The 240523-nt window shown below is 49.2% G+C and overlaps 9 protein-coding genes across 11 annotated transcripts; 7 read left to right on the top strand and 2 right to left on the bottom strand.

The window, feature by feature from the left end:
- Positions 1 to 21171: 21171 nt before the first annotated feature.
- Atp2a3 (ATPase sarcoplasmic/endoplasmic reticulum Ca2+ transporting 3) lies at positions 21172 to 52757 on the top strand. Its single transcript, XM_041664372.1, has 21 exons — positions 21172 to 21453; positions 29417 to 29434; positions 29690 to 29772; positions 31054 to 31158; positions 31314 to 31452; positions 31731 to 31811; positions 31903 to 31988; positions 34111 to 34575; positions 36076 to 36164; positions 36320 to 36422; positions 37001 to 37132; positions 37502 to 37627; positions 39153 to 39371; positions 39468 to 39803; positions 40853 to 41073; positions 41765 to 41967; positions 42542 to 42627; positions 46776 to 46909; positions 47669 to 47786; positions 48158 to 48275; positions 51396 to 52757. Exons 1-21 carry the CDS (start codon positions 21336 to 21338, stop codon positions 51413 to 51415), a joined length of 3000 nt encoding a protein of 999 aa, XP_041520306.1. The 5' UTR covers positions 21172 to 21335; the 3' UTR covers positions 51416 to 52757.
- A 6482-nt stretch (positions 52758 to 59239) lies between these two features.
- Positions 59240 to 73260, top strand: P2rx1 (purinergic receptor P2X 1). The gene is made up of 12 exons (XM_041665466.1): positions 59240 to 59405; positions 67772 to 67919; positions 68175 to 68246; positions 68643 to 68712; positions 68897 to 68993; positions 69294 to 69374; positions 69611 to 69752; positions 71532 to 71659; positions 71973 to 72063; positions 72427 to 72492; positions 72868 to 72969; positions 73116 to 73260. The coding sequence occupies exons 1-12, from the start codon at positions 59269 to 59271 to the stop codon at positions 73179 to 73181; spliced, it is 1200 nt and encodes a 399-aa protein (XP_041521400.1). The 5' UTR covers positions 59240 to 59268; the 3' UTR covers positions 73182 to 73260.
- Positions 73261 to 78197: 4937 nt separating this feature from the next.
- On the top strand, positions 78198 to 100675 carry Camkk1 (calcium/calmodulin dependent protein kinase kinase 1). Its single transcript, XM_041665472.1, has 16 exons — positions 78198 to 78331; positions 84932 to 85332; positions 85904 to 85951; positions 86525 to 86578; positions 86938 to 86989; positions 87194 to 87327; positions 87751 to 87787; positions 88687 to 88708; positions 90266 to 90354; positions 92794 to 92993; positions 95173 to 95226; positions 95777 to 95850; positions 96122 to 96209; positions 96390 to 96518; positions 97009 to 97112; positions 98796 to 100675. The coding sequence occupies exons 2-16, from the start codon at positions 84973 to 84975 to the stop codon at positions 98866 to 98868; spliced, it is 1518 nt and encodes a 505-aa protein (XP_041521406.1). The 5' UTR covers positions 78198 to 78331; positions 84932 to 84972; the 3' UTR covers positions 98869 to 100675.
- A 4898-nt stretch (positions 100676 to 105573) lies between these two features.
- Ncbp3 (nuclear cap binding subunit 3) lies at positions 105574 to 139910 on the top strand. Its single transcript, XM_041664485.1, has 13 exons — positions 105574 to 105809; positions 107584 to 107649; positions 110933 to 111038; positions 123763 to 123888; positions 124397 to 124525; positions 124724 to 124800; positions 125719 to 125827; positions 128037 to 128136; positions 129130 to 129233; positions 131757 to 132042; positions 134660 to 134817; positions 136804 to 136965; positions 138443 to 139910. The coding sequence occupies exons 1-13, from the start codon at positions 105621 to 105623 to the stop codon at positions 138676 to 138678; spliced, it is 1848 nt and encodes a 615-aa protein (XP_041520419.1). The 5' UTR covers positions 105574 to 105620; the 3' UTR covers positions 138679 to 139910.
- An 8896-nt stretch (positions 139911 to 148806) lies between these two features.
- On the top strand, positions 148807 to 207850 carry Itgae (integrin subunit alpha E). The gene is made up of 31 exons (XM_041665713.1): positions 148807 to 148865; positions 162379 to 162502; positions 170438 to 170535; positions 171238 to 171305; positions 171614 to 171731; positions 171937 to 172080; positions 172750 to 172865; positions 173376 to 173527; positions 174430 to 174583; positions 175068 to 175218; positions 175646 to 175713; positions 176410 to 176545; positions 177223 to 177356; positions 177650 to 177790; positions 178390 to 178608; positions 179500 to 179630; positions 181509 to 181639; positions 182900 to 183063; positions 185120 to 185248; positions 188824 to 188897; positions 192086 to 192218; positions 194359 to 194457; positions 195269 to 195348; positions 196114 to 196188; positions 197284 to 197347; positions 197426 to 197533; positions 201503 to 201559; positions 201822 to 201917; positions 204159 to 204254; positions 206386 to 206496; positions 207432 to 207850. The coding sequence occupies exons 1-31, from the start codon at positions 148829 to 148831 to the stop codon at positions 207522 to 207524; spliced, it is 3501 nt and encodes a 1166-aa protein (XP_041521647.1). The 5' UTR covers positions 148807 to 148828; the 3' UTR covers positions 207525 to 207850.
- Positions 198418 to 201403, bottom strand: Haspin (histone H3 associated protein kinase). Its single transcript, XM_041665712.1, has one exon. The coding sequence runs from the start codon at positions 201313 to 201315 to the stop codon at positions 199063 to 199065; it is 2253 nt and encodes a 750-aa protein (XP_041521646.1). The 5' UTR covers positions 201316 to 201403; the 3' UTR covers positions 198418 to 199062.
- Positions 207851 to 217260: 9410 nt separating the features above from the next.
- Positions 217261 to 229366, top strand: P2rx5 (purinergic receptor P2X 5). Of its 2 annotated transcripts, XM_041665179.1 has the most exons (13): positions 217261 to 217433; positions 220812 to 220962; positions 221468 to 221539; positions 222026 to 222101; positions 222190 to 222286; positions 222445 to 222525; positions 222729 to 222867; positions 223258 to 223391; positions 223651 to 223744; positions 223863 to 223928; positions 226662 to 226744; positions 227421 to 227588; positions 227911 to 229366. In XM_041665179.1, exons 1-13 carry the CDS (start codon positions 217297 to 217299, stop codon positions 227927 to 227929), a joined length of 1317 nt encoding a protein of 438 aa, XP_041521113.1. In that variant the 5' UTR covers positions 217261 to 217296; the 3' UTR covers positions 227930 to 229366. The 2 variants fall into 2 exon arrangements, with proteins under 2 accessions (XP_041521113.1, XP_041521114.1); XM_041665180.1 differs by lacking the exon at positions 222445 to 222525.
- A 2395-nt stretch (positions 229367 to 231761) lies between these two features.
- Positions 231762 to 234182, bottom strand: Emc6 (ER membrane protein complex subunit 6). 2 transcript variants are annotated; one of them, XM_041664706.1, is made up of 2 exons: positions 234054 to 234182; positions 231762 to 233867 (listed from the first exon to the last, which is right to left on the bottom strand). In XM_041664706.1, exon 2 carries the CDS (start codon positions 233816 to 233818, stop codon positions 233486 to 233488), a length of 333 nt encoding a protein of 110 aa, XP_041520640.1. In that variant the 5' UTR covers positions 233819 to 233867; positions 234054 to 234182; the 3' UTR covers positions 231762 to 233485. The 2 variants fall into 2 exon arrangements, with proteins under 2 accessions (XP_041520640.1, XP_041520641.1); XM_041664707.1 differs by having other exon boundaries at positions 233971 to 234157.
- Positions 234183 to 234302: 120 nt separating this feature from the next.
- On the top strand, positions 234303 to 239462 carry Tax1bp3 (Tax1 binding protein 3). Its single transcript, XM_041664705.1, has 4 exons — positions 234303 to 234458; positions 237474 to 237593; positions 237929 to 238006; positions 238470 to 239462. The coding sequence occupies exons 1-4, from the start codon at positions 234420 to 234422 to the stop codon at positions 238605 to 238607; spliced, it is 375 nt and encodes a 124-aa protein (XP_041520639.1). The 5' UTR covers positions 234303 to 234419; the 3' UTR covers positions 238608 to 239462.
- The last annotated feature ends 1061 nt before the right edge of the window (positions 239463 to 240523 follow it).

The following is a 240523-nucleotide window of genomic DNA, read 5'->3' as shown; positions in this document are numbered from 1 at the left end:
CCTGAGAGGGAGTGGATAGAATAGTGGCGAAGAAAGAACAGATAAAGAGGAAAAGGGGAGGGAGGGTTAAGGAAGGAGAAAAAGAAAAAGGAAAGAAGAAAATACGAAGAAACATCAAAGAAACTAAATGTTGGTTCTTTGATTCACTTTTCACTTTGTAACGTGGTCTTGTGTAGCCCAAGATAGCCTCCAACTTACTATGTACCTAGGGATGACCTTGGGCTCCTCGATTCCTGTCTGAATTCTAGGATTACAGATGTGTCACTATACCTGGGGTAGTAACCATCAAACTCATGGCTTCAGAGGGGGCACTTCTCACTTACTCTTCTGAGGCCAATGTTAGATTGACACCAACCAGAAGACCCCAGGGAAAACACTGCAGCCTACACCTCCATGCATGTGGTTACTAAAATCCTAGCAAACCAGGTCTCGATCACTGAACTCTTCTACACTGAGACTAAGGTCTGAAATTTGCTGCAAGAATTCAAGGTAGGTTCAATATCCACATATCAGACGTCACCTCAACCAACCCTGATCTAACATATGCTATCAACATCATAAGAACAAAAACTTCAGCCTTTAGTCCTAGCACTCCGGAGGCAGAGGCAGGCGGATCTCAGTGTGTTTGAGGCTAGCCTGATCTACAGAGCGAGTACCAGGACAGACTCTAAAGCTATACAGAGAAACCCTGTCTCAAAACAAAACAAAAAAACCTTCCTGTTCCCCTCAAAAAAATGCAGACCAAGCTTTTGGTGAGACGCCACACTCGTGCTGAAGACAATGACGAGTACCAGAGGGCAGGTCTCCAACATGATACAGGGATCTAGGAAAACCCACGAACTCCTCGCTTACTGGTAGAAAATGGGTGTTTCCTTCCTAGGTCATCAGCAGCCACAGCAGATCTATACCCTACCCACTTCTACCAGCATTACACAGGAGAATGCAGCCAGGAGAACTGGGCAAACAACGTAGCCTGTGGCTCCCATTTTGGAAAAGAAAGGATCCATTTATAAACCAGGATCTTACATAGGGCAGATGCTAAAGAATCAATAACAACAAAAAACCTAGCAAACCACAAATGAGTTCATCCAAATTGCAGTCTACACGGTTTCTATAAAAATCTCTCAGAAGTAAGTATGTGGCACACCTTCGCTGGGAGGGGCAGCAGCAGGATTGAGAGGCCCACTGGCCTACTTACTGTAACTCCATCTCAAGACAGTAGCAACTCCCCCAAAACACTTAGGAGGAAATTACCAAAAGAAGCGTGTTGTGGAATATTTGTGCAACCAGGCAAAGATGTGTTACATTTGTTGATGCTGCATTTGTTCAGCTATGTAAAGATCTGTTGCATTTGTTTCACCTTGCCTGCCTAGTCTAATAAAAAGCTGAATGGCCAGTAACTAGGCAGTAGAGGGATAGGCAGGGCTGGCGAGCAGAGAGAATAAGGAGGAATTTATGTTCTGGAGAGATTGGGGGTGGGGGTGGAGCGGAGAGAGAAAGAGAGGCAGACACCCACCAGACACAGAGGAAGCAGGGAAATAGGACATACAGAATAAAAAAAAGGTAAAAGGCAAAACGTAGATGAAGAGAAACAGGCCAAATTAAGTTATAAGAGCTAGTGGGACAAGCATGAGATAAGGCCTGATTTCATAGCTAATAAGTCTCCATGTCATTATCTGGGAGCTGGTTGGCAGCCCAGAAAGAAAGCCTGCTACAGACGTGCAAACCTTAGAGTGTGAAAACCAGACAAGACACTCAAAGAGACGGAAGAGGGAGAAGCGGATGGAGGGCGACTGCAATGCCGGGGACTTTGTCAGAATGTTCCGACTGTGCACTCGGATCTACACGGGGGGAAATGTGCTCACCCAAGGGCTTCTTGATCCCCTGAATTCACTGTTTACTATCTCAGTTCCTCCTGTGCAGCAGGAATGCCCACGGCTTAGCTGCTTCCTGCAGCTCAAGGTCTCACATGGGCTACAGGCATCTCCAGATCTGACCAGAGCAAAAGGAGCCACTGGCTGCCATGCAGTCGGCCACAGTTTGTTTCCTCCCTGGCTGCTGAACTGAGGCCCTTAGGTCCTTCCTGTGCCAGCCAGACTTCTCCCCAAATCCGTTCACAGCCCCAGGAGCTTGCCTGGGCCAGTGGGGCCATTCAAGAGAAAGAGTCATGGACTTGGTGGTTGTTTTGTTTTGAGACAGGGTCTCACTCAGTATGCAGGGCCTGGCTGTCCTGGAACTCACTGTGAAGACCAGGCTAGCCTCAAACTCACTCATGCCCTGCCTCTGCCTCCCGAGTGCTGGGACTAAAGGTGCCTGCCAACACCACTCAGGCAAATACAAGCTTTGTTTTGTTTTGTCTTTGCTGCAGTCTCTGTGACCCAGTTTCAGAAGGTCATCTCATCACCTGTGTTTCGTTATTGTCTAAACAAGTCAGGCATCCCTCCCCCATCCCTCCCCCACTCAACGGGGAAGGGATTGCATTCAGCTTGAATTCTGGGAGAGAAGGATCATGGGCCACCCTGGAGGCTGCCCTTGATGACACACCTGCTACTCCCCTCCTCACAGACAGGGTGACAAGATGTACTGATGCGGGCATATGGCTTCATTTGCTCGCTCCACATACACACAGGTAACAGGCCACTCAACCAAATAATAGTTGAATATATAAATATATCTACATTAATGTTGTTATACTTTAATTTTAATCTATTGTTTATTTATTGATCTCCACGTGCCATGGCACACATGGGGAGATCAGAGGACAACTTCTAGGAGCTGGTTCTTTCCTTCCACTTTAGTGTTCTCAGGAATTGAACCTGGGTCACCCAGTCTTGGCAGCAAGCACCTTTACCCACTGACCCATCTCACTCACTGGTCCTGCAATTATTTTTAAAATTAAATTACATATTTTATAGTGACAGGGAGCATACCCAGGGCCTCACACATACTGGGCAGCACTCTCCCACTGAGCTACACCCCATCCCTACAAATGCTGATTTCTGAGCACACAGTGAAAATTCCTGGTAGGTAAGAAAGTGCGGAGCGCTTGTGACATGATGTTTGTTTTGAGATCTAATGTCATGGGAATACGAACCCACTCCCACAGAATCACTGTAATCTTGCCATGAGGACGGATCCCTCACCAGCCTCTGGCACTATGACACTGAGGACCATGAGCAGCTCCTCCTGAGCACCCCGTTCCCGGGAGGGGAGTCACATTCAAACCACACCACGCACGCAGCATCATGTCAGACACTGGCAGAACACGACACAGTTCATGAAGCGTTTAATGTGGCTCTTTTCTGAGTTCTCTGCGTCTCAGCACCATGGACAATTATTCCACGGATAAGTTCACATCAGCGGAAGGGTGGTGAAGGGTTGGCCCTCCCCTTAAGGCTCTGATCACCTGGCTGGTGCTATTCCAAAGAGGGGACAGGACACCCTGGCTCATTCCTGCTGCCCAACTAGTGCCTGGAAAGTCCCATCTACTGTGCTTGACTCTGTCCTGGTTTCCACCCTTGCCAGTTTGGTAGGTGACTTTTTTTTTTTATCTTCTTAGTTTTGTATTGTTTCTCAGCGTGTTTCTTTGATTATTTATGCAAATGAACATTTTTACCTGCTTATGGTTTGGGGTTTTGGCAGGGAGGAGCGTCAGCTTCTGGCTCTCTCCCATTGGCGGGTTGATTTTAATCTTCTTGATCTGTAAGGGCTCCCTACAGACTATGACACTATTGTGTGTGTTACAAATCCTCTTCCACGCTGCCCTCTGTCTTCTATTCATGATTTTTTAAACCATTTGTTTCCATAGGAATTTCAGCATTTGCTTGTGGTGAGGGATTCACAGAGCACAGAGAGATAAGAGAACACAAAGGCCTTTCTTCTTACTGCTTTCATATTCTTTCCTCAAAATAGCCCCTTCAAGCCAGGCAAGATGGTACACACCTAGAATCCTAGACGGAAGCAGGAGGGTGGAGAGCTTGGGACCTGTCTAGGCAAGCCACTGACTTTAGCGAGCACATTAGAAATCACAAGACAAGGAGGCTGTATCAAGCAAGCCTGACTCCCATGCTTCTTTCCTATCTGCCCCTCTGTGCAACCAAGAGTTGAAGCAGCAAGAGCCCTTCACTTACCATCGCAAACTCTGGAACTGTGAGCCAATCTGAACCTCTCTTCTTTATAACTTACCAGCCTTAGGTATTGTATTATAGCAACAGGAAGTGGACTAAGGCAATGTGCACCAAACACTTTGAAGTGAAAATCGATAAATTAATATCCACATTCTGACCTTGTGTAAGAATAAAAACAGACAGGCGAGCAGTGGTGGCGCATGCCTTTAATCCCAGCACCCAGGAGGCAGAGGCAGGTGGATCTCTGTGAGTTCGAGACCAGCCTGGTCTACAGAGTGAGTTCCAAGACAGGCTCCAAAGCCAAAGCTATATAGAGAAACCCTGGCTTGGAAAACAAAAACAAAACAAAACAAGAATAAAATAGACTTGTGAGTATAGAGAAAAATCTGAGGAATCAGGTAGTAAAATTTATCATCGGTTGTTCCTAGAAGTGAGCGAGATTTGAACATTTTACCCTTTTCACTTATCTGTACTTAGAGCTTTTCTACAGTAAATGTGCGGTACTTGTAGCAATAAAAGGGTTTGCTTTTAATGTTCTATTGTGAGAGTTGCCTTTTGCAAGTTTTGTTTTTACATTTATCACAGGGTTTGGCTTGCTGCACGGCAGGCTGGAATCCGTGGCCATTTCCTGCTGGTTGTTTTTTTCCAGGTTGCCTGAGAGGCTGAGGGTTTGGAACAAACAGGAGCTGCCCACTTCTCACAGGGCAGCCCCCTAGGTCTGAGTCACACACAGCCCTGGACTCCCAGCCTCACACGCCAGCCCTGCGCCCATGAACCTTTGGGCCTATGCAGGTGAGAGGGCATTTCTGAGATCCTCAGGCCCGCAAGAGCCGAAGGCCACAGGGTCCCCGCATCTGTCTTCTCAACAGTCAGCCTGTCTGATGTGGCAGGAGTTAAGATGGCCCCGTTTTTGCTCGTCAGGTGTTAGAACATCTCATTGGGTTTCTCTCATTTACCACCAAACAAGACCTAACTGAGAAGTGGAGCCAGGTCCCCTGTGAGGCCCACAGGTCTCCAGTAACCAGTTCTGCTCCAGTAACCGTAGTCTGCTCTTCCTGTGGAAGTCACAGCTCCCAGCTTCCTCCTACTGTAGTCCCTACCCAGGCCACCCAGTAAGCCAGCCCTGCCGATCCTTCCCTCTTCAAAGTCCCCCATGCAAGTCTGTCTCTGAGAAAAGAGCAAGCAGTAGAATTTACGTTTCCTGGAAGGGTTTAGCTTCTGCTTCCAAACAGTGTTTCCCCTTACGGCGTAGGTTGCACGTAACTTCTGCCTTTTGTACCAGTGTGCTTCAATATCTACAGAATGCTTTCTCAAGCCCTGTGTCATGGCGCACACCTGTAATCCTAGCACTAGGGATGCTGAGGAAGGAGGCGCCAAGGTCCAAGGCCAGCCTGGCCTACCTAGCAAGAAATTGGAAATAATAATAATAAGATTTTTTAAAGCCTTTTCAGGGCTGGAGAGATGGCTCAGCGGTTAAGAGCATTGCCTGCTCTTCCAAAGGTCCTGAGTTCAATTCCCAGCAACCACATGGTGGCTCACAACCCTCTATAAAGAGGTCTGGTGCCCTCTTCTGGCCTGCAGGCATATACACAGACAGAATATTGTATACATAATAAGTAAATAAATAAATATTTAAAAAAATTTTTAAAAAAGCCTTTTCAAAGAATTAGAAACCAGACTCCTATCAAATAAATACATTGTAGATATTTTCTCCCATTCTGAGACTGTCCTTTAGTCTCTTGATATTGTCTTCTTTTTTTTTTTAACCAACAATGACTTTGAACTTCAGCTCCTTCTGCCTCTATCTCCCAGAACACTGGGATTAAAAGGCCCATGCCACCACGCTTGGTTTAAGTAGTGCTGGGTATCAAAACCAAGGCTACATGTACTCTGCCAACCGAGCTACATCCCCAACCCTCAACAAGGCCTTTTGAAAGACAGATTTTTTTCTCATCTTTAGAGAAATCCAGTTTATCTAGTCTTTCATTTAAGGCGTGTGACTTCAGTGTCCTAAGAAACTATTGTCAAAGTCAAGGTCATGGAGGTGTACTTCCTTAGCTCTAGGAACGGAGAATATCCTGAGACTGAAGACACCAAAGCCAGAGGGGAAATAACTGTGGAGTGGCCAGGGGACTGAGCAGCAGGGGACCATCGTAGGCAAGCTGCCTTAGAGGTGTGCCCACTACTGTCAGATCCCCCAAGAACCCAGAGCCTGGGGTGAGGTAGAAGACAAGAAGACCCTAGAGCCTAGGACCCCTCACATGCCCCTGAATGCCCCTGAATGACCCCCAGGGTGACAGTGACTGGTTGACTGGTCCCAAATCACCCATCTGCACCTCTGAGCTCCTGACAAATTGTCAGAAGAAAGGAACACCAGGATGCCCGTCGCACAGACTATATGCCGTGTTCTCACTACCATCTAGGCCAGGGGAATCTAGGGGCAGGCTCTGCAATGCTTGACGACTGTATCTGACTGTTCGGACATTGAGATTTCTTACTTCTGAGAATCGTGCATTTGTGAGAAACTGGTGTAGCTCTAGATTCACAGGGTGCTTTAAACCCCGACTTCGTTCCCACTGCAGGAGCGGAACTAAGGGCAAAGGCCACACTATTGCTTTGACCTGCGCATGGCCGTGCTGTGCTTGGCGTACAGCCGGTTGGGGCAGGAAACACTTGTTGCTGGGAGGCCCAGACCCTTTGTGTCTGGGCTGCCAGGGCAAGGGCTTCCAAGGGTACCTCTCTGGAAAGAATCAAGTCCATGAGGAAGATTTTTGGACCAACATATAGGTCTCACTCATTCTACAGCCCCTGGATATCTTAGAAGGAAAGCCCATTTTCATGCATTTCTTTCAACTTGGAACCTCAGCAGCCCTTGCTCTCTGCTTCACCCCTTAGCAGCTCAAGTCCCAGGAGCTGTGAGAGCCCAAAGTGTGTTGCTAGCTTCTGACCCGAGCTAGAGAATCCCATCCACTGGTTGGCTGGGATATGGGCTTTGTACCTCCTTGAGGAAAGCTGGAACTGTGTTCTCAACAGTCACTTGTAGAAAAATCACACACAGAGAGCAAAGTAAACAGGGCCCCGGGGACACGGCTGTCAACAGCAGTAAGGCTGTCGAGGCCAATGTTGGGAAGCCAGTTCTGAGTTCGGTTTAACCTTTGAGAAAGAATCTGCCAACACTGAGCTAGAGGGCTGTGGGATAGCCCAAGGTCAGAAGTCCACCACATTCCCCAAGGTTATCCAGCAAAGTAGAGCCAGAGCCAAGGGCAGCACCCAGGCCTCCCAGCTCTCGGTCCTTTCATGTCTCGGAAGCATTCTTTCTCTAAAAATAATTTATTTTTATTTTATATGTGTATTTTGCCTGTGCATATGTCTGTGCACCACATGCATGCATTGGCCTTTGAAGGCCATAAGATGGTGTTGGATCACCTGGAATTATGTGCTTCTATGTGGGTGCTAGGAATTGAATCTGGGTCCTCTGAAAGAGCAGCCAGTGTTCTACCCACTGAGCCATCTCTCCAGGCCCCCTCCCCAGTATTTCTTTTTGAATTGTCTTTTTGAGGACAGTCATTATCCTTCCTCTTTTAGACTCTGGCCTTGGCTGATGCCCTGAGAAAGAACAAACATCAGTGTCCAGATGAAACTGTGGTCGTTCTAGGAACTGCTTTGTGCTATTGAGTTTAAAGCCCCCAGAGACGCCAGGAAGATGTTTGAACCTAGAGAACACTGGCACATCATGAATGATGTGGGAGGAATGAGAACAAGAGAGGCATGAGCACACGGGAGGATTGAGCACACGGGAGGACTGAGCACACGGGAGGACTGAGCACACGGGAGGACTGAGAACACGGGAGGACTGAGCACACGGGAGGGATGAGCACACGGGAGGACTGAGAACACGGGAGGACTGAGCACACGGGAGGACTGAGAACACGGGAGGGATGAACACACGGGAGGACTGAGCACACGGGAGGGATGAGCACACGGGAGGGATGAGCACACGGGAGGACTGAGCACACGGGAGGGATGAGCACACGGGAGGGATGAGCACACAGGAGGGATGAGCACACGGGAGGACTGAGCACACGGGAGGACTGAGCACACGGGAGGACTGAGAACACGGGAGGGATGAACACACGGGAGGACTGAGCACACGGGAGGGATGAGCACACGGGAGGGATGAGCACACGGGAGGACTGAGCACACGGGAGGGATGAGCACACGGGAGGGATGAGCACACGGGAGGGATGAGCACACGGGAGAACTGAGCACACGGGAGGACTGAGCACATGGGAGAACTGAGCACACGGGAGGACTGAGCACACGGGAGGACTGAGCACACGGGAGGGATGCGCACACGGGAGGGATGCGCACACAGGAAGGATCAGAACCAGGATGATTCAGTGAATGAGGCTTATGACATTACCAGTACAGTAGTCAAGGACAGCCTTGTATGAATGGATGGTGGCTCACATGGAGGATAAAAGTGTAGTGAGAATAGAGAGGGGGACCCCGGAGGCACGCTGCAGACTGATGATGCTTCTTTGCATGAGGTGTTAGCCATACTCCTTTGGAAGTGGCAGGAACCCGAGCCACCCGGGGGCTTGTGGATGACATCGACTGGCTTTCAGGAAGCTCCTGCTTCCTGCTTCTAAGAATAAGGGTAAACAGCGTTGCTTAAAGGATCTGCAGGCTGCCCGGGACATAAGTACTCAGGCCCTGCACAGCCCCGCTGCTGTGACACTAAGTTGGGTCTCCTGGCTGTTAAAGCCACTTGTAGTTGTTGATGCTCCTTGGGGCCTTGGCTGGGCACTCAGGTACCTCCTCACCTCCTCTCTGGGCTGTCACAGCTGCCCAGAAAGAGCTTAACCCTTTTCTTGACCTGACATCCCCAGCCAGCAGTGGCAGCCACTTATGTTCCTGCAGGTCCACTACTCCTTAAACTTTGGCTGTCTATTGGGGCGCCCTGCCCGTGGTTTCAGAGAACAGCGCCCCCCCCCCCCCCCGTCCCAGCTGGAGCAGGAAAGGGCACAGTCCCATACCTGGACCAAATGCAACTTGAGAGAGAGGAGAGGTTTATTTCCCTTACTCTCCCATGTGACAGCTTATCATCAAAGCCAGTGAGGGCAGGAACTCAGGGCAGAAACCTGGAGGCGGGAGCTGAGGCAGAGGCCATGGAGGAGCGCTGCTTACTGGCTCCCTCCATGTTTCTCGCTCAGCCTGCTTTCTTAGAGCACCAAGGACCACCAGTCCAGGAGTGTGCCCACTCATACTAGGCTGGGCTCTTTCCCACCAATCACTAATTAAGAAAATGCCCTACAGGCTTGCCTAAAGCCCCATCTAATGAGGCTCCCTCTTCTCAGATGACTCTAGCTTGTGTCAAGTTGACATAAACCCAGCCTGTATACCCTGCCTCAAACAAAGCAAAATGAAGCAACAACAAAGAATTAACACTCTAGTAAACAGCTCACAGTGCTGTGGCCATGACTGGGCTGTCCAGGAAGGACCCACAGTGTCCACACAGTCTATGGCTAGCATAATACCGTGAATCCCTAGGGCTGATGTTTGAGGCAACATCACATGGATTTCACACACGCACACGCACACACACACACATGCACACGCGCGCACACACACTTTCACACCATCTTGCTTTATCTGGGCTGGGATGTAGTTCAGCAGTAGGATTTCACACACACATACACACACACACACACGCACACATGCACGCACACACACACACCATCTTGCTTCATCTGGGCCGGGATGTGGTTCAGCAGTAGAGTATTTACATAGCGTCTGTGAGGCTCTGGATTAACCCCCAGCACTATAAAAAAAACAAATAAGAGAGAGAGAGAGAAGCGAGGAGGGCAAGCAGGCAAACACAGAATGCAGAACCAACCGAGGGAGATGCACAGACAGGTGTGCGGGGAGGGGCGAGGGTCCCATGGCGACTGCTCATGGGCTTGGTCCCCCAGGCTCAGCTCTAGGCTCTCCTCTCTCCAGTGATGCTCAGTATAAAGCCGGGCAGGCCCTGGCCCCTCAGGCTCTCTGGGCCTGTGAACTGCTATACTTTATCACCGGAAGTCACATGTCTGCTCTCACACAGAGGCCATGTGACGTACCCAGGTTCTAAAATGGCTCCTCCTCGGTCTTCTCCTTGCAGGGCCACCCTCTAGTGAACACATCGGTGGGGCCACTCCTGCCTGTGGCTCCCCTCCAGCTGGGGTTATGTGCCCCTCTAAAATTCCAACTTACACACAAGACCACTGTGCTCCTTCCAGGGCTCCAGAGTTGGGGCATTAGGCAACAATCAGGATGGAAGCCCAGTGTTTGGGGGGCTGGAGCAGGAAGAGTGTGAATCTGAGGGCAGCGGGACTGGATGGTGAAATCTTGTGTTAAGAAACCAAATGAGGGCTGGAGAGATGGCTCAGAGGTTAAGAACATTGGCTGCTCTTCCAGAGGTCCTGAGTTCAATTCTTAACACTCACATATGGCTCACAAGCATCTACAATGAGATCTGGTGCCCTCTTCTGACCTGTAGGCAGACATTTGGGCAGAACATTGTATACATAATAAATAAATAAATCTTAAAAAAAAAAAGGTAGATGAAGAATTTTAAAAAAAGAAACCAAATGAAATGACAATAAAAATCACAGTGGGCAAAATGATCCTTGAGACCATCCGAGAACCGTGGTGATAGGTGCCACCCCTGTCAGCTGGGCCAGCCTCTCACCATTCCTGCCATATCAGGTGTCCAGGTATCCCCAATGGCTCCTGTAGTGATGCCCCAACTCTCTACCCTGAGGTCCTGAGAGACACTTGGTCCACAGCCCTATCACACTCAACGGCAGGGAAACCATGACCTTCACGCTTGTGTGTCCCGTCTGCCTCCTCGTCCTGGAGAGCATACAGCGCCGAGGAATAGACCCTGCGGATCCTGGTGACTCTGAGAACCAGCAGACAGAATAAGAAGCCTGGAGGTCAGCCATTTCAGGAGGTCCCCACCTCGTCGCCTCCTTCCTCAACCAATGTCAGTCTAAGTTTTACAGCCTGACACTGGATGCCTCATGGACACAAAACAGCTGCCACCGCCCGCAAACATCATAGCTTGTCACAGGCAGGAAGCATCAAAATCAAAGTCTCTCATTCTCAGTATTTTATTAAAAAAATACAAAAAGCAACAAAACATCCCAGCAAATTTCCTATTATACTTCACTGGCTAGAGTTTGGTGACATGGTCAACCTGGGCTGCTGGGAACCTGGGAAACCCAGTGTTTGGCACAGAGGAAGGACACTTGGCTCAGACCATTCATGATTCATGCACTCCGCCTGGGTAGTTTTGCTACTGTTAGCAAAAGGTGTGCTTGTTATCAGCAGTGGGGAGATCCCTGCTGGGTGGCCAGCTAGTAATGCCCCTCGCTTCCTCAATTAAACACTCCACTGAGGTGGTGCCTGTTAATACCCCCATTTTACAGATGATAAAACTGAGACTCTGAGATGTCTAGGACCTTTCCTGAGGTAACACAGGCACATGGGTTCACCCCAGGTCTGTCTCCTATCAAGCATGTTCCTAACCTCATTGGGGGGCATGCTGTCCAGGGATCCCCTCATGACTGTGGCCCTTGTTTTCGTATTTGTATGTTGCCAGTGTCTTGCAATTGATAGAGATCTACCGAGCTGATTGAAGCAACCATTCGGTTTTGATACTTGCTGCCTTGCAATGTATTTTAGAGCGCGCAAACCTGCCGCCACCTTCAGTAACCCACCCGCCGGCTCCGTATTGTTTTCCCGCTGGTTCCTGCAGGTTCCTGAAGTCCTGGGCATGATTCCAACATAAATATCAGCAATGATGGAAATGTGGGGGAAGGAGAGGAGGGTGAACGGCCAGTCGAGGCCCAAGAGTGTCAGTTCCTCATTAGCTCTGGAGCCATGGAAAGTTCTTTGTTCCTGCTTGCTGGCTCCTTGCCTCCAGGATCTGGGTGGGTATTACCCTGCGCCAGCTTCCTGCTCAGATCACAGACAGTCTGGCGAACAGAGGCCAGAGCCAAGCTGGGTGCTTGAGAATAGACTTGGGGCCAGGGGGGTTCACAGCTCAGGAGCAACAGCCTGGTCCCCTCTGTGGGCATCCCCTCGGTCGGGGTGACAATGACAAGGAATTTCTGCCCTTCTCACTTCACATGGAGAAAACTGGGGTTGGGGGATACAAAGTGTCTGTTCAAGGCCACACTGTAGAGCTTCTGCGGTGGCCTTTGCAGGTGGAGCACCTCCCTCTAGTCAAGGGTGACTGGTAGGATTCATGGCGACCTCAGAGAGAGTGCCAAGGACATTGCTGGGAGCCCAGTCTCAGTACTGTCCCAGGCTGTAACTCAGGGCTTTAGAGAAGGGTGTTTGGGGAAGATTGGGTTTACAGCCCAGCGCCACAGGGGCCAAGGCTCCATCCACAGCACTGCAGCCATGGGAGGCTTGTGAGCTCCCTGCTCTACTGTTCAGCAGGGTGTGGCCTTGCCTCCTCTGGCATAGGGAAGTTGTCCTTTGAAGGATGCAGTGAAGCACTTTGAATGATGGCACAGGCATGTGATCGCAGCTCTTCTGGGGCAGGAGAATGGCAGGTTTCAGGCCAGCCTGGCTAAGGAGATCACACCTCACAATAAGGAGTCGTTCTTTCCCATCGAGAGCCCTCTTAGAGGCATCCCCACCCCACCTCCTGCAGCCACGATTGTGAATGATCAACCAGGAGAGCCTGTGCGGATTTGAATATGCAAATGAGGGATGTGGCTTCAGGAAATGTGAAGCAAATAGAACTCAACTTGCAAATTCTAGTATTTTCATGGAGTGCATTGTTAGAAGCCAGGGAACACAGCCCCACAGAAATTCCCTTCCACCCCAGGGTCCAAGTGACACCCACGGTGGCTAACCACTCTGGGAGTCGCCTCTCAGTGATAACAGATTCCCCTAGTCTCCAGAGCTAGGGCTAGGTTAGCCGTAAGTTACAAGTTGTGGCATCAGGGAAAGTCCCCCAGAGAGGTAAAGGACATTCTGAGGTCACTCACTGAGCCATCTCTGGGTCAGGTCAGAGAGTCCTCCATGTACCTACTCTGAGGTGGCCAGAACCCAGGCATCAAGTGTCTTAGACACAGAGCTTGGCCCTGCCACCCTGAGGACCTGGCTGCCTTTGTCAACTTTGCCCACATCTCTGAGCTCCCAGGCTCTACCTGGGGACCTGGAAAGGACCCAGGGTACTGGGGGTAACCTGGCAGAAACAGAGCCTAGGCACTGGGCCACAATGACAGGATATCCCCAGGGAGCTGGGCTGGCTGCCCACACAGGGAACGCAGGGGTGGAGACCTGGCATAGCTGGACTAGAAGGCCCCAAAGGGCACAGGGGGGAAAGTCAGGACAGCTGGTCCCTCCAGGCAGTGAATGGCCCAGCATTGTCATGGAAAGTGTGACCACAAGCAAGAGTGAGGCAGAGGAAGTTGGGTGCCCACAAACAGAGATGTGAGTTTTTTCCACTGCTCCATTCTGAAAGCCAAAGGCGCCACTTTTTCCTGGGGGGCCACATGACTACAGTCCACTAGCGATCTTAGAATTAGACATGGGTCTATCCCACCTACCATCTGGCTATAGGTCTAGAGTGGAGGGGGCTTCCCCAGACTCTATAGCCAGGGCAATCCACACTGGCCTGGGGACTTGACCACCTGAACTCAGTTCTAGCCTGGAAGAACCCAGAGTAAGGACCACCCTAAGCCCCGACCCAGCCATGCATATAGGACCTGGCTTTTAAACTCCCCACAGTGGCCTCTTCTCTGTTCCGTGGGGATAAATCCCACTTTTAAAGCCATGGCTCAAGGGCCACAAGCTTGGCTGGTCAACAATTTCCAAGGCAAATCAGTGTTCTTTGTTGACTCGGCCTCCTGCCTAGGCTGTGCAGGAGGCTGGCCCAATGTGCCCCCTTCCTCCCAGTCAGCCCACTCCTCTCATTGCCAGGGTGCTGGTAGTTGAAGCACACAACTGGCCAAGGGACTGACTTTGTGACAGACACTGTGGTAGGTAAAAGAGGGAAGCCCGAGAGCTGTGTGGACCTGGACCAATTCCAGCTCCGCTCCGGGCCTTAAACCCCTGACTACGTGGTATGGTTGTGACATAAGCTATATCCCCACAATAGGAACAGTGACAGACACGACACTCATTCATTCTTTCTCCCGTATTGATAGCTCATCTGCTTTTTCCGCCCCAAGAACTGGATTTAGCCAATATCACTGAGAGTCTAACAGAAGGTGGTTCGGAGCTGAGTAATGAGATGCCCTCTTTGCCCTTCAAATTTCTAACAGCATCATCGCCACCCCCTGGGTTCCATTTTTAACCAGTGCCCAGTGCTTCTGTGTTTGCTGTGTTCCCACTGGCAGCCTCCAGTTGGTGTGTCCCTCCATGATGAGTCTGAACCATCTGAGGCGGTGGAAGTGCAGGGACACAATATCTTCAACAGGGGGTTGATCTTACTGGAGAAGACCACAGGGGGTCATGGAAGGCTCTAGGCAAAGGAGAGGCTGCACAGCTGCTTTGGAAGAGGACTCTAGGCCAGCAGCAGACACAGGAAGAGGCGGGCCTTAGAAGTAGGCCCTCCCTCTCATGACGTGCTACTCTTCCTGAGGTCCAGGGGTGCCTCTGGAGGGAGAGGACGACTTCCTGTCCTTGGTCTGGCTGGGGAGATAAGGGGGTGAGGACAGGAAGTTGTCTTAAGGAGTTAGCGCGGCCTGATGTCCCACTGTAGGGCCGGCCTAGATGCGAGGGGAAGAGGCACAAAATGCCAACAAGTCCATTTGGCACAAAATGCACAAGTGCCCTGGGCTGGCCTGGGGACCCTGAGTGCTTCTCTCTGTTCCCTGATGACAAGCCCCATTTCTGTGGCCCAGTAGGTGACATGTGCTCCTTCTAGAACAGGCATCATGAATGTCCACAGTGGACAGCCATTCTGTGCTTGCCTTCTGGAGACCTCCTGGCACCCTCTACAGGACAGCTCAGGTGGCCACTCTCAAGAGTGGCCACAGGTAGAGGATCTGGGGACAAACAACAGTCAGGGTGCTGGCAGGGGTCATGTGGGGCTGTGGGGGCCCCAGTGGCCCCAGGAACTCCCAGAAATGAGGCAGCTGGAAGGGGAGCAGTGTATCTAGCAGAGGGACAGAATGAGCAAGAATCCAGAGGCCAGCCTCCTCCTGGGAGGAGAGAACCAGGCATGAATTCAGGGGCTCCCCCATGGAGGCAGGCAGTGGGCAGCTAGAAGAGGGGATAAGTGATGTGGGAGACTCCTTGGAAATCCATGTCAGAGACAGAAAAAGAAGGTATGAAGGTGGCTCCAGACCAAGGGGCCCATCCCAGGAGGACTGATGGGACATGCCAGGGGCTGGTACAGGGTCCCTAAGCCTGAACATTCAAACAATACACCCAGGATAGGGTAGAGTACCAGATGACTTAGGGATCTCCCACTCTGAAAGGCTGGAAGCAAAGGGCTTCCCACTTGTCCCCCAAAGGTGGCGATCCAAGCAGAGGACTGGGAGCCCAAGACAATAGACTCAGCTGGATGGTGGTGGCACACACCTTTAATCCCAGCACTAGAGAAACAGAGGCAAGTGGATCTGTGAGTTTGAGGCTAGCCTGGTCTACAGAGAGAGTTCCAGGATAGCCAGGGTGGTACAGAAAAAGTCTGTCTCAAAAAAAAAAAAAAGGCAATAGACTCAGAGACTCAGAACAGCACTTAGTAGGGGACTGAGGATCCCTGAGGTGTCTGCAGTCAGATATTTCTGAGCCCCCAAAAGAAGGTAAGGTTCTGAAGCCTACAAATCTGAGGGTATTTTGGTTTGGCTTGGTTTTATAAGACATAGCAGGAGGCTGGTCTTGAACCTAAGAACCTCCTGCCCCAGCTTCCTGAGTGAAGGGGTTGAAGGAGTGTGTTACCCCACTTGGGTGGGAGGGGGCAGATCTAAGATCCTGGCTCATGGTACGCGTCCTCCTCAGTTGTTCTGATAACAGACATAGCCCTGTCTGCTATGGAAGCTCCTCCCATCCCGGGCCATGGATTTGGGGCTGTGGGGGGAAAGCAAGGCTAATGAATTCCTCTAAGGGAAATCTAGGGGGTTGGAGTGTGGTTCTAGTACCAGCCATAGGGCTTGTGTGGAAGCCCTTCCTTTCTCTCTGGGAAGCAGGGTTTCCATCTCTCTCCATGGGAGCTGTGCGCTAATGGCCACCACAGGTCCCTCTGCAATTCCCATCATAATTTGGGTTAATGAACCACAGTAGGTCTCTACTAAACACCCCCAGGTTCCCAATTCAACAGTTAGCCCTAATGCTACCTAAGGCCCAGCTTTCTATTTCCAAATAACAGAAACCCTGAGAGACCTGCCCCCCAGCTGGGATTTTATTGATTCCTTATCTCTGGCAGATGAAGGTGCTCTTAGAGCTCCATCGGAGACCCACCTCTTAGTAAATCAACTCTCTGCAGCACTGGGGATCAAAGCCAGGCCTGACATCTGCCGGACAAGTGCTCTACTGCTGAAGTACAGCTCAGCCTAGAAATATGCCATCTCCTCGCTGCCCTGGCCCCTCTTCCGCCTCCTCTTCTCCTGCCTTCCCTTCACCCTACTTTGCACGACTTAGCTGATCTCAAACTCGCAACCCTCTTGCCTCAGGTGTCCGGAGTGCTGGGTTTATGAGTCTGTCTGCACTGCCATCCCCCACTGATGGTGACAAGATGGCTGCCGGCCATCAATAGTCTCTGTAGTAAAAATATTTTCCCCAGTATTTTTTTTAAAGATTTATTTATTATGTATACAATGTTCTACCTTCCTGTGTCCCTGCAGGCCAGAAGTTGGCACCAGATTTTAATACAGGTGGTTTTGAGCCACCATGTGGTTGCTGGGAATCGAACTCAGGACCTCTGGAAGAACAATCAGTGCTCTTAACCACTGAGCCATCTCTCCAGCCCCTCCCCAGTATTTTAACAAAAAATCCAAGTCAATATATTTGGTTGGCTGGGTTCTAATCGGTGCTACTTCTGAGTCAATCCTGTGGCCAGGGAACTACAGGCTGTCTTATTTTCTAGGACATTCATACACTAGCCTCTGGATCTCAGAAACGGGATCATTTCTGGGGCAGAGAGTAGAACAGGAAAGGGAAGAATCCTAGAATGAAAACTGAGGAAGACAGAACGCTTATTATGGTCCATTTCCTGGACCGTGGGAGTGGGTGATTACGTCCATGCTTGGGTAAGAACACTGTCTCTTTTCCTCCTCCCTCCTCCTTCTTTCTAAGCATGGACTACATTTCCCAGCTCCCCTTGCAGACAGGTGTCAAGGGCTATGTGACAAACTGCAGCCTACAGACTATGAGAGGAAATGACATTGGCACCAGGATTGGCTCATGAAAGCCTCCCATGACTGGAGCCATGTTCTTCCTCCCTCCCTGGCTCCTAGAAGCTAGTGTGCTGACCTTGCACCACAGTGAAAAAAGCAGAACCACAAACAGGAAAGAGTTTGGGTCTTGGTGTCACCGCCCGGCCACGTGTTCAATAGGCCGCACAATCTACACAGTTAGAAGTAAACTTTTGTAGACAGCTGTAGCACGATTAATAAAAACTCAGAGACAGATATTGGGGTTCAACCTGAAGGTCAGAAAAGCAAAACAGCCAGCCACTGGCTCTTACCTCTACCTCAGTCTGAAATGGCGATCCTGCCTCCGGGAGTCTCAGAATGAGACTGAGAGCTGTCTCCTCCCGTCTTAAAGGCGTGCCACCACAACCACCTGGTTTCTATGGCAAACTAGTGTGGCTACTGGGATTAAAGGTGTGTGTTATCATAACCTGGTCTGTAAGGCTGACCAGTGGGGCTGTTTTACTCTCTGACCTTCATGCAAGCTTTATTTATTAAAATACAAATGAAACACCACTACACACTAGCCTCGATGTAGTTACTTTGGGATGACTTTTGTGGCAGTTGGTTTACCCATGAGCAAAGAGAGGCTCAGAAGTGTGAAGCACCTTGCCTAAGGCCACACAGCCTAGAAAAGGCAGAGCTCAGAATTGAAGTTGAACTTATATCTAGTCACAAATAGCTCCTTGACTCAAAAAGCAAACCAGGGGCTGGAGAGATGGCTCAGAGGTTAAGAGCACTGCCTGCTCCTCCAGAGGTTCTGAGTTCAATTCCTAGCAACCACATGGTGGCTCACAACCATCTACAATGAGATCTGGTGCCCTCTTCTGGCCTGCAGGCATACATGCAAGCAGAACACTATATACATAATACATAAATAAATCTTTAAAACAAACAAACAAACAAAAACAAACTAGAAAAGGACTATAAATCTCCAGAAATTTGTTCAAAAATAGGCATGTCTGGTCTGAACACTGGTCCCCTTCTGGTCTGGTCCCCTCCCAGTAGGACCTCTGGCCTGTTCACCCTGTTTGTACTGTTGGGCCTGGGCTTCTCTTCTTCTTGGTGTGTGTGTCTGTCTGTGTGTGTGTGTATGTGCATATGGTAGGGCATACAGGTGGCTTGAGTGTGTGTGGAGTATAAGGGTGGCTTGGGGGTATACAGGTGGCTTGTGTGTGTGGACGGGGTGGTATACAGGTGGCTGAAGATGCTTCCCAGGATCTCTCTTCAGTCCCGAATAGAGACGTGTTCTTCGACACCTCCCCTGGTCTCCTCAGCCCTCTAACATCTACTTCAGTGACTCCTCTCTGTACCTCCTAGGCCTGACCTGACCCCTACCCAGCAAGCTGAAGCAGAAACTTGGGCTCAGGTGACTCCACTTTCCCTTGCTCCATCCGTCAGTTCCCCACATTAACTCCATGGAAGACTTTTCTAGAAGGCAAATCTGATCCTATCTCTCATTGCTTAAAGCCTTCAGGATCTGCTCCCATGATGCAGCTGTGCTGGAACTGGATCTCTACCCGCGACACACGGCTGATGTTTCTCACGTTTAATTCCAACAGCTTGTGACTGCTTGCAACACCCTCTTCATTTGTCCAAACCCTCCCCGGGAACACCTGCCTCCGCCTGACTGTCCTGGCCTCTCACGTGAGGCAGCCAGCCTGCTGGCAAATTGCCACTAGCTGCCCTGTGGGAGAGTTAGAAAACTCTGGGGCTAGCTAGGCCTGGAGCTGTGAGGCCATGACAGCTGCCCGGAAGTGGGGAGAACAGGACTGCCCTTTGGACAGCCTGCTAGTGACCATGTATGTCACTCTAGATTGGAAACACAGAAGCAGCAGACAGAGAGCTGGACTATGTAATGGCTCGGTGGGACTTAAGGGAACTTTGAAGACGTGCTCAGAAGTCCTGATGAGGACAGCTGAGCAGGTGGAGCACCCTGACAGGTGTATTCACCTGGGAGGTAGGAACCACAGTTTTGCTCAGCCCATGTGGTTTGAAGACAGGGTGGAGTGGCCTGGAGCAAGGGGTAGGGCTGCCAGAGCAAACAACCAGGCCTCCAGGCCCTGCCTTCTAGCAAACATCAACTCACAGCTGTGGATGGGGGCAGTGGGAGGGACTTGGGGTTAATGTCCGTGAGGCTGGCAGAGGAGGTGTGTGCTTGGGAGGAATTAGGGACGTCTGCTGCTTGAACGCCTACAGCTCCGTGTCTCAGGGGCAAGGTTTCTAGTGGGGAACTATCCCTGGCTGGCTCTGTCTGCAGCAAAGTCCAAACAAGTTTCCTAGCAACTTACAAATGGAGAGACTGTCTGTGTACTGTTCTGGTCAGAGGAGAAGTGATAGAGGAAGATACCTAGGGATGCTGGAGCTGAAACATAAAATGTCAGAATAGTAGCTCAGGCTCCTATTACAAGTAGCACATACTTGTAATCCTAGCATTCTGGAAGCTGAGGCAGGAGGATTGCCAAGAATTTGAAGACAGCCTGTACTACATCGCAGACCCTGTCTCAAAAAAATCCAAAGTAAACAAATAAAATGTCAGTTGGAAGGAGATACAGCCATAAAAACAGCATTCCTTCATCTCTATGCCAGCTGAGACCCAGCTGATGTCACAAGGTCTGGACAACCCTTCAAAAGCCACTAAAAGGCTCAACCTGTCCCTGTCCTCACCATTCAATATCCTGAAGGCATAGAGGGTTAGAAGTAGAAGATGAGAAATCTTGGCTCTGGGTGCCCAGTTCAGGCAGGTCAGAGGCTTCAGGCTGCATGGGTGCCTTAGGGCTTAGGTGCCAAGTAGCACCATCCTGGCAGCCTTGGTGATCCAGAGACAGCACTGAGTGCAAGAGCAGAAGGGCAGTGATGAGGTCACCCTGTTCTCTTGGCTCCCTGTCTTGGAAGGTGAGTGGTCTCTGCCTTCCCCAACCTCCCTGGGCCTGCACCCGGTTGGCACTCCCTGGCAGTGCTGACAGGGAGATTTCCTCTGTCTCTGTCCCTCCCTCAGCCAAGGTCACTCCTGCTGGGCATCCTAAGCAGGGAACCCCTCTGCCTCGCTCCTGATCCGGGGAGAATCTCTCTGGATCCCCCATTTACCGGCGGCGAGGGAATGCTTGAGTGGCAGGTAACATCCTGGTGCTCTTTACCTTTCTTCTCCACTGGACCACTCTTAGGGTCTTAGAGATGCGGGTGCATGAGCAATGAGCGCTCATCGCAGGACCTTTGGGAAAGAATAAAGCGCACACATTCAGCACCCGAGGAAAGCATCTGGTGGCTTCCTCTGCAGGAGACCCAGGAGTGCACAGCGTCTGCTTCCCGCCAGACCCAGGGTCGCTGCGCTGAGGTGGAGCTGGGAAGGGAGGCCACCCTGCAGACAGCTGCAGTTTGCACAGCCCCGCTCCGCCCCTAGGGCATAGAGAGGCGGCGACGTGGCAGCTGCACGCACCCCAACTCTGCAGACCGGGTTCGAGGCTCCCGCAGTCTCAGTGCCGGGTTCGGTAGGACTGGCGGGGATTCCGTCCCCGCAGCCCGGAGGGGTGGGGCGGGGCGGCGGCGGCGGGGGACAGCCGGAAGGGGTGTGGGTGCGGGGGCGGGTCCCGCGCCGCCCCGCCCAGGGGACGGAGCCTGGGGCGCAGCATCCTGGCGCGGGCCGGGCCGCCTCAGTCACTGCCGTCGGGGAAGGTCCCAGCGCGGTTATGGCCTCGCGAGGTGTCCGCCCCGGCTCAAGCCCTCAGCACCCCGCTCAGTAGCCCCGAGGAAAGGTGGCCTGGACGTCGCGGACGGCTGGGCGGGCAGCATGGAGGAGGCGCACCTGCTCCCGGCTGCCGACGTGCTGCGCCGCTTCTCGGTGTCAGCCGAGGGTGGCTTGAGCCCGGAGCAGGTGACCGACGCGCGGGAGCGCTACGGCCCCAACGGTGAGCGCGAGTCTCTACCCCCCGCGGTGGGGAGCGATTGCCCCCCCCCATCCTTGCTCTCGGCAGGAAGCTGGGGCTCCGTAAACCTCCGCAGATGCTAGTGGGGCACCTGGCGGGGCCTCACGGCCTCCTTCGTGGGGAGCAGAGGATCCGGCCCCCCACTCCCCGTCATTATGCACCCCTGCAAGCCTTAGCCTATCCTATCTGAAGGCCTCGTTGAAAGCCCGCGCCCGCGCTGCTGTGCGATCCTTTGGCACTCTGCAGGTGCAGACTCTTAAGACACCCTAGCCTGGGTCTCCAAGGCCCAGCCTTTCAGCTGGCTCCCATGTCTCCCCGGAAGGTTTAGTAAAACGCCCGAGAAGGTGCATCTTGTCAGCTGTCAGCTCTGGTGCTCTTACTCCCAGCCCCAGGTCTTCCTCTTTCTGCAACCCCAAGCGGATGTGACTGGCGGGGGTTGATGTGGGTTTGAACTGCTGGGGCAAAGACCTGCCTTCCTGGAGGGACAAGTGGAGGTCTGGAGGAGCTCCCAGAGGAGTCTTTTCCCCAGCTGGTGGTCTGGAGTGGTACCTGCCCATCTCTGGGCATGGAGGGAGCCCATGCACCCTTGCAGTTTACTGTGAGAGGTATGGCTTCCTCACCTCTCTCAAGGGAGCATGAGGTTCTCCTTCCTGCCAAAAGTCTTGCCAGTGCCAGTAGACTGCATCCAGATGTTGCCTACACATTGCTAGGAGCCTCTGGGGGTCGACATATAGTGGTTCCCTGCAGGACCTGTTACTCCTGGTTAGATACACACCACCTATGAGAGGAGAGAGAGGAGAGAGAGAGAGAGAGAGAGAGAGAGAGAGAGAGAGAGAGAGAGAGAAACACTTGAGGGAACCATGGCCTGGCCTGGGTGTCCCTCTGCTCAGGGAAGGCTGGGAAATTAGGAAGAGCTGTCAGAAAGGGTGCTTTGGGGTTTGTATTGGTTTATGAAAACCACCTCTTATGTAAATATTATCTTTCTGGAGCAGAAATTCTTTTTCAAAAAAATTAGTTGCTATATTTAGTTGAGCTGTGGGAGGAACTAGGAGATAAATATTATTTAATATCCCCCATTAATGACTTGGCATTGAGGGTGTCCTTTGCTGAAGGAAGGCAGGGAAGCAGGGTCTTCCCCTGACGTGGAGGAGTGGAAGGAATCTCTGGGGTCTACAGTCTGTTTGATGCGACTGTGGTCCCCAGCTTAGGAATTTTGGTCTCATATGAAGTTGGAGACTCAGCCTTTAGTTCTGTCCCAGGTCACACAGACTTTGTCCCTTGAGGGCTCTGGCCTAGTTCGCTGTCTTTTCTGGCTCACGCCTTCGTCGGTCCAGCAGAGGAGATAGCTGGAAGTGAGGACGCCCCAGCCCCCTTCCACCAGGCAGTTTTGTCCTGCGATGGAGTCTCAGGGTGTCTGAGTCTGATGGTGGGAAAGGATGTTGGCTTGACATGGTACATAGGGCATGGTAGAAAAGTTGGCGGGGGTGTTTCAGATGTCTGTTTTGATGGTGTTAATAAAAGCTCTATTTCATTGAGCAACTGCTTCATGCCAGGCCCCGTGCTCAGCTCTTTTCCTCAATTAACTCATTTCTACTCCTAAACGATGCTGAACTAAGAACCTGGTCGCCCCGTTTCACTGAGGAGGTGAATGAGACCCTAGAAGCTCAAGTGACTCGCCAAGGTCACAGTCAGTGGTGGAGTTGGTCGTGGGGCCTCTCCAGGCCTCAGCTTTTCCTGACTCTATCAGACAGACCCACGTTCTGTCGCCTGGTGCTGGTGCCTCTGCTAGGTGTTGGGGTTGTCTGGGTAGCAGCCATTCCTGCTTCATTCCTCGGTCCTCCGGGTTCCTCCCATCACTGGTTTGCTCCTCAGGAAGCTGTCCAGGGCTCTGGAAGTTGTCAGGTGAGCAGAGGGGAACCAGCTGTCTCTCCCTGCCTCCTGCTCTCTGCCTGCGGGGGGGAGCTTGGGTGTTATCCAGTCTCTGCTTGGCCTGTGGAGCAGAGCAGATAGGGCTGAGCACCCGAGCTCTGTTCTGTCCTAAGCAGGCCACTTGGGTACTCTGCCTCGGCTTCTGCATTATGAGGGCACAGTAGGACCCAGGTCAGGGTTGCTTGTGCATGCTCAGTGAGGTCACTTACATAGAGTCATCCTGCCCTGTAACCAGGAGGTGGGGCTGTTTGATAGGACGGGCAGGGTTTTCAGGCAAAGGGGACACCCCAGGGACTAGTGTTCCCCTTACCCTAGTCAGCTATGCACCTGCAAAGTCGTTAGCTAGCGCTGGAAACCACAAGGAAGTCATTTGCTTAACTCCTCAAAGTTTGCAAATTCTGCCTGGGGTGGAGACATGGTGGGCGCTGGAGAATCTCACCCTCCCTACTCCCCCCTCCCTTCCCTGATAGAAAACCTCAGGTCTGGGTAGAAACCTCACACAGCTACTGAACAGATCAGCCAGGAGGTCCAACAGACATGAAAACACCACCAGCCCCGGTAGCCCTGGAACTTGTGGTCTTTCTGCTGCAGCCTCCTGCGGGCTGGGATTATAGGCCTGTGCCGCCATGTTGAACTTGAGCGATGCTTTGTTTTTGTTTTAATTGTGCTGGGGATTGACCCAGGGCCTTCCACAGGCCAAGCTAGCTTTCTAACCACTGAACTCCACCCCTAATTCTAAATCTATTTTTTAAATAAAAAGTTATACAATGTATCTTCAAAGAGTACAAAAAGTATACAGTAAAGTCTCCCCACTCCATTCCCAGTCTCCTTCCTGGATACACACCGGGTGTGTGTGGAGGCCTAGGGCCCAGGGCTGTCTTTACAGGAGAAATAGCCTGAATGTGGCGGTCCTCTTGGCTAGAGCTCTTGGATACATCTCCTGAGCAGCCTCCTGGCCTCACAGGGTTTCATCATGACAGGCTGCAGTTTCCTCACCCCACTTCCCGTGGCTGCGTGGTTCGTGGCCCTCAGCATCCCACACAGCCTTACTAGGAGCCCCCCATCCCCACATTACGTCACCACTGTGAGTGGCGTTTCAGAAGAAGCTCCTAGTAGAACTGGTGAGCAAAACAGGAGTGTTTGCATGTGTAGGGGCTATGCTTGAGCCCTTTTCCGTGGGGCTGAAGCAGCCAACCTGCCCACTTCCACTGCCGAGGCAGTGGTCTCAAAGCCCACATCTGACCAGGGCTCGTCTGATGGGAAGGTTCCTCTTATAGCTTTCCTTGCATTTTTTTCTGTTTTCAAGTTAGGTTCGGCGCCTTTGGTTACTCAGAAGCCGTCTGATATCTGTAGATCCCTAAACAGCATAGACCAAGCCCAGAGGCTAGACTGTGTTAGGCTCATCTGGACACAAACATCCATCCTGGAGAACCGTGGAAAGCCAAGGATGCTGGGTCAGGCAAAATCCCAGGAGGACTCAACAGTGCCTGGGCTTGCACCTTGTTTCCTGCCTTCAGCCCAGGCCCCAGTTGGCACTAAACAGGGAAACCCCATATGCATGAGCCCCAGAAACCATGAGGACAGGGCAGGTATGGCCTCTGGCACACTTGCCCCTTTTGGCTTGCCGTGTCTTCAGCATGGTAGGAACAGGACCCCCACCCCATTTCCTAATTGCCCCTCGGGATCTGAAACTGCCTCAGCTGGGTGCTGGGTTACCTGTTGCCATTCGGGGCTTTGCCTCGGTTGTCACATTTCCTGGTCCTTACTGAGGTCTGCCCAGCAACAGTGTCAGTCCTGCCCCAACTGGATCTCAGTGTACCCTGTGGCAAGACACACAGGTGTTGACAAGCCTTTCCCCATCCTGGGTAGGCTGGTGCGTCCCTCTGCAGCATGGAAGCCACTTCTCCCTGGTCCCCTGAGTGGTCCCCTTCGGAGCCCGGCCAGGCTAGCCACTCTAGGTGGACCCTGGAGACAGGGCAGAGCCAGGTGGGCTGGGCGGGCCCTGCCTAGCCAGAGCCTCTCCCTGACTCTCCAAGTGACAATTTAATTGCTCTGTAAATTTGCCTTAGAGGAAGACCTTGGTGAGTGCCCGCCTCTCCCAGCTGGAGCTGACATTTAGAAGCCGAAATTCCAGTTTTCAATGTTGAGAGAAGGAAGGAGTTGGAGGGGGAAATTAGAGGAGCAGGTGGTGCATGGAGCCCAAGGTGGGGGTGGGGCAGCCCAGCGGTGTGCTTGGCTCTGTACCCTCCACTCCGTAGCTTCAGGGTATGGGCAACTGCATAAACAGTGACCCTAGGGGTGGGGGGCTTATGCACAGTGTGATTCCAGGGATGGCTGCCCTCCTTTGATGCTCCCGTCTGGTGGGGTGAGGCCCGGGACTAATTCCTGGTCAAAGCGTGGTGAAGTGACAAGATTGGGATGAGAGGCCCCCCTGGCTTCTTGGAGTCTTGATGAGGTGATGAGGAGGGTATATGGGGGAACATAGAAGGTGGTGGCCTTCATGCTTGACTGTAGAGATTCCTGCACATAAGATAGGGGGTAACTCTGGAAGGGCAAGCTGGGAAGATCAGGGAAAACCTCAGAGGCTGACTTTTTCTGGGCTTTGCCGCTCTTGGGCAGAGGTAGGGCTCCACGCCCTGGGCCAGGCGCTGTTCCGGGTGCTGGAGATGCTGCATTGACCAAGTCCTGTTGTGGAGCTAATGGTCCATCTCTGTCGTGGTGCTGATGCCTGGAGACTGTGCTGTCCCTCTCAGAAGCTTTCTGCCAATCACTAGGCCTTCAGTCAGCACCAAGGGGCATCCCTATCACCACAGCAGATGGGGAAAACAGACATGGCCCCTGGGCCCCCCAGTGGCCCTGGCATAGCAAGAATTAGAGCAGGATGTAAACTCAGACCCTCAGGACCAGATTTATGTTCTGAGTCTCTGAGACTCAGGGGGTGCCATGCCTGGGCCAGGCCAATGGGGATAGGATCCTACCAGGTTGCTGCCTTTGCCCTGTGTAGCTGTCAACACTGTAGTGGACAGGAGGCAGGCACTTAGCAAATGGGATGTCTGTATCAAGATAGGCCTGGCACCAACCCAGTCCTTAGAATCATCTGGGGACAGGTAGGACAGTCTGCGTCTTATCTTTCCCCTCACTAGGGGCTCTTCCAGACCTGGCCTTCCTCTGTGGCCCTGTGAGTTGCTCAGGTGAAAGAGAGAATCAGGTCCTTTAGGATTTTAGTAGAATCAGCATTTGAAGCATACCAGACTTGAATGGGCAGGATGTAGTGGTCCCCAAAGCCCCACCTGTGAGCACAGCAGATCCTCTGGGACTGGTAATCTGGGCAGGTGGATCTGGGCTCACTACAAAGGAATGGGCATACAGGTGAATGTGCAGGACCCCAAGATCTTTCAGGTGGCCTTGACTGGGAAGTTAAGGGGCCAGGGGAAGGAAGGCAGAGCTATCTAGGGATTAGCACAGGAGGCCCAGAGCAGAGGTCGAGGATCAGAGGGTCTGGGTGCAGACCCTGGTTCTTCCCTGTTGTGTGGTCATGATGTTGTAACTCAGCGTATCTGGCTCAGGTGCTGTGAAATGGGAATACTGATTGTGTCTCCTCAAGCAGAGCGAGAATCCCGGAGAACAGCATGCACACACAGGGCAGCAGAGCAGCTCCTGTCCGCACGGGTTAGCAGCGCTATAGTGGAGGGTCTCTATCCCTGCCCTTGCCGTCCGTGGTGGCAAACAGCTAGATGCCGCATGTGGCTGCTTATGCTTAAGTGAACGAGGTCAATAGAATTACAAATGTCATCCTCAGGTACACGAACCACTTTCCCAGGGCTCAGTGTCCACATCTCGCTAGTGACTGCTATACCAGATGGGACCGGAACTCCGTCCGTTGTCACAGAGCAGTCTGTGGGACAGTGACCTTCCAGGGAGCCTTGCACCAAAAACCTAGCCTGCCAACTGGGAGCTAACACACATCCTTTATTTGGAAACTCTCATGGGCTGAGAAACGCACCATTACAGTGTGGCCTCAAGCTGGGAGAAGCAGCAGTATCTGGGGAAATGTGGTGGCGTTTAAGGAGTGGGTTACTGTGGGTCAGGGAGCCAGAGGGGGAGATCCAGATAGATGAGTAGAAAAGGGGAACTAGAAAGACACCCTAGGGCAGGCAAGGCTGCAGCCTGAAGGCTAGAACTGGTATGTGTGCCTGTGACGTGTATGCTAGCCCAGGCCTAATCCTGTATCACCAGGGGCCATGGAGCCTGGGTGCGGGTGGGGACGCTTGCCTCAGAGCCAAGAGCAGAGAAACAGCATGAGGGAGTCAGGTGAGGCTGACAGCCCTTCTCTTGGCCATGAGCAAGGTGAGAGACTCCTGGGTAGAGCACTTATATGGGCTGTGGGCTGGGCACCGCTTTGTTTGAGGCAGGGGCATAGCTAATATGACCTCTAAGGGACTCTGCTCCATTGGAGAACTGGCCCAGAAACGGGGCCCGGACCTCCCCCCACCTTTCCTGTTCGCTTCAGTTAAATAGATCAGAAGGGAAAGTCTGTTTGATTTTAATCTCAATGCAGGACACTGGAGATTACATTTTCCGTGGAAAATGTCAGCCATTGCCTAAAATAGGACTTTAGAGAAAATGCTAGAAATGTATTTTTAGGTTTATGTTTCCCTCTTGGAGCCCTGAGGGCCAGCGACTGCTTACTGCTGTCCGTGGTGCAGCTGACAGGTGCAGACCCTAAACCTTCCCAGCACACGGTCTGGGGAAAGAGTTCCCACAGGAAAAAAATAGCTGTGGACTAAGAACAGGTGGACAGATGTGAGGAACTGGGCCATGGTCAGGGATGGAAGCGGAGGGGGAGAGGTTCCGAATCTGTACTGTGAATGGGTTCTGGGTGCGAGGCTGCTGGCTTTCCAGCTACCTTTGAGGACAGAAGGAGGCGGAGTTCAGAAAGACCGGCCATGTGGGGCCTTCATTCATCTTCTGCAGGGGAAGGGCTGTGCCAAAGAGGGGAGCCTACCAGAGCCCCAGCTCTGGGGTTTAGCTTCTCACAGACACTGATCAGTTGTGGAACTTTGTGGCAGCTGCTTCTTCACCAATCCACAGTCCTTACGGATGCGGAACTGGCCGGGCATGCCACATGCTTCTCTCAGAGGTTGCTGGGAAACTTAAAGATCCTGGCTACCCAGGGCAGCCAGCCAGTAATTTTACAGCTGGTGTGAAATTAATTCAAGAATTGAAGGTGGTAAAGAAGTTTGGCAGGAGGGCTGGAAAGATGGTTCGGCAGGTAAAAGCACTGTCTGCTCTTGCAGAGGAGCCGGGTTCAGTTCCCAGCACACAACTGTCTGTAACTATAGTTCCAAGGGATCTGATGCCCTCTTCTGGCCTCCCTGGGCACCAGGTATGGATATGGTACACATACATAAGTGTAGGCAAAACATTCTTACACATAAAAAAAGGAAAATAAAATAAAAATGAACTTTTTAAAGAAGTTTGGCAGGTAAACTGAGGCAGGTGCTACTGGTGGATAGAGAAAGTGTTCTTCACAGTGTTGTATGGGACTGGACACATGAGGGCCATCTTCCTTGTATGTGTCTGGAGTGAGGTTCCAAGAGGGACCCCAAGAAGAACCTGAACATATGCTTAATGTCTAGAAATGCTTGGGGTATCCAAGGAGGCTGGTGGGGTGGGACTCCCAGCTGGCCTTTTCCTGGGGAGGCTCTGGCCAGGGCTGGCAGCGGCCTCAATTTCACTTCTGTGAAAAAGGAGGCAGGTATGGAAGCTCCCCTTCCCCTCCGGTCTCATTAAGGTGAACCAGGTCACACTAGATTCCTTAACAGCGTGGGGTGGGGTAAAGAGTAGCTGTTGAGCTTGAAGATTGAGTCTGTGACCTCAGCGCTGGGAGGTCACCTGGGACACCACGGTGGACCCAGTGCACACTACAGGGGGGGCTTCCAGACTCCAGAAGGACCTACTAGTAACCAGTTTTCTCCTGTCTCTTCCTGTTCCCATGGCTGCCTACATCCCGCAGAGCTCCCTACTGAGGAAGGTAAGCCATCCTGGGTTGGGGGAGGCTGCAGGCTGTAATATCCCCTGTGCCAGACACCTTCAGGCTGCAATACCCCATCCCAGACAGATACCTGGTTGAATGCTCAGATGAACCCTTTGGGACTTTGGACTTTCCCTCTGATCAATAGGGAGAGGGTTCCTAAAAGTCCCGAGTTCTGAGTGGAGGGGGTAACGGTGGTGGGGTAGAGGAGGGGGGTGACCAGGGACCTGGGCCTCACACACTCTCCTGTTCCAGGAAAGTCCCTGTGGGAACTGGTGCTGGAGCAGTTTGAGGACCTCTTGGTGCGCATCCTGCTGCTGGCAGCCTTGGTCTCCTTTGTAAGTAAGCCCTCCCCGCCACCCTGTGAGCCAGGTCTTGCCCGTGCTCAGAGTCCTTGGCTGATGCCTCCCAGTCAGGGACATTCCTCAGTCTTCAGCTGTCGCACACGGAACCACCTGAATTCCTCTAACCCATTTATGCCCTGGTTCAGGGGGCTTTCCAAACCCCTAACCTGCCTGGCCTCTCCCTGCCCTAGCCGGGATCAGCACTCTTGACATGTGAACCAGATGGTTCTGGATGGGGCGGGATCTGATGTGTTGAACATCCTTCGCTTCCCTGTCAGGTGCCAGCAGCATCTCCCAGTAACAATCGAATATGTCTTCAGACATTGCTAGGTGTCTGTTTAGGGGCCAAATTCCCTTCAGTTGAAGCCATTGATCCCTCCTTTGGGGCCTCAAACAGACTAGCTTCTGTCTTGCCTTCGCTTTCTTTGTACCTTCCTCCTTCTTGTTGTCTGGACCCCTTCTGGACCACAGGTCCTGGGCTCAGGGCGGAAAGTGGGAGGGAGGCAATGACTGTCTTCCATGTCTGAGGAGCAGACACAAAGCAGACGCAAGGCAGGCAGGTATGGTTTCTGTTCCTGGGGAGGAGACTTATCTTGGTGACTCAGCGTGTAGAAAACCCCATGGTACTGGCTGGGACTGGCTTTTCCTGTCCAGTGGTGGTTGGCTCTCCTGGTCACTGTCCTTGTAAAAACTTGAAGTCTTACAAAAGAAAAGAAAACAAACAAACGAAAAGACCCATCCGTGCAGATGTCTAAAATGGCAAAGCCGAAGGGATACCTTGACCCTTCAAATAATGGATGGGAGCACTAAGGATTTAGGAGGGAGCTGGTGAGTCCCCAGTTGGGACAAGAGGTAGACAAAGGACTTGACCTGAGTCCCATTAGACTCAGGCTTGGTTAGACTCTGCAGTGGGAATGTGTCCCCTGACTGGCGGACCCTCAACATGGGAACTCACCATAACAAGGAAGGCTTGTTAGCTGTTTCTGCTCGGAATGTCTGGGCTGGCCGGAGAACTTCTGTTCCTCCTGGAGGACCACAGTGCAAAGCAGGGAAGGCAGAGAGAGGTCTCCAGCTGCCTTTGTCTCCTTGGAGGCTGGTTTAGGTGCGATGAGAGCTATGACCACACATCTGTAAGGTGGGCATCCTTCCTCCACCAAGGCCCTCTCTGTAAGCCCAGGATTCCCCAGGGGAGCAGACAGTATTCAGGGTATAAAAGGCAAGGAGCTCATCTTGGGGGTCCCAGCACAGCCAGGCTGATCAGTTCTGTCCCTGCAGGTCCTGGCTTGGTTCGAGGAGGGTGAAGAGACCACAACGGCCTTTGTGGAACCCCTAGTCATCATGCTGATCCTCGTGGCCAATGCGATTGTGGGCGTGTGGCAGGTGGGAGGTGTTGGAAGTGGGCTGGTCCCCGGAGTCTCCCGCCCGCTAGGTGTGCTTTCTGCTTTCAGGTCCCTCCTAGGCCCAAAGGTTTTACTCTCAAGGGGAGGCCTCCTGGGGCAGCAGAGGGAGACTCCCTGCCCACTTATGTTCTGCAGGAACGCAATGCAGAGAGTGCCATTGAGGCCTTGAAGGAGTATGAGCCTGAGATGGGGAAGGTGATCCGCTCTGACCGCAAGGGTGTGCAGAGGATCCGAGCCCGGGACATCGTCCCTGGGGACATCGTGGAAGTGGCAGGTGGGTATGTCCAGGTCCTTCTCCTGTCACTATGTGACAGCAGGGAGCCTTGTTTCTTTCTTTGCTTCTGTCTTGCACTATGGAGGAGTGACTGTTAGAACCTCCCCAAACCCTGTTGGACATATTGAGAGATGGTGGCCAGAGTGGCTGGGATCTGCCTGAAGGATAATGGCTCGGGACCCTGCCTCTGGTCTTAGCTGTGCCTCTGGGAGTCTTTCTGGCTTTGCTGGGGTGAGGACCCCAGACCCACTCTCACCCAGGCCAATCTCCCTGTGTAGTGGGAGACAAGGTACCTGCTGACCTCCGCCTCATTGAGATCAAGTCCACCACACTTCGCGTGGACCAGTCCATCCTGACAGGTGAGGCCCAAGGGCTTAGAGAGAGTGGGGGTGGGTCTAGGTGATGGGCGTGTCTCCAGGTGTGGCTTCTCATGTCTCATCCCATAACCAGGGGAATCCGTGTCTGTGACCAAGCACACAGATGTCATCCCAGACCCCAGAGCCGTGAACCAGGACAAGAAGAACATGCTGTTTTCTGTAAGTTCTTGGGATACTCGGGGCTCAGCATGGATAGGAATACTAGTCCCATAGGAGCATAGGTGGGATGGTTCTGCTGATAAAGGTACTTCCCACCAAGTCTGAAGACCTGAGTTTGATCCCTAGTGCTCGCAGGCTGATAGGATAGAACTAATTCCCATAGGCCATCCTCCAACCTCTGCATTCACATGGTGGCACACGCATGCTCACCACCACCACCACCATCACCACCTCCACCACCACAAAAATGTAATAAAAATTTTTTTTGTCTGTCTTTTTGTTTTGTTTTGTTGAGACAGGATTTCTCTTTGTAACAGTTCTGGCTGTCCTGAAACTCTCTCTGTAGACTGGGTTGGCCTCAAACTTATGAGATCCATCTGCCTCTGCCTCCCAAGTGCTGGGATTAAAGGTGTGAGCCACCACTGCCTGACTGTCTGCCATTTTTAAAAAAAATATTTATTATGTATACAATATTCTGTTTGCATGTATGTCTGCAGGCCAGAAGAGGGCACCAGGCCTCATTACAGATGGTGTGAGCCACCATGTGGTTGCTGGGAATTGAACTCAGGACCTTTGGAAGAGCAGGCACACCACTGAGCCATCTCTCCAGCCCCTGTTTGCCATTTTTTTTTTGGTTTTTTCGAGACAGGGTTTCTCTGTGGTTTTTGGAGCCTATCCTGGAACTAGCTCTTGTAGACCAGGCTGGTCTCGAACTCACAGAGATCCGCCTGCCTCTGCCTCCCGAGTGCTGGGATTAAAGGCGTGCGCCACCACCGCCCGGATGCCATTTTTTAAAATTTTATTTTTATTTAGTTACTTGAGACAGGATCTTGCTATGTAGCTCTGGTTCACCTGGAATTTCCTGTGTAGACTAACTCCAGAGAGTCACCTGCCTCTGCCTCCTGAGTGCTGGGATTAAAGGCATGGGCTACAACTCCTGGAACTTTTTTTTTCTTTTTCAAAGTCTTTTAGGGTGGATCTCTTGGTTACCAATAATACATGCAAATTTTTAGTAATCATAATAGTTTGTGTTTACTGAGGCCTGCTTGCTTAGCCTTGGCCTAAGCCCTTTAAAAATTTTTTAGCCCACACAAAAAGCCATTGAAGTAAGGCTGTGTATGTCTTACTATCCATGTTAGGAAACAGGCTAGGAAACAGTGAAGGAGCGGCAGAGTTGAGGTGTGAGTTCTGACGGCTGAGGATTTCTCTTTCCTGCTAGGATGCTGTGCTTCCAGCTAGAGACAGGGCTTGCCTTAAGTCACTCAATGGAAGGAAAGGGTGACAAGTGCTGAGGTGAGCAGCAACTGAGCTAGACCGTGCCCCAGCAACCCAGTCAGAGTGGCTGAAGAGCTTCCCTGGAAATGCACAGGAGTGGAGAAGACCGTGGGTCTCGGAGCTCCTGCAGAGAGCCCTGCCTGAGTGCATGGGCAGATAAACTGTTTTGGATGAGGAGGGAGACATGGGGGGGAGGATGGCTTGCTGTGGTCTCTGCCTTAGTTTACGTAGGGGTGCAGCTAGTGGGGCAAAGACACATTGCTCTGGGTGAAGGAGAGGCGGAGTTGCCACCAGCTCCTGTGTTCTTGCCATCTCCCCTCTACATCCATCTGAAGGGGCACCAGGCAGTCAGCCTCTAAAGTGACTGCATCTTGGGCCTCTGTGGGGGCATGTTGCAGAACAGGACACTGGGGTACCAGGCCACCTGTCCTCTACATTGGAGTTGGGTCTTTTGCCCAGGGCCTTGGGAATGGGAGTGTCAAGTCTAAGGTTTGTGGATTCTTCGGTAAATATTTACAAACTACTTGAGTGGGGTCATTGTCAGCCACGCTCCTTCCTGTGTGGCCACAGTGTTTATGAGTCCTGTTTTGATGGGGTTTATGAGTTGGCCTTGAAACATGCAGCTGACATCAGTCCTGAAGCCTCTTCTGTGCCAGACACTACAATAGGCACAGGACATGTAGCCACCCTCCAAATCCGTGCCTTCATAGAACAACAATACAATAAATACCAAACTATGTAAGTCTGGAAACACTGGCCACACAGAAGAGCCTATTCTGGCTTGGACTCAGGGATTCCCGCCGCTGGCCGGAGGCTGAGCAGCACTTCCTTGTCCTTCTCTGACCAGGGCACCAATATTGCATCAGGCAAAGCCCTGGGTGTGGCTGTGGCCACAGGCCTGAACACAGAGCTGGGCAAGATTCGGAGCCAGATGGCAGCTGTGGAGCCTGAGAGGACACCGCTGCAGCGTAAGCTGGACGAATTTGGGAGGCAGCTGTCGCATGCCATCTCTGTGATCTGCGTGGCTGTGTGGGTCATCAACATCGGCCACTTTGCTGACCCAGCCCATGGTGGATCCTGGCTCCGTGGCGCAGTCTACTACTTCAAGATTGCCGTGGCCCTGGCTGTGGCCGCTATCCCCGAGGGCCTCCCAGCAGTCATCACTACATGCCTGGCACTGGGCACAAGACGTATGGCACGTAAGAATGCCATCGTGCGCAGTCTGCCCTCTGTGGAGACCCTGGGCTGCACCTCAGTCATCTGCTCTGACAAGACAGGGACACTCACCACTAATCAGATGTCTGTCTGCAGGGTGAGTGGTAGCTGGGTTGGGCCCCACTGGTGTCAGGTGGCTGGGCAGCGGGGTTGGCTCCCTGACCTCCTTTTTGGTAAGGGATGGAGAGCCTGCATGCTGTCTCCCAGTGTGCGGTGGGGAGCAGCAGACTGAGGGCTGCATCAGTGCTTGTCGAGACACATCCCTGGGGCCCAGTGTCACTGCAGTGCCCTGGGCAGGTCATTGCCAGTCTGTGGACCTTAGTCTGAAATCTAGGCATGAGCCCTGCCAGGTAACTGCCTTGAGGGATCCAAGAGAGGGTCAAGTGCAGGCGCCATGTCATTGGACCCAGTTCTGTCCTGCTCTTTCTTGGCTGTTCACCTGACGCCTGTCACCAGATATGCTGGCTCCAGTGACCTGGGAAGGACTAGGGCAGCAATTATTCATCCCGGGGCACCTGATCCCACATCCTGGGTCCACTGTCCACATGTTCCAGGGATTCTGGCTGGGATTCCAAGGGACAGAGACCCCTTCTGGCTCAGCAGAGAAGTCGCTGGGAAAATGGCAACAGCTGTGGGTTTCACACCTTCTCAGGCACCTGTCGTGCCCCTTCTGCCTCTGCTCCCACAGTGGTCTGCCTCGTAGGCCCTAGGAGCTGGCTTAGGACTCGCGAGACCCTTACAGCCCCATGGAAGCACACTGAAGCCTGGTGCAGGCAACAGGCCTGGGCAAGCTCTGCATCCTGCATCTTCTGACTTGGTGGAATCCCTAGCGGGATTTTATCTGTCCAGTGTTCCTTGACTAAACTAAGAATTCGAGAAGCATGATGTGGGGAAGTGGCAGTAGCTGAGCATGCTGGGTAATGGACTATGCTTGTGGGAAGCCCCAGAGCAGAGAGGACAAGAAGAAAGGGGTATTCGGAGTACCATTGGGATGCTAGGCTGACCCCTGGCTTGAGAATGGGCTGTAAGAAGTCTCTCTCAGCTGGCTGATGGGCTAGGAAATGGGCTGCCCTGGAGGAGGAGAGTTCAGGTAAGGCCTGGATGACCCAGCAGGCCCCGAGAGGCTCATTCTCTAGGGTCACCTGTGGGTTGGAGGAAACTGCCTCAGAGCAAGGTATGGGTTTCTTCCTTGAAGTTAGAGAATTTGTCCCTTGCAGTTGGACCTTGGACCCACTTTCTCCCAAAGTTGCCATAAGAAACTGAGGTTTAGATGCTTGAAAGAAGTCAAAGGCCCAGATGTCCTGCCCTGTCATGTTCACAGTCATCTCAGGCACTGAAAAGTTGGCCACAAAACCCTCAGGCATCCCGAGCAATGGCCAGTGAGAGCCAGATGCCACCGGGCAGAGCAGAGTCTTAGGGAGCCTAGCCTGGGCCTAGCCTGGGCTCACATCTTTGCTCTGGTGGGGAAGGAAGGCCCTTCAATGACTCTTGTGGAGGGTGTCTCAAACATCCTTCTGCGGCTGATGTTTTTAAGCTGATGGCGGAGAGAAAAGAAGCCCTCCAAGTGTCCTGAGCCCACCCACCCTTGTGCCTACAGATGTTCGTGGTAGCTGAAGCAGAGGCAGGCTCCTGTCGTTTGCATGAATTCACCATCTCGGGTACCACGTATACCCCAGAGGGCGAAGTGTGAGTGTGCGAGCGAGGGTGTGGTGGGGTCAAGTGGGTGGAGCTCCGTGGGACCCCAGAGGGGTCCATGGGATTGGTTTCCTCGGGAAGGGGTCAATGTGAGACACCTCTCAGGGGCGCAGCCAGGCCCTGTGCTGACCCCTTTCTCTCTGCAGGCGACAAGGGGATCAGCCTGTGCGCTGTGGGCAGTTTGATGGACTTGTGGAGCTAGCGACCATCTGTGCCCTTTGCAATGATTCAGCACTGGACTACAATGAGGTGGGACCCCACTCCTGTCCATGACCCCACTAGGTTCTGTTTCTCGGGACAGACCCTTTTCCTTTGCCCAGAGTCTCACTGTTTGGGGTTGGTGTTCCTCAGTGCTTCTGAGGGTCACACTCCACGAGCATGGTCACATGAATGCCATTTGTGTGGCTGCAGCAGAGGAACTGAACATACAGAAGGATACTCCAGCCTTCCAGGATTCCTTAGCCAGGCCAAGTCAGCTCTCATGCCAAGCCAAGGGCAATCAAGGAGCCACTGAAGGGTTCTGAGCAGGGAATTAGGGTGTGGCCACATTGCTTCTCCAAAAGATGCTGTCTGTACACACCAGCACAGACAGATAATAACACAGGAGCCAGGGAGCCCTGCGTGGTGAAGAAGCAGGCTTGAGGCTCAGCAAGAAGAGCCTGGAAGCCCTGTGTGCTGAAGTACTCCATAAAATTCCAGCACTTAGGAGGCTGAGGCAGGAGGGTCAGTTGTGAATTGAGGCCCTCCTGAGCTCAGGGCAAGACCCTATCTCAAAATGAATAAAGACAGCAGAAGACCTTCACTCCCTGTGTGCTCTGACCCTCCAGGCCAAAGGCGTGTACGAGAAGGTAGGGGAGGCCACAGAGACAGCCCTGACTTGCCTCGTAGAGAAGATGAATGTGTTTGACACAGACCTGACAGCACTGTCTCGGGTGGAGCGTGCTGGAGCCTGCAACTCGGTGAGTAGAACGGGGCTTGGCCTTGGCCGCAGAGCCAGGAGTCCTAGAGTATCTGTGGATGTGACAATGTGACAGACAAAAGCATAGGCACGGGGTGGGGGCGGGGCTTTGAGGAATAATGGAGGACCTCAAAAACCTTCCAAAACAAGTCTGTGGAGCAGAGAAGGGGAAAGGCTAAATGTAGGTCCAGGCTTCCAGTTGGGAAATGAGCACATTTTGGGAGAAGAAGGTGGGAACCTTGAATGCCGGAGTCAGAGGAGTATAGATAGTAGGCCACAGGAACAAGAATCTTCTCCTGAGTGGCTAGTGAGAAGCAGGCAAGAGTTGCCAACTCTATCCTTCATGCCCTGACCTGCCTGGACCCTGCAGGTCATCAAGCAACTCATGCGGAAGGAGTTCACCCTCGAGTTCTCCCGGGACCGGAAGTCCATGTCTGTGTACTGCACACCTACCCATCCTGACTCCAAGGCCCAGGGCAGCAAAATGTTTGTGAAGGTGGGGCCCTGCCTGTGTGGCCTGGGGTTACTTCTGGGATCTGGGGAAGGGAGAGCAAGGGGTAGGGGGCAGAGAATCTGGTCTCCAGTCTCTAAAACACCAGAGGGAGTATAGCTCAGGTGGTAGAGTGTTTGCCTAGCATGCAAGAGGCAGTAAGTTTGTTCTCTAGAATGACATAAACCAGGTATGGTTGCATATGCGTATAATCTCAGCACTTGAGAAGTAGAGATAGGAGGGTCTGCTGCATAAGTTTGAGTTTATGAGTCTGGACTATGTGAGACCCTATCTAAAAACAGAAAGAAAAACAAGGAAAGGAGGGGGGAGGAAGATAGGGAGGGAGGGAGGAACGGAGGGAGAGAGAGAAAGAGAAAGAGAGAGAGAGAGAGAGAGAGAGAGAAAGAAAGAAGAAAGAAAGAAAGAAAGAAAGAAAGAGAAGAGAAAAAAACAGATGAACAAAACCACAAATAAAAGCCCCACAGACTGCAGCTGTGGGGGGGCCCAAGGAACTGTGAGACCCATAGTCAAAGTGATGGTTCTGAGGTGGGGTTGGTCAACATGCAATAGGGAACTGAGAGCAGCATCCAGTGACTAAGGGACCAGGGCCCCTAGTTCTGGCCTGAAGGTTACTGTCTTGCCTCAGGACTCCGGGGTCATTAGTGTTCCTCCATGGTCTCAGGACTCCAGGGTCATCAGTGCTCCTCCATGGTCTCAGGCATCCATAGGAATGACAGAGTTGGGCTAGAAGCTCTCAGAAGCTCTTTTGCCTCTGATCACTGGGATGATTTGGTGGATGCTCCTATTTTTTTGGAAGCTGACACCCGGGAAGGGAAAGGAGCAGCTCCCATCTCAGTTCTACAGGTTGCTTTCAAACCAACAGAAGGATCCCATTCCTGGCTTCATCCTACAGTGCAGGTCCTAGTGCCTGTGAAATGACAGGGCTTCCATCCTGGGAACCCTGGCCACTTAGAGAAGGTAGCCCCTGGGTTCTAGGCTAAGGGAGAGGAAGATGCCAGTCCTAGGCCCAGGGGAGACCCTGATGAATCTGAGGAGTCAGTTACCCTTCGCCCTGGACCAAAGCTACACTGCCAGGGTACCACTTGCCATACTCCATGCCTGTCTTTCTAAGCCCTGGTGGGACTCGGCATGCCTATTTGCTGCTATGGAGCCCTCGTAAAATGGGAATTCCAGTGATACCTGGCAGACAGTTAGGGGCACAGGTTCTCACGGGAGATGCAGACCCTAACCAGACCTTCAAATGTTGCAGCAAGCCTTCTCAGTTGTCGCCTGGTAGAGGCAGAGGCAGAGGCCACTCAGTGGGTGGCTGTGATCTCACCCTCCCATCCCTTTAAGTTTTCTCATAGTGAGGCCCAACAGGTTCCCCCTCTTACAGAGAATGGTTCTCCCCCCTCTGTATGAGCCCTTGGTTGGCCTTTCTCCATAGTGGCTTGCCGTTTTCTCTGCTGAGCAGCAAGGAGGGCCAGGGTCCTGGCTGATAGAGTTGACTCTTCTCCCCTTCCCTCTGCAGGGAGCTCCTGAGAGTGTAATTGAGCGCTGTACCTCAGTCCGAGTGGGGAGCCGAACAGCACCCCTGAACGCCACCTCCAGAGAGCATATTCTGGCCAAGATCCGGGATTGGGGCTCAGGCTCTGACACATTGCGCTGCTTAGCCTTGGCTACCAGGGACACGCCCCCGAGGAAGGAGGCCATGCAGTTGGGTGACTGCAGCCAGTTTGTACAGTACGAGGTGGGTGCTGAGAGCCAGGTTCTTCCTGTGCTGGCTGGGCACCAACCAGGTCACGGATAGACTCAGGCTGTGCTTGCCTCTGCCCCCTCCCCACAGACAGACCTGACCTTCGTCGGCTGCGTGGGTATGTTAGACCCACCGAGACCAGAGGTGGCTGCCTGTATCACACGCTGCTCCCGGGCAGGCATTCGAGTCGTCATGATCACAGGAGACAACAAGGGCACGGCTGTGGCCATCTGCCGCCAACTTGGCATCTTTGAGGACACAGAGGATGTGTTGGGCAAGGCCTACACGGGTCGCGAATTTGATGACCTCAGCCCAGAAGAGCAGCGCCACGCTTGCCGCACCGCCCGCTGCTTTGCCCGGGTGGAGCCCGCACATAAGTCCCGCATCGTGGAGAACCTGCAGTCCTTTAATGAGATCACTGCCATGGTGAGGCTATGGGGTTAGGGGGCAGGGGGTCGGGCCTGGGAGCTTCTCAGATTGGTTACAGCTGTCCCCTAGCTCTTACCCTCACCTTTGGCTTTTCCGCTGACCTTGATCTCCAGCTTGTTTGGTTAATCACGTGCTTTACCATCGAGGTTTACCCTAGCCCCTTGTTTACATTAAGCTTAATCCTGACTCGGATTTAAGACTTGACCTGGTTGGTACACAACTGATCAAAGACATTGATTCCTTGACACTGTTCAATGTTCAGCTTTTTGCTGATTTCAATTTTAACCTGGTCTCTCATTCTGACCTTGCAACTCTAAACTTGACTATGATGTCACTGATCATGAGAACAAATAACCTTGACTCTGACCTCTAGACAGCCTGAGTCCTGTCTAGATTCTGTTCTTCACCTTGACTCTAGTATGTATATGACCCTTGACCTGGTCCACAACCATGACTTCATCTCTGAATTGATTTCAGCTCCTTCCCCCTAATCTCAGTTTGATGGTCTACTCTGTATCCAACTTGAATTTCATGCCTATCTTCTGTGTTGGTCCACCTCATCCCTATCCCTGCCTCCTCCTCTTCTCTGGACTTAGGCTTGGTCTCGTCCAATTTCACCCTCGCCCGCATCCCATGTCTTCTCTAACCTCATCTTCTAACTAATTAGTAAGGTCATGCTTGGTTTCCCCTTCCTTCCTTGCTTTCTTACACACACATGCTCATACACACACACATGCTCATACACACACACATGTGCGCTCACACACATGCATGCAAGTGCACACGCTCAAGTGAAGATGGGGGGGGGCTGCTACAGGGGATAGAAACCAGAGCCCTCACTTTCTCTCTGAGTCACATCCCCTTCCCCTTGTGATCTCCCTACTTCTGTCTTATGAGTGACTCGGACTACAGGCTGGTTCTTGACTCCACCATTTCTTCTGTCCATCTGTCTGAGTCCGTGGGGACATCCCCTAACAGTAGAATTGGTTGGCATAAGAGGAAATAGATAAGTTTATCATGTGTGTCCTACCCGGCCTGGCCCACAGACTGGCGACGGGGTAAATGACGCACCAGCCCTGAAGAAGGCAGAGATTGGCATCGCCATGGGCTCAGGCACTGCTGTGGCCAAGTCAGCAGCAGAGATGGTACTATCCGATGACAACTTTGCCTCCATTGTGGCCGCAGTGGAGGAGGGCCGCGCCATCTACAACAACATGAAGCAGTTCATCCGCTATCTCATCTCCTCTAATGTTGGCGAGGTGGTCTGGTGAGGCTCCATGCTCCCTCCTCCCAAACCCCTGTACCAAACAGCTCCATGTCCCCGAGAAGGCTACCCCCCAACTGTGGTACACTCCAACATCCTCTACCATCCCTCCAGCCATGCGCTTCCTTCATCACTTCTCAACCTTGAGACCCATAAGAATGGAGAAGCAGCTTCGCCACAGGGCAACAGGGTGTCCACACGTATGCATGCCTTGATCTGTTTGTGTATGTATAGTGTGTTCAGGTGAGAGGTCTGTGCTTAGGAATGCACTGTGTTCTTAAGCGTCATTGGGTATAAACACAAACAGAATGTATACCAGAGTGTGCTCATGTTCACATTTCTGTTTGCATGGGAGAGAAGCCTGTTGGATTCTAGGAGCTTGTGTGTACTCAATGCATGTGGATTCCGCACCTTTGTACTTTGGGGCTAGCACATGGGTGATTGCTTGTGTTTCCTTGTTTATGTGATTGTGTGGCAGGTGTTTATGCATGTCTGATGCTTGGCACGTGGTATGTGTGCACACACCAAATGTCCTTTATTAGACACAGAGGGCAAATGTACCCAGTATGCTCTCGCCCTTGTACTGCACAGGAAGATGTGAAGGGCCCCTCCTTCAGCTTGGGGTGAGAGGTAGAGCCAGCCCCTCTGATGGTAGCTGGTCTGCTCGGGCTAGAGCCTGTGACTCTGGTTTTAGCATCTTTCTCACAGCAATTCTGGGCCTGCCTGAAGCCCTGATCCCTGTGCAACTGCTCTGGGTGAACCTGGTGACAGATGGCCTCCCAGCCACAGCACTTGGCTTCAACCCACCAGATCTGGACATCATGGAGAAGCTGCCTCGAAACCCCCATGAGGCTCTCATCAGTGGCTGGCTTTTTTTCCGGTATTTGGCTATTGGAGGTGAGCTGGGTCCCAGACCGCAGGAGCGTCCTAGGTTTGCAGACTGCAAATAGTGCAACTCAACCAGCTTCTGCTAACAGATTCTGTGGGCTCGTGTGACTGAGAAGACTAGGCACAGGGCATGGCTACTCTGTCACTCTGCCTGATTCAGATAGTACCTCTGACTAACCTGGAGCTTGCTTTTGGTGGGACGTGGGCTGGGTAGACTGACTGGCCAGCAAGCTCCAGTGATCCTCCCATCTGTATCTTACAAACCCAATGTGCTGGGATTACAGGCATGCACGGCCACATCCAGCCTTTACATGGGAGATAGGCATCCAAATTCAGATCTTCATGATTCTGTCCACTGAGTCATCTCCCCAGCCGAGGGAGATTTGGGGTTTATTTTTTATAAAAGTCCCAGAACTGTTTATTAGTGCAAATTAGATCAGTGTGGCAGATGAGAGTGTTACTCAGGGCCACCGTTGGCACAGGGCAGATGGCTTATGGAGGAAGAGGAAAATTCAAGGAGTGGTTGGGAAGCCGGCATAGACGCAAAGAATGTCACTTGCTGATTGCAATGTCTCCTCCACAGTGTATGTAGGCCTGGCTACGGTGGCTGCCGCCACCTGGTGGTTCCTGTACGATGCTGAGGGACCGCAAGTCACCTTCTATCAGCTGGTGAGCCAGTAGAGGCTAGGCGGGTGGGCTTATAGATTACCTGGTTGAGGGAGTTCTGGAGAGAGACTCAGCCTCCATGACCAGCCTGCAGCCGTCCTTTCCCATCCTTGGGTGTGGAAATACTATTCTTCAGGGAAGTAGCTTGGTTGGACCTGGAAGCCCACAGGGTCAATACAGCCCCCAGCTTAAGGAAACCCCACACAGCACAGTGTGGAACAGCCTTAGCGTAGTTCAACTCTAGAAACAAGCCAGACACCCTCTCAGCTGCTGTCTGACCTTCTGGTCCTTTGCTTGAAGCAGACATCACAGAACAGTGGACAAGGGTAGCTGAAGAAGGTGGGGCCCTTCCTTGATGGATGCCACCTGCATTATTGCAGAGGAGGTAGCCCTAGGACCATGTTCTGGTACCCAGCAGCCCTCAAACTCAGAGACCATCTCTTCCCCTTCTCCACAATACAGAGCATAACCCATCCTCCTTCAAAGGCTAATATCTGTCCCCTCCTATCCTCAGCCAGGGATCAGCTCCTGGCTGATCACCACAGCACCTCTGGCTACCATGGTAGCTGTGGACTAGAGCGTGGAACTGTGCCTCCACCCAATCACTGTCTGCTTGCACCCTTTAGACCAGTGGTTCTCAACCTTCTTAATGCTGCAGCCCATTAATACTGTTCCTCAAGTTATGGTGACCCCTCCAGGCATAAAGTTATTTTCGTTGCTATTTCATAACTAATTTTGCTACTGTTATGAGTCGTAATGTAAATCTCTGATACGTAGAAACTTTGAAAGAGTTGTTTGACCCAGGGATCGCAACCCACAGGTTGAGAACCAACTGCTTTGAACCAAGGATTCCCAGATCTCCAGGGATTTCTTTCCTCTCTTCTGAGATCCCACCCCATGCATGCTGTTTACCTCTGCAGTTTTCATAGGCCCCGTGCAAGCCGTAAGGCCCACACCAAGGCTGTCTCCTTCCACACTGGCCTCATCTCAGATACAGCGCCTGCCTGGTCACTCAAGCTGACACCTAGGAGTCACATTAGACATCTTAAGCCTAGCACCCATCAGTCCCCAGTCAGCCTGATGTGATGTGTTCTTCTCAACTGTCCTTAGGTCATTCCTTTTCTCACTCAGCCACTTGGTCAGAAAATACCCACAAACATTCACTGTGGCCTGGGCACAAATTACTGAGGCTATAGGAATGCTGGTCAGGGGGTCTCTACAAAGAGCTGGCAGTCTGGGGGAGGGGCCATGGGAATGGGGGATCCTATTCAGGGTGGGAAGTGCTTCCATGGGAGGTTTAGGCGGGACTTTAAGCTAGAGTCGCTGATGTCTCTCTCCCTCTCTGGGTCTCTGTCTGGTATTTCTGTGTTTGTGTGGGCACGCTGCACATCTGTGCAGAGGCCACGCTGGCGTCTCTCTCCCTCTCTGGGTCTCTGTCTGGTATTTCTGTGTTTGTGTGGGCACGCTGCACATGTGTGCAGAGGCCACGCTGGCGTCTCTCTCCCTCTCTGGGTCTCTGTCTGGTATTTCTGTGTTTGTGTGGGCACGCTGCACATGTGTGCAGAGGCCATGCTGGCGTCTCTCTCCCTCTCTGGGTCTTTGTCTGGTATATATGTGTTTGTGTGGGTACACTGCACATGTGTGCAGAGGCCAGAAGTTGACATTGGGTGTCTTCCTTGATTATTCTCAACCTCATTTTTTTGAGACAAGATCTCTCACTGAACCTGAAGCTCATAGGTCCATAGATTCTACTAAGCTAGCTGGCCCCTGAACTCCAGGGGTCTGCCTACCTCTGTTATCTTTCCAGCCTCAAGTTGTTAGATTTTAGGGGAGGGATCCTTGAGGAAGCTTCCAAAAGAGAACACTCTGATTCAAGACTTTTTAAAAAGTTTTTGTTGGTTTTTAATTTTTTGGGGGGTGGGAAAGGCTTGGTTTGTCAAGACAGGGTTTCTCTATGTAGCCCTGGCTGTCCTAAAACTTGCTCTAGGTCAGCCTCAAACTCCCAGAGATCAGCCTGCCTCTGCCTCCCAAATGCTGGGATTAAAGAAAAGTGCCACTATCGCCCTGCACTGGCTGTTTCTTGTTTTATATCTAGGTGTGTTTTGCTTGCTTGTATGTCTGTATGCCACATGTGTCCCTGGTGCCTGCGAAGGCCGGAAGAGGGAGTCAGATTCCTGGAATTGTAGTTACAGTTGTAACCTATCATGTGGATGCTCAGAGTTGAACCTGGGGTCTCTGAAGAGCAAGTGCTCTTAGCCACCAAGATAGCTCCAGCCTCCAATTTCATGACTTCTCAAACTTTTTCTATTTGTAACTCCCTCTCGTGCAAGAAATTTTTATGACCCCAAGTATATAGATATTAAAATACATGCACAAGTCAATTATTTATTAATAGTAAATCATGAGGAAATACATCTTAAAGTAATTCTGCTAGCTGGGACCTTAATCCCAGCACCCAGGAGGCAGAGGCAGGTGGATTCCTGGGAGTTCAGGATGAGTCCGGTCTACAAAACAAGCTGCAGGCCAGCCAGAGATACATAGTGAGACCCTGTCTCAAACAGCAACAGAAACAGACTGGAGAGATGGCAAAGACATTAAAAACGCTGACTGCTCTCGTAGACGCCTGAGTCAGAGTCTCAGCAAACGTGTGACAGCTAACAACTATCTGTAACTCCAGTTCCAGGGGATCTGATGGCCTCTGAAGGATCAAGCACACATGGTACACAGACATGCACGCAGGCAAAACACCCGAACACATAAAATTATACACACATATTATATATTTAAAGATCAGAACCAACAACACCTGTTTCTTTGGTATACATATCATTTCGCCATTAAAAAGGACCGTGAAGTGATGAGCTAATGAGCTGGACCCACTCACTCTCTCTGCTTTTGTATGGTCTAGGACCCAGATCCAGGGAATACTGTTGCCTGGTTTCAGGCTGGGGCTCCCACATTGATTAACATAATCGAGACAGTACCCCACAGACATCCACAGGTCAACCCAGTCTACAAGCTCCCTCCAGGCGATTCTAAGTTTCATCAAATTGGTAGTAAAAATTACCCACCACACCCATACTCAGTCATGTGACCCCATAAAGGGTCTGACTCAGTTTCTGAAGCTGGGATTGGCCTGAGGACGTAGCTCAATTGGTAGAGTGTGGCATAGCATGTGTGATACTCTGGATTTGGTTCTCAGAGCTCTGTAAACTGGGTGTGTGGGCGGGGCACATGCCTGTAATCTCAGCTCTTAGGAGAGATCTAGCCAAACCACAGTTGTCAATAGTTTTTCTCCTGTGTGACAGCGGAAGCTCATGCACAGAGCCAACAATGCTGTGTTTGCTGCTAGGTCAGAACATCTGTCCCTGGACAGACCTCTCTTGTGTAGAGACAGCACAATGCCCAGTACTAAGCCCTGGCCTTAAAGATCTTCGGGCTCAGAGGAGACTTATAAGAATGGAATTATGTGTGGGAGACCCAGGCAGACTAACGGTTATGAATTGTTGGTTGCTGTCATTCCAATGGTGTGGGAAAGACCAAGTCGGTTCTCCCAGACATCCTCAGTTTGGCATCTTCCTGCAGGAGACACTGAGCAAGGCCAGTGAACAGAAAGAAAGCTCCCTTGGAGGGAGTGGAGCGGGGAGGCTTCCTTATGACACTAACAGCTCACTAATCACAGAGGAAGTGTGTGTTAAGGCTGAGCCCTGATAGAAAGCAGGGAGCAGGAAGTGAGGTAGGAATGGAACCTTGCATGATGACATTGAAGAGGGCACATGTGGGTTTTGTCTTCTTCTGAGGTCAGTTCTATTTAAGCAGAATTGTGTTGATCAATCTTGATGAGCTTTTGTATATTTATGGGGTCTCTTTGGATTCCCCCATTCAAATTCTTGCACTTCAGAGACCCAGGAATCCCAGCCTGAACCCTCCCCTAACCCCATGGGCTCCCAGTGTCTCCCCCAGCCTAATGTCAGCTACACCCATGACCCACAAACAACCACCACAGGACAGTCCCTCTCTGACCCATCCCTTGCAGAGCTGTACTCACTGGTCATCCTCAGGTGTGTTCAAAGTTAGGGCAAGGATCCCCTCTCCTCCATCCAGCACCTCAGTAACAGTCATTCTCCTGGGCCCTCTCACCTTGTCCTCAGAGGAACTTCCTGAAGTGCTCTGAAGACAACCCACTCTTTGCTGGCATTGACTGTGAGGTCTTTGAGTCCCGCTTCCCCACAACCATGGCCTTATCTGTGCTTGTGACCATTGAAATGTGCAATGCCCTCAACAGGTGAGCTGGGCAGAGGGATCCTGGGATGGGATTAAGGGTCAGAGGAATCCAAGACAGACTGGGGTCTATGATCACAGGTACTGGGATTGGGGTTCAAGGAAATTAAAGACTGAGGTCTGCTGAGCTCGCGGGAGCTCATGGCCACTGGGCCAACAGTTAGAGAGTCTGCATGGGACCGACCTAGGCCCTCTGCATGTGTGTGACAGTTGTGTAGCTTAATCTCTTAGTGAGGCTTCTCACAGTGGGAGCAGGACCTCTCCCTGGCGCTAAGCAGGCTTTTGGTAGCCTGTTCCCCATGCTGGGTTAGGGGAGGAGCTCAGTCCTGCTGTATGGAGATGGAGGAGAAGATGGGGAAGGGGTAAAAATGGGAAAGGGAATGAGATGGGAGGAGAGGAAGGATGGGAAACTGGTTGGTATATAAAATAAATTTTAAAAAGTTATTTAAATAAAAAATTTAAAAAGGAAAAGATTGCTGTCTATGGATCATAGAGGCCCATGATGGGTTCTGAGAGTCAGTAGGACCAGAATTGGGATTCAGGAGAGAAAGTTCTGGATTACGATGAAATGGAGGTCTAGGATTGAACTTGAGGGACAGAGAAAGTGGGCCCAAGCCCTGAGAGGGGCCTCTAGGGTGAATGGGGTGTGCAGAGAATACCCATCCTGGCTCTACAACCTAGGTAGTGAGGTGGTTGCTGAAGTGGGCGGGCCCACCGTGGCCTGATATCCTGTCCTGAGTGAGTCCCTGTGTGCCTTTGACAGCGTCTCCGAGAACCAGTCACTGCTGCGTATGCCGCCCTGGCTGAACCCTTGGCTGCTGGGGGCTGTGGTCATGTCCATGGCCCTGCACTTCCTCATCCTTCTGGTGCCTCCTCTGCCTGTGAGTTGCCCCCACGCCTCCTCCTTCCTTGGACACTAGGGGTCTCCTCCTTCCTAGGCCTGTCTATAATGGAAGACCCCTGAAGGACAGGAGAGACAGCAGGGGGAAATGTGGCAAGCCATCACCCCCCAGATAGGTCTTCACCTTCAGGAGACTGAAAAGGTGGAGCCCTCTCACTGAGGGAACTGCCTGGCCTGAGTAGAAGGCAGGGCCAGGGAAGGACTGGGCGAGCAAGGGATAGCACATCCTTGGAGAAACCTCGTAGGTGAAGATGTGATGGAAGGACATGCCCACAGAGCCCACTGAAGTCTGGGTGGGTGACACAGATTCACAACTGGCAGCCTGTAACCGGGTCTCCCTGCCCCCACCAGCTCATTTTCCAGGTGACCCCACTGAGTGGTCGGCAGTGGGGGGTGGTGCTCCAGATGTCTCTGCCCGTCATCCTGCTCGATGAGGCCCTCAAATATCTGTCCAGGAATCACATGGATGGTAAGTGGGAGGCATGGCCCCTTCCATCTCCTCACCAGCTTCCTCCAACCTGCCTCCCCCCACCATGCTGCAGTGGATGCAAGGTACATGGTAGGAGAGCTGTTTTTGGATTGTGACATGAAGAACATAGAGGATCCTGGTGGCTGTGACCCAAGATGTTGCTGAGAGGTGTCTTGCACTGTAGGAACCTTGACTGGGCCTATTGGGAACACTGCTCAGGGCCACACCACTGCTGCCTCACTTGCCAGAAACCCCCCCCCCCCATACACACACACACTTCACCTCCACCCCTGCCACCTTACACACACAGAGGTGGATAAGACGCAGTGGTAGTCCTGGCCTTGGCCTCTGACCTCCCTGTACTGGCCTGTCTTTATCCGGGTATTCTGACAATTGTGCGGGTCTGGAGTAGGCAACCACTGACCACTTCCAGGAGCCCATGCCATACTGGGTTGGCTTCTTGGTGTCACCTTATGGGTGGGAACAAGGGAGGGTCTGTCGTCATCCAGGAGCGATGGACAGTAGCAGGGCTGGGTGCGGAGAGGAATCTACACTGCTGTGGAGAGGTTGGGCCCAGCAACCAGCTAAGACTTTCTTTGGGCAACGGGGACTTTGGGGGCCACTTCTTGCTGGAATGTGACCCCTGATCCAGGAAATAGTGGAGGCTATAAATAAATTCCATGCCTGACATTCCATAAAGGCCCCCACACCCCCATGCTAACCAAATCTACTGGGTACTGAAAACAATTGTCTTTTTAAAAGGACCTCGATGAGCCTTTCCTTCTCTGGAGATGCTGGCCTCCCAGGTCTGTACAAGGAATGGCTAGACTCAAAGAGCCCATGAGTGGAGCCGAGGGCAGCCGGAGCAGGCCTTTCTGCCCCTCCATATATGGTTCATTTGGGCTCGTCCTGGGTGGACCTGGGAAAGGCCTTGAAGAAATGGGTATGAATGGTGGCACACGCCTTTAATCCCAGCACTTGGGAGGCAGAGAGGCAGGCGGATCTCTGTGAGTTCGAGGCCAGCCTGGTCTACAGGAGCTAGAAAATAAATGGATACAATGGGTATGACACTAGAATGTCATAACCAGCTCTCGCTGGGCAGTGGTGGCACACTCCTTCAATCCCAGAACTCCCCAAACCATATGTGCCAGCTAGAACACATCAGCTAGACGTGGCACTAGCTGTACTCAGGTGTACCCAGACTGAACCGGAGCATCACTTGAACAGGAGTTCAAGACCCACTTGGGCAGTGTAATGAAAGCTTGTCTCTGTCCTACAATATTTACATAATGTTTTATCTTGGTTTTCTCTGAAAGATTCTAAAGGGAGACAGAGCTGTGGGTTCGAGACCAACCTTGTCTGCAGAGGGAGTTCTAGGACAGCCAGGACTACACAGAGAAACCTGTCTCGAGAAGCCAAAAATAAAGTGGGGGATGGGAGGGAGAGAAAGAATTCCAGCTCTGGCAGACAGCACAGGAGGGTCCCCCAGGGAACCCCTCCCTCCATACTCAGCTCAACCTCCCCACCTCACTGTGAAGCCTGCCCCCTAGAAACACGAGCATCTGGAGGATGTTTTGTCTTCTTTGGGAGACATCGTTCATCCCTGGTGACCACAGCAGCCAAGGAGTTCAGCATGTTTTCTTGTGGAAATTTAAAAATGAAAAATGTCTCCCTATGGCTAAAATTTCTCATTCCCTTGGGGGAACCCTGTGTCTGGGATACAATTCCACACTGGATTCCTGGGCCCGATGGGAGGGCGGAGGCTAGATGGGGAGATTAGAGTGCCGCCCAGTTGGAGCTAAGGGTAATTGCTGGAAGATTCTAGATTAGAGTAGATTAGATAGACAAAGTAGAATCTGGCAGGGTAGGGACTGAGGTGTCTATACGGGAGCTGGTACCTGAAGTATAAAGGGGAAGCCCAGAGAACACGGAAAAGCCGGCATGCCAAGATAAGGCCTTGGTTATTCTCAAGAAGTGGGGACCATAAAAGGTGTGTGGGCATGGGGCAGGGGGGCTATAACAACTAGCAATATTCTGAGGCGACACTAGAATAGAATATCAGCAAAAGAGATGCGAAGCCGGCCTGAGGAAGAAATCTTGGCCCAGGACGAACTGACCCAAGCCACACCTTTACTGACCTTTTTGACCTGAAATGGTGACCACCATGGTCTCGAGGAAGTTTTATTTGAGTGACCACGAGTCTTCAGGAGGGACCTGGGCTGGGCACCTGTGGCTGCCCCTGGGGAGTGATGTGATTGCTGAAGTCCAGCCGGCTCTGCCTTGAGCCGGCAGGCGGCCACAATCCCTTGGGCCTCCTAACGCTGGGCAGGGCGGGAGTGAGAGAGGGGACCCTTTACGTTCCCAAGCCAGCTGAGTGGCCTTTTAGGGAAGTTTTACTGAGGCCTGATGCTTGTGGTTTCTCTGTGATTTACGAGGATGTGTCCTGAGGAGAATTGTGGATCTAGGGTCAGCCTTGGGACTGGGGGGGGGGGGGGTCCTCTCTCTCCACCCTTGGCGCTACTCAGGTGTGACTGAGTGACTGTCAGGAAGCTGCAGGCTGGGATGGAGAAGCTGAGAGGGGATGGGTCTGGGAGAGTCCAAGGTACAAGGTGGACCCAGAATTCATCTAAGGACAGTGGAGCTACACGAAGGATGACGCGAAGGTTGATGGGGCCAGATTGGGGGTTTTGTGTGATGCCAGCAGTAGATGGGAGGTATTCAGGCAAGGCGAACTGGAGTTGGCCCCTTAGTCCTTGTATGGGCTGCAAAGGTAAAAGGCAGCTTGAGCGTGTTCAGTTGAAATCAGACCGTGTGGGATGGGGAGGAGGCAAGGAAGATCCCCTGCTTATGGACGGAACAGTGATGGGAACATTTTCCAAACAAAGAAATATGAGTGTTTTCTCTGAGAGTATTGTGGGACACACAGAGAGCACCTGGATTCCTGGGGTTGGGGCTCAGTGAGGCTGGGGATAGACCAGGTATGGAAGGTTCCAGGCCATGGCAAGTGGGGGCTGGCCCTGGAGAAATGGAGGGCGAGAGGCTGAAGGGGGGGCTGAAAGGGCACCCTACATTTCTCACTCCTCATCTTAATATGATTTCTCCTATTATTTTTTCCTCCAGAAAAAAAGGACCCGAAGTAAGTCCTGGGATCAGAGAGGAGTCTTCAGTATGACCATCGGACTGATAGCGTCCAAGTGTTCATCCCAGTTCCCACCCCTGCCACCACACTCAGCCACCTGTCTACTGGACCCTGCTGGACATGACAGGCCTGAAAGAATGACCACCTCAAGGCCCAATCCCAGGTTCCTGCCTCCATTTCCATCCCTCCCTCCAGCTCTGGCCCAGAAATTGAGCCCAGGAGGGGCGGCTAAGAAGCCAGAGCTGGCTGCAGGGCCACCACACACTCCCCCACAGCTCTGCAACCTTTCCCCTGCTTGGAGGCTGGGCCTTTGCTCACTTAGTTCGCTTGGTCACTAGTGCCTCTGCCCTGATGGAGGGCTCATGGGGGCCTTCTTACAGACTCTGACCCCTTGCTTAGTTTGGGTCTGGAGCCTGATCATCTGTGGGAAAAAGAAGTCAGAGGGGACCATCTGGGCCCAGCTGTGCTCAGAAGGGGCAGCCCCTTCCACTTGGCTCTGCCTCCACCAAGTCCACTCCTGAGAGCGTGAGCCTGTGTCTGTTTATATATGTGCCGGCTCCAGGGAGTTGAAGCATCACAGACAGATAGGAACACAAGAAGCAGGAGGAGGGACTGGTCCAGCCTGGGCTGACTGACTGGGCTCAACCCTATTCCCACCTCTCACTGTCCATGTCCCTGGTGCCTGAGACTCCAGACATCCCTGGGTCTATGTCAGCTTGTCCTGCCACACAGCCTGGTGTGAGGCCATGCCGCTCGCTGCAGGGCTGGGTGATTCTGAGTCTTCTGGACCCCTGGCATTACTCTTTGTCCCTCTCTTCCCACTGTACATATTTGAGTCAAAGTGTCGTCACTAGGATGGATGCTCCAAGAGGGACTGCCTAGCCCTACCTCCCCACCGAAAGAAAGCATCTCACGGGGATCTATCAGATGAACTGATTTTGGTGTTACTCGGTTTTTGTTGTTGCTGTCGTTGTTGTTCCTCTCAACTCTGCTGTTGCTCCTTTGACAAAAACTAGCTAGGTGTCACAGAAAACAGAGTAAGTGCCTGTCTGCGTGAGTTAGCTCTTCCCTGAGTGTGAACAATGTGATTATTTTATATGTCAATCAAGATTCACATCACTGTCCTGACTTCCAGTACCAAAAGCCCCCTCAGCCTGCCTTGCCGACAGATGAACTCCGTGTTTGGTAGCCTACTCTCTTGCACGTCCTCCCTCCCCTCTGGCAGGTTTCTGGAGGGGCCTTAGAGAGAAACAGAGTTGGAGGGATGGCTTGACCTGAACGGAGCCCTGTGCCCACCTGCTGACATGCTTCCTGGTAGAGAAATAAAACGTGTGTCTGGGGGATTGGAGCTGTCAGCATCTTGTCTGAACGGTGGGCTCCTATCTCTGTGGCAACCAGGGACCCATCCACCCAGAACCCAGCAAAGTCCATGTCTGGGATCCCCACATTGCCAGGGTTCATCTCTTACTCGAAGATGGGGCTTTGAGAAACACTAAGTTAGAATCACAATGGCAGAAATGGAGTGAGCCTGAGCCTGCTTCTTGCTCTGCTGGTTGGCAGTGCTCAACAGTTTAATCATGTATTTTATGATTAATATGTCACCTCCAGGGAAGAGGATCTGGGGTAGGATGAGACAGAGCTGGGCCTGGAGCCTGCATTTCAGGAGCCCATGCACCTCAGAATCCCTGGCAAATGCCTGCCCTGTTACTTTCCCTGGGCTTTCTTGCCTGCTATGTTTTTATCCCCTCAGGCCTCCAGCAATCTATCTCATCTCAACGGTTTCTACCACTTTCCTCAGCTCCCACCACCCCGGGGTGTCTCTGTAATGATGCCTAATATGAACCAGCTTCTGCAGGTGATCCTGGGAGGCAGCTGTAGGAAGGAACTAGCCATGTCTCTAAAGAGAGGCTCACCATGAAGGATTAGCATTTATCCTCTATCTGGCTGTCCTGGGATGGAGACCCAGATACCTGGGCCCTGTTGTAAGGGAATGACTGTTATAGGCAGGACTGACTGCATCATTTACAGAACCCATTGCAAAGTGAAAACCTGGGACCCCCAAATTACTCACTGAACTGGGCTGGGCTCCAGCCAGCAAGAATAAAACAAAATTTTAAAAGCCCAAGGTACACCAAAAAACAAAAAAAAAAAAAGAAAGAAAAAGAAAGAAAGAAAGAAAGAAAGAAAAGAAAAGAAAAGGACTTAAGGCTGGGAAGTGGTGGTACACACCTTTAATCCCAGCACTCGGGAGGCAGAGGCAGGCAGATCTCTGTCAGTTTGAGGCCAGCCTGGTCTACAAGAGCTAGTTCCAGGACAGGCTCCAAAACTACAGAGAAACCCTGTCTCAAAAAACAAAAACCAAGCAAAAACAAACAAACTAAAGCCCAAGGAACTACTGGGATGGGAATAGAAACCAGAGGTAGAGGAGTCTAAGACCCTAGTGTTGGGGAAGGAAGAAACCCGGAATTTCAGTGCCTAGTTCAGGGATTCTCTACATGTGGGCCCAGTGCTGATCCAAGTCACATCCGTGAAGCTAGTGTGACAGAGGAGACAGCTCACAGCTCACACCCTGAGGAACTCACAAGGGTTTAACTTTCCAGCAGAATAGTTAGAAGTATTCTTGACCACACAGACATCTGTAAGGCCTCTCAAATATAAAACCCAGCGCTCCTCTCCTAGGGTCTTAAACAAGCCCCATGCCATGGAGAGGCTGAGGGCAGAGGCTCCAGCTATCAGATGAGGAACCCGTTGGAGGCGCTGTCTTTCTGGGTGTGGGAATGAGATAGCCTAAACCCCAAGGGAACTCACAGAGGAGGTGTGTGACTCCAGCGTCTCCCACAATCCCTAGGGCATGGTGGCCTCTACCCCCACCAGGGCTTACCCAAATCCATCTCTGTCCAGCACACAGCATGGAGTCTACAACCCAAGGCTGGGCAGCCAAGCTAAACAGAAAGGTTTCTTCACCTCACCCAGGAGGGAATTCCCAGGCAATCCCAGCATACTCCTCTCTGGCTCCAAGGTGGCAGCTGCCAAGATGCCCCTGGGTCCCCTTGCTTCTCTGAGAACCAGGACTTTGTGCTCTCCAGGCCCCCTCTACAAGGGGGAGGGAGCAGGATGGAGCTATGTTATGTGACGTGGAAGAGGAAAATGAAAGACAGTAGGGAAGGGAATGTGGACATCAGAGACTTGAGCCCAAAAGGCTGCGTGCTGCAGACTACGGAGTCCTTCTATAGATGGACGGACCATCCGTGATATGTCTGCACAACAGGACATCTTCAGCAGCAAAGGCATACATGACCACACACATATAGAACCACATAGGTAGCTTAAAGCCATTGTGATAAGTCAGCCATGGTGGTGCCCTTCTAAAAATCTCAGCACTAGAGAGTCTGGGGCAGGAGCATCGCAGCAAGGTCTGGGCCAGCCTGGACTACAAAGTGAAATCCTGTCTCAAAGAAATTATCTTTGTGTTGAATGAAAGAGACAAGACACTAAAAGCTCAGCCTATGTGCTTGCATCTCCATGGACTTCCACAGAAGGCAGGACAAATCTAAACGACCGCAGATCAGTGATTGCTGGATATAGGTGCTGGGGAAAGAGGCTGCAAAGGACAAGGAGGAGCCCGTGGTGCACACTGTTAGTCCCAGCACTGAGGAGGCAGAAGCAGGAAGATCTCTGAGTTTGAGGCCAGCCTGGTCTGCAGGGCAACTTCCAGGACAGTCAGGACAACACAGAGAAATCCTGTCTCAAAAAACCTAAGTGGGAGGAATCAGGAGGCACCCTTCTAGAAAGATGGGTCAGAAAGTAACTACATGTATTTGTCAGAACTCATCAAACTGTCAAAAGTGGAAACAAAAAAAAGTGAATTTCACCTCAACTTGGTTTTATTTAAAAAGGAAGGAAGGAAGGAAGGAAGGAAGAAAGAAAGAAAGAAAAGAAGTCAGAGGTGTAGCGTGGCTGGTAGAATGCTTGCCTGGCATGCACAACACCCTGGGTTTGTGATCTCCATCTCCACATAAACTGGCCTTGGTGGTATTTGTCCAGAATCCCAGCACTTCAGAAGTGGAGGCAGGAGGATCCAAAGTTCAAAGTCATTCCCATTGCATGGCAAATTCGAGGTCAGTCTGAGATGTATAAAAACTATATCTTAAATAAATAAGAATAAGAAGATATAATAAATGTTTATTTATATCTTAGAATAATAGGTAATAAGAAGAGGTAAGTGGACCTGTGCTACCTATGGCTGCCTCTGTCACAGCCTTGAGAAGTGTCAAAAAAAAAAAAACAAGCCTCTTGAATGAATGCTTAGTGTTGAAGAGACAGACCTACATCAGCCAGAAGCCCCTTACCACCAGACAGAAGAGGTCTGAGGGGAAAGACCCAAAAAGAATGGCAGTGGACTAGCAGACCGTGATGCCTTGGACACTGAAGGACAGAAGTCAGCCTGGTCATGGCCCACAGTGGGAGGGAAGAGATCTGGAAAATTTAGACAGTGAGGAAAAGCCAGCCCTTGGGGCCATGGCTGATACCCAACCTTCGCCATAGACCTCCCCTTGACTGCTAGGTCAAGAGCTCTGTTCCAATAGCATTGGAGGGGCTGTTGGATGTTGGGGTGACTCTCTGAGGATACCAGGGCAGACCCATACAGTGTGAGAGTCAGATTGCCAGGAATAAGACTTTGGTACCCTGAGTGTGTAAAGATACAAGTTGGAATCGATGCCACCCACCCTGTTGAGGACTCAGGCTGCCCTCCGGGCTTGAGCAGTGACTCCAGGATAGGCACTGGCCCCCTCCATACCCACAGAGCGCTAAATTTAGCCAAGCAGGGGAGGTTGTCCTGGGGCCGAGTCCTTGGCAGCAGGGCCATGTCTCCCTAGAAGGCCCGGCCCAGAACCAGAGCTGGCCACACATCCTTTTGGCTTATAAGGCAGGACTGGCAGATCTTAAGTGCTGGAGTCTTTGGGTGGGACCTGGGCCAAGGCTTTAGACTTTGGGGAGCCTCTCTTCCAGCCACAAGCAAACTCAAGAACTACTTGTTCCATGACCTTTGACCAGGTGTTCAACTTCCAGAACCGTGGATTCTGCATCTGTATAATGGGCCTTCTACTATCTGCTTTACAGGGCCATGGTGAAGGAAAGGCTGGTAAACTCCATTAGGTGGCATTCTGACATCTGTTCTACCTACCTGTGCCTACAAAGGCTAGGACCACAGGTGTCTATTCCCTAAGAGTGAGCCAGTGCAAGAGACATTTGCCGTGTGTGCATGTGCGTGTGTGCAGATGTGTGTGTGTGCACGTGGAGGCCGCAGGTCAACGTCAAACGTCTTCCTCGGTGGCTCGCCATCTTATTTTTTGAAACAAGTTTTTTTCATTGAACCTAGAGTGCACGGATTGAGCTTTGATGGCTGGCCAATGAGCTCTAGGGCTAGGGGTCTGCCTATCTCCACCTGCCCAGCCCTGGGATTACAGATGCAGCTGCTGAGCCCCCACAAGTGGTGGGATTCGAACTCACGTCTTCATGCATGCACTCCTGAGCCCACCCTATAGTCTCATGTGGTTAGTTCACTTTTGCAGGGTTATTATCAAGAAAAGAAGGTTATGCTGGGCCGTGGTGGCTTACAACTTTAATCCCAGCACCCAGGAGGCAGAGGCAGGCAGTTGTTTGTGAGTTTGAGGCCAGCCTGGTCTACAATGCAAGTTCCAGGACAGCCAAAGCCATCGCATAGAGAAACTCTATCCAAAAACATTTTTTAAAAAGAAAAGTAAAGAAGGAAAAATTAAGTTGTGTCATTGACCCCATCTTGGGTCTTCTAGTACCTTCAAATGGTCCTCTCTGTCATATTTCCAGAGAGCCAGGGCTCATTCCCAGGCTGTAGCAGATGCAGCCCCAACAGTCTGTCCAGCAAGCTATAATGAGCATGGGGTGAGAAGGGAGAGGAAGAAAAGGAAGTGGAAGAAGAAGAGGAAGAGAAAGGAGAATGGGGAGAAAGAGGAGAAGGAGAGAGAGAAGGGAGGAAGAAGTGAGGTGAGGAAGATGAGGAGGGAGAAGGAGGCGGTGGCGTGAAGCAGCCAATGACTGCAGGACAATGACTTCCTTCCTCTTCCTGTCTTCTGTCCATCCTTTCTCCCTCATTTGGTGTGAGTGCCACGGAGGAGGGTACAGGTATGGCTCAGTGTCAGCCCCCACCCACTTCTATCACAGTGGTCCCTCTCCTAGGGCTCTTCTTCCAACAGCTGGACGGGAAGTCAGAAAATCAGCTGGGAGAGGGGCAGGCCCTTTTGTTTGGGGTCAAGACAAGGTCAAGGAGCCTGCTGCCGCTCTGGCTCCTTAGGAAAAAAAACCAAAACAAAACAAAAAAAAAACGGAGGATGTGGTCCTCACCACCCTGACAGTGGCGTCAGACAGTTGTAAGAGTTCCTACTGGAATGTCAATGGGGTGTGTGTGTGTGTGTGTGTGTGTGTGTGTGTATGTGTGTGTGTATGTGCGTGTGTGTGTATGTGCGTGTGTGTATGTGCGTGTGTGTGTGTGTGTATGTGCGTGTGTGTGTGTGTGTGTGTGTGTGTGTTCTATTCAAGAGTGAGGGATTGGTCCTGGGTGCTGGGACAGGGCACCCAGAAAGCAGCCCTGCTTGCACAGGGGCTTGGAGCCCTGCTCAGGGCTGTTTGCTTCCTGCAAGTAGCTTATGAGGAAGAAGATTGTTAATCAGTACTTAGGGTGGGTCAGCTTGGCCTGGGGTGTAGGCCAGTGAAGGGTACCAAGGAGGTCTGTGTTTCAAGAGGTTCTTTTGTAGGCCCAGAGTGAGATGAGCTAGCCTCAGGTCTGGGTCTTGGGACCCCTATGCTCAGGGTCTGGGTTACTATTGAGTAAGGCGAGGGTTGCACTGGATGGACCTGCACCCCGAACTCAACAGTGGTTTCAAATTCTGTCTCTGGGATTGCTGGGACCCATCCCCTAAGGACTTCACTCTGTAAGGAAAGACTTACATTGTCCCCAAGCTCTCAACAAGTAGCAAAGCTTCAAATATTAGGCTTTCCCAGCTGCCTTAATACTCCGTAGAGATGTGTGACCCTAGTCTTATCTAGATATCAACCTCCATGCCCTTTCTGGTGGCAGGGACGGGGTGGGAGTGGTATCAGGAGGTACAGTCAAGCAGGCTGGATAGAGGGAGAGAAAGGCTGAAGATGGAGAAGCCAGCCTGATGCTGAAGTTAATGGATGTAAACCAGGCTTGGATTTGAAGGGACTGGTGGACACGGGCGTCCAAGGGCGGTTCTAGACTACAGAACCTGATATCGACTTCTGCCCATCTCTACAGGTCCCGAGGACTGAGCTGCCTACTCTGACTATGGCTGTGAGCATGGAGGTGGGGCTCTGAGGAATTTCACCCCAGGTCCTGGCCAGACCCCCCAGTTCTGTCCTGTCAAGTTCTCAAAGTGGGGGTAGCCTGTGGCTTTATCTCTCCCCTGTGACTGGTAGCCATGGTGGTTTCCGGCCAGTAGCTCCTGTTTCCGGAGGCTCAGAGGGGGCCCAGGCGGAGCCTAGAGGGGCAGTGGGGCTGGGCCTGGGTGGCCCCACTGGCTCCGCCTCTGTCTATCTTTGGGAATTTATTTCACGGGCACCACTGGCCAGTACTCCACTGCCTGCCAGCAACCAAAAGCTGTTCTGATCACCCAGGGTTTTCCCTCCCAACCCAGACCCACCAATTAACCCCTGCCTCCTGGCCTCGGGCCCCACCTGCCCTGCTCTGTTCTTAAGGGACTGAGAAGTCTCCAGTCACTCCACTGCTATAGCTGTGGAGACAAATGCTGGCCTGCCGTTGACCACAGAGGCCGTGTGGGCCCCTCCTGGCCCACCATGGCACGGCGGCTGCAGGACGAGCTGTCAGCCTTCTTCTTTGAGTATGACACTCCCCGGATGGTGCTGGTGCGAAACAAGAAGGTGGGGGTCATTTTCCGTCTGATCCAGTTGGTGGTTCTGGTCTACGTCATTGGGTGAGTCTAAGTGTCCTCCTCACCCCCTTTGGGCACCAGTCCGCTACATGTGCCAATCCTCTGAGCTCTGGGGTACTGACTAGTCCCTTGTCTCTCCTGGAAAGCCCTCCTGATGAGCCTCCATGCTATCAGGAAAGAATAGGCCCTTTAACCTACTGTTAAGACGGAGACACTGAGGCGGGTGGGACACACTGCTCTGAGTGCATGGTGAACAAGAGGCAATGCCGTCGTGGGTCCTGAGGAAGAGACATTGGGAAGGGTCCTTTCCAGTCAGTGAGCGAGTGGTGCGTACTGCAAGAGCCCCTTTCACCTCCAGTTTCCCACAGGCAGCCAGTGAGACAAGGCAACACCCATTTTACTAGCCAGAAGATAGACTCTGCTCCCGTCTCTGCTCCCGTCTCTGCTCCCGTCTCTGCTCCCGTCTCTGCTCCCGTCTCTCCAGTCTGAATGAGGGACAAGCTGGGATATCCAGGAATCTGGGACCTGAAAGACCCGTGGATTCTGAACACTCAGCAACTAGATGGATGCTTGAAGCAGGAGGTAGCCTCCGTTCTCAAGTGTGGCATCTCCTTCCAGGGCACAGGATCAGCCAACTGGTTAGCCTGGGAACCATGCAAAGGCCACATTTTAAAATTCAGTCTGGTTGTCTTGGAAGCTAACAGACCTGGCAGATCTTGCCTGTACATGTGTGTTGTGTGGGCTAATGTCACGGATGCACCTGTATCCAACCCATGTCCTATATGTCTAGGCATGTACCAATGACTTTTTGCACCTGTTGCTGGATGTGCATGCATATGGCTGTGTCCCTGTCTGCCCTGGGTGTGAGGGAGCTAGGTGCCTGAAGCGTCACATGTATAGGGCATCGTGTTTACTCACAGTCATGCTAAAAAGAGCCCCTAGAGGCCCTGGGGTCACTAAAAGGGTTGGACTCTGATGAGAGCCTGCCAACACCCAGCACCCCGCCCTGGCTATGCTGTGTGGTCTCTGGACATTCCCGTTTGGGAGACTGAGACTAAGGGCCCGAAGAGTTACCCATGTAATGTTGGCCCCTTGGGGGTGTCTAGCACCCAGAACAGCTTTTATTCTGCCTATTGGTCCCCTAAGATTCAGAGCAGGCCAGATGTAGCCAAGGCCAGGACCCTTCTGTTGCTTTTCGGGCTCTGTTCCCTTCTTGCTCACAAATCAATTTGGTCAAGCTTGAGAGGAAAACTAAGGCCCGGAGAGGAGTCCTGGAGTTTCCAGGTCACAGGGCAAATCAGCCTTAGCCCTGGGGCTTTGCTCTGCTCTCTCCCTTCCCACCCCAACAAAGTTTCAAAGGCGCTTCCTAATGGGCACCACTGGCCCCGTGTTGAGCACAAAAGGAGCCTCAAAGTCCACCGTTAACTTATTTCTACTTCCTCCAGGAAAGAGAAGTCGCTACTCAGCCTCAGCCTCACCTAGGGAGACCAAAAAGGTTTATCCCTTCTCAGGGCCCAAGGATTCTCTATTGTGTTTTCAGAGCCATAGCTGTGAACAGTTCCTAGCTGTCAGAATAGAAGGGGCAGTCAACCTACCCCAGCCCTGCTGTAAGATGAGTCCCAACTGCCCCCCAGCTGTGATAAGTACCTCCAGTGACAGGAACCTCACCCCTCCTTCTTTCCTTTCTTCTGGCCCAAGATGATCCATCATTTTCAAGTGGATGTATCCCTTGTTGGTGTGAGGGGTGAAGGTAACAGAGATGACGGTTGTAACTAGTCTCACTAAAATGCCTGAATCATACAGCAGAGCCCAAGGCAAGGTCTCCAGGTCCCCAAACCCAGGCTTCCCTGCCCACTGGAGCTCTTACTAGCTCTGGCTGTGGCTCGTCTGTCTCTGTCGCCCTCATCTGGCTCCTGCCTGATGCTACACTGACCCCCAACAGATAAGACTCCCAGTTTCCCAATTGTTAACATAGGACAGCAGTTGGAGAGGACCAGGCTCTTCTTTGTGGAGGGAAGGGTTTTGCTCTAAGGATCCTCCTCTTTCCTAGATGTTTGTCTGATTGTCTGGTCTGGTGGGTGCGGCAGGGAAGATGGGAGGCTGGGGGTGGGCGGGGAGAGGCGATCAAGAGATTCAGTCTCTGGGCACCAGACAGTGAAGCCCACGTTGGAAATGGGCAGCATGGAGGTGGAGAGGGACAGGTGATGAAAGCACAGACAGACAGACGGACAGGCTGAGATGCCAAGATCTGGAATGGGCTTAGAGAAGGGAAGCTTGGGCTGTGGTCTCTATTGGTTATGTTCTTCCTATAAATCTGAGGCAAGGGGGAAGTAAGAAATTTCAGAAGGCAGAGCCTCTGATGACCCAACTGAGGTGAAGTCACAGATGAAATGCTCCAATTGGAGGGTCGATCTCTGAGACAGACTAGTCTAAACCTCTTACTGGAAAGCCGAGGGGACACAGGAAACGAACTCTGTTGTGTGATTTCGAGTGGGCCAGAGAGAGACAGGAGACCTAGTTGAAAAAAAAAAAAAGAATTGGTCAAGTTGAATTTTTTATTTGCTTGTTTTCTGAGACAAGGTCTCTCTACATATCCCTGGCTCTTCTGGAACTCATTATGTAGACCAAGCTGGCCTCAAACTCACAGACATCCACCTGCATCTGCCTCCTAAGTGCTTGGATTAAAAGTGTATACTACCATGCCTGGCTTCGGTTTAATTTTTTCACTGGTGACTGGAACCTACACGAGGCTGACTTCAAATACCTTAATATCTACTCTTTTCATTAACTTGTCTTTTATTTATTTGATGCTAGAGATTAGACCCAAGGCCTTGAGCATGCTAAGAACACTCTCTACCATTGAGCTACACACACACACACACACACACACACACACACACAATTCTGACTGGATCAGGCATGCTAGGTGGATTATATATCTATAATCCCAGAACTCAGTAGTCTGGGGCAATCATCTCATGAATTCCAGGTTAACTTGGGCAACATGGTGAGTTCCAAGCCAGTCTGGAGTACAAGATGATACTGTCTCAAAACAAACAAAACCTCACAAGTTTGTGGTCATTATTATTCACAAGGTTGCATAATTATTATCACTTCTGATTACATTTCCATCACTCTAAAAAGAAACATTTTATCCCTTAGCAATCAGCCCCCTTTCTCCTCCTTACAACTTGTCTTGCCTGTTCTGAGTATTTCCTATAAATAGAACCATACACCATGAGCCTTTTTTGTATCTGGCTTTTTTTTTTTCCTTTTTATGGTTTCTCAGGACAAGGTTTCTCTGTGTAACAGTCCTCGCTGTCCTGGAACTAGCTCTCATAGACCAGGCTGGTCTTGAACTCACAGAGATCCACCTGCCTCTGCCTCCTAAGTGCTGCGATTAAAGGCGAGCACCATCACCTTCCAGCACACATCTGGCTTCTTTTACTTGCCATGTTTGTTGTAATGTGTAATCCAATGCTTTTATGACTAAATAATAATCCATGTGTTGATTCATCACGTTTTATTAGAGTATCTGTGGTTGGACATTTTAGGCTGTTTCTACTTTTTGGCTCCTAGAAGCATTGCTTCCCTGAGTGTTTGTGTACCAGTACTTTGGTGGACACATTTTTTTTTTCTCCAAGGCTTATATCTAGTAGTGGGATCAGGTCAAGGGAAATCCCATGTTCAAAGTTTTGCGGAACTACAGTTTTATAGAATCGGAGATACCTTCAAGATGTCTGGTGTGGAAGGCAGATGTGGGTCCCCAAATATATTGGTCACCTCTCTTGTAGCTGTGACAAAGCAGATAAATGTAGAAGAGATTATTTTGGCTCGTGGTTTGAAGACACATCTGTCATGATGGTGATGGCCTGGTGGTGGGAGCAGCTCTGGTGGTGGCAACAAGAGCGTGGGGTAGCCGGTCTCCCTGGCTCCACGGTCAGAAAGCAGAGAATACGAGATTCCACTTGCTTTCTCCTTGGTATTCAGTTTGCGGCCTGGTGCTGCCCACATTCAGGGCAGATGTCCCCTGCTGGGTAAAACCTCCCTTGAACTGTCCACTGCCAGGGCTGGGGATGTGGTTCATTTGCATGCACAATGCCCTGCCTTGGGTCCCCAGACACAGACACAAGGAGGTATGTCCTAGAACTCAGCAGGTGGAGGCAGAAGCTCAAGGTTGTCCTCGACAACACAGTGAGTTTGAGGCCAAGCTGGGTTGTACAAAAGCTTGTCTTAAACCGCCCAAACAACAAACTCAACTTCCTCTCCAAACAATTCGCTTTATTACTTTTGAATTCCGCCTCATTCAAGTTCTCAGGACAGAGGCAGAATGAGGCCAGATTCTTTGCCAGTATATAACGTGAATGACTCGGATGGCCCAGTTCCTGAAAGAGCTTTTGTTCCAGTGAGACCTCCTGATCTGAGCCCCCCCACCGTCTGCATTTTTCTTAGCTTTCTTGTCTCCTAAATTCCCATCAGAATGGCCTATTAAGCTCTGGTTACAGCATTCAAGGGCTTCTCTAGCCCACAGCTCTAAACTTTCCACAAAGACCCAAGGTTTACATGATCGGGCTTATCAAAGCAATGGCCCCATTCCTCAGTACCCAGATTTGTACTAGGAAGGGTCCTCTACAGGAACAGCACTGACAGAATGTATGTGTAGCATAGAAGGAGAGTCCCTAAGCAGGTCAGTGGTGGTGCAAGTCTTTAATCCTAGGACTCGGGAGGCAGAAGCAGGTGAATCTCTGAGTTTGAGGCCAGCCCGGTCTACAGAGTGAGTTCCAGGACATCCGGGACCATTACATAGAGAAACCCTGTCTCAAAAAACAACAAAAAAAGGGGGGGGGGGGGGAGTCACTACACACTAGATACAGGTCAGGTAGTGTAACCATGGCCATCTACATGCTGAAGAGAATGTGAATCGGATAGCTGACCAGTCCATGAAACTAAATACCTCAAGGGTTCCAATGTGGTACTGGGGTACTGGAAGATTCCTGGAGGATCACTAGTCCTTGGCTCACATTAGAAAACCAAAGAAGCTGGGGTCTGATAAAGGCTTCATCAGGGTGGCAGCAGCTGCGGAAGTAGACACAGACTCCAGGAGGAAGTGAAGGCAGGCAGACCACACTGCTTTTCCTCTGACCTCTTTATCTCTGGCCTGTTGAAAGGCACTTCTCATTCTGAGTTAACTTCCCCTCTTGGTTAACTCTCTGTGGGCACGTCCTGAGGTGAGTCTCCCAGGTGACTCCAGATGCAAACAAGGTGACCGTATCAACCAGCACACCAAGCAACCAGAGATGCCAACAGTCTGTTCAGACTTCTTGAGGACAGGCTCCTAGGGTTTGCTCACTTCTGTCGTTTTAGTGTTGAGAACAATGACCGACTTCAAAGATGGGCTTGATGCACACGCGTTGATTGAGTGGCTAACTGAATGTATAGGGCTGGGTTGTAGAGGCAGACCACTGATGTGGAGGGGGATCTTGACACAAGTGTACCTGTGACAGCTCACCCAGAGCTCTGCCCTCCCAGGGGAACAGGGAGGATTTGATGAGAGAGTTTCATTTTTATGTGTCTTGAGTACACAACCTTGTTAAGGATTTGTTGAGTGGGGAATCCTCTGTTTAACCGAGAAAATTGGGGCTCAGAGTTCAGTCTCTAGTCTGAAGTCATACATGTGGCGAAAGGCAAGTCTAGTACTTAAACATGGCCACTTCACTGTGTGTCCCTTTCCCAGGGACCACTGGAGAGGGAGTCCCAGGGGAGGTGAAGAGACTAGTAAGGGTCATCCCTAGAAGAGGAGGGAACTCAGAAGATGCTGGTGTCTTTGACCTCAGATCTCTTTGATGGCCTTCCCAGAGTAGGGACCATAAGACCAGGTTAAGACATGGCTTTGGGGAAGATGCTCAGTAGTTAAGAGTGTGTACTAAGTTCAGTTCCCAGCAGCTAAGTCAGGCAGGCAGCTCATACTCGCCTATAATTCTGACTCCGCTAGACTCAATGTCTTCTCTTGGTCTTCATGGCTATCTATAGTCAAGTGTTCAACTCCACCACCCCACAACACATACATATACAGTTAAAAATAAAATCTTTTTTAAAAAAAGACATGGCTTTGGAATGACAGGCCTGCTGCTGGCATGCCAAAGCTATTATTACCAGGGCAGAGGTCAGAAATACCAGATTTGACATTTCCTTTTGACCTGCCAAGACCAGAAGCCCCAAGGGCAGACACAGCCCAGAAATTGTATTGATCCCAACCCACAGCTGAGGCAGGAGAGGAACAGACACACCCAGCACTGTCCAACCCTGGGTCTGCAGGGAGGCCTCCAGCCCTGGATCGCCCCTGTTTGACTTCTGACCTTTGGGAGGGGAGTGTGCACGAACTTCAGTTTCTCTACCTATTGTGTGACCTGTTGCTATTGGGCAAAGAGAAATTGAGGTTCTGAGGATGGAGGTGTGAAGAGGAAACCCGTGGCTTGTCAGGGGGAGGGCTCAGAGTGTGCAACAAGCCCCTCCTCCATAGTAACAAATCCCTCCTCCATAGCAACAAGTCCCTCTTCCATAGTAGCCCCTTTAAGCTGGGGTACAAGACAGAGGCGTGACTGCAGAAAAGGACCGTGGGGATGGAGACCCCCTCTCCCTGAGGGGTTCCTAGCGGGCAGCGTCAGAACTTAGACCTTTGTTGTGCGTCGCCTGTTGCTGTTTGTGGGCTGCAGGGGGCAGCAGTGACCACACTTTGGCTTGGAAGAGGGACAGGTTCCAAAGCAGGCTTTCAGTGGGGAGAGGCTTAAAGTTGCAACAGGGCTCCTTCCCTGTGACCCAGGACAGGGGAGTGACAGTGACTCTGGGACTAAGGCTTGGAGAACCTTGTCCCCAGAGGAGATAGCTTGGTGATCGTTGTCTAGGTAAGGCAGAGGACGGAGGGAGCAGAGCATATTCACCTACGGTCTTCTCCCTGGGGAGGGCTGCGGTTCACGTGCCAGTGGGCAACACACCTTGAATCTACTCCAACAGTTTCTTCTAAAGGAAGAGGCTACCGCTGGAGAGACGTGAGACACAAAACTCCCAGTGTAAGCAACAGACATGAAACCTAAGCTCGTTCTCACAATGGAAGGGACTTCATTGGCTCATGTTCTAGTAAAGCCCAGAATTTTGTTTTTCCTGCCCCAAAGGGCTGCAGCAACATGGTTAGGAATCTAGTCCTCTCCGTCTCCTGGCTCCATCCTCAGGCTGGTCCTTAGAGATGGCAAAAATGGCTCACAGCAGTGTTGACCTCACAGCCTCCTTGCTTAGCCATCCAGCACAGTGGAAGTTTCTTTCTTTTTTTTTTTTTGTTTAAAATATTTATTTATTTATTATGTATACAATATTCTGTCTGTGTGTATGCTGCAGGCCAGAAAAGGGCACCAGATCCCATTACAGATGGTTGTGAGCCACCATGTGGTTGCTGGGAATTGAACTCAGGACCTTTGGAAGAGGAGGCAATCCTCTTAATCTCTGAGCCATCTCTCCAGCCCCCGGAAGTTTCTTTCCTAGTAAATCCCAGGAATAAAAGAATCTGGCTTTGCTATCGACACTCTTCTACTGGCAATTAGACTCGTTACTTCTGCTAGAAAGGCAGGACATTGATTAACATGCCTTGGCCATATGCCCATCCCTGGGAATGAGGTCAGTCCCTTTGAACTTCCTGGATTAAACCTGAGCCACGAACACAGCAGCCTGAGGGAGGGGGCTGGAGGCTGCAGGAGGGAAGGTTATGACCTTTAGCCCCAAATCCTGGCTTCTCTCTCATCCCCACTGTTCTCCTTCCCGCTTTCTACCCAGTAATGACAGACAAATTCTACGCAGCTTTTGCTAGGTGCCAGCCCACTGCCTAAGCAACTTCTCTGCACGAACTCGCTTGACATAAACAAGTGCTAATGTTGTTCCCGTTTTATAGATAAGGAAGAGGAAGGACCCACTCCAAACCTCAGCACTGAGGAGCAGGGCTTGCTGGGAGACAAAGCCAGACTCCCGGGCAGTCTTCACACTTTGCTGGAAGTTGTGTGGGAAGAAATGGGGTGTTGGGAAGGAGCACTGGGGTCAAGAACTGGCCCGTTGGCCCTGACATACAGCTCTGGGGGGCGGGAGGATTAGGAGGGACAGTCAGTCAGTAGCTGCATGGACTGGCCTCCATGGCGGAGTTGTAGTGGTGGTAATTTAGACACAGGCCAGCAGGGGGCGACAGGCAATGCTGTCCCACCTCCCGGAAACTACTTGGGAACCAAAGCTCGGAAACATATCTGAGAGAACAAGAGGTGGTCCAGAGGATGCCAGAAAGGACAGAAACTCTCACAACCACTTGTATCCTTGGATGCCCTGCCCAACACTGTACAGAATCCTAACTCCCCTGTCTTCCCTGGACCCGACAGGTGGGTGTTCGTCTATGAAAAGGGATACCAGACTTCAGGCGGCCTCATCAGCAGTGTGTCTGTAAAGCTCAAGGGCCTGGCTGTGACCCAGCTCCAGGGCCTGGGACCCCAGGTCTGGGACGTGGCTGACTATGTCTTCCCAGCCCAGGTGAGTGGCTCAGGCCTGCACCATCCTCCCTCCTATAAGCCCTGGCTCAAGGCTCCCTGAAGGGCCAGGCCAGCTTCTTCTTCTCTGGGCCTCAGTCTCCCTTACTGAGACTAGTTCTTTCCCTTCACAGTGATGCCATGGGATATGGTGTCTGCTGGGCGTCAGGTGGGCTCCAGAGCCCCGTTGGGGCAGTGTTTAGGTGCTTGGGACTGTTCTACCAACTCTGCCTGTCATCTCCCTGCCCTTCACTTCCAGGGTGACAGCTCCTTTGTAGTTATGACCAACTTCATCATGACCCCTCAGCAGGCTCAAGGCTATTGTGCAGAGGTGAGGACTCCGCCCCTCTCCTGGACCCACAGGGGAGATAATGTGATGGAATCCCTTGGGCCTTGGTGATGACGTGGCACAGGCTTTCTGAAGAGTTTATGATGCAATGTTAGACAGAGAGTCACACAAAATAACCGTCAGCCACTGTTAGTGCCATTGCTGGGCATTGTGCCTCTCTGTCCCAACCTCCAGTCCCCTGCCAGCAGACACCAGCACTCCGCAACTGGACAGAAACCTATGATAAGTGTGGGAGAAGGAGGCTGGGAGCAGGGGTCTGTCACAGAATCTGAGATTTTGCTCCATGTCTACACTGTGGCCCTGGGGGTGGGGGCAGGGGAGGGTCCTCCCTAGGACCACATCACAGGGCCTGGGGCCAGCACTTCTCTCATCCCCCAGAACCCAGAAGGTGGCATATGCCGGGAGGACAATGGGTGTACTCCGGGAAAAGCAGAAAGGAAGGCCCAAGGTAAGACCAGCCCCTTCCTGTCACCTCCACAACCACATTGCCTGTGTCTGCCTCTCTGTGCTCCACATCTCTCCAAACTGTTCCCCACGGAGAGCGTCTATCCTGCTCTCATCCTGGCTCTCGGCTCCCATGCTGCAGAAGTACGCCATGCGGTGGGACCCCAGAGGCTGCTCTCTTGCTACAGGCATTCGCACAGGCAAATGTGTGCCCTTCAATAGCACGGTGAAGACCTGTGAGATCTTTGGCTGGTGTCCTGTGGAGGTGGATGACAAGATCCCAAGGTAACTGATGTTCTGTCCTTTCAGGGAGCTAGAGATAGGGTCCTGACCCATAGACATCTGTATCTGGCAAGAATGGGTTCTTTATATTTCTGATCCCATCCCTCACCCTATCCATGTGGCCCAGGCCAAAGAGTCTCCCTGTAAGATGCAGCCTGTAAGCCCATGCCCCATCTGGAGTGTGGCCACCCCACATCAATGCATGCTACAGGGGAGCCCCTGTGTTCCCTGCAATATGCCAAGCCCTTTCAGCCATGCAAACACTCTTGGGGAGGGGCACTGAGTGAGTGCTGTTTCCCCCAGACCTGCTCTTCTCCGTGAGGCTGAGAACTTCACCCTCTTCATCAAGAACAGCATCAGCTTTCCACGCTTCAAGGTCAACAGGTTCGTGGGAAAGGAAGGCAGAGGTGCAGGTGGCTTGAAGCAGCTGCAGCCGCTCTCAGTACAGTCTCCCTCCATCCCAGCTGCTTGCACTCTGGAGGCAGCAGCCTTGGCAGACCTCCTGGAGGCTGACGGTTTGGGAGGGGGGGGTATTCTAGAATTCTTGAGGGTCCCTGGAGCTGAGTGGAGTGAGCACCCTCCCAGCTGACACAAGGCTTCTACCCATGCCTTCCACACAGGCGCAACCTGGTGGAGGAGGTGAATAACACCTACATGAAGAAATGCCTCTACCACAAGACCCTGCATCCACTGTGCCCAGTCTTCAGCCTTGGATATGTGGTGCAAGAGTCAGGCCAGGACTTCCACAGCCTGGCTTTGAATGTAAGGACGGGATGGGGTTGTGCCAGCAAGGAGAGTACAGCTCAGGGTCATAATACATGCCTGCCAGCCCCATCCTGCCTCCCAAACCTCCCTGGCACAGGCCGTGTGTGTACCAGAGCCCTGGGGGTCCTCTGCAGGGCCTGGTCTGATCCCGCCATGGAAAAGGTGTTAAAAATAAAGAGATGTGGGCAGACAGCATTATCTGGATGAGTCCTTCCCTCCCTCCTTCCTTCCCCTCTACCTTCCTTCCTACCGCCCTCCTTTCCTTCTTCTCCCCTCTCTTCCTTTTTGTTGTTTGGAGTCAGGGTCTCCCTCTGTAGCCTAGATTAGCCCCAAACTCCTAATCCCCCTGCATCTGCCTACATAATGAAGAGCACAGGAGTGTGTCACCACGCCCAGTTTATTTTTTAATTAGTTTTTCTGCTGAGGATGGGCCTCGTGCCCATTCAGTAGTATCCCCAATCCCCGAGCTGTACCATAGCCTAAAATCCACCTAGCTACTTCGTGTTTTCCTGCGGTGGGGATGGAACTCAGGGCTTCACGTGTCCCTGGATTCCAAGACCGCAGTCCCTTTGCAAGGCTCTGGATCCAAATCCTGCTCTGCCTCCCAGCCAGAGTGTGTCCTCAGATGGGTTCCTTAGTTCAGCGGGTCTGAGAACTCCACTGATAGCACCTTTCCCAGGCAGTGCTATGAGGCTCAAGCGAGCACCCACCTGCAAGTTAGCGCTTTAGCTCTGCCCGGCATGGGGCACTCTACATCCTTTGCTTGCCGGGTCCTTCTTGTGCTTGCTCCTGCAGCTGCCTATGTGGGCATGGCAACCTGCTTCTTTTCTGTGAGGTCACCAACAAGCCCTACTCACAACACACTTGTGTATGGCAGAAGTCTGCAGGTGTTTGCTTTGCAGAGTTACATGGAGGTGGAAGCAGCCAGACAGTGGTTAACTGTGGGTGTTCACGCCTCCGTCATACCCTATAGGGTCATCAGGATTTACAATGCACCCTGTTTCTAGAACCAACACCTGCCCTTACCCACTGAGCGTGGGGATCTCTGTTCCTGCCTCCATGCTGAGCCGCTCAGCTCCCTGCCCACTTCTCTGATCACCTCTCCACTCTTGGCCTGAGTCTCCCACCTGTCCTGTTCCCTGCCTCACTTCACTTTCTGAAGCGTTTTCTTCCCAGATGGCACAGGTCAGTCTAGTTCAAAGGCTGCTTACTTGTCTCCCACACCACTGTGACTTAAGCCAGGAACTGAGAAACGGTGATGAGAGCCAGATGGCTCTGTCCCCTTGGACCTGACAGTCCGTCTCAGAGGAGAGAGATCAATAAGTAACCACGCAGAATACACATGTGACAAGCCATGTGTGCCAGCACACACCTGCGATCCCAGCACACAGGAGGCAGATGCAGGAGGATAAGGAGTTCAAGGCCAGCCTAGGCTACACAGTAATGCCCAATGAGAGATGGCTCAGCCGTTAAAAGCACTTGATAGCCTAATGATTTGAGTTTACTCCCCAGTCCTACAGAAGGAGAAAGTCTACCCTTGCAAGGTGTCCTCTGCCCTCCAAAGTCATACTGTACACAAGGGTGAATATATTGACACACAAAATTAATAAATAATGTCAAACAATTTTTCAAAGAGAGTGCAGGCACCAACTCTGAGACAGTTTTGTTGTTGTTGTTTGCTTGTTTGCTCTTTTAAACTCATGAAGCCATCTTGCCCATCTAGACAGGAGTTTTATAATCCTGAGCCCAGACCTTGTGTGCTTGTGTCCTTGGCAGGGTGGGGTGGTTGGCATCACCATCGACTGGGAGTGTGACCTGGATTGGCACGTACGGCACTGCAAACCCATCTACCAGTTCCACGGGCTGTATGGGGAGAAAAATCTGTCTCCAGGCTTCAACTTCAGGTACCCAACAGTCTCCTGCCTATTTCTGGAATGCCAGAGGTCGACAAATGTTCCCAGAGGGGACCAGAGGACCCTGGATGGCAGCCATCCTGTGTGAGTTGTCAAATAGGAAGCCGTCAGGAAACAAGACCTTAAAGGCTTGAGTTCCCCAGCCCTAGGTCTTGGCTCCTTGGAGGTCTGCCTGGTGGGAGTCAGGAAAGGGCTGAGTGGAAGGAGACTTAGTCATTCTCCTTGGGCAATGCTGGAGGGCCTCTTCCTAACACTCTGGCACTCAAGATGGCTTTACCACCGTCTCCTACCACCCCTTGCCCAGGTTTGCCAGGCATTTTGTACAGAATGGGACAAACCGTCGTCACCTCTTCAAGGTGTTTGGGATTCGTTTTGACATCCTTGTGAATGGTAAGGTAGGTGTTCCATATGAAGGGACGGCCACCAAGGCACCTTCCTGCTTTGGATGTCTGTTGTTACAGACACAAAGTGGAATGGGATGGTTGTGTCCAGAGATCTGCTTCAAATGACCATGGACATGGGGGGTGGCTCTGTCCCGGCTTCGAGCCACTAACGTGGCTCCCCTACCATCTCCTTGGGTCCGGGGAAGCAAAGCCAGGGACAAAGCCCAGGTTTACTGACCAGGAGCTGGCTCTTGGGAGAGCCAGAACCCTGGACCACAGACAATGGGGAGACTTTAGAGTTGAGGGGGCACGGCTTGACCTTTTCTAGCTGGGTCCCTTCTGTTGACCTGGTTCTCCTCTGGGCCCTGCCACCAGGCCGGGAAGTTTGACATCATCCCTACTATGACTACCATCGGCTCTGGGATTGGCATCTTCGGAGTGGTAAGTGCTGGGCACACATGTTTGCTGTACTGGGTTTTAGCCTCTCTTCTTCTACATTCAGTAGCAGAACCCCAAAATAAGACCATAGGTACCTATCATTATTGAGGCAGCAGCTGCTTTCCCCACCACCCTAGACCTACCGTGTACCTGGGGAAACTGAGGCTCAGAGGTAAGAGAGAGGTGGGGTGGGGCTGACTTTGTCCCAAGAGGGGTTTGGAGCACCTTATCCTGTCTTCAGGAAACTGGGGTCTGGAGTGGCAGGATTCAGCCAGGACCACAGTCAGCAGGGACCACTGTGGGATATGGAAAGTCGATATGGAGGGTCGATATCTGCCCTAGGTTCCCATTCTCCACCCCTGCTCTCCCTGTCCTTAGGCCACAGTTCTTTGTGACCTCTTGTTGCTCCACATCCTACCCAAGAGGCACTACTACAAGCAGAAGAAGTTCAAGTACGCCGAGGACATGGGGCCTGGGGAGGTAAGAGAACTTCTGAACTTCTTGAGCAGGACTCTTCAAAGACCTCAAGCTTGTGCGTCTGCATTGGCAGGCTCTGTCCTGCAGGACTTGGCGCTGCAGGCCGGGACTTCTGGGGCCTGACTTGCATTCCCACATTGCATACACAGGGTGAACGTGACCCAGCGGCCACCAGCTCCACTCTGGGCCTGCAGGAGAACATGAGGACCTCCTGACCTCAGCCTTGGGTTCTGGACTTGACTCAGCGTGTGGCTTCTGGCTAGGGCCGGAGGCTTCGAGCCAGGGCAGAGACCATTCCCAGGGGCTTTCCTACCAGACAGACACCAAGTTGCCCCTCCCTCCTCCCCCCCCCCCCAGTTCAGAGTGAAGACGGGCAAGACACTGCAATTCAGAGCTCTGGGCCCAATTCCACACTTCCCCTCCTGAGGGATGCCCCCTCCAGTTTCAGCCACTCTGGGTCCATATGGTTGGGCTCCGCACACACCTATACCCTAGCTTTGTGACGACGTCTCGGGCTCTCCCTGTCCATCTCAGGGCCTCACCTGCCTAGATTTGTGCTCTTCCATGTGGAAGCCACTAGCCAGATGTGACCATTTGAACTTAAATTAATTAAAATATAATAAAAATAATGCCTCAGTTGACCTAGCTAAGTGGACACATGTGGCCCACGGCTACCAAACTGGACAGTAGAGGATGCTTTCCATTGAAAGACGTTCCAAAGGAATTCCCCGGGAGGCTCAGCAACCGTGCAGGCGCCTGGCACACATCCCACCTAAAAACAGAGACACGGGCCACTTTGTGCCTGAGGCTCAAGAATGGCTCTCCTGGAGCTTTCTGGCTCTTACGCTCCCAATCAGCCTTGGGTCAGCACCAACCGGCAGGTGTAGGCACTGAGCAGGGGCTCAAACACCCCCAGCAAGCGTGTAGTGTGCCACACAGGAATTCACAAGTCCCCAGGTGCACACGCCCCCTGCACATACAACTCTCCGCCCCCGCTGTGGGTTGGAACAGCTTGGGTACTGCAAGTGCAGCCATCGGAACACACCTACACCCCCAGGCAGAGACACATGGTCTCCATACAGTGTCACCCCCATGGGACAATGCTCCTTACTGGGGGAGTCAGGCCAGGACAGCCCTGCCAGTCACAGAACCTTACTCAGCTACCTCGGGTGGAGGTGTAAACCCGATGAATCCTGGCTCCTTGCCTGTGGCCCAGCCCAGCTTCTACGGCTTGCCCGGCTTGGTTAGAACATGAAGGCTGAGGAGGCAAGGGGTGGGGCACAATAAAAAAAGAAATGAGGACAAATTTCTGTCTTCTTTGTTTTCCTTTCAAACCCTTTTGAAGATCAGAGTGCTCACCTGTGAGACACACAGTTGAGCTGAGCTTCTGAGATCCCTGTGGGCAGGCTGGTGAGGGGTGCCTGAGCCCAGCTGGGTCAGGGAGCTCACGGCAGTCCCTGAGCCTCGTCTCCACACAGGACAGGGCACCAGCACTCTTCCAAATCCCGAGGAAGCTCTTCGCCTGGCTGCAGAGCAGTTGAGCACCCCAGAAGCAAATAAGGTTGAGAGAGGGGCTTGTTGTCCAGGGGTGAGATTTGGGGGCATTTCCACAAAGGAAGGGAGGCTTGTGGCTGGAGAGGTGGGAAGGACCCATGTGTACATGCCTTCTAGCCTGGGCTCACAGCCAGCCAGGGGCTCTGAGTACCCCTACCTTGCTCTGTCTAGACCAGGTTGAATGGCACAATTTCTGAACGGCAGTTTCTTATACTGATGGATCTGTACTGTTCAGTGTGGTGGCTACTTGCCGAGGGAGCCAATAAACACTTGGAGTCATTTCACTTTTTAATGTTTTTTTTGTTTTGTTTTGTTTTGTTTTTTGAGACAGGGTTTCTCTGTAGCTTTGGAGCCTGTCCTGGAACTAGCTCTTATAGACCAGGCTGACCTCGAACTCACAGAGATCTACCTGCCTCTGCCTCCCGAGTGCTGAGATTAAGGCATGTACCACCACCACCACCCAGCCTTTTTAATGTTTTTAAACAGTGCCTTGTTATCGGCTCAAGCGGATCTGAAATTCACGATCCTCTTGTTTTAGCTTCTCAAATGCTAGAATCATAGGGATTCGGCTCCGTATCTAGTTCTTACTTTTAATTCACCAAAATAGCTGTATGAAGCCAGTGGCTAGCAGAGAGACAGCATGGGCCAGTTGTTCTTTCAGACCTTGGCTTTCTGCCACCTTCCCCAGACAAGAACCTTCCACCCTCCTCTTTCCCAGCCCCCAAAGCCTGTGTCTCCTGTCTCTTTCCTCCTGAGTGGCAGAAAAAAAGGATCCAACCAGCCCAAATACCTCCAGCCAGGGTGGCGTCCTCTCTCTCACCCTGTGGCCTGCGTGTTTTCGTCTCTTGCCTCCCTCTGGCTCAGGTTCTGCTGCAGACCAGCCTACTCCCTCTTCACTGCCACCCTTCCAGAAAGACCAGTTCATCCTTGTCTGCAACTAGCCTCCACCCCCATCACTTGCAGATGCCCTTGCTAAGGTCACTAGCAGAGTCCTTGATGTGAACTCCACAGGGACCCTTGGGTTTGTGTTGAACATTTTTCAAAGATTCCTTATAGTGGTGCCCGGTGCAGCCTCTCCTGACTTCCTGGCAGGCCTGGAGTGTTGTGGAAGAAGGCCTCTTGCAGCTCTCACACAGCTCACCCATTGTCCTTGGCAAGTGGCCTTTCTCCAAGAGTCTCCTGTGCCTTAGGAGTACTGCAACCTCTGCTAGGGTTGGGGTAAGAGAGATGGAAGTGAAGTGCCCAGGACAGTGCCCGGTACACACGAGCACTCGTTGTCTCTGGATACACACACACACATATACATACATAGTCTTGGTGGTACAACGCTTGCTCCATGGTGGGGCACGTGGCTGCCTATAATGGAGGTTGCATTCCCATGTTCCACCTCTTGTAACTGGGTCTGGTCATGTGACAAAATCTGAACAAGAGTTGTTCTTGCAGAAGACCCAGGTTCAGTTCCCAGCACACAGGCACACAGAGGCGCACATACATACATGCAGGCAAAGCATTTATCCACATAGAATAAATAATTTTAAAAATAGTTAATGCTGATCCTTTGTTGTTCTTCTCCATCCAAAACCTTGTTGGTGGGGCTGGGGAGATGGCTCAGTGGTTAAGAACATTGCCTGCTCTTCCAAAGGTCCTGAGTTCAATTCCCAGCAACCACATGGTGGCTCACAACCATCTGTAATGAGGTCTGGTGTCCTCTTCTGGCCTGCAGACATACACACGGACAGAATATTGTATACATAATAAATAAATAAATATTAAAAAAAAAACTTGTTGGTTTTCTCCATTCGAAAACCTGGGATGTGTATGTGACAACTGGAGCTCTGACCCCCATTCGGAACCACGAGGGCAAAGGCCATCTCCAGAGCTAGCTGGGGCAGGGGGTGGAGGGAGTCTCATCTGGGAGGTCTTTGTGGAGTAGAGCCATCATATCCACCCGGAACTGTTTCTCGAGGCTTCTGTGTGAGATTTTTGTTGCGCAGGTCAGAATTTTGATCCTCCTTGGGACGAGTGTTTTGCGCTTGGCCTTGTTTTAGTTGACCTGCTTCATCCTTCCCATGGCTCTGCTTATGACTGTGGCCCTTGAAGACCCTCAAAACTGCCTCATCGGGGGGCTGGAGAGATGGCTCAGTGATTAAGAGCACTGACTGCTCTTCCAGAGGACCCGGGCTCAATTCCCAGCACCCACATGGCAGCTCACAACTGTCTGAAGATCCAGTTGCAGGGGATCTGGCACTTCACACCCATGCACATAAAATAAAGTTAATAAACAATAAAAAATATTTTAAAAAAACCTGCCTCCTTGATATTGAGGTGTAGCTCAGCAGTAGCACACTTGCTTAGTATGCAGGGAGCCCTGGATTCAATCTCCAACACTGAGAAAAAGTAAATGTCTTTGACTCAGCCCTTTCCTGAATTCCTGCCCTATAGATCCAATCCTCCAATAGTTGGTCCTGGGGCTTCCCAGTCTCAGCACTTCTTCATCTGAATCTTTCCATAGGAACTCTTGAGATCAAAGAAGGGCTACTGACCATTCTGAGTATCCAGGAGGACATGGGAAGGTTTCCTAGTGGCAGAAGCATTGAGCCCCAAAAGACAAGTGGGGGTTAGGCAGGCTGGTGGTGAGAAGCGAGCTATGGAGGGCTTGAGGGGACCTATAGCCAAGGTAGTGGGAGGGACCGGTGGAAGATCCTAGGAGGCAGCTGTCTGATGTTTCTGAAAACCTGTCCCGGTTGGCCCAGAAAGGGCAGTGGGAAGTGAGACCGGACAGGGTAAGAGGCCAGGGGAAAGACTGCTGTACTAGACAAGACTGCATGTACTAGACATGACCAGTGGTCGAGCTCGGGGAGGGACAGGAGGTGGAGAGAGGTAGATAGACTTTAGGGATCTTTAAGAGGTGGTATGGTAGAGCCTTGTGCTAGGCTGGTTGGGTCAGAAAACCTGCTACACAGGTAGGTTTCAGGAAACTCCCGGTTTCGGACTCCAGCTGGAGACAGGGACACAGAGAGACCAAGTTGGAGACAATATGGGCCTGGGTTTGAGGCAAACAGTGACGTGGGGTTCTCCAAGAGACTAACAGCAAGATAGAACCAAGAGTCTGAGGGACAGAGTCACAACCACTGCTAAGGCCTCTTGGTCCTGCGGGGGTTCTTTCCCATTCCGTCAAGCCCAATTAGGGGCTTTTCTCCTGCTCTTCTTCAAACCTGAGTGCCACCCTACTCCAGCACTCTGCCGGACTTCCCTCCTCCTGGTCCTCCCTACCCCAGACCACTCAACTCCAGGCCCTTCTTGCTCAGCCTCCGCCTATCCTCTCCCTGGCACGCACCGGGCCTCATCCCCCGAGGGAGGGATGCTCTTGCCTCTACAGGCCAGGACACAGGATTGAAGACTCGAGGAAAAGCACCGCACGCTTCAGACCAGGCTGAGGGGCCCACGACGTGGCCCGAGGGATTTCGGGTTCCCTTAGCCGGCCTGTCTGCGGGCGCCGGGGGCGTGACGCGTCGGGGCCCAACCTCAGGGCCCCTCCCGAGCCGCCGCCTCCCGAGCCCGTCAAAACCCCGCCCCCTCCACCCTCTGGCGGGAGGACCGGGCTCTGATTGGACAGCGCTGCAGGGCCCTGCTCAGCGCAGCCTATGATAGCGGGCCGGCGCGGCGGCGGGCGGGGGAGCAAGCGCTGCCTGGAGCCGCGGCGCCGGCGGGTTGAGCGGGGTGATCCCAGCCCGGCGAGGAGGGCAGGGCGGGGCGCGCGCCGTGGGAGCGAGCCTGGCGCCCACCGTGAAGACTGTCGCGAGGTGCCGAGGTAGGGATCGGCGGCAGAGACTTGGAATGGGGAACTGGGGTGTGAGCGGCTGAGCCTCTCTGTGCAGCGAGCGTGTTGTAGAGGGGTGGTCTGCGAGGCCGCGTCTACGTGGGCAGCCTGGACCTAGCGTGCAGCGATCCCCACTGTGTCTCCAGGGCCAAGTCCGCGGGGTGACTCTCTGAGCCTGCATCTGTCTAAGCCAGCTATGCAGGCGCTCGGCCACCTACGTCCCTTCAGCAGATGCTGTCTGCGGGACTGCATAGGAGCCCCGCTCACGGTGCCCCGAGCCCCGGCTCTGGGTGGAGGCCGTGTCTATGCGGAGTGGGCCTGGACGGGTGCACCCACGTGTGGATCTCGGCGGAGCGCTCCTCCCACGGACCTCCCGTGAGTCTTCCGTGGAGAGCTGGGGGCGGGGTAATGAATGGGACGGATGCGGCGAGCGACTTCAGCTGCTGCGTAGTTGTTCCCTGGTTGAGGGTGGCGGAGGCGGGCGCTGCGGCTTCTGATTCTGGTGGGCACAGGATTGGTGCTCCGAAGGTGCACACGTGCACAGGGAGCTGTGTGTGGTGTTTGGAGGCGGTTGTGCGTGCGTCACGTGGACACAAGAGTGTGCCTGTGGAGGTGGGGGTGGTGCATTTCAGGATGGAGTGGTGTATGAGCACCAGGTCACGAGGACATGGGTTTACATATGTCAGGGAAGGGGTGTGTGCTTGTGTTGAGGGTAATGCAGAATGAGCAGAGCTAGCTCTCTGTCACATGCCCTGGGTTCCAGGACTGTGTTCAGTGAGTGCCTCTTTGCCTTGGCCAGGTTCAGGATGTGAGAGAAACATACAGCTTGTGTCCTTGAAAATCTCGGGGAAAAGGAAGAGGCCAGGCCTTCTGCACATCCTTGCCTCCACCACCCAACACACTCTGTGCACAGGTCAGACTGTTCTAGCCCCACACACTGGGACCCCACTACTTGCTCTTTGGTCTCTCCACGCTCAATCCTCCCAGCAGGAGTGGGGCTCATCTTAAACCTCATCCAACTTAATAGCGTCTCTGCTTAAGACTCCTCTGGTGTTGTGAGCCTTTTGGTTTCTGTCTACAAAGTCCTGCCCAGCCGCACACCAAGCCCTGAGTCCCACTTTGGGAAGGGATCTCTCTTAGGCATAGGGTGAGTGCTCCCAATCCTGCTCAGCGGTCAAAAAAAACTTCAGCGTCACCCCCTCCAAGAAATCCCCCCAGGCCAGTGTAAGTGGACCTCTCCATCAGGGACCTCTCACACAGAGCACCTTCCCACCTCATGGTGCTTGCTTGTATGGGCCAGTCCCTCTGACTCTTCTCCAGATGTCCACACTGTTTACTGTCTTGCTCCTTCATAGCTGCTTAGATCTTGCATCTGAAAACATGTCCTTCCTGCACTCAATCAATAATGTTCCCCATTGTCTTATTCCTGCTGTCTTGTTGCAATCGCTGTCTTCCCAGGGTGTTCCACGTACTCTATCATGCATTCTTTACTAGTATTCTTATTTGTTGCTTCCTGACTCTGCCAGAAAGCAAACAGTGAGAGCAGGGACTTTGTCTTTGGGGTTCACTGGTTTATCCCCTAGTACCTCTATAGCAGATAGCCAATGAATAGTTGTGGCAGGAATGTACGAGTCTGGATTTGCATGTCAGGAGTCGGTGTTCCTGTCTGTTCCCCAGATTCCAAGGTCCCTGAAAAACTACGAGCAAACTCCGAACACATTTGCATGCTAGAAATCCTCCCAATAGCAGCTGGTGTGAAAGGGAGAGTGGGATACGATCCGGGGGTAGAGGGACCCCAGAGAGTAGTGAAAGGGCAGTGGAAGTCAGAATCTGACTGTGTTATCTCCAAATCTGTGCTGTTTAAGGGGTTCACCTTAGTGAGCTCATCTAGCCAGCAGTGGGGAGATCAAAGAGGCGTCTCAAAGGAGGTGATGTCTGATCTGGTCTTCAGGCCCGTGAAGCCAAGGGGGGTGTGTTCCTGGCAGAAGGCACAGCTTGTGCAAAGGCCTGGTGACACAGAGCCTTCAGCTCGGGAAGCTTGAAGTGATGGGATGCAACCAGAGTGGAGAGTGGGTGCTGCAGGAGGTGGGGGGCTGAGAGGGGGAGAAGGAGGAAGTAATCCCTCAGAGACTCTTGCCGTTATGGCTCAGGCTCTATGAGAGTTCAAGGAATGGTGTCCCCACTTCTGTGATGGGGGAGAGGAGGCTAAACAGTAGAGGGATGATGCTGAGTTGGATAGGTCCCTGATGTAGCTGAGTCAGGGAGGGGAGGAACCCTCTGGAAAGAGGGTGGAGGCTCAGAGCTGGCATAGAAGAGGAGACCCACAGATGTCAGTTTCCACAGGTGGGTCGAGGGATGCCCTTGAGGACAGCTGCACAGGGGGAGGCACGAGCCCACCTGGGTGTTCGGGGATCCCCGGAGGTAGTGGGAGGCCATCCTCACAGCAGGCATCCTTGAGCATGACTTGGCACCAGACTCTTGGGTCTCCCTCAAGGGGACTGAGTCATCCTAGGCGGGGGCGGGAGCTGCAGAGGGCACCATTGCCAGCTCCCTCAGACCCTTGCTGGAAGCATAAACAGGCTACAGTGAGCCGTTGCTGAGATGTCAGGGCCACTTTGGTGCGTAGCCCTCATGGCTACTACCTTCTTGCTTTCCCCTCCCCTGACACTAGTCCTTTGCTGATCAGGGCTGCTCATCTTCTGCCTGGATGGTAATTGGTCCCTGGTTCAGCCTGGCTCTGGAACATTCTGACAGAACTCAGAATGAGAGCTGAAGTCACTGGTCTCTGAAGTTACCGTAGATAGGGCTGCTTGAACCAGTGTGAGGGACAGCAGGGTTTCCTTGCTCTTTCCTCTTCTGACCTCTGTTGAAGGACCTAGCTGGATGGGGCATGTCCTCAGAAGGAGGTCAGACGAAGTGGGCTTTTGAAGCCAAGGGCTTGTGTCCATGGGAGTGGCAGACACATGGAGGGTGGGGTGCAGCTTGGAGGAGAAACCGGGGCCAGGCCAGTCTGGAGCCAGGCACCTAAAAGTGGGTTGTGTTTGGTAAAGTAGGGCTCATTCTGAGTTGCTTCCAGACACACACACATTCTAGCCACATAATTACTCGGGCACAAACTGCTTCTGTGTCCACAGCTGCATCCTCTCCCTTCTAGGGTTCCCTGAGAAGGCAGGACAGTAACTGTCTTATTCACCTGTGAGAAAACTGATGCTTCAAGCATAGTGTCCTACCCCAGCGTGGTTACAGGCCTTTCATCCCAGCACTCGGGAGGCAGAGGCAGGCAGATCTCTAAATTCAAGGCCATCCCAGCCTACGGAGTGAGTTCTAGGACAGTCAGGCCTACACAGATAAAGCCTGTCTCAAAAAACCAAAATAAAAATAAAAACAAAATGTCAGTGTTCTAACCCAGGCCACACAGCTTCTATCTGGGAGAACAAGATTTGAACTTTGTGTAATGAGGGAGGACCTGGGACTAGGACTGTTCTCTAGGCCAGTAGAGAGACCCCCTCCCTGCCAACAAGGGTCTGTTCCCTGGGACTGGACCTTGGTCTCAGCCTGTCTGTCCATCCTCTGCTTATCCACTTGACCCCTGTTTACCTGCTGAGTCGACTTCTGCAAAGAGTTCTCAAGGCTTTAGTTTGTGGGGGGTGGGGCTTGAGAAGACCCATTGGGTTAGTCCCAAGGAGGAGTGAACCCTCAGGCCAGTCTTACAAACCATCACCGGTCCCAGGCTGGTGGGACAGGTGATCTTGTGGGGAAATCCAGACTTGACCTCTGGAGTCCAGCTCCCCTTGCCCTGGCTTCATGTATCTGTGCAGGTCTACAGGGACAGAGTGTACATGATCAACTAGTAAAAGGAGCGCTGAGAGAAAGAGAGAGAGAGAGAGAGCGCTTCTTGTCTGCACAGATGTACTCCCAGGTGCAGATCTGCAGTACAAGTATGAACAGCCCCAGCCTCCTCCCGTATGTTCTCTCTGGGTCAGGCGCAGGCCCTCACACACACAGCTACAGGCCAGGCACAAGGCCCTGTCTCCTGGACACTCAGCAGGAACTTTGGGCCTCCCCTGCTGCTTCCCTCCAGCCAAGCCCCGCTTAGTCACCTGAATTTGATCCAGGCAAGAGGGAGGCATGGATGGAGAGTCTGACGTCACCTCTCACAACCTCCTCCCATTGCCACCCTCGCATCCATCTGGGCCCCAGCTCATCCCATGCAATCACAACTCACTTCTCTGGAGCTTGTGAGTGGCAAGAGCTGTTCTGTGTCCCGACAGGCACCAGCTTCTACACCTCACAACCACATGGGTGTGAGACTTGCCTTGCCGCCCATCCACCAGTGAGGAATACCCCAAGTCATCTGCCCTCTCCACCTCTAAGAGCCAGGAAGTGGGCAGCCGGGCATCCCCGCCTGGGTGTCCAGCCAGGTAATAGTCCTTAGACTAGCCCAGGAAGGCTTCCGCATCCACTTGCTGTGTGACCCCAGAGTCAGTTTTACCCCATCTGACGAAAGGGGAAAAGGGAGCTGAAGGAAGGTGACCTTTTAGGAGTTGTCACCTGAGGGAAATTATATGCAAATGTTATGGTTCAGGGCAGCCTGTGGTTTCTATCTGCTGGGGGCTCCCCTGAGAGCCGAGAGCAGGAACCTCTGACTGTCTTCCATCCCCTGGTGTGTCTGCTGCCTGAGGCTGATTGGGGTTCCCTTACTGAGGCTGCTTTCCCATCCATGTAATGGGAGCAGGGCTGTAGAGATCACTATGACGACCACTTGTGTTCAACAAATATTTATCAAGCTCTTCTGTGCCAGGCCCTGCTGAAGACACAAGTGATCTTATGGAGACAAAGCAGACTGAAGAACTAATCCTAGCACTTAGAACCTGGCGGCGAGGCCTGCCCTCTGGGAAATGAAAGAGTGGGTGCAGGAGGAGGCTCTTCTCAGCCTTGAAGCCCCCCTCACCCTCTTTACCTGTTCCAGGGAGGCCTCTCAGAGTTCCAGCCTCACAAGTTCCCCCACCCTCTTCCTTTGTTCGTGCCAGCAGCAGCTCTGCAGCCGCTGGTGCTTCCTGGCTCCCCGTCACTCAGCACATTTGGTCCCAAGCAAAGGCCCTGACCCTTGCCCTGTTACAGTCTACCTTCAAGTCTGGTGGTAGTCAGGGCAGCTAGGGAGGCATAGCATCCACAGTACAGAAGAGGAAGCCTGGCTTGTGGCTCCAGACCTGTGGCATGTTGGCAGCAGAGGTGCTTCCCTACCAGTGGCTAGGGCATTCCAGCCAGCCCTAGCACTTTGACAATATTCACAGTCAAGGATGGGGAGCCAAAGGCACCCATGGGACCTGTGTTCTCTGAGTTACAGGCAGGATAGAGGAAGTCACCAACAGACCGGAAGGGCAAGGGTTTAGGAGTCCACTTACTTCCTTTTCTGTGAAGATGCAGAGAGGCCCAGGAGGGAGCAATGGGTGGAGGTGGAGCCACAACGTGGGCTGTGGCAGACGTGGTTGTCCTGGTCTGAGAGTAAGTCAGTTCAGTCAGGGCCAGTTTGTAGCTAAAGGTCATGGCTGAGGTGAGGGGTGGGCCTGAGCCTGGGGGTTGACTTGAGGCTCAAGCCAGGGCTATGCTAGAAGTTTTAGCTGGTTGGGGACAGAGACTGAAGTAGATACAAGGTTATGTGTGAATCCAGACCCAGGAGGCTGAAGTAGATACAAAGTTATATGTGAAGCCAGACCCAGGAGGCTGAAGAAGATACAAGGTTATGTGTGAAGCCAGACCCAGGAGGCTGAAGAAGATACAAGGTTATGTGTGAAGCCAGACCCAGGAGGCTGAAGAAGATACAAGGTTATGTGTGAAGCCAGACCCGGGAGCAGCTTGGCCCCAGCAGAGTAACCATAAGGGACATTTTGTCACATGGGCAGGCTGGAAGGAAAAAACAGGAGGGATACAGAAATTGCACTAGTGTCTTATGTGGCAGACCCGCCCCTACTGTACCCTCCACTGTGCTGGAACTTCTACTGGGGCAAGGACTCAGATTTGCCTTGGGGTCTTGAAGATAGTGAGAGGAGGTGACAGAGACCTGAGACCGCAGGAAATGCTCTTAAAAACAGTGAGAGGACTAGAGTGAGGGTCTGGGACATCCAGGAGGCCTTCCTGGAGGAGGTGTCTCTGGCCACAGCTCCGATGCCCAGCCTCCCTCTAGGGGCTGTGCTGTAATACTTTGTCAGCAAGTGTGGCGACTGGCAAGCCACTGGGCTGCCTGTATGGCTGGGGCTGAACTGACCTGGGATTCTGTGCCTTGGTGTGGCTACGCCTCCAGGTCTGCCACAGCTACCTGTCTTGACTGCAGAGTCAGTTCCGTTGCACTTCTCCATGAAGCCATCAGGGCAGAAGTGTCTGTACCTGTGTCACAGGTAGGGACACCGGGGGCTAGAGGGCTGGCATGCATCAGAGCCAGGTGAGCTACCAGAAATGCCTGGGTTTATGGGCTAACAAGTCAGGACAAGGGAGCAGCCAGGAGGGAGGTCGATAGCTCGGTGGCTATTGTAGAAAAAGGGTCTCGGCCCAATCCACTTGCCTGGCTAGGAGTGACACTCTCTCCTCTCTCAGGTTCCCAGCGAGGTTATTCAGAAGATCCACTGACCGAAGTGATGGAGAGTGGCCCAGCCGTCTGCTGCCAGGACCCTCGGGCAGAGCTGGTCGATCGGGTGGCAGCCATCAATGTGGCCCACTTAGAAGAGGCAGATGAGGGCCCAGAGCCTTCCAGGAATGGTGTGGATCCTCCGGCCCGGGCCAGAGCTGCCTCTGTGATCCCTGGCAATGCTTCAAGACCCACCCCAGTGCGGCCCAGCCTCTCAGCTAGGAAGTTCTCCCTGCAGGAACGGCCAGCTGGAAGCTGTCTGGAGGCCCAGGTCGGGCCTTACTCTACAGGACCTGCCACTCACATCTCTCCTCGGGCCTGGCGGAGACCCACCGTCGAGTCTCACCACGTGGCCATCTCAGACACGGAGGTTGGTGAAATGGAGTTAGGTAGGAGTTGCTCATGGGCTTGCCAGGACACTTGGGGTTTTCTTGCCCACCATCTGGCCCATATACCTAGCTTTCTTTGGTTTGCATACTTTGAGAAGCTCACTACCTAGCAGCAGGCTTCTTCCTAGGCTACCTCCTGCCTTCTTCCTGCTCTCAGCCCAGGCATAGGCCTCTCTCCTGTTCCTAAGAAGCCTTCTTAGAGCTTTGGAAATAGGTCACATATGTCCTTACATCATCCCAAGCTCGAGCCATAAGACTTAAAAACTACAATGGCTTCCAGTTTCTGATCTTTCATGAGCTTGGATCTGAATGTGAACTTGGGTAGTTGGTGGGAGCACAGCCCAGCTAGGGCTTCACCCTTCATATTTTCACGCAGTGCCCCAGGCTTCTCATCTCTTGGGGTGGGGATGCTTCCCTCCAATCTTCCCTGATCTAAACTTGAAAGGCTGGTGAGAGCTGCGGGGGTGGGGAGGTCTGGGAAGTAGGGCTGGGCCCTGAACAGTCAGTCTCCCAAGATGGACAAGCTGTCCTCGATGCTCCCCTCTCCCCTAGGACTGTGTGCAGCTGAACCAGTACAAGCTGCAGAGCGAGATTGGCAAGGTAAGACTGGGGCAGGACTTGGGGGGTGGGCTGCAGAATGCTTTCTTTCTTTCTTTTTTTTTTTTTAAAGATTTATTTATTTATTAAGCATACAATGTACTGCTGGTAAGGAAGACACCAGGTCCCATTACAGATGGTTTATGACCCGGGTCTTCTGGAAGAGCAGTCAGTGCTCTTACCCTCTGAGCCATCTCTCCAGCCCATGCAGAATGCTTTCCGAGCATCCTTCTTCTCCCTCTGATAGGACTGGGGAGCAGAGCCAAGAATACCCCAGCCTAATTGGGAGATTACCAGAGGAGGGTGGAGGTGATTTCTGACTCCTGACTCCCAGGGTTCTTGATGGAGACTAGGGGAAGAAGAGGCTACATGGGGCGGTGAGGCAGGGAATGGTTCTCAGAGCATAGGGGTTCCTTCCTCATCTCTCAGAAATGTGAACCCAGGAACCAGGTGGTAGGCGATAGGATGAGGTTGGAGTGCAAAGACTGGGACCCGAACTGTCAGGCCTGCCATTTCCTGAGCTAGACCCAGAGAGAAGGTGGCTGTGTTGTGGGACTGACCAGTGACTGTCTGCAGGGTGCCTACGGTGTGGTGAGGCTGGCCTACAACGAGAGTGAAGACAGACACTATGTGAGTCTGGGGCTGGGAACGGATGTGGCCCCGTAGACCCCAGATGCCTGAGTCGTAGGGAGAAGTGCTGGGGAAAGAGGCTAGAGCTACCTCTTACTGGGGAGCTTCCTATTCCTGGGGTGTGCTAATAAGCTTCCTGTCCCTTGTGGGTACCCAAGCAGAGGCTGACTTCCTCTGAAGGGAGAACAGGGGGATGGCCTAGACTCAACTATGGCATAGCAGCCACATACCTATAACCACATGCTCAGTGCCAATGGCAGCTGCCAGTGTGCCCATCTGTACTACAGACCCCATGTAACCAGCTCCTTCTAGCCCCTGGCGGCTGCACACATGTGGTATCTCTGTTCCTTTCTTCATAGGCAATGAAAGTTCTTTCCAAAAAGAAGTTACTGAAGCAGTATGGCTTTCCTCGTATGTATGCCTTGTGTTTGGGAGCTGGTAGGCTGGGGGCAGAGGAGGAGGGAACGCTCCCTAACTGCTTTTGGCTAGGAGTGGGGGTGGAGGGTAGGAAACAGGAGGAATGGCCTGGGAAAAGGCTGGACTTGGTGAGCTGGATCTCAACCCTGTGAGGGTCTTTCTCCTAGACCAGCATCTTAACTTGCTTTTTGGTCACAGGCCGTCCTCCCCCCAGAGGGTCTCAAGCTGCCCAGGGAGGACCAGCCAAGCAACTGCTGCCTCTGGAGCGTGTGTACCAGGAGATTGCCATCCTAAAGAAACTGGACCATGTGAATGTAGTCAAATTGATCGAGGTAGGAGGGATGGCAAGGATACTGGAGCCTGGTGGGTGGGTGGGTGGGTGGGTGGGGCAGGGGCTCAGCCTACCAGGACCTAGGAGTGGGTGAGGCACTGGGGACAGACCAGCCTTGGACAGACCTGTGAGATACCAGGGGCAGTTCAGGCTGGTGGTCTGGGGTGTTCTTGCTGGGGATGAGGAGCAGTTCCTGAATCCCTTCTCCATCATGGGGGAAGAAGGATCCAGTGTTATATGGAAGGCTGGCGGGGGTTGGTCAGTGATACTGAGTCCCATCTGTTGGTACCTGTACCTGTACAGTTCTTGCTCTGTGTTCAGCATAGCTGCAGGGCACAGTAGGGTCAGGAAAGAACAGGAGGCCTGGGTTTCCCAACCCCGTTCCTCCTCAAGCCCTGTGCCCATGTTTGCTTCTTCTGCCCAGGTCCTGGATGACCCTGCTGAGGACAATCTCTATTTGGGTGAGTGACCCCGCTCATTCTTACAGTGCCTCAGCAAGCGCTGGCCCCAGGGAGGGCTCCCCAGGGACACACAGAATGGTCAGGTGGCCATGTCCATGCACAAACCTGTCTCAAGCCCTGGATTCCTTGCACAACACTGCAGCATGAGACTTAGATTAATCAGATTCAGTGACCATTTCTGGGCCCCTTTCCCTGCTCTGAATCAGTCCCAGTTAGCATGGTTCTTCACTTAGTAGATATGAGAAGCTGGCTGAGTCAGTGAGCTTGGGGACCCTGCCTCAGTTTTCTCACCTATAAAATGGGACGATAGGGTTGGGAGTGTACTCAATGGTAGAACACTTGCCTAGCATGCTTGAGGAACTGGGCTCAGTATCCAGGCCTTCAAAATGTGCTAGTTATAATAATAAAATGAGATAACGGTGATATGTATCTCATAGGGTTGATGTCAAGAAACGTGCACATTTGTAATTATCTTTATTAACATGAATGTTATTATTTAAGTTCCTTATGCTGATTGTGACTTAGGCTTTCTCTGGAGGAGGTTTGGAGAAATGGGATAGGAGGGCTGGAGGTGAAACTCTAGACGTTGCCCAGCATGAGCAAGACCCTGTGTTTCAGGCCGGCACAGAAAGGGGGTGGGGCCGGAGAGCTGGCTTAGGCATCAAGAGGCCAAGCTTTAGTCAGGAGTGCTAAGGTGTCTGCCCCTTCCCAAGCCTCTGGTCCTCCCTGGGAAAGGGGTCCATGCTGACAGTTTCACACGAGGATCAGGCCAGGCAGGCCCCACAGCGAGCCCTCCCCCGTCTGTCCTGTCCCCTCGCCTCTCTCTAGAACAGGGAGGGACCTTGGCATTGGCTGTCCTACAGCCTTACGACACCTTCCCTTCTCTTCTTTTCTTTCAGTGTTTGACCTCCTGAGAAAGGGGTGAGTTCCCCGTCCCAGTCAGGCAGGCCATCTCTAATCCAGGTCTCCCTACCCTCCCCTTTGTCTCCCTGCCCAGGGGCCAGCTAGTGTAAGAGAAAGCCGAGCTGTGCACCTGCCCTCGGGAACTCTTGCCTCAGGGGTAAATAAGAGACCTGGGAAGTTCTATGAAGGCTGGTGGGGGTTGTGGAGGCTGGGGGAGTCAGGCTGGGAGAGGGGTGGGCTTAGAGCCAGACCTTGAAAAACGAGGAAGGTGTTTGGATGGAAGCAGGGGGGAAGTGTAGATGTGGGCTATAATTCATGCTTGTAGTGAAGTCACCGAGGGTTCTCTGAGCTTTACTACCAACTCAGGATTACGGGAGGGAAATGCCAAGAATCAGAGAAGGGCATACAACACGTTGTTGTGAAACCTGGTGTTCTAACACTGCCCTGTTTGATCTATCAGAACATTTGCAGAGCAGCTGGTATAGACTAGTGGGCACAGGACCCGAACCCCTCACTGCCAGTCCTTGAATGAAGGCTGAGAACTATCCCTTTGCCAGTGCTTTCTTATATATATATATATATATATATATATATATATATCTTGCATTCAAAACAAGAAGTAGGGACTGAGCCTGTAGCTGAGCTGACAGAGTGCCTAGCATGCGCTAAGCCAGGGGTTCAGTCCCTAGCACTACATCAAATCAAGGGTGGCAGCTAACACCTGCAGTCAAGAGCTGGAGGCAGGACAATCAGAAATTCAAGGTCATTCTTAGCTACCGTAGTGAATTGCAGGCCAGCCTGGGCTACACGAGACCCTGTTTCAAAACAAAAAGTATATGGTTATTTTTTGGGGTTTTTGGCGACAGAACGTCACTATATAGACTTGATTGAACTTGAACTCATGGGTACTCCTCCTGTATTGGTCTCTAAAGTGCTGGGATTACAGGCACTTGCTATAACACCAGGCTGTTTTTTGTTGTTGTTTTGTTTTGAGACAGGGTTTCACTATGTAGTTTTGGCTGCCTAGAACTTGCTGTGTGAAGTAGGCTGGCCTCCAAGTCATGGAGAGCCTCCTGCCTCTGCCTCCTGAATGCTGGGGTTAAAGGTGTGCACCACCACGCTAGGTTTAAAAAATAAAAGTTTGTATTGTTGTCCATATCTGTGACTGATAATTTGGTAAGGCATACAGATCTTTTTTTACATGCTATACATTCTGAAACATTCTATTTCAATAGAAAAAGAAAAGCAGACCCTCCTAATTGCTTTCATGACTCTTGGGTCTGAATCCACTGTTTTCAAGCTATTGATTTAAATGGCACCTTTGTAATTATTTGGTTAAACTTAATTCTTGCAAGAACTACAAGCCTGTGGAAATAGGGCTAAAGCTACCTTGAAATTATGATTGAAAGGGGCTAGATAGGTCACAACATTTTAGCATATGGGATAAGCTGGTATCTTGAGGTCTCCAAACCCTCGGGCACCAGGCTGCTCCCTGTAGGGCCCCTGTTCCTCAGTCCCTGTAGCCATCTCTACTCCCGATTCTGCTGAACAGCCCCCCTCCTTTCTTCCCCACAGGCCGGTCATGGAAGTGCCCTGTGACAAGCCTTTCCCGGAGGAGCAAGCTCGCCTCTACCTACGGGACATCATCCTGGGCCTCGAGTACTGTGAGTGAGATTGTCTGCCCACTGGGACTGGAGCTAGAGGACATAGGAGCGGGCTGTGCCCACGCTAAACAGCCATTGAGACCTTTCTGTCAGTCAGCGCTGGTCTACCAATCAGCTTTAGTGGAGACGGGGGCGGGGAGGCGTGGGTGGAGCCACAGCAGTCTTCACTGGGCATGCGCTAGGTCCTTCGCCGAGCCTTGCATTCACCGCTGTTTGTCTCTGGGTGTTCTTCTGTCTTGGCCTGTTCTGTTGGATTCTATCCAAACTTCCCCTCTCAGCAGGGCGTCAGGGATGGAAGAGATTTGTGTCCCGCTGCTTAGGGAAGAGCGTGTCCTGGGGTGGTGCCTGTGGCGATGGTCGGGTGGGGGAAGTCCTAAGGCAAGAGCTCAGGGGTGCATAGCTTCTGTGCGAGAAGTACATTCACTCATTCATTTATTTCATTCTTTCACTTCACTCACTCACGTGCACCTACTTGGGCCACACAGATGATGGTCTAGGTCCAGAGGAGCTCTGCCCAGGAGCGGCAGGTGGGAGGCGCAGGTGCTGTGGAGGCTTTCTGAAAGAGGCCACATGAGATCAGGTCTTGAAGGAAGAAGAGTGGGATTTCACCAGTCAGCTTGGAGGGCTGATGGTAGGAGAGCCATTCAGGCAGAGGCGGGAGAGGAATGAGGCTGTACTGTTTGAAGATTGGTGTTCAGTCTGGATGGTGCGCCCAGGAGGCGGGGCCTGGTGGCTAGAGAACAGTGGTGCTGGAACTCTGTTCAGGCCTCACGTTGAGGACTGGAAATGTCTCTGAGGAAGACTTTCTGACTAATTCCTGCCCGTATTGTGAGGTCCTGAGGGCTCTGAGCAGGGCAAGGCCTGACAGGATTTGCTTCTTAGAAAGCTCTGTCTGGCAGCTGTGTGGTGGCTGGACAGGGTGTGAGAGGCAGCCAGCTGGCCAGGGGCAGGCTATTTCCACAGCTCAAGTGACAGATGGTGAGGTCAGGATTAGGCCAGTAGCGATGGGATGTGAAGAAGGTGGGGTGGCCGGTGTGGGGTGACTGATTGGTCTAGGAAAAGGCGGGCCCTCAGAAACCTAGGGTTCTGACCTGAGTTGGGAAATGGGGGTGCTGCCCATCTCTCTCACACCTTAGCTGGACTTGCTGTGAGCAAATTTTCCCTCCCTAAGTGAGGTGTGACCCATAGTAACATGGGCATCTTTCTACTTCTGAGCCTTTCCAGTGTCAGGTTAATGCTCTTTTACATATAGGGAAACTGAGGCACACAGAGGCACGTGTTTAATACAGACTCCAGCAAGGGTCTATAGTATAGGAGGGATGGGCACATTTTATCTTTGGTCTGTTGGTTTAGTCAGCTGCAGGAACAGCTCTTCCGGAGCTTGGCTCCACCCCCTTCCTTTTCTGGGTCCTTCTCCTCTGCTGAGGGCCTGTCTGCCATCTCCTAACTCCACTTCAGAAGCATGCTAATCTAGGGTTCTAGGTTACAGCCTCCTCAGGGCCCAGCTGATCCTAATGAGGGGAATCTCCGGGTTAAGTGTTAGCACCAAGGGCTGGACAGGTGGAAGAAGAGCCTCAAAGACTTGTGATTCTGGTCTTGTGGAGGGACAGTTGGAGCTGGTGAGAAAGACCCAGATGATGGAGGCAGGTACATTAACATAGACACTGAGATGCAACGCACGCATGCATGCATGCACGCGCACTTGAGCACATTTTTCTTTCTTTTTAATTTAGGGATCACTGTGCAGCCCAGGCTGGCCTTCATCTCCTTATCTACTGCAGTCTCTTAAGTACCTCAGATTATGGTGGATGACAGTGTGTATCATTATACCCATCTTGGATTACTTTCACCTTGGGCTCCCATGACTACTTGCTCTGAGGCCCAGAGAAGGAGTTGAGGTAGTCTTTGGAATCTGGAAACAATAGGGGAAGAACATGGAGTTTCTTTTTTCCTTTCCTTTTCTTTTTTTGAGACAGGGTCTTGCTGTGTAACCCAAGCTGGTTTAGAATTTGCAATCTTTCTGTCTCAGGTGAGATTACAGGCATGTATCACTACCTGGCTGGAACAGGAGTTTTCTGTTTGGCTGGTGATAAGGTTGTAGACAGGTGTCAGCTTCTAATATTGAGATGTATATTTGTTGGACATCCACACACATCCATAGCCTGAGTTTCCTCTGATTTCCTCAAGAGCAGGAAGTGTATTGTTTGTTGTGGAAAGCATACTGATTTTGTAGTAAAAAAAAAACTCCCCAAATTCCCCTCCATGTCTTCACTTGCATAATGGAGCAGGTGGGCCTGCTGTCATCTCCTGAGATTCTCCCCTGACAAGAGTGGGTGTGGGCTGGGATGCAACAGCTTGCTTCCTAGGCTGGGTGAAGGCAAGAGAGGGACCCTGGGCAGCAACCCCCAAGGCTTGCATATCACCCATTTCTCTTTGCAGTGCACTGCCAGAAGATCGTCCACAGGGACATCAAGCCATCCAATATACTCCTTGGGGACGATGGGCATGTGAAGATTGCGGACTTTGGGGTCAGCAACCAGTTCGAGGGGAATGATGCTCAGCTATCTAGCACAGCCGGGACCCCAGCATTCATGGCCCCTGAGGCCATTTCTGATTCTGGCCAGAGCTTCAGCGGGAAGGTGATTCTCAGGGCCTGGGCTAGGTTGGGGTTCAGGTGGAGGGGCAGAGCAGCTTGCAGTGGGGTGCCACTTTGCAAGCTGAGGGTTCTAGGCTTCTTGCATTTGGAGAGTGGCATATTTGCCTTCCCTGGAGCCCAACACATACTCCAGCTACGGCTCCTTTCATTTTTTTTTCCTTTTCTTTCTTCCTTTTTTTAAAAATTTATTTATTTATTAAGGATTTCTGCCTCCTTTCATTTCCTAGCAAATGGTTACAACCTCACTTGAATCTGTTACTGCTGCTTGTCTATGTGAGGCTCTGTGCTGGACTGTGGGACAGGCAGAACCAGAATAGCCCCCTTCATATCCTTCTGCATGGTGATGAGGGCTGAGAGTCATGGTCCAAGGAAGGTGGGGGCTTCCTAGGGTCCTGGACATAGCAGGGTCTAGACTGGGCCATGAAAAAAAGAGAATTTAAGGTAGAGGCAGAAGATTGAGAGGCATAGGGTTAGGTGGGGTTTAGACTCTTATGTGGCCAAAGGTAGTTATGAACGCAGCCTAACACCAAAATGTAAGCTTATTTATAATAAAGGAGAGAGAGAGAAGGAGAGAAAGTGTGAGAGTTTGTAACTTGGTTGCATGGTTTTCTAAATGTGCTGCAGCGTCAGCCATGCCTGTGCCTGGTGTATAGGTGTTGAACATCTTATTTGGGCTGGGCACATAGCTCAGTTGTAGAACATTTGCTGTGTGTGTGCACATTGGGGTTCATTTCCCAACCCTAAAACAAAAAAACTATAAGGATTTTTAATTTTGTAATTCTAAATTCACTGAAAAGTTTTATGAATAGCATAAAGGAATACCACGTAACTTCTTTTTTTTTTTTTTTACCACGTAACTTCTAAGATCAGTATTTTATGTTGTGTGTTTGACTTGCATGCACGCCAGTGTGTGTCTGGTGCCAGCAGAGGCCAGAAATGGCATTTAATCCCCTGGAAATGGAGGGACAGAGAACTGTGGGCCACCACGCAAGTGCTGGGAACCGAACCCACATCCTTTGGAAGAGTGACCAATGCGCTTAACCTTTGAGCCATCTCTCCATTCCCTTATGTAACTTTTTAATCCAGATTCATCAGCTTTGTCACATAAGCTTTTTCATTCTTTATGTTTCTGCATATTCCTGTTACATTTTTTCTGAGCCATTCAGAAGTTCACTTTGAGACAGTGTATCTGTTTAGTGGCTTTCCTAGGAGGGAGGACATTCCCTTATATAATTTGGTTCTGTGACCAAGGTCAGGAGTCTATTTGTTTTTGGTGGGAGGAGCTCCATCAGGCTCACTTGTCACATCTCCTTAGAGTCCTCTGATCTGAAGGAGTTCGCCCCCCTCCTTTTCTGGGGTGAGGGGTGGGGGTGAGGCTCACATATCCCATGCTGCCCCAGAACTTGCTACACAGCTAAGAATGACCTTGAATTAGTGAGTCTCCAGCAGCTGCCTCCAAGTGTTGGTTTGCAGACACTGCTTTCCTGTGTTCTCCCCACCCTCCCGCTTCTTGGCCTCTCTCTCTGTCATTCTGACCTTGACGTTTTGAAAAGCAGCCTGATGTCCTGTAGTTTGCACTAGTGTTCCCTGGTTGGATTCTAATGATGATGCTGATGGTGATGATGATGAGGGGGCTGCACATGTGAGGAACCTATGAGGAGCCCCACCTGGGCCTGAGAGAAGTTGTAGGTGGGCGTGGGGGTAGGGTGGGCAGGTGGGCAGGGGTTGCTTTTCTCTGGCACTGGAAGTAGTTGCACAGTAGCTGAAGTGGGAACCTCTTGAAACCAGAGCAAGTGACTGAGCGTAAGTTCAATATATCCTGCTATTTTGGGAGTACATCTGTGTCACGGAGGCGGCAGATGACCCCATGGATGAAATATGGCTTGGAACCCGCTGAGTTAGAAGCAGTGTCTCTTTTGGCTTGTCCCTAGAAAGTCCACAGCCCCAGGAGTTTTGAGTTCTGTTCTAGTCATCTTTTGGATCCTCCGGTGATCAGCACAGGACCCAGCATACAGCAAGCCCTAGGGAGTGTTGGCAACTGCCTGCCTGGGGAAGGAGGGTCCCTGCAGGGCTCTTCCACAGCCTGGTAAAGCTGGGTGGGGGTGGGGATGAGGTGGTGGAGATGCTGGCCATGTTTACTATGTGAATTTGTTTCTTTCTAGGCGTTGGATGTATGGGCCACTGGGGTCACCTTGTATTGCTTTGTCTATGGGAAGGTGAGTCCTGAGGCGCCTGCAGAACTGACTCTGACTGATTTAAGGAGCCAGGAGTGGATGACACTTGCAGGACCTTCTTTTGTGTCCCTAGATAAAATAACTTGAAAAAGCCCACCAGGGCCAGGAAGGTTGAGGGAGGAGAGGGATTTTGTTTCTCTTTCTCCTCTCTGGGAAGGATTGAGTAGAATCCTGGGATAACACACATCCAAGAGGAGGTCATATCAAGATTCCTGCCCATAGGTTCTTTGGCTCTGGTGACCACACTTAAGGAGGCAGGGGGATCTCAGTGAACATGTTCTCAAACCCCAGACCCTAGGGGAGTGCTGCAGGCAGCTTCACTTAAAGCTGGTGACATGCAGCCAACCTCATTCTCTAGTAACTCAGCTGCTCAGTTCAGTTTACTGAGTGAGCCCTTGCTGCGTGCCCTGAACAAGTTAGATGGGGCCCTTCCCATCTGCTGGGTCGGGGGTGGGGCATAGGCTGCCTCCCACCGCTGGCCCACTGCAGTGTGGATCAAGGCTGACCTCCTGTCTGTCTCTTCTCCCTGCAGTGCCCATTCATTGATGAGTACATCCTGGCCCTTCACAAGAAGATCAAGAATGAGGCCGTGGTGTTCCCTGAGGAGTGAGTTGGCCATGCTGGGGACCATAGAAGCTCCCGCCCACTCCTGGGGAGGGTATCTGAACTTCAGCAGAGCGCTTGCCCCGTGAGGGTTCCATTTTAGCCTTCAGAGTTAGCATGGGGGTATTGATCCCTGGGAGGAGCCTGAGCAGATGGAGAGGCTCCTGTCTTTCCATTTGAGGAATGTGGTTAGGGTTATTCCTGGTCCCAAGGAGAGGAGAAAGGGGCCCTTGTCAATGGTAGCATCCTCATCCCTTTCCTTCCCTCTGCCTAGGCCAGAGGTCAGCGAGGAACTAAAGGACCTGATCCTGAAGATGTTAGACAAGAATCCTGAAACAAGAATTGGGGTGTCAGATATCAAGGTGGGTCAGGGCCAAGGTCTCAGTGTCCCTTTCCAGAGGGACCTACACTGGGACGTGTATGTTGGGTTTGGGGTTTGAGGGTCAAGGAGTCCTTCAAGGTCAATGCTAGGGATGCTTGGGCACCCTTGCTGGTTGGTATGACTATGACCCGGATCCCTTCCCATCTCCTGGGCTCTACAGTTGCACCCTTGGGTGACTAAGCATGGAGAGGAGCCCCTCCCTTCAGAGGAGGAGCACTGCAGTGTGGTGGAGGTGACTGAGGAGGAGGTGAAGAACTCAGTGAAACTCATCCCCAGCTGGACCACTGTGGTAAGAGGGGGAGGGGAGGATTCTCTTGTCTTAGCAGTGTGTGACTACTGCCCGGGACTTGCTCTGCTCTTGGTCTTTGTTTTTTTTTTGTTTTTGTTTTTTTTCTTTTTTTTTTGCGTGCTCTTGGTCTTTGAGGGGACAGTGGGGCATCTGGTCCGTCAACTGAGGGGCTGTGGAAGCCTTGCTCTATTGGAGTCTAATGGAGAAAGATCACCTTGTTCAGTTGTGGCAGAGACTTGAGGCTTGGTGAGGGCTATGGCAAGAAGCAGCAGGCCCTTCCATGCATGCTTTGGGTGAACTGCCGCTCTTCCCTAGGTACCATGTTGGTGCCTAGGCATGACAGTGAAAGACTTGGAGATATGGTTCAAGGCCCCCACTTGTCAGTTAGACCACTCCCTACCCCCCCCCCCCCAAGAAGCCACCTGCTTGCCTAGGCTAAGACTGGGTGTCCAGACCTGTTCTCCATACTGACTTGTGCTCTGCTTCCCAGATCCTGGTCAAGTCCATGCTGAGAAAGCGTTCCTTTGGAAACCCATTCGAGCCCCAGGCACGCAGGGAAGAAAGATCCATGTCTGCGCCAGGAAACTTACTGATGTGAGTACAGTGTGCTAAGACATGTGGGTTGCTTCCTGGGCAGACATGTGGCACCGAGACACATCCCTGACTAGTGTGAGACTGTCCTAGAGCCTGGGGATATATCCACATTTCAAAGCAGCACCCCGTTTGCAGCCTATCCAGGCCCAGTGTCCTTCACGCACACACTGAAGGGAAGGTCACCTTTTGGAAGCCTTCTATGGTCATGCTCTTCTGCTGGGCCAGCACAACTCTCTGGCTTCCAGTCTGTGCTCCCCTCAGCCCTTCCTGGTTAAAAGTCTGCAGACAGATCAGGTCTGCTCCCTACCGAAGGCTGGTGTCCGTGGAGAAATGGCCATTTTCCCTGACCCCAGGCTGGCTGTTTGATGCTCTCCTGAATGGCCCATGTCATCCACAGCCAGCACTTGTGAGTGTTTGTCCAGCGAGTCCATGGGGACAGGCTGACAAGGCCAAGAGAGAAGAACCCTTGTTTGGTTAGGAGTACCTACTTTGAACCATATGTATGGGTTCGCCACTTTGTGGGAGAGGCCAGAAAAGCAGTTCTCTGAACACTGAGTGTGGCTTCCAGGTTTTCTGCTGTAGTCAAAGTCACTTGCCAGTTAGAGGTTGTTCACAGATCTTCAGAGAGAACTGTGAGGCATTATGTCCCAGGGCATCATGGTCCTAGGGCAGTTGGGTACCTCTCCGGGCTGTGAAGGGAACTCCAGGGAGAACTGTACTTTTGGCTTGCCCTGTGCTAAGGGCATTTTCCCATGGAGGTGAGCGTGGACCTTGTGTGGGTGCCCGTGGGCCTACCCTTCCAAGGAGTGTGAGGTGGGCCTGGGAGAGCAAATAGCGACACACGTTTCCTGACTCTGTTTGAAGTAGTTGATATTGGGGGCCCTGATGCTGGAGTTACGCCTGACGGACAAGCTGGGACAGATCTGAGCGTGAAAGGGAGTCTATTCATGATTATGTAGGGACAACCATCTGAATCAGTGCAGTAAACCGAACTTAGGGCCACTCCAGCTCAGTGCTTGTATCTCGGCGCCCCCTGGTGGTAGAATGAAACAGGTACTGCTTACATACAGGTCTTGCTTCCAGTTTGTTCCCTGGAACTGCACAACAAAAACGAGGATAAAGTACATTTTAACATCAACGATGACCTTAGGGTCCTCGGTAGACTCAACTCTTTTTTTTTGCATTTTGTGGTATTTTTAGTTCAGTTCTATGATATTTATCCTTTGATCGGATATTTTTAATGATTGGGAGTTGGGGATGCATGATAAGATTCAGGAATCTTTTGAATAATGGAATTCCAAGACTGATGGTAATTCCACCCTGTGAACAAGGCAAAGAAAGGCAGGATGGAAGGTCTCTGCCCACTGGGGCCGAGTCAAGGTCAATGTGGAAGATCTTTGACCTGGCCTGTACTCCTGGGATAACAGGAAGTCATCTGGGTCAGATCGAGAGGCTCCTGAGAGGTTTAGATTTCATCCCAGAGCAGTGGGGAGCCACACAAGGGTTGTGGGTTGAGGCTGGCTGAGGTCAGGGGGATGGAAGAGCTCCTAGGGAAGCCTAGTGTGGAGTGGGGGTGTGAAGGGCTGTAGGATAGCCATTCTTACGCCAAGTATGTGAGAACCCCCGGCAGCGTGTACACATTCTGACTCCTGAGATCCCTCTGCCTCTGGTGTTTCCTAACAGAAAAGAAGGATGTGGAGAAGGGGGCAAGAGCCCGGAGCTTCCCGGAGTCCAGGAAGATGAGGCTGCATCCTGAGTCCCTGCATGTGCCCAGGGCCATCGTCAGCATGCTCATTCCGCGCCTCCAGAGGCCCACCGCCCTCATGCAATAGTTGCCCCTGCAGGCAGGGTCTGGGGACTGCGGCCCCTCTCCCGGCCCCCCTCCTCCATTGTGCTGCATGACCTGCGCACAGGCACATTCATGGACAGAATTGGAATGTGTATCGTTTGGGGCTTGGGGTTCCCGGTTCTTTCTGTTCTGATCCATCTTGTGGGGAAGCCTGGAGCCCACAGAATATTAGAAACCCTACCTGACTGGCTGGTAAGGCCCGGGGCAGAAGGCAAGAGACCAAAATGGCAGATGAAGGCCTGATGGGCTGCATCTCAGAGAACTCCTATAGGGCTAGTTGGGCCTGCCTAGCTGCCACACCACAAGGAAGGGCGATTGCCTCACCTCTGTGTGGAAGGTGCCGAGTGCTCGTCTACTCAGATCTCTAGCACGGATGCTGCAAATAGTGACGTGTTCCTGGGAGAGGACTGGGATTGGAGAATTCTGATTCCTCTTTTGTTGTCTTTTACCTGAAGGCTAGGGTGGGAGCAGCTGTTGTGGGGAACATCTTCTTCCAGCTTTGGGTAGTTCCTGGCAGTCACGTGGACCTGACACTCATGGACTGTATTTTATACTCGGCACTAGCCGGAAAAAGGGCTGAACTGAATCCAGCTCAGAGCATAGGCCTGAGCCAGGAGCAGCGCACCTTCCCTGCCTACCTCCCTTCATCCCTACGGATCTTCAGAGCCAAGGTTGCAGAAGAGACATCAGGAGTGACACTGAGGGCCACGGACTCTCAGAACTGTGGCCCTGCAGATGTGGAAGTAACTGGGATCTAGGCTCTGACCCTACAGTGGCTTACCCATCACATGCCTATGATGGAGGATGAACTGCCCAGATGGGAGACCCAGCCAGATGAGGGACCCTACAGGATGCACACCCTATCAGGCAGGTGGCCCTTCTGCCAGTTGCTTCAGCAAAGAACATCAGTCAGCCCATGCAGGGCAGAGATGCACACTTGGGACAAACATATGTGGACAGTGCCCTTCCGAAGCCAGTGTCAGCTCTCTGGATCCTGGCGTCGTCTGGCTATTCTAATGTTTACTGACAATGCTCATAGAGATGGGTCTCCAAAGGGAGATGAGCAGGACTCAGGTACCCCCGCCCCTGAAAGCATCCCACGAGGAAATCCCAACTGCCCACATGGGTTTCAGAAGGCAAGAGGGCTAGATCAGAAAAGAGGGAGGCTTGGGAGGGAGCACTGAGTTCCAGTGCATCTCCGTGCCAATGGGTGTACATTGCGCCTTCATGTGCACATGTGTGTGTGTGCCTATCTGCTGTACACAGCACACTTGCATGTCTTGTACTGGCACATGCACCTGTAATATACTTTCTACATCTACTTAAGCCTAGGGGCAGAGGGGAGCCCATTGTCAATGGGCTCCCATTTCAACCCAGCTCCTCTGCACTAAGGCAGCCAGTATAACCCAGGGCTTAAAAACAAATCGTCTAAACATATCTCTAAGAATACTTTTATAGAGTGAATGAGAGGCAGTCATTAAATAAATAGCAAGGAGCTTTGTGAAAGCGACTGACCCACTTGGGGAAAAGCTTGGAACTGGGCGACTGACCTCACTGTCCCCAACAGGAAGGCATGTTCGCTGTCACCTGTTGCCGAGAGCTTTGGTGGGCATTGGTTTTGAATGTGGCACCAAGTGAATAGACTCCATAAGAGTGTTTTAAAAACCAACTTCTTAGGAAGTGAATTAAAGACAATAAAAAGCCCTTTGTTAAGTTTAAAAAAAAAGAAAGGCGTTGTATGTCTTCTGTCTCCAGACGTGTGTTTTTCTTGTTACAGCTGACTTGGCTTGATCTTCTAGAAGACTCTGAGGCACTGGAGGCCCTTGAGCAGCATGGCAGGGTAGTAAGAAGAGGTCGGGAGGGGGGAGGTGGGAAAAAGGAGGGTTCATGGGGCTAAGGAGCTCCTGTCCTCTATTCAGCTTGAGTCCCAGGGCCCCTGCTTAGGAAGAATCGGGTGCTTGAGACCAGTGGGGTGACCATAGGATATGCGACTTCTTGTCTCGTAGGGGTTCAGGAAAGCTAAGCTGGGGAGCAGGCCTGTCCAGTGTCTTCCCCATGCCTTCTTAGCCCAGGACTCTAGTCATAGGGTCCTGCAGGGTAGTAATGCCAAGTGTCATTCTTGAGGTCAGACAGCCCTGAGCTTGAACACAAATTTGGCTACCTACCTGTCTTTCTTAGGGTTTCTATTACTGTGAGGAGACACCATGACCGCAGCAACTCATAAAGGAAAACATTTAATTGAGATGGTGGCTTAGAGTTTCAGAGGTTTAGTCCATTATCATCATGGTGGGGAGCATGGCGGCGTCTGTGTAGCTAGGGTGCTGTAGGAGGAACTGCTACATTGTTAGTATGCAGATAAGAGTAGACTAAGTATCACTGAGCCAAGCTTGTGCAAAAGAGACCTCACAGATCACACCCACAGTGACACAGTTCCTCCAACAAGGCCACACCTACTTCAACGAGGCCGCGCCTCCTAATAGTGCCACTCCCCTTGGAGGGTCATTTTCATTCAAACCACCGCACTTCCTAATAACCAGCGCAGCTTTGGCAGGTCGTTGAAGGAGCTTTTGTTTGTATTGGTGTAGTGAAGATAGTATCAGCACCTTGATGGAGTTTTTGTGATAGTAAATTGAGTCCTTGTTTCAAAAGCCTAGTTTGTAATAAATATTCACTAAATGAGCCCCTTGTGGGGAGACCTGGGGGTTATTGTCCAGCAGGCCCCACAAGGCTGCTGTTTGCTCAGCTATCAACTTGCAGCTGGCGAAGTCAGAGACTGATGATTGCTGAAGGCAAGAAGATGACCAAGCCAGAGGCTGCCTCAAGTTGATGATCAGTTTTTCCACCTGAGAAAATATTAATATTTTCTTTAATATTCCTGGCTGCTTCCTAGTCATTTTATGCTCCTGTGAGGGACAGTAAGTACAAGGCCTTCTCCAGAGGAGTGATGCTGGCCAGACAAGAGTTTGTCATATACCACACAAGTAAGTGGGTTCTGTTCCCATTCCCTCCCTGTCCTTTCAACCCTTACCTCTCACCTCACTGGTCTCCAGCCCTTATCCTTGCTAGCTGCCTAGTAAGAGTCCCACTCTGGTATCCAAGGCCTGTTGTTGGCTCTCTGGGTGCTCTGCTGACTCACAGGTTCTACCCCCCCACCCCACATACCCTTTATTCTCTTCCTTCCCCACCAGGGTACTGCCTTTCCCATACCCTCACCTCTGCCTGTCAAAGTCTACTGGGTCCTGGGAGCTTCAGAAAGAATCACAGGTGCTTGATGTGATTTTCCCATGAGTCTGATCCTTTCAGCATGCATGCTGGTGGGCAACTGAGGCCCAGAGAAAAGTGATTTAGGAAAGTGCCAGGTTAGAGCCTGCATCTCTTGCTCACTTAACCCCCCCCCCCCCCCTGCCGCCAAGGCCTTTCCACACAAGCTCCCAGAACTGTAAACCCTACACATGCAAAGACATCTGGGAAACCCAGATTTAGAAACTACTCCACCACATAGGGGAACTGAGCCCCAGCAGCAGTGGGCCTGGTTAAAGGTTTGGGAGGCAGTTAAGTGTGCCTTGGGGAGCCCGGATGCCGACCAGGGAATGTGAATGTCTGCAGGCTTTGAATCCTGCAGAACCTCTCCTGGTTTCTGTTTCCTCATCCACTCAGGATACATGGTGGCTCAGCTGGGGATGGGGGCTAGAAACTACTGAGAGGGTTCCGACTTTCCCAGGGGACACATTTCCAGGGTTACCTTCACTGTACACAGATGAGCACACTCCACACAGCCTTTGCCTTCTTGAGTGCAAACACACAGTATCCCCTCTGGGGAGCCAGGTAGAAGATGGTGCTGGGTTCTGAGCTCCTACTGAAGATGTACGTGGTCAGTACAAGTAGAGGTCTGGCTGGACTAGGCCTCTGAGGTGTCAGTACTATGTAGTTCCAGATTTCACTGACTGTCCCTCCCTAAGCCCCCCCCCCCCACCAACGTTCTGTACTTTTAACTACTGAACTATCTTATCTTCATTTTAGTTTTTGAGACAGGAACCTGTACTCCCAGATTCAGCCAGGCTGGCTGGTCAGTGAGCTCAGGGATCTGCCTAGCCCTGCTCCTCCAGCACTGGGGTTTTAGATGCTCACCTCTTTGCCAGGCTTTTATTTATTTTTTATTATTTATTTATTTATTTATTGTTTTTTTTGTTTGTTTGTTTGTTTTTTGTTTTTCGAGACAGGGTTTCTCTGTGGCTTTGGAGCCTGTCCTGGAACTAGCTCTGTAGACCAGGCTGGTCTCGAACTCACAGAGATCCACCTGCCTCTGCCTCCCGAGTGCTGGGATTAAAGGCGTGCGCCACCATCGCCCGGCTTATTTATTGGTTTTTTCGAGACAGGGTTTCTCTGTAGCTTTGGTGCCTGTCCCGAAACTAGCTTTTGTAGACCAGGCTGGCCTCGAGCTCCCAGAGATCCGCCTGCCTCTGCCTCCCGAGTGCTGGGATTAAAGGCATGCACCACCACCGCCCGGCTTTTGCCAGGCTTTTACATGAGTGCTGAGGATTTAGACCCTGGAGGAAATTTACCAGTTGAGCCATATCCCCAGCCCCATAACTGTAACTTTTTGAAAATGATTCTTTACCACTTCCTAAATTCTCTATTGTTTCCTCTTCATCTCAGGCTGCACTGTGGATAGGGAGGCAGAGGAGGTAAGTTAGGTGATCAAGAAGAGAAAGGTACAGGGCTGTCTGGGTAGCAGCCTGGAAGCTTGGTGTTGACTGCCGTGCTGTCCCTTGCTAGCTGTGGCTGCTCTATAGCCTCCTTGAATTGTGATGCCAAATCCCTCTGAATTGAACCCTCAAGCTGTAAGACTCTTTTTGGAGGGAGAGAGGCCTGTGTAGCTGAGTGATTAACTGCTTCTGCCTCTCCTGCCTCCCACTTTATAGGCCCAGAGAGCTAGTGTAATGGTGGGGTTCGTGACTGTCACCCACAGCTGGCCATCCCAAACAGAAACACTTCTCTAAAATACATACTAGGGAGCCAGGCGAGGTGGTACAGGCCTGTAATCCCATCTCTCAGGAAACAGAGGTGGGAGGATTAGAAGTTCAAGGTTATTCCCTGGCCTGGGAAATGAGTAGCGCTGGCCAGTCAGTGTTACACAGCAAGATCCTGTTTAAAAAAAGATGGCTGGAGTTATAGCTCATTGGTAAAGGGGTTTGTTAGTATGCTCAAGTCTCTGGGTTCCATCGTCAATGTAGAAAAAAATAAGGGAGAAAAGAAAATGCATTTGATTCTGTCAATCCGATTTTGTACTTACTTTTTCATTACATTTAGTCAAAGCCACCCTTGTAAGGAATGCCATCTTTGTCCCATGGTGTAGGCCCTTTTTAAGAAAAGCTTGAATGTGCCACACCATTTCTGTTGGCTTTTATAGCCACATAAAATCTAACCCTTGCATTCTTCTCTGGAGGCGGGTGTCATTCTATTTCTGATGAAGGAACTGAGACTTGAAGCTTAAGTGGCAAGCCTAAGAACACCCCTGGTGTATCTGATTCTTATGTTTCTCTGTCTCACCTGTTCCAGCGTCAGATTGTGTCTAGAAAGGACGCAGAGCTAACTAAAAGTGACACAGGGGAGACACAAAATCAGCACTTATGACAGTCAAGAGGAACCTTCTGGAAGTCTGGAGCCCTTCTTTCCCAGCCAGACTCTTACTAGAAATCACTCTTAGGAGTCTTTGATGGGTAGAGCCCCCACAAGAGAGAAACAGGGTCTAAGCTCTGGTTCTGCCCTTTGGGTAGGTCACTACCATCTGGGAGCTGCCCCCCTTTAAGATAGGGTCTTCTGTAGCTTAGGTTGACTTCAAGCTAGCTATGTATTGGAGGATAACCTTGAACTTCTAATCCTCTTGCCTCTTTCTCCCAAGTGCTGGGCATAGAATCGTGTACACAATGCCCAGCTTAAATTTAGGCAGGGTCTCAACCTCGGAGCCCTGGATGTCAGGAACTCACAATGTAGACTAGAATGGCCTGGTAATCGTAGAGGTAGTCAGTCTCCGACTCCTGAGTGCTGGGATTAAAGGCGTATAAGCCTATGCTGGGCCCCAGCTTAAATTTTTGACTACATAAAATGGCTCAGTTACTGGAAGAATTGACAGAGACAAGATTTACCACGCAAATAACTTTGTAAACGTTATTGCCAAGAGACGACAAATTATATTTCATTCTGGGCTCTGAAGTCTGATTGCTGGGGCTCCAGGTAATCATTAAAATAGCCTATACCTTGAGAAAACTATGCTCCAGTTTTCTCCTATGTGAAATGAAGGTAAGAGTAAAATCTTATTTATAGAGTTGTACGGGTTCAAGCCTTGGAAGTAATCAGTACATAGCAATGACTCTGTAGTTCTTAGGAGTATAGTCCTCTAAAGTGTAGGTATTTTGGAACCTCAGACGACGCCCCACCTCCGTCTCCATTTGGTCCCGCCCCCTCCTCGCGAAATCCCGCCCCAAGCCGGCCCTAGGTTCCCGGGCCACCAAGGGGGGCGCCAGAGATAAGGACCGCTTTCTGGTAGAAACGGGTGACGCTCTGGCTGACGGCGACTCTCCTCTGTGGTTAGCGGCGGCGGCACTCTAGGCGGCGGGTTGTGAGGGGCGGGCTTTCTGTGGTGCGGCCGGCTGGCAGCTATGGCGGCCGTTCGCGGCCTGCGAGTGTCTGTGAAGGCGGAGGGCCCGGTTGGGTCCCCGGCTTTGGGACTTCCGTCGTCGCCCGAAGTGGAGTCCGGCTTGGAGCGTGGCGAGCCGGAGCCCATGGAGGTGGAGGAGGGCGAGCTGGAAATCGTGCCGGTGCGGCGCTCGCTAAAGGAACTGCTCCCGGTACGGGCGAGGGGCGGGGGCTGATGAGGAGGTCGCCGAGCGAGTGTCCCTTGCGGGGCGGGGAGGTGGCGGGTCGCGGCCGTGGCGCAGGTCCGGGAGCCTGGAGAGGGGCGCGAGCGCCGAAGCGCCGGGGCCGCGCTTGACCCGGAGAGAACCGGAGCGAGAGAAAGGACACCCGGGCGCCCGGAAATGGGTGCAGAGAGCGCTGGAGGAGGCGAGAGAGCTGGGAGAGAGTTGGGGACATTCCCTCTCGCTGCCCCTCGGTGCCGGCTGGTGGCCCGGAGCGAGTGAGCTGTGTTCCGCTAGAGATAAAAGGGAGCCGCGGGCGGGAACAGAACCTGGAGCAGCTCTGAAAGGAAGTGTTAGGTGGCGCTGGCATCCAGGTCTCCTGATGGGTCCTGCCCCGGAGGAGTTCGTGTCTGTTAAACCTGGCATTCGCTCTTCGCTTGAGAGGGCTAGACCTGTCAAGCCGCAGACACTCGTGTGTGCGTGTTGTGAGTGAGGGGCGTCATGTCCCCGCGCACCACCTTCACTGCCGCCACTCGGCTCGGTGGACCCAGCTTCTGACGCTCGGTGACACTTGATCTTGTCTTTTACCACAGTGGGTATGAGGAGGAGTGTTTTGCCTGTGCTTGGTAGTCACATGCCCTGTTCTTAAAGCTGGTCTGAGGCCTGGGTAGTTCGATTTTCACACACAACGTGAACTTTCCCCCCCTTAATTACACGATAGCAAGTCTCACTTTTACATTTGACGTTATGAGTGAAGGCTTAGGTAGCGATGACAAATGGCAGTGACTTTGGTAACTTCGGCGTTTTCCACATTATATCATCTAGATTTGACTGCAGTTGTGACTTAGGTGTTATCTATCCATTCATTCAGTTTAACATAGATGTATCACAACCCCCCCCCCCCCACGTGCTAGACATAATCCTAGGTGTTCGATTAAGATCAAACTCCCCCTTAGAGTTTGTCCTAGCAGGGAACACAGGTAAATAAATATTTGTGTGTGTGTGTGTGTGTGTTAATTACTACGAAGAAAACACACCCTGTTAATAGGATAAGAAGTACAGTGGCCAGGCGGGGTGTAAAGCCGTCAGTGTGTGTCAGGATGTATAGGGAAGTCCCCTGAGATAGTCAAATGACAAGATGGGGCAATCATGTCATTTGGAAGGTAGCAATTCCTAGCAAGGATGACAGCAAGCACAACGTCTTTGAGATGGAAGAAGATTGTTTTGTTGGAGAAATGTTGGGATTTATTAATCTCAAAGTAGCAGAAGTCAGAAAGACAGATAGCGTAAAAGAAAGCAAGGCTCGGAGATGTCCAGGGTATTGAATGCAAAGCTGAGGTTTCAGTCCTCACTCTGCATTTCCCTTCTTTTTTTCCATTGTATTGGGCTGTATTTTTCCCAGAGCTAGGACTTCACGCATTTTTGTGGAGACACTTGCTCCACCTAGTGGCCTTTCATGGGGAATTTGTCCAGTTTGGGGAGCTAAGTGACTATCTTATTTTTGACACAGACGCTTTCAGATGTTCATTTCTATAGATACTTTCAGTTGACAGAATTACTTTATTTTGAACAGGCTCCTGTCTGGGGTCTGGAAAAGACTTGTTGATTGCTACTGTGGAGCTTGAGAGGTAGACTTCCTAGTGACACAGGTGTTAAGGTGAAGGCTCCTAGAAAAGAAGAACTTCAGAAAGAGCCAGTTATCTGTCAGGCTGCCTTTCATTGTGGATTTTCCTCCCAGAATTTCTCATCTTTCCTCTTCTGTTAGGACACAAGCAGAAGATATGAAAACAAGGCTGGCAGCTTCATCACTGGAATTGATGTTACCTCCAAGGTAAGACAGGCTATGATGATTTGTTCAATTTGATAAGCAGGTAAAATTAATACTTGGTCCTTAGGACTTACAGGTAGTAAATATTCTTTGCCTCTTTTTTTCTTGTGTGTGTGTACGCATGCACACACACATACACACATTATTATCAAATATCTTTATTTATCTATCTACCCAAGGATGCCATTGTATATCCTGAAGACATCCAGGCAACATTTGTGTGTGCTTGTATCCGTGAAAAGATAATCACTGTATTTACATGCCTGTGCTTAACCATTTTCAAGAAAGAGCTTGCACTGGGAATGTTTATTTTAATATTTATTTATTATTGTATTTGATGCATGTGTGTCTTTGTTTAAGAGTGTGTCTATTCTGTAGCACACAAATGGAAGTTAGAAACAGGCTCAGATGGTTCTTACCTCCAGATCTTATCACAGATTGTATCTATGGATTTAATGCTTTCAGGATTCATCAGCAGCAAAAATAGAATAATTTCTTGGTTTTTGAATTTCATCTAAACACTTTTAAGAAAGTTTTCTGAATCCACCTTTTTTATTAGTAGTAGTAGTATTAATATTATTTTTAGATTTATGTATATGAGTGATTTACTTGCATGTGTGGAAGTGTACCACATGTAGACCTAGTGCCTGAGGAGGAGATCAGGAGAGTGCTTCAGATCCCCTAGAACTGGAGTTTCATATAATACTGGCTGCCCTGTGGGTATTGGGAACAGAACCTGGATATCCGCAAGAACTGTAAGTGCCTTTTTTTGTTTGTTTGTTTTGTTTTTCGAGACAGGGTTTCTCTGTGTAGCTTTGGAAAAACCTGTCCTAGAACTGATTCTGCAGACCAGGCTAGCCTCAAACTCACAGAGATCCTCCTTCCTCTGCCATCTGAGTGCTGGGATTAAAGGCGTGCCACTACTGCCTGCCTCTAACTGCTGAGCTGTCTCTCCACCTCCCTCCTACCTTATTTTTGAGTCAGTCTCTCTCTCTCTCTCTCTCTCTCTCTCTCTCTCTCTCTCTCTCTCTCGTTGTTAGCCACTATACTGCATACTTTATTCTAGTTGGCCTGCACACTGGGGATTCTCCTATCTCTGCCTCCTATCTCCCACTCTGTTATAAGAGTGCTGGAATTATAGACATGTGCCACCATGTCTGACTTTTAAAATGGTTCCTGGAATCCAGATTCAAGGTTGTCAGGGTTTCTTGCACGTACTTTTACCCACAGAGTCATGCTATGTCCCTGGCCTCAGCAGTGCATACTCGGATGTCATTTGCACACTTGTAAAATGTGCTTTGTTTCTACTATCTATAAAAACATTAAAAGCAAAAAAATAAAAAAATAAAAAAAAACATTAAAAGCACCCAACATGTAAATAAACCCTTGGTACATGTCTATTCCTCACTGGTTACCAATATAGAAAAACAGGGTTTTCTAGTTGTGTGTGTGTTTAAGCTTTGAGGGCTATGCCAACTGAATCATTTTCAGCACCTGACAATGTTGGCCTTTTGCTAAGTGATTGCTGTTACCCTTGTACCACCTTCATTGTAATACCTCCATGTAATAAACAGTGCATTGCTTTAATTCAGTTTAGACCTTTTTTTTTTCCTGGTTTAAATGTGTCTAGTTCAGTTTGAAACAGAATTTTCAATTTTATATATGAAATATATATGTGTTTTTTCTGGTTTTTTGAAACAGGGTTTCTCTGTGTAGCCCTGGCTGTCCTAGAATTCTCTCTGTAGACCAGGCTGGCCTTGAACTCAAAGATCCACGTGCCTCTGCTTTCCAGAGTGCTAGACTTAAATATGTGTGCTTCCCAGCTTCATTTATATTTTTTATTTTGTATGTATATTAGTGTTTTGCCTACATGTATTATGTGCATGCCTGGTACCTGCAGAGATCAGAAGAAGCTATCGGAACCCCTGAAACTGGAGTTACAGATAGTTGTGAGCTATACCATGTGAATGTTGGAAACTGAACCCAGGTCCTCTGGGAGAGCCACTAATGCTATATATTGGATGCTTAAAAAAAATAAAAAGAAATATGCCATACTTGGCTTTTTATAGTTTCTCCATCTCAGTTTATGTCACATTACTTAAAGGCCCAAAGAAATCTTAGCATCGTCTAGTCAGGAAAATAGTACAGAGTGAAAATGTTCTCACTGTAATTAAGAACTTCACTGCTCTTAACCCCATTTCATTTTCTAGTACATAAAACAAGTACCTGGGAGAAAAGATTTTATACTTAAATTGTACTAAAGGATTTTGGCTAGGGAGATGGCTAAGTCACTAAAGTGTTTGCTGTGTAAGCATGAAGACCTGAGTTCAGATCCTTAGCACCCATGTGAAAAACTGCACAGGAGTGCCTTTGCATCTGTAATCGCAGCACTAAGGAAGCTGCTCCCCCGCCTGCACATGCACACACCATAGCGCACACATGCTAAGAAAAGTAGGTTGTTGGTGGTGCTAGGAAGACTTCAGTGTAAAAGTGAGCATAACTGTTAGGAACTAACAGGATCATTGCTGCTTCCTCAGTGCCACAAATGTTCTTTAGTTAAGCCTTCAGGCGATTGCAGTTAGTGAAGGGTTCTTGAGCCATCGGAAAATCACAGTTGGACCTGAACTTATTTTCGCTCTTGGAAGAAACCTACAAAGCTAAACGGCTTTTAAGCAAAGTGTCAATGCTTTGTCATATAAAAATGAAAACAGGCAATTCCATGCATATGAGGCTGGAATAGAGGAGACGGTGTTTTTGCTCTGGTATTTTTAAATGGGGGTGTGATTTTAGGGGGTAGACCATTCAGGCAGACATAATGTGGAAGAGCGTAATAGGTGTGATTACCCTGCTCACAGTCAATGTGAAGTGATAATGGTAGTTGTGGAGTTCCTAGAAATAGCACTGGATCAGATCTGCTCTTAGTGGAAATATTTCCTCCAAACCTCTTTCCATTTTTATATCGCCATTTTTGCACTAGGAAAATTGAGAAGTTAAGGTTATTTGTTGTAACTTTTTGGTGTGATTGTTGATAATACATGAAGTATTAGAAAATTTTATAAACAAGTGTTCATTGAGTTCCTACTATGTTCTGGGTGCAGTCACAAGCCATGATAGAATGGAGATGATTTCAGTAGGGCTACTGTAAGCTGTGCACTGTAAAACACATTCAAGACACAGGTTGCTTATTTCTTCTTATTTATTTAAAGGTTGCAACATGCTGTTTGTTGCTGTTGTGATTTAATTTTCCTCATCTTCCTTTTATCTCTGACTTTTTTGTGCTTTCTAGGAAGCAATTGAAAAGAAAGAACAGCGAGCCAAGCGCTTCCACTTTAGAGCAGAAGTAAATCTTGCCCAAAGAAATGTAGCCTTGGACCGAGACATGATGAAGAAAGGTACAGTGTGTTTGTTTGGGGGAAATTTTTCATACTTTTTTCTAAGGGTAACTTTTCCCTGCCATCATTTCATGTTTCTGACTTTGTCCTATATGTCCAGTCCTCACCCACATACCCAAGAGGAAGGGATTCTGACATCATCCGTGTAAAGGTGAGAGGCTGTCAGATGTTTCTCAGTTAGAGCTAGAACAAAGAAACAAAGGCGATTGTCAAGGGAAGGTTGTGTCCAAGATGAGATGTGCATCTCCTCCTCTGTGCACCTCCTCATCGTCTGTTTTCATAACGATGTTAGTGAGTTAGCCTTTCTTTGCCTTTAAGAATACTGGAATTGGCCAGGCGGTGGTGGCGCTCACCTTTAATCCCAACACTCAGGAGGCAGAGATAGGCTGATCTCTGTGAGTTTGAAGTCATCCTGGTCTACAAGACCAGGACAGCCAGGGCTACATAGAAAAACCCTGTCTTGGGCTGGAGAGATGGCTCAGTGGTTAAGAGCATTGCCTGCTCTTCCAAAGGTCTTGAGTTCAATTCCCAGCAACCACATGGTGGCTCACAACCATCTGTAATGAGGTCTGGTGCCCTCTTCTGGCCAGCAGACATAAATGCAGACAGAATATTGTGTACATAATAAATAAATATTTTTTAAAAAAACCTGTCTTAAAAAACAAAACAAAACAAACAACAACAACAACAAAAAGAATACCGGAAGTGTCCCACTGCAAAGCTTTCTTTTAGGGCAGTTGGAGCACTTTGGGAATTGGTGGAGACATTTATTGATAATATCAATGCGTGGAACATGCAGGCCTCCCAGTAATTATTGTCAAAGAGACTTAAACCAATTGTCTATTTTGTTAAGGTATTTTGCTGCCTAGAACTCACAACAAGGCAGTTGATAGTGATGGGTTTTTGGTTTGTTTGTGGTACTAGGTGTAAACCTGAGGCTCTCATGCTAAGCAAGTCAAGTCACCACATCCTCAGTCCAATTACTCTTTTTCTGTTGCTTGCTTGAGGCAACGTCTCAAGTAGTCCAGACTGGTTTCAAACTGAAGATAATTTTGAACTCATAGTCTTCCTGCTTCTCTCAAGTACTAGTATTATAGGGGTACACCATACTCAATAGCAAAGCAATTTATTAAAAAAGGGAACATTTCCTTGGAGTGAGCCTACAGTCTTATTATTACCCTCTACTCTAAATCCATGAATCCAAAAGGCCTTTCTCTGTTGTATTTACAAATATTGGTATTTATAAAGAGCTCAAGAAGTAGCCTTCTTACTGCGTGTTGAAGCTCTGTGGTGCTGTGTGAGTCCCTTCAGTCCTGCTGGTTGATGAAAACAGAAGCTCATACCTGATGGATAAGGGAAAGAATGCTGCTGTTTGCTGGAAACGGGTTTTCTTATGGTAGTGGGTTAAGCACGTTATCTATTTGTTTCTCACAGTAACCCTCTGAGGAATATTTTTTATTTCTTTACAATTAATTTACAAAGCAAGAAACAAGTTGTAGAAGTTTAATGCATTGCTCAGAACTAATGAAAGAACCAGGATTTCAACCTAGGTTTATCTGACTCTAAAGACTTAGACCTTACTTAAAACAAACAAACACATTCTTTTAGTGTGTGTGTGTACCACAGCCTGTGCATGGAGGTGTAAGGATAATTTTAGGGAGATGGTTCTTTCCTGTTTTGTGGCTCCTGGGAATCAAACTCAGGTGGTCACACTTAGCTGCAAGTGCCTTTACCTTCAAGCCATGTCTCACCAGCCCTATGCTAACACTTAACCTTACTTTTAACATTTTTGGTCTACTGGTATAATTTTATATATGTGACTATTTTATATGTAATGTGTATATAATTCCGTAGTCCTAGACCATGTCACTTTTTTTTAGTCAGTCCTAGTGGGACAAAGTAGTATGTGTGCAGAACTGGTTACTCTTCTCCCTGCGTTCTGAGTTCAAGTTGAGAATGTGACCTCAGTTTTCTTGCAAGCTGTGGAGTTCCAGGCCTAAGGGGATCTCAGTATGAGGAAAAGTCCTGTGAAGGTCAGGAATATAGCTTCTCAGTCATGTGCTAGCACAGTGTAGGCCTAGGAAGGCCTTGGCCTCTTCTCTCACAGCTCAGCTGTGAAAGCTCCATATTTTACTGCACCTTTTGGCTTCTAGTCCCAGCCACAGTTGTCCATGCTTTTTCTCTGCTCATTTGCCCTCCATGAAGTTTCCCTGATTTTGTACTCAAAACTCCCTCTTCTGTTGGTGCCTTTAGGGTCACAAACCCGTATGGAATCTATCTAGTGCCAGTTCTTTTGTGACTTGGACAACTTACTGACCACAAAATAGGAATAAAATACCTATGTTATTAATGGGATTGCTTTGGAGTTAAATTTTAGTCAAGAATATTTATCCTGCATATGGAAAAGCAATCAGAATCTTAAGTTTCTGCTGAGTTTTTATTTTGTTTTAGGCAGAATCACTTGTAGCCCATGCTAGCCATGAACTCTGATTCTCTTGCCTCTGACTCCCAAGTTCTGAGTTTATTGCTGTGGGCCAGCATGCTCAGCTATGCAGATATTTCATTTAAAAGACAGTAGCTTTGCCTGAACATCAGCCGAGGAATATCACTCATTTTATTGTGCAACCTGAAAATGAGCCTTAGGCAAGATGACCTAAATGATGTCCCTGAACCCTGGGGAATGCTGCTACCACCCAGATGAATTTAAGGTAGAATTTGGGTAAATGGGGTTGGATAAACCGTAGAGGTAACTATTGATTTTGTATCTCCTTGATAATTTTAATGCTGAGTCAGGATTAGACAGGACTTGGAATCATTGGTTTTAAGGCAAGGTTCTGAAGTCCAGTTGCCTTTTTGTAGCTCTGTAACTTGGACAGATTGTCTAACCACTATGAACTCTTGGAAGACAGAAATGTCAGGAGTCTAACAAAATGTTGAAGCTCTTCGATTGGTGCTTGGCATATAGTAGGCACCCAGTAGATGTTAGTTACCTGGCATTCAGCTAAGTAGTCACCCGAGCAGGCCAGTCTTAGAGAGGGGGATTGAAATAAGTTATCTTTCTACTCAAACTACACCCAGTGTCATGTGATTTTTTTTTCTTACTAATATCAACAACAATAGCACTTATTAAATGCTTACTGAGTTGCAGTTGCTCTTCTTTGTGGCTAATTTGTGCTTTTAGCAGCTCTCTGGGGGATTTTACTAATGAGAAAACCAAGGTGCTGAGAGGTTGGGAAACTTGCCTGAGGTTCTACAGTTGTGTATATAACAGAGCTGTGCTTGAAGGCTGGCCTGACTGAAAGCCTGTGTTCCTGTTTTGCTCGCGTTCAGGGACACAACTTGAGACAGACTACATCTGTTCTGCTTCAAAAGGGATTTGCTACTTTTGGATATCTTGCTGCTAAGTAGTTTTTGTCATGTTTCTAGGATCAGAGCTTTCATGTTGGGAGGGATCTTCTAGGTCATTTAAACCAGCTTCCTTCCCAATATTTCGGGCCCTTTGGCATCCAGGGATTGTGTGAGAATCATTATAGGGCAGGCAGTTTTGTCTTAGGATACTTCCCTGTGTGAAACATTGCTCTCCAGGAATTTCCAGTACTTTGCTCATTTATACAGTGACCATTCAGGTGATAGAAATATAACCTCACTTCCTTCTTTTTTTCTTTTGAGACAAGGTATTAGGATAGCCCAGCGGATCTCAGGGTGGTCCTTCTGCCTCATCCTCATAAGTTCTGGGTTACTAGTGTGAGCCGCCTTATTTGACCCTGACCAGCTTTCTTTTGTATGCATGTCTTTCTGGTCTCCTGTCTCCAGTTTTTAAATGTCCTTCCTAAGGTGCTGTGTAGACTCTGGATACAGTATATGTATTGAGTGACAGACTTGCTGCTCCTTATCCTCTCCTTTGTGCCAGTCACTGTAGTAGACTTGTCTTCAGCCCAGGAGTTCTGGAACGTCTGGCCTTCCTTCTACCTACTGAGTGCTGTGCTGGGGTTACAGGGTTGCACCATCACACCTGTTATCAGTATGTGCCTTTATCTCTTTAACTGTCTCCCTCACTGCATCTGCTCCACCTGCAGTGTTGTTTCCTTCTCTTGATCCACTTGTCAGCTGAGATGAACTGTGTATTCCCATCTCCTGCAGAGACACATTTTTGATTTCTTGGACTTACACATTGACTCTTGATGGAACACCATCCTTGGTATTTTTTTTTAATTTTGTTGAGTTAGTAATCTTGTAAACAAACAAATCCCAAAACCATATGAGTCTAGTGTGGCTTTTTTCTTCCTAAACTCAGGTCATTTCCTATAGGAAAGATTTGGTGTCTCAAGGGATTATAGATGCTGCGTAATAAGCTGCTGCTATGAAAATTCAGACTGATGGTAAGCTTTGGAGTCATTTACTCCTCCTCTTCCCATCAGTGTGGGGTTAGTCCTTCTCAAGGCTTCAAGGCACTTCTCTTTCCCTGCTCCCTTTTAGAAATTAATGTCTAATTATGAAGTCAGCATGCTGGGATATAACTCTGGGCTAGAAGGTCTAACTCCACGGAAATCGTTCTTCCTCTGTTTTTCACTTGTGTTTTGGTTCTGCTATTGGTGGCCCAGCAAAACAGATTAGCAGTTTTGCCTTTTCTCTCTTGCAGCAAACATTTAATGAGAAAAGAAAGCTGTCAGCACCGTTTTATTGTGGTTTGTTTGTTTATTTATTTATTTATTTTGAGGCAGAGTCTCACTATGTAGCTCTGGATGTCCACTCACTATGTAGACCAGACTGGCCTGACTCTGCCTCTTGAGTGCTGGGATTAAAGGTGTATACCATTATGCCTAGAAGGCTGTTAGGGCTTTTGATAGGCCTGTTCATGCTGTTCTGGAAACATGGTCTTCATTAGATGTCTTAACAGTCACTTTGTACTCACCAGGAGCATTTGGAAAGTGAAGTAAGGTGACAAGTTACCTGCAGTGTGCCACCCGCGTTCCACCATTGCCATTTTGGTGTGTGTTTGCTTCCAGTCTTTCTGGGAATGGCCATCATTTCTGCTTTTCCCTTTGTAGGATACTGCTTTCTAGCAGTCTAGCATCACGATTTCTGTCACTGTAATTGACCCTTCCCCTCTCCCGTGCGTGTTTGATAGGTTGTGCCCCCCGAGTGCTAGTGTGGCTTTTCTTAGAGCCTCTTCTTTCTTTCTTTTTTTCTTTCTTTCTTTCTTTCTTTCTTTTTAGTCTATGTGTCTTTAACATCTTGTATCTTGATCTTATTTATTTCCCCTGTCCCTTTGCATCTACCCTCCACTCCTGTACCCCCCCCATAAAGCAAAATGTAAGAGAAAAAAGGAAAAAATTAAAACGCGTCATAGAAGCTGCAGTATGACACAGTGAGTCGTGCAATAAACCCCTTTGACCATATATCTTTACTTGCAAGTGTTCATTGCAAAGAGTCTGGTTTGAGGCCTCTGGTTTCTTCCACATTATCAGTGTTGGGTCCTCCCTAGGACTCTTCTTGGATATCCTGTTGTTGCCTTGTGTTGTGGAGATCCTGCAGCTTTGGGTCTGTTGGTCAGGTCCCTTCATGTGCTCCAGCAGATCATAGATGGGGTAGTTGTTGGGGTGGGCCAAGTCATAACCGTTTCCTCGCTTGGGCAGCTGTAGGGTTGGTCCGCCCGCCAGTTCTTTCCTTCACCACCAGGATGAGCTCTCCTGCATTGCCCTGACTTACTCACCTCTTGTAGCAATGAGCAAGGGGAGGGGCAGTTCTGCTTTTATGCCCTTAGAGTTGGCTCCCACACCTACACCATTAGGGCCAGCTCTGTTTTGTTGCCCAGGCAAGGTACAGGAGCGACTCTCCTGAGTGCTGCAGCTGGTGAGGGGTAGGGAGAGCTCTCCTGTTCTTATGACCCCAGGGCCAGCTTTTTCACCTGTCTCAGGCATTGATGGGGGTAGGAGGAAGGACATCTCTCTCCAGTCCTTGCTGCCATATGACAGATAAGGTGTGGGGCTGGCTCACCCACACCTCTGCCAATAGGGTTGGCTCTATTGTGTTACCCAGGCTAAGTGCAGTGCCTGCTCTCCCAAGTGTTATAGCTAGTGGGGGTCATGGATAACTCTCCTATTCTCATGACTACAGGGCCAACTCTCTCATCTGTCTCTGGCGTTGATGGGAGGAGGGTCCCTCCTCCATCCATGTCACTGCAAGGTAGAGATGGGTAAAGGAGACAGCTCTCCCATGCTCAAAATTTCTGGGCTGGCTTGCCCACACCTGCACCAACAGGGTTGGTTCTTAGAACCTTTTCGTACTGTACTAGGGCCACTGACTTTATTTTTAATCATTCTAATCTAAGACTGAGGATTGACTTTGTTCCTTTGGGTTTTCTTGAATTATTGTCTTACTCGCTGTTGTTGGCTATCTTCCTTTCCTGTTGGAACATCCAGGATGATGGCCTCAGTGCCTGGCTTGTAAGCAGCACTGAGTGAATGTGCAGTTGCCCCTCAGCACTCCGCTCTTTCTCATCCCTTGCTCTAAGTCTAGCTACCTTCTTTGGTTTTGTTTATTTTGCAATGACATTACTTGCGGCAAGGTGAGGGCCTTTTCCTTTGGCATTCATCCATGAAATCCTGATTGTTACAAAGTTCTTATCTCTTGTGGACTGCCTCTGACAGTTTGGTTTTCTTTTGAGAACAAACCACACACACATGCTAGGTAAGTGTTCTTTCACTGAGCTACATCCCCAGTTCTTGTTTTCTTATTTTGAGTCACTGTCTCATGGAGACTGACTTTGAACTTGGTCCTCCTTCAGCCTCCTTAGTAACTGGGATTAAGGCTTGTGCCACCAAGTCTGACTTTGGCTTGCTTCTTTTGAAGAAAATTGTCCACTATTAATATGTATGTTGTTCTGCTAAATTAAAATATGTCTAGCCAGGATTTTTTTATTCTTTTTCACTCTTCTTTTGTGTTTAAACTATTTTTTATCCATGTTGTGATTTTTTTTTGTTAGTACATACTACGATGGTGTTGATACTGAGTTTTGTTATTTTTTCCTCTGTCTGACTCAATTAAATCATTTTATCAGATGGACAAATATGTAGTCTCTCTAACACCCAAACTTTTCCTCTTCCATTATTGGGAGTTGCTTTTTGTTTCCTTTTTTTCTTTTGAGACAGGGGTCTCGTTGCGTAGTCCTGGCTGGCGTAGATATTACCAAAGAGACCAGGCTGGCCCTGAACTCAGAGATCCACTTACTTGCCTCTGCTTCTCTAGTGCTAAGATTAAAGGCTTGTGCCACCGTGCCTGGCTCTGTCTTGTTTTTTGTTACATTATGGGGAACCATCTCTTGACTTATCATAGCCTTCTAAAATCATAGCTTTTAGTTCAAGGAACTGAGAAGCCCAGGAACCGCTGGGTTAAATTAGTCAGTGTTTCCCTTCCTACACGAGTCTCTGCTCACTGTCGCACTGCTTTCACCAGTGAGTATTTGCTGGGGTTAAAAAGTCCTGAGGGTATCTCTGTCCTCATGAGCCTGCACTGCCAAGAGCCAAGAAAGTATTCTTTGTTTTTGTTGTTGTTTTTAGAGAATGTTTTTCTTGCAATGTAGACCTGGCTAGGGCTCACCTTGTACAACAGGATGTCCTAGAACTCAGGGCAATTTTCCTGCCTCTGCCTTCCCAGTGCTAGAATTACAGATGTGTACTATCAACATACCATCCCTGGCATATCCCAACGCCTTTTTTCCCTCCCTGCTTCTTCAGTGCTGGGATTAACAACCTACACCACCAAACACAGCAATATTGCCCTTTTTTTTTATTATTATTGTTGTTGTTTGTTTTTTGAGACAAGGTTTCACTGTCTTGGAACTTGTTCCTTGGCTGTCCTGGAACTTGTTCTGTAGACCAGGCTGGCCTCGAACTCGAGATTCACCTGCCGCTGCCTCCTGAGTGCTTGGATTAAAGGTGTGCATCACCACTAGCCAACATTTTGCCCATTTTTCTATTGGATTTTTTTTTCTTCTTTTGCTGTTGGGGTTTTGGAGTTCCTTATATAGTACAGATGTTAATTCCTTACTGGAGGTATACTTTGCAAATATTTTCTTCCAGCTTATAGGTTGTCTCTTTGTTCTGATGATTGTTTTCTTTGCTGTGAAGAAGTTTGGGTTCAGTGTAATTCATCTGTTTAGTTTTGTCTTTGTTTCCTGTGCTTTGGGGAATCTTATTCAAGGAATCTCAGCCTAGTCCAGTGACCAGAAGCTTTCCTTCTGTTTTTTTTCTGGTAATTTGTTTCAGATTTTACAAGTCTTTTGGGTGTTTTGTCTGTATGTATGTCTGTATGCCTTGTTCCTACAGACCCTCAGAGCACCTGTGGGTGCTAGGAATCCAATCTGGGTCTTCTGTAAGAGCAACACATTTTCTTAACCACTGAGCCATCTCTCCATCCACCCCTTAGTCTTTTTCAGGTATACCCAACCTATGCTCTGTGGGCCACATGTGTACCAGGGTAACTATGACTGTATCACAACACAAAGCTATACATTTTCTTAATGCATGATGAGATTTTTGGGTGTGAGATTTTGTTCTGTTTTGTTTTGTAACTTGGTTACATGGTTCTCCAACACGAACTCTGTAGATGAAAAATCTGTTGCAGTGTCAGAAGATTGGGCATGGCTGCATACATTTTGATTGGATAACAAGCACTAACAAGGAGTGGAGAAAAAGGAACTAGGTACTTGTCTTATTGTTGTGACAAAATGCCTGACAGAGCCGGGCAGTGGTGGCGCACGCCTTTAATCCCAGCACTTGGGAGGTAGAGGTAGGCGGATCTCTGTGAGTTTGAGACCAGCCTGGTCTACAAGAGCTAGTTCCAGGACAGGCTCCAAAACCACAGAGAAACCCTGTCTCAAAAAACCAAAAAAAAAAAAAAAAAAAAAAAAAAAATGCCTGACAGAGCAGCTTGAGAAAGGAAGGATTGATTTTGGCGGCTCAAGATTTCAGAGGGTCACAGTCTGTCATGACAAGAAAGGTCAAGTTTCTTTTTTTTTTTTTTTTTTTTTTTTTTTGATTTTCGAGACAGGGTTTCTCTGTCTTTTGGTTCCTGTCCTGGAACTAGCTCTTGTAGACCAGGCTGGCCTCGAACTCACAGAGATCCGCCTGCCTCTGCCTCCCAAGTGCTGGGATTAAAGGCGTGCGCCACCACCGCCCGGCGAAAGTTCAAGTTTCTTAAAATTCCTGCAGTTGCCACAGCTGGGCTGACTCCATATATAGTGCCATGGAGGGGAAAGAAAACACCTGACACTCAGATCTACAGGTGTGCAGTCCCTCTGAACAGAAGCTTGATCCACAATAGTGAGAATGTGTGGCGCAGAAAGAGAAAGACTGGGACCAAAGGTGGATATAACTTTCGAAGCCCCTCCCCAACACCTGCTTCTGCTATCTAGGACCAACGTCCTCAAAACTGTAGTCTATAACCTTCAAGTAGCACTCCAAGCTGAGGACAAAGCACTTAAGATATGTGCCTATAGTGTACACTCCATATTCAAACCATGATGGAGCCTTTGTACACTGTAGGTGGGAATGTAAAAAGTAGAACTACCAGAAACCCTGTCTCGAAAAACCAAAAAAAAAAAGAAAAAGTAGAACTACCATAGGGCCTGGGATACCACTTCTAAGCCTATTTTCAAAGAAAATCAATATATGAAGAGACATCTGTACACCTGTTAATTTTGTTATTTATTGTAACACTTTGCATATTCAAGGCAGGGAATCAAGTTAAATGCCCATTTGCGGTGTAGGGGTTAAAGCTGAGGCCATACACATATTAGCTAAACCATATTTCTGAACTACATCCCCCCCTAAGCTGATGAATAGATTAAGAAAATGTAGTACATACTCACATGGAATACTTTTCAGCTATTAAAAAAAGCAAAACCTTGTCTGTCAATGTGACAACATGGTAGAAGTAGAGATCATTATAAGTGAAATGAGCCTGACACAGATAAACAGTAACACGTGATTCCATGAATGAAATCTAAGATACATGAGTCAAGAGGAGTAGAGAGTCAAATGCTGCTTACCAGACTAATAGAGGGGTCAGGAAATGTTAGTCGATGGGTTATAGTTATAGTTTGGAGTAAGAAGATCTGGTTGTGGAATTGCATGAGAGGTTAATTATTGAGAACAATTATGTAGTATATATATCAAATGTATAAAGGAATGGCATTTGAATGTTTATACCAGAAAGAAGTAATTTTTTTAAAGAAGTGTTTGCTTTACTTTTTGTTTTTGAGAAAGGGCTTTATCCTGTAGACCAGGCTTCTCTGAAAACATGGTAAGCCATGTTAGTTTTGAATTCTTGGTGAACTTCCTGCTTTAGCCTTTCAAGTGCTAGGATTTCAGGCATGAGTCAGCATGTTCTGTTTTAATGTATCAGTTAAAAGAAAACCATGCTTAGGAGTAATGAGAACTGAATTCTTGTTAGACTGACTTCAGAAGAGGAAGGGGGTTATGAGGCCCTTTTTTTTATGGGATGTTTTATTTTCATGAGATTTAAAAACATAATACTACTTGTACAGATTGAGAGGATTCTGTCATGTTCATACATGTACATATTGAGTTTTGTTCAGATGCATCCCTCCTGTCCTCATTTCCTCCCCACTCATTACTCCTGGCCCACAGCCCCTTCTCTATTAGTCTCTGCTTGAAATCTTTTAAGGAATTAAAACCAGGTAGTAGATATGTGGGGATTTATAAATTCTTAATGACATCCTTACATATTTACAATGAAAAGGGTTAAACAAGATAACCTACTTGAAGTATTTCATGGTAGCACTCAGTTCCATTTTGACCATGACTGTCAACTTTTTTTTTCACCAACTGTAGCAACATGTGTTTTCCATGTGTTGTGAATGGGACTAGGCTGAGTAGGTTGGCCTTGAACTCACAGAGATCCACCTGCCTCTTCCTTCCAAGTGCTGGGATTAAAGGCGTGTGCCACCACTGCCTGGCTCAGGCTTTTTTCTACAGCCTTAAGGTGTTTGATGTTATGTAATGGTGTATTTATTTGTGGGTGTGTGCACGCTGCAGCATGCATATAAAGCTGTAAGAACAACTTTAGGGAGGAGTTTCTTACCTTCCACCTTGTTGAGGCAGTGTCTCTATTTCTGCTGTGCTGACCTTTGAGCTCTGTCTCTGCTTCTCATTTTAGAGACTGGGATTACAGATGCATGCTGCTGCATCAGGCTTCTTACGTGGGGTCTTGGGGTGGAACTCAGCTCCTCAAGTTTGTGTTGTAGCCAGAGCTTTAACTGAGCCATCTCCCTGGCCCCAAGAATTTTAGATAACTTTTTTTTTCACTCAATATGTTTTAGAATTTCTGGTATTTAATCTCTCTCTCTCTCTCTCTCTCTCTCTCTCTCTCTCTCTCTCTCTGTGTGTGTGTGTGTGTGTCTATTGCTTTCTTACTATGTTATGTTCTATAGTATTGTATGGGTAAACCATGATATACTTAATATGGGTAAGCCATAACTTATTGCCCTCATGACTGCTGGATTATTATTAAGTAGTGTTACCCTGGACATTGTTGTGTGAGATACTTTATGCTGAGAATTCATAGGTTTTATAGGATATGTGCTAGACTATATTCTCTTAACCTTGGAATATCCTTGTCCATGCTTCTACTAGCAGGAGGAGCAACTCCTCCCACCTGGACAATGTTTCATGTAAAAGACTGTTCAGTGGAAGCTGGTATCTTTTTTGATTGGTTTTAGTTGGGTCTCATTATGTGGCCCTGGCTGGCCTAGAAATCACAGTGATCTGCCTGCCTGCCTCCTGAATGCTGGGATTAAAGGTGTGTATCACCATACCTAGTTTAGTATCCTTTTAATATGAATTTCCAGATTAGTAGGAAGATCAGCCCTTCTCTTAATATTTTTATCTGCTGTTTATATTTCCATCTTTGTAAACTGTTTGTTTACATTTTTGCCCATTTTTGTTTTGTTTGGTTTTTCGAGACTGTTTTTTTCTGTGTAGCCTTGGTTATCTTGGAACTAGCTCTGCAAGCTCTGTAGACCAGGCTGACCTTGAACTCACGAAGATCACCTGAGTTCTGGTATTAAAAATGTGCATCACTACCACCTGACTGAGGTTTTTTTTTTTTTTTTTTTTTTAGCTGATTTTTAGGATGTGTTCTCTCTCTCTCTCTCTCTGTGTGTGTGTGTGTGTGTGCAGTTGTTCTACCTCAATATCCCAAATACTGGAATCGCAGGCACCATCATGCCCAATGATTTGTAGGGTTTCTTGACTCTAGCACCATGCTGTAGTTGTTTTCTAGTTTTCATGCTTTAAAGCATCTGAGTGTGGAGGCTGTTCTTGAAGTGTCCACCATAGGGCATTTCTCTCATATATATAATTTCAGAATCAGATCGTCAATTTCCATGACCAACCCTATGGGGCATTGTAGAAAGAACTGTCATTTATTTTACCATTGTTCTACTTCTTCTGAACCCTAGATAGATGGCTATTCTAAATCATATCATTTACTTAATTGTAGGTCAATGGTAACCATTATTGCAGTTGGCCTTGCCATCTTGTTTTGTGTTCTTCTGAAATAATTATTGTTGCAGTTTCTTCCTCTTCTAGACCCATTATCTAAACCATTGTAAAGAAAAGAAGTGCTTAGCAAGCAATACATACCAGGTTGAAAAGAAATCTGTCTTTTTCTTTTCTTTTTTTTTTTTTTTTTTTTGTAGCAATCCCCAAAGTGAGACTGGAGACCATCTATATTTGTGGAGTGGATGAGATGAGTACCCAGGATATCTTTTCCTATTTTAAAGAATATCCTCCAGCTCACATTGAGTGGTTGGATGATACCTCCTGTAAGTATACCACATACTCTGTTTAGCATGCTTTTGTTCATGATTTTTAAAGCATTCTTGCTATCTTGATAGTGAATAATTATGGCCTAAACTATTTATTCTTAACCTCTATTCTTAGCTTAGGAGAAAAACAGCTAACCTGTTAATACTATATAGCAGTCATTGTGTTCCAGGAGGGTTTTCTTGGGGTAGGTCTTACCTCTAGCCCAGCCTGGTCTAGCACTGGAAATCCTCTAGTCTTCGCCTGCCAAGTGCTGGGATTGTGTGTGCTGCCACATTCGGCTTCAAGCAGTTCATAGGCATAGAATAGTTATTTTGTGGGATTGGGTTTGGGAGTGTAGCTTTAGACCGTGTTCATCAGGCATTTCACCACCACTTTTATACTTTTTTCATGAGCTGTTTTTTGCATTGACTGACAGCTGTATATAGCCAGTGAGGCTGTGGCAATGAACCTGATGCTAAATCCGCTCTCAAAACTTACACTTGAATGTGTGATGTTTTATTTTAGGTAATGTGGTTTGGCTGGATGAGATGACAGCCACACGAGCACTCATCAATATGAGCTCTCTGCCAGCTCAGGATAAGATAAGAAGCAGAGATACCAGTGAAGACAAATCGTCTGAGAAAAACAAGAAAGGTAACTATATGCAAAGGGGCCCCCTTGCCAATTCTGGGCCTGTGAGTAGAGCATTATGAACACTGCATTACCAGATGTTTCTGAGGTAAATTATGATGCTTGGGTACCGGTCAATAGGAATAGAGAACACTGGGCTTTTTAAATTTTATGAGATGAGGTTACATTAAGGTTCTTCTTGTCCCTCACACTCTATTTTAGACAAGCAGGAAGAGAGTTCAGATGACGACGAGACTGAAGAAGGAGAAGTTGAAGATGAGAATTCAAGTGATGTAGAGGTTAGTAATAGGGCAAAGATAACTGTGAGGCTTTATTGTAAGAAAAAAATGCTTACTGTCTTTTTAAATGTAAGACTTAAAGACTTAGTAAGCTGTGTTCTCTGTCTAGCTTTAACATGGAACCTTCTGAAGGTGCAGCAGACTCTCAGCTATTTAGTTTGTGTGAATGTTACAGTTCATGTTGGAATCTTAGAATAGTGTTTATACTTGTGCAGAAGGAAAAAAATGGGTTTATTAAGAAATACTTTGAAGTGTTACCTAACCAATAAAGTAAGGAAAAGCAGCTAGAGTTTGTCAGAAATCTTGGTGTGTGTTCATTTTGTGTGTGCGTGGTGCTAGGCAAGTGCTGTGCCTTCGATCTGTGTCCCCAGCTAAGCATACTCATTTTGAGTTAAAAATTGAAATGATATTTCCTCTGAACCAAATTCTGGGAACCTACTATCAAGTAAAAAAATAAAGGCCTCACCCCACTGGAGGCTACATTAGGAGACACTGTGAACACTATGAAACAGTAAAAGGTAAGGGAGAGAAAATTAGGCTTCAAAAATAGTGTATACTGTGCCTGCAGAAAACCTGAGTTCAATTTCCACACCCATGTGGGACGTCTCACAGCTGCCCACTTCAAAGCATCTAATACTGTTCTGCCCTCTGCAGACAACTGCACTCATGTGCACATAACCCCACACAGACATATATAAGTACATGTAATTTTTAAAAATGTTTATGATAAAAGAAAATTATAGAGATTATTCTTTTAGGCAGGGTAGTGAGAGAAGACCTGGTTTCAGAGGGTTCCAGGGGAACGAGTACTATAACACTGATAGGTATAACAAATAGAATACTTTCTTAATTATAACTACAGAAAAAGTATGAAAAATGCTTGGATTTTTACATTGAAAATGTTTTCTTTTTCTTAAGTTGGACACATTGTCTCAGGTAGAAGAAGAGTCTCTGTTAAGAAATGATCTTCGTCCAGCTAACAAACTTGCTAAAGGAAATAGGCTATTCATGAGATTTGCTACAAAAGGTAAATTTGATACTGACTTTTGGTCAGAATGAGTTACTTTTCGTGTTGATCAGAAGTTAGTGCAGGTAATTCCAAACTGCCTTTAAGTAAATACTTTATGTAAATTGGTTTACTGACTGAGAAGAAATTTCTTTACATACGTATTTGTTAGTGTGTTTTTATTATGCAGTGATTGATTTCATTGTTACATTCCCACACATGCTTGTGATGTACTTGGATCCCATCCATCCTCTTTCCTGTTCATAAGTCCCACCTTTTCTCTTTACCTCCCCAAGAGTTCCCCTTTTACTTAACTCTGAAATTCCACAGAGAAAAGCAACTAGGGTACCTTTTGAGCCTTTGGTTTTGTTTTTTGAAACAGGGTTTCTCAGTGTAGCCCTGGCTGCCCTGGAACTCACTCTGTAGACCAATGTGGCCTGGAACTCAGGTATTCACATGTCTCCGCCTCCTAAGTGCTGTGATTAAAGGGATGTGCCACTATATTGAGACTTTGTTTTTAAGAAAGGGAAGTTTTGGGGCTGGAGAGATGGCTCAGAGGTTAAGAGCATTGCCTGCTCTTCCAAAGGTCCTGAGTTCAGTTCCCAGAAACCACATGGTGGCTCACAACCATCTGTAATGGGGTCTAGTGCCCTCCTCTGGCCTGCAGGCATACAGACAGAATATTGTATACATAATAAATAAGTAAATAAATAAATTTAAAAAAAAAAGAAAGGGAAGTTTTATTAAAGTAGAAGATTTGTAGAAGCCATAGGTGCTGGGCACAGGACCAGAATGGCATTGGCAGTGCTCAGGGTACCCTCTAACATGCAGAACCCACCACTGAAGTGCTGCTATGGGTGAAGATTTAGTTAGAGGTACACTGATCAGATCCAGGGCTTCATCCCGAAGATACCACCTTGTCTGTGGTGAGAGAGCTGGCTTTGATATGAGTGCAATTCCAAGGGCACACACAGTCTACCACCATGTCCATCCTGGTCAGCGCAGATGACAAAGTGATGGCCAGGAGTAAAGGTGTTCTTTCAGTTCTACTGTCCGGACCAGGGACTCTCCCATCAAGGCCTAGGCCAGCATCCAGCTGTGCTGGTAGAAGTCTGATCTTGCAGAAACTCCTGAACCAATGTGTGTATCACTTTTGCCTTAGTGTCTTTGGACTAGTTTCAGCTGAGATAGAGCTGAGTAGCATAGGCACTCAGTATAGTAGCCAATGAATGCTGAGGCTCCCTTTCCTTCTGTTTCACAAAGTTCTCACACATCTCTTCATAGAGGATGCTCACCTTCACTATTGCCAGCTAATAAGCCAGTAGTTTGTGCCCAGATGATAGATAGATAGATGAACCCTGCAGTGCTGAGCTTGGCCTGCCACAGCTTCCTAGGGAACCCAGTGGTGATGGTCGTATCAGTGTTGTGACCCGTCTATCATAGTGCCATATAGCCAAAGACAGGTGCTTTGATATCCTATCTCCACATAATTTCTGTGTCCCTACATTCCAACAGAAGACATGTGCTTGCTGGTATCTTGTCTCAGTAGAAGATGCCACTGTTTGTTCTAGTTTGGGACAGTGCCATGAGGTTATTGCAGGGTCTTTTTGGGGGGTTGATGGAGTGGGCTTTTTTTTTTTTTTTTTTTTTTTTCGAGACAGGGTTTCTCTGTAGCTTTTGGTTCCTGTCCTGGAACTAGCTCTTCTAGATCAGGCTGGCCTCGAACTCAGAGAGATCCACCTGCCTCTGCCTCCTGAGTGCTGGGATTAAAGGCGTGCGCCACCACTGCCCGGCTGGAGTGGGCTTTTTGCATGTAATGTTTTGATAATAGTGGATGTGCAGATATCCCCACAGTATGCTAATTTTGGCTCCTTTTGGGCATATATCCAAAAGTAGTATAGATGGATTATATGGTCTTTTTGTGTTTTTTGTTTGTTTGTTTTTGTTTTTTTGAGACAGGGTTTCTCTGTAGCTTTGGAGCCTGGCCTGGAACTTGCTCTATAGATTGGTCTGACCTTAAACTCACAGAGATCCGCCTGTCTCTGCCTCCCAAGACAGAGTGCTTGGATTAAAGGCATACGCCAACACTACCCAGCAGGTTATATGGTCTTTTTATTGTAAATTTAAGGCCAATCTGGGCTACGGGAGACTCTGACTCAAAAAACAAATCCAAAATCAAGTAGTCAATATTATCTTTCCACTCACAAGAATCTATTCTATTAACTTTCAGATGACAAAAAGGAACTTGGAGCAGCCAGAAGAAGTCAATATTATATGAAATATGGAAATCCCAATTATGGAGGCATGAAAGGAATTCTTAGCAATTCATGGTGAGTCAAAAACTGTAAAATATAATGACTGTCTTAATGCTTTTATTAGCATATATTAATTGCACATAATAGGCTTTATTATGACATCCATGTACGTGTATATAATGTATTTTGATAGTTTGATTTTGGTCTCCCCTGTCCCTACCCATTCCTTTTCCAACTAGCTCCCTTCTACTTTGATGTCTCTCTTTGGTGTGTGAGTGACCCATGAGTTTCATTAGAGCTTTTTACAGGAGCATGGCTTTCTTAGCAGTAGTCACTGAAGGAGATCTTTCCCTCCCCACTCAACTACAAACTGCATATAAATTGTGGTGTCCTGTGAGTCCCTCCCCATAATAATAGGAATTGATGAACTCAGTCTTGTGTAGGTTTTGTGCAGGCAGTCACAGCTGTGAGTTTCAGAGTGTGGCAATCTGCCATAAGCAAGAACTCAGTGTTCCACCCCACTTCACTCTTCTCCCGCTCTTACATTCTTTCTGGCCCTTCTTCCACAGTGTTTCTTGAGACTTGGAAAGGATGGTATAGATGTCCCATTTTGGTTAGGCATTCAAGAGTCTTGTAGTCTCAATACTTTTTGTCAGTTTTAAGTCTCTGTCTTCACTGGTGACCACTGCAAAATGTTTTGTTTTGGTTTTAGTTTTCTGAAACAGTGTCTCATGTCCAGGCAAGTCTCAAACTCTTATGTAGCCAGGCAGGACCTTGGGCTCCTGATCCTCTTGCCTCTACCTCCCAAGTGCTGGCTTAAAATGACAATAATTTGAACACTACTTCAGCTGTTTTTCCTCCTTCAGTTGGTGTTCTGTGGCGGAATGTCAGAACATCCTGTGGACTGAAGGAAAGTGAGGGAAGCACTCACGATTCTTAGTTGTAGCAAATGGTGTGAGAACGCTGCTTCGGCACCTAACGCTGTGCCATTGTGGAGCTGGAATGAAGTGGATTTCAGCATCCTTCTTATTGGTTTCTGATGGTGTGCTTATTTTGGCAATATTGCAGGAAGCGAAGATATCATTCCCGTCGCATTCAGCGGGATGTGATCAAGAAGAGAGCCCTGATTGGGGATGACGTTGGCTTGACGTCGTATAAACACCGACATTCCGGTAGTTGCCTGCTCAGCTCTTGGGTAGACAAACACATGTTTGGCTCTCGAAATCGTATTTTTATTCTTAACACAATCTTTTAAGGTTCCAAACTTTATTATTCTCTCTTCTTTGCCCTCACCCTCTGCCAACATAGAGGAAAGTAAGTCAAATCATGATTAATTTTGAATTGCCCATGCAAGAGGTCACATGATTTTCTATAACGGTTCTAACAAAAAGACCATACGTTACAGAGAGAAAATTAAAATAAAATTTCTTAGGAACTTAATTTTTCTACTATTAATATCAACAACTGCATGAACAAACCTTATCAGATGAACTGAATTTATTTTCTTTTCTGGTAATGTGAGGAGTTGAGTGTTTTTACACATTGTTTTTTGCATATGAATGCTACTAAAACATGGGACATTATGACTTGAGTTTTTTTTCTTTCTCTCTTGTATGTTTATTATAAAGGAACCATTTTCATTATGATTTCTAGAAGATTCACTTTTATTTTGAACTTGTGTACAGTCTTCTGCATGCTTTATAGAACTATGTATGTCAGCAGCACAGTGTGCACACTTTTGGCTGATGGGTGTGTGCAGAATTGTATCTTTGAGATGTGCGTGTTAGAGATGCACACATTTTCTGTCACACTCTTCCACATATTGTCAGCTGCGCCTGTGCCACGTGACTTTAATTCCAGCACTCAGGAGGCAGAGGCCAGTGGATCTCTCTGAGTTCCAGGTCAGCCAGGGCTATACAGAGAAAACCTGACTCAAAAAACAAAGATAGTTTTGTAACCTATTCTTTATTCTAAGGAATTAGAAAGTAAATTACCCCTAATTCAAGTATCCTAATACAGTAACTGATTTCATTTTTCACTTATTTGATTCATCTATTTTCATAAAATTATAATTATTATAGGTATACTTTATATTTGCTTTTTCCAGTTACCACAAACATTATTCATATTTCTTTTTGAAAAGGATTTTATTTTAATTATATGAGGATGAGAAGATTGGTTTGTATAGTACCTGTGGAGGCTAGGAGAGAGTGTCAGATTCCTTTGGAGCTGGAGTTACAAGCCATCCACTCTGGGAACCAAACTCTGGTTCTCTGCAAGAGGAGTGTGCACTCTTACCAACTGAGCCATCTTTCTAGACCAAGAGCCCATAAGCTTTAGAGTTAGTGTTGATTTTTTTAAAGATTTATTTATTATATATGTGACATTCTGCCTCCATGTATGTCTGTGGGACAGAAAAGGGCACCAGATCTCATCACAGATGGTTATGAGCTAAAATGTGGTTGCTGGGAATTGAACTCAGGACCTCTAGAAGAGCAGCTAGTGCTCTTAACCTAAGCTATCTCTCCAGTCCGTAATGTTGATTTTTATTATTGAGGACTATTACATGGCATGAAGTTACACTGAACGTTGAATTAGTGAACTGTACAAAACATCGGATCACACTATTTTCATCAACTAATCAGTGTGTAATATTGCTGTGCCCATTTTTCTATTTAAAGACAGCTGATTTAATATGCACTATTAATTAATTGGCATTGAATTAACAGCTGACAGCGTGTAACCCATGCCTGAATAAGGCTTATGTAGTGTTGGTGTTTTCTTCATGAGGTGGACCACCATCCTTTTACTAAACAACACTTCACTCACTGTATTTAATGGGACTTTCTTTCTTCTTCTTCTTTTCTTCTTCTTTTTTTTTTTTTTTTTTTTTTTTTTTGTGAGACAGAGTCTCTTTCTGTAGCCCTTGTGTCTGGAACACAACGTGTTCAGACTGGCCTTGAACTCTCAGAGATCCACCTGCCTCTGCCTCTCAATACTGGGATCAAAGGCATAAACCACCATTTACAGCTCAGGGATCATTTTATTTGTTTGTTTGTTTATTGGTTTTTTGAGATAGAGTTTCTCTACATAGCTTTGGAGCCTGTTCTGGAACACGTTCTGAGACCATGCTGGCCTCAAACTCACAGAGATCCACCTGTCTCTGCCTCCCAAGTGCTGGAATTAAAGGTATGTGCCAATACTGCCCAGCAGGGACATTTTTGAGCAGTAAAATTATCAAGAGAAAGCACAAAAAGTGAAAACATAGCGGTTAATAAATTGAAAAGGACCTTGCTTATAGTATGAGTCATGAATAAGAAGGTGGTTTTGCTGTTGCCTTGGTTAGGAAGAAGCACTTAGTTTTCTATCAGTCTGCATGTGTTCTTGACAGTACCTTGAGTGTTGATTTAGGAGCCACAAATAAATCTGACAGATTTATAAATATAAAACTCAAAAAATGAAGATTGTTCATATTGTACATGAGTTTATACTACTGCATTCATGTTTTATCCAGTCTCTTGGATAAATAAGTAAGAGTAAGAATCGCTTCCAGTTGGCACTTTTACAGATGGTAAATACTCCAGTACAGTTTCGGAGGTCATAGTCTTTTCTTCTACCTATGTAGAGTAGAAATCATACTTGTTAGTTTAGCCTTAAATTTAGTTCTTTCTAACCTTTGGGTTAAATTTCTTCAGGATTAGTGAATGTTCCCGAGGAACCCATTGAAGAAGAGGAAGAGGAAGAAGAGGACCAAGACATGGATGCAGATGACAGGGTCGTGGTGGAGTACCATGAGGAACTCCCTACTCTCAAGCAGCCCCGTGAGCGGAGCGTGTCTAGGCGGTCCAGTGCGAGCAGCTCAGACTCAGATGAGATGGACTATGATCTAGAACTGAAGATGATTTCCACTCCCTCCCCAAAGAAAAGCATGAAGATGACCATGTATGCAGATGAAGTGGAATCTCAGTTGAAAAGTATTAGGTAAAATACTTTTTTTGTTTGTTTTTTTGAGACAGGGTTTCTCTGTGCAGCCCTGGCTGTCCTGGGACTCACAGAGATCCACCTGCCTCTGCCTCCCAAGTACTGGGATTAAAGGTGTGTGCTACCACCTCCCAACTAATACTTTTCCTCTTTTTAATGATGTTAACTTTAAATTAAATTTACTTATTTATTTATTTTGGAAATACTAATGATTGAACAGAAGACCTCTTGTGTACATACTGCTAGGCAAAGCACTCTCCCACTGAGATATATTCTTACTCTGTAGTTTGATTTTTTTTAATATTTATTTTTGTTTTATAAGTGTTTTGCCTCCCAAATATCTATGTACCATATTCATGCAATGCCCTTGAAGGTCAGAAAAGGCCATCAAATCCCCAGGAACCGGAGTTACACATGGTTGTAAGCTGCCATGTGAGTGCTGAAGTTCAAATCCAGGTCCTTTGGAAAAGCAGCCGATGTTCTTTTTTTTTTAAATCCTTTTTTTAGGGCTGGAGAGATGGCTCAGAGGTTAAGAGCACTGACTGCTCTTCCAGAGGTCCTGAGTTCAATTCCCAGCAACCATGGTGGCTCACAGCCATCTATAATGAGATCTGGTGCCCTCTTCTGGCCTACAAGCATACATGGAAGAAATGTTGTATACATAATAAATAAATAAATAAATCTTTTTAAAAAATCCTTTTTTTAAAGATTTATTTATTAAGCATACAATGTACTGCTGGCAAGGAAGGCACCAGGTCTCATTACATTACAGATGGTTGTGAGCCACCATGTGGTTGCTGGGAATTGAACTCGGGACCTCTGGAAGAGCAGCCAGTGTTTTTACCCTCTGAGCCATTTCTCCAGCCCGCAGCTGATGTTCTTAACTGCTGAGCCATCATCTCTCTAGCCCCACAATTTGATTTTTAAGTGCAAATTACAAATGCAGTCTCTCTTCATGTTGCAACCATTTTTACCCTAATTTTTATTCCTTTATTAGTATTTGATGGAGGCATCCAATTTTTTCTCTATATAAGTAATAGTTGTTGCATAGACAGTATAAAAAGTGAAAACCACTTTTATTTCCAGACATCTGTTATTTCTTCCATCATATGTAGTACATTGTTTAACACTATTATCATTTATTTAACTACTTATAAAATTTATTATTTTAATTTTTTATCATGTGTGACTATGCCACAGTCCATGTGTGTTGGTCATAGGACACCTTGTGGAGTTGGTTCTCTTCTACTGTGTGGTTCTGAATATTGAACATAAGTGCTCAGACTTGGAAGGAAGTACGCCTACCTGCAGAGCTATCTTGCTGGTCCTATTTATTTTTTATTTATTTATTTATTTTGAGATTGAGTTTCAGTGCATAGCTCTGGCTTTGTGTTTTCATTCTCTTCCCCAGCCTCCTGAGTGCTGGGATTACAGGAATACTCCACCACAACTAATCCCTTTTAATAGTTAATGACGTTTCTGTTAATACTGTGTTAGCTAAATAGATTCCTCAAAGTCTGCCTTGTTATAGGAAATAATACATGTGTTTTAAATTCTATATGTGTTGCTAGATACATGTGTTTAAGATACATGTGTTGCCAGGTGGAGGTAGCACACGCCTTTGATCCCAGCACTTGGGAGGCAGGAGGAGGCTGATCTCTGTGAGTTCAAGGCCAGCCAGGTAGGTCTACAGAGCAAGTTCTAGGACAGCCAGGTCTACACCTGTCTCAAAAAAAATCAAAAGAAAAAGAAAAATGCATGTATTTAAAAATCTGTATGTGTTGCTAGAGTTTCCTTTCTAGGGCCTTGTCCACATTACTGCCTGTGACTCACACTTTTACTGGGTTTAGAAACTATTGTTCGTCCTAATTTTTATGGACCTCTGAACAGAGAACATAGTTATTTTAATGAGCTGATTCAATAAGTATAGATTTTATTTAAAGTTTCTGCAATTTTGAGACAGTATCTCACTAAACCAAGTAGGCTGGATATAAATGTGCTATGTAACATAGACAGGATGTGAATCTGTGATCATCCTCTGTTCTGCCTTAGTCTCCCAAGTAACTGAGCTTGCAGCCTGCACCACCAGGCCTGGGCTTCCTGAGGTACTTGCTGATAGGAAGAAAAGGGGCTTCTAGTGTTGATTTGTGTGGCCTTGTTCACATCTCTGTGTTCAGTTTTCATAGAACTACCTAATAGAAAATTGTAGCAGAATAATGCTCTCATAGTAGGATGGTCTGCAGACAGAGAAGTCTCTTCTTTACAGAAGGGGGTTATAGACTAGCATCCAGATTGCACCTGGGTGAGCAGAGTTCCAGCCTCTGCAAGCATCTGTCTTATGTTTGTCTGCCCTTGGAGACCGTGACCATTAGTTTTGTGTTCTGTGGTAAAGTATCCAGGCACCATGTGGAAATCACCCTGCTGTCATCACCGTCTCTTCACAGCGTGTTGATCCTGTTCTGAGTGAGCTATTATCAGTGCTCTTGTAAGGGAATAGTGTCATCTCAGGTTGAGTTTCTCTGAAGGAGGAGACTTTGCTTGTACTTTGTCTCACAGTTGAAGTTGGTTACTTGTATTCTCCCTGCTTTTTTTTTTTTTTTTTTTTTTTAACTTACAGGAACTCTATGAGGGCAGATAGTGTATCGACCAGCAACATAAAAAATCGAATCGGTAACAAATTGCTACCTGAGAAATTTGCAGATGTCCGACATCTCTTAGATGAAAAGCGTCAGCACTCGTGTCCACGACCGGCGGTTGGCAGCAGCACCAAACCAGGTACTGTTCTTTCTTCACGCTCAGTCTTCCTTCTTAAAAGCCCTCCAGTGGCCAGCCAGGCCTGGCCACCAAACTACTGTAACAGTTGTAATGGCCGGTTTCCTGCCTCTCAGGATGCAGGTAGCCAGGTTCCGCCCTATAGAGATAAAAAAGCTCAAGATTGGGCCACAGAATCCCACCAATTCCAGGCCACCCTGGAAAGTTCCATTCCTACAAGAAATTCTATATAGAGCCTGCCTCCTGCTCAGTTCTTTGCTGCTTCTCTCCCAAGCAGAGACAGCCACCCTCCTATGTCTTTCCCAATAAATCTCTTGTGTGAGGTTTGTTGTGCAGTGTGACTTTGTGGTAGTCCTAGGCTTCTGACTGCCGGGATACCTTTCCCCTCCGAGGTGTAATGCTCTGAGCTTCCAAAAGCAGGTGGGCTCAAGGTAGGCTCTTCTGATTTAATTGTTCTCATTGTGTTTAGCTAAATCTTTAGCGAGGCATTGGATTCATGAGAACATAAATAAAAATCAGATTTTGGCAAAACTAGCTTTTAGTACTTTTGTCTGAAGTAATAGATAATATTAAATAATACATAGTATTATTTCCCTGGTATATTTTATACCTTAAACCAATAAAGTTAAATTATATGGTGAGATACACGGTTGAGTGTGAACTAGATTGTATATGTGCGTAAACTCTGATAGAACAGTGTGTGGGTGTGCTTGTGGCTACTAGTCTAGCATGTGCAAGTCACTTGCCATAGATCTGCGGAGAGAATTGGAGAAGGCTTTTGGAGAAAATAGCTTTAGATCTTGGTCTTGGGAGGGGATTGAATGCAGTTGATAAACTATCTTTCAAGGTGGGGAATAATCTGATTCTTATTTTAAAAAGATGATTTTGGAGGACTAGAATGTAGTGGGCATAAAAAACAAGACAATAAGGGCAGAACTTTCCCAGGGATGGTGAAGACAGGCTGAGAATGGAACCTTGGGAGGAGGAAAGATGAAGAGAAACCAAGAAGGAGGCTCAGCATGAGCTCTGCAGGGGGGCTTACATGGGGGGGCTACATAAGATGTCAGAGCTGACTCAAGGCTCGAGGCCGATGAATATGTGGCTGCTATCTGTTAGTGGAAACCTCAGGTTCAGCAGCTTTTTGACAGACTTGGAGGAGAAACGCATTTAGTTTAGGACATGGTTCCTTTATCCTTGGCCTGTTGCCAGACTCATTATACTTGTTGGTTAAATGTATTAAGTTTATTGAGAATGACTCGTATGTCCAAGGATTGTGGGGAGCTTGCAGTATTGTTAGCTGAAAAATCTGTTATGTTATTTAGTTTTGCTTGGTTCTGCCAAAAAAGAAAAAAGAAAGAAAACTTGCTTCAAACAATCAGCTGATAGCCTCTGCATCCAAGCTTTAAGTTTTCCTAAGAGAAGCAAGATCAATTATGAACAGAACTGGCTTTAGAAGCCTTCTCATGCCAGAACTTGTGCCTTCACTGTGGGAGATCTGGGGTCAGGTCTTTAGTTTTTTTGTCAGCCTGAAATAAGTTAGAGTCATTTTGGGAGAAGGAACTTCAACTGAGAAAATGCTCCCACCAGAGTAGCTTGTGGGCAAGCCTGTGGTGCGCTTTCTTTATTAATAGTTGATATAGGAGGGCCCAGCTCACTGTGGGCAGTACTGCCCCTGGGCTGGTGTTATAAGAAAGCAGGTGGGATAAGAAAGCAGGATGAGCGAGCCAGTAAATAGCACTCCTCAATGGCCCCTTAATCAGTTCCTACCTCCAGGCTTCTTCCCTGCTTGCGTTCTTGCCCTCACTGCTTTTGATAATGAATTGTTAAATTAAGTGTGAGTGACATGAACCCTTTCTTCTCCCAGATGCTTTTGATTATGTTTTATAACAACAATAGAAACTATAGCTAAGACAAAATTCCTAGGTGGTTGGTACTTTTATAGTAAAACACACGTGCTTGGTAACAGGTATACTTTTTCTCTTTTTTCAGATATTCGCCAACGGTTAGGAAAAAGACCGTATTCTCCAGAAAAGGCTTTTAGTAGTAATCAAGTGGTTCGGAGAGAACCGTCTTCGGATGTACATAGTAGGCTAGGTGTTCCCAGGCAAGATGTTAAAGGCCTCTACTCTGATACTCGGGAAAGGAAATCAGGTGAGCAACACTTCACACTGGTGGGCAGAAAGGAATGGAGAGCGGTGGTTGTAAGAAGTGGAGACAGTGCCTATTTCTCTGCAGTTAGCATAACTGCTTTTGTTGGCATCAGCGTCATACCTACAGGAAGCTTAGAAAGGAGAAGAGGGAACACGTCCTTGTGTATCAGACTTTGGTTTTTTTTTTTTTAAGATTTACTTATTTTTTTTTTTTGTATGGTGTTCTTTCTGCATGTATGCCTACATGCCAGAAGAGGGCACCAGATCTCATTACAGATGGTTGTGAGCCATTATGTGGTTGCTTGTAATTGAACTCAGGACCTCTGAAAGAGCAGCCAGTGTTCTTACCCTCTGAGCCATCTCTCCAGCCCTCTTATAACTTATTTTAACAAGTTTTTCTTCATCTATGTTTTGCCTCGGGGCTTTTTACCTTTCTTTCATTCTGTATGTCCTTTTGTCTCTCTCTTTCTCTTTCTCTTGTTTTTTTCCTGAGCCTAGATTCCTATTCTCTCTGCCTGACAGCCCCACCTATCCTTCTACTGCTTAGCTATTGGCCGATCAGCTTTTTATTGGACCAATCAGTAGGCAGGCAAAGCAACACATTTTTACATCTTAAACAAATGCAGCATAAACAAATGTAAGACACCTTTACGTAGTTAAATATTCTGCAACATAAATAAATATAACACATCTTTATATAGTTAAAGTAATATTTCACAACACCCTTGCTTCTTTTTATTTTTACATTATTTACTTTGTCCACACATATATCTAGTTCTCTTTGTGTAGCGTTTTTCCATAGTAATTCTTCCATGATTACCTTACTCTTTATAAATAAAACTTAATTGCTTTGGAGTGTATCTATGCCACTTTTATTTGTTGTTCTATTTTAATAAAACACTCCCCTTTTTTGATATTTTATGTTTTGCTTGCATGTTTGTCTCTGTACCGTGCATATGTCTGGTGCCCTTGGAGGCTGGAAGAGGGCATTAGATCCCCTGGAACTGGAGTTATGGATTATTGTATGGTGCCGTGTGGGTATTCAGAATCTAACCAGATCTTCTGCAAGGCCAAGAGCTCTTAATGGCTGAGCCATTTCTTCAGTTCAATAAAACTCTTTAAAAATTAAAAGTCAGCTAAAAGCCTGAAAATCGTCTAAACTAGACCCTTCAGTTTGCAGAATGTTAGAGCTTGCAGTTCCTAGTAGACTGGGATGGTATGAGCATGGGACAAGATGCTTCTCACCAGGAGAGGGACAAATATATCAGGGAAGTCTAAGGTGATTGTCCTATGCTCGGTGTGGGACCACCTGTTTTGAGCCTCTTTCACTGAGTCACAAACTGTCCACTTGCACACTGGTGCCAACTGCCTCTGCTGATGTTTTCTGCATGGCAGGTGTTGGCAGTACACCTGCTTCCTCGGGATTTTCTGGTGCTCAGCATTGACTGCCAAACTGAGGTGTCTTCTCACCCCAACAGGTGGTTTATGGACTCGCTTAGGATCTACACCCAAGACCAAAGAAAAGAACATGAAGAAAGTAGATCACAGGCCGTCTGGTGCTGAGGAAGATGACTCAGAGCTTCAGAGGGCATGGGGTGCTTTGATTAAGGAGAAAGAACAATCTCGCCAGAAAAAAAGTCGGCTAGATAGCTTGCCGTCGCTCCAGATTGAAGTCAGCCGGGAAAGTAGCTCTGGTTCAGAAGCAGAGTCCTGATGCCCTGGCCTTGGCAGCTGTCCTCAGACCTGACATTCTGAGGGTGGGGCACACAGTAGAAACAGCTGGCTCCCTTCCCTCCTGCCTGCACCCTGAACTCTTGCTGTCCCAGTAGGACAGTTTTGGAGTGTAATGAGTGTTGAAGGGCGTCTCTGCTTGTGCTGCAGAGCTACAGTTCTGGGCCCTCAAGTCTTCTCCCCACCACCCCACAAGCTTTACCCTCGGAGAAAAAGGCAACCCTCCAGATTTTGTAGACGTTTTCTTAATATTTTTAACATTGTGTCTTTTAAAAGAAATGTTTTACATGGTTCATCCAAAGAGCAGAGAACTTCTCACTGTTGCCTTGGCTCTGACAGCTCTTGCCAGCACCCTTTTCCCAAGAAAAGTCAGTTCCCAGGTGCTTATTGGACAGTCTTTGGGGGAAGATGAGGGAAGCTGCCTGCCCAGCCTTCCAGGACCTTAGTGTGGGGGCTGAATCTTATAGACCTGACCTGGCTGCGTCTGCCCTCCCTGATAGATAGACATGTAGCAGCAATGGCTTCCATTCCTCCCTGAGGAGTTTCTGTTAGGTCCTTTATTGGCTATGAGCCTGATGTGAAGGTCAAGGTAGTACTGTGGGACTTCTAGGGACAGGCAGCTCTGGCTTCTGAATTTGAAGATGATTTATGTGCTTAGGGATGGGGTCTTGGGTTAATGTTGAACAATTTCTAAGTCTGTATTATGTTCAAAAACTATTAATGACTTAAAAGTTTAAATTTTTAATTTTTATATGTGGATATTCCTCCTGTTGGCTACAGGGGAAGCTCAAGTGGTGTCTCTTGTGTTGTTAAATATACACATTATATACTTTGGAAGAAGGCAAAGAGAAGAGTCTTTATTTTAAATGATACTAAATGTATGGTCTGTTGTACATGAATTCAACTTGCTTTGTGGCCACTGTAGGAAAAACTGTCCATCTGCAATGGACTCTTCTTGTTCATTACAGCTTTTCTAAAAGGCATGGGTTGATAATTCATTCTTTTGTCTCTGACTTGTCACTGAAGACGTATTCAAAACTAGCAAATAAGATAGTAGTTTCAGAAATTTTTAGTTTATTTTTAGTCTTCTTTCAAATTCTTTTACCATGGAAAGTCAGTTGATTATTCGGCCTTTCATCTCACTTTTAGTTTGCAGTATTTAATACTGTATTCCTCTGCAGGTGTAAAACTGATGTTTCACTTAAGCACATTAGAATCTTGGAGTTCGAGATGATGGTGAGCCACTGTCACTTTGGGATGTCACGCTCTTCACGTGCCTGGGTTGTTCTCATCCATAGAGCACTTGACTTGTGGTTGAGCACATGTCCCATTGGTGGTTGACTACATTGTGAATGAACAGTGTCATAAGAAAAGAAGCAGAAAGGCTTAAGAACTGTAGTTGTAACAAACCTGTGTCATATGTATTATTTGGTTAACCTCCCCCCATATAACCAAAATTGTTTGGCTTCTGTGTATCCCAGAAAGAGGTAGCTTTGATTTCTCTGCTAGTTCAGACCTAAGGCCGCTAAGGTTTCTAAGCTTCTCTGGTCCTGTGTGGCTCACAGCTCACAGTCATGTTCTTAGAGGTTCAGACTTGGTAGAATGAAAAGAAAAAGGGCAGACCTGGATGCCAACCCGGACCCTGCCCAGTGGTCCTGAGCTTTCCTTTCCCCATGAAGCAAGTAAATGGTCTGGTGCAGTTTCTGGCTTTGTTGATATCTACTTGATATTTTGTTATTCTTGAAGCCATGTCTGCAGCATGTTTTCCGTTGAGGTGGCCAGTGTGTCAGGAAGACAGGGCAGGTATGTGCTTAAGCACTGGCTCTGGTTCTGTCAGTGGGTTGGAGATCTTCCCAACTGACATGTTTTCCTTAGGGCTTAGGCAACTCCCCCGGCTTTCTTTTTGTTCCTCAGTTATGATGCTTTCCATCCACCAGTCCAGACCCATTTGCCTAGGGCCTTTGAGCACTTCTCAGTCTCCTGCTAGAAACGAGGGGAGGACTTTATAGAAGATAGGTAGTGATGGCCTTCCCAGCCTCTCTCTCCAGCCTGCACTTGGTCTTCAATACCTGCTCAGGTCTTCAATACCTTGAGCCCTGTATGCTTAGGAGTGATGGTGGATAGTCAGGATAGTCTTGCAGACAGCTGGGTATACTTTCTCCAGGGTACTTTCTGTACATGTGGGGTTACTCCATGTAGAAGGTTTTAAATACACTTTTTGCTGCTTGATAATAATCGCAGATACCTCATCTCTGTTTCCTACTCCCCCTCTTTATAGAGGGGCCAGACAGCTTCTGGCCCTCCTCTAGCCTGAACCCAAGAATCCTTCCCTGCTTCTATTCTCCCTCTCTGCAGCAGCCTCTCTCAGTTCTCCCTCTCCATTCTTCATGTAACTGGAGTGAATTTTGCTTGAGAGACTATTTACGTAGTATTTAGTTTATCCATTTAAAGTATACATTTCAGTTGGCTGTAGGCTATTTACAGAGTTGTGTAACCAGTATCATAATCAACTTTAGAACACTTTCATCACCAAAAACATTGTGTTCCCCCTAGCACTCATCCTTCATCTCTCTCTCTGTATATATATATTTAGACAGGTTTTGATTGTGTAGCCCTGGCCCCTCAAGCTCCCTATGTAGACCAGGCTGGCCTTGAATTCACAGAAATTGTCTTCCTCTGCTTCCCAAGTGCTGGCATTAAAGGTGTGCCAGCAATGTGCTTCTCAGTGCTTTTTTTTTTTAAGTTTTTTAAATTATCTGTATATTTATCATTCACTTAATGGGCATTCTGTGGTTTCTAGTTTGAGACTATCATGAATAGGCTTCTGTGAGTATTTGTGTGCAGCTCCCCTTCATGGATGTGTGTGTTTATTCTTTTTTTTGGGGGGGGGGGGGGGTTTGAGACAGGGTTTCTCTGTCCTGGAACTTGCTTTGTAGCTCACACTGGCCTCGAACTCACAGAGATCCACCTGCCTCTGCCTCCCAAATGCTGAAATTAATGGAATCTATAGATCATGGTAGCTCTTACCTTTTGTCTTTGGAGGAATTGCCAAGTTGTATTACCATGGAGTCATGATTCCAGTTTATCATATCTTCTCCAATACTCATTTTTCACTGTGAAGCGGTATTTCATTGTGTGTGTGTGTGTGGGTGCACAGTGTTTTGTTTTGTTTTGTTGCAGTGTAGGGCATCAAACCCAGGACCTTGAACATGCAGACAAGTGCTGTACCACTGAGCTATATCCCAGTCCCTGAATGGTTCTGAGTTGCAGTTTCCTAATGACTAGTGCTATTGCCCATTATTTATTCCTCTTCCTCATCCCCCTCCCCCCCCGTTATTTTATTGGCTTTTCAAGACAAGGTTTCTCCATGTATCCCTGGCTGTAGATCAGGCTGACCTCGAACTCAGAGATCTGCCTGCCTCTACTTCCTAAGTGCTGAGATTAAAGGTATGCATCACCATGCCTGGGTATGTTGGGCATATTTTCATGTATAACAAGATGAACTTTTAAAATATCAGTCTGATCTTATTGTTACTCTGCTTGAAACCTTTGCAGAACCTCACCATCCCTTCTGGAGTAGAATCACAGACTTCTTTGATAGCCTGTGGAGCTGGTCAGGATGGCCCCTGGCAGTACCTGTGGACAGTTCTCATTTTTTTCCAGACTGCCTTCTTGATTTCTCTCATGATCAAGATTTTAAGAGGCATTCCTCAATACTGGTTTCCTTGTGAGTGTGTCCCAGTATTTCTATAAAGGAATCCTAGCTGACTCCAGGGTTAGATCCTAAGTCAGTGCCCGACTTTAAAATTGAGTGTAATCTAATCAATTAGAGGCCAGTCTACAAGAGCTAGTTCCAGGACAGGCTCCAAAGCCACAGAGAAACCCTGTCTCAAAAAACAAACAAACAAAAAAAAAGAGTGTAATCTAATCAAAATACCTCTTGGAAATCCCAAGGCAGGTGCCACATTGAAGACCAGCTTCATAAGGTTCTTGTAGTTCTTTTTTTAAAAAAAAAAATTATTTATTATTTATACAGTTAGCCAGAAGAGGGTACCAGACCTCATTACAGATGGTTGTGGGCCACCATGTGGTTGCTGGGAATTGAACTCAAGACCTTTGGAAGAGCGGGGCTGAGCCATCTCTCCAGCCCCGGTTCTTGTAGTTCTTACCTTTGTGGAAAAGGGTTACTCTTAATTTGGTTGAGTACTAAGTGAAGTAGTTGGATCTGCGATTTAGGACCATGTCATGCAAATGCTCCCTTGTTTTGGTGTCACCACACCCAGTGAGGTCACTTTTAAGAAGCTTGGGAACTTGGGCCACAGGAGCAGCAGAAGCACAAAATGTTTGGGGGTTTCCCACCCAGCTTGCCTGGGCTTGCTGAGGGGAGGATGGAGACCGTGGGGCTCCATCGCCTTGCAACTGTTTTTGTTTGTTTACTTTTCAGACAAGTGCTTCGCGTTTAATCCTGTGACTCGGATAATGCAAACCACATGCCTCCAGCCCACCCAGCACACTTTACTGGACTTTGACTTCCTATTCCTGGTTAATACGTTTGCTAGGCTGTAAGCTCGTGAGAGCAGGGACCATGTTTGACTTGTACATTGGTTGTCACCATACTGACCCAGCAGGTCCTCTATGAACATTTGTGAGACTGTAAGCTTCCAGCCAGAAGAGCAGCTCGACCCTCAGGCCTGTGCCTCTTATGGGCCAGGCCTCATTTTTCTGCCACGTATATGGAATGCTTTATTTTCATGTTTTGTTCTTGTTTTCCTTTCCAGCCTGTGAGCTCCTCAGGAGCAGGTGTCTTCATGGTATTTTCTCTGTATCCCTGAACCAGGCCAGCCCAGTGTAAGTAGAATTTCAGAAGTATTTGGGAAATGAATGACTTTGATAACGCAGCTCGCACACCATTTTGTGTGCCTTTTTTTGATTCTAGCTGAGTTCCCCAGATGCAAAGTGGGCCAGAGTAGTCCTTGATATTCCATGTGTGCAATAAGGAGCTATCATTAAGTGGATCTCAGAAAACTCAAATGTTGATGATCTGCCACATCTGAGCTGGAGTTCATCTAGCTCTAGAAAGGTTGCTGGGAATTGTTTTGTTTTTTTTAAACTTGAGGACAGTTTTATTGGGGTTTGAAAGAAAGCTGCCAGGCAAGTTGTAAATCGCAGCAGACAGCAAGGGGAAAGAAACAGAAAAGGGCACGCTGCTTGAGTTAAGGTGACTGTGTCCTCAGCCACGTAATGGCCAGAAGTGGGTTTAGAAAGTCCATAATACCAGAGCTGGGCAGTGGTGGCGCACGCCTTTAATCCCAGCACTCAGAGGCAGAGGCAGGCAGATCTCTGTGAGTTTGAGGGCAGCCTGGTCTACAAGAGCTAGTTCCAGGGCTGTTACACAGAGAAACCTAGTCTCAAACCCCCCCCCCCAAAAAAAAACCCCAAAAATCTATAATACCAGAAAGAGCATGCTTGGATCCGACTGGTATCTGAAAGAAAAAGGATTAGACAGCCATGAGCCCAGTCCAGAGCCACTACAAGAGCAGAGTTACTCTTAACCTCTTCCTCTCCCAAGATTTTTTTTTTTTTTTTTTATCATCCCTAGGATAGAAGGAAATAATGCTGGCGGCTAAGTCGGAGCTCCAGAGAGGGAACCCTGAACCAGTTCTTAGCCCTGGTCCTGTCTGGATAGGTGACTGCAACCCAGAACAGGAGGCAGGAGGTAGCAGCTGCTAGAACAGCTCTTGTGCCTGTCTCTGCTTTTAAGCTGTACTTAGTAAGATGTAGCTTAGAACCTGAGCCTTTTCCTCCCCCTTTAAAAGTAAGAGCTCAAAGAAGAAAGTATTGTATTTTTGGTATTATTGAGAACAGTACTTTTGCTTCAAGACAGATTGTAAAATGCATGTGACCAGCAGCAAATGTTTAAAGCTGGTCCTGTATTTGTAGGGCAGATTTTAGCAGACAGAGTAGTCCTGACTCCTCCGAAACTCTATAAGCATTTCACAGAATTTTGATGTTTCTGGGAGCAGTCAAGGAATTGCTGCCTTAGAAGCCTGTCTTAGATGGTCTCCCTGGTTACACAAACTGTTCTGGCCTAGAGCCCTAACTAGTCTAGAACTGTCAATCCTCCTACATCAGCTTCCTAAACACTAGGATTATAGGTTTTCCATGGCTCTATAAACTTTTTCTTTTGAGGTAATTTCAAAAATCACAGTAACATTGAGGGTAGAACAAAGAACATTTTTTTCCCTATATTTACCATTCAGCCTGGTAAAGCATGGAAGTTGTGTTTTATTGATAAATTCTAGAGTGCTAGTGATACTCAGTGTACCAAAGTCACAAGTCTGCCTGTGGAGTCTCTTCTAGTTCCAGAGGACTCTGGATGCTCAGATTCTTCAGAAGCTAAAACTTTGTGTGCCTTAGATACCTCTACCCCTGGACCAGCAAGGACGGACCAGCCTAGGCTGTAGAGCAAGAGCTTCATGTCATTGACAAAAATAGCGTCTCCCTTTCCTAGTGTTGGATCCAGTGACTTGTCCCCTTTCTGCCCTTGTATAAAAGCTCCCCCGAGGGCCATGAGCAGTATCTTAGCTAAAGTAGAATGTCTTTGAAGAAAGGCAAATAGGATGGTAGCTGGAGCTGAGTAGATCCTAGGGACTCATTCTCTCTCACACATTCACACCTGGAAGATGGAGCATGTCCCTTCCTCTCTTAGTTTCCCTGTACATTAAATGGAGGCCTCAAGTGAGATGACCTCAAGTTTCTTCTATGTGCACAGTAGTTGAGATGGGAGGAACTCAGGCTGTACTTTGCAAGGAGCATTGGGAGTAACCCATAGGAGATGAGGTCATCAAGAGACCACCTGATCCCACAGCCAGTGCATGCTCCCTTCCAGCTCTTCAGTCATGAAGGGCCAAGAAGGACGAGTGATATGGCTCAGTGGGGAAAGGCTACCGTCATGGTTGATAGCCTGAGTTTATTCTCTCTGATCTACATGCTGGAAAGGATTCATGCAGGTTGTTCTTTGGCCTCCATACATGCACTGATATGTTCATGTGTGTACATGTGTACAGGTATAACAAACACTGTTCGGTCTTTAATTTGGGAGTTATTTGAAAAGGTAGCCTAAAGGCACTAGTTTGCTTGGGCAGCATGACAAGATAACCACAGAATGGATGGTTTAAACAACAGACATTTTCTCATGGCCCTAGAAATCAGAGGGTTCCAGCATGGAAGTGGCCTTTCTCCTCTGTGTGTGCCTGTGACCTTTCTCAGACCAACAACCCTGTGGCAATAGGACTGGGCCCCACCCTTTTGACCTATTTTAAGCTTAGTGACTTCCTCAAAGACAAATTTCTTAGTCACGTTGAGGTTTAGAACCTCAACGTTCTAAATACGGGAATTGGAGGTGGATGTTGTTCAGCTGTAGGCACCTGGGAATGCAAGTCTAGTCTTACTTTTTAAATTCTCAAAAGCTTATGCTCTGAAGAGAGGAGTTTGTAGTTCAGGGTCCTGGTTCTGGAGCAGTCATTTCTGGCTCCTAGCTCAGCCTTGGGTTCAGTCCTTAGCTTCCCTCTGAGATCAGCACCATCAGCCCTGAGGTGACACTACCCTCTGGTAAAGGTTATTCCATGTGACCTTGGCTCTGCTTGTCCAACTCCCTGTGGTCCTCATCTTCAAATGTTTTCTTCCCAGCTTCTTGAGGGAAGGCTAACTATGATTAGAACCACTTCTGTCTGGAGGCTGAGGGCAGCCCCCTCCACTGCTTATGTCATACTTCCTGCTTGCTTGTGACTGTCAAGACAGCGGCCGCCTCCTGCTGCACACCTCTCTCTCTGAACGTGTATCAAATTTCTCTTTGGGAGCGTAGCAGGGAGACAGGGTCTCCTTGTTACATACGCTGGCCTAGCCTAATCCCTGACTAGAGCTCTCAGTCCGACAGCAGCCTCCTGAACACTGGGATTTCGGGTTTGCTGTGGCTCTCTATACTTTCTCTTGAAATAATTGCAAAATCACAGTAGTACTGAGGATAGAACAAAGCACATTTTTTTCTGTTTTGTTTTACCATTTAGTCTTTCCCTTGTCTGCATCCCCAACCCCCAAACTGTTTGAAATATTTTACACCACATTCCACTTTACCCTCACCATGCTTGTGCTGTGTCCGTAGGATAGTTACCAAGTTCAGAAATATGTGGTGTCTGGTCAGTATAATATTGCTTATTTGTAGTTCAGACTTCAGGCTTCTGGCTGTCCATTAATGCCATTTCAAGCATTTTTTTTTTCCTGGTTCAAGATCTAATCTGGCATCAGGTAGTGGACGGCCTTTGTTCTGTAACAGGAACAGGCCCTCATCCTTTGTCTTTCATGACATGGATACTTTGGAAGGATACAGTCTAGTTAGTGGTTTAAGATTGGCATTCATGTTGGTTCCTTGAAGTATGTGTTTGCTGAACTTACAGCCTAGGACTGGAGGCTAGAAGAGAACAGAATGTGAGACAGCAAAGCCACGCCCCTCACCTAGGGGCCTGAGGCTCTGGTTTGTGGGAAAGCTTTAGTATCAGATGGGCTGGGTGGGCCCCTCTGCAGGTTGTAGTTACCGGCCTTGACAAAAAATCTTGGTTGGGTGCTGGAGGTGTTGGCCCTCTGGAGTATACAGACAGAGGTGGCAGAAAATGCACCTGCTCCCTGTGAAGCTCTCAACCATCTGCATTGCCCGGCCTCCTGAGGTGCCTGGGATGGGCACTGAAACAGTCTTGCTGCTTGCAGAGTTCCCAAGTGAACTGCCATCCCAGGCTCTCCTACCCTATCGAGGGTGTGATTTGGGAGAGGTGGGCATAGAGGAGTGATGGGGAGATGGACTGGCTACGGGTGCCACTGCAGCTTGTGACATGTCTATCCAACAGCCTTAGGGTGCTCTGCTCTGCACCATGCTGTGGCAGTAAGTCATCAGACCTGGAACTCTGCTTTTCTAGCTGCTAATAATCTCTGCCGGGTGGTGTGCAGAGGGAAATGGTGAACTGTAACCTTTATTCAAGTCGTTGTGTAAGAGCTAGTCGGGTGTCAGACCAAGCTGACAGTGTGGAAGTGTTTGGAGTGTCATTGAATCTTCACAGAACTTTGGCTAAGTAAGTTTTCCATGTGAAAAACAATAAAAATTGATTTTTATGTAGCCATTAAGGTCATGTGATTGTCTACTTTATGTTCACACAGTATAACACTTCAGGACGTCCTCTTGCATGCATGTAAGAATGAGAGGTTTAATGCCTAGCCTTTCTGAATTAAGACTGAGTAGTCTAAATTTCAGTTCTCTCCATGCACTGGTATCGTTTTAACATGTCAGTCCCTTGTGCCTGGTAGCTCAGCTGGACAGCAGGGTACACAGCAGCCCATCTTTGCAGAGAGATCTTACTACATGACCTAGACTGGCCTCAAACTCAGTTTTCCTGCCATATACTCCTAATTGCTGGGATTGCCGTCTGAGCTTCTGCTGGACTGCTGAGTGGAGAGGCTTCTTTCCCTCACTTCTGTCTGGGCGAATTTAACCATGAAGGAAGTTGGTCTTTAGATATGACTACCCCTGTTGATAGTAAAGTCTCCACAACCTGGGCTGGGTCAGAACTGTACTGTAAGGCTGGATTGAAGCAATGACTTCAGCTAAACATTGAATCTTCACAATCCCAGACCCCGAGTACAGGAGCAAATATAAAGCCCAGTTTCTGATTGGGGGGGGGTCACTTTCCGTGGGAGGGGACCCAAGACTGAGCTGGGGAGCATTTTAGATGGGATGGGTTGGAATTCACCTACCTGGACGACTGCTGGCTCCTTCAGCTCCTCTGACTACCACAGGACTACCACTGGCCACACTGGCTCACTCATGTATGAGATGGTGTGTCTGGTGAGTAACGGAGCTGAGCTGACAATTGTCTAAGTTCCAGGACCCATGCATAGCTACGGGGGAAGTCACATGCTGGCCTTGTATAAGCCAGGTTGTCTATGTCTATTTGAAAGTACCTGTGGTCCTATGGCCCCCCCTTCCCTGTCCCCGCCTCCTGGCCTCTGGTAGAGGAGGGGAAGCTGAGTGCCTTCTCAGGTCCTTCTGTGTCACCTACTCGGTTCATACAGCTGCATCTGCTCCAGCTATGAAGTGGCTCTTCCACACCCTTCTCTGCATGGCCAGTAAGTCACCCTTCCCTTACCCCCTGCCTTCATATGCTCTCAGCTCTGTCTGGACTTTAGGGTTAGAGGTCAGAGAAATGGGGCGCTTCCCCAAGAAGTGCCCTTGCTCAGACATATTTGTAGGCTTGCTGGTAAGGAACTCTTCAGTGTTGATGACCCCTGGCCTCAGACTATAGGGTTCTGCTACTCTCTTCCCCTCTCCATCCAGCCTCCCCTCACTGCTACGTCCTCAGATCTGTGCTCAGTTAGTGGTGACACCCCATGCAACCCCCAAGAGGACCCCTAGTTAATAGAGCAGTCTCAGCTGCTGCGAGTGGGGAGCACTTGTGAGAATGTAGATGTTAGTAGGAGACTGGAGGCGAGAATCTACAAAGTCAGTATCGAGGGAAACCTGCTTCCTACTCTGTGCTGTGGGAGAAGGCAAGGTATTTTTGCTGCCAGGGGTCCCATTCTGTCTTTTTTTTTGTTTTTGTTTTTTTGTTTTTGTTTTTGTTTTTCGAGACAGGGTTTCTCTGCGGCTTTGGAGCCTGTCCTGGAACTAGCTCTGTAGACCAGGCTGGTCTCGAACTCACAGAGATCCGCCTGCCTCTGCCATTCTGTCTTTAACCCTGTGAGGGAGCTGCTTTGGGATAAACTGCCCTGAGCACGCCTATATGGTCCCAAAGATAAGCTAGCCCCAGGGATTGCTCGGATGGGGCTCTAGCCATGGTGTTCTTGCCCAGTGATCTGGGTCTTTTTTTTTTGCTTGAACTTGGCAGGAGAATAAGGTGGGTATCAGACACAGTAATATAAAGGCTTCTGGGAGCTGTGTCTATGAAAGCCGTTCATGCCAATCAGTGGACGTGTGAAGAAGCTGAGCCATCATAGGAGGAGGACGCAGGCTGGGCACCCACCATGAGACAGGCACCCAGGAGGCAGGCTAGGCCCTGCCCAGATCACCACTGCAACATGTTTGGGAGCAAATTTTGATATTTTAAAAATATCTGAGGGGCTCAGAAGGTGAAGGCCTTTTTTTTTTTTTTTTAATTTTCCAAGCCTGATGACCTGGATTCTACCCTGGAGACCCACATGGTAAAAGAAAATTGACTTGTCTTCTGACTTGTGCCATGTACACACACACACACACACACACACACACACACACGTGGGGGGGCATACATATATGAGTTTTCTTTAAATACCTGAGTAATCACCATGGAAAGAGGAAAGTTGAACTTTTCATTGGTTTGCATCCTAGACTTGTCTTTAGTTTTGTTACCTGCAGAGTGTGGAGTGGGGTCTCACTTTTTTTTTCATCAAGGCTGAGATTAGACTAACTCACTCCAGTATAGAGGAGACTAAGGCCTATAGACAGACAGACCGAAAGGGTTGCAACCAAGGCACAGTAGAGATCTCCAGGTCTTTGGGCTCCTGCCACCTCTGTTTCCTATAGTTCCTCAGCAATACCATCACCTCGCACCTCCTCCGCTGCCATTCATCACCCCCAAGGCCCTGGTACTTCTTCCCAAGTTGATGGAGTCAGGTGGTGGTGGGACATGCCTTAACCCACCACTCTGGAGGCACAGCCAAGCTGATCTCTGAGTTTTACATAGTGAGTTCCAGGACAGCTAGGGTTACATAGAGACACAGAAAAACCCTGTCTCAAAAAACCGGGGAAAAAAACAAAACCAAGATGGGCAGATTGTCCCTAAGGCCCTGTTGCCTGTGGTTGGGTATGCCGTGGGTGGGTGAGAGCTTGGCCTTCGTATTTGGCGGTGAAATGAGATGGTTCTGCTCTGTAGTGTGATGCCCTGAGGTGTGGTGATAGGCCAGGCCTCAAGAATTTCCTGGAAAGGTTTCAGAGGCTGAGTCCTCAGGACTTTGGAGGTCAGAAGCAGGCAAAGTGGTCCCGAGGAGGACCAGAATACAAACTAAGCACAGCATGGGCTCTCAAGCCCCTGCCCGGCTGGCTTCACTGGGTTGGGGCCAATTCACAACTGTGACTCGGTGGCTCTACCCTTCTGCCCTTCCAAGCCGCCCACTGTGGTAATGACATTTTCCTGTCACTTAAGAGCAAATGAACTAACGGCTCTCTAAGGAAGGTTCAGAGAGAATACAGGTGCACTCACACAGATCTACTGCAGCCCAGACTCCAGCGTCCAGCCCCAGTATACCCTGATGTCCCCAAAGTCAATCCAGCCCTGACTCATTCTGTGGCCACAGGAACTCACTTCCTCCTGAGTCTCTGAGGTTGAGTTTACTTCTCATGTGTAAAGGGAACTTTACTATGGATCTCTGAAACCTCATGGGTTAAGAGTAAGGAACCAGAATCCAGGTCCAGGCTGAGGCCTGTGGTGGCCCCTCTGGGTAAGAGTAAGGAACCAGATCTAGGGCCTACCCTACTCTACCAGTCCAGCCTGAGGCCTGTGGTGGCCCCTCTGGGTAAGCTACGAGGTGGCTGGCCTGGATCCTCCCAGGCCTAGCCTATACCTGTGTGCAGATGTGAGCGAGCATCTTGGCCCTCAGGAATAGGGATCCTGGTACTTGAGATATGCCTAGGAGAATGGGAAGGGTCTCAGCAAATAGACGGACCAGGAAGAAGGGCTTTCAGAAGCAGCAAGGCCTGGGTGCATGAAGAAAATGAAGAATTAGAGGCTTGGAAACAGAAAGCTGTTTACTCTGACGTTGCCTCTCGATCCCAGGTCAGGACCTGCCGGGCCCCTGTGTGGTGAGAAAGCAGGCTGTACACACACTAACCTCCCTAGCCTGGGGCATGGTCTGTGGGAAGAGCCACAGGACTCAATGGAGCCAGGAAACAGCATTCGGGCAGAAAGGATGGATGGCCTAAGCATAGGTGGACAAGCCAGATGGAACCTCCCGTCTCTGACCTCTGGAAAACTAGCTGGTGTGTATGAAGTGTGTGTGGCATGGATAGGGAGTGCATAGGATGTGAGTAGCGCATATAGGGTACTTGTGGTCTGTCTGTACTGTTATGGACTATATGCAGTATATAGGTTATGTGGTTTATAAGATGGCATGTATGAGCTATGTAGATTTTATATGTGTTACATAGGACGTGTGAGCATATAGTATGCATGGGGTTTGTGGAGTATGCATTGTGTGTGCATGATCCATGGAGTGTATATGGGATATACGAGTACATGTGGCATATGAGTGGTATATACAGGCGTACATGGGGCTTATGGGGTCTGTACAACATATAGGTTCACATGGGGTGTCATGCTATGTACAGACGTACATAGAGTATATGGGGTGTGTGGTGTGCACAGGTGTATGGATGTATAGGGGTATGTGGAAGGCGGTGCTGGAGTTGAGCAGTGTGGAGGACTCGGAGTGCCAGGCTGAGGGACTTAACCATGAGGACACTGGAAGCCATGGATGGTCCTGAGCATGGTGGGAAGCATGTGTAGAAGATGGAGTCAGAGCGTAAGAGGGAACAGCAGAGAGGCTGGTGAGGGGGCTGCAGCAGTGTCCAGTCCACGAGTGCTGAGGAGGGCAGGCATGCAGAGTTGCTTGGAGGGATGTTCAGAGGAAATGTTGGGAAATTCACACGTGCTTAGCATTCAGGAACCACCTGAGACCCGTGGCCATCTTTGTTATCAGATAAACTAGAGGTGTGAAGGGAGAGGCTCTTCAGGTGCCTGTGAGGTTTGGGGTTGAGATGGCGAGCCTGTGAGAAAAATGAGGGGATGTGGTCCATGAGCTGCTCTTGCCAGACAGGTGTTCTGCGGATGCTTGTGATCTGAGCTGGGCATGGCCCTCCCCCTGGGGCCTTTCTGGGCCTCTGGACCAGGGATCAGGATGCTAAGTCTAATCTCATCTCTATAGCTAGTTCCTTATATAAATTTGGGCCTCATTTTTTGGGAACAGTGATGGGCACTGTGCTGTGAGAAGGCATCAGAAATGACCAGTGCAACAGAAGAGGTCGTGGTGGCTGCCAGGGTGAGGAGATCCTTAACTCAGAGGCCCGTGTGACTGGAGACAGTTTAGGGAGCAGCCCTGTGGGAAGAGTGGCGACAGACACAAGTCTAGCTGGGCTCTCATGTCAGACAGCACGACAGGTTTGGAGGAAGAGGGTGGGCGGTGAGGTTATGAGAGAAGCCACAGCCCTCTACCTGTGGTCAAAGAGCTTTTAACACCAGCATCCACACATTGAACCTCCACTCACAGGCCCTGAGCTAGCACAGCCCGTGTCCCAGGGTGAAAATCAAAGCAGTGGCACAAGCCAAGGTTCTTCAGTGGCTCCGTGGCATAGCAAAGATTTGAACTCAAGACTTTCTGCCCGTGGGGCTCATGCTATTCTGAGTCTCTGTGGGAAGTATGAAGCAGCGGATACATGGAAGCCCAAACAAAAGTGCCACACAAATAAAACTCCGCAGCAGACTCCAGGCACCACCACACTCATGCACACACACGCACGTACACACACCCATGCACTCACACACTTATGCATGTACATAGCCATGCTTGCACGCACAGTTCTTGCATGCCTGCTACACAATCAGCTCTCAATGACCTAGTTACCTGCTCTAAAGCAGGGCTCTGCCCTTGTGCCGTGAGCCATTAAATAACGGGGAGCCATGCCCAGCAAGCTCCCAGCTCCTCACAGCTGTTTGTAACCCCACTCTGCTTACCCCTCAGTGCTTCGAACTTTTGGTAAGGGCCTTAAAAAATCAAGAAACCTGGGTCGGGTGGTGGTGGTGCACGCCTTTAATCCCAGCACTCGGGAGGCAGAGGCAGGCGGATCTCTGTGAGTTCGAGGCCAGCCTGGTCTACAAGAGCTAGTTCCAGGACCGGAACCAAAAGCTACGGAGAAACCCTGTCTCGAAAAATTCAAAAAAAAAAAAAATCAAGAAACCTGGGCCTTAAAAAACAAAACAAAAACCTGGGATTCAGACACAAACGACCAGTTCAGAGTCCAAGAGCGACTCGTTAGGCTCATCCTGTAGCACACTACCTGGAAGACAGCAAGTGCCCTGGGAAACAGCTGTTACGTTTCCTCTGTACCTTTCCTTTCCTTTCCCACCCATTGAGGGGTCTAGCCAGCCCCCTCAGTTAAAGAGAGCAAATATGGGGTCGAGAGGGGGTGAGAAAGAGGGCCACCAGGCCTATTATGGTATTTTTCAGGGTGTCTCTTGTGAACCTGGCCCTGAGCTGGGCTGGGCTTTGTGGTTTGGGGGTGTCATGATGACTCAGATCAGATCACAGGTTGGGGGAGGCAGATTTAATCACCCCTTAGTTTATGAAGATGGGGTTTAGTCAGAGCCAACAAATACCACAGGATGCTACTGAGTTCAGGGACCAGTGAGTTACTTTACCCAGGATCTGGACAGGCTGCTGACTGGCTGAGCAGGACCGTAAGGCTGACCTTCCAGAAACATGGGGACAACTAATGAGGAAGGCATGTGGGATGGAGGGCACAGCTGGGCACGGTGGAAGGTGCTCTTGATGCCCAGGGATTTCAGATCTACTCTAACAATCAATTACAGGCAATAGAAGCAGAAGGAGGAAGGCTATTTTAGAGCTCTTTTCCCTTCAACTCACTCACTTCCTATTTCTCCCAACCTGGCTCTCTCAGACACATGGCTCAGTGTGAACGAGCTAAGGAGGCTGAATCCGAACCCCAAGTCATCCTTACCTAAGCTCTGAATTCCAGGGAACACCATCACTCCCTTCTCAGTTTGGGGGTCCTGGCTAGGAATCCCTGACTGGGATGGCAATCATATTGACATAAGGCAGGATAACGGGACAGAACAGGGTCAGATGAAAACAAGGTCAGAAGTCGGGTGGTGGTGGTGCACGCCTTTAATCCCAGCACTTGGGAGGCAGAGGCAGGCGGATCTCTGTGAGTTCGAGGCCAGCCTGGTCTACAAGAGCTAGTTCCAGGACAGGCTTCAAAACCACAGAGAAACCCTGTCTCGAAAAAACAAAAAAAAAAAAAAAAAAAAACAAAAAAAAAAAAAAAAAAGAAAAGAAAAGAAAACCAGGTCAGACCTAGGAGCAGATGGTGTCTTATCTAGTACCCTGAGCTACCAAAAAAGAACAGGGACCTGGGCCTGCTGGGGCTTGACATCCTTCCGAGAGGGTGGGGGAAAGGTGGGCGTTGCAGCCAGTGCCTTCCAGTCTAAAACTCACCTCTTCCTGAGGCTGCTCCTCTCAGGAGGGTTTCCTTTCCAGATGTAAAGTGGTTTCTATTTTTAGCAAAAAGACTTTTCAGAGCTACCATGCGCATCGTGTCGGTCGTTCTAAGGAACTACAGAAGTATGTTTTGGAGGGTCCCTTCTGGTCTCCTGCCATCATATTTTAGGATTTCATGTCCTGAGCGCTATAGTACATGTGCTGCACTTGGGGGAAGGAGTACAGAGGCTCTGATGCCTCTGTCTGGATCCCAGAGTGGGTGTGCGCTCTCCCAAGCACTGGTGAGCGCGTGGTCTGCTTGTGTTCTCTGTGTTGCTCCAGGGTAGTGGTAGAGAGGAGATGAACAGCAGCTCTGGGAAGCTTGAGAATCGTGTGCTCTCCCTAAGCCAGTCTTCAAGGAAATGTATCTTGGCTTAAGTAAAAGCGACAGTGTACTTTGTTTTTTGAAACAGAGCCCTTCTATGTAGCCGTGGCTGTCCTGCAGCTCTCTAGACCAGGCCGGCTTCAAACTCATAGAGATCCACCACTACCTCCCGCCAAAATAGTTTCTTTTTCCTGAATTGAAGACGCCATGAGTGACATTGAATGATCTCCACTCATCCAGACAAAATGTTGCTAAGCATCTACTGGGACCTGGAGCTGTGTCCAGAGCCAAAAGTGGGATTAGCTTGGGAAGGATTCATGGTTGGCCACGCCAGTTACTGGTTGATCTCCTTCCCGGTTTAATCGGATTCTTCCATTAAAAAAAAAAAATAAAAAGCCAATTTCCTTCTGTCCATTTTTTTTCTGCTTCATAATTTTAATGACTTTAATAATACGGTGTCATGCACTTTTATGAATCAGCAGGAATTATTCTGGGCAAGGCGAAGATCAAGATAAAGGAATGGGATGTGGGCGCATTGGGCTGGGAGGTGGCTCAGGAGGAAAGTGCTTGCTGCGCAAGCATAGGACTTGGGTTCTTTTCTTTTTTTTTTTAAGCATATGTCTTACTGTGTAGCCCTGGATGGACTAAAACTCACTGGGTAAACCAGGTTGGCCTTGAACTCACAGAGGTGATCTACCTGCCTTTGCCTCTAAGCAAGAGAACTTGAATTCAGACCTCCAGCAACCTCATAAAAGCTGGGGGTGGAGGCATGTTTCTGTGACTCTAAAACTGGGGTAGGAGGTGCAGAGTCAAATGGGGTCCACAGAGTTCCCGTCCGACCAGTCTAGGAGGTGATGAGCACCAGGTTCTCAAAAGTAAGGTGGGGAGTGATAGAGGAAGACACGTGACGTCAGTCTCTGGATTCCATACACAGGGGCACATATGCACACATACCGCACAAACATGCACATGCAACACACACACCTGTAAAAAAGATGTATCTGAGGTCACAGGAGGGTTTACTGTAGGGAAAATATAAGGTAAACTGAATCTGTTTTTTCTTGGATCCCCTGTCACAGACTCAGACAGAAGGACTGAGAATCAAGCCAGTGGAAGGGTTTTCATGACAAGATTTCAAACCTGTTCGAAGGTGTACAGGGTAACTGCAGCACGCTCAGCTGTGTACCACACATGAGACGGAGCTGTTAGAATTCCCACACACCAGCTGAGTCACTTTCGCTCTCCCTCTTTTGAACTTCCAGAGGGGGTCTGAGGACCTGCCAGCTGTAGACATAGTCATAATAATGAGGCTTGCTAGGCCCTCAGGCCCTTCCCTGTCCTCTTAATTCAGAATCTGTGGTTTAGGATCCTCAGGTATGCCTGGGCATTACAAGCCTGTAATCCTGGCACTTGAGAGATAGAGGTGGGAGTAGGAGTTCAAGGCCAGCCTGGTCAACGTAGTGAGATCTAGGATAGCCAGCGATTACGTAGAGAGACCTGTATCAAAACAAAGCAAAACAACAACAACAACAAACAAACAAACAAACAGAACAAAAGAAAAAGGCAAAAGCCTGACTGTGGTGGCACAAGCCTTTAATCCCAGTGCTCAGGAGGCAGAGGCAGGTGGATCTCTGTGAGTTCAAGGCCAACCTGGTCTACAAGAGCTAGTTCCAGGACAGGCTCTAGAGCTACAGAGAAACCCTGTCTCAAAAAGTCAAGAAGAAAAAAGATGCAATGCAAACAAGGCCTTCACAATGTTTCAGGAGTCCTGGCTGCTCTCCATCATCACCAGCACTTGTCTGTGTTCGCTTCCAGCCGTATCACATGATGCTCTTACTTTGCCTTTCTCTGATAGCTAATTATGAACATCTTAGGTGACTGACAGCTGCTCGGATAAACTGTTGTGAAATCTTTTTATGTTAGTCTTTGTGTTTTTATTTCATAGTGATTTGTAGAAACCCTTTCCTATTCTGAAATGAATCTTTTGTGAATGTGTGTTGCAATTATGTTCTCTTAGTCTGTGGCTTTTCCTTCCTTCCTCCCTCCCTCCCTTTCTTCCTCCTCTGTTCTCTCTCTCTCTCTCTCTCTCTCTCTCTCTCTCTCTCTCATTTGTGTATTTGTGTATATATAATTGGCTAGAGTCTCCATCAGATTTCTATAGAAGTTTTCCATCTATAACAGGGGTGGGGGAATAGAATTGTGTGCACATACATTGTTCCACTCTTTGTACTAAAGCTAGCATAGTTTACAGATCTAACCTTGCTATATATCCTTGCTCTATATTCCCTTCTTTCCTTCCTCCTTCTCTCCTTCCTTCTTTTTGTATATATGTATGTGTAATTTGATTTTTGTTTTGTTTGTTTTTTAAATTGTTTTGTAATTTGTTTTTTTAAGGTGGGGTTGCATGTAGCCCAAGCTAACCTTGTGCTCCTATTGTAGCTGAGGATGGCACAGAACTCCTTATTCTCCAGTCTTCATCTTCCAAGTGTCCAGATTGCAGGCCTGTGCCACCATCCTCAGCCTCTGTTCTCTGAGCATGTGTCAGGCTGTGCAGTTCCTGTAATCACTGCTTTACTGTGTCCTGCAGGTTCTGATTTCTCATCTCTCAATCTAAGCTCTCAGCATTTCCGTTGTGATTTCCTCTGCAACTCAAGCTTATAGCCAATCTAGGCCCCATCTGAGCTGCAGTTCTCAGAGGATGTGTTGGCTGGGGTCGTTAAGATAGTGTAGCTTATATTATAAATTCTTACAGTAATAAGATATTAATGAGAAAACAGTGCAAAATGTAATGTTTTTGTTGGTAAACAGAAATATTAGTTTGTTAGTATATGACTAAAATTGAATGTTTTTAATATTAGATAAATTGGTTTTATGCTAATTGCATACTTTTGAGGTTTGGCCATTTTACTTAATATTTTAGTTTTGGGGGGCTTATTTTTTAGACTTATTATTTATTTATTTATTTTGGTTTTTCGAGACAGGGTTTCTCTGTGTAACATCCCTAGCTGTCTTGGAACTCCCTCTAGTAGACCAGGTTGACCCTGAACACACAGAGATCAGCCTGCTTTTGCCTCCTGAGAGCTGGGATTAGAGGCGTCTACCATCACCACCCGGTTTAGACTTTCTTTATGAGTATGATGTACGTATCACAACATACGTGTGCCTGGTGCCCACAGAGGTCAGAAAAGGACGTCAGGTCCCGGAGAACTAGTGTTATAGATGGCTCGTTAGCTGCCATGTGGGTGCTGGGAACTGAACCTTGGTCCTCTGCAAGAGCAGTCAGTGTTCTTCACTGCTGAGCCATCTCTCCAGCTCCTGATATTTTAGTTTTATTGATCCATTTGTATAAAATTTTATATATTAAAAACGTAATTCGTGGCTGCAAACGTAAAAAGAGGAAACTGGAAAGAGGCGCCCTGTTTAATCTCTAAGAAACGGCTCTTCCAGCTTCCTTTTGGTTATTGATTTTAATTCTGTTATGGTCACAGAACGTATTTTGAATTGTCTTCATCTGTTAGTATTGGTCAACTTTGCCAAATCCTTTACATGTGTTTGAAAAAAAAAATTACCTGCTTTCCCATTGTTAGGAATGTGTTCTGTTGGTTGATCAGTTGGTCAGAGCTGTGTCCTTGACGCTCTGTTTTTGTCTGGTTTATAGCTAACTTGAAAGTCTTGTCGAAGCCTCCTTTGGTTGTGGCATCTGTAACGTTTTAAATCCAGTCAGGTTTTTGCCTTCTAGATTTTGAAGTGATGTTACTGGAGTCATGCATATTAAAAATCACTGTATCTTCCTACTGAAGAAAAATAGGGTTATGTACATATCCATCTTTCCATTCCCTGTACCCAAGAGAGCATAGTTTATAAATCTACCCTTGTATAATTATTTTGATTTGCTCTTAAAATCTCTACTAGAAAATAAACATTTACTTATTGGAAGATTATTCTCCCCTTACTTTTTACATACATATTTTGTATTATATTCTATCAAATCCAAGATGCCCAAACAATTTTTTTTCTGATAGCAAAATATGTTAGTTGACATAAGCTAAGTGCTTCATTTAATTTTACTTTTGTGTGGGAATTGAATTCAGGCCTCACACACTCTAGACAGATGCTCTAGCACTGACGTTCATCCCTGGTTTTGGAATAGGATGGTGGGATATGGTTTTCCAACAAGGCATAAAACACTTCGGGAAATAAATGCATTCTGTTATTGGTATGAGAATTAGGATGGCTTGTTGGGGAGAATGAGTCAATTTCAATTTGTCCCACTATTTTTTTGAGGGGAGGTCTTTTGAGATAGGTTCTCACTATGTAGTTCTTCTAGCTGTTCTGGAACGCACACTGTAGACCAGGCTGGTCTCAAGCTCACAGAGATCCGCCTGCCTCTGCCTCCTGAGTGCTGGAATTAAAGTCATGGGCTGCTATGCCTGGTTTGTTTCTACAAATTTTAATGAAAAGGAAAAACTGAGATATTAGGCAGTTATATTTTACAGTTCTGAATATTTTTCGATTTGATTCTTCATATCTATCTATCCATCCTATCATGTATGAGCAACACCCTGGATTCTTATGTATTTTTTTCTGATGTAGGTGGTTTATTCCCAATAAATTTTAAACACAGTACAATGGGGGGGGGTTCTGGCGTAATACAATCTCTAATACACAAGAAACCATAATTACATTGACACTCAATTCAGGGTAAATGTCATTTCCCCCAACAAGATGGGTTTTAGCCAGGTGGTAGTGGTATACATCTTTTTTTTAATTGATATTTATTGAGCTCTGCATTTTTCTCTGCTCTCCTCCCTGCCTCTCCCCTTCCCTCTTCAACCCTCCCCCAAGGTCCCCATGCTTACAATTTACTCAGGAGACCTTATTCTTTCCTGCTTTCTACTTCCCATGTAGATTAGATCTATGTGAGTCTCTCTTAGTGTCCTCATTGTTGTCTAAATTCTCTGGGATTGTGGTTTGTAGGCTGGTTTTCTTTGCTTTATGTTTAAAAACCACCTATGAATGAGTACATGTGATAATTGTCTTTCTGTGTCTGTGTTACCTCACTCAAAATAATGTTTTCTAGCTCCATCCATTTTCCTGCAAAATTCAAGATGTCATTATTTTTTCCTGCTGTGTAGTACTCCATTGTGTAAATGTACCACATTTTCCTTATCCATTCTTCAGTCGAGGGGCATTTAGGTTGTTTCCAGGTTCTGACTATGACAAACAAAGCTGCTGTGAACATAGTTGAGCACATGTCCTTGTGGCACAATTGAGCATCCTTTGGATATATACCCAAAAGTGGTATTACTGGGTTTTGAGGAAGGTTGTTTTTTTAATTTTCTGAGAAATCGCCACACTGACATCCAAAGAGGTTGCACCAGCTTGCATTCTCACCAGCAATGCAGAAGTGTTCCCTTTTCCCCACAACCTCTCCAGCATAAGTTGTCTTCAGTGTTTTTGATCATGGCCATTCCTATAGGTGTAAGATGGAATCTCAAAGTTGTTTTTATTTGCATTTCTCTGATGACTAAGGATGTTGCGCATTTCCTTAAGTGCCTTTCAGCCATTTTAGATTCCTCTGTTGAAAGTTCTCTGTTTAGGTCTGTACTCCATTTTTTTTTTTATTGGATTATGTGATCTTTTGGCGTCCAACTTCTTGAGTTCTTTGTGTATTTTGGAGATCAGCCCTCTGTCTGATATGGGGTTAGTGAGGATCTTTTCTCATTCTGTAGGCTGTCGTTTTGTCTGTGCTGCTTGGGTTCTATTTAGGAAGTGGTTCTCTGTGCCAATGTGCTCAAGTGTACTTTCCACTTTCTCTTCTATAAGGTTCAGTGTGGCTGTCTTTATGTTAAGGTCTTTGATCCATTTGGACTTGAGTTTTGTGCATAATGATAGATATGGGTCTATTTTCATTCTTCTACATGTTGATATCCAGTTATGCTAGCACCGCTTGTTAAATATGCTTTCTTTTTTCATTTGATATTTTTTGCTTCCTTATCAAAGATCAGGTTTTCGAAGATGTGTGGATTGATATCTGGGTCTTCTATTCGGTTCCATTGGTCCTCCTGTCTGTTCGTATGCCAGTCAGGCTGTTTTCAGTACTGTAGCTCTGTAGTGGAGTTTGAAGTCAGGGATTGTGATGCCTTCAGAAGTTCTTTTATTGTACAGGATTGTTTTGTCTATCCTGGGTTTTTTGCTTTTCCATATGAAGTTAAGTACCATTCTTTCAAGATCTTCGAAATTTTTTTGCTGGGATTTTGATGGGCATTGCATTGAATCTGTCCAGGCAGAGTTTCTCTGTGTAACAGTCCTAGCTGTCCTGAAAGTCACAGAGATCCACCTGCCTCTGCCTCCCAAGTGCTAGGATTAAAGGCCTGTGCCGCCCACCACCCGGCTCTTTGTGGTTCTATGGCCTTTAAGTTTTTTCCTGAGCATGATGAGCTGAGGTCCACCCTCACGTGTTGCTGTATGCCTCGGTTCATTCTTTCTCACTCCCCATTAGTAGTATTCTATCATGAGAGGACATCGGTACGTCATCTGCTCGCCCTCTGACGCCATTTGGCTTGTTTCCAGTTCAGGGTTGGTAAGGAACCAAACTCTATTAAACATTCTTAGAAGGTATTTTGAAGACATTGTGTTTCTTCCTGGGTTACGTGAAGGGGTATAGTATAGGCCTTCTCTGGGGGGCTCTGATTCCCCATTAATTTGGTGCAGGTCACAGTATGAGCCACGTGACTGGCGTGGCCATCACAAAGCAGGAAGTGTAAGCAGATGGTTAGTGGTCCTCAGAGGTTGTCTTCTCTTCTCTGGGACTAGAGCAGCTTGGCTTAGGATGGGGACCAGCGGCCCTGGGTCAGACACCCCCACATCCGGATATTCCCTCTCCAATGGGAAAGGCCTTCATGGAGGTGATGCTGACACCACAGGACCTGACGGGCTGACAGCGGGCACAGGTAGAGTCACAGCCTCCACAGTGTGCGGCTTTATCAGATGTTTCTCTTTTGTTCACAGGCCTGACGCCGCTGGGAGCCTTCAATGTGGATGTGGCCTGGCCCTGGGTCACAGCGCTTAGGCCAGGTGAACCTCCTATGCTCAGTTCCTTTCTGCATCAAGACCCCAGCACCAACCAGACCTGGTGAGTGGGGCTACCATGGGGAAGGGTGAGGACATCTTGGGTGGCCTCCACGATGCCTGCGGTGCACCCCAGAGAAGGCTGCCACATCGCACCTCATAGCCTGCATAGCACGACTTCCACTTTGTGGATGGCACACAGCCAAAGAGAGAAAGGTGGGTGCCATGACCCCCAGACCAACCTGTGGAACTCACAGAGCCCCTACACAGCCAAAGAGAGAAAGGTGGGCACCGTGACCCCCAGACCAACCTGTGGAACTCACAGAGCCCCTACACAGCCAAAGAGAGAAAGGTGGGTGCCGTGACCCCCAGACCAACCTGTGGAGCTCACAGAGCCCCTGTGCTGGTTAGGGAAGGGGACCTTAAATAATACTTTAAAATGAAATTCACTGAGGGTCTTTTCTGACTTATAAGTCACATGTGTCCAACATAGAAAAATTGGAGAGAAACAATTAGTAAATAAACAATTGAAGGAAAAATGGAAACTACGAGGGTCAGCCATAGAGGTTAAGAGTTCATTGTCAGATAATAACAAAAAAAAAAGAACAAAACTTTACCAGGCAGTGGTAGTGCACACTGTTAATCCCAGCACTTGGGAGGCAGAGGCAGGTGGGTCTCTGTGAGTTTGAGGCCAGCCTGGTCTACAGAGTGAGTCCCAGGATAGCCAGGGCTATACAGGGAGACCCTGTCTCAAAAAAAATTTTTTTAATAAAAAATAAAGAGTTCATTGTTGTGGGGGTCTTGGCAGAGGCACTTCCCTGTACGTACTCAGCAAGCTTAGTGAGGTGCTGAGCCCCAAGCCTTAGTTTCTCCCCTCTGACTGGTGATTTCCGGAACTCACAGGGTTGCCGCAGGACTGTTTGAGAAAATGGACCCAAAGGGCTTTCTTTACATGGGTTCTGGCCAAATTGAGCTATGATAACAAGCCATTGCTTTGTATCTTAAAAATATTATCTGTGTCCACCCCTGATTGAGCATGAACGGTCAGATCTGAGAGCGCTGTGCCGGTGAGAATGTGGTGAAACAGGAATACGTGGGGGTGTGTTGGTGTTGTTGCCTTGGACAACAGTGTGGTCATGTCTGGTGGGCAGAGGATGCACAGTGGCCTTGGACTCAGCAGTTACACCCCACGGACCAGCTCTAGAGAGACACACAGGCCCATGCGAGAGGAAAGAGCAGTGTGGTGCTTGGGACTGAACCCAGGATCTTACACATTCTAAGCACACGCTCTACCTCGGGACCCCCGCCCCAGGGTGTGTGTGTGTGTGTGTGTGTGTACGCGCGAGTGTACGTGTGCATGCGTGCACGCACGTGGGTGCGTGTGTGAAGCTGAGAACTGAATTGAATGCAGGGCGTCAAGAATGCTAAGCTATTGCTACTGAGCTTTGCTCCTAGCCCTGACATGGAGACACCGATAGTGGCAGTGACTGTGACATGAAAGACCAGAAGAATAAATACGGTGTGATTGCGTGAGATGGGCAGCAGGTCAAACCGGTGAAACTAGCGCTGTGCTCAGCCTGGAAGTGTGGTGAGAAGGCAGGTTATTATTCAGTCCAGAGTCTGATGGAGCACCTACTGTGTGCTAAGCCCCTCCTCTGTGCGCTAGGCCCTGGGAATGGAACACTGAGTAAAGCAGACAATATTCCCCCCACCCCCGCCTCCCCGCCCCACCACCCAGTCCCTTTTTGTCAGGTAGGCTTCCTGGTGATCAGAGCCATAGTGGGTCAAATATGTCTTCTACAGATAGGGGTCTTGCCGAGCACTGAGGCAGGGCCAGATCTAGGTAGAGGAGAAGCTCATATGTAAAGTCCTATCTGTGGTCCATTTCCATTTCCTGTAACTTAGGTTCTCTTTCTTTCTTTCTTTCTTTCCTTCCTTCCTTCCTTCCTTCCTCTCTCTCTCTCTCTTTCTTTCTTTCTTTCTTTCTTTCTTTCTTTCTTTCCTTCCTTCTTTATTGTGCATGGAGATTATTTTTTTTATTTTTATTTTTGTTCTTGTTCATGTTCTGAGACTTGAACCCAGAACCTCTTGCATACTAAGCAAACACTGTCTCCACCAATAAGCAACTTGTCTATGAGCAATATTGCTTCATAGTCAGGATCCAGTTATGGATCTTGGATTGTAAATAGTATCTTTTAATTTAATCTAAAGTGGTCATTCCTCCTTCCACCCTACCCCCATTCCACCCTCTTTTGAGGGGGAGAGGGGCTTTGAGACAAGGTCTTACATAGCTCAACCTCAAACAAACTCCTGATTCTACTGTCTCTACTTCTGCAAGTCTGGGGTTATGGGCCTAGGCCATACCACCTTGGTTAGCCTCTGCCTTTTTTTTTTTTTTTTTTTGAGACACTGTCTGTATAGCCCTGACTGTCCTGTAGCTCTCTATGTAGACCAGGCTGGCCTTAAACTCAAAGAGATCCTGCTGCATCTGCCTTCCGGTGTTGGGATAAGGCGTGTGTTGCCATGCCCAGCCCTCTACCACTCTTTCCCGACGAAGGCAGTAGGGCCTGTTTCTGTGCTCGCTCTACCATGGAGCCAGGCTCAAGCCCAGCCTCGGGCCACTGCTGTCCACGTTCCACCTCATCTGCTTTCTTTCTTCTCAGTAATCAAGGGTTTGATTTTTTAAATTGTATTTTACTTATGCATTTTATTTTCCTGGGGATAGAACTCAGGTCATCTGGCTTGGTAGTAGGTGCCTTTATCTTGCCAGTCTGGTTTTTTTTTTTTTTTTTAAAGAGCAAAAGTGGGGATGGGAGCTGGAGAGATGCCTCACAACACACACATGCACACATGCATATGCACATGTGCGCACACACACATGTACACACACTACACAAATAAACAAACAAATAATAAATAAATCTTCAAAAAATAATTTGGACAGGTGGTACTGGGAATCAAATCCAGGGTCTCACATGGGCTAGGCAGGCTCTCTGCCACTGAACTATACCTCCAGCCTGGGAGTTTTCTTTATACCTACCTGTAAAAGTGAGCCCAGACTTGCAGCAGTGAGAAGAGCTCCTGGCTGAGCAGAGCCGCTCTGCCTAGTGGGGAGTGCATGGGGAGTAGCAGCTAGTGCAAAAGGGCCCCCTCGGTCTTGGGTGTCAGTCTGGCCACACCCACAAAGCAGGCTCAGATCCCTTTGTCAACCCTGGGTTTCTCATTGCTGGAGTGAAAGGATTTAATATCGTTGTTTATATGGCCGGTGATAGATTTATGTGGTTCATAGCTGTGCACTCTTAACTGAAATATCAGTATTAGAGTCTAAAATAGCGCGTGTCTATTGGCATGTACGGCTTGTAAACCGTAAGATCTCGGTTGGTGGCGGGGAGCTCATCAGTAGACTTAAGTGGTAAGGGCAAGTTCATTTCATTATTCAACAAATATTCATACAGCATCTATCTGGTGCTAGACAAAGTTTGTGGATTAAAACAAAGAGGGGGCCAGATTGGTGTCACAAACCTTGAATCTCGGCACTCAAGCAGAGACAGGCAGAGTCCTGTGAGTCTGAGGACAGCCTGGTTTACATAGTGAATTCCAGGCCATCTAGGGCTACAGAGTGAGACTCTGTCTCCCACATCCTCCCAAAAGAGACCACCATGTGGCTTCTGTCCTCGACAGCTGCTGGGCTCATGAAGGACACAAGTCTCATGATGATAACAACACTAATAGCTGTGGTGGGACCCTCTGGTGCTTCCAGAACTTGAACAAAGGCCAGTTTCAGTGTCTGTACCAGGACTTGGGGTGATCAAAGCTAGCTTGATAAGGGCTGAGAGAAAAGAGTTCAGGCAGAGAGAAGAGCTTGGCTAAAAGCCTGGAGCCTACCCCGAGCCAGGGAGGTGGCTAAGAAAAGGTCCAGTGGCTGAGACTGAGAGCCATGAAGAATAAGATGGGAAAGGTGGGCTGAACCTCATCACCATCGCATGGAGGGTCCAGAACATCTAGCAGGGTGTGAGGCAGGAACAGCGAGAACGTTGTCAAAAGATTTTGGCTTTAAGAAAATGAATTGGAAATTGATGTTTGGGCTAGGTGTGGTGGCATATGCCTTTAATCTCAGCACTTGGGAGGTAGAGGCAGGCAGATCTCTGTGAGTTCAAGGCCAGCCTGGTCTACATAGCAAGTTCCAGGGCAGTTATTATTGCATGGTGAGATTCTGTCTCAAAAACAAAACAAAAAAAAATTTGACATTTATTAGTTTTGTTTTGTTTGGTGGTAACTTTGTATTGACATAAATCTTACGTGAAAGCTCACACGTCATCAGTGTACAGCTCAATGCACGTTCATAAAACAAGCCGTCGTCATGAGCAGCATCTGGATCAAAAACACGAGGGCAGCCTGGTACGGTAGGCAGCACACACCTTTAATCCCAGCACTCTGGAAGCAGAGGCAGGGTGTCTCTGTGAGTTCAAGGTTCAGCCTGGTCTACTCAGTGAGTACCAGGACAGCCAGGGCCATACAGAGAGACAGACTGTGTCTAAAAAAGAAAAAGGAAAGCAATAACAAAATGGGCAAAGAGCAGCAGGAAAGTCTCCTGGGAGCCCTGTGTTCTGTACCAGACACCTCCTGACCGAGTCACCTCCCACCCCATGACACAGGTACACAAACTCTGGGTCTCTGTAGTTTAGTTCTGCTGGTTTTCAATTTGCTGCAGATGAGACAAACAACCCACTCCATCCAGCAACCCTCCAACAGCATTAGGTCCTTCAGCCATGGTGCTGTCTGAGGCTGGAGTTTTGCATGGTATGAACAGGGCCAGTGGTGAGCATGTGGGCAAATTCCCTGGCACTTCTACTCCACCGACCGCTGGATTTATTTCATCAGGCCTAGAAAGGGAGGTTGTGCTTGCATTTGTTTTCCAAACTGTTTACACGACATAAAGGAGTCCCACTCAAGTCATCTGTGACCATCTCCACCTTCCACCTTCTCCTCCACCTTCTACCTCTCCACCACTACTTTCTGCCACCACCACCACTAGTAGTGGGTCTCTTACCAGGCCTAGGCTCACAGACTTAATTCTCCTCCCTTAGAGGCCCGAAGGCCAAGGTAGATGGGAAGGGAGTGTTTGCATTTAAAGCCCTCAATGCCTAGCGTGCTGGGAGCTGTCAAGAGATTGGGAACCTAGTGGAGCTTGTGAGCACCTCCCTGATCACCTGCTCAGGCAGAGGGGAGCTAGAGGGTTTGCAATGTCAGCAGGAGGATGTGGTGGAGACAATTGTGGGTTTCTGGACCTGCTGCAGGGGGCAGGAAATGAGCCAACTGACTGGCCCAGCTCACCATAGAAAGAGGAACAGGCTGCTATCCACTCCCACCCATCTCCACAGTGAGGATAACGTGTCCCTCTTAACTCTCTTGTACTTTCTCAAGTATGGTAGACTAAGGAAGACTGCCAGTTCCCTAGGCTGTGACTGCTGTGGAAGGGTGGAGTGGGTTGTAAGCAGGGTTCCCCTGGAGGATGTGTGGAAGCCTCTGGGATGACAGACCACTAGAGCTGAGGAAAGGCAGGAGATGGATGAGATGTCCTGGGGTTACACCTAGTTCAGAGTGGAATAGGGAACCTGGAGCTGTCAGTGGATGGCCGGTCCTCTGTCAGAGCTGCTCAGTCTGTGTTTCCCTCGTTTGCTCATCGCTGAGTCAGCAAACTTGGAGGCTGCCAGCCACAAAAGGGATGGGAGCAGTGCAGACTGGGTCTCAGGTCATAGAACTGCACACTTGGAATATGACTGGCCGTCTTGGGGGTTTGCAGTGTGCCACCTGCATTGCTGCACGTGGCGGTCTCTTGGGAGCTCATAGCTAAGGTGGAAACGAAGACTGGGGATAGGAGTGGAAATCTAGGAGTTAGGGGCTACTCGAGGCTTGGAGGGGGTCAGGTTGTATCTTCCTTTGGGAAGTTCCTGCAGAGCTGGTGCCCAGGAAAGTCGTTCTGCAGGAGATGGGAGTAAAAGGCGCCACAGGTTGAGGAAGCAGTCTGAGCAAAGGGCTGAAGATGGGGAGAGCCATGCTATTCCAGGTGGTCTGGTGGGGAACACAGTTGTGAGCATATCTACCATTGGGAGCAGGGGGAAGGGTACTGGGCCAGAGGCCATGACAGCCTGGGAAGAGAGAGAGGCAGAGTTGTTGAGCAGTGACCTAATTTGGGGACTCAGGAATGCTTTATTCTTCTACCCCTCTGTCCAACCCCCACCCCCAGATCAACCCCCCAGCTGTACTGTCATGTAAATTATTCAACAGATGTTTTCTGGCCCCTACACTGTGTAGTGTCCTAGGCCTCAGAAATTGCGTGACAAAGTAGGCAAGACTGTTGGGGAACTCACTCAGTGGAGGAGACAGATGATAAGTAGCAAAATAAGGAGGCAAGCTACCCTCTGGTGGTGACAAGTTCTAAGCAGGAAATCATGAGGAGCAGGGGCGCGGGGTGGGGCTACTTCGAAGAAGCAATATGAGGGGCTACAGGGATGGGAATGAGCCATTTTAGGGAGTGAGAGGCCAGGGTTCCAGGCAGAAAAGACAGCCCAGCCAGAGGGCCAGAGGCAAGAAAGGACTAGGACCTAGAGTTTGTTAAAGGCCACGCATACATCAGCAGGTCTTTCTCTGGAGGAGCAGGGCAGGTTGGAGAGGTAGAGATGGGGTCAGAGCCTGCCTGGGTTATGGGCTGTGATGACAGGTTTAAAAAAATAAAAATCAAGGAGGAGTCAGAGAGTGAGTTAGCGGCAGAGGACTTCCCTGGCATGCACAAGACCCTGGGTTCAATCTTCAACACCACCAAAAAGGAAAAGGAAAGATGCCTGATCCTTATTCTAAGCTGGGTGTGGTGGTATAGCCTTTTAATCCCAGCACTCAGGAGGTACAGGCAGGTGGATTTCTATGTTTGAGGCTAGCCTGGTCTACAGAGCGAGTTCCAGGACAGCCAGGGCTACACTGAGTGGCCCTGTCTCAAAAAAAAAAAAAAAAAAAAAAAGGTGTCTAGTGGTAAGAGCTGAGGAAGTGAGACAGCACCCCGGTCTGTCCCTCCTCTGCTAACTTGTCCTCCAGCCCACCACAGCCACATCGTGGCCTTTCAAAACATAAGCTAATCATGTGCTTCCGCTTTACAAAGCCCTCCATGGCTTCCTGTCACCCCCACGAAGTCCTCGGACATGGTTCGCTGTTCACTACCAAGGCGCTCTTGGGCTCTCCTTCCCTACCATACTCTGCTTTCAACCCCAGCGGAGCTGCTCGCTTGCTCACCTGCTGTCTCAGGCCAGCCAAGCCCCAGGCCCCACCGAGTCACGTGGACAGTGAGAATGTTCAAGCTGACTCTGTCCTGTCTGCCATTTTCTTGGACTTGGGTTGGGGGACAAGAGGTTTGCATCAGGTTTGACAATCTACTCAGGCTGTCTTCATGAGGTCTCCAAAACACCAGTTCTTAGTCAGGAAATGCTAAGGCCAGACGGGTCCAAAGCTGTAGCCGGCTTTGCCCCTCAAGGACCCAGCATTGTGACTGATACTTCCTGGTTCCCCCGTCCCATCCACAGGACAGCAGCCTTTTTTAACCACCAGACACGCTCCAAACCCTGTCAGGGTGCGTAGCAAACAGACAGGGGCTATGGGCAATCAGGGGTTACAGGAAGACAGGAGCTACAGGCAGACAGGGGTTCCAGTCAGTCAGCGGTTACAGGCAGATGACAGGGATTATAGGCAGACAAGGGTTACCAATAGACAGGGGTTCCAGGCAGTCAGGGGCTACATTGAACTCTCTTCCTTCCTGGAGCCCTGTAGAAGCAGAGGTGAGAAAGTGTTTTCTCCATAATGCTGAGTCTGGAGGCCTGAGTTAGGGAGCTGTCCGTCTTTCTCAGGTCTGGGCCTCCTCCTCAGGCAGGAATAGGAAGACAGGACCTGGGCAGACAGGGAAGGAGAAGGAGCCCTCAGCTAGCTTATCTTTGCTGTCTGCCCTCCCACTCAGCCTCCTGGTCACCAGGCGCAGCACTAACAGGACATCAACACCCCTCTACCGATGTGCCGCGTCCACCATTCCAGATGAAATTGCCTGCCATCCAGTAGGTAAGTCAACTCCACCTCCTTAGTGTGTTCCTCAGGAGTCTCCCATGTCTCAGCCCAAGCCATTGCAACGCCAGTCCTGCCTGATCTAGCCCTACTACCCCTGACCTCCAGCCCCACAGTGGGCTTTTCTCCCCAGTGCCCAGGCCCATGCCACCCACCCATAGTCCAGCCTGCTTCTCCTGATCAGTCCTGATGACAGATCTGGAACCAACACTCACTGACTGCTCACCATGGCGCTTTGTTAGTAATATAGTCACGTTTTTATGTGTCTCTGTGTGTGTTCACATGTAGGCAGGCATGCATATGTGTAGAGGCTCAAGGCTGACTGACTTTGGGAGTCTTCCTGGGCCCCTCTCCCCATGTATGCATTCAGGTCTAGGTCCAGCAGCCAGCCCCACAGTCTTAACTCAGAGTTCACAGGCACCTGCAGCCCCCAACACACACACCAGGAGCCCCTTGACAAACCCCAAGTAACAGTTATTTCTGAATCCCTACCACGATATCAAGACTGGGCACCAGGGTCTTTGCTGAGATGGTCAATGGGGCTGGACAGGGACTGCATCCTGGCATGCCCAAGCTACTGTGGTCTGTGGAACCCCCAACCCCAGTGTCTAGAGACTGCTGACGTCAGCAGCCCTGTGCCCCCGACCTTTGCCTCACCTCCCCAAATCCCTTCATCCTTCCCTGCCTTAACTGTTTCAGAGAACATCTATATGCCAAAGGGCAGGTACCAGGGAGTGACCGTGGTCCGGAACCACCATGGTGTTTTGGTGAGTACATAGGCAGGAGGCCAGAGGGCCTTGGGGAGGCTGGTGTTGGCCTTGGTGGGTGATGATGGTGTTGCCAGTCCTATTGCTATGCTGCCGTCTCTCTGTCATCTGACCATCTACACAAATGCCAAGTCTGATCCAGCACCCACAGCCTGCACTTTGGACCCTAGCAACTGTCCCTGAGGAGGGACACAGCCGTTCCTCTGTCCTCTGTCTAGTTCAGCTGCTGAGTTCTAGAATGGAAATGACTGACCAGGGAATATGGGGCTGACTCACCCTGCCTGCTCCTTCTTTCCGCCTCTCCACAGGTGTGCATTCAGGTACGGGCCCGGCAGCCCAGCAGCCTTAACTCCGAGCTCACAGGTGCCTGCAGCCTACTGAGCCCCAGCTTGGACTTCCTGGACCAAGTCTACTTCTCTAACCTTGGTAAGGATTGGAGATTCTCTGGCCTTGGGCAGCCATAAAGGGATCCAATAAGAAACACCAATTCAAAGCAGAGGCAGACAGATGTGAAGGCCCAGAATGGGACAAGCAAGCTCAGGGTCATTGTCAGAACGAAGGACGCTTCAAGGACAGGTGGCGGTGCACGGAGGCTTCATCTGGCTCTGTCTTCTCTGTATGTTTCTTAAAGAAAAACTCCTGGATCCAGGCATCCATGTGGACCTCGGTCACTACTACAGAAGCAAAGGAGGCAGCAGAGGGGAGGATAAGACACCAGCCAGAGGACCCCGGGCAGTGGAGGAGAAAGAGGAGGACGATGAAGAGGAGGAAGCTGGTGAGAAGAGGCAGATCAGGTGCCTCCATAATGAATCCCCAAGCTAATGGCCTCTGGGATCAAGGTGTGTTCAGATCTAGAAGACAGGGAACAGTGACTATGTCCTGAAGATGAGGAACGGTGGCTAGGTCCTATAGATAGGGCAAGTCCTGCCTCTGTCTCCTCATATTTTTAACATTTATTTGTTTGCATATTTGTTCACTGTGCATGGGCATGGGTGTACTCATGCTCCAAACACACCTGTATCACAGCACACATGTGGAGATTAGAGGTCACCTTGCAGGAGCCGGTTCTCTCCTTACTACTATGTAAGTTTCAGGAATCAAACTCAGGTCATCATGATTGGCAGCAAGTTCCTTTGTCAGCTGAGCCATCTACCTGGCCTCGCTCATCTTAGAGGTGGGAAAACCTAGGTGTTCCCCCCTCCCCTCAATGAGAGTGATTCCCATAGCAGTCAGAACCAGGGTCTAGATCTCTCTTTGCCCTTAAGGTAAGAACTCCCACGTTCAGGAGCTTCCCACTTCTTCCCTGAACTGAACCTTAGGAATGAGTATTTTGTGTATGTGTGTGTAGGTGGGTTGGTGGGTGCCTTCCAGGGCAGAACATGCTGCCCTTCCTCCTGCCCCGAATCTCATACCCACTCCAGACCAATTCCTTTATTTTCACCAGGCACTGAGATTGCTATTGTTCTGGATGGCTCAGGAAGCATCGAGCCCGAAGACTTCCAGAGGGCCAAAGACTTCATCTCCAACATGATGAAGAACTTCTATGAGAAGTGCTTTGAGGTGGGCTTCCCTGAGGTCTGAGCTTTCGTCACCTGTCGCTCATCTGTGTCTATGTAATGGCTTCAGAACAACCACCCTTCATTTGCTCAGAACTCTTCAGATGTTTGAGCCAAACTCAGCTGGGCCACTCTTCTCTCAGATTTGCCTGGAGCTGCCATGCACCTATAGACATCTGCTTGCTTGACTGCAGATGGGTGACTTGAGGTGACCCTACTCATTTGTGGTAGCTGTGAATCTCCAGAAGGCCAACCCAACCTTTCATGTCCCAATGCCACATGGCAGATCCTACAGTCGACATAGAGGGGTCATCATGGGGATATGGATTCAGGGAGAAATCACTCTCCTCCACCTGAGCCTGACTGGAGACTCCCTTTGCATTAGCATCTCCTTCTATCCAGGGCCAACAGAGTAGATGAGCGGCTTCTTCCTGCCTTCCCAAGAGAAGCCCCTTGGGGCAGGGGTGTCTATAGTATGGTCTGATGACCCCTTCCACCTCACTCTATTCTCCAGTGCAACTTTGCCCTGGTGCAATATGGGACCGTGATCCAGACCGAGTTCGATCTTCTGGACAGCCAGGATGTTGTGGCCTCCCTTGCCAGAGTTCAGAACATCACTCAAGTGAAGGATGTGACTAAGACCGCCTCAGCCATGAAGCATGTCCTGTGAGTAGAATGCCTGCCAGAGGCTCTGTGGCATAGGGTCTGGAGGAGTGGCTGGGCAGAACTGTGGGGAGTAAGGATGCCGAGGAGTGATGTCATGTCTGACACGAAGATAATACACATCTTTGCGTCTTAGGATTTTGGTGAGGATTAAATAGCTAAAATATATACAGTATTTACTATACTGGCCGGTGCATAAGTATCATAGAAACCAGGCATTGGTGACATGTGTCTGGAATGCCAGCACTCAAGAGGTTGGACAGTGTACCTCAAAACCTCAAAAGTGAGTCTGAGGCTAGTCTGACCTACATAGCCAGTTTCAGGATAGCCAGGGTTATGTAGAGAAATCTCGTCACAAAGAAGAAACCCAAACCAAACGAAAACCCCAAAGTACAAATTTTTTTTTTTTTTTTCTTTTTTTTTAAATATTTATTTATTTATTATGTATTCAATATTCTGTCTGTGTGTATGCTGCAGGCCAGAAGAGGGCACCAAACCCCATTACAGATGGTTGTGAGCCACCATGTGGTTGCTGGGAATTGAACTCAGGACCTTTGGAAGAGCAGGCAATGCTCTTAACCTCTGAGCCATCTCTCCAGCCCTAAAGTACAAATTTTTATAAAAGTGAAATAATCATAAAATAAAAAAAAATACACAGAATTCCATACTGCGTACACACAAGAGGGGCAGATGCAGTGCTCTTACTGGAGGGAGCAGGTGGGGGGTGAGCGCATGCGTGGTGTGGCTGATGCCTTGCTGTGTGACCTAAGGCCCCCCTTTTCTGGGCCTTTGTTCCCCATCTGGAGGGCTCCTTAACTTTCCAGCTCAAGCAGGTCAATGAGTAAAAATTTGCCGAGAGCCCAGACTCCTCTTTGGAAGATTGTCTTTATTCTTTCTCTGTTAAGAGACAACATCTTCACTCCAAGCCACGGCTCCAGGAAGAAAGCATTGAAGGTCATGGTGGTGCTTACTGACGGTGACATATTTGGGGACCCTCTCAACCTTACAACTGTCATCAACTCCCCAAAGATGCAGGATGTTGAGCGTTTTGCCATTGGGGTAAGAGCCAAGAGCTGGGAGGCAACCCCTGGCTCTGTACAGCCTGGGAAGAGCCCAATGGAGACTTTTGGAAGCAGTATATCCAAACCCTCTCTGTTCATAGACATTCCTCTCCTCCTGGCCACCTGCTTCTGCGCGGCCCCCTCCTTATTGGGTCCTACAGAAGGCTCATCCCGAGGTGGTCATAGCTCACAGGCTGAGAAGAATGGGGAAACCTGTACAAAGGTCCCTAGGGAGACGGTGCTGAGCTGAGTAACATGAACAGCTGGCCTTCTACAAAGGGGAGGGTCATGAGGCTCTGTAGGCAGAGGGGTCAGCAGAGGATGCCAAGAACAGCCAGGTGTGTCAGGAACACACCGCCAAAAGTGGAACTTTGTCAGGGGTAAAGGGCCAGTGAGCAGGGAAGGAAGGAAGGAAGGAAGGAAGGAAGGAAGGAAGGAAGGAGATGGTGATGGATCTCTCTCTGACTGGGGCCTCCTTACAGGTGGGCGATGCATTCAAGAAGCCTAAGACTGACAAAGAATTGAAGCTGATTGCCTCAGACCCCAAAGAGACCCACACTTTCAAGGTGACCAACTATACGGCTCTGGATGGGCTGCTGAGCAAGCTACAACAAAGCATCATCCACATGGAAGGTGAGGGCTCCCCCAGGGCTTGGGAGTGCACCCTCAGCGTCCAGCAGGACACCCTCCCCAGACCAACTCTCCCTGACCCTAACCACCTCCCTGTTAATGCCTAAAATGGCAATGACACCCCCAGTCCTCCTCATTCCCCCGAATCTATGAAAATCTCCTGAAGCAGTGGTAGAAAAGCAAGGAAGACTGGGACATAGTCCCAACAGGAGCTTACAGACAGGGAGACAGAGGCCCAGGAAGAGAGCGTGGACTGCCCAGGCCGAGCCAGCCAGCTCTTGCTTCAGCATGACCCAGATCTCTGCTCTCAGCTCAGGGCACCATTCCACCAAATAATCACCCCTTCTGGGGCCTGGCCCAGCTGGCCCCTCCTGGACATGCCTCACCCTGCCCCTTGGCACAGTGTCTCACCAGATTCCTTGGCTTCCAGGCACAGTTGGAGATGCCCTTCAATACCAACTTGCACAGACTGGCTTCAGCGCCCAGATCCTGGACAAGGTTTGTAACCCACTCAGCGTAGTTAGGGTCTCTAAGATGTGCCACCACCAGGCAATAAGGGGCTCCTGGCTCATAGTGACCCCATGGGAGTGTCTCTGGAGGAGCCACTTTACAAACAGAGAAACCACCTGCTACTTTTCCCTGTCTGGACCACTGAGATAGAGAGAAGGGTGGTGAGCTTATTCTAGGAGGTCGCTTTGTGTGCTTAAAGGATTGGGGCATTCTCTTAGCTGAAAGTACTGAGAGCTGGCTTTGGTGGCAAGCCCACCGAGGTGTGTCAGGAAAACATGTAGTTTATGTGGGAGAAGAGGAGGAAGTCAAGAAGGAAGAAGGAAGGGGACAACAGATGGAGCACTCCCTAACTGGGACCTCTGTGGAGGTGAGAGTTGAAGTCAGTCATCCCAGTGCCGTTGGGATCTCCTCCACCGATAGGCGAGCACCTTCACACCGCACAGGGGGCAATGTGGGGGCTAATGAGCACCATAATACTCGATCATACTTTAAAAAATGCTCAATATCTGGGCTCCAAGGTGCCTTCTGGAGCTAGGGCTACTCAGACTCATGAAAGCAGAGCAGAATCACAATATTGCCATCTCATCTTCCTGACCACTGAATGCCCTCTTTGTCCAGGAAGTCTTTGCTTTGCTGGCTCCTGGATCATTCCCGCTCATTTGATGCCCTCTGGGTCCTCTGCAGGGGCAGGTGTTGCTTGGCACTGTGGGAGCCTTTAACTGGTCCGGCGGTGCGCTGCTCTATGACATGCAGAGTCGTCGGGGCGGCTTCCTAAACCAAACAGCCGAGGATTCTGGGGCTGCACAGTACAGCTATCTCGGTAAGGGCAGGATGTGGTGGATGTAGACGGAACGAGGGTAGGGCCTGGAGAAGGAGAGGACTCCAGAGGATAGCAGGAAGGTGGGTGAAGGTGAGGCCTGTAGACTTGGTGCGGGTCGAGGGCGGGGCCTGGATGGGGAAGGCGGAACACGGAGTGCAGTGAAACCTAACAAATGGGTGTAGGATGAACACGGGTCCTGGAGGCTGGGCGTGGAGCAAGAGCTGGCTCTGTAGTCTGGGGGAGGGGCTAAAAGACTGACTTGTAAACTAACCCAGGGAAGATGTAGTCTGTCACACCGAGGTTGCCTGCGGGTGTACACATTAGGATTCCTGGTGGAGACAAGCTACGGCCAATCTCATGACTCACGCACAATTAGGCGAACAGATCTCAGTTAGGGACCCCGAGATTGAGAATTAGGGACCGAGGCAGGCTGGCCGTGGGCCTTTCTGAGTAAAGAGTGAGCTGGACACCTCTGTTAATAACAGCTGTGAGTACCCCTCGCCATCGGACCTCACATCCAGCGCTCATGTACTGAAGGGGTGCAGTGCACCACACATGTATGGGGACACGCATGTCACTGTCAGTGCAGAGTGGGAACAAGTGACTAGGAAGACGGAGTTGCAGGGAGCGGCTGGAGGTGGGGAACAACTGTTTACAGTCGCACTACTTTGCCCCAGGTTATTCGGTGGCAGTGCTGCACAGGGCCTACGGCTTCTCCTACGTGGCAGGGGCTCCAAGGCACAAGCTCCGTGGGGCTGTGTTTGAGCTCCTGAAGAAGGACACCTTTGTGCGACAGATGGAGGGAGAGCAGGTACCTCCTGAAGAAGTCACCTTTCCACCAGTAGGAGCTGGGAACACGGGTGGGCCTACCCGGGTGGGCCCACCCTGGGCAAGGCTCAGGTCTGAGTGTAATTTAGTGGCCCTCATGTCTGCTCAATGGTCACCCTTGGTGGAGACTCAGCTGTCACCAGAGATCAGATTGATCTGGAACACCCTCCTGGTGCTCCAGGAAGAACATAAGCTGTGTGTCTAGGTCTAGCTGTGGAGAGGGTGGAGAGGGGGTGTCCCCATCCTCAGGAGGGCTGATTTCTTTCTGAGCTATAGATGGGGTCCTACTTTGGCTCTGAGCTGTGCCCTGTGGATATTGACATGGACGGAACCACGGATTTTCTGCTGGTGGCCGCTCCATTTTATCACATCCGTGGAGAAGAAGGCAGAGTCTATGTGTACCACGTGCACATGCAGGTGAGGGTTTGGCCCCATGAGCTTGCCAAGGCTGTGCCTGCTCAGGCAGCAGAGGTCGGATGAGCCCTGGCCTGACATCTGTTTGGCAACAGTGGGCAGTGATGGTGGGTGTTCAGAGAGCGTGGCTGTCCCCTTCCAGACAGCCAGCGAGCATGGCTGTCTCCCTCTTTCTTACATAGGTGGTTGCTGGTAGCATCTGTCGTAGTTGCCCAGTAGACAGAACACTTGCCCTGGTCTACCTTGTTCCTCACAGTAATTATGGGAGTGTCTCTTACTCTCACATTACCAGTGAGGAGTCTGGGATTCAGTGAGCTAACTAGTGATGCTGGGTGTGGGAGAGACACAACTGGACCGTGGACCTCTCCATTGCTAATATAGCAATGTGTGGGAACAGAGGAGCAGGCTCCAGCCCTGAACTTCAGGACAGAAAGACACCCCGACCTTACTACAGGCTCAGGTCCCTTGTCTTTTCTCAGCCTTAGACTCCTGCTGGAGAGGGGAACCAGTGAGGGAAAAGGCCCTCCAGGTGGCCCTGGGATGGTTGCCCTGCGCGCAGCACCTTTCTTGGGGACTGAGCTGTTGGTTCGTTCATTTTGCAGGATCCTTCCTTCTCCTTGGCATTCACACTGAGTGGGCATCACGGGCTCACCAACAGCCGCTTCGGCTTTGCCATGGCGGCAGTGGGGGATATCAATCAAGATAAACTCACAGATGTGGCCATTGGTGCCCCTCTGGAGGGCTTTGGTGATGGGACCAGCTATGGCAGCGTATACATCTACAACGGATACTCCGATGGCCTCCGTGCCAGTCCTTCCCAGGTAACTCTGCAGGCTCTTTCCTGCTTCTTCTGGGGTGCAAACCTCCCACAGATAGAATGAGTGGAGCCCTCAGTCTTAAGTGCTGGGCCAGGCTCTGGTGGTAGAGAATGCCAGTGAAGGTGGGAAGTCACCAGGGGTAAGGGTAGAGGGTTCCTGACCAGGCCTCCTCCAAACCCCTCAGGGAAGGAGGGGGTGAGGCGTGGCTTACTCTCCTGGTCTGTGTCTCCTCCTCTGACTCTTCTTTAGTCTCTGGTTCTTGTCCCCATCCAGCACCTCCTTGTTCTGGCTCCTCCCCTTTCTCCACCTCCAGTTGCTTTCTAAGCACCTCCCCTAAGGTGATCCCTAGGCCTCTTACACATCTCAGTCCGCAGCACCTTCTTCTGGAAAACTGACGCTCCTGCGCGCCAATCCCCCCTCTTCTCCACACCAGGTGCCCAGGGTAGTCCCCCAGCCCCTTGCTACCTGATGCATAGCCTGCCAGCCACCACATCCCCCGCCCCACACACCATGGCATCAACTTAGACCTTCCATCCCTCCCCAGCCCAGCTCCCGCCTCCAGCCCATCTTCTCCCTGTGCCTCCAGGGAGGCTTAGAAACTGCGGCCCTGAAGGTTACTCTTCCACAGAACCTTTCCTGACGCCGCCAGCCCGGCCTACACCAAGCCTCCTTGCACCCACATCCTTTTACCTCCTTCTACCCCACCCGACCCCTGCACTGAGCCTTGGCTGTGTTCTCAGAGCACTCTGCTCTTCCGCTCCGCCTCCCCCTCTTAAGTCCCACCTGCTCTTCAGGGTTCCACCCTGATATCACTTCCTCAGAGACAGTTCAGGGCCAGGGTGGGGAAACTGTTGAAGGGAATAGAAAGCCAAGTTTCTCTTTCTCCTCCCGTAGCGTATCAGAGCCTCCTCTGTGGCTTCGGGACTCCACTACTTCGGCATGTCTGTGGCTGGTGGCTTAGATTTCAATGGCGATGGCCTTGCTGACATCACGGTGGGCTCTCGGGACCGGGCAGCTGTGCTTCGGTATGGGTCTCCCCTGACTTCTTGTGACTCAAGCCCCTAGCCCTACTCAGTGGGTCCTGCAGATTCCAAGCACTAAGGGAGGGAGAAAGTATGGGGAAGGGGCACAGCTTCTGGGGTCCACCTGGGTAAATTTGCTCCTCAGCTCTCAACAATATGACTTTGAGTGGACTGCTGAAGTCTAAGTCCCAATTTTCTTTTCTACAGTTTGGGAATAATGACAGTGCCTGCCTCACAGGGTGGGAGGAAAATACAAAACGATGCTGGAGGTGGGGGCAGGGCGCTGTGAATTCCAGAGCCCCCGACTCTGCCTTCAGGCAATTTCCAGTCCTGTGGCTAGAGCCCCTGACAACCCAGCCCTCTCCAGAGAGTCCCGTCAGAGCCCCACTCTGGCAGAAATCAGCTGGGGGTTCCCTGGGAGGGGGTGCTGAGGCTGAGGAAAAATTAGATTAAGAGAAATGAAGACAGAAACATAGGATAGACGGGGAGGACTGGAGGTCAATACCAAACAGCCCCGAGTTTGTTCCTCAGACAGCACATATACTATAGGCAAAAGGCAGAACAAAGAGCGGTACAGCCAGCTGACCACCTCCCTGCACTGTCCTCGGGAGGAAGCTCAAGCAGGTGCGTTATCTTATTCAGCTAAGCAGCTTCTAATCTCTAACGAGGAGTGCCTCTGGCTGGCATACACCAGCCCAAATCTTAGAAAAATATTCTCTTTCAACTGGGCAAAAATGCTCTTTCCCATGGGCTTAAGGGCTTAATCAGAACGTTCTCACAGCCCTCAAGGTTACTGGAAAAAGCCGAGCAGGCAAGCAAGCTCGAACTCAAATGACTTCTTTAAGCCAGAAATAACTACATATGGAAACTGAGTCACACGTGGGCCCCCACAGAGTGCCACACCTGTCGTGTGCTCACTGACTCCTCCAAGCCAACAGGCCTCCAAATAGAGCGCCCACTCCTCCCCTCTCCAATCCCCAGTCTGCTTGCCCTCCCCCAGGCTCCTGTTTCAGCAAATGGTACTGTCACCCACTTAAAGAGTGAGGATTACATTCTAGGACCGGGCCTGTTGGCATGGGCCTGTAATCTCAGCTACGTGGGAGGCTGAGGCAGATAGGGCATCAGCTCAAGGTCCTCTGAGCTACAAAGGACAAAAGCTCTCTGTGGGCTTCCTCTTTGTCCTTCTTCATCACCCTGCCTATCGTGTTTTCATTGACTTCAGCTCCAAAAACACCTCCCAGCCCAGGGGACTGTCATCTCTCCAGGACCAACACGTAGACTTTCTTGTGCTCTCTTGACGTGATCCCTCTACTCTACTGCTTAAAACCCCTCAGTGACTCCCACCTGAGTAAAACCCCCTTTCCTTGTCACTGCCGATTGCTCTGTCTGTGATTGGCCCTCCCCACCCTCCAATCCTCAGCTCTTGTCACCACAGTCTTGTCTCTCTGTCTTTTTTGTTTCTCAAACAAACCAGCCTCATCCTGCTGTGTTTTCTGCCTGGGAGTTGTGTTTTCTGCCTGGAATGCTTCCTCAGGCCTTCACAAGGTTGGCTTTTCTTGTTCATTAAGTCATTGCTTTCACTTTCAAGGCCTCCTTAACAGGGAGAGCATTTTGACCACCTGATCTAAGTAGCCTCCATTTCTGTCACCTTATCCTATTAAAGCTTCCCCAGCACCGTGTGTGTACGTGTGTGTGTGTGTGTGTGTGTGTGTGTGTATTCCTGTTTGTTGGCGGCTGTCTGCTTCCCCACAAGAGCAAAGTCTTATCTCTTTCCCTACTGTTAATACATCCTGAGGACTCAGTGCGCCCTTGCATGTTGGAAATGTTGAATGCAGCAGAATCTGTGCTCACTTCTCACTGGTCTGGTCTCTTTGTCTTTAGCTCACGACCTGTGGTTGACCTGACCGTATCTATGACCTTTACCCCCGCTGCACTGCCCATGGTTTTCAATGGCAAGATGGCTGTAGAACTGTGTTTTGAAGTTGGCTCCTCAAGTACAACCTCCAAGCCAGGTAATGGCTGCCTGGTGGGCTGCCTTGGTGTTGCAGTCATTCCTGATTGGCTTGTAGGGTTGGTGCTGGTCCCTCTCCTGGGGCCTGGCCCCTGTGTCTTTAGTCTGTAAAATGAGTATGCCTTGCCCCCCCCCCCCCCCAGCCAAAAACAGATAAGCTGAGATCATAGCCAGTAAGGGACTTGGCCCAGGCAATCTCCAGGATGTTTCCAGTTGTCCTGTGTTTGGTTTTCATCCCCCCTCCTCTTCTCCCTCTTCTTCCCTCCCCCTTCTCCCCTTCCTCCTCCTCTTCTCCCTTTTTCTCCATCCCTCCTTTCCCACCCCCTTCCACATTCTCCTAGTTTCTTAGTTAGGGTTGTTGTTGTTTATTGGTTTTTCGAGACAGGGTTTCTCTGTAGCTTTGGAGCCTGTCCTGGAACTAGCTCTTGTAGACCAGGCTGTCCTCGAACTCACAGAGATTTGCCTGCCTCTGCCTCTGGAGTGCTGAGATTAAAGGCGTGCACCACCTCCGCCCGGCAATTAGGGTTTTTTATGGCTATGATAGAAACACCATGACCAAAAGCAACTTGGAGAAGAAAGGGAATCTTTCAGTTTACAGTTTGCAGTTCATCGTCCAAGGAAATTCAGGGCAGGAAGTTAAAGCAGAAACCTGGAAGCAGAAGCCGTGGAGGGAGGTTACTTACTAGCTTGCTCCTCATGGCTTGCTCCGCCTGCTTTCTTATAGCACCTAGGACTGCCAGCCCGGGGGTATCACTGCTCACAGTGAGCTGGGCCCTTCCCCGTTTATCATCAATTGAGAAAACGCACCACAGGCTTGCCCACGAGTCAGTCTAATGGGGACATTTTCTCTACTAGGTTCCTTCTTCCAAAGTTGACATGAAGCTAGCCAGCACACCTGCCTAAACTCTTTTTCCCTAAGGTTGGACTCCACCCAGGAATGTGCTGGGTATAGGTCCAGGCTCTGGTCAGGTCTACCAGAAGTAATGGGGTGGGGTGGAAATCACCTTCAAAATGATGATGAATAGCTAGGCATTCATACCAGCACTTAGGAGGCAGAGGTAGGGGGATCTCTGTAAATTCAAGGCAAGCTTGATCTATATAGTACGTTTCAGGTCAAGTCTCAACAAAACAAAGCAAAGTCTGGGAGGATGGTCCCAAGGAAGTGCCCACAGACCACACAGGGATTCTTCAGCAGGCTGGGGCTCTTTGTCTGGGCCTTGACCTTTCCAGCCTCATCAGAAGGTCTGGTCTTCAACCCCAGGCCTTGGAGAGATGTCACTCAACTTCACGGTAGACGTGGATGTGACCAAGCCGAGGAAGAGGCTGCAGTGTGCAGACACGAGCAATTGTCAGAGCCTCCTTAGGAAGTGGAGTGGGGAGTCCTCTCTGTGTGAGCACCTCTGGCTCATCCCTATAGAGCAGGAGGTAAGTAGAGAATTTAGACAGCATCCCAGAAAAGATATGTGCCACGCAGGCCCCTTTCTATGCAGACAAATAAGGCGACTGAAACAACTCCAGCACATCAAGAACCACAAAGTGACACTGGAAATAGAAGCCTACCAGAAATCCAAACAAAAGCGGCTTGGGCTGTGGGTGTGGCTCAGGCACACAGTGAGTGCTTTGCACGTGTGAGCCCCTGTGCTTGGTCCACTGGGAAGGAAAGAGCCAAGGGAGAAGGGAGAGGGAGCAGAGAGAGGGAGGGAGGGCGCCTACCAAAACTGAACACGGATGACGTCACTGAGCTTTCTAGTGGCTGGACAAAGAGGGGAATGGTTTCATTGTGTTGTCTCATCTTACCTGACAGTAATAGTAGGCTGAAGGGCCCTGAGTGGATCCATGACAAGGAAAACTGAAGGATTAAAAGGCAGAACTAGAGGGCTGGAGAGATGGCTCAGTGGTTAAGAGCACTGACTGCTCTTCCAGAGGATCCGGGTTTGACTCCCAGCACCCACATAGTGGCTTACAACCATCTGTAACTCCAGTTCTGGGGGCTCCAATGCCTTCTAATGACTTCCAAGGGCACGAGGAACTTACATGGTGCACAGACATACATCCAGGCAAATCATACACACACACACACACACACACACACGGAATAAATAAATAAATATTTTTAAAAGGCAGAACTAGAAAGAATAAGTTATTTAAAAATGTTATTTAGCTGGGAGGTGGTGATGCACACACTTTTAATCCCAGCACTCGGGAGGCAGAGGCAGGCGGATCTCTGTGAGTCGGAGGCCAGCCTGGTCTACAAGAGCTAGTTCCACAATAGCCAGAGCTGTTACCCTGTCTCACCCCCTCCCCAATTATTTAAAATGAAATCTTGGCAAAGATATTGAGAGGTATGGTTTTTAAAAAGTGGCCTTGTCAGAACTCAGATTCTAACAGGTCTTTGAACTCTATGTACCATTTGTTTCAGAAAACAAGCTTTGAATGCACCTTTAATTGTTACTTGGCTTAGGAAAGTTTCTAGAACATCTATAAATCCTCTAAAAATAAAGGCAAAGAGCCAGAGAGATGGCTCAGTGGTTAGGAGTTCACCTAGACTCCTTTAATCCCAGCACTCGGGAGGCAGAGGCAGGCGGATCTCTGTGAGTTTGAGACCAGCCTGGTCTATAAGAGCTAGTTCCAGGACAGGCTCCAAAGCTACAGAGAAACCCTGTCTTGAAAAACCCAAAAAAAAAAAAAAAAAAAAAAAAAAAGGAGTTTACCTAGAGGACCTGAAATTTGTTCCCAGCACCAACCTGGGGGACTTGTGAATCCAGCGCCACGGGATCCAATGTCTCTGGCCCCTTTAGGCACCTGCACTCTTGTGCGCATACCCCCACGCAATAATTGTGCATAATTAAAGTAATACGATAACTCTTAGAAATAAAAGCCTAACTGTATTTTTACCAGGGAATCAAGTTCACTTGCTTTCATGTTTAAAACCTTTTTATTTATTTGTCTATTTATATATTTCACAATGTATACATGAAGGCCAGAGCACAACCTGTGGCAGCCAGTCTCCCTTCTATCATGTGGGTGCTGGAAATGAATCTCAGGTCGTCAGGCTTGGCAGTAACACCTTTCCACACCAAACCTTCTCGCCAGCCCTCCATGCTCTTATTCTGACGAGAGAGCTCCTGTAAGCAGAGCCTAGCAAATGGCCTCCTCTACCGCCTCCTGTTTTCAGGCTCTACTGCTCAATATCCTTCCATGTTGGTTGGAGATCTTTGTTGTCTCACATGTGACCACGACTCTTCCCTCCATGACTCCTGTTTGCCCGCCACACAAAGTCTAAGCCTTTGTGACTGGGGTGAGAACCTCAGAGATCCCCAAGCCCTAAGGTGGGGCAGACTGGGGAAACTTCCAAAGCTCTTGGTGGCTTACTTGAGGGCCTGGGTCTTTTGGAAGACTTCCTGGTCATTGCTGTCACTGTTCGTTTCCTCTTGTCCTCTTCACATTCCCCTCTGACCTTGCCTTCCTCGGTCACCCACAGTTTTGTGAGGGGGACTGCTTTTCCAACATCACCATCGAGGTCAGCTATGAGTTCCAGGAAGCTGAAGGAAGGAAGGACCACCCCAACCCCATCCTGGACCACTACAAGGACCCCTCTGCCATCTTCCAGGTGACTCTTTCCACAGGAAGGACCCGACTTTCTTGGGGAACATCCCACATTGAATACTTGCTCCCCTCACTTCAAAGCCGGCGAGAGTTGGGAGGGAGGGTCATCAGACTGTCAGTGGGGCCTGGGGACCCTTGAGATGCTTGCTGCTCATTGCTCACTGGTGGGTAGCAGGTCTCTGGCTGTTGCCTTGGGCTTGTTCCCACAGTGCGCTCCCTGCATGCTTAGTGACACACGTGGGTATGCTGTGTACTGGAGCTCTCTTTGCATGGTATCTGAGGATGGTGGTGGGTCCCTTGTGGGTGCTGCACTGGCGCTGTCCTGCCCTGAGATGCAGAGAGGAGGTTCTTGGTTACGCTTGCTTGCTCAGGCTCTGCTAGAGCCTTCATGCTGAGGTGTCTGGCTCACCAAGCCTGCACCTACCTCTAGGTGCCCATCAGTGTAGCTTTCTCATGACTAAGGAAAGATAAAAGAGCTAGATTTTCTAATCCTCTCGTGCCTAAGGTGACTTAGCCCTTTCCCAGGCTGTTTCTCCTATGGTCCTCTGCCAATCTCTACTTCCAGAGTAGAGAGGAATCATCAGGGATAAAGAAGTGAAAGAAAGAATATTAAAAAGTAGTAGTTGGGGTGGGTGTGGTGGCACACTTCTTTAACCGCAGCATTCAGGGAGCAATGACCGAGGACAGATCTGTGTGAGGTGGAAGCCGGTCGATTCCACATAGCAAGTTCCAAGCCACCCAGGGCAACTTAGTTGGACCCTGTCTAAAAGGAAAAAAAATCCAAAGAATTCTCGTTTGAGAATAAGTTGCAGATCTGATACTCTTCATCCCCATGCTCAGTATATAGTTCCTAAAAACAGGGCTATTCTCTGCCACAGCACAACGGATGAAATCAGTTTAACACTGAAGGAGTACTGCTATCTACCGTACAAGTTTATCCATAGTTTGTTTGATATTCTAGTAACTTGCTGTTTGGCAAAAGAAAAAAAGTTCTTGGGGCTGTAGCTTAGCTGGCAGGATGCTTGTGTAGGATACATGGAGTCGTATGATCCATTCCTAGTACTCAATAAAACTAGGCCTCCTGCGGCCCCTGACTGTAATCCCAGAATTTAAGAGATAGAGGCAGAAAAAGAAAAGTTCAAGATCTTCCATGGCTGGACAGTGAGACCCTTTATCAGTTGATCAATCAATAATAAATTAAAATAAATAAATCTAGGGTCTTTTATTGTCGTTTATCTTAGTCACTTTTAATCTAGAATTATTGACTTATGTCTTTCCTTGTCTTTATTTTTATGTTTATTTATCTATTATTTTGCTTTTTCGAGACAGGGTTTCTCCTGTGTAGCCCTGGCTGTCCTGGAATTCACTTTGTAGACCAGGCCGGCCTCAAACTATCCACCTGCCTCTGCTTCCCAAGTGCTAATATTAAAGGTGTGTGCCACCACCACCTGGCAAAGATTTATGTATTTATGTGTTTAAATACATGTGAGTGCTCTGTCTCCTTGCACACCAGAAGAGGGAATCAGATCCCATTACAGATGGTTGTGAGCCACCGTGTGGGTGCTGGGAATTGAATCCAGGACCTCTGGAAGAGTAGCTCATGCTCTTAACTGTTGAGCCATCTCTCCAGACATCTTTATTTGTATTTTGCAACTGAGTCTCATAGTTCAGGCTAGCCTTGAACTCCCTATATAGCCAAGGATGACCTTCTGCCTTCCAAGCTAGGACTACAGGTATTCAACACCAGACCCAGCTTTTGTTTTTTGTCTCTAAGGACCCTCACAGCTTGGAGGATGTAGGGCAGTCGTTTTGTAGCCTGTCCCTTGGTTATTTCTGGAGTTTCCTCATAGTTAGATCCAGGCTGTGTGTTTTGGCAGGTGCATCACAGCCTTAATTGTACTATTCCTGCTCCCATCTCCCCCCTTTTTTGGGGGTTGGGGAGGTTTTCGAGACAGGGATTCTCTGTGTAGCATTGGAGCCTGTCCTGGAACTCGCTCTGTAACCAGATTGGCCTTGAAGTCACAGAGATCCTCTGCCTCTGCCTCCCGAGTGCTGGGATTAAAGGCGTGTACCACCACCACCCCATTCCTCTTTGTAACTGAGTATTTTAGGGAGAAAATTTGAGATATATATTTCCCGCTTAACAGTGTAAGTCATTGTCAATTATTACTGTGATGGTTTGGGGAAGAGGTTTTAAAATATTTATTCCATCAATAAAAGGGATGAGGAAAGGGAAGGCACTGTGGGTACACAGATGTTAGCAGAAATGAGTTGTAGCTGGGAGCTAAAATGGGTTAACCGTGTTGTCTTTCATCAGGGTTAGATGGATAACGTAGGTGCCCTGGCTGTGCAAGCCTGGTGGTCAGTGTTCAGTTCGCTGACTGATCCCCCACAGAGGGAGAGAAACGATGTCTGAAAGCTGTCTTCTGACACCCACAGGACACCGTGGCATGCATGTGCCTACACTCTCACACATGGGTTGTATACGACATGCAGTAAAGATAAATAAAATTTAAACGTAAAAAACAGGAGCCAAGTGTGGGCCCTAGGTTTCAAGCCGAGCACCAGAATAAACACAAATAAGACAGCACAGATTTGTTGATCCAGTTAGAGAGAGCGCCGCACTGTGACTTGCAAATTGCACCTTTCTTTTCTGGCAAATGCATGGTCTCCTTTCAAGCTCTGGGTTCCCACTCCAAGTCCAGCCCATGATGCTCTCCCTGCAGAAAGCTGCTGCAGTGATCTCCAGCTGCTGGAGAGCTAGAGACAGCTCCTAGGAGGCGGAGGGGTTGGGGAGGGTGGGTGGGGGATGTGGGGAGGTGGGGGTAGAGGGTTGGCTGTTTCCTTCACTGCAAAAAAACTACACTTGGCTATGTTAGAACACTTGTTTTTTTTTTTTTTTCAACTCAAATTGAGATTTTCAATCTTGAAGAGAGCTTCTGAACGAAATGTGTCTCTTTTTCTTTTTCTCTGTGTAGTCTTGCTGTGTAGCCCAGGCCTCAAACTCACCATGATGCCACAGTATCCCTAGTTCTAGGATGACAAACAGATGGGACTCTGATTTAGTTGCAATGTGTGTGCAGAATTACAAGAGAAGTAGCTAACGTGCCCAGGAGACTTACCCACAGCTAACCTACCCACAGTGGGGGAGGGTGTTGGCACGGATTCACCTGTACTATTTGGTCAGTTCCTGTTCCTACACTCGTTTCAGCCTACACCCCAAAGGACTAAGGAAGCTTTGCTTCACAAAGGTTTGTCCTCCCAGATGTTAGAGGCAGAGGGGTGCACACAATACAGATGCGACAGCGTGCCTATCATTCCGCAAAGGTCACCCCACCTTTGAGCTTGGCTAAAGGCCTGGATCACTGTGTGCCCGTATTGTCTAGGAATGTCGCACACATAGCTCTTTTGGCCACATGCGGGCACAGTCCCAGCTGTCAGCCATCACTCTCTTCGAGCCATGCTTCTTCAAGCAGGAGAACATGATGGGCAGAAGTACCCCAAGGAGAAGGTGGGAGTCAGGGTCAATGGAAAGGTAAGGTCCCAGGGCTAACTCTGCTTGTCTTTGTCTGGTGACAGCTGCCCTATGAGAAGGACTGCAGGAACAAAGTGTTCTGCATTGCCGAGATCCAGCTGGCCACCACCATCTCTCAGTGAGTTGAACCTTGTTATCATCAGCATCGTTTCTGCAGGTGATGTCCTCCTGAGGATTCACCTGGGCAAGCCTCTTATTCAGAGGCATGCGTGCATACTCCTTTCCCCTTCCCCTCATGGCCCTCCCTCAACAGGATTTTGTATTTGGTATTTCAGCAACCCTGTGAGGGAGGAAGGATAAAGATTCATCTTCCCATCTTATAGATCAGGAAATAATTGAAGTTGATGCACTTGGTGAACCTGAACCCAGGTCTCTTGACCCCCTGAACAATGCTATGTTCACAGTGAGCCTCACTTCTAGAACTTCCTCTGCTTGGCCTCTTGGCCAGATTCCATGAATGAATTCATCGAGTAGTTCTGGAGTAGTTTTACTCTGTTCCAGGGGTTCTAGATGCTGGGAATCATCTCAGTCAAAGGTACAGACAAAAATCCTTGCCCTCGGGCTGGATTGATGGCTCAGAGGTTAAGAGCATTGCCTGCTCTTCCAAAGGTCCTGAGTTCAATTCCCAGCAACCGTATGGTGGCTCACAACCATCTGTAATAGGGTCTGGTGCCCTCTTCGGGCCTGCAGGCATACATGGAAGGAATGCTGTATACATAATAAATAAATAAATATTAAAAAGAAATTAAAAAAAATCCTTGCCCTCCTGGTACTTAAAGGGAAAGTAATAGACAAGTAAACTCTGGGTAGATGGGATATGGGGCAAAGGTAAGTGCAGGGAAGGGGTGAGGTTTTAAGTAGGGTGGTCAGGGAAGGTGACAGGAGGAGGTGGGTACCGTCCATGTGGTGTCTGACGGTAGAGCAAATACCCCGATGGAAGCAGCCCGGACAGGTGAAGGCTAGAGCATGGGCTCCATGTGAATGAGAAGTGTAAGACGGAGGGGGAGTAACACGGAGAGAAGTGGAGGAAAGTCTAAGAGGATTGCATGGGACCATAGAAGGGCTCACAAGAGTCTACCTCTTGCTAGAGCAGTGGTCCTCAACCTTCCTAATGCTGCAACCCTTGAATACAGTTCCTCAAGTTGCGGTGACCCCAACCATACAATTATTTTCATTGCTACTTTACAACTGTAATTTTGCTACTGTTATGAATCGCAATGTAAATATCTTTTTTCTGGTGTGGTCTTAGGTGACCTCTGTGAAAAGGTTGCTTGACTCTCAAAGGGGTTGTAGCCCACAGGCTGAGAACCATTGTGCTAGACAAATGACAGATTGTAGGAAGTAGGGAGATAGTAATTACTACTCTGACAACGAAGGTGCAGGGAAGAGGGTGGTGGCTCTGGCTGGCTGGAGGCAGAAAGTGGTTGTCTTTTGAAGCTAGAGTGGAGGGAGGGAGCAAGGAGAGGGCCCAGTCCAGGCATCTATAATTGCATAATCCAATACATTCACCGTTAGTTTAATTCTAAGGTCACTACATTTAAATTAATTTTTTAAGAAAAAAAGTATGACTGGAGAGATAGCTCATTGACTGTTCTTCCACAGGTCCTGAGTTCAATTCCAGCAACTACATGGTGTCTCACAACCATCTATAATGAGATTTAATGCCCTCTTCTGGCCTGCAGGCATATATGCAGACAGAACACTATGTATAATAAATAAATTTTTTTAAAGGACACTTTAAAAAAAGAAAAAATGTAATTACAAGGATAGAGGGATGGTCTAGTGGTTAAGAACCCTGACTGTTCTTTCCAGAGGACCCAGACTTAATTCCTAGCAACTACATGGCTCACAACAGTCTGTAACTCCAGTTCTGGGAGCTCTCTTCTGGCCTCCTAGGGCACTGCATGTATGTGGTGCACAGACTCCCTGCAGGCAAACCCACCCCTATACATAAAATAAAATGTAAAACAAACACAGCTCTTTAATGGCACCTGCTGTGTTTCATCATATTGAATATCCACACGTGGCTAATGGCAGCAGTAAGACAGCAGGATGCGGACCATCTTCCATCACTGCTGATGTTTTCTTGCGCCATTCAGAATTCACTAGAAGTTCAGCTCCATGATGGGGTTACTGGAGCTAAGATGAGTTTGGTTTGGGAAATGGGGCAATCTTAAAAATGCCCTCAAGCTAGGCGGTTGTGGCGCACGCCTTTAATCGCCTTTAATCCCAGCACTCGGGAGGCAGAGGTAGGCGGATCTCTGTAAGTTCGAGGCTAGCCTGGTCTACAAGAGCTAGTTCCAACACAGGCACCAAAAGCTATAGAGAAACCCTCAAAAAAAATGCCTTCAATGGCTACCACGTGTGTCATGTTGCCGATGGCTGGTTGTCTGGAGTTGGTTTCTTTGGGGGCAGAGTCTCTTGTCCTTGAGTGGATGTTTGTAAAACTTCCATTTTAGGTGTGCATGATTATGTGGGGCCAGCGCTAAGGGACTCAGTCAAGACACAGCTGCTGTCAACAGGGACTGAATTACAGCCAAGATCCACCAGCCAGTCAGTTCCTCAGGGTGATGCGGTGTGCTCTGCTTGCCCTGTATCTCCCCCTAGTGTCCATAGCTGTCAAGCTGCTACTGGGAAACTCCACTGCTGCAGTGGGGTTTGACTTCTACAAAATCAAATGAGAACTAGACTGGATGCCTAAACTACAAAGTGAGACTCTGCTCCAAAAAAACAAACATTGACAAGCACTGTGGCTCCTATCTGTAATCTCAGCACTGGTTGGCTGAGGCAGGAGGATTGCAAGGCCAGCTGGGATACATAGTGACAGACCAACCAGCCTAAGGCAACAGAATGAAACTGTTTTAAAAACTAGCCAAATGACTAAAATGGGCTAGGGATACAGCTCAGTGATAAAGGGTTCTAGTCTTTTGGCTTCTGTCTTTTTTCTTAGCAAGATGCAAAGTAACTATACTACTTTCTAGAGTAATTCTGAGGATCAATTGAGTTTATGGGTCATGGAGTTTGCTACATGGTAACCACTGAGTGGTTATAACCTTGCAAATTGCTTAGTGATGAAGCTGTAAAGGCCTCCGTGCAGCCAGGGGGTCAGCTCTGTTAAAAGGAAGAAAATCTGGTCTTTTTTGCAGTTTACCTTGAGGATTGTTAAGAATGTGCTTTTCTGTAGTGCGGGAAGTGTTCTAGGTTAAATGTACTGCTGATGTATGATCTCTCTCTCTCTCTCTCTCTCTCTCTCTCTCTCCTCTCTCTCTCTCTCTCTCTCTCTCTCTCTCTCTCCACCCTTTGCAGGCAGGAACTGGTGGTGGGTGTCACAAAGGAGCTGACCATGAACATCAACCTGACTAACTCCGGGGAAGACTCCTACATGACAAACATGGCTCTGAATTATCCCAAAAACTTACAGTTTAAGAGAATACAAAAGGTACCCGTGACACAGAGGCTTGGGAAGCAAGCTGCCATGCCTTTTCCTTGTTGCCCACCTGCTTCCCTGCCATTGCCACCAGCCTCCTTCTACTCCATCTAGTATAAGAATTGCAATTAGACGAATCCTCTCCAATTCTGGGCCCTAAAAACCTTCAGTGGTACCACATGATCACCCCCTCCTTGTATATAGTCTTCTTTTTTTTTTAAGATTTATTTTATTTATTATGTATACAATGTTTTGTCTGCGTGTTTGCCTGCAGACCAGAAGAGGGCATCAGATCTGTAAGATGGTTGTCAGCCACCATGTGGTTGCTAGGAATTGAACTCAGGTCCTCTGGAAGAACAACCAGTGCTCTTAACCTCTGAGCCATCTCTCCAGCCCGTGTATAGTCTTTAACCAGAACTGTGAAAGATAAATTCTAATGCCTAAGGAATCGAAGAAATGAAAAATTCTACCCAACTATTCACCAGACACAAGGCCAGCTGCAAAGATGGGCTTGCAAGCATGTGACTGCCAAGTCACGACACTGAAATGTTCTGTTCTCTTAATTCAAAGATGGTCAGGAACTGCTGTTTGAAGTTCTTTTGGGAACTAGGAAACCACCCCGCTCTTGTCTGGGGAATCTACGTCACCCGACAGAGAGAGGTAGATTCAGTGTCTATCTAAGGTACAGAGCTGCAGAGACAGTGTTTCTGGACACTGCTTTCCTCTTGTAGTGTATGCTAACCCAGCTGGGAGCCTGCTGTCCCTGGGCATCACCTGCCCCTTTCCTCTGCCCTGCAATGCAGCTCTCTGGACTGCTTCATCTGCCTTCTTCCTTAACCCCACCTACTCCAACCCTCTGACAACTTAGAATTTTCCTTTGTTGAGAGAAGATACTCATTCTAGTGAGTCAGTAAAACTTGAGTCTGGAGCTGGGCGGTGGTGGCACATGCCTTTAATCCCAGCACTTGGGAGGCAGAGGCAGGTGGATTTCAGTGAGCTCGAGGTCAGCCTGGTCTACAGAGCGAGTTCCAGGACAGCCAGAACTGCTACACAGAGATACCCTATTTCAAAAAAACAAACAAAAAACAGAACAAAAAAACTTGACTCTGTTGGGACTATAGGTTTTCCCAGGGGGTGGGGTGGGGCCTCAATTTGCTTGGCCTTAGTTAGCATTTATTGTGAAAAGTTAACATTATTTTCTGTATATGTAGGATGGGACGGGTGATGATAGAAGCAGCGATGGGCCCTCTTGGGGAGAGCAGCTGTATTTGGAAATCTAGATGAGGAGCCTTAGCTAGAAGGCCACATAGCAGTGTTTGAGCCTCCATCTCAGTGTGACACCTGCACTGGTCCACAGCCCAGTTCCAGTGTCTTCCTCTCTGTGAGGACTTTATGCAATCCTGTCTATTGGAACTGGTCCCCACTGCTACTGTGCCTCACTCACAGAACACTACCCTTAGGCTTTGGATTTAAATTCGACCCTCAGTTGTGAGCAGACCAGGGACCAAGTCTGACAAGTAGGCAAATCAGCAAATGGTTGTTGCATTTGTGTGAAGAAACCGCTCCATTTCCTGGAGAGATGGCTCAGTTAGAAGCACCAGCTGCTTTTCCAGAGGACCTGGGTTTGAGTCTCAGAAGCTACATGACAGCTCACTGTTAAGGTTTTTCTTGCTGAAAAACTTCTCTGCCGACACAATAAACCAATCAGACCAAATCAAACTGAATTAAAAGAAACCCAGGTTTAATGGATGCCAGCACTCCGGGGCGGGCCCAGGAAAAACACGGAGAGGGGAAAGGAGAACGGGAAGATCCACGTGTTCATGGGGGGGGGGCAGTTTAAATAGCCTGTGGGAGTGGTCTTGACCCTCCCTGGGGAAGGGTCACCGTTTGGAGGACTTTCTCAGAGGTGGGATCTGGACTGAGGCAACTCCCAGGTGCATGAAATAGAGCTTTCCACCCAACATTCCAACATGGATGCCAGGAGCTGGGGTGAAGCCCCCAGCCAAACATTCAATCTGATGCCCTCTTCTGACCTCTGAGGGTACCAGGCACGCACATTCTTGCAAAGCATACATGCAGGCAAAACATACCTACCCATAAAATAAATAAATAAAAATTAAAACCAAAACCAAGACATCTTCTGTTTTAACAGCCGCTCTCTCCAGACATTCAGTGTGATGAACCCAAGCCAGTTGCTTCAGTCCTGGTCGTGAACTGCAAGATTGGTCACCCCATACTCAAGCGCTCATCTGTGAGTCTGTTGTGATTAGGTGGCTCTTCTCACTACCCTTGAGCTCCCAACCGCAGCTGCATCTTCCAGCTGTGGTCACCATGCTTCCCTTTGCTGCGTTCTCAACTGCTAAGCCTGCCCTGAAATGGAGACCGGTGGGGGTGTAGGAAATGGTTTTCTGATGTATAGCATGGCCAGTGTTGGCTTCTCCGAGGAAAGCTGAGAGAAGCGGGAGTAGTATGGAAGGAACATCCAACCAAATTATCTTTGGACTGTGCAGGAAGTCGGTTGTAGTTTCCTTTACTTGAAGGAGAGTAACACCATCTGTTTGGCCCATTCGGTATTTGCAGAGTGAGCTTGTAGGAAATAGTGGTTGTGTTACAAAACCAACAGAAACCCACGAGGAATGTAAACTGGGTCTCCTAGTGCTGCTTTAGTCACTGTGCTAGTGCTGTGACGAGACCATGTGACCGAGGCAACTCTTAGAAAAGGAAGCATTTAATTGGGCGCTTACAGCTTCAGAAGCTTAGTACATTTTCATCATGGTGGCAGGCAGGCAGGGTGCTGGAGAAGTAGCCAAGAGCTACATCCTGATCCTGGGCAGACTGGCCTGGTTTGGCTTTTGAAAACTCAAAAAGCTCCCCCTACCTCCCTAAAGACATATTTCCTCCAACAAAAACGTACCTTCTAATCCTTCCCACCCGTCAGACTTCCACTCCCTGGCAGTCAAGTATTTGAGCCTATGGAGGCCATTCTTATTCAAATCACACAGCCACTTTGAAAGTGACTAGTTCCCCCATTTACTTAGGTCTTATTTCCTCCTTTAAAACAGGCAAATGTCTCAGTGATTTGGCAGCTAGAGGAGAGTATCTTTCCAAACAGAACAGCAGATGTCACTGTGACCATCTCTAAGTAAGTAGTGGCTGTGTTAGCAGATTTAGGATCTGGCCTTGGGGGGAAAATGTTGTGTTCTTCAGTGCTCTGGTTCTCTCTGGTTCTCTCACTGTTCTGGGAGAAAGGGGGTATCTCACAGAACCCGAAGAAGTTTCCTCTCATCAAAGATACTTCAGATGTTCGAATTCACACAAAGGAACACTAAGGTATATTCTGGTGGGCTGGGCTTTGAACCTGAGTCCTAGTTCTGGCCTTCTCAACTCTGGCAGAACTCTGCAGGCCTCCGTGTTCTAAGGCAGAACAGGGTACGGTGCTGGGAGCGATCAAACAAGGGCGATTCTACTCCTGAAGCAATGTCTGAAGATTTTTGTTTTGTTTTTGCAAGATAGGATTTCTCTGTAGCCCTGGCTGTTCTGGTGCCTGCTCTGTAGACCAGGCTGGCCTTGAGCTCAAGAGATCTGCCTGCTTCTGCCTCTGCTTCCTGAGTGCTGGGATAACAGGTGTGGGCCACCATGCTCAGCATTCTAGAACTAATTCTGATTGCCATGAGTTAGGAGGTGATACTGGCTTCTATTGACAGATGTTAGTAACTATTATTCAGTGTGGAGGACAAGTCCGGAACAGGTCATCCTTTGGCTCAAAATGTCAAGTATGGAAGCTGAGAAATCCTTCTAAAACCAACATTTCCCTCAGTGCGAAATCTAAGAGATTCTCTTGGACATGTTTGTTAGGAAGTCAAGATAACAAAGCAGTTGTATGGTCAACTGACACTTTTATTCCCAGTTCCGATGAGAAGTCTTTGGCCAGAGAGACCCACAGCCTTCAATTCAGGCATGCCTTCATTGCAGTTCTTTCCAGGTAAGTACTCGCAAGGGGTCTGTGTGATGGTCATGCAATGAGGACAGCATTGGAGAGTCTCTCATGTTGACAGAAGTGCGCAGTAGGGTGGATGTGGGCCTTGTCCTTCTCTGAGAGGAGGCTGCTTAGTGCCCAGCCTCTCTAGGATACTGGCAGGTTCAAGGGTAGCCTCCTACATACAAAAAGGGCAGGCTCACTGACTTGTCCAAAATTGAGTCCCAGCTCAACCTAGACTATAGGATTTCTGGTGGTTAGATAAAAGCTAGCATTCCTCAGGACTTGTTAAACTGTTTCCATACTGTCAGAAGGAGTCATTTCCCTTACCACTGGCAAAAGGGATAGCTGGCTCTCTGATTAAAAACACCTGTGGTGCCTATCACCATTATGAAGGCCATGCTAGAGACAGCCTTGGCAGTTTGGAATAAACTTTTACTTTTCTACCCATGGACACGCAGTTTGGGCTTCTTTACTCCACCACTCGCATGTGTCATGTTGGGTTTTTAAAACACCAAAATGGTTGTCAAAAGCACAGTGCCAACTGGTCCTGCTACAAAAGGAAACTGTTGTGATGCGATGGAAAAGGAGGGACTGTGGGGCTGGAGAAGGGCTGGGGAGATGGCTCGGTGAGAAAAGTTCTCCCTGTGTAAGCATCAGGACCCAAGTTCAGGTTCTTGGCACCCATGTAAAAGTCAGGTGTGTAAGTCAGTGCTGGGGTGGGTGGGGTAAGAGAGGCATCCTTCCAGCTCACCAGCCAGCCAGTCTAGCAGAAATAGCAAGCTCCCAGGTTCAGTGAGATACTGTCAAGAACTGAACTGTAGAGTGTAGGGGACTTGCTGTTGACCTGGCCTGCAATGTGCACCCACAGCAAGTGCACTGCCACACGTGAACACATAAGTTAGAGAAAGGAAAGGAGGCTACTCAGCAGAGTCCAACTGTACAGCTTGCAAATATTCTTTTGTCCCAACTGCCTTACAAAGCACTTAACATTTGACCTTCAGCCTTGAGTCCTCTTAAGGACCTGGTGCTATCTGTCCTAGTGTTTCCAGTTGGAACCAGGAAGGAGTTTAAGTTCTCATGCATGTCCTCTCATTGCAGACCGTCAGTGATGTACATGGACACAAGCCAGAGCTCTTCTGAGCACAAAGAATTCCTCTTTAACGTAAGTACATAGTGCTTATGTCCACCTAAGGCTGGGAAAGTCACTGAGCATTGACCTGTTGCTCATTTTATTTGGCAGATAAATGGGGAAAATCTCTTTGGAGCTGTATTCCAGTTGCAAATTTGTGTCCCCATCAAATTACAAGGTTTCCGGATTGTAAGAGTGAAGAATCTAACAAAGACTCAGGTATTTAAATGGGAAATGGGATTCTTTTTTTCTCCCCAAGACAACAGGGTTTCTCTGTGTAGTCTTAGCTGTCCTGGAACTCGCTCTGTACACCAGGCTGGCTTCGAACTCACTGAGATCTGCCTGCCTTTGCCTCCTAGGTGTGCATCACCACTGCCCAGCTTTTTTGCTTTTCTTGTTTTTCAAGGATTCTTTATCATGATCCATCTCTTTCCAGAGACTACAGAGTCTCAAAGGTATGAAAACTAGAGCTTTAACTAGGCCTGGCAGCACAGGCTTATAATCGTAGCTATCTGTGAGAATGAGGCAAGGAATCATAAATTTAAGCCAGCTTGGCTATGGTTTAAGTTCAAGACTACTCTGAGCAACTTAGTGAGATCTTGTCATAAAGAGGGCTGGGGATGCCGCTGAGTGCAAGGCTGCTTGCTATCCTGCACAAGGTCCTAGACTCAAACATTAGGACTACAGAAACAAAACAGGGGCTGGGGGAATAACTCAGTAAAGCATTTGCCTAATAAGCACGAGATTTGATTCTCACAATCCATGTAAAAATGCTGCTGGTGGTGGTATGTGCTTGTAATCTCACTGCAAGGAAAGTGAAGGATCCCTGAGACTCACTAGCCCCGAAATCTAGCTGAATTGATGAACTCCAGGCCCATGAACGATTGTCACAAAGGTGGCTGGCATTCCTGAGGATGGTACCTGAAGCTGTCCTCTGATTTCTACTTGTCCCTCAACCCTACTTGCCTCTCAACCCGTACCTGCACACAAACCAATATGCATTTAAAACCTTAAAAACAAAACCCAAACAAACCAACATGAACTTTAGGAGTAAAAGATAAGACTACTGAATTATGAGGAAGTATAGGAGTAAGTCAGGAGGAAAATGAATTATTAGATCTTAAAGCCATCTATTTCCCTTTCTTTGATGAAAATAAGCAAAAATTCAAACATCAATACCATAGAGCCATTTATTTCCCTTTTGAGAATCTATAAATTGTGCTTCTGTTTCTGTGTGATTGGAGAATGAATCTGACAAACATTTCCCACACTTCCCCTATGCTGGTGTACACCGTCTGTTTTGACCCTCTAGTTTCTTTTTTTGCTCTGTTCTGCAACATCTTTTTTGCATTCAGTAAATAATTCATCTGAGGTCTGGTTCCTGCACCAGCCTTGACAACAGCATCAGGAGCAGGAAGGACCACAGCTGAGAGCTGGGCTTTTCTGACTTGTTTTTGCTCATCCTACATAGGGTGTCAGGTTTGCTGACTTTGCTGACAGAAAGAGGACGTATAAGATGTATGTACTTGTCCTCTATGGAGTTTATTTTTAAGAACATTTGTTAAAAGCAAGTTTAATCATGTCGATAAACATTTTGGTTACCTTTAAAAACAAGATTCTCTTTTAAAAAGCTGACAGGGAACTCATAAAGATGGGCTTTTACCTCCATCCTGCTCCAGTGGTGGCAGAGATTAAAAACAGTTTCAGAGGCGTTGGAGGTGGACTCAGTGTGAGCACTAAGTACTGGCTTACTGGAACAGACTGTGTTGGCAGAGCAGGTCAGTGGCAGAGCTGAAACTCAGGACAGTTCTGTAGAAATGCTGCAGTTTTTTCTTAACTTGCTTCATAGCCGTGGTCTGACATTTAGTCTTAAAGCGCATATGATTCAGAATCTTGTCTGTGAGGTAATGTAGCCACAGTACATTATTGTAAGGGTGATACTCACCCCAGCAGTTTCTATTCTCCTTCCTCATGAGCCTGTAGATCTCAAACTGGTAGTCACCCTCACCTGTAAAGAGGTCCTCTTCGGAGGAGATATCACAGAAAACCACAATGCCATCCCGCTCCAGGCGGGACAGGGTGTAGTCAATGATGTTAACTTGTAGCCCGTGGGTGGGGATGGTGCTTGTCTTGCCATTGAGGGTGTAGCGGAGCTCTCTGAGGTTGGTTTTCTTTAGGAGCACATTCCCCCAGTGTAAGTCCCGGTGCTCAAAGTGCAGCGATGCCTCTGCCACTGCGAGGGAGGCAGTGACCTGGTGTAGAATGCTCTTCGCAGTCGACAGGGAGGACAGCTTTGTTTGCATTTGCTCCAAGTCAACCCCACCAAACTCAAATTCCAGTATAATAAAGAGCTGGTCTTCCTGGAAAAAGTCAGGCCGGTCATTTGCAGATTTTTTGGTTGAGTTATAGTTGTCCCAGGCTTTGAGCAGCAAGGGAGGGTAAGGCCCTTGGACACAGTGTACTGAGTTCAGCCCAATAAAGCCTTCTGTGCGGTTGTACACCTCATCAGACAAGAGGCTCAGCTCTTTGGAGATGATGATCTCGGGTAGGATCTCCTCAAAGGTTTTTTGGTGGGACCCATTGACTAAATCTGGTCCTTCGATAGCAATGACTTTTAGGGCGACAGGTGTTTGATCAGTAATTATTTGAAACACTTCCCCGAACACTCCTTCCCCAATCTTCTCACAGTGTTCCAGTTTTTCGGTGGAAAGGCAGTCATTAAAGGGGATAGGCCCTTCCTGATTACATTCCCCGTAAACCTTTTCAGCATAAGATGACTTTTTGTCTGTGACATGCAGGGTCTTTAAGGGGCTTAGCAAATACATAGAAGAGGAGTGGCAGGAGGAGACAGTTCTGTTCATGGTCAGAGGGGCTGGACATTCAGACAGGAGGGACCTAGAGGGAGAACAGGCAAGACTGCTGCTGCATACCTCTGACACATTAGCTACGATTTTCTTCTTGTGGAAGCTGAAGGAGGCTCTGGTTTTGGTCCAAGAACAGGTCTCACTGATGTTATTCAAGCCCAGGGAAGGGGCTGAATCTTTCCTTCTCTGCTTAGATTCGTAAAGAGCCGAGGTTCCCATCGCTTCTTGCTGTTTCCTCTTCTGGAGTGATTCAGTTCTCTTAGGCCTGCAGATTTGCCCTGGTACACAAAGGTCTTTGCAATTACTGGCCTTTCCACAATCCATCTGGTCGGCTCCTTGAGACACAACCTTTTGACTTGTGGCCCTTGTCTCTCTTGCCAGACCCGAGCCCTTTAGTCTGTTTCCCACCTGCTGTGTCTCACGACACGACTCCTCCGCATTATTTCCACCTGTTCCAAACTCGTTATCTTCTGTGGTCCCAGAGTCCACAAGGCTTAAGAGAGCTGACCCGAAGCCGGCTTCGGCTTGGTGGGCCGTCGTGTTGAACCTGCCTCCATCTGTTGCTGCTTCCTGGGGGTAGGGCAGCGATGCCTCCTCCAGGGAGGCTTCCGGCAAGAGGAAGCCATTGGGGACTGCAGAGGCTGCATCCGGAGAGTCGGGGGCTCCGGGGGAGGCCGGAGAGCTGAACAGGGAGGCGCTGGTGCCCAGGTCGTTGCTGCCCTTGGACTGGCTCCACACGCTGAGGTCCGGGCTGAGACAGCCCAAGTTGCAGTTAGGGAAGAGTGGCGGTCGCAGAAGGCCGCGCGGGGTGCTGTACTTCTGCGGGGGCCGAGGTCGCAGCCTCTGGGTGGCTGTCAAGCTCTTCTGGTCCCGGGAGATGCGTCTCAGAGGACGCCGGCGCCGCGGCCTCACGGGGCTGCCAGGGAAATCGGGGTCGTCAGGGTCGTCAGGGTCGTCAGAAGTGGCAGACGACTGGTCATTGCCACTGAAGCTGCTGCTGCTGAAGGCGCGCTTCGGATCCGGCGGCTGGACCCATGGCACGGCCTGCCGGCTAGGCTGCCGTTGCGACCTCCGGACGCCCCTCGCCGCGTACGTTCGGAAGAAACGGGTCCCGGGTGCCGGGAGAGACGCTGCCATGGCGGGTGCCCGCCCGAACGTTCAAACTGAAACACCGCGAGACTCCGCGAGCGCGCCCGCCGGCCCGCTGGGTCCTAGCGCCGGCTCTCAGCTGCGCAGCTCGCCGGACTTCCCGAAGCCGCCAGGGGGCAGATGCCTAGCGCGACCTAGAGCACTCTGGGCGGCTCAGGCAAGGATCTCGTTTCAGGCCCACACTGAGTGCACGCAGAGTCGAGAGAGCGCGTGTGGAAGCGATCCTGTTCAGGTGAGCGAGGTCTCCTCGAGAGCCCGAGAGAGGGATGTGGAGAGCCCCCTAAAAGGGTGACCGCAGAGGTCAGGTCGCAGCTTCTGCAAAGCTCTTTCTGTGACTCTCAGCCTCACTGGTCTTGCTTGCCAGAGTGACTGACTCTTTGCTTGGGCGAAGGGGTTTGCTCAAACTGCTCACAACGTCTGCTCTGGGACCTTAGATGCTCTATCCTAGATATCCCAAGAAGGGAGTAAGCAAACTCACTTTTTTGCTTTTGCAGCATGTAGAAGAGTGGCATTCAGTGATCTGTGCTGTCACATCGAATAAAGAAAATGTCACTGTGGCTGCGGAGATCTCCCTGGGCCACACTAAGCAGGTACCACTAAAATTCTGCAGATTGGGTCATCCAGCTCTAGGGCCTCTCCTCTAGAAGGAATAATAGCATCTGGAATGTGTCACCAGAGTAGATCGCTTGTTTGACCTTCTGTCCCAACCTGCTCTTAACAAGTACGTAGTAGGTATCTTAAAACTTTTCCACACTGACATGTAAGAATTACCCGTAATTCCTCTTTGCTACTTCCCCGTGTGTATCCTAGCAGCAAAGCCTGCCATCCCACCTTCTCTGTCTCTACTCATGTGGTTGTCATTCAAGTGGGGCCTGTTGCATAAACCTTGGGCAAGCTCTCTTTGTCTTGGCTTTCCCCCTAACCTATACAAAAATAATTCTTATTTATTTATTTATTTATTTTTCCATTCAAAAATTTACACTTCCTCCCCTCCTCCCATTCCCCTCTTGCTCCTCCACTCATCCTCCTCTCTCCCCCTCCCTCCTTAAGAGAGGGCAGGGAACCCTGCCCTGTGGGAAGTCCAAGCCCCTCCCCCCTACATCCAGGCCTAGGAAGCTTTGCATCCAAATAGACTAGGGTCCCAAAAAGCCAGTACCGGCTGTAGAAACAAGTCCCAGTGCCTTTATCAATAGCTTCTCAGTCAGCCCCCACTGTCAGCCACATTCAGAGAGTCCGGTTTGATCGCATGCTCATTCTGTCCTGGTCCAGCTGGATTTGGTGAGCTCCCATTAGAACAGGCATACTGCCTCAGTGGGTGGACCAACCCCTTGCAGTCCAGACTTCCTTACTGATCTTCTCCTTCCTTCTGTTCTTCAGCTGGACCTTGGGAGCTCAGTCCATTGCTCTGATGAGGGTCTCTGTCTCTATCTCCATCTGTAGCCAGATGAAGATTCTATGGTGATATTCGAGATAATCATCAGTGTGATACTGGGGCAAGGCCAGTTCAGACACCCTCTACTCTGCTGCCCAAGGACCTCCCTGGGGACATCCCCGTGGACACCTGGGATCCCCTCTAGAGCCAAGTCTCTTGCCAACTCTAAAATGGCTCCCTTAATGTAGATATCTTCTTCCCTGCTCCTATATCCGCCCTTCCTCCATCTCCACTCTGATTCATCTTGTTTTTTATTATTATTATTTATTATTTTTTTTGTTGAAAAAACTTTCCGCCTCCTCCCCGCCTCCCATTTCCCTTCCCCTCCTCCCACTCCTCTCCCCCTCACCCCACTCCTCTTAAAGAGCTGAAGAGACGGATCAGAGCATGTACTGATCTTACAGAAGATGTGGTTCGGTTCCTGGCCCCCAAGTTGGGCAGCTCACCACCACTTATAACTCCAGCTGTGGGGGGATCTGATACCCTCTCCTAGTCTCCATGGACACCAGCACTCACCTCCACACGTGCACATATATACAGATGATTTTAAAAAAATGAAATAATTCTTCAGTTAGCATTAGACTGTGCTATCTTCCTTTAAAAACAAAAATCAAGCCAGGCGGTGTTGGTGCACGGCTTTAATCCCGGCACTCAGGAGGCAGAGGCAGGCGGATCTCTGTGAATTCCAGACCAGCCTAGTCTACAAGAGCTAGGCTCCAAAGCTACAGAGAAACTCTGTCTCGAAACAAACAAACAAACACAAAAACCCCACAAAAAATCAGAAACTCCCAACAAACAGAAGCAGTGGACTTTGGAGTTGGATACATTTAGGTTAAAATCCATTCTGCTTTCATGACAAGCAAAGAATCTGCTCTCTGTCTGTCCTTTCTCACATATCTCTCCCTTATACCCAGATAGTCTGTTATTTCTGTTTTTTAGCTTGTTAATATCATTGTGGCCACTGAGACTTTGCACTTGTTAATTTGCTTAACACTGCTCAAATTTTATTTTCCTAGAAAGGCCTTATGATAAAGAGGGAACAGTCAAGTTTAACACTGTTGAGTGTTTCAGATGAGAGCAGGGTGATTGCAACTGAGGTGGACGTGGGAATGGAGGACAAGGGACACATGGATGACCGACTGTTTTAGATGAACTGCCCAAAGCTGATGTTGGATGGGGGTTGTGGCACGATGTCAAGCGTAAGGGAAAAGAAGGTGGGGAATGACTATAGGCTTGTGACTTGGATAGCTATGTGATGGCGGCGACCTTTACAGAGGCTAACAGAATACTGGAGAGGGAATATATTTGAAGGGAAGATGGTTGAAACTCTCCTAAAACAATGAGTTCATATCTAAAATGTTGTGTGTTCCTCCACACCCTACCTTTCTCCAATTTATAGTTACTAAAAGATGTAACCGAACTGCAGATCCTTGGTGAAATAACGTTCAACAAATCTCTCTATGAGGGGCTGAATGCAGAGAACCACAGAACGAAGGTAACTCCTGCTGTTTTCTAATTAGTCTTCTGGGGAAACTGCTGTCATTTCTGACCTTGGCTACACTGCCATCTGCTCTTGTGACCTTGAGCTTCTGCCTCTGTTTTGTGCTTCTGTGAAACAGGAATCAACAATAGTGTGTACTTAAAAAATTAACTGGTTTTGAAAATAACTTAGGAAATAGCTAAAACATTTCTTACATGAGAAATTTTTGTGTACCTAACAATGTCTTCCTAGTATGTAACATTCATGTCTGTCACAGTGCTGAGCAGGAGCTCACAGTGTCTGTCACAGTGCTGAGCAGGAGCTCACAGTGTCTGTCACAGTGCTGATCAGGAGCTCACAGTGTCTGTCACAGTGCTGAGCAGGGGCTCAGTGTCTGTTACAGTGCTGAGCAGGAGCTCACAGTGTCTGTCACAGTGCTGAGCAGGAGCTCACAGTGTCTGTTACAGTGCTGAGCAGGAGCTCACGTGAGGTGTCTGTTACAGTGCTGAGCTGGAGCTTACAGTGTCTGTTACAGTGCTGAGCAGGAGCTCACAGTGTCTGTTACAGTGTTTAGCAGGAGGCAAGCAGGTAGAGTGTGAGGCCAGCCTGGTCTACTGAGTCCTGGTACAGCCAGCCAGGGCTCCACAGAGAAACCCTGTCTCAACAAAACACACACACACACACACACACACACACACACACACACACACACACAGTAATATCATTGGAATCTAACCCTAACAGAAAAGAACCAACTGAAAATAATGGTTCCTTCAGCTATCAGTGTGGGTTCAATCTCTTCCCAGTCATCAACAAAGGAGGCAGTCTGTCCTCACTGGCTTTGACCACGTGACTCCAGAATGGCAGTTGACAGGATGGCCACTGGACTGCCCACTCACTGTCTGTCTTTGCCACAAGCAGGGGAGCATCCTATGTCCTGCTTCTCCCGTATCCCCTGCTGGGGTAGTGATGGGCCACTCTGGGGAGAGCCTGTGTATTTCAGAGGGAGCAAAGGAAAAAGGCTTTGAGAAGTAGGGGTGCTGTTCTGCTCCAGTCTCACCTATTGTGCCCCTGGTATCTTGGGTCCTCCTTCATTCCTCGGCCCAGGCTCCAGAGTCCTGTCTCCCCTTCCCTTCCACTCTTCCGTTAAGATCACAGCTCTGTTCCTGTCCCCACTCTGGCTCTGGTGCTCTGTTCCCTTCCTACTCTCAAGGTCAGAACTTGTCAAGTTTAGTTCACTTGTAGCTAAGTGTGGCTCAGCAGGTCCGGGCCCATCCTTAGCTGGGAGAGGCCTCAAGGGTGAGTTGGGTAACTCCCTACCCTGTGCGGAAATCCCAACAAAGCATGCCTGACCTTGGTGGCTATGCACTGGCCTGAAGGGAACTCTGTGTCTTCCAACAGGGAGTCATGATGACCCCTGGCTTTAACTGTGTCCTGGCAGCATGCACTGGCCACTACCCGGAAGGGCAGGCTCCTGTCAGGAAGCGGATCCGTAGAGCCTTTCAGCTTGTCAGGGTGAAAGAAGACTCCTGAGCTGAAGAGATGCTTAGGAAAACACCTCGTGGGGATGATTCCTAACAGAGGAGCCCTGCGGAGCCATGGATGGACCTACTTTTGCACTTACGGTGTCCCCGAGGGCTGCACTCGGCCTGGTGAAGAACAGGGCAACCCCTGCCAGACCTTTCTTGTAGGAGAATGTATTACCAGAGACTAGGCGTTTGTGTGAGGTTTAAGAACGTCTGTCAGATCTGAGTTAAAGAGGACTCAGAGCTCTTTAAACAAGTCACCACTTTGGAGACTATGACCATAGAGATCAAGGATGCAGAGGGACACAGCTGCTGTGAATCTTGATGCTGTGAGAGAGTTCTCAGACTGGCAGACCACCGTTAGGACAAGGTCACATCCCCCGATGACCTAGCTCATCCAGACCGGAGACCAGAATAGTTTCTTGTAAAGCGCTGTGATCAGAAGATGGTTTGAGGCGATGAAAAATGCTGCGTCAGGGGATGCTCAGCTTTTTGCCGTCCCATCAGTCTTGATCAATATGCAGGTTGTTACCAAGTCCTTACCTCTTGCTCCTTAAAATAACATGGACTCTCTTCCTCCCTTGTAAGTTACTGACTTATCGGACTGTCTCTTTATCCAGATCACTGTCATCCTCCTGAAAGCCGAGGAGCTCCACTCTTTGCCCCTCATCATTGGCAGCAGTATTGGAGGCCTCCTGCTCTTGGTTGTGATCATAGCCATTCTGTTCAAGGTCAGTCCACTCCTGCTGTTTGTAAGAAGGAGAAGGCATGCCACTCTGGTACTAGTTTCAGTACATTTGAGGACAGCTAAACTCAGACCTAGTGCACCTACCCTGGCCTTGTGGGCTCTTTTCTTTGTTCTTGAAGCTATGTGTTCTGTTTGGACAGATGAGCCTGACAGTGTCTCTCTGAAAAAACAAAAGCCTAATTGAAGTATTTGAGCACAGAGGGATGTTCCTAAGACAGAACTGATTGTCATCAGTTTTTTAAAGTCCTTTATCTTTCCCTGCCCCAGAATCCAGACTTTCTTAGTGTTGTTTGAGGCCTTCTACATCCTGGCCTCTGCCTCTCACACCTGTAAGTCTTGCTTCTTTTCCCCAGACCAGTTGACCCATTCCCTAAATAGGTTCGCGCCTCTCTGTTGGGGCGCTTGCAAGTGCCCATGCTAGGAACGCCAGTTCCCACCCTCTCACCCTTCACACAGCTCCTCAGAAGGCTTAACCAGGCTCCTGGATGCTCTGTGCTGGCTTCCAGTCATCAAGCCTCAGTGTCATCCCCCCCCCCCATCCTGAGCTCCTGTAGGAGACTGTGTACGATATTTGTCTTTAGCATGGTGGGCTGTCCTCAGCATGCTCCCCGAAAGAGGATTAGATCCATCCGGCACGACTGACTCCATAGCTCTCCCAGTTAGTTAAGTTAAAGGTGTTTAAGTGTTGTGGCAGGTCAGAGGGCCCTGGGAGGTCAGCTCTCCTTGTGGAGTGAGCACCACGCAGGCAGCACTGAGGAAAGTACAGGGAGGGCCCAGAAAGCTTGGAGGACGGCAGAGGGAGGAAAGAGAAGCCAGGAGTCTGGAGCTCTGGAGCTGTTTAGCGACAGTCTGAAGACTGTTTCTAAAGCAGGTAGCCACCTCAGGTCCGTCATGAGGCTTCCCTCCTTGTTGTTTCAGTGTGGCTTTTTCAAGAGGAAATATCAGCAGCTGAACTTGGAGAGTATACGGAGGGCCCAGCTGAAGGCCGACAGTCTGCTGGAGGAAGAGTAGAGCCTGGACGTCCAGGGTCTGCCACATAACTCTCCTTAGGACAACCTAGGAACATTGAACAAACCATAGAGTGTTGTTCACAGCCATACATTGTCCTCATAGTGTTTGTGCATTGTGCAAAAGGGAAGCTTGGACACGTTTATCTCTTAAGTAAATTTACTTTTACAGCAGTGCCTCTAGTGTGTATGTATTTTCCAGACTTTGTCGTGTGTTTCGATGACTGATAGGCCAAAGTTTTATTCCTATTTAAAAATATTATTATATTCTTTTGTTGTTGTTGTTTTGTTTGAGGCAAGATCTCTCTACATAGCCCTGGCTGTCCTGGAACTCACTATACAGAACAGACTGACCTTGAACTCACTGAGATCCACCTGCCTCTGCCAACTAAATGCTGGGATAAAGCATTTATCCCAGCTTGACTCTTTTATATTCTTTTAAACAAAGATTTATTTTATTTTTAAGTATATGTGTTTATTTATCTGTATGTATATGCACATGTATGTGTATGTAGATTGGTCTTGAACTCAGAGATTCCCCTGGCTCTGCTTCTTGAGTGCTGGGATTAAAGGCGTGTACCACCAAGCTGAGCCCTTATCTGTCAAACTTACTGTACTCTTTAAATAATTATTATTTTTAGTTTATTGAGTATATTATATTACAAGAGAGTGATGACTTGGAAATCCACTATTTTAAGATAGGTTTTTCAGTTGGTTTCTCAGTTTCCAGGGTCCAGTAGCCCAACACAGGCTGAGGGCAGAGTGGTCACTAGATGATTCTTCTGCTCAGGGCCGGGGATGAGGCTGGTTTAACTTGGCTCGTCTAGAGCTCTGGCAGGTCCTGGCCTCTTAGAACCTCTCTTGTCCTATGATTGTGCCGTCTGAGATTAAGGCTGGAGTGCCAGCAGGAAGAGAATGCGCTGGCCCACTTTGGGAGGACAGATTGCTGACATGTTTTTGTTTCCCACCTGGCTGCCAGCAAGAATCAGGGGCCAATGGCTTGGAGTTTGTCTCCTAGATGAAGAAACTGGGCTGGACTCAATTCAGTAATAGCTGAGGATGGATGGGGTGCCTCAGGGGTGAAACAGGAGCCCCAGGAGACTGCAGGTGACCTTGTGCAGACTTAGGGGTCAGCACAGAAAGGAACGTCTCTAGAGACAGACTGTTTCTCAACATGGTCTGTCTCTCTTTGGGCAAACACTTTCAGGAAGGAGAGAGACTGCAGGAGAGATGCATAAGCTATGGCAGGAACACCTTCCTCACTACCTGCCCCCGTGTAAAGAGTGGCAGCCAGTGTTTCCCCCTGGAAGACCCCTCAGTTACACTCAGGAGAGAGACTTCACCTTGCTGTGTGCTAGTGAATACAGTTCCATCATGAAGATCAGACCTTTGGTCTCTTTCTGTCTTTTAATGTTGCCTCAGAAACCTAACAAGGGTGGCTTTGAACTCCTGGTCCTCCTGCCTCTGTCTCCTCACTGCTAGAGCAACAGTTGTGTTCTATTGTGCCCATTTTCTATGTATATTTTTATCTTTTAAAAATTATTGATTTTTTTATGTATAAGGTTTTTGCTTGTAATGCATGTATTATACCACACGATGCCTCGTCCACCACGTAGGTCAGAAGAGGACAGAAGATCCCCTAGAACCAGAGTTACAGCCAGTTGTGAGCCATCATGTGTGGGGGCTGGGAACTGAACATGGATCCTCTGAAAGAGCAGCTAGGACTTTTGGCTGCTGATCCATCTCTCCAGTCCTCTTTATGTACTTGAAATACACAAACATTTGTGAAGAGAAAAATATATAATAATCAAAACGCTTCTTAAATTGTATGCATGAAGATTTATTAATGCATTAAAACAGTCTTGTGGCTACCTTACTTTCACAATAGTGATGTACGTCAAATGTACTTAGACATATCTGAATGAAAAAAAGAATAAAAAGGTAAGGACATGTGCTCCTGGTATGGTGGAGGAGGAAGTTTGTTGTAGATAAAAGGGAGAGTGTAGCCAGAGACAGACATATCTCGGGGATTCGAGAGTGGTCATTACCCTGAGCCATGCAGGGAGAGGGAAGGAGAAGGAAAAGGGGAGAAGGGAACCAGGTGCAGCAGCCAGGAGGCCAAAGGTACAAAAAAGGCTGGAAACAAAAATGTCTGGATTATATAGGGAAGAGCCTCTGGGGCGAGGGCAGCTCAGCCCCTGGGCTAGAGAGTTAAGGGTAGGGGGCAGGGTATGCCAGTCATTTCCTGTAACTTGTAGGGACCAAGGGATTCTGGGAGCACTTGGCAGCCAGGACTGCTTTGATATGTTAAATAGGCACCTCAGCCATTTGTCCCACGTTTGAAACCTAACAATATCTGCAATGGGTACAGTGTGAGAGGAAAATTGTCATCCTTTCTGTTGGTAACTGGGTTGCAGTGCTAACTACTGCCTACATCCATAGATGAAGTGGTACATTTCAGACAGACCACAGTAGAAAGAGATGTCTCATTGATCTCCGTTCTGGATGCATGCTTTGTACATCTTTTATTTGCTTGGTTTTCTGAGATGGGTACTTTCTATGTAGCTCAGCCTGGCTTGGCAGCAGGGTCTTGTGTTCTGACTTAGAACTTAGAAACTGTCTTGCCTCATATTCCTGAGTGCTGGGCTTACAGCACTGTGGTACCACACCAGACTTGAGGTTGGTCCCACACCTGGTCTTAGTTTTGTTTTAAGGAGAAGAAAACTTGTCCAAGGTCCCAAGTCTAGTAAATGGCAGAGCCATTGTTAAAGAATTTTGAACTAAACGTGATGGTATACACTCAGCACTAGGGGGCAGAAGTGGGTGGTGCTCTGTGAGTTCAAGGCCATTCTGTTCTAAGCCAAGCCAGTCAGAGTTCCACAATGAGACCCTGCCTCAAAACAAAACAAATTGAAAAGTATTTAGACCCAAAGTCTAATGGTTTTTCCATAAAGCCTCACTATGGACTGGGCAGCCCCAGAATGGAGTAGCGTTCTTCAGTCCTGGATGGGTAAAGTAGAACACAATTGTTCAGGTCCCTTGGCTTCACTCCTGAAGGCAGATGCTATCGTGCAGCCTGGGGCATCTGTGGTTTTGTTTTGTTTTGTTTAAAGATTTATTTATTTATTAAGTATACAGTGTTCTGTCTGTATGCATTCCTGCAGGCCAGAAGAGGGCACCAGATCTCATTACAGATGGCTGTGAGCCACCATGTGGTTGCTGGGAATTGAACTCAGGACCTTTGGAAGAGCAGGCAGTGCTCTTAACCACTGAGCCATTTCTCCAGCCCGCATCTGTGGTTTTGGCACACACTCCAGGTGATGAGGATGTAGATATATGCTGGGAGGATGCTAGTTGTGGGACCAGAGTCTGTGCATCTCAGCGCATGGAGTCAGAGGGTGGAGCCAGAGGTGGAGTCAGAGGGTGGCTGTGCTGACCTAGTGCTTTAGTAGAATCTCTGTTGGAATCCTCCACGAGAAGTGCATAGAAATGAAGACTGGTCATTTTACACCAGACACTTCAGTATACAGGCTAAAGGAGCTGCGATCATTCATTCTTTCACTCATTCTCACATAGTTTTATAAGTTTTTCTCCTCTCTCTTTTTCTTTTTTCTTTTGGTTTTTAGAGACAAGTTTTCTCTATAGCTTTGGAGCCTGTCCTGGAACTAGTTCTAGTAGATCAGGCTGGCCTCGAACTCACAGAGATCCGCCTGCCTCTGCCTCCTGAGTGCTGGGATTAAAGGCGTGCACCACCACTCCCACACTGGGCCAGTCGTGTATATGTTTTGAAGTGTTTGGTATCTTTGTTTAGTTTCTCCTCAGATCAGCTACTGGAGCTAAGTAATAATTACCAACCTGTCAATTAAGATGGCTTGTGGTCACAAGCATGCTTCCCACAGCAAAGAGCTTCCTTTTTCTTCTTGACTGCAATTAAGGAACATTAGCAACAAATTTATGAGGGCCTGGTGAGATGGCTCAGTGGGTAAGGGTATGGTAGGTGGGGGTGGAAGTCCCTGAAGGCTCTATGGTCATCAGGGAAAAGAATAGGGTGACGTAAGAATGAAACTCCATTTGGCCAAACTTAGCCGGGGCTGGGACAAACTTCTAGAGTCTAACCCCAGGTTGTTTATTTAAGCACAGCACAATTTTGGAAAAAAAAGTTTGCTGATGACAGTTTTTTTTTTTTGGTTTTTTCAAGACAGGGTTTCTCTGTGGCTTTGGAGCCTGTCCTGGAACTAGCTCTGTAGACCAGGCTGGTCTCGAACTCACAGAGATCCGCCTGCCTCTGCCGCCCAAGTGCTGGGATTAAAGGCGTGCGCCACCACCGCCCGGCTTGCTGATGACAGTTAACTCAGTCCAGTGAGCATGACAAAGCTTAAGACATGTTTACATTGGATTTTTTTTCCAGAGACAGGGTTACTATATATAGCTCTGGCTGTCCTGGAACTCACTCTGTTGACCAGGCTGTCCTGGAAGTCAGAGATCCACCTGCCTCTGCTTCATGGGAGCTGGGATTAAAGGTCACACCACTCCCTGGTTACACTGAAATTCTTTACAAAGTACATCTGACTTCTTTCATGAAGATGGGTACTGTTGACTCAGAAACAGTGCTCACGATTTAGGGTCTAGGGAGAAGTACTGAGGTAAACGCTGGGAGTCAGGATTGGCCTGGCCCTAAGATAACACAGAAGTCACCTAGGCTGTTGTAAAGGATAAATGACTTCACTCATAAGGATGGCTTTTATGGATTTAGAAGCAATGTTCAAGGTTTAGGGGGAAAGGGTCTGGGATAAACAGAACATAAATTCTGGGGGATAAATTCCGGCTCCAAGGATAACAAAGGATCACCAGGTTGTAAACTACAGCCTTTTCGAGTGTTCATTGAAGACTGGGAAAAAACTTCCTTTGAAGTTCATCTTCCTTTGTCAAAAATAAGTCTACACATTTAACTTTCCCTGGCTTCTCCAGGTCTTCTCTGTGTGCACAAGGACCTCTTGTCCTCTACAAGGGTGCTTGCTGCCAAGCTTGACCACCTGAGATCAATTCCCAGAACCCACATGGTGGAAAAAGAGAACAGATTCCTCTAACCTCTACATATGTGTTATAGTACATGTACGTACACACACACACACACACACACACACACACACACACACACCACGAGAGAGAGAGAGAGAGAGAGAGAGAGAGAGAGAGAGAGAGAGAGAGAGAATAATTTAAGAAACAGCCCCACAATTACAAGTTCTTCCATGGATCAGAATACCTGTTATGAAATATGCTGGTCATAGTAGGACCTCTTAGAGCAAAGGGAAATTAGAGAACAGATTGCCCTTGGTGAACCCTTTCTTGCCATACAAGCTTTCTCACACTTGGCCCTGGGCCTTCCAGGATCTTGGGACTCTGAAGGAGAGTTACATAATCTTGCAGAGACTTCTACCAAAGGTTGCCTTCAAATCCCCTACCTCCTGGCCTCCCCTCTCCCTGGGGACTGGAAAGTAGAGCTCGTCATGTGGAAACAGCAGCTGAACTCTCCAAGATCCACGCCACGTGAGATTCGTGCCTTGTTTCCGGTTCCCTTCCATTTTATGAAGAATGGTTTTTGAGCTTGAGTCTCTTAGGCCAGGGGGAGGCTTTAATTCGCTCTCCCTAATGCCGAAGGTAGGAGGAGACCTTGCATCTTGGAATTGGTGGGGGGTGAGCAAGTGATCCTTCCAAGTCACTGAGGGAAGCAGTGCTGTCACTGGCCGTTCCCCTGAAGTCACTCACCTGCGGCTGGTGTTTTTCTGTTGGACCCTGGAGAAAGGGAGCTTTTCTTTCTTACTTTTTTTTCTAACAATTTTAAAAAAGATTTGTTTCATATGTATGAGTGTTTTGCCTGCATGTATGTGTGTGCGTGCCCAGTGCCTGCAGAAGTCAGAAGAGAACATGGGATATTTTGGAACTGGAGTTATGGATGGTTGTGAGCTACCTTTTGGTGGTGTCCTGGGGACCAAAACTGGGTCCTCTGTAAGAGCAACAAGTTCTCTCTCCCTCTCTTCGAGACAGGGTTTCTCTGTAGCTTTGAAGCGTGTCCTGGAACCCTCTTTGTAGACCAGGTTAGCCTTGAACTCACAGAGATCCACCTGCTTCTGCCTCCCTAGTGCTGGGATTAAAGGCGTGGGCCACCTCTGCCTGGCCGCCACAAGTACTGAGCTGTCTCTCCAGTAGTGTCACTATGTTTTCTACAGGAAAACTATCCCAGGACTCACAGCTGAGCAACATACCAGGAGCCTGTCCAAGCCGTGGGAGAAAATAGACTTAGAGGGTGCCAGGTCTTAGGAGAAGGGAGATGTTAGGAAAACAAAAAGGCCTGTCGAATCTGTGTTCTAACTCCCCTCACCACAGAGTGTATGTCTGAGCTCAGCCAACCAGATGCAGGCATGTGAAACAGAGTGATGCTCTCGCTGCTCCTCCTTGACTTCTGGAGACCGTGTTCATTGTAAGGAGGCGTGGTGGGCACTTGGGGGAGGAGAGGCTGAGAGGTGAGAAGGCAGGGAGGAAGCTTTGAAGACCCGACTCCAGGAGTGACATTTAGAGGCGCTTGGTAGTACTCCTGTTCCTAGGAGCTGTGGCTCACGAACAGTATGGTCATGGGTACATCTAAGCTCTGAGGGGCAGTCAGGGGAATGATGGTGGGAGAGGTTGTGTGGACTCAGCTAGGCAGGGAAGGCATCTACCAGGGCTCTGCAGGTACTCAACGCTCTGAAGGACTTGCTATGCCAGTAGGGACAAGGATTATTTTACCAGGGCATTGTGGGACTCTAAGATTCTTGATATGGGGCTAGTCAAATCAAAGAAAATGGCTCCTCAAGGCAGGCGAGGGCTAGGGGTGGAGCTTTCAGTGCAAGGCCTCAGGTGGGAGCTCCAGCATTATAAAAACTGCCACCAAAAAGAGAAAAAGAGGAAGAGGAGAGAAGAGCAGGCAATAATTGTGGTAATTTCCTTAGACTTTTTTCTTTTTAAAGATTATATACTGGGGGCTGGAGAGATGGCTCAGAGGTTAAGAGCACTGCCTGCTCTTCCAAAGGTCCTGAGTTCAATTCCCAGCAACCACATGGTGGCTCACAACCATCTGTAATGAGGTCTGGTGCCCTCTTCTGGCCTGCAGGCATACACGCAAAACAGAATATTGTTTACATAATAAATAAATAAACAAATAAATAAATAAGAAGGAGGTAACCCTTTCCTCTTTAAATACCTTTCAAGGTCTCTCGAGCTTCTGGATAGTTCTGCTTTCAGCGATGCAGTGTGTGTGTAGGAAGGCACGGTAGAGCAGGGCTTCTGTCTCTAAAGCCAGAGTGGCCACTCTGACAGGTCAGAGGGCAGGTACCTGACATTCTGGCCTCTCCAGCAGCAAATAGAAGATGACTGGAGTTGTCAGGGTTAGAGACTTGGCCCCGATGGCCTGAAGGAGCTAGCTTTTACCACCTGTCATCAACAAGCCTATGAGACAAGTTATAGTGAAAAGCAGAGGGTGGTGTATTCGATGAGGAACAAACAGATCCAGCAAACTCCCAGCCTCCCTCCACAGCCTTCTCCCAGCCTTTAGAGGAGGCAGGAGTGTGCATAAGGAAGCCATCCTACTCAAGATGTGGTCCTGCCCTCCACCATTCTTAGCTGTCTCTTCTGCAAGGCAACCTGAGAAGCTATGAGAACTGTGTGAAATCCCATCCTGAAAGAGGCCTCTAGCAGGCACCAGGCTTCAGCCTTCCCTTCCTCCCAGCACAAGGCCCCTGGGAACCTGTTTCAATCCTCAGACAGTCTGAGGGCGGGCACAAGCATCTCTTTAGCATGTCTTCCTGTCATGACATTCACAATAAGTGCCGGTAAAGGTTTGAGCCAGAATAGAAGCAGCACTGGGAGGAAGCATGTGTGTCTTGTCAGGGGACACAGGACACATAATTAGTGAGATCTCAAGTATAGAAAGTGTTCTGCACATAGCCTGGCATAGTGGCGCACGCCTTTAATCCAGCACTCGGGAGGCAGAGGCAGGAGAATCTCTGTGAGTTCGAGACCAGCCTGGTCTACAGAGCTAGTTCCAGGACAGGCTCCAAAACCATTGAGAAACCCTGTCTCGAAAAGCCAAAAAAAAAAAAAAAGTGCTCTCCAGGAGTAAATTGGGGTCATGGGACGAGGTGGGGGTTACTTTGGGCATATAAAAATAAGCCTTTTTGAGGAACTGGCTGGGTTGAGCTTGAAGTTATAACAAGGCATGGTTTCCCAATGACACTTTAAGAACAACATGCAGATCTCTATGCCCTTTCCTAGAATGAATGGGACATTCAAGGGCAAAGCCCAGGAATATGTCCTTTTTAATTTTAATTTATTCTCTCATATATTACATCCCAACCACAGTTTGCCCCCCTTCCTCTCCTCCCAGTTGCAAAACTATAGACCTTCCCCCGAGATGGTGATTTTTTTTTTTTTTCGAGACATGGTTTCTCTGTATAGCCCTGGTTGTCCTGGAACTCTCCCTGTAGACCAGACTGGCCTCGGGCTCAGAGAGATCCATCTGCCTCTGCCTCCTAAGCACTGGGATTAAAGATGTGCACCACCACCTGGCTTTCCCTGAGACTTTCATTATTAGAGATCACACCGGTGGGTTTCAACCTGTCTTCAACCTCTAGAGTCCCTAGTTTCAGAGAGCGAGCTTCCCACTGGGCAAGAGAGTCAGCCCCAGGGCCAGGAGAGGAGCAGGGGTGGAATGCTCAGACACAGGAGCAAAAAAATAGTGTGCACATCCCCTCGCCCCTCAGCTCTGGCCCGTAGGCCCCCACCACACCCAGCCCTCAGTACATACAGCGCCCACCACCACACAGCCCCCCACCAAAGCCCTTCACCATGCACAGTTCCACAGTACACACACAGCCCGGTAATCTCTCACCACACAGCCCCTCACTGCATGCAGACCCATAGCGCAGGAAGCCTCTAGTCGCCCAGCCCTTTGCCACAGACAGCTTACCCCAGTCTACACCAGCTCCAAGGCTCAGTTCCAGGGACCTCTTCTCCCTCCCTGTTTGGTTCAGCCTCAGAGGATGGCGTTGAGACCAGTTTTTTCTTTGGGAACTCTAAGCATATTTTAGGGCCCCAAACCTTAGTGCCCTGGCTTTTTCCATACCTGACTGGGACCGCTGGCCCTCGACCCCAGAAACTTGTAGGGTTTAAGCCCGCAGTCGCAGAAGTGGGCAAAACACCCCCTGGATTACAGCAGACACAGGCGGCTAGGGACCTACAAGCCTGTCTGATACCGTGAACAGCGAGGCCAGGGCAATCTGGAAACTAGTCATTACTAGTGACTGTCTCTACCCATCTTCCTACACTTCCTGTGCTCTGGGTCCCTCCCGGATCCTGCCTCTGTTTCCCCACCCGGTTCCCCTGGAGCGAGTCCCGTGGGAGGAGGTAGGGGCGGGAGAGACGCCTTGGAAAGCACCTTCCCTCTTTCCTCGCCTCCGCACTCGGTGCGCGCGTCCTTGCGGGCCAGTAGCCGGAGGCACAGCTCGGTGGTGTCACCGTGTCAGTGGAGGTGGCCGCATCCCAGGCTGGGCGCTCGCTGCAGTCCGACTCCCCGCGGCGGCGGGGTCCTCCCGGCGTCCCGGTGCTCGCGTCGGGGTCTGCGCGCCCGCCCTCCGGCTCACGCCCTTTGGAGCCGCGCGTCTGGGACTGCGGCAGCGCACGCAAGAGTACTCGGTTGGCCTCCGGGCGGCAGGAGGCAGAGGCGGCCGGAGTGAGCCGGAGGTATGGGCCAGGCGGCCTGGAAGGGGTTCGCCCAGTCGCTGTTCGACTATAAGACCGCAAAGTTCGTGGTCGCCAAGAGCAAGAAGGTGGGGCTGCTCTACCGGCTGCTGCAGCTCACCATCCTGTTGTACTTGCTCATGTGAGTTCTCGGGCACTTCTTTCAAGCCAGGGGAATGGGGAGGGGAAGGTGTAGACACACAGGGGCTTGGGGAGTTGGCCTTCATGGGCGCTTGGATGTAGGGTGGGAAGGTGAAAAGTGGACACTCTACGCCTTGTGAAACGTGGGAGGGGCAACTGGGTACCTTGGTTTGAAGCTACTTGTAGGGAGCCCCTTCTCCCAGGACTGAGCGCCCAGTGTTACAGCCATGGCCAACAGGCAGGGATGCCAGGACTCTGGGCTCAGCTGCCCCCAAGAGGCCTCCCTGGGTTCAGGCCTGACAGCTGGGCCAGGCACCCTGCAGGTTATTTATAAGCACGGAGCATCACTGACTTACTCTTGGTTGGGCCAGCTCATCAGATTGGCATGTTCTGGAACTCAGGGTTAGCTCACGGGAAACACGGGCAGCCTCTCCAGTGTCCAGCCTCTCTACTGTCCCCTTGTTGCCATCTCACCTAGCAGGATGTGGGCCCACCAGCCCAGGGGCAGCTTGTTGGGGGTTTAACAGCTAGACCTTGGTCTTCCTTGCTCCTAGGGAGCGAGGAGGTCACAGGTGAAGAGAGGCAGCCACGGAGAACAGTGGCGATTCACTCTCTTTTCCTCATTAAACCGTGTACAGTTATTGCTCCCGGGAGGGCAGTCCTGACCTAGCCTCGCTGCCTTCTAATGGCTATCCCCCCTTTTTCTTTTTAGTTTGGTTTTTTGAGATAGGATTTCTCTGTGTAGCCCTGGCTGTCCCGGAACTACTCTGTAGAGCAGACTGGCTTCAAACTCAGAGATCCACCTGCCTCTTCCTCCCAAGTGCTGAGATTAAAGGCATGGATAATAGTTGCGTTCTTAGCATTTCCTGAGATTTTAGCACCAAGGCACTTGGCAGTGTCCTATCTCAGGGCCTTTATACTGCCTCTGCTCAGCTGCCACTGTTTTTCTTTCCCTACTCGGTGGCTCCACTCCTTGTTCAGATCTGAGTGCTCCAATGACTCCTCCGTCCCTCCCTGGCATTCCCATGGCCAATCCGGATGGTCATTTACTCGGAGTCTGTTTCTCGCACCCTGCAGTCTGAGGATGCCATGATGGGAGGGACTGGTGTCACTTCACTTGGGCATAGGTATGAAAGGAATGAACGAATGCTGAATATTTGCTTACTCTTTTGGGTTGGACTGGCCTGGCATTTCTCTGCTGAAATGGAAGGCTTGCTCAAGAATCACAGCTTTCTCAGAGTTTCCTGAAAATGCGATAGCTTAGGCTCAAGGCTTCCCTAGCTCTGCCCCAGAAATGAGGAAGTGGACAGGTTGGTTGACACTTCCCTGGCTCCCTGGAGAGAGCCAGCATGCCATGCCGCTCACTGCATGAGTCAAGGGGCTGGCATCTTCCTCTTTTGATGGGTTTCCGCAGCTTCACCAAGACGGGTTAAGCTGGATGATATCGAGCTACAAGAATAAGTTGGAGAGCTCTGTGCTTGGGGCTTTGGCTCTGTTTAGGAACACTGCTTAGCATTTGACAAGGGCCATCTCATTTCTAAAGTTTATCTTTTTAGGGACTGCAGCAGCGTCTGGGTGGTTAAGAGTGTTTGCTGTTCTTTTAGAAGTTCTCTTCCTGGCTGATTGGTTTACAGCCCAGGTAACTCCAGCTCCAGAGGATCTGATCCCACTTCTGGCTTCCAAGGACTCATGAGCACACACAAGCACACACATACAATCCAGGCATATTTATCTCTTTAGACAGATGTGATGATGGGCACACGCCTGTAACACTCAAGGGGCTGACGTAAGATCGCTGTGAGTGGATGCCAGCCTGAATTATACTTTCTTCTCTGGTAGTGTCCTTTGATGTGTAAATGTTTTTAATTTGAAGAGACCACATTTTTTTTTGTTTTGATTTGGTTTTGTTGGTTATGTTTTTCATTTTTATCATAAGTTTATGTGCATCGTGTGCAGGTGCTCATGGAGGTCAGAGGGCGTCAGATCCCCAGGGACTTGAGTTAGTTGCAGGTGGTCATGTGGGTGCTGGGAACTGAACGCAGGTCCTCTGCAAGAGCAGTAGGTGCTCTTAACTCCTGGGCAATCTCTTCAGCCTTTTACTATTTTTATTACTTTATTTATTTGTTTTTGTGTGTGGACAGCGTGTGGCATGGTACACATATGGGAGTCTGTTCTCTCCTTCCACCAGGTGTGTGGGGATCAAGCTCAGAACGTCTGCCTTTATCTCCTGATCCATCTTGCTGGCCCACTTACGTTTTTAGTATAAAAAAATATGAGATTTCATTTGCTTATTTATTTACTTATTTATCTGGTTTCTCTTAACGTGTTTTTCTGTGTAACATTCCTGTTCTGGAACTAGCTCTTGTAGACCAGGATGACCCTGAGCTCACAGAGATCCACCTGCCTCTGTCTCCCAAGTGCTGGGATTAAACGGGTGTGCCACCACCGCCTGTCTCACTATTTCTAATTTGCTTGTTTTTGGTGCAAACCCAAGGCCTTATACACGCTAGGAAAACCCTGGACTAGTATATATCCCCCTTGGGTTTCTTGGGTTTCTTTATTTCTTCCCTCTACCTTTGGCATTTTTTTTTTTTCTTTTTCAAGACAGGGTTTCTCTGTGGCTTTGGAGCCTGTCCTGGAACTAGCTCTGTAGACCAGGCTGGTCTCGAACTCACAGAGATCCACCTGGGTCTGCCTCCCGAGTGCTGGGATTAAAGGCGTGCGCCGCCATCGCCCGGCTCACCTTTGGCGTTTTGTTTCATGTGTTTTTCGTTTTTTTTTTTTTTTTTTTTTGAGACAGTTTCTCTGTGTAGCCCTGGCTGTCCTGAAACTCACTCTGTAGACCAGGCTGGCCTGGAACTCAGACATCTGCCTGCCTCTGCCTCCCAAGTGCTGGAATTAAAGGTGTATGCCTCCACACTTGGCAATGTCTTCTTTTTTTAGAGTTACTAATTTTATTATTTTATGTGTATAAATGTTTTGCTTGCATGTATGTCTGTACAGCTTATGTGTTCCTGGCCCCTGTCCTTGAGGAGGTCAGCACCAGGACTGTAGTTACAGATGGTTGTGAGCCACCGAGTGGGTGCCTGGAATGGGAAAGGGATCGTCTGCAAGAGCAGCAAGTGCTTTAACCGCTAAACCAAGTCTCCAACCTCGGATTTTATTTAAAAGAGAGTGTCTGATCCTGTAGGCCAGAATGCCCTTCAACTGTCTATCTTCCTACTTTAGCATCTTGATTACAGTAACACATGCTTGTGGGACAGGTGAACCCTGAGCTCGCTCTCACTCCCATTAGCCTAGGACTTACTATGGTTCTCATTCCAGCCTGGGCCTGCGCAGCCCTGTGACTGAAGCCTACCTGTTGGTCATATGTCTACAGATGGGTGTTTCTGATAAAGAAGAGTTACCAGGATATTGACACTTCCCTGCAGAGTGCTGTGGTCACCAAAGTCAAGGGTGTGGCCTATACCAATACCACTATGCTCGGAGAACGGCTCTGGGATGTAGCCGACTTTGTCATTCCATCTCAGGTCAGATCTCTACCTGGGTCCTGGGCTAGTGAGGTGGGGCGGGTCACATAGGAAGTACCCAGGCAACTCCATCAATTGTCTCTCCTGCTCAGGAGAAACCCTGTCTAGGTCTGTTTCCCCACGCGGTCCCTGCTTCTTTTTCTGCACCAGGCAGGCTTGGCTTCTCTTGTTCTCAGTGATCTATGTGTCTGATGGGACCACATGGGACCCAGAATGACCTGGCACAGTGTCCCAAGAATAGCTCCCCAACTTGTTCATAGCTGCCCTGTGTAGATAGAACCAGGCTGAGGTCGGGACAGAATTATAGGGTGAATGTGCTTGGGGTTTGAGAAGCTGCAAGTTACCCAAGAAAAGATAGCCACTTGGAAAGTGTGGGATCACCAGACAGATGGACAGTGACCACCAGTTTTTGTGGTCCCCATTGTTCCCAACCCCATGCAGAGACCCACGACTCTTCCCCGAAAGGCCAGGAGGAAATTCCTCAAAACTCTGTCTGGCTCCTCAGGGGGAGAACGTTTTCTTCGTGGTCACCAACCTGATCGTGACTCCTAACCAGCGGCAGGGCATCTGTGCTGAGGTTTGATTTGGCATGTGTGTTGGGGAGGGTTGGAAAGCCCCCAGCTGTGGTGACAATCCTCCTGAAACAGGGGCTTGGTTTGCTCCAAGAGTGGCAAGAAGCTGTATAAATACTGAATGATACCATGTGGTTTGGGGGGAAGAGATGGGTTTTCTTAATTTTTTTAAAGATTTACATTTTCTTTCATGATTAGTGCCTGCTTGCATGTGCATGTGTGCATGTGTGTGTGCATGTGTGTGTGTGTGTGTCTGTGTGTGCACGCCACGGCATGTGCGTGGAGGTCAGAGCCGGTTATCTCCTTTCCCCATGGTTTCCAGGCACTAAACAGGCTGCCAGGCTTTCATGGTAGATGTTTTTACCCACTGAGCCACTGTGTCAGCCCGAGAAACAGATTTTCAAAGGGTCTCAGGCCAGGGAAGGAGCCCTCTTCTATCTCTGATGGGACCCAGTCCTTGGCTCCTCGCAGATCCTTGTCTTTCCTTGCAGCGTGAAGGCATTCCTGACGGCGAGTGTTCTGAGGACACTGACTGCCGTGCTGGGGAACCTGTTGTCGCTGGACATGGTGAGGGCCTGGCGTGGCTGGGGCTGGAGCAGAGCAAAGAAACCTGGACAGGAAGGTCCATGGCATTGCTCCTGTCCCTCCCCTGCAGGGCTGAAAACTGGTCGCTGTCTACGGGTGGGGAACTCTACCCAGGGTACCTGTGAGATCTTCGCTTGGTGCCCAGTGGAGACAATGTCCATGCCAACGTGAGTGGCCATGGCCTGTGGTCCCAGAGGAGTTGCCTACGCAGTCTTACACAGTGGGTCCCACCCGAGGCCAGAGGCCTACCTATTCCTTAGGTCTAGGGGAGTCATAGAGGGCAGGGGCAGGTCTCCCGCTCAGGCTACCCTGGCCTGGTTTTCAGGGATCCCCTCCTGAAGGATGCTGAAGGCTTCACCATTTTCATAAAGAACTTCATTCGCTTCCCCAAGTTCAATTTCTCCAAGTAGGTGGGACTTGGTTATTGGGTGGGGAGGTGGGCTGAGGGCTCTCCCTGGGGTGCCCTTTTCTCTGCTTGTGGTGGTCTTTGTTCTTGAGGGGAATAAGATAAATGCTGGGGAAGAAATCATGTCTGGCAAAGGGCCCATTGACTCCTGGGTCAGGCCCAGCAGCAGAACATGTCACCCTCCTGTCACGGCTTCCTCTTAGAGCCAATGTGCTAGAAACAAACAACAAAGACTTCCTGAAAACCTGCCACTTCAGCTCCAAGAACCTCTACTGTCCCATCTTCCGACTGGGGTCCATTGTCCGCTGGGCAGGGGCCGACTTCCAGGATATAGCTCTGAAGGTGTGTGGTGTGTGGTCAGGGAGCTCTCCCTGGGAACCTGGGCTCTGCAGAGAGAAGGTGAGGGTGGAGGGACATTAGGTCACTTGTCCTCAGGAGCTCACTATTTCCAGAACTGTTTGTGACAAATGGCCTGGCTTTATCAGGCACTCAGTGGGGATGGGTAGGTGGGTGGGGCTGACCTGGCACCTGCTGGGTTCTCTGACTCTAGAATATCAGCAGAAAGAGTTGAAAGGATCCCCATGGACGCACGTTGATTTGTGTGTAAAGTGTGGTCAGGCCAGTCCAGCTAGCTGACCTCCGGCCCACTTGTCTGACTCTCATAAAGGGCTGCCCTGTGACTTCTGTCCACCCACAGACAACTCTAGCATTCACCCTGTTTCTTGTATCAAGGGCGGTGTGATAGGAATCCATATCGAATGGGACTGTGACCTCGATAAAGCTGCCTCTAAATGCGACCCACGCTATTATTTCAACCGTCTGGACAACAAGCACACCAAATCCATCTCCTCTGGGTACAACTTCAGGTAACTGCTGTTTTTGTGCTACCTGGTGACCTTGACTCTCTTCTGGGTCAAGTTCACCAGTGTTCTTGCGGTCCTTGTTGGCACTGAGCATACTGGGAAAGCCTTGTCTTTTGTGTATGCCTCAGTGAGCAGGTCTGGGCACCTTCCTAGAGTTGCTCTAGGACCCTGGAATGCAGAGAATTCCTCAAGGCAGACACTTTGTGCTGCAATGGAGAAAAGGTACAGGCAGATGAGCGTCCCCTGGGCCCTGTCTCCCCAGGTTCGCCAGGTATTACCGTGACCCTAACGGGGTAGAGTTCCGTGACCTGATGAAAGCCTATGGCATCCGCTTTGATGTAATCGTCAACGGTAAGGTACGCAGATCTGCTTCCCATTCCAGTGCCTGGTGGCTGCTGGGCCAGGGAGGTTGGAGTGGCCCTGGGATCCAGCTGTCCACCCTGCCGTGCTCACCTGGCTGTTTCTGTTCCACAGGCGGGAAAATTCAGCATCATCCCTACCGTCATCAACATAGGTTCTGGGCTGGCACTCATGGGTGCTGTGAGTACCTCCCCTGCCTTGTTGGCTTCCTGGGGAAAGGGAGGTAGAGCATGCTGAGCCCATCACACAGGAGGCCTGTGAGGTTACAGGGACAAGGGTGATTTCACATGCTGCCAGCTCCCCCAGGGGACACTGACTGCCTGCAGCTCTGACTGTGAGCTTGAGTGGAGTGTGCCACAGGTCGATTGCCCTCCAGTCCAGTGCAGGCTGGAAGCTTTGGGATTCTGGGTCTAAAAATCTCCATCTCCAGTACTGGTAATGGGAAACCGATTAGGCTATGCCAATTTGAGCAGTGTTGACATTCGGGGGCAGGGGCTTCTTTGCTTTGGGGGTGTCCTGTGCAATTTGTTTAAGTGAATCCCTAATCTTCATTCACTAGTGGGACCTTCCCACAGCTGTGTTGCTCAAAAATGGTCTCCGTTTGAGAACCTGCATTTGAGAGGATGAGAGGCAGGGTAGATAGTCTTGTAATCGTTTGGGGTGGGCGTTTAGCCACCCATAGTAGGAAATGGCTAGAGTTCAGGGAAGGGCTTCCTGCAAATGCCCGTCATACCCTTGGCACGTCTGGGAAGAGGTTAAACGTGGGAGTTGTAGCAGTCCTGGTTGGGAGCTCATGCCAACACAGCCACTTCCCTGCCAAGACTGCCAGAGGCCGCTTCTCTCCCCGGCCTAGGCAGCCCAAGCAGCTACTAGAAGATTCTGTCAGGACCCAGGATAGACTTTGCATTGAGACTGGGAAGCCTGTCTTTACAAGGGACTAAGAATGATCCCTAACAATGGGCAGTGGTGGTGCACACCTTTAATCCCAGCACTCAGGAGGCAGAGGCGAGGGGATCTCTTAGTTTGAGGCCAGTCTGGTCTGCTGAGTGAGTTCTAGGATATAGCCAGGGCTACACAGAGAAACACGGTCTTGAAAAACAAAACAAAACGAAACAGTGGTCCCCAAGTGGAGTGTTTCAGATTCAAGCAGTCTTCCTTAGGGATGCCTCACTGTGTGCAGGTGTAGCACTCGTCCAATGTAGGTAAATTCTGAAGTCTGGGGACACAGCTGTGAAGTGAAGGCAAGGGTGCACTGTGTCAATGGAGGGTTCTCTGTCCCACCCTGACCCACAGCCACTTCTAAGCAATCACTCAGAGGCTTAATATTAATTACAGAATGCTTGGCCTATAGTTCAGGCTTATTCCTAACTAGCTTTTACATTTAAATTAACCCATTTCTATTGATCTATGTATTGCCACATGTCCGTGGTGCTACTGATCTGCTGGCATCTTGCTCTTTGGGCAGCCGGCTGGTGTCCCTTCGACTCTGTCCTTCTCTGCTCTTTATTTCTGTTTGGCTTTCCTCCCTAGCTGTATTCTGCCTGGCTATAGGCCAACTCAGCTTTTGTTATCTACCAACGAGAGCAACACAAACACACAGCGTACAGAAAAGTTATCCCACAGTATTATGGAAGGTGGTGGTGAAGGGTGAGGGAAGAAGTAGGAACGAAGAATTGATAAATGACATTTCTGGAGTCTAGGGAAGACAGGAAGACAGGCACGCTCTACTCAGGGCCTCCTCCTCCTTCAGTAACACCTCTAACCCTGCTCCATAGGTAGAGTCGCCCTCTGCTGGAGCAGAATGGCATTACATACAACGTGCTCTGATCTGTGTTCAGGGGTGATTAGTCCATCACAACTGGGTTTGCTTATTCCTGTCTTTTACTGACCACAGCTGTAATGTCCCTGTTATCAAGGCTAAGATGCCTGCCGGTCCATCTTGTTTTTTTTTTTTTTCGAGACAGGGTTTCTCTGTGGTTTTGGAGCCTGTCCTGGAACTAGCTCTTGTAGACCAGGCTGGTCTCGAACAAAACAGAGATCCGCCTGCCTCTGCCTCCCGAGTGCTGGGATTAAAGGCGTGCGCCACCACCACCCGGCCCTGCCGGTCCATCTTACACCGGCTATCAGGGCTCTTTTCAAATGAGCACAACTGCCACCCTCATGCCTCCCCGCAAAGGACCAGGACCAATGTCTCCAAAGCATTCTCAGATACTCTGGTTCTCACCCCCACCGGAAGCACCTTTTGCTCTTCCCCCACAGGCCCTGAGCATTTCCTGGTGATGACAAGCCTGCTTCTCCCTTTGCAATGCAATTCCAGGCCTCTAGTTCAGCGACCCAGGCTGAGTGAACGCTGCTTTTTCACCTGCTCCCAATCCTGTTCCCATTATAAAACTGATGACTCTATATCATAATCCGCTTGTCTCCTGCAGCACAGGGAGTCCCTAGGTCTCTGTGGTCCTTATCTTCCTGGCACCCCAGTGCAAATCTGGCCGGTGATAGATTCTTAGCAGATATGTGTTGAAGTTAGATCTGGTCAGGGCAGTAAGGTGCGCTTGGGCCATGGAATCAGGAGGCACGCCCAGATCTCACCTGTGTCTACCATGGAGCGGCTTTGTGCCCCTGGACATCACCCCTTTCTGGGATGGTTCTTTTCTTTTCTTTTTTTTTTTCAAGACAGGGTTTCTCTGTAGCTTTGGAGTCTGTTTTGGAACTAACTCTTGTAGACCAGGCTGGCCTCGAACTCACAAAGATCTGCCTGTCTCTGCCTCCTAAGTGCTGGGATTAAAGGCGTGCGCCACCACTGCCGGCCTGGGATGTTTCTTTATGTTCAGGTGGTATCCTGCTGCTGAGTTGTTGCAGGCTCCAAGATTATGAAGCTAGGATTCTGAGTCAAAGCTTGGAACTCTTTTGCAGGGGGCTTTCTTCTGCGACCTGGTGCTTATCTACCTCATCAGAAAGAGCGAGTTTTACCGAGACAAGAAGTTTGAGAAAGTGAAGTAAGCTAACCTTTATCCCCCAGTTCCAAGGAGCACCCCAGCCCCTGCCTGGAGCCTCATCTGGCTGGTCCTGGGTTGGGGTGTATAGGTGCCATGGTATGTGTACCAGCTTCAGAAGACCGGACTTGATTCATAAGGCCTGGGGAAGATGTCTGCAGGTCTCATGGCAGAAGATAAATTTACAGGATCTATCTTACTGGGTGATTTTAGACAAGCTCCATGACTCCTTGAGCCTCGGTTTCCCCATCTGTGAGATGGGAACACTGGCTTATACAAAAGGACTTGGTCCAGGACAGACGGAGGAAGATATGTGTGCATGTGTGTATGTGCACTTAGTGTTGGAACACAGAACACAGCATGGGAGGGTGCTGGGTCTGGGATGACAGGAAGGGAAAGGGGTCCTGGCCTTGCCCTTGGAGAAGGCATTTAGGAAGAACTGGGACCAGAATGAGGAATTGGGTCAGGCAGCATGTGCTTCCTCAGCCCCAGCAACCTGGACTGTGGGTGCTGCGCGGACCTGTGTGATTTGTTTGGGTTGCTCAGATGCAGCCTGAACGAACCCAGCTGGTACGGGTCCACCTGGCTACAGGCTGCTCTGCTGGAGGAAAGAGTGGCCCAGCTGGGTGTGCAATTCTCTGTCAGTGCTCTAAGAAGGTGGCGGCCATGTCTTACCCAGGGGTCAGGAGGAGGAAGCCAGTGTGGAGCTTGAAGCCAATGAGATTGAACAGGAACTGCCAGAGGACAAGCCACCAGAAGGGGGTCAGCAGGATGAGCATCCCCAAGAGCTGGTCCAGAATAGCAGAAAGCATAATAGCAACTGCCAGGAGCTCTTTGAGCCTGCCAGGTGAGGGACTGTGGGACAGCTGGCTGGGGACTGGCTTCTGTAGAGGGGCTACTTGGGATTGGCTGGCTTCAGAGGGTGTTCCCGGGCATAGGATGGACTTTCTCTCAGCCCCCAGTTTCAACCTTACTAAGGTTGGGGTAGCCTTCTCCTTCTGTTGGGAGCTAGGTCAGGGCAGGGTGAGAAATTCCCTGGGATGGAGCTGGTAAGGAGAGAAAGGTGGAAGCTGAGGGCTGCAGCAGGGGGACTAGACTGAGAGACCCTAAGTCTAGCAGCTCTCTGAGCTGTCACTAGCTGCTCACCCACCTAAGCCCCTTACCTGCAGGTCCACCTTGCTTGTCTAGCACAGCCTCCTATTGCTGTGGGAGATCCCGTGCTTTCCAGCCCTCAGCGTGAACATCGTCAAGCATCTGAGCTGCAGCGAGGACAGTGGTTCTTTCTCTTGGGCTGTGCCTGCCTGCTCACTGCCAGAGAGAGAGGCTGCGACCGCCTGCCTGCCGTGTACGCTGCCTCAGAAAGGCCGTGCTGCAGAGTTCCTGCCGGCCCTCTCTCTGCCTTCGGCGCGCACCCCTCCTCCAAGGCCTGGCCTCCAGGAGAAAGCCATCTTGAATGTGAAGCAGCCACAGCTCTTGCAAACAGTGAAGACGTAGCCAGGACTCTTGGCAGAGAACACATTCAAAGATGATGGGGCCAGGACAGACCACAGCTCTGAACTGGGAAGAGGCATCTTGGTGCCTGCTCAGGAAGGGGCTTCTGGGAACAGGCTTCTCAACTCCAGGGTTTTTGGTTGTGTGGAGGGGAGCCTCCTGTTGGCTCAGATGCAGACAGGAGGCCCTGGGGCAGGTCCCCAGGAAAGGGGCAGGCCAGGGGCTTCAGTGGTAGAATGTTTACATGCCCATCTCTGAACCCAGAGGGACAGTCATTTATTCATTCAGGCAGCACACATCTACGGGTGCATGCTGTACTTTATTCCTGTTTGAGAGGCTTAAACGAGATGCTGACCAGGCCCCAGGGCTCACATGGAACTCTCTCCAGAGACTTCAGCCAGCCCAGACAGCCTGGCCTTCCTCCAGCCTCTAGCCAAGGCTCCCGACAAGTCTCAGCAGAGAATGATGGCTGCTCAGAAAAGCTGTTGGATGACATCCAGGGGACATTTAGCTCCACCCCCGAGTGTAAAATTTAAGGGTGGCCGAGGAGGCATCTGGGAAAAACTTAAGGGAAGAACAAACTCCAGGGGCTCCTGGGTGAGATTCCGGCTTAGAAGGCAGGCGAGCCACTAGCCGTTCTAGCCCCCACCCGTAACTAGGGTAGCTCTGGGAAATCAGCTTGCCCAGGTGAGAGATGGACTTGCCTGTGCAGTTTAGCTCTGGCTGTTTTTTTTTTTTTTTTGAGGGGGAGGGCTGGGGTCATTCCTGGAAGTCCCCGATTGATTTCTTGCTCTCAGAAGCTCAGCCTTGAAGTGCTAAAGAGATAAATGAGGACTTTCTGAAAGGTTGTCCCTGATCCGTGTGTCCTGTTCCGTCCCCACTGCATTTCATTCTATGGAGCTCAAAGTGCGGTCCATGGACCAGCACCCACTCTGCAGAGAGCCTGACAAAAATGCATCTCCGGAAAGCATCTCCACCATAAGCCAGAGACAGTAAATATCCTTCCACTGGGCCCATGCAGGGGGTAATCAGCAGGGGTCTGATAGCTGAGTGAGGTGCTGTAGGCCTGCAGACCCAGCACATGGGGGTGGGTCACCTGAGCTCAGAATTTCAGTGTGGGCAATAGATAGTGATGTCTCCTCCTAAAAAGGGTGGAGGGCTGAAGGATGGCTCTTTCAGAAAACCCGGGTTCAATTTCCAGCACTCATATAAGGGCTCACAATCTCCTGTAATTCTCCTGGTGCACAGACATACATGCAAACAAAATATCTATATATATGAAGTAAAATAAATTAAAAAATTGTTTTTAGCCTGGTGTAGTGGAGCATGCCTGTAATCCTAGCACTGGAGAGGCAGAGCAGGCAGATCTCTGAGTTGAGGCCAGCCTGGTCTACAGAGTGAGTTCCAGGGCAGCCAGGGCTATGGAGACAGGCTGTCTGGAAAAACCAAAAATAAGTAAAAAGAAAAAAAAAATGGGGTGGAGGGGAGTTGTTGCTACTGGGGCAGAAGGGAGCCGTGCCCAGAGCAGGACCTCTTCAAAGGGAAGCAGCTCCGGCACCTTTGGCTGTCTGGGGATGTCACCAACCCATGCTGCTTCCCGAAGGTGAAAGCCTGGGCGATCCACTTCAGCAGCTTACTTCCTTGTTAAAGCAAACCCAGCATGTCATTTTTATGTTCAGGAGCAAACAAGAGGGTCAAAGGTCATGACTGTGCAGCTTGGCCTGGCTCTTCTTCCTACTGCTTTGAAATGGCCTGGGGACAGATAACTCACTTTCTATCAGAATGAAAATGCCTTTTACTAGTTCTTGTCGGTAAGTACTGAGCTCATGTGTCCTGTTCTTGTCAGGCGTCGGACTAAACCCTGACACTGGTGAGCAACATACACGGCCACTGCCCCCACATGCTTCCCGATGGTGGGTGCTCAATCTTAACCATAACGTGGTCACACTTGTCAAGAGTTAAATAGGGAACGTTTTAACCTGGAGCAGCCTGAGTAGTGTACTCAAGGGAGTGACAGTTTAAATCCGAAAGGTTAGGAGCCACCTGTCATGTGACAGGGAAGAAAGGGAATCCCAGGTGCTTTGATGTGGAAAACAACCCGAAAGGTTGTCACTGCTGTGGTCGTTGTGAAGTGTTCTTTTAACCTGTTGGTCTCCATTACACTCCACTGCCTGACAAATCTGTTGTTAACCTGTTCCTTCTGGGCTAACAAACTTAGCTAGGTCGACCCTTGGATCGTTTTAGGAGGCTCAAACTTAGAAAGACCAGGGATCTTATTAAAACTTCGCATAGGGATGCCCACTCTGCCAAAGCTGCCTTGTGCCCCTTTCCCCTAGCTTCTTGCCTTCTGCATAACCTTGATATAATACAGCTCATCCATCTATGGAAGCCAGCTGCCTAAATTAAAAACAAAAACTAACCAACCAAAACCTCCCAGGGTCTTCCTCTGTAGGACTTGCCTCAAACTCATGATCCTCCTGTTACAGCCTCCACAGGTGGAATGAGGCTTCTAACTCGGGAAGTGAGTCAGGAACTTAACTCCCAACCTTTGGGGAAACACTTTTTCTTTCTGGGCACTGCTTGGATTAGTGGCTACAGCCATTGCCCACGAGTCTGCTTTTGTTCTCATCTTCTAGGATCTGATGAATTGTGTGTCAGTCCCTAGCCCAAACTGGGCCATCTAGGATTGTCCTGAAAGTTATTTCATACCCTTTGGGAGCACCATGATGTGGGCCAGCTGTTATACTGGGTGCTATCAATGTGACATGGGTCAGTCATGAAATCACAAGCTGCTGTGCTAGGGTCATAGCTGCCTTTTATCCTCCATCAGTTGTTCCTCTCAGTGGGGGAGGCCATCATAAAGGTGGAACATGCCTTGTTCCAGGTGCTTGAGCTGGGGACCACAGTCCCTAATCACAGCCATCTTTGGGATCTGAACAGGGATCCCCTTAGTCTTACCCACACCCTCCCAAGGGACAAGCTCTCTTCAGAGGGTGGCTCTTCCTTTCAACGAGGATAAAAAGTCAAATGGGTCAAGGTGGCAGGCATTTTTTGGGACCTCTATGACATGTATTTTTGGACACTTCTAAAATAAAAGGCATCAATTTTAAATGTGTCCCTCTTTTTTTCCCCCCTTCATGGTTATCCCATGTAGGGGAAAAGATGTAAGATTAGACAAAAAGAGGCAGACACAAGTAATAATAACAAATGTATTACATTCCTTGTTATCATGCATGCAAAGAGATTCAAATCAAAGCATGGGAATAATTTTTCAAATTACATTTATTTGTGTGTGTGTAGGTGTGCATGCACCTCAGTGTGCTTGTGAAGGTCAGAGTCTGTCCTGAAGCCTGACCTCAGGTCGTCGGGCCTGGCAGCAGACACCTTATCTGCTGAGCCATCTTGCCGGCCCCAAGAAGACTCTTGAACAGATGCCAAAAGACAAGGAAGGAGATGGCTCAGCGGCTAAGAGCACTTGCTGCATCTGCACTCATGAGCACATACCCACTAACATGCAGACAAATATACCTAGATTAAGAATAAAAATTTATAAAAGACTAGGAAGACTGATAAAACTAGTACTTCTCATTGGATAAATGCTGGGAAATATTTGAAATCAACTTTCCCTTTGCCCCATGAGTATTAAATCTTCTCAAAATGAATAGGAAATGTATTTCAGTTTTAAACATTTGCAATACATTTACTGCTCAATAACAGGAAAATCACTAAATCAAGTAGGAATCCATCAGGAATGAGCTGAGCCCTTCCTTCCCAGAGACGCTGCTGCTCTACAAACATGCACGTCAGGATCTTCAGAAGAGGGCTCTTTGGGATAGGAAGGTAAAACTGTGACCTCAGCTTCTTGGCATGAGATGCAAGCATGTGGTCCAGAACCCAAACCAGGATTCAGGGCTGTGTGCCTGGGGCATTACAGAGTGAACACAGACCATCTACAGTCTGGGAAAGAGGTTTTGAATTCAATCTTTCATATCCTTTTCTTAAAACTAAAAGCCAATTCAAATTCCTAAAATTTCCGAACTTCCCCTAGATGCTCATGGCATCAAGGCCGACTTCTATGATCTGGTCAGGACTACCTCACGGTCTAATAAAAGGCCACATCCTTCCTGCCTCGCGGCTCTGCTACATGCTCTTTTCAAAGCAGCCCTTTCCCTTATTTTATTCAGCTGCTGTTTACCCGTTCAGACACATTATTTCTTCAAGTCTTCCTTGACTCCATTTCCAAGCCTAACTAGACGTAGTGCTTCTGGGTATTCTTTCATGGCATCTTTTATAGTCTGTAAAACCGGATACTGTCAATCTCCCCAGTTAAGACTATAAATTCCATGTGCAACATGCTCATTACAAGTCTAACACAATTATATTTTTTTTTCAGTGAAACATGTATTTCATTCTAAAATTTTCCTTCAAAAGGAAGGGTTACGAATGAACATATACTCAGAGGCATTACATTTGCAACAGATTCATTTGATTACATGTCCAAATAACCTATTTAATTGCCGTAGGACACATTTTAGAAAAAATAGCTTGCATTTTTTTCTGATAGGAAAGATAACTAGCCACAACCAGGTAACTGAACTTAACTGATTTCATTTCATACCCGAAAGCAGTGGTTAGTGGGAAGAGATGCTAGAACGGTACTTTCACCCAATATGGTACAAGCAAACAGACTTGTAACTGGATTCTGGCTCTGCCTCTTCCTAGATGAGCCACCACAGGCAGAGACATCTAACCTCTCTGAGTCTCAGGTTCTGCATCAACAGGAATTTAACAGCAACATCTCCACAGAGTTATTGCTAGGATTAAAACATAACCCGTGCAGGAAGTACACAGTATAATGCCCGCACAGAGAGAACGCTTAATAACACGAACTGCCAACAGTCTTTAAGACGTTAACGTTATGTTCTCTCCTGTAAGCCCTAGAGGTCCCTCTGGATCTACTAGGTGCAAATCCAAGAAAATTACAGGCTATGGCCTAGTGCCTGCTCTCCAGGGAGCAAATCTTGGCGACTTCAAAGCCTGGCTAAACATCAAGGCAGGAAAGAACTCGACGACAAGATGTCACACTTCATTTAATCTGAAGAATATTACAGGCTGTCTTCAGATATAAATTATAACAGTACAGAACAAGCAGCGAATTCAAACAATTTAAAAACTAAATAAGTCTACACGGTGTTAATTGCTGGCAAGAGTCCTGCCAATCTTCCTTTTTTTTAAGTCACCCCTGCCTTCATTTCAGTAGACGTGCACCATGCCATAGAGGAAGGTCCAGAAGAGGACGTAGGTGAAGAGGCCTCCAATGAGGCCTCCTGTAAAGAGAGGTCTTCTTGACTTAAAATACTTGTTCCACCGCCTTCCCGCTTTGAGAATCAGGAGCAGAGAGAGCAGGACGGACGCGAGCAGGTAGAAGATGAAGCCGTAGAGGCCGGTGAGGCCGAGGATGCCGGCTGTGGCCCCCGACAGCGCTGACACTGAGGTCCGGCAGTAATCGAGGACCGCGGCGTTGCCTCGCACGGCTGCCTCGCTGATGAACGGCGGCCCTTCCCGTTTGGCCACCACCGCGGCCATCGCACCCGCCGGGGCTCGGCTTCTGCCTTCTCGCGGACTCAACGCGGAACTGCGGAGAAAACCAAGTTACAAGTGGCGCCCGAGGGCCGGCGAGTTGGGCGCACGGCGCCTTCTTCCCCTGGGAGCTCCGACACCGCGCCTAGGCCTCTGACCTCCACGGGACGCCGAGGCTGAGGCTCGAGCAGGCCGGGGACGGCGGCACATCCGCACACGCCCGAAAGGCTCGCCGAGTTACCTGGAACACAGCGGCACACAGTCCCTCGTGTTCCCTCACACAGGAAACTACGGAGAGCCACGCGCCGCCATCTTGCGCCGGAGGCTGCTGGGAGGGCTCAGGTTGCGCATGCGCACTAACTCCGCCCCGCCCTCCCACGCTTGCGCCTGGGACTCGCTCCCCCTCCCGCCCCACTTCTGCACCCAAGTCCCGGGACTCCTGAAAGCCGAGCAGCGCTCCAGCTGGTGATTGGCTGGAGACTCATTAAGTATTCATGAGGGGGCGGGCCGAGCAGGGCTGCCCTTTGTTAACCAGGGAGGGCGCGGCCGTGGGCATTCTCGCTGCGGGTCTCACCGGGCGCTGTCGGCATCTCACGTTTGAGTCGAAATGTCCTACGTCCCGGGCCAGCCTGTCACCGCCGTAGTGGTGAGTGCGCTCGCGCGGGCTCCTTCTCCTCTTGGCTCACCCCATTTTGCAGAGCGGCAAAACTGACATCTAGACAGGCGGAGAAGGCTTAGGACCCGGGGCTCATTCGTGCATTCCGGTGGCCAGAGTTCCAGTTGCTGTTTCTGTTTAACAGTGCTGCAGCCTTCCCTGGCCAGGAGAGGTGGCTGGGACCTAAGAACCGCTCGAGACCCAGAGCAGAGGTCAGATCCCGGGCATTGCCGCCGCAGGGCGAATACCTTTTGGCAGGCGCCGACCGGGAGTACGGAGGAGAAAGGCTGGTCCGTGGGAGTGTTAGAAAACTCCCCTGCCCTGGGCCTCCGTGTTCCCAGCTGGGCGGCCGCGGGGGGCGGGCGCCGACGTCCGAGAGTGAGTGAGTCGCAGCCTTTGGAATGAGGAAGCGTTTCCTCTGCTCCAGCCGGCTCTGTGCCGCCGTTGCCTAGCCGTAGGAGATTTAGGGGGTGGGACTGGCCAGAGTTTGCCCTAACAGCCCCTTCCCCCCTTCTCATCCGGTCTTGCTCTGGGGACCGACCCCCTCGATAGCTAAACTTGGTTTTCTGAACTTTACAGGATACTCAGCCCCTTGGTTCAAAGTGCGTGTTCCTGTGTGTGTGATACTTGACTTTGTAGACTTTGTAGACCTTTCTTTCCAGGGTCGCCTTTTCTGGGTTTGTTTTGAACACCAGTTGCGTTTGACTAGGCAAAGGGAAGAAGGGGTAGGGGTGTAGATCTAAACACCAAGGTCCCTGTCTGAGGGAGTCTGCAGTCCAGCCCTGAGGCAGAGGTGGGTATGCTGAACCTCCTCGGAGCTCCAGCGCCCAGCCTCACTTTTAGGCCCTCGCTGGCCTTGAACTTCTGGCAGCACTCCCTCTTTAGCCTTCCAGGTGTTGGAGTCACAGGTGTGAGTCAGTATGCTCCGGAGCTGTAGGGCTGGGACGGGGCCGTGTTAGACGGGTGTGCTGGAGAGCGCCCAAAGTCAAGAGGGTGGGGGCAATGAACCACTGATGAAGGTGGCATGAGTGGGTGAGCTTAGAGCCCCAGCTCAGGCCTGGCTAGAAGGAAACACTGCTGGGCCAGTGGACAGCTTCCTGGTTTTCACACCACTTCTAGGATCTCTCTCTAGCTGCTCCAGAAAGGTGTCCAGGCTTGACTCACCTGGAAAAGATAGGGTGCAGGTGAGAGCCTAGGGAGAGCCACTCTGCTGCCCGAGTTTTCCCGTGTAAGTCAGTCACAGGGCCTTGTCGCCTTTTGGACCTTGCTGGTGACCGTGCATGAGAATAGGTCTGGAGCAGCTTACACTTTTGGGCAGGAAGCCCCAGGTGAATGGGCCTTAGGCATCGTGTTTCTTCTTCCTCTTCCTCTCGGCAGGCCAGTCAGGTCTTTAAGCTGTAAGGCCACAGTCCTGTCCTAGTGCCAGGTGCATGCCTGAGCGTAAGCAGGCAGATCTGGCCTCTGTCCCTAGTCTTGATTGCTCACGGGGTGGAGATGCTTTCCTCCAGTCTTGCCCTCTCACGTGTAGTTCACATCCTGATTCTGTTACAGTCATTTTGTTCCCTCCCCTGAACTCTGGCCCCAAGTGATGTCAGCAGGTGGCTCCTGACACTCCCAACTACACTGCACTCTACCTGGGTCCCCTACTGAGTAATGGTTACGTTCATCTCAACTGCTTCTCAACCTTCCTCATGCTGCAGCCCTTTAATACAGTTCCTCATGATGTGGTGACCCCAACCATAAAATTGTTTTCCTTGCTATTTCCTAATTGTGATCTTGCTCCTGTTATGAATTGTAATGTAAATACCTGTGTTTTCTGATGATCTTAGGTGACTGTGAAATCGTTGTTGGCCCCACAGGGGTCATGACCCACAGGTTGAGAGCCACTGATTTAGATGGCTGGATGGTCAGTCCTTGTCTGTGGATCGTCACGTCTAAGTAGCTCATGCCTTCAGGCCTCTGTACCCTACCCATTCCAGTGATCATTGTAGCATCAATGCCTTGCCCTATCTCCTTTCTGAACTCCAGTAGGTTCAAGATCAAGGTCAGGTGGTGCACTATCATTTCTTAAGGCTGGGTGCAAATGAGCCTTCCTTTGTTGAAGTCTTCTCAAGTCTAGAAAGTTATGCCTACTTCTTTTTTTGTTTTGGTGTTCGGTGTTTTTGAGACAGGGTTTCTCTGTAGCTTTGGAGCCTGTCCTAGACCTAGCTCTTGTAGATCTTGCTGGCCTCAGACTCACAGAGATCTCCCTGCCTCTGCCTCCTGAGTGACCCCTTCAACTTTGGAGGTAACCTCTGGTAGCTGAAGGATGCTTTCTGAGGGCTCTCAAAGGAGCCCACACAGTTAGAGACCCCCAACCCCAGAGCATGCTGAGAAGCCTTAGAATACTGTCCCTTACACTGAAGAACAGGACCTAAGGTTTGGGGAGATGATATGACCAGGGCTACACCCCACAGTCATCCTTCATCCCATCTCACCTCCTGGTCCTGTGTCCTGCGCTGTGAACACCAGACTCATTGTCCAGGGAGCTCTTCTCGTCTCTTCTGTGCAAGTTTCTTCCCTACTTCTCCCATGCACCTCCTGGCTTTCACAGTCTCTGTAGGGATTGCTCAGCAATCAGCCAATCTGAGTTACAGCAGGCACCTGTATTCTCAGGGTTATCTTTCCTGTTCTGGATGGTCCTCTCCCCAGAAATATGGGTGTCTTCCCTATAGCTGTCACAGTACCCCATTTCTTAGACCAGGATGGGTCCATAATACATTATTGAATAAGGATGGAAAATGGGTAGGGAAAGTTGCAGGCAAAGGGCTGTATGTAGGGGTTAGACCCAACCACCAACCTCCCAGATAGGTGACCAGCTGGATTTCTGCAAAGGGCCCTAAACCCTAACCCCTTGGCATAGTTCTAAGCTGACCAGCAGCCTGAGGTTGCTGTTGGGCGCAGAGATCAGATCTTTCTCCACCCACCTACCCTTTACCCTCAACAACTTGCTTTTTCTTTTACCAGCAAAGAGTTGAAATTCATAAGTTGCGTCAAGGTGAGAACTTAATCCTGGGCTTCAGTATTGGAGGTGGGATCGACCAGGACCCTTCCCAGAATCCCTTCTCAGAAGATAAAACAGACAAGGTGAGAGACTAGGGTCCCAGAAGCCTGAGGTGGCAGATTTTTCTTCCTGAGCCTGTGTGGAAAGAACAGACTGTTTTTTCTTAGTCAGTCCTAAATGATATGGTGGGATTAAGTAGAAGGCATGCTGAGACACCTGGAGGAGCAGGAGGTGGCCATCAGCAGGCTTGATCATCCCAGGGGCAGCTACACTGGCCACCTGGCTGTCATGGCACAGTCCATGTCAGCTGAATGTATTGGTGGGAAAGGTGGGCATGGGGACAGAGGAATTTCTGGGCTCCATGGGTAAAGGGCCAATCCACTGACCACAGGGCTTTACCTGAGTTGCTTCTTTGCAGGGCATTTACGTCACACGAGTGTCTGAGGGAGGCCCTGCTGAAATTGCTGGGCTGCAGATTGGAGACAAGATCATGCAGGTACAGTTGTCCCAAAGGAGGAAAACAAGGTTTGGGGGTGAGGGGCTGAAGCACTTGGGGTTGAGGGCTAACCTAGCTTCCCAGAGGAGCAACTCATTGAGATGGGTTTCTGAAGCCATGCTGTTATTGCCCCTAAAGAAGCTGGTTGCTCTGTGTACCACTATGTAATGAGATATTAGCTTGTGGGCCGGCCTGAGTAGCTTGGGACCCTCAAAACCCTGCTTTCAGATTCTACAGCAGTGGTTCTCAACCTTCCCAATGCTGTGACTCTTTAATACAGTTCCCCATGTTGTAGTGACCCCCAACCATACAATTATTTTTGTTGCTACTTCATAACTTTAATTTTGCTGTTATGAATCATGATATACATATGTGATATGCATGGGGTTGCGACCTACATCCTGAGAACCACTGCTCTAGAGGGTGAAGAGCTGAGGTAGCCTGTGTTCTCTCCTTGGGCCAGGTGAACGGCTGGGACATGACCATGGTCACTCATGACCAGGCTCGGAAGCGGCTCACCAAACGCTCGGAGGAGGTGGTGCGGCTGCTGGTGACGCGACAGTCTCTGCAGAAGGCGGTACAGCAGTCCATGCTGTCTTAGCACTCAGTTGGTTTTGACCTGTACCCATCAACCTTTTTGTAGTGACAACACATCCATGCTCTGTATCTCGTTCTGGCTTCTGCTGTGTGCTGGGCCCCAGCTCTGAGGGGTAACAGCTGATCCCAAGGTCCAAACCAACCTTCCTACTCCTCAACCCCAGTCTGAGGCCATGGGACCAGCTCTCTGTCTTGGAGGCTGAGGATTGGAAATGAGGGCTTGGAGTAGTATCCAGTCTAAAGTGACCATAGGCTGAGCCTGAGACCTACTACTTGGCCACAGCAGGGGCTGGGCAGTCAGGAAACACCTTCTGAGAGCTGCCAAAGCTTGGAAATGCCAGGCAGGGCCATGTTTCCCCATTTTCTCTGGCTGAAGGGCTTGGCCCTGTCCTTCCTCAGTGCCTCTTTCCATGCTTCCCCAGTCATGGGGCCCAGCCTGGAGCTGGACCCAAATATGCCAGAGACTGTATGAAGGCCACCTAGATGGAAGAGGGCAGGCTCCCACTACCTTCACTTCCCTAGCAGGTGCTGGCCTCTCCAGGATCTGCCTGCTTAAACAATTTATACAAGTTTCAAGACTGACATTTCAGGGCAGCTCTCAGGATTGCCATTTTCTTTTCTCTACACCTGTGGGTTTAGCTTTTATATTTTTTAAAGTGACGACTTTGATACAAAGTGTTTTTATCTTACTGTTTGGAAAAGCCAATTCAATTCTCCTTTTGGGTTTAGCTTACTAATTCACACACCTGGAAGCAGCAACTTGTAGCATGTGACTAAGCCAGTTGGTTACTATGGAAATGAGGCAGTACAATGCTACCCCATGCTCAACGTTTGTGCCCAATAAACAATGCTGCAAGTTTCCTAGGGGTTTCTGCTGAGACGGTGGGCAGGACTCTTGGAGGGTGGAATGAAACAAGCGCTTTGGTTTTAAGGATGGCTAGCCTGTCCCTTGCTGTTCTGAGAAAAGCACAACTCCTCCTAGGCCTACTTTCCTGGGAAACATATTTCTGGTGGTATCATAGAAGCCTCACTGGGAACACGCTGTGGTGTGCAGAGACCACATTTGTGGAAATGCCTGGGAAGCACTTTCATGGCATTTGTGGGAAGTCTTCAGTGTATTTTCTCAGAGGTGTCACTATGAAACCCTCATCTGCCTCTTGTGCAGCCTACCTTCAGTTCCCACTCGAGAGGGAACTCGGGTTTATGGGAAAACTCAGATTTATTTATTTATTTATTATTTATTATGTATACAATATTCTGTCTGTGTGTCTGCCTGCAGGCCCTAAGAGGGCATCAGATCTCATTTCAGATGGTTGTGAGCCACTATGTGGTTGCTGGGAATTGAACTCAGGACCTTATGAATAGCAGGCAATGCTCTTAAACGCTGAGCCATCTCTCCAGCCCAAAACCCCAGATATTTGCAGGAGCAAGCTGACTAGATGGCGAGCTGGGAACTCTAGGCAGATGCCACTTAGGGGCTTGCCTATCCCTGCCAATCAGAAAGTGTTTCGGAAAGCTCAGAAGGCTGGAGGTGTAGCTCAGCAATGGAGCGCCTGTCTGACATGCTCAGAGTCCTGGGTTTACAGTCATAGCACTCCTAAAGAAAAAGTCCAGCATTTAAAATCTCTCTTCAAAGTGTAGCACCCAATAACACTTCTTTTTTTTTCTTTTTCTGGTACTGTTGAACCCAGGGTCTCAAGCCTGTACACTAGGCAGGCCTTCTGCCAGTGAGCTACATCCCTCCCTTACCCTGAGACAGTCTTCTTGCTGTGTTCAAGCTGACCATGACCTTGTGTTCTTCTTGCCTTAGCCTCCTATAGGTGAGCTATGGGCTTGACCAGGCTGCAATTCTGATTCTAGGAAGTAGGACTTTAGAGATGGTTCAGCCTACAGAGTAAGATCTTCACCACCCCTGCTTTG

The sequence above is a fragment of the Microtus oregoni genome, unplaced genomic scaffold (genome assembly GCF_018167655.1).
Source record: "Microtus oregoni isolate MIOR12 unplaced genomic scaffold, Mior012 000015F_ref0000493, whole genome shotgun sequence".
Taxonomy (NCBI): domain Eukaryota; kingdom Metazoa; phylum Chordata; class Mammalia; order Rodentia; family Cricetidae; genus Microtus; species Microtus oregoni.
The sequence above is the reverse complement of the archived record's forward strand: the minus strand, read 5'-3'. Positions and strand labels throughout refer to the sequence as shown.

Excerpts from the sequence above, each read along its gene's own strand:
- Atp2a3 (XM_041664372.1), top strand. The coding sequence starts at position 21,336 with ATGGAGGAGGCGCACCTGCTCCCGGCTGCCGACGTGCTGCGCCGCTTC. Across the intron at positions 36,423-37,000 it reads CAGCACTGGACTACAATGAG|GCCAAAGGCGTGTACGAGAA; the intron begins GTGGGACCCCAC and ends CTGACCCTCCAG. Across the intron at positions 39,804-40,852 it reads TTAATGAGATCACTGCCATG|ACTGGCGACGGGGTAAATGA; the intron begins GTGAGGCTATGG and ends CCTGGCCCACAG.
- P2rx1 (XM_041665466.1), top strand. The coding sequence starts at position 59,269 with ATGGCACGGCGGCTGCAGGACGAGCTGTCAGCCTTCTTCTTTGAGTAT. Across the intron at positions 68,994-69,293 it reads GTGGATGACAAGATCCCAAG|ACCTGCTCTTCTCCGTGAGG; the intron begins GTAACTGATGTT and ends TGTTTCCCCCAG. Across the intron at positions 72,064-72,426 it reads ACATCCTTGTGAATGGTAAG|GCCGGGAAGTTTGACATCAT; the intron begins GTAGGTGTTCCA and ends CCCTGCCACCAG.
- Camkk1 (XM_041665472.1), top strand. The coding sequence starts at position 84,973 with ATGGAGAGTGGCCCAGCCGTCTGCTGCCAGGACCCTCGGGCAGAGCTG. Across the intron at positions 95,227-95,776 it reads ATTGCTTTGTCTATGGGAAG|TGCCCATTCATTGATGAGTA; the intron begins GTGAGTCCTGAG and ends TTCTCCCTGCAG. Across the intron at positions 95,851-96,121 it reads GCCGTGGTGTTCCCTGAGGA|GCCAGAGGTCAGCGAGGAAC; the intron begins GTGAGTTGGCCA and ends CCCTCTGCCTAG.
- Ncbp3 (XM_041664485.1), top strand. The coding sequence starts at position 105,621 with ATGGCGGCCGTTCGCGGCCTGCGAGTGTCTGTGAAGGCGGAGGGCCCG. Across the intron at positions 128,137-129,129 it reads GGAATTCTTAGCAATTCATG|GAAGCGAAGATATCATTCCC; the intron begins GTGAGTCAAAAA and ends GCAATATTGCAG. Across the intron at positions 129,234-131,756 it reads GTATAAACACCGACATTCCG|GATTAGTGAATGTTCCCGAG; the intron begins GTAGTTGCCTGC and ends AAATTTCTTCAG.
- Itgae (XM_041665713.1), top strand. The coding sequence starts at position 148,829 with ATGAAGTGGCTCTTCCACACCCTTCTCTGCATGGCCA. Across the intron at positions 175,219-175,645 it reads AAGCATCATCCACATGGAAG|GCACAGTTGGAGATGCCCTT; the intron begins GTGAGGGCTCCC and ends CTTGGCTTCCAG. Across the intron at positions 201,918-204,158 it reads CCCTGGGCCACACTAAGCAG|TTACTAAAAGATGTAACCGA; the intron begins GTACCACTAAAA and ends TCCAATTTATAG.
- Haspin (XM_041665712.1), bottom strand. The coding sequence starts at position 201,315 with ATGGCAGCGTCTCTCCCGGCACCCGGGACCCGTTTCTTCCGAACGTAC.
- P2rx5 (XM_041665179.1), top strand. The coding sequence starts at position 217,297 with ATGGGCCAGGCGGCCTGGAAGGGGTTCGCCCAGTCGCTGTTCGACTAT. Across the intron at positions 221,540-222,025 it reads GGCAGGGCATCTGTGCTGAG|CGTGAAGGCATTCCTGACGG; the intron begins GTTTGATTTGGC and ends CTTTCCTTGCAG. Across the intron at positions 223,929-226,661 it reads GGCTGGCACTCATGGGTGCT|GGGGCTTTCTTCTGCGACCT; the intron begins GTGAGTACCTCC and ends ACTCTTTTGCAG.
- Emc6 (XM_041664706.1), bottom strand. The coding sequence starts at position 233,818 with ATGGCCGCGGTGGTGGCCAAACGGGAAGGGCCGCCGTTCATCAGCGAG.
- Tax1bp3 (XM_041664705.1), top strand. The coding sequence starts at position 234,420 with ATGTCCTACGTCCCGGGCCAGCCTGTCACCGCCGTAGTG. Across the intron at positions 234,459-237,473 it reads AGCCTGTCACCGCCGTAGTG|CAAAGAGTTGAAATTCATAA; the intron begins GTGAGTGCGCTC and ends TTCTTTTACCAG. Across the intron at positions 237,594-237,928 it reads CAGAAGATAAAACAGACAAG|GGCATTTACGTCACACGAGT; the intron begins GTGAGAGACTAG and ends GCTTCTTTGCAG.